The 278,041-nt window shown below is 37.5% G+C and overlaps 9 protein-coding genes, 1 long non-coding RNA gene, 2 other non-coding genes and 2 pseudogenes across 18 annotated transcripts; 7 read left to right on the plus strand and 7 right to left on the minus strand.

Moving 5' to 3' along the window:
• Positions 1 to 10,695: 10,695 nt before the first annotated feature.
• Positions 10,696 to 36,282, minus strand: LOC115424656 (protein kinase C and casein kinase substrate in neurons protein 2). Of its 2 annotated transcripts, none has more exons than XM_030142031.1 (10): positions 36,071 to 36,282; positions 30,536 to 30,604; positions 17,687 to 17,843; positions 16,059 to 16,294; positions 15,007 to 15,162; positions 13,946 to 14,121; positions 13,081 to 13,201; positions 12,902 to 12,972; positions 12,395 to 12,474; positions 10,696 to 12,204 (listed from the first exon to the last, which is right to left on the minus strand). In XM_030142031.1, exons 2-10 carry the CDS (start codon positions 30,593 to 30,595, stop codon positions 12,095 to 12,097), a joined length of 1,167 nt encoding a protein of 388 aa, XP_029997891.1. In that variant the 5' UTR covers positions 30,596 to 30,604; positions 36,071 to 36,282; the 3' UTR covers positions 10,696 to 12,094. The 2 variants fall into 2 exon arrangements, with proteins under 2 accessions (XP_029997891.1, XP_029997890.1); XM_030142030.1 differs by lacking the exon at positions 36,071 to 36,282 and adding an exon at positions 35,640 to 35,873 and having other exon boundaries at positions 30,536 to 30,603.
• Positions 36,283 to 46,445: 10,163 nt separating this feature from the next.
• On the plus strand, positions 46,446 to 48,527 carry LOC115423405 (uncharacterized). The gene is made up of 4 exons (XR_003935965.1): positions 46,446 to 46,493; positions 47,115 to 47,162; positions 47,951 to 47,991; positions 48,213 to 48,527. It is a non-coding gene; the product is annotated as an uncharacterized LOC115423405 (long non-coding RNA).
• On the plus strand, positions 46,957 to 47,048 carry LOC115425056 (small nucleolar RNA SNORD88). Its single transcript, XR_003936187.1, has one exon. It is a non-coding gene; the product is annotated as a small nucleolar RNA SNORD88 (small nucleolar RNA).
• On the plus strand, positions 47,789 to 47,880 carry LOC115425055 (small nucleolar RNA SNORD88). The gene has a single exon (XR_003936186.1). It is a non-coding gene; the product is annotated as a small nucleolar RNA SNORD88 (small nucleolar RNA).
• A 3,679-nt stretch (positions 48,528 to 52,206) lies between the features above and the next one.
• shank1 (SH3 and multiple ankyrin repeat domains 1) lies at positions 52,207 to 136,969 on the minus strand. 2 transcript variants are annotated; one of them, XM_030141383.1, is made up of 28 exons: positions 136,595 to 136,969; positions 109,102 to 109,653; positions 97,186 to 97,389; positions 96,178 to 96,249; positions 95,842 to 95,950; positions 91,696 to 91,850; positions 90,802 to 90,969; positions 88,686 to 88,802; positions 88,061 to 88,138; positions 87,312 to 87,378; positions 86,228 to 86,397; positions 85,284 to 85,405; positions 83,722 to 83,870; positions 82,249 to 82,362; positions 81,344 to 81,419; positions 67,609 to 67,691; positions 67,356 to 67,480; positions 67,120 to 67,255; positions 66,945 to 67,025; positions 64,484 to 64,492; positions 64,151 to 64,177; positions 63,997 to 64,053; positions 63,661 to 63,776; positions 62,762 to 62,885; positions 58,015 to 61,537; positions 57,791 to 57,799; positions 55,420 to 56,310; positions 52,207 to 53,285 (listed from the first exon to the last, which is right to left on the minus strand). In XM_030141383.1, exons 2-28 carry the CDS (start codon positions 109,600 to 109,602, stop codon positions 53,198 to 53,200), a joined length of 7,371 nt encoding a protein of 2,456 aa, XP_029997243.1. In that variant the 5' UTR covers positions 109,603 to 109,653; positions 136,595 to 136,969; the 3' UTR covers positions 52,207 to 53,197. The 2 variants fall into 2 exon arrangements, with proteins under 2 accessions (XP_029997243.1, XP_029997244.1); XM_030141384.1 differs by lacking the exons at positions 57,791 to 57,799; positions 136,595 to 136,969 and having other exon boundaries at positions 109,102 to 109,602.
• A 6,074-nt stretch (positions 136,970 to 143,043) lies between these two features.
• Positions 143,044 to 156,054, minus strand: kmt5c (lysine methyltransferase 5C). Of its 4 annotated transcripts, none has more exons than XM_030140631.1 (10): positions 155,657 to 156,054; positions 155,087 to 155,219; positions 154,197 to 154,362; positions 153,934 to 154,043; positions 153,671 to 153,834; positions 152,403 to 152,422; positions 152,039 to 152,175; positions 151,746 to 151,918; positions 148,685 to 149,887; positions 143,044 to 148,642 (listed from the first exon to the last, which is right to left on the minus strand). In XM_030140631.1, the coding sequence occupies exons 2-10, from the start codon at positions 155,197 to 155,199 to the stop codon at positions 144,555 to 144,557; spliced, it is 6,174 nt and encodes a 2,057-aa protein (XP_029996491.1). In that variant the 5' UTR covers positions 155,200 to 155,219; positions 155,657 to 156,054; the 3' UTR covers positions 143,044 to 144,554. The 4 variants fall into 4 exon arrangements, with proteins under 4 accessions (XP_029996491.1, XP_029996490.1, XP_029996489.1 ...); XM_030140630.1 differs by having other exon boundaries at positions 143,044 to 148,627; positions 148,670 to 149,887; XM_030140629.1 differs by having other exon boundaries at positions 143,044 to 149,887; positions 151,758 to 151,918.
• A 2,791-nt stretch (positions 156,055 to 158,845) lies between these two features.
• Positions 158,846 to 171,014, minus strand: ppp1caa (protein phosphatase 1, catalytic subunit, alpha isozyme a). Its single transcript, XM_030140532.1, has 8 exons — positions 170,855 to 171,014; positions 170,462 to 170,572; positions 164,706 to 164,837; positions 164,292 to 164,522; positions 164,101 to 164,205; positions 163,789 to 164,012; positions 162,628 to 162,762; positions 158,846 to 162,364 (listed from the first exon to the last, which is right to left on the minus strand). The coding sequence occupies exons 2-8, from the start codon at positions 170,514 to 170,516 to the stop codon at positions 162,248 to 162,250; spliced, it is 999 nt and encodes a 332-aa protein (XP_029996392.1). The 5' UTR covers positions 170,517 to 170,572; positions 170,855 to 171,014; the 3' UTR covers positions 158,846 to 162,247.
• On the plus strand, positions 167,780 to 177,909 carry cldni (claudin i). Of its 2 annotated transcripts, none has more exons than XM_030140534.1 (3): positions 167,780 to 167,801; positions 175,656 to 175,788; positions 177,258 to 177,909. In XM_030140534.1, exons 2-3 carry the CDS (start codon positions 175,657 to 175,659, stop codon positions 177,756 to 177,758), a joined length of 633 nt encoding a protein of 210 aa, XP_029996394.1. In that variant the 5' UTR covers positions 167,780 to 167,801; position 175,656; the 3' UTR covers positions 177,759 to 177,909. The 2 variants fall into 2 exon arrangements, with proteins under 2 accessions (XP_029996394.1, XP_029996393.1); XM_030140533.1 differs by lacking the exon at positions 167,780 to 167,801 and adding an exon at positions 173,257 to 173,412.
• A 2,561-nt stretch (positions 177,910 to 180,470) lies between these two features.
• Positions 180,471 to 194,432, minus strand: coro1a (coronin, actin binding protein, 1A). The gene is made up of 11 exons (XM_030140530.1): positions 194,279 to 194,432; positions 192,904 to 193,107; positions 190,874 to 190,996; positions 189,428 to 189,557; positions 188,077 to 188,258; positions 186,172 to 186,291; positions 184,317 to 184,421; positions 184,080 to 184,225; positions 181,364 to 181,421; positions 181,050 to 181,265; positions 180,471 to 180,815 (listed from the first exon to the last, which is right to left on the minus strand). The coding sequence occupies exons 2-11, from the start codon at positions 193,099 to 193,101 to the stop codon at positions 180,723 to 180,725; spliced, it is 1,371 nt and encodes a 456-aa protein (XP_029996390.1). The 5' UTR covers positions 193,102 to 193,107; positions 194,279 to 194,432; the 3' UTR covers positions 180,471 to 180,722.
• A 2,103-nt stretch (positions 194,433 to 196,535) lies between these two features.
• paqr4a (progestin and adipoQ receptor family member IVa) lies at positions 196,536 to 210,310 on the minus strand. The gene is made up of 3 exons (XM_030140985.1): positions 209,200 to 210,310; positions 203,123 to 203,341; positions 196,536 to 201,746 (listed from the first exon to the last, which is right to left on the minus strand). The coding sequence occupies exons 1-3, from the start codon at positions 209,471 to 209,473 to the stop codon at positions 201,313 to 201,315; spliced, it is 927 nt and encodes a 308-aa protein (XP_029996845.1). The 5' UTR covers positions 209,474 to 210,310; the 3' UTR covers positions 196,536 to 201,312.
• Positions 210,311 to 217,374: 7,064 nt separating this feature from the next.
• On the plus strand, positions 217,375 to 225,374 carry LOC115423942 (perforin-1-like; annotated as a pseudogene).
• An 8,995-nt stretch (positions 225,375 to 234,369) lies between these two features.
• Positions 234,370 to 240,720, plus strand: LOC115423944 (perforin-1-like; annotated as a pseudogene).
• A 1,432-nt stretch (positions 240,721 to 242,152) lies between these two features.
• On the plus strand, positions 242,153 to 253,233 carry LOC115423943 (perforin-1-like). The gene is made up of 5 exons (XM_030140984.1): positions 242,153 to 242,272; positions 247,946 to 248,535; positions 248,630 to 248,768; positions 249,365 to 249,579; positions 250,804 to 253,233. The coding sequence occupies exons 2-5, from the start codon at positions 248,003 to 248,005 to the stop codon at positions 251,654 to 251,656; spliced, it is 1,740 nt and encodes a 579-aa protein (XP_029996844.1). The 5' UTR covers positions 242,153 to 242,272; positions 247,946 to 248,002; the 3' UTR covers positions 251,657 to 253,233.
• A 1,186-nt stretch (positions 253,234 to 254,419) lies between these two features.
• Positions 254,420 to 276,893, minus strand: LOC115424112 (glycine-rich cell wall structural protein 1.0). The gene is made up of 21 exons (XM_030141215.1): positions 276,743 to 276,893; positions 273,008 to 273,055; positions 272,787 to 272,813; positions 271,912 to 271,944; positions 269,083 to 269,157; positions 268,930 to 268,989; positions 268,786 to 268,815; positions 268,494 to 268,538; positions 263,953 to 264,015; positions 263,814 to 263,861; positions 261,881 to 261,934; positions 261,572 to 261,604; positions 261,424 to 261,459; positions 260,521 to 260,568; positions 259,033 to 259,074; positions 258,819 to 258,878; positions 257,860 to 257,934; positions 257,348 to 257,380; positions 256,372 to 256,410; positions 255,949 to 255,999; positions 254,420 to 254,720 (listed from the first exon to the last, which is right to left on the minus strand). Exons 1-21 carry the CDS (start codon positions 276,891 to 276,893, stop codon positions 254,716 to 254,718), a joined length of 1,056 nt encoding a protein of 351 aa, XP_029997075.1. The 3' UTR covers positions 254,420 to 254,715.
• Between the last annotated feature and the right edge of the window lie 1,148 nt (positions 276,894 to 278,041).

A 278,041-nucleotide genomic window follows, 5' to 3' on the forward strand; every position in this document is an offset into this window, starting at 1 on the left:
ATTTCTGCTGAAAATTTTTAGATTTCAATGAAAGATTTAATCACATTGAAAAGTGAAAAAGTCCAATTGAAATTCCTTACACTGACCTCATGATAGTGTATTTTTTGGTACTGTAGCTAAAAATAATGGGATCTCAACAGTCACTGTATTTCCCTCTTGACTTAATAAGAAGTTGTACGAGAAAGAGATGTTAAAAACAATGCATGTGCACCTATTTGAATAAATTTCCACCCATTGATTCAATGTTATTATCCTCATTATTATTATAAAAACAGGAGTGGTAAAAGAAGAGCAGTGAATGGAAAAATATTCGTGTTTGGAACCCTGCAGCGGGTGATGATTGACTGATAAATGAGAGTAAACAGTGACCTCTGTTAACTGTCACAGCAGAGCACAGTGAGAGGCTGAGGCACACAACAGAAGAGGACAGGGACGTATAGTGAGCAAACCACGATCCAAACAGATGAGAGGGAAAGGAGAGGAGTACAGAGGGAGGAACATTAAACAGATGGGAAGACAAACTAAAACCTACCTGTCACATCGGAGGACTTGTTTCTTTCAGATCAGGTGTTAGCAGGACATTCATCTCTCTTATGTGGGTCAACTTCTCCAAGTGCACACAACACACACATTATGTGAACACAATCACACATCTGCAGATATATTAAAGAAAGTAGACCAAGAGATGCTTCAGGGTAGAAAACCCCATGAAGAGATATGAAGACTGACTTTAACCAGCAGGACTCGATAACATAAAATTTGTCTCAATTCAAATTTTCATGCAGTATTTTTAGGAAAATAGATTGATAACACTGGGTTACAAAAAAATGTTTTTTTGCAAGTTGTCTAGGTTTTTTCAACTGAATTAGGACCATTTTGCACCGCTAAATCCAAAAATGACATCTGTTTTTCTCAATCAGGTCAGGTTTTTTTGCTAATTTGATTTTGAAAAATTTGATCTTCTCACAAAATTCATTACATTTTTGTGACTTTATCAGTTGATTTTTATATAGTTCTCACCCAAAATAGGTTTTAAGAGAAAAAAAAATCATTTTCTAACAGGATGTATTTATTAAGTGTTTCAAACTTCAGAGAACTCTTCTTGCCTTTGGTCCACTGACGCAGATACTCGGTGCATGACTTGCATACCATGTGTGGCGCCCAAACTTTATCTTGGTCACCAAGTTTAATACCAAAATCAGATTGGTAAGCACACTTTATGAAACTTGTGACTTGATTCCTGTTAGGTACAATGGTGTATTCACTGCAGATGGAGCAGAATACGTCAGGCTTATTTTTGCAAGATCTTCCAGTCGAAGCCATTTCATTCACCTGTAATATTAAAAAAAACATTAATCATAAATTGGCAAAAGTAAAATCTTCAGAACTCATTTATTGCAAGAAATATGAAAGAATTTGGTATCATATGATGTGAAAATGCCCATAAATGTAAGCAAAAATGTTAAAAAGCCAATATGTAGCATAGTTCAGAAAGTTGACCTGATTGAGCAAAATTAATGTGATTTTTGGATTCAGCACCAAAATGATCCTAAATCAGCTCAAAAAACTTAAACAATAAATTTGTTGTTGACCAGTGTAATATAAAACAGAGATATTAGATTTTTCACAGGGATTGAAAAAACTCTAGGTTGTTCGCTGTTATAATTGAAATATTTTTGCTCTTTGCTATTTTTGGAAAAGCTAATCCTCTTTCCTGACTTTTTTGATGGATGCAAAAAAAAAGCAGTATCAGAGTGATCATCTGTGGATATCTCCTACAGTACTTACTTGTTTGCAGTTGTGTTTGTGGTTATCCGACTGCAATATTATTTCTGAAATTTTCATCAAATAATTTTGCCAGGTTCCTAATGTTAAGACTATGTCACTTCCTAAAAGAAGGGGGGTTGTCCCTCTTGGCTTGGCAAGATAGAGAACTGAGACTCAGGCATAATTTTCAAAGTGTCTGTCTATCTGCTCTGTCTTGTCTTGCCAAAGGGGACAGATGTTCAATGTTGCCCATAGCTCAGTAAGTTTTATTTTGTCAGCAGTACCAAGAAAACAAAACATAAGTAGAATATGTCAATAGCAAATCATTTGGAAAGACAACAGTGCATGTGCCCTCCAACAAAAAAAAATACATTTATTAGAACTACTTTTATTACAACTAAACTACCTAAACTAACCCTAACTTTAACTAAGCTTTTGTTCCTCAACTTTGGCCCTGGTTTGCTATACTTAACAAGAGCAAGAAACTGAAAGAGTCAGACCATCATTTAGGGAGTAAACAAGCAAATAAACAGTTCATCAAGTTTTGCTACATGGCGATGTTTGATTGTGGTGAGCTACTTCTCTACTAACCTTCTTCTCACCCCTTTTCAGACTTGTAAAAGGAACAACTGTATTGTTCTTCTGTCTATGATTGTTATTCTTGTTGATATTTGTATTATTATGCATGTTTTGCTTGCTCGCATATATGTTAAATTTCATTGCATGTTTGGAATAAATCACTAAATCAAATCAAATCAAACCATGTTCTGCACCTTTGTAGGTAAATGTGGATGGTTTACCCAAAAGGGGCCCGTCTCAAATTGTCTTATGATAACATGCAGCAAAGAACTGTATATCTGTAGAATATATACTGTAATATGTTTTATGTATGATGTGAAAAGTTTATACTTCTTCCTACTCCTTTTCGACCATGCAATATTCAGACTTGTATGTGCTTGAAGATAGATTCTGTCCATTTAAATGTTATTTTGTTTATGTCTTAATTTGCTTTGTTTTGTCTTATTTTTCTTTGCATGTTCGAAATAAAATAAAAAAAAAAAAATAAAAAATAAAAAATAAAAATAAAACAGATTGTTGTAAATTCAGCCATGCATGTTGCAGTCAAGAGTAGTATGAAAATACCATGAATACGAATTCATTGTAATTTTATACAAATACAAACAGTACCTATTTTATTGAACTACCTTTCACCTTTTACTAGCAAAATATTTCTGCAGAGTGGTTGCTTCAACTCACTCCAGTGGTTGTTTGTAAAATCCCAAACTTTAACATTTTCTGTAAAAACAAACTTAGTTTCCATTCCACGTAGCCAAACCTGGTGTTAGAAAATCCTGTATTGGCGTTTGATGCTAATGTAATTATGTATCTGCTGTAAGCATTTGCACTTTCTTTCCAAAAGTCTTCTCTGATCATTCTCCACCTCATCATGATCACTTGTTACCATGACAACTCTCTCATAGGACCAATCGCCCACCTCTCTCTTTTTTCTTTCTTTCTTTCTTTTACTGGCTGTCTCTCACCCTCTTTCTTCTGATGCTCCTCATTTTCTTTGTCATGACTCCCCCTCACCCATCAGCCCCAGCCATCACACACTTTAATTTTACTTTTCTTTCATCAGAGCAACCCATTTGCTCCTTTACCTAATTTATTCAATTTCCTCTCTTTGAATCTCCCTTTCATTGAATATCTTCAGTAGAGAAATATTCAGTAGTTCCCCTTCCTTCTAGCATCACCAACCAGCACAAGCACAACATCTGGTGGAGTATCCCTCAGGGAAACTGAGCGAGGTCACTTCACTCTCTTGGCCCCAGCCTTGGGCAGTTTGGACAGGCCCCATATGCAGTATGTGTTAAGGTCAGAAACCTCAAGTCCTGTGTGAACCCCAGTGGCCGACGCTGGCCCACGAGGTTTTAACAGAGTCTTACACAAGCTGTTTCTTCTGAGGTCAGGGTGCTGCAGTGAGGGGGAAAGCGCTCAGAGCTTTGGAAACCAACTACCTCCAGGCTTGAAGAACAGCTCCTAGGATTGTCTCACTATGAATTTAGTAAATTTTTGCATACAATTTGTAGCACCTGAAGTTCAGTATAGACTTGCATTGTTGAGTTTTGTATCCAAGAAAACATTTGGTGAAGCAGAATAGAGTTATGTTGCTATTAAATCTCTTGGAACTGCCTCAAAGAGGATACAAAAGAAGCTTAAAAAATATCATAAACCCTGCTCTTGGCATTTTGTGCATTTCTATAAAATTCTTTTTTTCAGCCTATGTGTATTTTTCTCATGCTTTTTACTGAATTTCAGCATTTTAGCTCTGTGTGAATTACTATACTTACAGTGAAATATTCATTTCTCATAAATCACTTTTAGCTTCATCATACTAAAAAAGGTGCATTTAAATAAAATTGATTAGCTCCTGCATGCCACTCAACCTTTGAGGATGTGCATTTTGGTCTCTGCAACTAATTGTGTCATTTATAAATGATTGGAGGCTGCAAACATCAGTCTGTATGGTGGGCAAAGGAGCTGTGAATCACCACTGGCATTGCACAGTGTCGTTAAAGATTTTAATGCTATATTTAGAATGTATATCACATCTTTCTGTCTTTTTTTCAATCATATTTACTGTTACGTCATTACTTGTGTTGCATCTCTAATGTTAGTAATGTCTCTTCCCATTCTGTCTCCTGGCACTACAGGAGCCACGGAGCCAGGAGACTAATCTAATCATTTAGGGCTTGCTTGAGTAGTAAATAATTTTCTTGGCATATCAAAGGGTATATGAGTCTGTAGGAGCGGGCGTCTGTGTTTTCCAGTGTATGTGTGTTCATTTGTGAGCACTGTACATTCCAACTTGCTCTTTCCAGTGTTTCTTCAACAGTTGACCGCATTGCCTTGGGACAGCAGCAACCCCAAACCAATTTTTGACCCTTTTTTTTCCTGTGGTGACACACTATGGTCTATATTTCATGTCACTCTGACTAAACTGCTCGGCTGTTGAGATGTCCACTTTAAAGCTTGATGCACTCCTTGTGTATGGATTTGGCTGCCATGCCAGCAAAGCACTTTGCCTTGAGAGAGGAATTAAACCCCTGAGGTTTTTCTGAGATAGATTAAATAGGGAGGGGAGCTGAGAAGGCTCGACTCATGGGAGGGGCATTACCCAAATATAGCGAAGCTGCCAAATGCCAACAGGGTGTGGGTGAGGAGGACGGCCTCTCTGATGTGTGTGTCTGCACATGTGGGTAGCTGCTTCCATTATGACAATTTCTCTTCATAAAATAATACAGCTGCACATTACAGTTTGGTAATAACATGGGGATAGTCGAGTAATAGTCAGATAATTAAGAGATACTAAGTAAGAACTATGTAATACATTTGTATTTACAGCAGTATCTGGGTAAGATTTTAGTGAAATTAAAGCAATCAAGTGAAAAAACACAAAAACAAAACAAAACCTTTCCGTGAGATTATGTCATATAACCTGCTAACAATGAAGTGGCAGAATATGTACATTTAAATGGTAATATGGTGACATTAACAGGGTACTAACCTAATAATAATGACATCTCAAACCGATATCTCAAATCCTTTGTCCCACCTGCCGTTAAGTTTTTAAATAGCCTGTAGGCGAGCTTGTTGGGAACAGTGCACTGTTAATTATGATGACTTATTTACTGTATTCATGTATTTATTGTATTTGTTGTATTATGTGAGATTGATTGTTTTGGTGATATGTGAAATATGTACACTTCTGTTGCAAATCAAATCGGCCTTCCGGGACATTAAAGATTTTTTAATTCAATTCAATATTTTATTAAGAAATTAAATAGAAATTGGCAGAGTAGTACTGTGCAGCTGTGACTGAAGGCTGTTACACTGAAACTACCACAACTGTTCCCAAATTATCATTATGTTCCTTAATATTTGGTTCAATCCATCATTTCCTTCAAATTAAAGAAATATGTAGTTTGGTATTTTACTTGTTTCCACCATTAGTATTACCTTTGGAGAAAACAGGAATGTTTGGAACATAAAGCATAATAATGTCCAGCAATATAATATAGTAATTACAGAGTTTGGATTACTTGCTTTGAATCTAAAGGTTTTAACACCACTGATGATAAGAGGGGGTGGCTCCAGAAGGCCTGGGGTCCTTCAGACTTACATTTAACTTCCCTCTAAAATTTGTAATTTGTTTTTCTCCAGGAGAAATCCCAGTTTCATTCATTTTATTTGGAACATCTAATAAGTGATCTGGCATTCCATCTTTCAGTTATTGCTTCAGTAATAAGATTTCAGGTCACATAGGAGACTTTGTTGCCTGCCATGTTGCCCTATTGTATATGACAAGGTTATAAGTTATTATCATTATCATTATCAGTAAGGTCAAGTTCTACTATTAGTATATATTCCTATTCTTTTTTGCATGCGAGCTTGTGTGCATATGTTTTATGTGTGCAAAGAATACACTGCCTATTAGCAGCAACAAATAGGCAGTGATGCTATGGCCTTGATGAAAATAAATAAATAAATAAATAAATAAAAGGTTTTCAAAGCAGTTCGAAACTGAATTGTTAGCATGCCTTTTTGGTACAAAATTTTTATGCCTCTCATTCATGTTTTTGTGAATCCAGATCATTGAAGTAAAAAGATAAAACAAGAAACAAAGGCAAGAAAACCAAGAAAGTAGAGAAAAGGAAAATCTGAAATGGGAATAGTAAAAACACAGAGCTGGTTTCTGTTTGTTACGTTTCACATGTTTGGTTACTCACGCTAATGAGCAATTAGACAGCAGCCAATTAACTCTAGCCATCAGACTGAAACCAAGGGAAATGAAAAGAGGAGGAGTAGGGAAGTCAATGAATGCAATATACTTGAGGGAAGGAGAAGGGAGAAGTCTTTGATGGGTAAGTGACCTGGGAATCACAGCCACGGTTATCTTCCAGAGATGTTCGTGTGTGCATTTGCATGCAAATGAGTCCTGTGTGCCTCTGTGCTTGTGTGTGTTCCGGCAGGGGGAGCTGTGTCGGTCCATGTCACTGTAAGTGCTCTACATGACCATCTGGCTCTCACTGTCAGACTGGATGCTGAACTTACAGTTAACTCTTTCAATACCAATATCATCTCTGCATTCTTATGATTAAAAAAAGACACGAAGCAATGACACACTTGCTGACATCAAGACTCCATGGGCAGAATTTTAACAATATATTGACTGAACCAGATGGATGGAGACGCTGCGTGGCTCTGCAACTTCACTGGCAGTCCAATATGGTGACCAGATTGTGCATCTGCTTGAGGCGGTGGACAGAAGAAAGCAAATGGTTAATTTCTCATTCTGACTGCTGATGCAGTGTTCCAGCTGAAGCCCTTGGAGACTCTCTCTCTCTCTCTCTCTCTCTCTCTCTCTCCTTGTCTGTCTTTGAGTCGTACACAAACCCCTACAAATACACACTGTACTGTAATACTTGCCATTCATCTAAGAAGCTTGGTGCCCTGTCTTTAATTAGGCTAATTGAAATGCGAGAATAACCATTTTCTTGATTGCTCATTATTTTTGGCAGTTCAAAATGAAGAGCATGCTTGCACATTTACAAGCCAAGATATACAGTCTTACCTTTCTCCTCAGATGACTCCATTGCTTGGTGCCAATGAGTGCAGCCACTGCAGACTGTGGGCTCGGGGTCTGACTCCTGGCCTTGGCTGGTTTGCTCTGTGGTTCACAGCTTGCAGTCTGACTCTCTTCTGCTTTTGCGACTCCTTGCACTTTTGGCATTGTAGTTGAGGCCTCATATGTGTGTCTCCAGGGGCAGCATGCCCTGCCTGTGGAATGTATGTTGTTCAAGAAAGAGAGTCAAGTGGGATTTTGCAGACACCCTTGAGACAAATTTTAAGAGAAGGTTTGTGTTTCAGTGTTCTTGGCGGGTCTACAGGTGGTTAGGTAGCTTCTTTTGTGTTCCCGGCCACTTTGTAAACTCCAGAGCTGGTCTACTGTTGGCCCTTAGGTGTGACAGGAACCTCCCAGGGGCAACCTGAGCTTCTGGAGAGGAAAGGGGGAAAGACAGAGACAAAGAGTGTGAGAGCTTGAGAGAGGCATCAGAGGGTTTGAGGGAGAGCGATATGCCACAGTACATCTGGAAGAAGTAACAGGGGAGTATGTTTGTGTGTGACAGCCTGAGAAAATGTTCATATGTTTTGTGTCTCCCTGACAAGGAGGTGAGTCATTCCCTCAAACCATTCAGACACACATACTAATGCACAAGCCCATGCATGCACACAAATTCACATCTAATCTCATGCTCACACACACTCACTTCTCAATGTGTTTGCATGCATGGGGGCAGATCATAGGCTCATCATTAGTTCTCCAGAACTGGCTGCAGCAGTGTACAGTAATATTCACCTCATGATGTGACTTCAAACATTTATCACATATATACACATTATACACATACGGAGTCATTTGCCTTCGAGGAGCTGTGTGATTTCCTCATTAACTTCTTGAAATGTAATGAGTCATTGAACCAAGTTCTGTGGCTCTGTTAATTATGGCCCCATTTCAGCAGCTCTCTCCATGGCAACCTAAAGTTCTGCCTGTCACACATGAGAGATGAGGGAATAAAGATGTTTTCCTATTACACTGCCACCCCGGTGTGCATATTTCTTCTCAAGACAGGCCTTCTGAGGGTTACGCCACTGATATCATAGCGCCCTCTGCTGGATAACAAAATAACAAGCTAATTTTCCATTCAACGGGAATGCCAAGCTCTGTTTGAAAACTGCCACCACTTACATCAGCAAAACAAGAGATGATGATGGAGCAACATCAACATTATATGGTAAATACGGCTATGGGGTCAGTGCCACTCACTGCCTCTGTGTCTGCATGTTGACCTCACTGAACTCAGCTGTTAACATTGTTAATGAGTTTTGTTTTGGGAGTTTGTCTTGATTGAATATCATGGAGCTATTAGCATGTAAATGAGCTGTTTCCTCAAATAACTGTTCAGACAAAGGAGCAAAAGGACAAGTGTTTGCGTTGCAGAAGAACTTGAGCTAATGAATAAAAAAAAGTAGAGCTCAGTGTGGAGTTTTGCAAGAGGTGACCCTGATCCTGTGATTGATTAGTGAAGGTAAAGCCTGGAAGTATGTTGTCAGATTATAAGACAACAGAACTAAAGCAAGTCAAGCACATGATGAAAATCACAAATATGTCTTTCTCAAATATCGCTGTTATTCCTTAACAGATTCTATTATTAAAAAAAAAAAAAAGCAGCAGTGGTTTCTCCTCTTTCAATTTCACAAAATAGTAACTGAGCATTGGATACAGATAAAAAAAAAAAATGCTGTCAGTTATGTGTTATCCATGGGTTGCCAAACAAATGCCCATGAATTTGTGTATTGTTTTCATTTTATGAACAGCTTCCATATTTTTATATTTATTATTTCAGAATATATCCATATCTGTCATGCAGGGTTCAGTGAATAAATAGTCTGTTTCTTTTAAGAGTGTGATCTTGTCAGTTGGCTTTGTATTTACCTATAATACCCATTTCTTTTAAGGTATTTAGTGGACGAAAGCCAAGATAAAATAAAGTCTGCACTGTAACAGCGCTGGCAGAACACTTCACTGCAGGAAACAAGCTCTCAGGTCATGGACTCACTTTGTCATTCCCCATAAATGTAGGTTTCTGCTTGTTGAAAACACGATGAAGGATGACTCACGACAAAGTGACTTTTTTCCCACTTGCCACTCGACCACTGCCTGTGGCCTTTTGTGCTACTCCTTTCAGTAAAGTGCATTTTCAGATGTCATGAGGAATTTATTCATTTGTGAACGTCTTGATGGATTGTGGGTGAAATTGTCTATACATTCATTATAGTGTGTAACCATCACTGTAGTCACTGTACGTTTAAATAAAGCAGCAGATCACCAAGAATGAGCTATAAGGGAAATGGGCCTGAAATGGGTTCTGTAACTCATTTATTTCTCAGACATATGCTGCACAGTCTTAGAGTTTCTGTATTTTGGTTTTTGCATTTTCAGGCAACTTTCTTTTTTTTATTTGAAAACATCTCAGCATTGAAGATTTATGAGACATGATGCAATGACCATACAATCAACTAAGGTAATTCTCTTAAAATGATGACGATTTAAAATACTGCTTACACACAAAACTGTGAAAATAAAAATGTTATGAATTCTGAATGAACCTCTACACTAAAACCAATCTGCAATTCCAGACCAAAACACCTGCAAACACCTTGATTAAAAAGAAAAACGCACCGTTGTTCAGCACAATTTGTTCTTAGTAATTTTACATGTGTTTTCACAAATGTTACAGGAACTAAAGAAAGGAGTGTCAGTGCTCCAGTTGGACACTCTTTGTGATTACAGATTAGTGTATATCAGCTGTCATCAGGTGAGGAAATTCCTTCCTGGGTGATATCATCATCTCCATTACTGCTGTGGAAAAAAACATTCCTCCATCATCCTGTCGGTCTATGTTTGGTTAAACGGTAATAATATACCAGGATTTATCATTGTACTTACTGCTATAACATGGCTCAAATAAAAACACTTCTCTAGAGTAGTTTATTTGGCTGATAGCCATGACTATGTGTTGATGTCAGACTACCTCTGACTCTGACACTATCACCGACATTAAAAAAAAACAGCATTTGACCTGGATGCATTTCTTTTGGCTTGGGCACAAGACTCAAATGTGAGTAATGTGTTTGTGAGTGTGTGTGACAGATGACATCTCTGCAAATGTAATCGCATCCACAAGTATGACTGCAGGACTGCAAAAGATGATAGTACGCTGATTCACAAACTCACTCAACCATACTCTTTTTCATTTTTTCCCATACCAAGTATAATAAGACATTTTTGATGTTTTTCATGACAGTTTTTAGTTTTTATTTTCAAAAGACAGACAGTTTGCAAAAAAAAAAAAGTGTTCTTGGGGTCAATAGATAGTTTTGACAAATGAAATGAAAACTCAGCAAATACACAAATATTTAAGGAGAATTATGACAAAGGCAAGCTATTACCTTCCTTTGGTAGAGATGCTCTAAAAGACAGGCATCAGACATATAGTAGCAGACAGTTAGATATTACAGACAGACAGGAAAACTATTTGTTCCCCAGTACTTATAACAAAGGAACAGTCTGACATTGTAAGAAATATACATGTTTGACATCAACACAAGAACCTAATGAAGATTTCTTTCTATTGTATTACATCAGTGGCATGTTCTCTGCTTCCCAAAAGACTATCAAAGTTCTACAAGGTTTATAGGTTTGTTGGATTTTGGCACGAGGAAACTAAGCACACACACCATCCATCACACCACCTCCTCACACCATCAAAACTGGAAAAATATACCTTTCATTACTTCCTCCATCGTCTTTTTTTTACACAGTATGTTACTTATATTGCACCACAAGGTGTTGCACTACAAGAAAATATTGAAGCAAAGGCCACAAATTAAAATAGGCCAGCATTTCCTACAGCCAGGTACATTATTTCATGGCTCTGCATACCAATAAATGGATTACTGTACATTTACTAGAGGGACTTAACTACACATTTCTTGCTCTCCCAGTGTAATATTTTAATACCCACATGTCATCCAATCAGTACTGTTTGGAGTCATTCAAGAGAACACTGGAGTCAGATCTATTATGTTTACTGCAGCCAGATCTGACTTATTTGACATCAAACAATGATATTCCTCAAAAACTTTGACTGTTTCTTTAAACCAAACGTCATAAAAGAAATGCGGGTCGTATAGCTATTTAAGCCTACCAAGCTGACTCCACTTGTACAGCTGCTACTAATCATACTCACAGTGTAGCATCACTTTCTTCATATGCTTGTTAAGTTTTGTGAGCGTTTTTTATAACAATGTGTTTCGGTGCGAACACATAATTCATCTTGAGAAAATACCAGTCCTGTAGTGTAACTTCAGCACCAAATAGGTTTTGTACCTTGAAAGTCCAGCATATATATTTTTTAACTTTACATTAAAGCATTGCTTATCATATGGCTTCAATACAAGTGGTCTATGCATACTGTATATATTAAAACATTTGTCAAAATCCTTCAAGAGATTACTCAGCCTGCAGCTTTGAAACTCTCTCTATGCTAAGATGTCAACATTTAGTGCTCATCACTGGTCATTTCTTTGGTTAACAGCTTCTTGGTGTTTACAGCATGTTTTTATGTATCTGACGCTGTAACATTAGCCAGATTGTGACTTCCACAGTGGCCTGAAGTACATGATGTAGCACATACAACAATTAAACCACCTCAACATAGTTGGCTGGGTAAAGTCCTTCCCAACCACCATCCTTCATTCCACGACACCAGCCTTGGTCATCCTCATCTTCAATCTTCAAGAATTCCTCACCTGCAGTAAGAAAGAGCCTTGAAGTTAAAATTAAATAAAAGGGAATTAATTAAATATGTTTGTGCAATGATTTTATTCCTGTAAATAATACAGTGCTCCACACACTCATTTCTAAATAATCCTCCAAAATCCACACCCTGACTTAAAAATTCTATAAGCACTGTTAATAACTTTGCATATGTGTATTTACCTGCTTTAAAGGACAACTCATCTGTCTCCTGGCCAACATAATCATACAAAGCTCTTACTCTCACACCTCCAATCATCGCACTGCAAGAAGAAAAACGACAAGAGGCCAAAAAGAAGAGAGACGTTATGGTTTGCTCAATAAAAACAGAATAGAATAGAATAGAATAGAATAGAATAGAATAGAATAGAATAGAACAGAATAGACTTTATTTGCCATTTGCACAGATACATCGTAGTCTAGGTACACTGGAATTCTTGTGCGTTTCCCTGAGTTACGGAATCCAAAAAAGACATGAACAAAAACAAACAAAACATAAACACAGCTAAAACATATAAAAACAGTTATTGCACAGACAGACACAAATACACACTTGTAAAATAGAGCACTGTGTAAAATAATAATAATGATAATAATAATAATAATAAGTACTGGGAGGAAAAAAAACAAGTTCTTGCACATTTGATTAAAGTACACCAAAGACGTCTCATCTGGAATCAATCTACTCACCTCCTCTCTATTGTTCCTTTCTTTTCCACTTCTTTCTTCCCTTTTTTGGTTTTCTTTTCAGGTGTCCATTCCTACCAACAAATTCAAATAATCTTAGTGCAATACTGCAAAGCCTTGGACCTTCGCACTGCTGTGAAATATACATAAAAGACTGAAGATTAAAGAATTAAATACAGTACCTGAAAGTGAGGCCAGTCAGTGGGCATGCCTGGCCCATGGGTGTTTTTCCACCAGCGAAGGTCCTCTTGCTCATCAATGGCCATCAGTGTGTTGTGGAGCTCATTGTACACAGCCCTTACACTGAAGAATTGGTGGTGAGTTAATTTTAGACAAGAAAATGAGAAACACTGCATGCATATACATATTTTAGTATAAGTCAATGCACAGCTGTATTTCAGTGAATCTCCCTGAAAGAGATTATGAATAAAGGCAGTGCAAATCCGCTGTCTGCTGAAATGCTTTCACCGTCAGCTTCGTTACATCTTATTAAAAACTGAGCTCAACACAGAATAATGGAACCAGTTAACTTTACTTCACAAGACTCATAAGATTTTACAATTCATCGTAAACAGGCTGACATAAAACACCATGTGTAGACAAGGATGATGAATATGGAAAAGGGCTATAACAGCGTGATATTCATTTGAATTTTATTTCCTATTTTCTATTTTCATTCTCATGATTAAGCTATTGTAAAAGTTTATTTAAATTTGTAATTGCCTACAGTTGATTGTAATTCCTGCAGAGCGTTCTAAGTAAAGGGTTAACAAAAAATTAAGTAGATCAATAGTGTATATAATCTCTCTCATCTCTCCAAATATCCCCTTGTGGCCCCAGCGGATTTTATAAAGTAATTAAGCTGAAAAACACGCTTGTGCTGATATGGAATGTAATGGCTTTTAACTCTAGATCAATTATTTATGTCCGGTTAAATATGTCCTGCTACTGATTTTAGCTACACATGAGCATAGAAAATTGGAAATGTATAAAATCTATTACACACACTGTGATCTGTGTCAATGCACACAAAGCTCTGGTGTTCACCTCTCATCGTTGGTAATGTCCAGATGTTTGTGGATGGAGAGGAAGGCCTGTTTGAGGAAGATGATCCTCTTGCGCTCCTCATCTTGTGCTTGGTCAAAGATGGATTCCATCTCTTCCATGTAGCGAGGAGCGTAACGGTTTACCTCCTCCAGGACTTTTTCATAGCGGGCACGAACCTGTGTGCATTAACAAACGTAGCCAATGTTTATATTTCAGTCACATATTAAAACATAGTCTGGAAAGTTGCATTAAATTACCTTAAATCATTTAAACATTGATTTGTATGTTGTTCTGAATGCATAAACTTTTCAATCTCCTATAGAAAGTTAGCTTTCAACATAAACTAGATAGATAGATAGATAGATAGATAGATAGATAGATAGATAGATAGATAGATAGATAGATAGATAGATAGATAGATAGATAGAACGATAGGTAGAACGATAGAACGATAGATAGAACGATAGAACGATAGATAGAACGATAGATAGAACGATAGAACGATAGATAGAACGATAGAACGATAGAACGATAGAACGATAGAACGATAGATAGATAGATAGATAGATAGATAGATAGATAGATAGATAGATAGATAGATAGATAGATAGATAGATAGATAGATAGATAGATAGATAGATAGATAGATAGATAGATAGATATTATTGATCCCAAACTGGGAAATTGCAGAGTAAAGAAATTATGACAAAAACACTAAGCACCTTGTTAGTGCACAAAAAATGAAACCAAACACCAAGAAAACAATATACAGTATTGTTTAATTATAACCAGTTAACATGATGTATTTGATTTTTCTTTCACAACTAACTCTAAATTATTTAATCAGCCACAAGCATGAGCTCAACAGATACATAAAAAACAACCTCAAACAAACAATGACTGAGACTAAAATCTCATCAACAGTTGCATTACCCTTCATATGACTCGTTATGATGTAAGGATGTTATTTTTTACACGCGTCAGTCACTGGCTTTAATGTGACACTGATGGACACTAATTGACCCTGTCAAAAACCAAATTGTCAGATGTATTTTAATTACCTTCTCTGCATCCTGTTGAGCCAGCTCTCTCTCTTCCTGGATTTTTTTCTGTTTGTCAATGGGGACATCTGGGTTTCCCTGAGCGTGGGTCTCCCGTTCCCTGACCGCCTGCTCCTTGCGGCTGACCTTATGGTACGCCCTCCTGGCTTTATCAAGCTGTGGACCAACCAAACCATACTGTTACTGCAGGCTGAAGTAATTCCACACTGGTGGATATATAAGTTATGAGACATTCTGTCTATATGAACTTCATTATAACATCCATTCAAAAGCAATTTTACCTACAGCCACTGATGAAAACTGACATACACCTGATACCCAGAGTAAATTAATTCCTAAAGAGTAGTATATTAGGTTACTAATGGCTAAATATAGACTGTAATAGGTGGCCATTTACGTAATGACTACCCATTTGTGATTGCAGTCCTTTTTTAATATGCATGAAGTATTGATTCACTGGGGTTTTGTGTATGTTTGTAATGCAAATACAAAATTATACTGTTGAAGGCCATCCCTTTGTCCTTGGCTGCTCTCAAATCACAGTAAAACACACACTGAAGTGGCTCATTGTTTTGGATTGCATAAAGAATTACATTAAATGTCAGGGAAAGGTTTCCAGCTCAGCTGTTTTCACTTGGGGTCACTCAAGTTTTGAATTAGCAACTATTTCATCTTGCCACAGAAAACTGTGCAATAGGTAGATTTACAAAAATTAATTAATAGGGCATTGTGGGAAAAGAGTATAATGTGGTACATTTCCTTTACTGAGGGAGGTTGATAACAGGCTGTAATTAATGTATAAGAAAAGTTATTTCAGGCTAATTTAGACAAACTAAGTATCAAATTATATGGAAATAAAAACAAAGCAAAAGAGAAATTTAAATAATAAATAGGAAACACAGTAAACCATTTTGTAATAATTTATTTGTAACTCCACACGGACCATACTATTAATATAATTCTGATTTATTAAATTTGCTTCTTTATAGTTAGCAATTAATTTGATCTATACAACAACAGTATAATCTGGTAGAAAAAAATAAAAATCGGACCTTTTTGAGTCGTTTGGCCCAGGGTTTCTGAGCACGTGTAAAGCCTGTCTCAATGTCTTGGGACTCCTTGAATCCTCCAAATAACTTTTTGTGGAAGCTATCCTTCTGCCAGGTCCGGACTCGATCTCCATCCTCTGAGACAAGGGAGCGACAGATGGAGGCGTGTAAGGAGGCCAACCGGTCAGCGGAGGACAGAAAACACTGCCAAGCTTTCATTAGAGATCCATACAGCGGACCTGAGAAAGAATGATCAGAACAAAGACCAGGGAATCACACACACTGCAGGTCTATTTATAACACAATGAAAGAACAGTGCTGTAATCTGCTTATAATGAGACCGTTTGATAATTTTGTAATGACTGATTCTATCTCGCAAGCTAAATTTTGCTCCCTAATTTTGCTTTGTTTATTTTATTTATTCATATGGCATTTTTCTTATCCAAGTTAAAAAGTGCTTACAAACAGAAAAATGAAACAATAACAACAGTAATACAATTTAAAAACTAATTACACTGACTAAAATTCACATAGAAATGAAAACTTTTCTTTTTTTTTTTGGAAAGATTCATGGCAGTGTAAAAATTTCAATAAAATCAATGAAAAAAATCAATGAACAAGGCATCGATGTAGCAAGGCCATAAATTTTCTTGACCTGGTGATAATTCTAGCAAAAGCAATTTGAACCAAGTGAATGTCCTGAAGTACCTGTGTAGAGGGCAGTGCAGAAACCCAGACAAGAAAAAATGCACAGATGACCTTGTACAATTTATTTACGTTAAAGGAAATAGGAGTGTATTATGTAACACCTTTCCAAGGTCATCAAAATATAGGCCTTTCATTTCTTACATAAAAAAAAATGTTCTGTTGTAGGGATGTAACGATATGAAAATTTCACATCACGATTATTGTGACCAAAATTACCACAGTTATCATTATTATCGTGGTATTATTGAAATTGTGCTCAAAATGTTCAAAAAGTATTTATACACACACTGAAATAATTTAACAAAGTTGTATTTAAAAAAACAAAAAACAAAACAAAACCCAAAAACAAAAAATAATTGGCACAATGCACTTTCTCTTGGCAGAAACATTCAAATATTAACCCCAAATGTTTACTATACCCATGTTTGGTATCTTTTTTTTTTTTCAGCACAACTCCATCTATTTCATCTGCCTTTAATTTTTTTCACTTTAACTTACTATATCAACATAAAAGGACAAAAAACACACAAAAAGTATGAAATCCGATTTGAAAAATGTATATAATTTATTGCATAAATAACACACAGATACTTAACAAACCTTTTCAAAGACTTTAAAAGTGAATATTGGTTCCAAATATTAGGTATAGAAAATTAAAATTGTAATAAATGAAAGCTATACTCAAATATTTGACATAAAAGCAGATCTTTACATTGGCGTTTCTTCCCCTAAAAGTGTGGTAATCATGATAATTAGAATTTAAACGGTAATACTAACTGTTGACAATTTTACCGCAGTTTATCGTTATACCGGTAATCGTTACATCCCTGTTCTGTTGTTGTGCTGTCAGTATGAAACACTGTCATGAAAAAGAAGGCTTTTCCCATATGCCAGCAAAGTGAGACAGCGTTGGAGGTACTCACTGGAGTCGACCACTGGTTTCCACTTGTTGCTCCATTCACTGAGCTGCTGGGCGTACTGCCGCTCCACACGGGCTCTCTCTTGGAAACAGGCCACTATGTCATTACAGGCCTGGAAGGCATCTTCTGTTCGCTTCACGGTGCGCTGATAGTTCCCAGGCTGCCGAGATACAAAGAGAAAGGAACATCTACTATTCATGCAAGATAAACAGGCAGAAAACTTTAATAGGCTCGGATGTTAATTCTCCTTTGTTGGGGGGGGATTAAGAATGTCAGAGGCAGACAATAAACAGTCAGAGTAGTTAAATATCTTCCCCATTTTGATGCCAAAGAGGATAGAAATACACATGTTCACTGTTTGCTTCTGGCAGAGTAAACACAGCTAGTGGGCCATACACTAAATTAGACAAACTAATTTAGAAACTAAACAGCTCAGGCCAGCATGTGACCTCTTCCCTGACTTCCTCCACTCTTCTGCCACTATTAGTGCTACTACTAATGCTGCTACTGCTACTACACTCATCATATTGTTAATCAACCTGAGCATTTTCATTTTGTCCAACAATAGGCGATTATTGTTCTAAATTTGTGTGACTTACTTTACAGATTACACTGGGTTACAAAAAAAATGTTTTTTGCAAGTTGTCTAGGTTTTTTCAACTGAATTCGGACCATTTTGCAGCGCTAAATCCAAAAATTACATCTGTTTTTCTCAATCAGGTCAGGTTTTTTTTGTTAATTTGATTTTGGAAAATCTGATCTTCTCACAAAATGCAATAATTAATACCAAAATAAGATTGGTAAGCACACTTTATGAAACTTGTGACTTGATTCCTGTTAGGTACAATGGTATATTCACCGCAGATGTAGCAGAATACGTCAGGCTTATTTTTGCAAGATCTTCTAGTTGAAGCCATTTCATTCACCTGTAATATTAAAAAAAAACATTAATCATAAATTGGCAAGAGTAAAATCTTCAGAACTCGTTTATTGCAAGAAATATGAAAGAATTTTGTGTCATATGATGTGAAAATGCCCATAAATGTAAGCAAAAATGTTGAAAAGCCAATATGTAGCATAGTTCAGAAAGTTGACCTGATTGAGCAAAATGAATGTGATTTTTGGATTCAGCACACCAAAATTATCCTAAATCAGCTAAAAAAAACTTAAACAATAAATTTGTTGTTGACCAGTGTTATGTATTCCCAATAAAAAAAAAAATCAAATTTAAGTACATTTTCCCAATAATACTTGTAGCATAAAGTAGCAATATTTTGAATGCAGGTCCTTCACTAATGGAGCAATTTTTCCAAGTGGTACAAGTAGATTCAATTAAGTAAACAATCTAGTTGTTCCACACTTCCAAAGTTAAAACCAAAAACGGTATTATTGCTGTAATAATTAATACTTTCTTTATCACTACACTAACACTTTTACACCAACTGCAACAATAAAGCAGGTGACTTTGCACATCAAATAAACAGTTCTTTTTTTAGCTGTAGTCCACTGGAGCCTTTCACTCATCTAATACTGCAGCATGCATTCACAAACATAACACTGGTCAACAACAAATGTATTGTTTAAGTTTTTTGAGCTGATTTAGGATCATTTTGGTGCTGAATCCAAAAATCACCTTAATTTTGCTCAATCAGGCCAACTTTCTAAACTATGCTACATATTGGCTTTTTAACATTTGTGCTTACATTTATGGGCATTTTCACATCATATGATACCAAATTCTTTCATATTTCTTGCAATAAACGAGTTCTGAAGATTTTACTTTTGCCAATTTATGATTAATGTTTTTTTTAATATTACAGGTGAATGAAATGGCTTCGACTAGAAGATCTTGCAAAAATAAGCCTGACGTATTCTGCTACATCTGCAGTGAATACACCATTGTACCTAACAGGAATCAAGTCACAAGTTTCATAAAGTGTGCTTACCAATCTGATTTTGGTATTAAACTTGGTGACCAAGATAAAGTTTGGGTGCCACACATGGTATGCAAGTCATGCACCGAGTATCTGCGTCAGTGGACCAAAGGCAAGAAGAGTTCTCTGAAGTTTGTAACACTTAATAAAAACATCTTGTTAGAAAATGATTTTTTTTCTCTTAAAACCTATTTTGGGTGAGAACTATATGAAAAAACCAACTGATAAAGTCACAAAAATGTAATGAATTTTGTGAGAAGATCAAATTTTTCAAATTCAAATTAGCAAAAAAACCTGACCTGATTGAGAAAAACAGATGTCATTTTTGGATTTAGCGGTGCAAAATGGTCCTAATTCAGTTGAAAAAACCTAGACAACTTGCAAAAAACATTTTTTTGTAACCCAGTGTAATTTATAATATTAATGATTGCTCTGTGCTATTTTGGTGCACCAGTAAATCACACTCGTGGACCAACTATAAAATGTGTAACACAAAACTGTACAGCTAAAAACAACACATCTATTATTAATATCACCGACAGTGTCAGTACTGCTATTCCTACTTCTACTACTGCTGCTATTGGCCTGTACTTGGTTTCATTCTCTAGTCCGTCATAACATATCCAGCTTGTATCCTCATCATCTTGTGACAGCGCTGCAGCCGTCTAATGTCAACTCCCACGTGCTACAAGTGGTACTTACTGGCATTAGCTTTCCTGTGGTAAACAGTAACAGTGTGGGGTGTGGTGAGTCACTGGACATGTGGACAAGGACAGTCTGGCAGTAAAAAGACAAGAGGGCAGCAGAGGCACGGCTCTGAGTATAATAACATATCTGAGGCGAATGTGTTGTTTGTGGATGTGGAATTTGGACATCTCCTTGCAATTTTCCTGGCAGTCAACATCAGCTCCCACTCAGCACTCACTCCAACTCTCTTTTTCACTTTGTGCCTGAGTCTGTCTGTTAGTCGGTGACACATTACGACAGCTGCTTGAATCCGTCTAAACAACATATATATTCATGACTTGGGTTAAATCTTCTGAAACACTGGGCTCTTTATTTTTGTAAACTGTTTACATACTTGAAACAAAAAAAAAGACAAAGTAAAAGGCATGTTCTCATTGTTGACATTTTTAATTGTCAAAGATCTAAATAACTCAGTTCTAGCTCCTGGTGTTCATTCCAGTTCATGGGCATGATTTACTGTGAAAGTTAAATAGATTCGGCTTGCTCTGCTGTCTTACTTGAAGAGTCAATATACTATTTTCCTTATCAGAACCTATATCACATTTATACACTGCAATAAGTGGTGGTAAACTCATCTGATCATAAATGAGCATTAAGTGCATGTAAAAAAAACAGTGTTACAAGTTCTGCATAAACAATAGCAGAATTTTCCATCCAGGACTAACTATTCTTGCCAAAACATGGTTAAAATACAGTTAAAATATGTAGGAATTTTCCATAAACACACTGAATTGGGCTGTGTGATACATTATTATACATGAGAGCATTACAGTTTAAATAGTGAAGCATCAGTATTGTTTTCAGACACTGTTGTTGCTGGAACTACTTTGAATTACTTTATATGTGGTTTACAATGAACTCCAGATAAATCTAAAGCAGGGCTGTCAAACTCATTTTAGTTCAGTTCCACATTCAGCTAAATTTGATCTGCAGTGGGCTGAACCAGTAAAATAATAACAGAATAATATATGAATAATTTCAACTCCAAACTTTTCTCTATATTTTACAGTGAAAAAAGTCAAATTAAACAATGAAAATGTTTACATCTACAAACTGTCCTGTCAAACGATGTTGATAACTTGAACAATCTGAAAGAATAAGTGTAATTTTAACAATATTATGCCTCAGTTTATCATTTCCACATGTTCATTATAACATACAGATCACACTGGATTGACAAATACACAAAACATTTAGTATCAGGCAGAATATTGTTAAAATTGCACAATTTTTCTTAAGACATTTCAGGTGGTTCATATTTGTTCAGATTATTCACATTTTTTGTGAAATTATACTTTGTTTTAGTGTAAATACATGAAAATATTTACATTTTCAAAGAGAGAAATGTGGAGTTGTGAGTATTTATAGATTATTATGATAGAATTTTACTGATCTGACCCACTGGAGATTAAATTGGTCTGCATATGGAACCTGAGCTAAAAGGATTGTTAATTTCTTAATATCTATTTTTTCATTTCACAAATTCATCCAAGGGCCGGACTGGACCCTTCGGCGGGCCAGATTTCGCCCCCGGGCAGCATGTTTGACACCTCTGATCTAAAGGCTCGTTGAATGATTTATGTAAGAAACACAAAGTCCTGATCTCATCTTTTTTGTGAGATCTTGTACGATTTGAAAATGTGATGAAATCAGATAGCACGTTTAAGGTCCAAAATCACTATTTGGTGGAGCTGTTTAAAACTTACATCTGAAATACAACATGTAAAAACATAGAAAGGTTGGAAACCACTTGTTTAATCATTGTGTTGGATTTTAAAAGTCTATTATATTATCCTCTGTGTAGAACCTTGACCTGTAAAGTCTCTAAAGCTGTCAAATAAATGTGCATATTTGTTTTAAATCTATTTCCCTTGAGATGTAAAGTAACACCACTGAGAAAGTTTTCTTAGTTACTTTCTACCACTGTGTACAGTATAGCGAGATGTTTTTACAAAATGGAGCTTTATGCCATTTCAAGCAGACACAGAGTCAAATGTAGCCACGAGCTGCTTCCTGTCCAATCTTTCAGAACTTCAGTTTGTTCCACCACCCTTAACCTGCTTTATAACTGAGGCACTGTTCAGTTATCTGTCTGCTTCACTTCACTCCATCGCCATCAACTAGATCTGCAAATAATCTTCTCCATATCCCCAGCCTCCCTCCGGCATTAGCAAAAGTGTTTTCTTTGTTCATATTGTGTTCACTCAGTCCACTGTTGTGATTCTGAGGCTCCGCTGGGGGTTTGTAATCTCTGGCATCATCTGTGTCATGTTTGCTGAAACTGTTCCAAAGCATCACTTGAGCAGAGTCACCACCAAACATAAAAGTAGGTCATTCTCTAATGATTGGTTAAATATGGCACAAGTGTCCTTTATGAGAAGTAAATATCTCTAAAAACCAGCCATTTAAAACTAAGTTCTTCTTCTTTAATGCATTTAAGCATGTAATTCAATAATGCTTAGAAGATTTGGTAGGATGATATCCAGTTTCTCTGACCAATAAAACTGTGCAGTAATGGAGCTTCAGGTACAGAGTTACTGTTTTAATAAATTGCAGCAACTGCCAGCACCATAAAGCATGATTTTGTTAGATTAAAAATAAAAATCTGCTAAATTGGTAGAATAGAGACATAAATAAACATGGATTTATGGCAAATTGCATGTGCATATTAGGATTTTTTACATGTGATATTAAATGTAGGCCTACTGTGGGTATGTCACACATTTTTCTGTGCTGTATTGTATGAACTCCTTGTATCCTTCACTCTTTATGCTCTGTACATAATGCACATGCACTAAACTGTAGCAGTTATTTATTTATATACTTCAAACTTTGCAGTCAGCGGGTCTCTAATCAAACACTGTAGTCTTTACTCGTAGCTCCATAACAATCGATTAGAATACTACACATCAGTGGCCTTCTGTTTCTGCTGCGCTCCTTCCTGCTTTCATACTCTCTTTGTTACTCTGTTGTGGTCTGCATTGACTCTCCTCACTCGTCTAAGAATTAAACAGAAACAGCTGAGGAATCCAGTTTGAGGCCAACAGCAACGCTGCAGAGACCCACTTGGCAAATTTGTGAGGCAGATGCAAATCCGCTACCAGAGAATATGTCCAAACAACAAAAGGCAGTGTCAAAGAAAATGGTCATGGTCCTCCACTGAAAAATCTGATTTCACATTTAACAGATCATATATCCTAACTATAAAGTGTGACTATAAAGTGCACAGAAAGACTGCTGGGAACCTCCATATCAGAGTAGCACTAGCAAAAACATATGAAGTCACAGTAGCAGAGGCAGCAGAAGTTCATGTGTCCTTTACTCAAGTAGAAGTACAGATACGTGTATAATAAAAAAAAAAAAAAAAAAAAAACTGGTAAAAGCTGAACTATTGATCCGACTTCTTGTAGTAAAAAGACAAAAGGCACAGGCTCTGAAATACACTTAAAGTATGAAAGCAAAAGATGCCTCTGAAGAACATTTCAAAGCTGAACTTCATGTCATATTAGTGTAATTCGAAAAACACCAGCTCACTGTACCTTCAAATACAAAAACACAACAGTGAAGATAATGAACATTAGCTTCACTACAATGTGCAAATCCCTTTCCAACATTAGCAAAAGACTTAAAACATCATGATGCCTTTTCTCTGCAATCCAGTCTCCCTTTCCTGTTTGTTTCAGTTTGTAAATTTTCTAATGGATGATACGGTATTCACTGATGGAACATCTTTTCTCAGTGTTATTGTCCCCTTCATTTAGGTTGGAGCTTGATTTTTTTTGAAGCCATGTGATATAGAAATAAAAATTACTTTCCTGGATGCATGCATTAAAAATATGAGGACCATAAAGATACTGTTATTGTCTGTTAAAACATAGGAAATAAAAATGAGAAATTAGCCTAGTACTCAAGGAAATGTGATACCATAAAACTCTGCATAAATGAAGTAATAAAGTATCTGTACAGTAATAGTAAACTAATGGAAGTTCAAGGGGGTTATATGGAGTTTTGATATTCCACACTTTCAACAGAGGAATGACAGAACGACTCACTACTCCCTATAGTGGTCAGATAAACCATCCGGCCCTTGGGTGGAAATAAAGTCAGTTCATATTTTTACAATCTAATACATTGGCTCATTATTCTGAAAACTCTAATTATCATTTTTGGCCATATTTAAGTATTTTAAAGTCGAAATACTACATGTATCTCCTTTAAACAGCAGTAGTGGCATTGGTAGAAGCAGAAATAGTATAACTCAACTGTCAGATTTTGTATTTATACCATCCTATACTTTGTTTGAGTTATATATAAAGTTTTATTTTCTTGTTTTAAGATAACACTGGTCAACAACAAATTTGTTTAAGTTTTTTGAGCTGATTTAGGATAATTTTGGTGTGCTGAATCCAAAAATCACCTTAATTTTGCTCAATCAGGTCAACTTTCTGAGCTATGCTACATATTGGCTTTTTAACATTTTTGCTTACATTTATGGGCATTTTCACATCATATGATACCAAATTCTTTCATATTTCTTGCAATAAACGAGTTCTGAAGATTTTACTTTTGCCAATTTATGATTAATGTTTTTTTTTAATATTACAGGTGAATGAAATGGCTTCGACTAGAAGATCTTGCAAAAATAAGCCTGACGTATTCTGCTACATCTGCGCTGAATACACCATTGTACCTAACAGGAATCAAGTCACATGTTTCATAAAGTGTGTTTACCAATCTTATTTTGGTATTAATTATTATATTTTGTGAGAAGATCAAATTTTTCAAAATCAAATTAGCAAAAAAAAATACCTGACCTGATTGAGAAAAACAGATGTCATTTTTGGATTTAGCGGTGCAAAATGGTCCGAATTCAGTTGAAAAAACCTAGACAACTTGCAAAAAACATTTTTTTGTAACCCAGTCTAATCTACACACCAGATCATGAGAAACACTATCATGTTCAGGTAAATCCATGCAGTCTTACATTTACAGCAGATTACAGAGCACAAGGATAATATCTAATCAAAGAAATTGGGTGACAGAAACATTTAGTGCCTGGTTATATGGTGTCTTGTTAGTGCTGACATGTCATTAAGTTGTAGTGAATAAAGAGACCAATGTTAACACAAAGGGACCCAGGACTGAGGCCAGAGGGTCACAGCAGTATGGATTAGTATAATTATCCCACTTTTTTACTCGACAGAATGCACCTAATTGCAGTCCTCTTGAATCAGTGATGACTTTGCAAATACAGAACAGAAGAGCTTAAGTTTGCAGTCTAATGACAGACAGCCTTTGAGCATAATGGTGGCAAGATGACACAGACAGGAACTGGCCTGGAAACACATCCAAAACAACAGGAGGCTGCCAAAATTACAGGAGGGGAGAGATGAAAGTGGGGCAGCCCATCGAGGCCAACAGGAGACAAAGCCAACGTTAAAGTGGCAGCACACTCAAATTAAACAGCCCAGCACATCGAACGCTGGAGATGTTTACAGCTTTAAACATGGTGGAAACAAAACTGGGTCTTGTAAAGAGAGGGCGTACAGTATTTGTTCACAAAATGGAAAAGTCAAATAGTACTGTGCTTGCTGCTCGCCTAGAGCAATGAAGATCTGGACCATTTATTAATGAAATAAACCAAGCTAAAATTTGATTTCAGTCTACGGCAGGGGTGTCAAACTCATTTTCTTTCAGGTTCCACATTCAGCCCGATTTGATCTCCAGTGGGTCGGACCAGTCAAATAATAGCATAATAACCTATAAATAATGACAACTCCAAATTTTTGTTTTAGTGTAAAAAAAACCCATTAAATTATGAAAATACTAACTTTTATAAACTATCCAGACAAAAAAGATGTGAATAACCTGAAAAAAAAGGAAATTTCTCAAGAAAAATAAGTGTGATTTTCACAATATTATGCCTCAACTTCTCATTTCTACATGTGCACTATGGATCAGATCTACAGAGACACTAAACTTTTAATAACAGGCAGAAAATTGTTAAAACTGTGCTTAATTTTCTTTAGACATTTCAGGTTGTTCATATTTGTTCAGGTCATTCACATTTTATTGTTACAGGATAGTTTGTAAATGTAAATATTTACATAATTTAACGTTATTTTTTGCATTTTGAAGTTGTCATTATTTATAGGCATAATCTAATATTATTTTGTTTACATCAAACCGAGAAGAAAATTTGGAGTTGTTTTTTTTTTTGTTGTTGTTGGTTCTTCTGCTGTTATTATTTGACTGTAGATCATATTGGTCTGTATGTGGAACCTGAACTAAAATGAGTTCCACAGCTTTGACTGTGGAATTTTTGCACTTTGCAAATTCATCCCTAGGGCCGGATTGGAACCTTTGGCGGGACGCATTTGGCCCCCGGGCCACATGTTTGACACCCATGTTCTGGTGTGTTAGTATTTCTTTTCCATGTATTAGTGAAAGTGCATATGTGTGTCAAATGGATGCATATTTATATGGATTTATGTTTAAGCAGAAGAGCCAGGTTCAAAAACAGCTTCTTCCCATATGCCATAAAACTGCTCAGCTCATAACATTCCCATTTCCTCACCATACGCACCTACACAGGACTGTTACACTATGACCTTATGACGCCTTATTACCATGAGGCATTGTCTCACGTTTTTGGACTGTGCAATATATTTAGATATTCATCCTTATTTATCTTTTTATTCAAAAGTTTTTCTATTTTTATTTCTAATATGTATGTTTATGCATGTTCTCCCCGTGTCTGTGTGGGTTCTCTCCGGGTACTCCAGCTTTCTCCCACCATCCAAAGACATGCACTGATAGGTTAATTGGATAATCTAAATTGCCCATAGGTGTAAATGTAAGAATGATTGTTTGTCTCTATATGTCAACTCTGCGATGAACTGGTGACATGTTCAGGGTGTACCCCGCCTTCGCCCATAAGTAGCTGGGATAGGCTCCAAGCGACCCCCGTGACCCTAGTGAAGATAAAGCAGGTTCAGAAAATGGATGGATGGATGGATGTTTATCCTTTTGTGCATAATACTGTCATTGTTCCTATTGTGCACTGAGCCATTGCATCATAAATTAATTTTGATGCAAATCTTAATGACAAAGTCTGTCTAAGTTAAAGTCTAAGTCTTTAGTGTTTTCTTGTCTGGGTTACCAAACTAACAAAATGGAAAAAAACAATAACTGAATTAACACTAAACACTGTAAGTCTGAAGGTTAGGTTAATTGCATTTAAAAAATTTTTTTAAGTTAAATGTGGTAAACTGTTCCTCAATATTCCTCCCTTAACCTCCCTTTACGAGTCTTTAAGAGTGTTATTGTAGCTGTCATTCCAACGTAAAATTGTGAAATACTCTCTGGACCAGAGTTTGATTTTCTCTGATCTTGGCGACTGTACAAATATGTGCAACAAGGATACGTTGTGAGAGATGAGATGGTACACTGAGGAGTGACTGAGTCATGTGGGTTCCACTGTTGTTCCATTCCAATAGGAGGCTGTTGGCAGAATCTGTCCCATTCATTCCAAAGGGAGATGTGAACATGGATACAGGCGACAAACGATTATTTTATCCTTATAGTAAGTACATTTTGGTCCTGTTTTTAAGGGGTATGGATGAAATTATATTTATAAAGTCCAAATAAAATCATATTACACTGATATCTGGTTACTAGTGTTGTAATCCAGACCACCTAAACTAGGATCCAGTCATAACCGTGTCCAGAATGTATGAGGACAGATGGTTTGTGCACTTCACTAGCTGGCAAATAGCAAACTGGCACCATCAAACATACAGTAAATACATGGGAGGTTAATATTCCCAATGCTGCCAATTCCCCCAGTGGCCACTGGTGGTACTGCTACAACAAAATCCCTGTAGAGCACACATCTGTAAAACTGATGGCAGGACGTCTACAGTTACTAATAAAGTTTCTCCACACATCATCAAAAAGGTCTGGCTGCTTCTCAGCTGAGATAGCAAATACTAAAGAAAAGAAAGGAAGAAGGAACACATCAATTCAGAACCTTTTAAAGTTCTCTAAAATCTATAAAAAAGACAAAGCAGTGTTTAACCCGTGAAGACCCAAACGTCCACCATCAACCAAAACCATCTACTGATCTAAACTGTTTAATACCTGTTGATCCATTAATCCTATCAATACATGTAAATAATAAGTGTACAACACAGTTCATCATCTTTTCATGGTCATCAAATATGACCCATCTGGACGTTCAGAGGCTCTGTAGTTACCATGGAAACACAGTCATCTTCTACAACAGGGGTGTCAAACTCATTTTCTTCCAGGGGCCACATTCAGCCCAATTTGATCTGAAGTTGGCTGGACCAGTCGAATAATAGCATGATAACCAATAAATAATGACAATTCCAAATTGTTTTAGTGCAAAAAATGACATTCAGTTATGCCAATATTGACGTTTACAAACTATCTAAAAAAAAATGATGTGAATAACCTGAAGAAAATGAAATTTGTTATGAAATATAAGTACAATTTTATCAATATTATGCCTGATTTATCATTTATACATATGCATTACAGATCAGATCTACAAGGGCAGAAAACATTTAGTAACATGAAGAAAATTGTTAAAATTGCACTTAACTTTCTTTACACATCTCAGGGTGTTCATATTTGTTCAGGTTATTCACATTTTATTGTTAAAGGATAGTTTGTTAATGTAAACATTTTCATAATTTAATGTTTTTTTGCACTAAATCAAAGAGAAAAATTGATGTTGTCATTATTTATAGGTTATTATGATATTATTTTTGAGTTCGATGTCCTTACTTGCGCTCTGCAAATTCATCCTGCGGGCCGGACTGGAACTTTTGGCGGGCCGGTTTTGGTCCCCGGGCCACATGTTTGACACCTGTGTTCAACAACTTTGATTCACCAGTAAAACCCATGGAGCTGGATCAATGACAGTGGATGGAGACTCTTGGTTTATATTCAGTTAATGATAGATTTTACTTAAAAAGTCACTTTTTCTTCAGTTTTCTCTCTTTTTTAATATAACCCTCAACTTTAATCTCATTTTTTATGAACATGTACATGATCAGTGAATTAAATATAGGAAAATACCTGATTTACACTGATAAAATACAAAATACAGAGGATAATATTTTAAATAAGCAGTGATGAATCACTTAAGAAAGGTTAGATATAGAGAAATTTTCATTTGGGAATTGACACAAAAGTACTGTTGGGTCTTTATGGGTAAGTTTGGTTGCACATGAAAAGGTTCTTAACTTGTCAGTGTGCTCCAGCTGCCTTTCTTTACATTACAGTAAAATTATTCATTTATAGTTTTAGTTTTTTTTATAGCATATGTCTATAACCTTCTGAAATAGATATAAATATTAAATAAAAAAACAGTTGTGTTGAAAGGTGGGAGGAGCCAATAGGCTCCACAATTCTGCATATTATGAGTTTCAGTCAAAAAGGAAGTAAAAGTAAACGCAGGAGGAGTGTTTTCTGCGCATATACAGTAGCGAGAGGTCCTTAAGTTCATAGAAAACATTCATTCTAAGGCTAAACAAAAACTGCTTCATCTGTGTTGACTATTACAAGCATCTACTCCCAACCAGAGTATTTCACACTGGTCTTTTAATTCAGTTCCCTCATTTTCCATCTGTTTTACTTCATTCTGCAGTCTTTGGCAAATTCCTGAAGTATGACACTTAGAAATTTCACAACATGGGGTCCAAGGAGAATGAATATTTCACAATGAAAATATCCCAGTTGTACATTAAAAAAGAAAAAAAAATGTGTTGTAGATGAGCAATGATGCTGTTGTGAAAAAAAAAAAAAACATGTCCTTGATCTCTGGAGACATTGTTTGTCTGGTATACAGTCTATTTTATCAAGCAAATACAGAATCAAATACATATTAGACTAAATAAAAGATATTTCTGAATGTACAGTTTTGGGATTTACGCTGGTTACTTTTCACATTTGGACAGTGAATGCACAGCCTTGTTTACACTGATCCATATCCTGAAAGAAAAACTGTTGAGTCTGTTTTGACTGGAAGGTCACAGAGACTGGAGAGACTAAAAGGAAAGATATCTCGTCTATCAGTCCTTTCACGGGGCCTCACTCACACTCTCAGACTTAGAGTACACACACAATCACATGACCTTACCATCCAGAAGCTCCGATTATTTGCATCCTCGGGGTTGTTTTCAGACGGCAGCGTCGACATCCTGATCTCTGAGGGAGTAAGGAACATGGAATTACTCAGATGATAGTATCGCTCAGCTTTTTAATCGGCACACTGACCTTTCTTTAATCGGCTTCTATGTTTAACTAATGAAAGCTTTGGGGTTTAGTCGCTGTGATATGAACAATACAAAGTTGAGTAATATATATATATTTTTTAAATGAAACTTCTTTGAGGGACATTATCAAGTCAGATGGAGATCAGTTAAATTTCAATTCCGCAGAAATGATTCCAGTATGAAAAACTAATAAGAATGACATTAAATATATATTTTACTTTCACTCAGTGACAGTTTTATCAAATGGTGAAGGAAATATTTACGTCCTAGTCTTGAGTTTAATCATTAGTTCCCTGCTTAGGTAAACATTTTAATGTCAAAGTATTAATGGCAAAACATACGTTGTAGCTCCTTTACTTTATAAATTTGGGGAAAAAAATCTTTTCAGTTTTCAGCTCCTGATGCCTGGAACTAGCTTCAGTCTGAGCTCCATCTGCAATCTCCATCTGACTCCTTTGACTTCCTTTGAAAGAGAGCATTAAAACTCTGGAATCTAGACTGTTGGTCTGTAAATGTTTTGACTGATTGTTGATGTTTTTATCTGGGTTTGCAAATGCTTTTACTATTGTGAAACTGTAATGATATGACTGTATCACTGGCGTCTTGGCCCTTGAAAAAGAGATCCGCCATCTCAATGGGACAAAGCTGGTTAACCCTATAACGTATCATATTTGATACATGAGTTTTGAAGTCCTCTATATGATCAGTGTGATACTTTTTTTCTTGAAAAACCTGATGTATACAATTAGATACATGTAATACACAGATAATCCATCAGGGGGAGGAATTCATTCACCAGAGGCCTTTCCAGTGACACTACAAGACTGTCATTAATGAGGAAGGAGGAAAAACTTTGCCAATTTTGAAAAGGAATTACCAATTTGTTAGACATTTAAAAATAATAATAATATTTGAGCACTGAGACCCGATATATCAATATGATACAAATTTGAAACTCATACATGGAATCTGATATTTGAAAAACATTTTTTTGGGTTGTTCAGAGGACCAATAAAGGCTCCAGTTTCAAAGAACTGGAATTTTCTGTCAGTGATTTAAGGTTCAGGCTTTACAGGGTTAAATAAAGGTTAAATAAAATTTAAAAAAAATACTCTGTGTATGTCTGTGTGAGTGTGAGTGTGTATTCATATTCTTGTCGCATTATTAATGTGGATACTCCATTTTACTGCTGTTGACATTTCAAGTCGAACTTAACCTCTAAACAGTCAACTTTTGAACTTTTGATGAAGAACAGGCCTGTTTTCAGCTTTGTGACAATGTGTGTTCCAATGAATCAAAGAGTGTTTTAAGAGTTAATTTATCTTAATTCAACCCATGACGGAAACACTTCAGTTTATCAGAAACAATAAAAACTGCAATCTGAAGAAACTGAAGCTGTCAGACAAATGTAGTGATATAAAAGATGAACAGAACACGAAATACACAAATAAAATAGTAACTCAGACTTCTATAAAGTATGATAATTTAGGATATGCTGGTATAATCCACCACTGGTCACAGACTAGAGCGTTACTAAAACCACATCATCTCTGATATGAAAGGTTTGATTTCCCCTCAGATAAATGGCTTGTACAAATAAGTGTGTACAGCTGCTGTAACATGTCAGAGGTCCTGTAAACCCATTGCAGGGTTTGATTTTCTGTTGGAAGTCGATGTGTACAGTAAATTTGAACCAGACGGCGTACAGTAAATCGAGGTCTCACAGGCTACGTGTAAGCAGTGAGTATCCTCTCCCAGCATTCCCAGCGTTGAAACATGAGCGATGCTAAAATAAACAGGGGGTAAAGGTCAACACATCTTATTAATGAAACTCAATTTTCCCTCATGTTAGAGCAGTGGTTCTGAATCTTTTTTGGCTCATGACCCCATTTTAACATCACAAATTTTTGGCAACCCCAGACATTCAAAATGGAGACTTTTTTTTGGGGGCTAAAATTAATTTGTTTTTGATCATGTAATAGTTTGCTATACTATGTTGCAAATAAAAGTTAATTTTAGGTGACATTTAGTCAATATAATGTATGTTATTATGGATGGAGGCAGTAAAGGCAGGTGTAGATTACTGCAACATTATACATTCTTTGTTTGTTCATTAAAGATCAAAACGAAAGTGGGCTAAAATAAAAGGTGGAATTAAATAATTTTACCTCTTTTTATGAAATGATTGTGATAATGTGATTTACTCTGGATAGATAATGTATAAGTGGGACTCAGAATGTAATCATTGCAATGGAGCTGAAACGATTAATCGTCTCAAAGTGATCAATAAAAAATCATTCAACCACAATTCTCCTGAATCAAAGCTTTGTTTCCTTCATTTCTCTGCTGTTAAACATTGGTTTCACTTGGACGCTTATTGTGACGAACAAAGAAGTTTCATTTCAGGAAAACTGCAGTAGAATATTTCCCTTCAATCAATTCGAGTCGATTAATTGAATCGTGAATTTTTCCATTCACCTCAAGCACCTAATCGATGAATCGTTTCAGCTCTAATTTACAAGGCTGCAAATTAATACTGAACAAACAATAACTCAAACTATGAATTATGAAAGAGCTGCAGCGTCTGAAACCGACCACAATGAACATTTGACAGATAAACAGAACCACAGTGCTGCAGTTTCAGCTTCACACTTTGTCATGTCTTTTATGGATTGTGATTGTCTCTCTCAACTCACCATATATTTTTTATTAGTACATTTTTGTTTTTAATTTTTATTAATTACTAGAAATTTCAGGCGACCCCATTGGAATTCCCGATCCCAAGGTTGAAAAACACTGTGTTAGAGTGTCGTATTTGTGAAAAGCCGAACAAACTAACAAGAAACTAAAACGCACTGTCTTTAATTTTTGATCGTTGCTTTACAGCCGTGTGGTTTCTATTTCCGTGAAGAAAACTTTTGCACTTAAATATTTCAGCGCGCAGCAGTTTTGCCTCCTGGTATTTTCAGTCCTCCATACACCCAGAGCTGAACTCCACCCAAACGCATCGTTGCCGTCTCGCCTGTTTTTCCGCCCTGCAGCCATCTCTTTCTCTCTGTCTGTTAAGCGCACAATCAGATTCAATGATTCTCCTCCACATCCTGCTGTTCACAAGGCATCACATGCTCCTCTCAGATCAGAACGCCATGATGCTTCCTCTGTCATACCCCCGCCTCAGAGGTCTGGAGGATTACACAACCCCAGATCCGCAGGTCACAAAAATAATGACTGGCCTCCCTCATAACCCACGACCTCCTCTTCCTGTCCCCTCGATGGTGTACTTTCCTTGGGGGAAAACTGCATCCGAATTTTCAGAGGAACATGGGGGTGGGGGTAGCTGAACTGTCCTTAACAAAAATACAATAATGAGCATGTTTAATGACGTAATTGTGCTTCGGACTGACTTTTAGAGATTTTACAGCTTTAGTTCAGGGGCCACATATAGCTTAATATGATCTAAAGTGGGCTGGACCAGTAAAATATTATAAATAATAGAATAAGAACTTATAAATAATGTCAACTCCAAAGTTTTTTTTCTCTGTTTTTGAGTGAAAAAAGTCAAATTCTGTAATGAAAATGTTTACATCTACGAACCGTACTTGAACATGACATGAACGAATATGAACCTGAAAATTCGTAAGAAAAATCAGTGCAATTTTAACAATATTACACCTTAGTTTATCATTTATACATGTGAATCACAACTTACAGATCACAGTGGATCTACAAATGCACAAAACATTTAGTAACAGGCAGAATATTGGTACAATTCCACATGCTTCTCTTAAGAAATTTCAGGTTATTCACATTTTTTTGCAAAAGGCTAGTCTGTAAATGTAAACATTTTTGTGTAATTTAACTTTTTTTACACTAAAATAAAGAGAAAAATTTGTAGTTTTCATTATTTATAGGTTATTATGATAGTATTTTACTGGTTCTGACCCACTTGAGATTGAACTGACCTAAAAAGATTTGAACATCCTTGATTGTTAATATCGTCAGTGTAATGTTTGATTTCACAAATTCATCAAACAGGCCAAACAGGACCCTTTGGCGGGCTGGTTTTGGCCCCTGGGCCGCATGTTTGACACCTGTGCTCTAAATACATAAAAAAAACATTGAAGAACTTTCCATCTACTAGCTTAGATATGACCTTCTTGTATGTCTCTCAATAAGGATTTCATGCTCTTTATACACATTAATTTTTGGCGTATGTGAAAGAGAAAGTATGTTACAAGGCTCCAAATCTACTGGCAAAGATTTCACAGTTTTTATATTTGGTTTAATCCATTCAGATCCAAACATTCACTGGTGACCAAAACCATCTACTGATCTAAAGTGTTTAATCCACTAATTTTATCAATACATGCAAATAATTGGTATAAAATTCAGTTTTTCATCTTTTCATGGTCATCAGATATGACCCTTTTGGACAGTCAGAGGCTCCGTAGTTACCGTGGAAACACTGTTATCTTCTACAGCATTGATTCACCAGTAAAACCCATGGAGTTAGACAAAACACAGTGATTGGAGACACTTGGTTTATGTTACAATATTGATATCTTTGTTTAAAAAGTCACTTTTTCTTCAGTTTTCCCTGTTTCTGATAGAATAAGATTTGAGTTTTCATGAACATCTACATTAAATGTATATTAAACATAGGAAAACACATGATTTACAGTAAAAAATGCTAAATACAGAGGATACTATTATAATAAATGGTGATAAATCATTTAAGAAAGGTTAAACAGAGAGAAATATTCATTTGGGAACTGACACATAAGCACCACTGGGTCTTTATGAGTTACATACCTAAGATTTTCAGAACATTTAGATATATATTCTTGAAAAAATACAGCTTATATTGCAGCTAGAAAACTTAGAGGCCTCCTGTTTTTAGCAATAACTCAAAAAATGTTGAAGTTGCTGTGATATTTTTCACTTTAAAGACAGAATAATGTAACTTACCACCTACAGGCCCAGATCTTATTCCACCATGGGTCCCCCAGACTTTTTTTTATAATCTCTTGGCAGGTCAGACAGGAAATTTCTTCCCCAGTTTTTAAAAATCCCCCAGTCCAGTGAATGTCTGAGTCTTTCCAACCATAACTCTGACTTAACTTCTTAAAACGTTGCTACAACTTTCTAAAAGTGAGGCTCATTACAGTCACTAAACGCCCAAATGGAGGTTCCAGACCCGCAGCTTTTCCCCCTGTATCCTGCTACCCCCTCTGGCACACACTCTCACTCCTCCCCCTGTCCTCGTTTCATCTGTCACACATAACTCAACACACTGCATAGAGGAAATATATAGTAACAAATGAACACACAGAGCAGAAATAGGAGCTCGATCACTCCATCAGATCTCCACCGTACAGAAGGTTAGGAGTCTCTTACCTCCTGAACGTTGGGGCCCTCACTGCTTCAACCCTCTTTTCTTCTTCTTTTCTGTTTGTCAGGGGTTTTCTATCCAGTTTCTGTGCAGACGCTCAGGCTGTGTTTCTCTCTGTTTCGTCTTCCTCTTCAATCTATCCAACTTTGATTTTCCACTCGTCATGTGGACAGTGCTGCTCCTGCTCTTCCCCTTTCTTTGGCCCACTGTTTGTGTCAGATGAGTTGGCTTCTTTTTTTTTTTCCCTCCTTCTCTTCCCTCTCACCCTCCCTCATTCCCTCCCAGTCTCTCTCTCTCTCTCTCTCTCAAAAACAGCTGCTGGAAACTTATTCTCTTGTTCTTTGTACTTTACCACTCATCTGTGATTGTCTTTTTTTTCCTTGTGTCTTTTTCATTTTCCTGCTCAGATTAATGTCAGTGAAGTGTTATTTTTTTAATGTGTGTCTACATAAGCCAATTGTTGAGTCATCTAAACAGATCCTGTGTATGTGTGTGTAGTTACAGTAATAAACCGTTTAACAGCGTTCTGCCTTTTTACAAAGAAGCACAAACCAGCATGACCAGATAAGGGAAACTCCATCCCTCTGTGCGTGTCTTTATACCCCCTCTTTGCTCCCCACCACATTCCCTGGGGATAGTTTAGTAGGCCGGCCTCCCTCCACAGCTGGAGGAGACATCCGGTGTGTTTTTGTGTGCATGTGCATGTGTGTTGGGTTAAGACCAGAAATTCTTTGAAGTCAAAAGCCCCTAAAGAAGAACTGTTCTCACTCACATACCCCACTCTCTGTGACATAACGCCTCATACTATGCTGAACTCGTGGACGTCTGCTTTGCCAGAACATGTCATGTAAATAACTAGACAACTGTCATGTGTTGCAATGCTCACAGCCAGCTGCAACCTGCTCTTAAGAAACAGCAATCCTATGTGAGTAATCCTATAATCAGATCTAGAAAGATAGCAGACAGATACGGTGGCTCATCCTGTAATTAAAATGATAATAGTTATAGTAGACAGACGACGTCAACAAGTGGAATAAGGTTCCTGTTAGGTTTACACTAGCGTCTGCTCCGACAATGATCTACTTATAGTCCGTTTTTCTAATTAAAGATAATAAAAGAATCCTGAAATGGTTCACCTAAGTGGACGTGTTGTCATTTAAAAAAAAAAAGATGGTTTATGTTTGAATGAATGGGTAATTTGTGTCATAAAAACATTATACATTCTTTGTTTGTTCATTAAAGAGCAAAACAAAAGTGGGCAAAAATAAAAAGTGGAATTAAATAATTTTACCTCTTTTTATGAAATGATTGTGATAATGTGATTTACTCTGGATAGATAATGTATAAGTGGGACTCAGAATGGAATCATTGCACCTGGTCAGAGGTTATTACTGTGTGTAAAAAGGAATTAAAAGAACAATGATTCTGAAAACAAAATTATTCCAACTTTATGGGCAACAGTGAATTTACACCTTGTTTCAATGTGACCCTACATTATTTGGCGTGACTTAAGTTTTACTTTTGAATGCTTTGGCCTGACAGTTTCAGGTTAAAGAGTCTAAATATAAAATGAGAACATCTACTGGTCAGACAAAGTGACACAGAAAGATTAAATCATTTTAAATAATGAATAGTGAGTCACGAGTGTGTGAGTAAACACATAAAGTTGCCTGTTTTGTGAAGGACAAAATATTAGATGCAAACTAGACAAACACTTCTGGTGAAATAATGAAAACACCTTATGTTGTTATTACAAAAAACAAACTCTTGTGTAAAATTTTGTACTAGTTTATCTGGTTATTGTTCATTCATTTCTGATTTTAGAAGTCTATGTATGTATAACTATAAGTGCTTCCGCCCTCTTGTGGTTATATTGAGTAATTACATCTACAATTTAAAAAAAACAAAAGAAAAAACAGTGAAAAACTTTTAATTAAACAGAACACCAAAGGGATCTCAACAGTAACATGTGGATTATGAGACAAAAAAAAAAAAAAACATTTATATTTTCAACTTGGAGGGGATCCAGCAACATACGAGACGGTGAAACAAACAAACGCCCTGTGGTTAATGGAAAACTGGGTTACATTTAATCCTTTTGCTCATTTGTCCCAAGCAAATTATTAGACCTGAACTGCAGCTTGACTTCATTTAAAGGTTCAAAAATATTATTTAAAACATTTACATTGCTTTTTCTGCTTCCAGGCTTTGTAGAATTGTTTGTTTTTCGATACTTGCCTTTATTTTGAAGTAGTATACTGGATGTATCTCTATGTGATTAACTCTAACTTTACTCTAGTGGCGCTAAATTGCTGTTACCCACTTTTTCCATAAGAGGGCAGTGTAGGTGTAATTATATTTACATGCAACAAATATAGGCTATGTATCCAATAAAAAATGGCAACATCATTTATAATTCTCTACAGTTAATGCTAGCTATTGTTGGTCTCAGGTATATTTTAAGGTGAATTAATTAAAGTTAACAATAATCTATGACACTTCGATGAACTAACAAGAGTATTAATGATATTAGAGCAAAAAAAAAGTCATCGAACAGTAATATAAATATAAATAAAATGGTAACTGAAAGTAACTTAACGTTAAGTTTTTGCCATTGTAGTTAATTTTGTAATTTGCTGAATTTACTATACTATTAAAATAAAAAATTGAAGCCTGTTAAACCCAGGGTCATTTGTTTTCGGTTGGAATCATTTCAATGTAACACAGGTCAGAAAACAACAAAGGTAAGTCTGTTGGACCTGCTCAGTGTTAGTCTTTTTTTTTTGTTGAATTATACATGACATGCTGGTCTTGCTGTTAGCTTGTTGTCGATATTTGTCCATTTAAGTGCTTGTTTTTAGTGGTGTTCTGTCGTCTGAGTATTGGTTTTGTTGAGTTGTTAGCTGATGTTCTTTTGGTTACATGCATGTATAGCATGTAACTTGTAACTTGTAAGAAAATATTTTGACACAAGTGAGTAGTGCACGTTCCCTTTAAAATTTCTCTCATATTAAAACACCGTAAATTTTGTACATTCTGTGTTTCTGTATTTTATTGTTTTTTGGGGTTTTTTTTGTGGTATTTTCTATAGATGTGTGCCCTCTTTTGGTTGTAATAAGTAACTGCAGTTCATTTCATCAAGTTAGACATAAGACGAACGCAGCAACAAATGCGTACTTCTGGTTATTACTTTCGAAATAAACTACTTTATTTTTTTCATCGTGACGTGGCTACAAGCTAGGTCCACCTGGATGGTAGTTTATACCATTTATTTCAAACCTCTGATCTTATTACAGTATGTTTTAGTCTTAATATTCTAGTGGTGTATTAATTATCTGTTAATATTAATTGACTGAATTTCTAAGGTAATTTTATCCAGTGGTCGGAGCAGAACAGTGTTAGATTATGGAGATGTACTTTATATGAATGCATCGTCCAAATGTCTTCAGATGGTTAACACAGTTTATCCTGCTGCTCTGAGGTTTATAACTAATTCTAAAGCCAGGACACATCATTGTCAGTTGTATTCCAGAGTGGGTTGGCCTGTCCTGTCCACTAGGAGGCTGGGGCACTGGGACACCTTCATTTACAAGGCCATAATTGGGCTACTGCCTCCCTACATCTGTAGTTTAATAACAAGAAGAAGTATTGAATCTTCTTGTCTGCGATTAAATGAGCATTTGTTCCTCTTTGTGCCATTCGCCCGTACAGAGCTGATAAAAGGGCATTTGTGTACTCTGCTCCTCGCTCATGGAATATGCTACTTAGAGACTGGAAACTGACTGAACTGATCTCTCTGAATGCTTTTAAATCCAAACTCAGAGTGCTAGAGAATAACTCAATGACTTGCATGTGTTTTACATAGGTTGACTGGTCCTGTAAATTACTGTATGTTGTAACAGTATGATGTAACTGTATGATGTAACTATGTGTTGTGCTGTCTCTTGGCCAGGACTCCCTTGGAAAAGAGGTTCTTAATCTCAATGGGATTTTCTTCCTGGTTAAATAAAGGTTAAATAAAATTTTAAAAAATAAAAACAGGGAAACCGATGTCCTCGACAATAAACATAGAGGTAATGTCAGTAAATCCATCAGTGTTCCATAAAACCATTAAAAGCTCAGGTTGTACACTGATTTACTGATAACACTTCACTTAAGCAGCAGAAAGGGTTAATTTTTTTTCTTACTTTAGTATGAGTTATGTTTATTTTAATGTTTGCCTGTAATTTATCTAGACTAGCTTACAAAAAAAGCAACCGTCAAACATGTCAAGTTACAGCAACCTTATAATAGTGTGATTAATGTATAGTATAAATGCGATATGAAAGTTCATCTGAATGTAGTGTCTCAGAAAATGTGGTCATTGTACAATATGTAAAATTACATGTAATTGTGTTACATAATGGTAGTAGAGTCAGTACGAAGACTGACATGTTTGGTCAGGGCTGTCAAACTCATTTTAGTTCAGTTCCACATTCAGCTAAATTTGATCTGCAGTGGACCGAACCAGTAAAATAATAACAGAATAACATAGAAATAATGTCAAATCCAAACTTTTCTCTATGTTTTAGAGCAAAAAAGGAAATTTACATAATGAAAAGGTTTATACTTGCAGAGTATCTTTTCAAACAATGTTGTTAACATGAACAAACTGAAAAAAATGAGTGTAATTTTAACACTATTCTGCCTCAGTTTATCATTTCCACATGTACATTATAACTTACAGATCACAGTGGATCTACAAACACACAAAACATTGAATAACAGACAGAATATTGTTAAAATTGTACTTACTTCACTTAAGACATTTCAGGTTGTTCATATTTGTTCAGTTATTCACATTTTTTGTGAAATTAAACTTTGTTTTAGTGTGAATACATGAAAAATATTTACATTTATAAAGAGAAAAATGTGGAGTTGTCATTATTTATATGTCATCAGGATAGTATTTTACTGGTCTTGCCCACTTGAGATTGGATTGGTCTAAATGTGGAACCTGAACTAAAAGGATTGTTCATATCTTCAGTGTAATTTTTGCATTTCTCAAATTCATCCCAAGGCCGAACTGGACCCTTTGGTGGGCCGGATTTGGCCCCCGGGCCGCATGTTTGACATCTGTGTGTTAGGTAGTAATAATATTTGCTGTAATATTCAAATGAAATGACGGAGGGTCTAGAAAGATCATGGTCACCGAGTAATTTCATTATTTTGATATGAAATTAATTAGAATATGTGCCGTCTAGTGGACATGATGAGTCACTGCAAGTACCGGCTATAGAGGGTCTGCACGTGACGTCACCGCTAGCAGAAGTCACCGCAGTCCCGCCCACTGAGTGTCAGGAGGAGGCAGATGAGTAGTGGCTTTGGCTTGAATACTGCGAAAACTTTAGAACAGTCTAAAAAATGGGGCAGAGTTGTTGTGCCATTGATCGCACAAATAGGTTTAAAAGGCACTGGGAGCTAGTGTTTTAGCGGCGACCTAAAGCCAAAGACAGAAGAAGCAGATGGATCGCTGCAATTCAGAGAAAGAACTGGAATCCAGACAACCAAACCTGGATTTGTGTCAGCTAACATTCATTTCTGCTGTATTCTTGTGTAAAATCATCCCTTAAATTCCATCTGGTTTTGGCTAACGTTCCTTCTTAGTACAGCTCTTAATGTTAGCATCTGTCATTTAGTTCTAGATTTCAGAACTGAAATGTTTGCGTCTTCAGTTGTGTGATTGTGAACCTTGTGCTCTACATGATTTGTAAACTAGCTTAAACTGAGGCTAACCTAGTTTTCCAGATCAGGGGCTCCTCTAGCACACAGCTGTTGGATCTGTGTTGGATCCAGTATTTGATGTGAACTCTCCTTAAATCTCCACAGTACCAGTAGATCATCCACTCACTTGGGTCAGTACTAAGGGTTCAACTCCAGTAAATCAGTAGTGAACTGTGAGCACTACTGCTGGGCCTTTACCTTGGAAATCACCGCCAACAAAATCCGTCTGCACTGACACAAAACCTCCAAAACAATAGTATGCTGAATTAAAGCACTCACCAGCTGGAATCCTCTAATGAACCAGGACCAGGATGGACACAACTCTGGGTCTGTTGGATGCTTTCAGCCTTTGCATTGGGGATTTTCCCGCCGTTGAACTCAGGTTCATCTAAATGTCAGGATAGGTGATTTCTGTCCCAGATCAGTGTTGGTAGAACACTTGTTGTTTGGTAGCTTGGATGGATCCATGTCCAGTCCAGTTGTCTTTAATTTCATTTTATAGTCCACATTTTTCCCGGTCTCGCTACTGCTGTGCTCCGCCATTTTAAGCCGGTTTGTTTTTGCCACTCAGTCTGACTGAGAGGGGCGTGGCCCAGGGGGGAAGTGACGTATGTGCATGCCCTCTAATCCGTGAAGTTATAAATTCTATACAGAATTACATCCGGTCACTATTTTCAAAATAAACTATTTAATGGTTTGAAAAAACCTTGTAGTTACACAGTTTGTCCACCGGATGGCAGTGTATCCCTTCTGCTTCACGTTTAATCTCCACATTAGCAGACTGTATTCCTAAACTAAATTTCAGTGACTCATAAGTTGAATCTAGGAACTGAGGAAGTTGAGGAGGAAGAAAGAAAAGATTGTCATAGTTTGTACCAAGAAATGACCAGAATTTAATGTAACACGAGCATGTGTGGAAGCTACTTTTGCCAATAATGTATTTAAACTAGCTAGCATAGGCTTCTTCAAAGAAGTAGCTAACTCCTGTACGTGTTATAAGTTACGACAACCTTACGAATATATTTGAACTATTTTACATACAGTATTCATGCTGTGTTCCAGGCAGGTTTTAGAGCCCAGAAGTCACGACTTCAAACCACGACTCACGACTTTGTTCAGTTCCAGGTGAGTCACACCAAACTGAGCGCAAGGAATTGTGGGAGTTGGATGTAAACAAACCAGCATGGTGGACTGTACGGAGTTTATGTTCATTTACAATCATTTCTGGCTGCTTGTTTCTTGCTTATTGGAGTAAAAATGGTGCATAAGGCAAGAGAAGCTGTTAAACCTTTTATGTTACGTTATTTGTATGTTTGGATCCGTATTTGGTGTTAATTAGGGGCTCAGGGCCCTATTTATTCTTGTCCTAACGCCAGAGCAGCTGCTGATTGTGCAGAATATTTTCAGATAAATAACGTCAGAGCAATACCTTGTTTTAATAAACAATTTGGCGTAAACACCGAATCCATGGGGGCCTCAGTAACAGAATGTGCGATGTCAAATTTATTCACAATATGGTCCACAGTAAAATGTAGTTATTGTACAAACAATAAGATATGATTTTAATAAGATTCGTCAATTAGCAATCGTTATTTTATGAGTATCACGTAAAGTTTTGTAAAGTATTGTTAAATAATTATTTAACATCGTATAGTGTTTACCCTCTGGCGGTGAGTCAATGCAACTACAGTCTATTCCATCAAATTAGAAATAATGCAATAGACATAAACTTCCGGTTGATACTTTCAAAATAAAACGCTTAAGTTTTTTGGATACTTATAGTTACGGAGTTTGTCCGCCACGGGGGGCAGTATATTTCATTCCATGTAAACATTTCTACTGAGGAACATCATCTAAATAAAAGGAAATATAGTAAATGTTCTTACGGTAACATTTTAGAACATTAATGAGCAAAACTTAAACATGTAGTAGTTGTACGCCTGTCTACTGAGAACTGTTCACACAGGAGTCAGTCTGGTGATGTTTTTACTATTTATGTATTATGACCTTTGAAGCTCACATAGGCAGTAATGATCACATTTCTCTTATTTTAAACTACATATATTTTTGAACAGCATATAAGACCAAGAAAAGGCCCAGACTTTTGTATTCTCAAATGCGTTTGTTTGTTTTTTATAGATTTATAAAACCGCTTGCACATACACAAATGTATTTCTTTACATGTTTATCTGTTTATTTGGCAGATGTCATTGTGGATTGTTGAGGTTTTTGGACATAAAGAATTAAAATGGGATGGTAAATGATTGTTTTATTTATTTAGTCCATGAAATATCAAAGAGTTTTGTAATTTCTCAGAACATGAACAGAAATGTAGAAAAGTTTGTTTAAACCAAACTAAAGCCAAAGTGTGTTGAGAACAAAATCTCTATATTTAGGAAGCTGAAATCAGCAGACATACAGCATTTTAGCAAAGATTTACCACTTAAATTAACAAATTGTGGACATTATAGTGTTGTTGGTATATTATGCTTATTTTAGGCATAATAGAATTTATGTCACCGTAGAAAAATGTTCCTTGTGTGTATTAGTGTATCAGTAAATTATGTAACTGACCAGTTGGCCACAGTGGAGTATGATTCTAAAATGTTTAATTACACAAGAACTGATTAGTACTTTTTGCTGTGTTTCAGGTTGTTTTCTAAGACGTGTTCACATGGTCACCCAGAGTTTCTTTACTATGTCTGAAAGTGATCATTTTTGGCAGGTTTTCATTTATGTGTCAGGTGTTTTAAACATTGCTCCTTGAGGTGTTTGAAGTTGTTTCTAAGGACTTTCGGGTTGGTTTCTGACCTACTTTTGATGTTGGAGTAATACTAGTACACTATTTACTCACAAATAAGTAAGTTTGGACAAATTTAAATACATGTTTCTCAAGTGTGTTATGGGATTGCTGAGGGAAAATGTCCTGTATGAACAAATTTGACTTTAAGGTTCTAAAGCATTTTATTGCATAAACAGCAGGTGCCTCAGGTGCTTCAGACTGATTTTATGTATGTAGTATAGGATGTGATATGAATATTTTTTTTCATAAGATAGTGTGTCATGAAATTAGTATGTGGAGAGCATGTAGAGAGAGAAGTTCTGAAAATACTCTCATGTGAATCAGCTGGTAGTGCTGCTCTGTTTACTTGCATCAAACCAGAACTAACGAAAATATTACATTACTTCAAATTGTCATTGGTGACACTTATGTGTAGGAGCTATTTGTCGGTTTAGTTTTTTGTTTAAAATTAATTTACCTTTTTTTTTTTTTTTTTCCCAAATTTCATATTTTTTGCTAATTGTTTATTTTTATTTGTTTATTTTTTTGTTTGTTTAATATTTTTTGATTTTTATGGTTATTGCGTTCATTCTTTAGTGTTTAGCACCTTTTTGTTTGTGTTGTCTTATTGGTTTAGACCTTGGGCACCTGGGTATAAATAGGGAGCACAAAGTTAGACCAGCATGCACCTGGGTGGGCCTCAGGTTTTATACCAGACCATCAGACAGTCAGTCAGGATGAGCAGGACAGACAGCACAAAAGGCCTTAGTTGTTGTTTGCTGCAAAATCTTGAAAATAAACCACTTGAACTACATCTATGATCTGGACATTGTATGTTTGACTGTGTAAACCACAAACCCATGGTGCATCTGGTGCAGGGGTGTCAAACTCATTTTAGTTCAGGGGCCACATCCAGCCTAATATGATATAAAGTGGGCCGGACCAGTAAAATAATATAAACAATAGGTTAAGAACTTTTGAGTGAAAAAAGTAAATTCCGTAAAATAAAAAATACTCTTAAATATGCTTAAATATCCTACAATACACGCAAAAATACACTTAAAATTCCATAATGAAAATGTTTACATCTACGAATTGTACTTGAACATAACATGAACAAATATGAACAACCTGAAAATTCTTTAGTAAAACAAGTGCAATGTTACAAATATTATGCCTTAGTTGATCATTTCCACATGTGAATCACAACTTAGAGATCACACTGAATCTACAAATACACAAAATATTAAATAACAGGCAGAATATTATAAAATTCCACAGACTTCTCTTAAGACATTTCAGATATTCACTTTTTTTTTTTTTTTTTTTTGTAAAAGACTAGTCTGTAAATGTGAACATTTTTGAGTAATTTTACATTTTTTACACTAAAACAAAGAGACAAATTTGCAGTTTTCATTATTTATAGTTTATTATGATAGTATGTTACTGTTCTGATCCACTTTAGAATTAATTGACCTAAAATTATTTTGGCATCCTTGATTGTTAATATTTTCAGTGTAATGTTTGTATTTCACAAATTCCTCCCAGGGGCTCGATTTGGCCCCCGGGCGCATGTTTGACACCCCTGATCTAGTGGTTATTTGAGTTCTGTTAAAGTCTTAAGTTCAGTCACCTTTACGTTGATTTAATTTTGATTACAAACAGCCGCTACACTTATGAAAAGAATGATTTTATTTTATTCATTTTTTCATTTAGTAAATGAGGCTTGAGGAACTCAACTTTTCCCCATTTTTAAGGTGTTGTTCCGTGGTTGTCCAGTAGGTGGCGATAAAACGGATATAAATGCAGTGAACGCGACAGTGAATCCACAGAAGAAGAACCCCGTAGAAAGCGGAGGAGAGTGAAGAGAAACAGGTCGAAAATGGTAAGATTCATACATTTCTTAAACGTATAAAAGTTGTATTTCTGTTCTGTTATAGGAGAGTTTAAGACCACACATGTAGATTATTCTTATTTTTGTTATTATTATTCTGTAACTGTGTTTCATCAGCCATTCGTAGGTTTAGTTTTAGTGTAGTTAGTGTCTGTTCTGTGAATGTTTGATCTAAATAAAACAAATTAAATAACAAAACATGCACTGAAATGAATGACCTACGGCTTAAAGCAGATGGGTCCTGTTTCTGCTGATAAACAAAGTAAAATTAAAATGCCGTATTCCTGAACTAGGCGGCCTAGCTACACGTGGTGAGCAACATTAGCATGGCAGCTAATGCTAACAGAACCTTACAGTAGAACCACATGACAAGAAAAAACTACAAACTATACCAAACACTGACACTTTTTAGACATCAGACTGTGGTCCTGTGTCGGTGTTCTTATAGATTTTTATCCTCCACTGATGACCAGCACTGGGCACTGACTCTGAATGCAGACAAACGTGCATCTCTGGCCCTGACAAGCCAGAGTTCCTGAGGAGAACATCTACTCATGTTGGTACAAACTGATGCAGTGATCACAGACTCTAACTCATGTTCTGTCTCCTCAGGTCTTCAAAGAAATCAAACAACTCTGAACCCAGTTTTTAATCTATCAGGTATGTACATGGAAATCTGCAGAAATATTATACATCCAGACATTTATTAAACTGGAGTGTATTTAGTGCCCATCAGCAGCAGGACAGTCACAAATCAGATCAAATGATAGCTGGAAGTGGGTGTTTATACTTTATTACTCCATTAGATAAGGTTATGATTTGAAACACTGAAAACCTGCCTTTTTCCTCCACACAAAAAGGAGTAAATGACAAAAGTAAAAACATTCTTGCCATCCATGTGACAAACAAAATTTTAACGACTACCATGAATCTCAGAAGCATTAATGACACGTGGCGCATTAAATTTAAGGTGAGAGCAGATGTTGAGTGCTGGGCAAATAACATGAGACAAAACATTGTTACTTCATGCACTGTGTAATTTTGGCCTCAACACTGAGTCCTTCAAGCATGGGGAAGATGTGAAAATTCTTGCAATTTTTTGTACACTTAACTATGAGCTATTATTATGTAAATGAGTAATAAGTTAATAAGTCCATGTTATCCTAGATGCTGCGGAACAGAAAATAGTCCCATAGATGGTGTTCGTTCTTGCAGCCTTAAACAGTGGCTAACTTGTCAATAGACTGCATTAATTGTAGATAAATCTCTGCATGATTTTTTTTTTTTTTTTCCCTTGATGACTTGCACTGGGCTCTGAGTCAGTATGGAGACGAAAGTGCATCTTTGGCCCTGACAAGCCAGAGTTTCTGAGGAAAAAAAAGTTTAATAAAAGTAATTGTAACGCCACAGAACACACTTCATCATAAAACGTGCTTTTGTCTTTTCAGGAGGAGGACCTCATTCCTGGACTGGACTGGACTGACATCAGGTGGGTTTCTCTTGGTTGCTGATGCTGTCAAACCTGATCTCTGGTGATGTTTTGCACTGGGCTCAGAAAAAGATGGTGACAGAAGTGCAGCTCTGCCCTGACAAGGCTGGGTCTGAAGAGACAACGGCTGTACATAACAGCTCTTAAATTAAGGTTAAACAACTGAAATATGCAGTTTTCTTGATGCTGCTTTTCTATAATGGTTTTCTTTCTTCCTGTAGGTAATGGTTTTCCAGCAGATGATGCCTGTTAACAACGTTGTGACATCAGTCTGTATGTTGATGTTGTCCAAATGATGGCGCTATCTCAGTCATTTATTCTGACATCATTTCCTGATTTAGAAACTGACATATTTATAAAGGTTTTTTCTTTTAATTGGAAACAAAGTCATAAGTGTTACACTTGAGAAGCGAATTGTGTTTTTGCTTTTAAAAATTCTAAAGTTTTTATAATTGTTCGACCATTTGGTTTGTTGTAGGTGTTTAATCTCATTGTTAACCTGTGTATATTGTCTTTTAAAATAAACAGTTATTATATTTTGATTCTTGTCTTTTTTCCTTCCTTCTTTAAAAGTTACTGTAAATGTCATACCCTAATATACATGGCTAATGGAGCTGCAGTTACTGTGGGACTGTCACTGCTAAATGATTGAAATGCAGCCTCTGTAAATGTGTTACAAGTGTTTAATTTTGACTCAGTGGAAAGCATAAAATTAGAACCCTCTTCAGTGTGGGACAACATTAAGGTGTGTGCCAGCTCTTAGCACTTCCTTTTTTTTTTAATGTTACAAGCAACACTTCATAATCGCAGACTATTCTGGGTTCATAACATTTCTAGAATATGGTGTTGCATTGTGACCAAGTTTCAGAGATGGTTCTCCTGTTTTCATTGATCTTTTCTGCACAAAGAATTAGTGGTAACTGGACATTTTAAAGAGTTTTGGTGAAGAGAAGCTGTGAATTTTTAGGGTGTGATGTTCATTTACATGAATGAAAACTTAAGTCTAAGTAGACAGAAACTGCTGTTAAGGTTGAGAACAGAGTCACTAAACCACTAAACCCCCTGAAATGTTAACTGGATGACTATGCAGGAAGTAGCATGTTAATCAGAATGTAAAAAATAAAGATAATTAAAGGAGGAAAATAAGTCAAGGTTTTTCCTATGTGATCAAAAGGTTTTAAATTTGTGTAAACTCTCAGGAGGTAACACTGGTCTATGAGTAAAACACCTCCAGAGTAAAAGTAGTTAAACGTTACCAGGTGTGAACCACTAATGAAAAATTTAGTCAAAATGCTGGTTGGTTGTAGTTTACAAGATACAGTCTTAAGTCAAAATATGAAACTGACAATGAGAGAATGGGTTTTACTCTAAAGGAATATGTGTCTCTGAGCAAAGCACTGTCTGTACATTACAATATATTCACTTTATGTGTAATTTATACTAAAACATTAATAAATCTATTGCATAAATGTACATAAACTAATGTGTAATAACACTTAATCCTATACCTTGGAAACATCAACTAACCAGCACTTATTTCCTGCAAATTCACCTTATTAAAGTATGTAAGACTTAGCACATTTAATCTAAAAAAAAAAGGATAAACATGTACCAATGCTGAACATAACTTTTCCATTCTGAAATGTTGCTCTGTCTTCTTTTGTTAAAGAGAAGAATTAGGTTTCAGGATTAGGAAATTGTCCCAAAAGTGAAGCAGCTGCAGAAGCAAAGTATCCGGCTGGAAAGAAACATGTTGCACTCAGGAAATCACACATCAATTACAACTTTGTTCTGTATCTTTATTATAATTCTAACAATTTATTATCTCTTAAAACATTTGAAATTCATATATATTTATATGAACGTGTATATGCATATCACATATACATATATATTCTGTAAGTTACCTTTCATCAGTTCATATTCTCATTTTTTAAAAGATCTGTTAAAGGAAAAGAAATGCTTTCTATAGAGTCTGACCGATTCCCTCAGATCTTATTTTTCTCCTGACAGCATCTGTGAGCCGTCACCTGCGATCATATTTAGTGAATTCAAAGAAAGGGTTAAAAACTCACCACTCACTTGAACGAAAATGTCATCGTATCAGCAAAAGATGTTTTCAAATTGATTTTATCCAAAGTTGTTATCGGCTCTATTTACACTAACAAAATAGACAAAGTAGAATGGGTTGAGTTTGGACAAGAAGCAACATTCTGCTTTCAGAAAGATCCCTTTTGGCTGCAAATTACCCAAAACCTCTGAAGAGAAATGTGAAATGTCACAGTTGCTAATGGAAATAGGGTCATTGCATAATATGCTGGTAATAAACAATGAGTGGTGAGCACACAGGCATATTTCAGCGACTGCTGAAAGTGGTTTGTACAAACAAGATGGAAACAACGAGCAAAAACAAAGTGGCTCCTGATACTGTCAGGTCATTAACAGTGGAAGGGAGCAGATGCAGAGAACAGGTCCAACTGTATAGAAAGCAGACGAGTTAAATAAACACATTGTACCTTTTCATGTTAAACATTATCTGGAAGACAGAGATTCTTTAGAACTTTTGAGACTTTTTTACATCTTAAACCATAATTAGGATGACCATTATTTTCATCGTCCTTATTGCTATTTCCCTTGCCTTCCAATATAATCTCTCCTTGACCACCAGCACAGATACTGAATAAACAAACCCCAGTCATGACCACTGCTTATTCACATTTATAGCCTGCATGGAAGTGTGCACTTGGAGCGATATGACTTATGAAATTTCATTTATCATTTTTGCAAAAATAGATTGAGGAAAACAGGGCTGAGAAGAGAGCAAATGTCCAACCTGTGCCCTGTTGTGAAATGCACGTCTGATATGTGTTCAAGGACTCGAAAGCAGCAGGAGAGGTGAAATGTTGTTCAAGGTAGAGAGGTCATGAAAGAGCCCTTATATTTGATTTCGGCAACAGCGAGAAAAGCAGGACTGGAGGTTAGTGTGAGATGTAAATGTGCAGTGTAAGCTGATGAAAAGGATTTTTTGAACAATAAATATGGCACATCAGGACACGAAAACCAGGAAAATAGTGAATGTAATCAATCAGAGGGGGTGGTTTATAGTATCTAGTATTTAAAAAATATGTATAAGTACTGCTTAAATAAAGTGACAAGTAATTTTCATTGATGTGTATCATGGGCATCCCCAGAGTAACAGTTGCTACATTTTCAGCATCTGCATAATATTAATTGGCGACTATTTTTAAAGGAGAAAGGAAATAATATTTTGAGGCCATATATGTTAGTGGGTCAGTTTGATTAAAGCTTCACAGTCGACAACAGAAACAAAACAGATTCTAAAATGTGCTTCACATTAAGTTGCGATGCTTCTTGTCACAGAAGCGATGTTAAGGGTACAGTGCACCAAGTAATAAGCATCTTTCATTTCAAAAATACCTACATATATGTATATATATATATATATATATGTGTATGTATATATATATATATATATATATATATATATATATATATATATATATATATATATATATATATATATATTTATATATAGAACCATCACGATTATCATCACTGCAGTCAGAACACACACTGACCGCACAAATCTCAGCCACCAAAGGCAGAAACTGTCTGAAGATACAATAACAGTAAGGACGATGATAGTAATGATAAATAGTAACAATAAATCTCTTCATATCAATATCAGTATTCCCATTTAAAGTTTAAAAATTGTAAGAACAATCATAGTATTAAAATTTCATATAAGCGTTTCTCTCAGATCCCCTCGGTCAAGTGGCTGCTTGTATCCTCCTGGATTTGTTGAGAAAGAGAGGGCCCACTGCTGGAAGGAACAGGGGGATTGGGTGGGAAAGAGCAAGAAATGGCAGTTTGTCCTCTTCCCCTCCCCTCCTCTTTCCAGTCTTCCTCAGACAGAAGGTCTGGATGGGTTTACAACAGTTTGCCTCGACACTGAGGAAGGTCCGTCTTGGTAAATAAAATCCTCAGGGAGATTTCTCTTCACATTGTCGTGTAATCCCATCTAAATATTGAAAGCACAGTCTGTCTCCTTTTAAATATCTTGGATCCAAACATATACTGTGTGTCTATATATAAGGTGTCCCATAATCTCTAACACAAACACCGGTATGTGTTTGTGTGTATGTGGGTGTCTACATGTTGGTGTATGCATGCAGGCATGTATAGTAGTAAGTCAGATTTCTGTTTGTGTGCGCATCTTTTTTTTATGTTGTTGGTCTGGGCACTTATTTTTGCTACAAATTTGTGATACAGTGACCAGTCTGTATATATGTCATTATAAGATGTAAGATGATAAAGAGCTATAGAGTAACACGATGATCCTGATCACAGGACCTGCAGTGAGGACAGAGCCCTACCAGTGGTGAGGTAAAAAAACAAGACGTGACCAATCACAGTCAAACGCAGCCGACCTCCAATCACAACGTGTGACTTTCACATTGGTTCAATTAGGACACGAATTATCCATCTGCACCGTAGGCATATCTAAAAACTCTTGATGTACTGCCCTTCACCGTGCAGACAGACGATGCTTCACTCCTGCACACATTTGCCCTCAGATGTCCCTAAATATTTTAAGCGTACTCTTAAATGGGGAAGGGTTGTCGTTGATTGCACTATGAATTTTCTTGGTGGGTCCCACTCTTAAATTTAACTAGGCAGCGACTATTCAGCAACATGGCTACACAATAGAAGACTCGTATATTCCATCCAAACTTGCTCCAATTCTTTAAAAAAAAAAAAAAAAGTGACTTTTGATTGTTTCACAAAAGTATTTGGTTCATCTCATCCCTGTTCTGGACTCTGATCAAATCTGCTGCTGCAGCCATAGTGCTTTCATACACACTTTGGATGAGAGGGTGTTTATGTGACTCGTGTGACTTGTGTGTTGATTGGTGTGCATGCATGTGGGAGTGTATTTGTGTTATGAGCCTGTCACAACTGGGGAGTGCCAGCCGGTGCCTTTATGGATCATCAGCCCATTTTCTGTCCCCGTGTCTCCATCTCCCCTCGGGACGCGTCTCCCTCTTTCTGTCACTCTCTGTGTGAAATCTGTTCCCCCCTCATTTGTTGTGTGAATCCACCATGGATAGCAGCAGTTGTGTCTTCCTCCCTCATTGACTCCAACTCCTTCTTTCTCTCGGTTTCTGTTTCAGGATTTGCAACCTCAGCTCCGGCTCCCATCGTCCCTCCTCCTCTCAGTCTGTCCTTCCCGAGGTGAGAGAACAGAAATGGGAAACGGGCTGCTGGATAACCTGAGGACAGAAACACAAGTATAAAATCTGGGACATTTGGTACTTCAGTTAGATACTAACTGGTCTGTACGGCAGTGATAGAAGTATTTATTTACCTTATGCACCTTATTACCTCCGCCAAGGAGGTTATGTTTTTGCCAGGGTTTGTTTGTCTGTTTGTTTGTCTGTCCGTTAGTGTGCAACATAACTCAAAAAGTTATGGACAGATTTTGATGAAATTTTCAGGGTTTGTTGGAAATGGGATAAGGAAGAAATGATTAACTTTTGGGGGTGATCCGGAAGAAATCCTGGATTCTGGATCACTTTGAAATTTTCGTTAACATTGTGGTAAATGGGGCCAAAATGTTCGTTTCCCAATATCTCGCTTAATTATTGACCAAAACTCATGAAATTTAACTCAGGAATTGACAATGGGGTCCTCTATCACATTTCAAAGGCTGATCCAGATCTGATCCAGAAGGCGGATTTTATTTTAAAAAATAAATGTAGGATTTGTATCACCGATTATGTGGGGAATTTTTGCACTTGGCGGAGGTCTGCGCTCTCCGAGTGCTTTTCTAGTTTATCTCATGTAAACCCATCTTTTGTCCTTGGCTTTTGAAACCATGTGAGATGTTTGAATGTATTATTTTTTTATTCTATTGTTTTTATTTGGTAGTGGTTTATTGTTCTTTTTTTTGTTGTTTTTAATTGTATGGCTTTTTATGTTGGTTTTTTTTTTATCTATTCTTGTATTTTATTCTTTTATTTAGGTTTTATTTATTCTTCTGTACAGCACTGTTTTCTTTTTTGTACAGTTCTGTGTCTTTTAATCTATCCTGTATTTTATTATTTTATTTTGGTTTGAATTATTCTTCTGTACAGCACTTTGGTGCACTGCGGTTGTTTTAAAGTGCTTTACAAATGAAGTTGGATTGGATTGAATTATGTAAAATCACTTCTGTAAAAGTAACCCAAAATTCAAAGTGCAGAAATATTAAGGTATCAAAAGTAAAAGTACCCATTTTACTGCTGGGCTCCTTTCATAATTGCCATATTATTTATGTTTTGTTATATTTGCACATTATGATGCCAAATATATAATTCACATCTCAACATGTTTTTAAAGTAATTTAATTTACTTGATTTTCCAAAAATTCATACTTTTATTCCATTGGTGATCAGCACCTTCTAATGGCTGAGCGGTCCCTGGGTATGATATGAGCTCCAAAAATGGACGCTGTATAAACATCTTGAAATTGTTCAAAATGTGTTCTAGATCATTTCTAAGACTTCATAAAGTCTTTCCTGTGGGTTTTTTAAGCCATTTTAAATCTTTATTCCAACTTTATTCCAATAGCGTTCAGCACCCCGATGGCTGTACTCTAAAACTGGCCATTTTGGGTAAATCACCAAATTTGCACAAAATGTGTTCTAGACAATTATTAAGGGCTCTCTAGCATGTTTCAAGGTGTTTGAAGCCTTTATTCCAGCAGTACTCAGCACCCACCAGTTGGTGAGTGGTAAGGCTAAAATATGTGCTCCAAAATGGTAATTTTGGACAGATCTCCACCTTTGCCCCAAATATGTTCTAGATAAATACTAATTCGTCCCTGACATTTTTCAAGGTGTTTGAAGGCTTTATTCCAATAGTAATCATCACCCTCATGTGGCTGAGTAGTGAGGCTATACTACGTGCTCCAAAAATAGACATGGTGTAAAGGTCTTGAAATGATTCAGAATGTGTTTTTGATAATTGCTACGACTTTCCTGTGAGTTTTCAGGCAATTTTAAACCTTTATTCTAACAGTGCTCAGCACCCTCCAGTGGCTCAGTAGTAAGGCTTTATTAAAGTTTTTAGCTTCAGAGGAATGACTCAACCCATAAAGGAAATATGCCATCACTGGGTATAAAAATTATAATCTGTGGAAAGGACCTAGTACAGTAGAAAGTGTAATATTTTCAGAGTAATGCAGATGTAAGACGTAAGGCAGAAGAAATTAAAATTTCTTTGCATCTCAAATTTGCACTCATACAATACTTAAGTGAAAGTGCTTCGTTGCATATATTTCATCTTTGCATTTAAGAGCTATGTCTTGTGAATTGCGAACCTCAGAAACATAACTAGTACCAGTTATTAACTGTCTCCTCATACCTGTCCATTACAGTTCTCAGGGCTCGTTCAATGTTCATGCGATGTCCCACTCGTGTTACACCCAAATCCAGATAATCTTCCTTAGTCAGGGAGGGCAGGTGTGTGCCGTCAATCTCATTGTCCAGGAAGCGCTCTCTGTGCTCACCCAGGTTCAGGTATCCAAGCCAGTCTGCAACGTCATACTTGGTCCAGTAGGGCAGCGGCTTGGAGGCAAAAGGCTTGGTAGGGGAAGGGGGTGGTAGGTGAGGATAACTGAGGCAGGTAGGTGGAGGGAGAGGGTGCAGGGGTGGCGATGATGTCCCAGATAGGAAGTGAGTAGGGGAAAGAGAGCGGGAAACAACTAATGTGGAGTTTGGAGGAGGAGGGGCACCTGAGGGGGCAAACAGGGGAGGAGAGGGGGAGAAGTAAGGATCTCCAAGAGGGTTCCCAGGTGACGGGGGTGTGATCGAACCTCTGAGGTCATAGATGGCACTGTACAGGGGAGAGGTGGGGAGAAGTGGAAGGGACGAGGGGCGTGGTGGACCAAGCTTAGGCCTCTCTGATGGGGATATAAGGGGGCTGGGGGCTCGTCTTCGCTGTAACATGTGCGATTCTGCTTTGCGGGACTCACGACTTGGGATGAACTGAAATTCCAGTGCTTTGGTCCGGTAGACAGGTCTGTGTTTAGGAGAGGTGGGGTACGGAGAGTAAGATGTCGGGGACAGCGGGGAATGTGAACGCGGAGGCTGAGAAGCAGCAGGAGGCTGAGGAGACGGGGATCGACCCCAGTTTGGGTACTGGGATGCAGGGGTCGGGGACGGTGATAAAGATGGCTGTGATAATGAGATCGGAGACGGAGACTGAGATCGAGCTGATGGGGGACTCAGAGCTGAGGCTGAATCTTCTGAAAATCTGTGAACAGAGTGAGAAATTAAGAGAATTTAGCATGATAGGAACAAGAAACTGAGGTGGAATAAACATGCACATGTGCTAAAATAAATGTTTTAAAACACTGTCCAGGTATTTAAAGGATTTTTAACATTGTGATAGTGCAGTGGTTCCCAACCTTTTTTGGCTCGTGACCCCATTTTAACATGACAAATTTCTGGCGACCCCAGACATTCAAAACAGATGCATTTTTTTTTTTTGTTAAAATTAATTTGTTTTTGATCATGTAATAGTTTGCTATAATATGTTGTAAAATAAACATTAATTTCAGATGACATTTAGTCTATATAATGTATATTATTATGGACAGAGGCAGTAAATCCAGGTGTAGATTACTGCACAAAGGGAGAATTGTATTTTCCTTGGGCAGGATCTGTCCAGTCAGTCCAGCTTGGATTTACAAGGAGGACAATTAATACTGAACAAACAAGAACTCAAACTAAGAATTATGAAAGAGCTGCAGCATCTGAAACCGACCACAATGAACATTTGACACAGAAACAGAACCACAGTGCTGCAGTTTCCCACTCACAGTTTGTCATGTCTGTTATGGATTGGGACTGTCTCTTTCAACTCACCATATTTTTTTTTATAAGTAAGTTTTTGGGGGGTTTTTTAGTTGTTGTTTTTTTTTTTTTTCAATTACTAGAAATTTCAGGCGACCCCATTTGAATTCCAGGCAACCCCACGTGGGGTCCCGACCCCAAGGTTGAAAAACACTGTGATAGTGTATAATCAGAAGCCAAGTTAAAACTCCAACACTGGGCTACACGACCAAGGAGTAATTTGAAATGTGATGAAATCTTGGTTTAATGTTGGTATTTGATGCTGCTTTTAAATGTCTTTAGTTTTTACCAATTTAGATTAAATCTTATTCTGTTGCATCAAAACTTGTGGGGATCCCATTTTAACTTTAAACTTAAACTGGAAGACATTTCATCATTTAAAAGGGCAGCCTTTTTGAGATGGATGATTAAGTTTAAGGGGACAGACTTTTTTAAAAATCTTCATTTTTTGGTCATACTGCTCCATTAATTTGGTCAACAGGTTTATCTCAAAAGGGAAAGTAACAAGAGTAATAAGTAGGCTAGTAAATGATGTTAGCAGTTAATGAAGCAACTAAGGCAGCTGAAACAGATTCTTCCTTTTACATATTCCATCCTGACTGCAAGCAAATTTATAATAATTATTATGATTTTTACTATTTATTTCAATTTGAATATGCAGTTAAATTTAGGTTTGCATCAACTTTGATCGACTCAGTGGTGAGCTCTGCTTAATTTAATATCGGGATTAATTTATTTTAAACCTATTTTTGGTCAACTCTGATTAGTGGTAAAGTAAGTTCATCTTGGTTGGTGCAACTTAGTTTAAGAGTTACAAGTTAAATGTTTTCTCTCCCTCATCACTGTTTAAAATAAAGGAGTGTGGAAGGCACCATTACCTGTTTCTGCTTCAGAGCGACAAACATGGAAAAAGTAAAAAAAAAAAAAAAGAAAAGAAAGGGTAGATTTACACAGTATTGACACAAGACATAACCAGACACTGTACCATTTTTTTACAGGGTTGAACAGCAATGGGAGGAGCAACTGAGAGACGCACTCACACAGGAAAGACACACGGAACGACAAAGCATGAACAACAAAAAACCCTGCAGTTGATATATACCTGTGTCTGCTCAGTGGCCTCTGGCTGCTCCAGCTGTCTTTGCTTCTTTGCTGCAGTTTGCTGCTCAGCTCATTTATGATGCTGGGCTTCATACTGGATGCAGGAGGGTAAATCTTCCTTCCTTCTAAAAGTGTCCCAGACTGGCCACCTCCTTCACTGGACATCTGCCCCTCAACCCACATAGCCTTCATTTCTGGTGTGCGTGGGCGTTCAAAATATGGCGAAGTGGGACGACCCAGATTCTGCATATCCCTCATGCTGTACCCGTCTGGGCCGCTTTCATCCTCGGCCACTCCTTCCTCAGTCTCGTCATCGTCCTGCTCATCCCTTCGTCTGTGAGAGTGGAAGGATGCAGGAGCAGTGCTGGTCTGTCTGTGCAGATCACCAGCACGGATTCCCTCCCTGAACCTGTTGGTTTTTGGGTAAGTGGAGGCTGCTGCTGTTGCATTCTGCATCTCAAAACTTTGTCCATCCAGGTAGCTCATGTACGATTCCAGGAAGTCTCCTCCTCTGTCTGATTCACCTGCGCCAATTCCACCTGTCATCCTACTTCCAGCTCCTCGCTCTCCTCTGTCCAGTCTGTCTCCCCGGACACCAGCTCCACTTAGAGCCAGGATACTGTCTAGGTGGTGGTCACTGCTGCTGCGGCTGTCCAGCTCTTCAATCCCAGAATCTACCACTGTCTCCTGAGACTCTCCTTTCTTGGCAGTGGGGTGGGGACGGTGGTGTTCCCCTGTCCGTCGACTGCTTGTGATGGTGGTTTGTGAAGTGTGTGTTCGCTCATGGTAGAGCTGTGTGGAGGTGCTTGTTGTGATGGCAGCAGTGGTGGTTGTAGTGGCACAGCTAGCGGTCGTGGCATGGGAGGTGGTACCCTGGTGTTGAGCGGAGGTGGCAACAGTGGAAGAGGGTGCTCGGGGACCACGATAGGCTGGGGGTGGTGCAACACTATGTGGGGGAGGCGTAGGGGACGAGCGACCGGGAGCATGAGTGCTGTTATAAAGGTGGTGGGGATGTGACATAGAGAAAGGTCTGTGGTAAGAGCCAGGGGGAGGGGGCGGTGAGACTGATGGAGGAGGTGGAGGTCCTGCTATTGAGGTGGGTTGTAGTGTTGAGGGTGAGGAGGGGGGCGGAGGATTGGGTGATGTCTGAGAGGGAGAAGGAACAGACTGAGTCAGGTTTGCCACCTCACTGTCGTAAGACGTCAGACTGGAGGCTGTGGAGTCTCCCGCCTGTGGAGAGGGTAGGGGTGTATGAGCAGGAAACCCACTTGCAAATGGTTCTTTTTGGGGGGGAGGGGGAGGTGGTGGTGGGGGAGGAGGAGGAGGTGGAGGGGGTGGAGCCGGTTGTTTGCGGGAGGTCAGACTGTTGGGGAGCATTCCACGTTGTGAGTAGCTCAGTCCTCTGTCAAAGCTGTTGGCAAACTCTACTGGAGGTGGGAGAGGGTCTGCGTAGACAAACTCATCATCAGCATCCACTGATGGGGCAGGGGGAGGAAGAACCATGAGCCCAGATCCAGTGCTCCCACTTGTACTTGTTGGCTGTTGAGTACTTGTAGGTGGAGGAGATGGAGGGGTGAGGGACAAAATATATGCATCAGCTTGACTTTCCATCCTGAGAAAAGAAGGCCTCCGAGGTGGTTGTGACTGGGACATTTGCTGTCCAGTACTGTCGGTGGCTGCTGTACTTGTCTGCTCCACCCTCCTCATGTAACTCTCTCTCTCCTTGTCCCTCTCTCTGTCTCTTGACAAATCCCTCTCGCGTTCCCTTGATCTCTCTCGCTCTCTCTCCTTGTACGTTGGTTGATACGGCTGAGACTGGTAGTGGTGCGTATGTACTGTTTTGTCCTCAGAGAAGCGAACTCTCAGCCCCTCGCGAGCACCTCCTCCTTCCCGTTCCCTTTCTCCACCACCACCCTCCTCACCCCACACACCCCTGAGGATTCTGGGTGAAGGTGGGCGGCCAACGGTGGGGGTGGTGGCAGCCAGAGAAGAGGAGGTAACCAGATAGGAGGAACTAGAGGACTGGGCAGCAGAAGACACAGGCTGAGAGGTGACAGCGGAAGAAGGAAATACCACGCTCGACATTTGGCGGGTAAAATGATGCTCAGCACCTCTCCTTAGCCTGGTATCGTCCCTCAAAGCACGTTCTCTGGCAGCTAGGGCAAGACCTAGTGGTGATGTGGGGTCAAGAGCTTTTCCTGTTAGAGGGTGAATGAAGGTGGTGGTAGACTGTAATGGCTGCCTGCCTGCTGCTGTATAAAGGTCAGTAGGAACAGACTTAGGCTGATAGTCCAGGGCAGGGGAGGAGTATTCAGGTAGGCCAAAGGCAGGAGGCATACTCCGAGTGTGGTGGATAAAGGTGTCTCCAGAGAACATGCCCTCATCAATAGACTTGGATGGGCGGAGCCGTGTTGTTGAGCTTTCAGCCTGTGTGCTAAGCTGCTGCTGTGACACCTGAGTCCTTGTTGCTCCTCCTAATCCATCACTCACCCCCCCAAGACCCACATCTTCCTCAGCGGACATGAATAAGGAGGCACTCTTTCTGCGTGCTTCGTGAAACCGTTCCCTATCTCGGCGGGCTGCCCCAACAATTGCAGCCCCAAACTGGCTGGTGAAGTCCAGGTTATCCTGGGCTCGCATAGAGGGTAAAGACGGAGGTGGTGGTGCAGGAATGGAAGGGGGGGCAGGAGGCTGGGGAGCAGGAGTAGAGGGAGGAGGACCATGAGGGGTTTTGACTTCATCTGTCTCCCCTGAAGCAGGAGCATCAGCCTCCACACTGCTGCCCTGGCTGCTGCGGCCGCTGCTGCTGGTTGAAGGGGCCTTCACAATAATGGTTGGGATTGGGATAGAGCTTTTCTCCATTGAGCCTTTGCCTCCCAGTGTACCCTGGCCAATTCGCAGGTCCTCCACTTTGGATTGCTTCACCAGTGGGCCTTTACCTCTCCGGGCCCCACCTTTAGGTCCACCTGCTCCACTTCCTGCTACACCACGGTCTGTTCGCTGGGGTTGACTCTGGGTAGTCTGTTGTTGCTGGGGGATTACAGTGGCAATGCTGGATGGAGGCACGGCAGTGCTGTAGCCTCTCCTAAGACCTGCTGCCTTTGCCCCTACACCAGCACCCATGCCAGCTCCAACAGGCTCCCCAGTATAGGCAACCTTTCGCGAAGCAGTCCTGCTTTGAGTAGTGTGGGCAGAAGCATGTGCATATGAAGTTGTGTGGTCCATGGCTCCACCACTGGTAGCAATGCTGGCTCCACCTGCTCTCTCCCTCCCCCCATGAGTGAAGTGCACCGCCTGGGAGTAGGGCTGGTAGTGTGCAGAGGTGGCTGTGGACTGGGACACAGAGACAGAGGGCTGCTGCGATGACTTGGCTCTCCAACCTAGCGGTGGCGCAGAGGAGAATGGTGGATCGGGTGGAGCAGTGGTGGGAGGAGGGGGGATGTCATCTGGACCGGGCACTGACAAACTGCGAGCGAACTTCATGGCTGGGGGATGCAGGAACTGCTTCTCCTCCTCAGGCACCCCTGCAGTACAGCATTCACAAACAGACAGAAAATAAATGGGCTGAAATCGGGTGGTACAGATGGTGTTGAGTGATAGTAAGAGCAGTGTGTGAACTACAGTGCAGCCCCATGAAGTTTGGCTCATTTTCATAAGGAATTAGCTCTCCTGAAAACAATCTTGGGGGAAGTCTAAAATAAACCTTTTTTTTTTTTTTTTTACATTTTTGTATTTTTTCTGTATCTTTGTCATCAAGAATCATGCATCTGTTACTGACTAGTGATAGATGTATGAGGGTTAAGATAAGTGCTTTATAAATATACAGCACCTGCTGTTCTTGAAACATAAATTGAATGAAAATCCTCAAAAGAAAATATTTTTTTCATTTTTGTGGTAAGAAATGACAAATACAACTCCTATGGAAATTCAGATTTTTAAAAAAAATTTTGATATTGATACTAGAACATATCCGCAATAAAGTGTACTATTAATATTACTGAAATAAACAGCATCTTAGTCTCTCTCCATGTCTTCATGATGCAAAAAAAATGCTCTGCAGGTAGCAACGACTACTTTTCATCTGTTTTCTTATTTTTATTGTTCAAAAAAATCAAGTTGTTTATAAATGTATCATGAAAAAGTGAAAACAACTGAAGTCCCCCAAGAGCCATGGTAGTTTAAGTTAAGTGAGGCTGATGAACAGGGAAGAAGAAAAGCATTTTAGATGATGAATTTCCAGAGTAAAAAAGAAGTGAGGATAATTTGAGAGTGTCTGTCTACATCTACCCGCCCATCTTCTTGCCAGCAAGTCTGTCCTCCAATCTGTCTGTTAGTATGTAAGTCAGTTAGTGCTATATATTCCACAAACAAGCAGCGACTGGGCAGTATTACACAATTGCATTATTTCAGCCAACAGGGACCAACTATTTCAGTTAGTTATCTAAGCCTTAGTCAGCAACAAACCAGAAAATAAGCCTTCACAATAAAACAACTCGCTTAGTGGCACTACCAAACAGAATTGTGGGGTGAGTACAAAACCTCTTATTTCTACATTAAAGCACAGGTACAGCAAATTGAACAGATTAGAGAGCAGTAACAAATACAGTACAAAGTGTGCACAGTTTGGCCACAGACAAGACATTGTTGGCCACAGACGAACAGGAGAGCACAGCATAGACTTCGACTCTCCTAGAGGACAGACAGACAGCCGGACAGAAGGGCAGATGGAAAAAAACAGACAGCCTCACCGATGGATTTCTGCCGCAGCATACCGTGGTGTGGGCCGTGACCTGAGGTGTACTGTCCACGGTCGTAACCAAGGCCCAGTCCTGAAGGCATCATCCCCATCCCAGACTGATCTCCGTAATTAGGCTGAAATGACAAAAATGTAGAATACGTAGAATACGATACAGATTAAATCAGAAAAAGGACAAAAAGCTGCCAAGGTAAGTTAATTCTCAGTAGTTTAGGGCACTGTGGGTTAACTCTCTGATGAATTTTAATGTTAAACTATTATATGGCACTTGTCAATATTCTTGTCAATGTGCCTCTTTAAATGGAAACTAACTTTATCTTTGTTACATCACTTTGGTTTTGTTTATTACAAAATCAAAGTGAGTTCTTGTACAATAAGTAACTAGTGACAAGTAAAAGTTATGCTTTTAAAACCGTATGTTAAGTAATGTGAGTATTGTTAGCAAAATGGATTCAAAGTATGAAAAGCAAAAGTAGTCATTGTGCAATAAAACGGCTCCTGTACACATGGTATTTCTAGATGAATATTACTGTAACATTAATGTGTGCTGCATTTTGCTGCTGAAGATGTTGAATGTTAAGTTCATTTAAACTACTTTATAACTTATAATAGAGTACAAATACCTTCATTTTCTACGTAACTGCAGTACTTGAGTACTTGTACATAGTTACATGCAACCACTGCAAGCCACATTACAATACATGCTACAATTTAGTGTAAGATACTGCATGTTTTTAATAGTACTGTATCAGTGTACAGTGTGTTTGTTGACATCACTTAATACAAACTTTTTGACTTCAACTTTTGGAAAGAGTGAGAATTCTACCTAAATTTTGACCACATACAGTTTTCCAGGTCAGAGGTGTAATTATGCTGTAGGATGCTCAGTACCTCATTGCCATAGAAACTTCTTCCCCTGTCTCTTTTTGGCCCCTGTCCCCGTGTCCCTGGTGCCTCATTGGTGTTGATTGTCTGCTGAGCTGCTGCAAGAATTTCATCGAGTTTATCTGAGAGTAAAAAAGAGAGAGAAAGAGACACACAGAGAGACAGAAAGAAAGCGAGAGAGAGAGAGAGAGAGAGAAAGGGACATACAGCAATGAAACAGAAAAATGGACAGAAACAAAATGAAGGAAACATTATGTGGAAAGAGACACACTTGATGAAGGTGGATGAGAAAGAGAAGGAGAGATTCAGGAAACATCCACTGACAAACATGAGCTTCCTTACTCAAAGCCATCTGATAGACTGTCCTCTTCTTCTCTGTAACTTGTGAGGATTCGAATTCTACAAGAAAAGAAACAAGAAATAAGTGTGCAATGAGTGCCAAGTCATTTTGGCCGAACATAAATAAATACAATGCCTTAAATATACCACAGCGTACCTGATTTTTTTTTCCAAGGGGTAGCAGCTGGAAGGAGGACAAAAGGAGACTTAAGTTTTGGCAGGAGTGAAAGTGCAATAGCGTTGTTACAGTGAATACTAATCATATTCCCCGGAGCCTGACAAACTGAGTCACCTCGCCAGCCTTTTCGATCTTCGATGTAAAAGAACACACCCGCGCTTCAAGACAACTGAAGCATGCACATTTATATTACAGTAAATATGGTGCACAGTAAGTACACACAGAGTACAGTGTGCTGCTTGCTATAGTTCTCTCCAAAAAATGATTACAGCATACATACAAATGTGGAATTAATCTAGAAATGAATCCCACCTCTTTCCACTGATAAATGGTTAAGATCCCGTCAGCAGTGAAGAGAAGACAAAGCAGACAAAGAAAGGACAGAGTTAGTATTTTAACTATAAGAGACAAGTCCATGGGAAGGTAAGAGGAGAAATTAATGTGAGTAGCATGTGTGCATGGATCAAACAGGGATAAATAGAGATCTGCAGATGTTAATACAAACACGGACAATATGTGTCTTGAGATTAATTCAAATTAAGGTGAATTATATCGTCAGATGGTTCAATCACACTTGGCAGATTTTTATATCTGTGTTTATTTAATGTCTCACTTTCTACTTCACAAATTTCCTTTTCTTCTGTCCTAACATATTTAAAGACCACATGTATGAAATCAATTTCAGAAAAACAACAACAACATGACGACTTAAGTTTACTGCAGGATAATTTCCATTTTAATGTCCTTGTTATCTTACTGCATGACTTCTAGGTGAACTGGGACACTGCACCAATCACAGAGGTGAGATAGTTTAATAGGCGTCACAGCTAAATGAATTCTAATGCATTAGAATAAGCATATGGCTGGTGCTGACATGGTTTTATCACACATTGTGCTCCTGTCACCTTGATCCAGAAGGAGGAACAAGCAAGTTGTTTAATAGAATACAAAACCATCAACACTTCAGGAAACTCAAGATTTGCATCAATTAGTAAATCAAGTGTGTAATGCCATTAAAAACTTTAGCAGTGTTTAGTGTGGAATTGACACATCAGTATAATTGGCTTTAACAAAAATTAAAACAGATCACATGTTCCAGTTCCAAACAATGAAACAAATAAAAACCTAAAATAACTCATTTAAATAATCCAGCCATAGCTAAATTTTATGTTTAATTTCCTGGTGATTTTTTTTTTCCAAGCATAAAGCATGTTCCTTACTAGTAGATGTTCCTCTCAATTCTATGGCAAAATGCTCCTTTTATTGACAATATAAAAATGTTTTAAAATAATGTGATTTTGATTGTGATAATCATGTGCACTTCAGCACTTTTCTATTCATGGCAGTGTTGTCTGTATTGACATTATACATATAGTATCACTGTATACAGTGCTAGTGGTACAATGAAAGTACACAGCGGGGACTGGATTATAGGTGGTGGTGGGGAGGTGGCTTGAGGGTACCTCTGTTTCAGAGTTCATGCTTTGTGCTGGTCAGGTCACACCACACAGGTGAGGGGAGGATATGGGGGAGGAATAAAGCAAGGGCTTGACCTTTATTGCCACCATGAAATGTAACCAACCCAGACTAACACAGCAACTACGGTCAAAAAGCACAGAGCATATTCAAATCTGAGCGCAGCTAACAAAACCCTGCAGATTCCTCTCCAGGAGCTCCACATGTCATCATCACCCCATCAGTGGGCATGCTCAGATGAAGACAGCAGCGACAGCTACAGTGATGACACAGACCAATCTTAAATATTTAGAAGATATAATCTTCTAAAAACACTGGCTAATGTTCTGATCTACAAATGGGGGCGTTGACCCTCACAATGAACTCTCCTCCCACTATTTTGCCTCAAATAGAGATGGCATAAGTGTAACCACACATAATACCGTTACCATAGCAACAGACCTGGAACAAAGTTGTTTTTTGTCAAAAATTACTCATCTCAATAATTTTATCCTGGGTGTGATTTCTTTCAAATGAATCAAATGAATTTAAAAAAAAAAAAAAAAAAAAAAAGAACAAATAAAGGTCATATTTTGCAAATTGCTCACTCATGGAGTCCCATCAGACCCTTACAGTGATGTTTGTGGCACCCTGAAACTCTTCTCAAGTGACGCCCATTCCCTGCAGTGTTACCTTGGCAACAATTACTTTCTGAGTTTCAGTGTGTGTGTGTGTGTGTGTGTGTGTGTGTGTGTGTGCGTGTGCGTGTGTGTGTGTGATTAGCAGAGGGGCTGCTCTGTGGGCGCTGGGGTTAAAGCTGTGGGCGGGCCAGGGATCAGTGGGGGATGCAGGGAGGTAAGAGGTAAGAAGAGGCAGGTAGTGAGAGGAGGAATACAGGGAGGATGGCAACACTTTTTCTGGGTGGGGTTACCTGTAGTGGGGGTGCTGGAAGTGACAGTGTGGAACCTCTGAAAGAACAGTGAAATGCATTGAGATCCACGGCGGCAGCCAGTGTTCTTCTTCCTTTCCCTCTCGTCTCTATCAGTAACTACACTCTCTCCATCTCTACTTTCTTGCTGTCTAAATTTAGCCCCTGCTCAACTCCCCTTCACACTTTCAGCATCTTTAGCAACCCCCAACACTGCGATTTCACACTGTTTCTATCATTCTTCATCACCTCAATCTATTTATGCTCAGTAACTTTTGTTCTCTTGCTTTTCAGCTTTCAAGTGCTTTCCTTTTTGTCTCCCTACCAGTCTTCAATCTTTTTAATCCTTGTCTTTTCATTCCACAAAAGTTTATCTTGTCTATTTCTTACCCATCTCCTCCAGCTCTGAAGTCATGGATTTGGATCGTAGGGCAATAGCCGGAGTGCTGAGCCTCTTGCTTTGCTGGGGGACTAGTGGGAAAGAGAAAAAGAGCATTAGTCGGCCAAAATGTTCAAGAAGCTTCAGTTTCAGTTGCTTACAAAATAAAAAATACAACGTTCTTACTTTTCTTCCTGGATCCCTCCTCCATGTCAGGGTTTCGAGTAACCATGACAACTTTTACCATAAGGCTGTTACCACCCTGCCGGATCATGTTGACGACCTGCCGGTGACCAACCTTCACCACATTCTGACCGTTGACCTGGGTTAGAGATGGAGCCAGAGAGAGACATAGTTTACAACTTTTTACCAATTTATCACTGGTTTTAATTCTGTCGTATAATATTGAATCATGACAGTACCTCTATTAGAAAATCCCCCATCCTGAGACCGGCTCTCCAGGCCACACCTCCTTCGTCTACAGACTCCAGGTACTGCAAGGCAGGGAAGGCTGGCGTGGGCGTAAATTCCTCAATAGGAGTTTGAGCTGGAAACGGCATGAAATAATAATAGAGGAAGTTTAGTCCAAAATCAAAACAACTGCATGAAAAGTGGCAGTGTGTGAAACGAACGATGAAAATGGGATATTTGTGGTTATATTTTATATTTCCTTACCTTTGGCCCCTCTCAGTACAAAGCCAAAGCCTTCACTGTCTTTCTTCTGTAGAAGCACTGTCTTCTCCTTGATTATGTAGTCACTATAAAAAGCAAACAAAAAAGACATTAAAACATTAAAAAGTTACAAATATACTATTGACACTTCCACTGCTGCATTCACACTACATGATTAGGCTTAATCATAGGTACGGAGAGGTGATACCTTTTTCTTTTTTTTTTTTTTTTTACACTTTATTTTTTTTGTTTGATTTCTGTAGAATACAAAACAAACATAAGGGACATTTGGGATACTTTGACCATAAAAAAACCTTTGTGACTAACAATTGTTTTTAGTAATGTGAGGTTGAAATTTGAAATGAAAATTGTCTATTTCTTCCTTTTATTATGACACTGCTGTTCTTAAGTCCTCAATCTATGGGTCAGAATCTCCAACTCAAATATTCCATTCACAATTTGCAGCCAGTCGTTAGTTGTAGGAGGTTCTAATCTGCACCATTTTTTGGTAACAGCCTTTTTACAGGCCGCTAATAGTATTTTAAACAAATATCTATCATTTTTTCTAACATTATTACCAATAATACATCTGACATACATCACCAAACATGTTTTAGGGATTGCATAACCCAATATCTTAACAATTGCTGAATATACATTATCCCAAAATGATGTAAGTTTAGGCACAGCAAAACATGTGCATGATTTACATTGACATCTCCACATTCTCTCCAATAAGGTTGAACTCTGGACACCTATTTAGCTGTAATTTCAGGTGTAATTTCAGCAATGTTCCCTCCATGTTCTTGAAGAAGTAGTTGAGAGGTGAAACCTTGAATTTTTAAGTACTACTACTTTAAGTACTCGAACATCTTCCCTCTATCTGTCACTTTTTCCTACTCCAGCTCCACCTCCTGTGTCCACTTTTGACACAATCTCACATACTGGACAGAGACGGGCATTGTGAATAGTCCATTTTTTTTTTTTTTTTTTAAAGGTTCCTTACTAAGTGAAATGACCTGGAAGTATCTAAATGTCAGCCATGATAGACCAATACACAGTCTAAGTCAATACTAAGGAAATTACCATGGTTCCTTTTGCGTCTCCTTTTGCATAGGATACACTGGATCTTGCTTTGCGAAAGGAAAGGAGACAATGACGTCCCACAATTCACTGCAGTATGTTCACAACAAAATTATCAACATGGCACACAGGACATGAATTTTCCCTCTTACTTGCTATTATACTTATATACTTTGGACTTTAAATAATGATAACAGCAATGAATAACAACAGAACTGACGCTTACCCTGCATTAGTCATTTCTGATTCTGAGCGATAGTTTATTGAAGCCTTTAAGAATATGACTCATTTTTTAAGGTCCTTCAGTCACAGAAGTCTTCATAAAACTAAAATGTAAAGGGGGCACTGTAAACTGGCTCTTCAGTGAGAAGGCAAATGCAGCCAAATCAGGCTAGGAAGTAGTTTATTTGTAAGTTAAAATTTTATTATAAATGTAGGAAGATGATGCTTATAATTCAACATTTAATGCTAAGAATGAGTGTCCACAGAATATTATATTTGTAGACCTGATTTGTAGAGTTTCACACATTCAGACTTCTGTCAACATGTGTAACAGAATATATTTTGTCTAAATCTTGTTTTTCACCAGGTTTTCTGTGTCTATAGCCTGCATCAAAACAACATGACAAGGACACATTTCTTCAAGAACACATAAGTATTCACATGTCCATCATCAGAACCTTTTAGTTTAATTCTCTTGATTCTCTGAGCACTACAGTTATCTTTGTCCTCATGAATTGTTCTTCACATCATTCCTTGATTTCATGATGTTTTCCATTAGGGACAAGGAAAAGGGGGTCATTTTTTGATTTTTCAAATGCAACCCCAGACTTTTTAATATTGTACTGACTGCAGATTTATTTACAGGACAAGACATACATGTGAGTGTCTTCTACCTCTAATTTTAATTTTTATATGATGTGTAATTATATAATTTTACATTGAAATTAAAAAATTATAATGCATGCCATATACTGTTACATTTAGTGTACAAGTCTTACTTGTAGCCCCAAAGCAACAAAAGTTTTTCTAATGTTCCAGTACAAAAACTAAATACAGATTAAAAAAAAAATCATTTAAAAATTACTGGAAACAGTCTCAAAACCCAAATCACCATCGGCTGTAATTTACACATGAATCCCTTCAGTTCGGTGGTGACTTAAAAGACTTTTTGCCATGATTCACTTTTCTGTATGTTTGTGACAGGAAGCCCATAACTGGTTTCTACCAAAACCTTAGCTGATGCTATATACAGTATGATGGCGCTTCTTGTTGCCTCAGCAACAGCTAGAACTGGACGCAGAGAAACTTGCTCGGGTAGGTCCACACCAGAGCCAAGCCATGTAATGGTATGCTATTAGTCACTGACAGCAGAGAGCAGGTGGAGCCTTATAGTGTAGTTAACATTCTGCTGGCTTCTATGGACAAACAGGTGGGAAATATACAATCATATGTACATAAGTGACAATGGTTAAACTTACACATTTAGACTAACCTATAGTTTCTGAAAAAACAAGTGTAGAGCTACATACCTTGTCCAAAAGTGTATGTAGTATGTACAATTAGTGAGAAGTTAATGGTGTCTTAGTAGCATTTTGCTCAAATTGTTTTGGTCCAGCTGTATGCAAGGAGTAGTACTGTCTCTTCGAGCTTCAATCTACTAAAAATGTTCTACGACTTTTGTGTTGCAAAATGAAAAATAGTCAAAACAAACAGTTAGTCAATAAGTTACTAAGTCCGAGATGTAGACACATGTACACTGTCAGCTGTAACATACACAAAATCCCATTCCAAAACATACTGTCAGTGCTCTCCATCTGTTCCTCCCTGTTTCTCTCTTCAATGCCTTCACTTCATGTAACACCGTTCCATTGTAATGGCCCCGCCTCCTCTGTACCTCCCATTTTCTGCATGGGTTTCCTTTTCCTGTTCTCCAAACTTCTAATTATGCACTAATTTTTCCAAATCACATTTCCTCCATGATCTTTTTTTATTAAGTCCACTGAGTGCACTCTCCACAGTGTAACCCTGTCTGTCTCTGCCAAGCCTCTCTCTTTGTTATTCTTGTCCTCTTCTGTCCATCTCTGCTGCCGAGCCCAGACCTCAAACACTCTGGGGGACCAAATGAATAAATGAATACATACATACAAACACAAATATTGAGGTACCGGTGAGTGGCGAATGTTAATTACTCCGGGGGATAAGATAGAAAGTAATGCTGATATACTATAATTTCTAAAAATAAAATAAAATACAATATATCAGCATGTTTGTTGACATACGGACATTTAAGTCAAACAACTCCTGTTGCAGATGAAAACACTTTCTCTGAAACTGTTCCTCAAAATGGTTGAATCCAAAACTGGCAAAAGTAGACGCATTTCAGTCCCTCATAGGTGTAAGCCTGCCCTGTCTCTGCAAGAGGTACAAGCAACAGGTCACTCATTGAAATGACTGATGGTATTCAACTTTTTGAGCAGACTGCAATCATCCATTCAGGAAACACAACCATCAACAGCAGATGATGATTCTCCATTTGCGTCCCAATTATTGTGATCAAGTTCAATGACCACAGTAAACAGGTTTATTACTACAATGCCACACTTCCCAGTTATATTCAACTTTTATTTGAGGAATCACATCAATAAATGGCTCAAAACTAATCACAGGAACTATTACACAGATCGCAAAGGTCAGTAAGGTAATAGTCATTTGCTTTTCTCTTTATTTTAAACTATAGCTAGTGAGCTAAGCCATACCAAAGTAGTGGGAACCTCGCATTTGTCCATTTCAAACTGATGTCTATTTCAATAGGTGCCTCCTGTTTAATCAAAAACAAGTACGAACAGAAAAGATATTTGCAACTTTACAATGTCTATTATTAGTTATTATTATTAACCTCCTAAGACCCAGCTATGGGTTTTCTGTCCACATTTATGAACAAGAGTTTGACAACTTTAGACAAAAAAAAAGAAAACTGTCCACCACAAAGGACATTCCATAAAAATTTAAAAACATCTGAAAAAACTGTTGCATCATGATGTTTCCAATATAGGCACTTATTTCATAAAAAACAAAAAAAGCTTGTACTTTGTTGACATTTCCTGGGTCTCAGGAGGTTAAGTGTATCATATAGTCTTTGGATGAAATCAGCTCAACAGTCAGGTATGTATACTGTATGCTGAACTTCTCATAATGCTTTCATCCCAAGTGTCCTTGTGTGGCCTTTTGTGCAAATAGCAACAATTTTTATTTGCATGTAGTCAGTTCCAGAAACTAATTCAGACTCTGTTGTCTTCAATGATATTATCCAATTTATGTGACATCACAGTTGAGTGGCTCAGTACTCTTTTCTTTTCTACCCAAATACTTTAGGTCAAAAGCTCCTTTCAGCTGCTGTTTACTTTGGCCCATATCTTTTGTAGCTTAGTTTCCTGAATGTGTTATACACCGTTCGGTTTTAGGCAGCAAAATCATATATCCCATAATGGGATCATGTGTAACAGGTGTTTGTGTTCATTACTCAACCATCAGCAAGCCCACACTGAATCTGTGCCAGCAGAAATCTGCAGCAAAATATGCTGATTTTTCACAGAACAAAGACAATTTTAACACATCTTCACACTCGTAGCATATGTGCAACAATTGCTAAGGGGTAACATTAATATTAAAATTGTATAAATAGAACAAAATATGTCTTTCTTCATGAAATAAAAAAAAGTGTAACTCCAGCGTTCTAGTAAAACAGCTATTTAAAAAGTACACTTATGATCATTGATATTTGTTTGGATGGACTACATACACGCATAATTTCTGAAAACAGTATTTTTAAAAAAAAACAAAAACATCATTGTTGAATCCTGCAGATTTTTGTTCTGAATCTCCACTGAAATCTCAGAAAAAATCTGCAGATTCTTTTTGGTTTTCGGTTAGTATCTATTTTCAGTTTGGTCAAGTTAAAATTGGTGTTTGTCCATAATGTCTCTACTAAACTTGCATTGTAGATTTTCAATCATTTTGCACATTTTGTGATATACTTGAACTGAAAAGACTTTTTTATGGGATTTCACACCCAACCTTGGATGCAGTCTAAGTGTCACTTACCATTTACAACTCAATAGTGACTTAGCGCTGTCAGCAGTGCATATGATGTAAGCAACTGAGCCGGGTAATTCAGAACAACATACTACATGATGTCACATACAGATTGGGTTAGGAGCTGCGGTATTAAATAGGTTTGGCCAAGCAGGCTTCCATAGAGGTGTCAGAAAGAAGCAGGAACTTGTCATGCATGCTGCATCGTTAAAACTCCCTCACCAGGCTCTGTTTCCATTCTCTTGGTAGTCTCCCTCCCTCTATCTCTCTTTCTCTCTCTCTCTCTCACTCTTTCTCTCTCTTGCACGGGCGCACATAAACACACACATATACACGCACACTAAAAACATACAGGACCACAACACAAGCACAGTAACACATGCATTCACATGCATTCAACACATCAGCAGAAGAGGAGAAATATCCCTGGCATACCTTGCGTTATAATGGACAGCAGCAAACACGCCATCCATGCACCCAAACACACCAGCACAGGCATGCATGCACAAACAAACACTTTATCAATCTGCACATCAGTAAAAGCAGCAAGCATCACTTGTGCCGGTGCAGCATTGCCAGAGGACGTCTATTCAGAGAGCGATTCAAAGCTGAGAGAAAGATGCATACACATGTTCATACAGCTCAACACAGAACGGCTGCACTGCTCATACACCGGGCTGTGCAGCGGCAGCTCTCATCCCTCTTCACACACATACATCACACACACATTCAGACACACAGAACCACATCCGTCTGCAAGTATGCGTTACAACATCTGTCAGTCTATGTAATCGATCCTGCCCTTCCTTCCATGATGTCCACATGCATGACACTCTCTACTCCCCTCCATCTCCCCCTGCAACTGGAGGCAGAGAGGGGGAGGGAGGGAGGGAAGGATAGGGGGTATAAAAAGCCATGGCAGGTACCTGTAAATGAACCAGACGCTCCTATTCACAGGGCCAAGCGACGGCCAGGAAGAAGAGAGGGAGAGGGAGAGGGAGAGATCCTCCTCGCCGCATGCCCCCATCGCCATTTCCTCCCCTCCCTCTCCTCCTCCTCCTTCTCCTGCTCCTTCTCCTTCTCGTCTTCCAGCGAGACAGCAGCAAGCGCGAGCCACGAGAGAGGAGGAGGAGGAGGAGGAGGAGAGGAGGAGGAAGAGGAGGAGAGAGAGATGGAAGAAGGGAAAGGGAGAGGGCCGAGCTCTCCCAGCCCCTTCATACTTAAGACAGAGAGAGAAGGAATGGGAGAGAGAGAGAGAGAGAGAGAGAGAGAGAGAGAGATGGAGATGGTTCGCTGTGACTGCGACACAGAAGGAGAGAGAGAGAAAAAGAGAGAGAGGAGGAGCAGGGGGAGAGGGAGGGGAAAAGGTGGCTTAAAAAAAGGAGAGAGAGAAATGAGGTAATTTGGAGAGTGAAAAAGTGATACAGGGGTGATTCGGTTTGTTCATAGGGGGGTTTGTGCACATACAGATGCAAACTCACACACTAACACACATGCATGGTCCAAATCGGCCGCACACACTCTGTATACCATGTGTCTTCCTCATTCTCTCCTCCTCCTCTTCCCATTCAACCACTTCTTTTCACTCCTCCACTTCCTATGGATTATATGTATAGTATTCACCCCGCCTATCTATCACTGTCATGATTCCCCATTCATAAAAACAGATGCAGCTGAGAGGAGTCTTTGGTATACAGTCCTATCAGGAATCAAGGGAATGATAGAAGGCTCTTGAAGTTTAATTGGCAGAACAGGTATCATCCTCAGGTGGCATAATCATGAAAGACAAGTCAAATTATAAGCTTACAGAAGCTGATTGCTCCAGTTTTTCAGGTGTTACTTGCTACATAAATCTGACAGATCCTTCTGGACCCTCTGCTGCTGTCCTTCCCATGGTGTTATTGACCCCACGTGTCTGTAGATGAGACACAACCAACCTCACCTATGCCTTTTACCTTCCTTCTTTTCCAGCCTCTAACATGCGCACACACACACACACACACACACACACACACACACACACATACACACACACACACATACACACACACACGCACATACACACTAATGACTTCTTTCTCTCACATTTGCTGTAAACAAAGCATGAATGAGAGGGCAGAGCAAGGGGAAGAGGAGGGAAGGAGAAGACGCATCGACGCAGACAGGATGAGGAGAGAGGACACTGAAACAGCTGGTGGATGAGTGGCGGAAGGAGGAAGAGGAGGTGGAGGAGGAGGAGGAGGAGAGGGAGAGAGAGAGAGGGGGAAAGATTCTCTCGAACAGGCACTCACATCATCTCTTAGTCAGAGCCTCCTTCCATGTATATGTCGAAGCTGTCCTCTGTCGACTTGCCCTCCCTCCTGTCTTCCCTCTCTACCTCCCTCTGTCTCTCTCCGTCTTCCTCCCTCTTGCCTCCCTCCTGCATACGAGGACGATCACAGCCCTCGTTCTCTCCCTTCTCTCTCATCTCTGCCTTTTTGTTTCTCTCCCTGTTAGGCTATACCACTGTGTGTACAGTATGTGTGCATGCATGTGTGATGAGAGGGAAGAGAGGGCATGAAAGAAAAAGAGAGAGAGAGAGAAAGAGAGAGAGAGAGAGGGGTGGGGGAGGGGGCAGGAGAGCAAACAAATGTTGACAGAAGGTCTACATGATTGTGTGTTCATATCTGCACATCTACCTGTATGTGCATCGCTGTTTGATGTTGTTTGCCTAAATGTTAAGACATACATTTTGAGTAGTATTTTAGATGAATAGAGAAAACAATTCATGCAACATATGCACGTGCAGGAGGCAATCCACGTGTAAAACAGTGTTCAATGAGGTGCTCTGACACGCTGCTCCAATATGTGTTCACTTGTCCTTATCTGACCCTCTTTTGGATCAAAAACGTATTTTGGCTTGAAGAGAAGCAGCATGCAGCATGAACTGATTGTGTGAACAGTTACTCAATGACATATGCTGCGGCAATGACATATGTTCATTACCAGAGTCAGTAGCACTCAATGTATGTTTGTGTATCCAAGTACCCAGAAGTACCCAGAATTACTCAAAGGTAAAAAAAAAAAAAAGATAAACGAAACACTAAAGCTTTGTCAAAATAAACCCTTACAAATAAATGCCTTGCATGAAAATCCATGTGAGAAGTTGAAAGGGGGAATCACTATCCTCTCTTACATAATAACAACAAATGGACAAATGTGACCCCCAGTTGCACACTGCTTTTTTAAAGACATCCAAAACCAAAAAAAAGTTAGAAATCACTTGTTAAGTTATTTTAAAAAGTGCTCAATTTTAAAAGCTAAAAAAAATATTTAAACTAGAAAAGCACTCAGAGAACGCAGACCTCCACCAAGGCAGATCAGTGAGCCCCCCCCCCCCCCCCCCCCCCCTGCAATCACCACCAAAATTTAAACATTTGTTCCTTGTGTCAGTATCAACATTTCCTGAAACTTTCATCCAAATCCATCAATAACTTTTTGATTTATTTTGCCAAAGGACAGACAGACAGACAAACCAACGCCAGCAAAAACATAACCCCCTTGGCGGAGGTAAAGATTAGCACATATTGAGATAAATAATTCTCAGTATATATTGTGTATGTACATATATTAAAGCAAGGTGGGCGGCCAAAGAAGCAGTATTTGCCTCTCTGATGAACTAATGATTTATTTATTCAACTTAAAACCTTAAAATTCCCGAATATTGTATATATTAAAATAGTAGAGATGATTTATAAAGTAAAAAATAATACTGTTCCAAATAACAATCAAGAGTTCTTTAAATTAAGAGAGAGTAATTATAATTTAAGAGATCTTTATCATTTTTGAATGAACGAAAGTGAGGACAAATGTGAAATCCAGATGTATTTTGGTTGTGGGTGTGAAACTGTGGAAGGGATTTGATGGTGAATTTAAGTTGTTCACTTCTCTGACAAAGTTTAAAAAATGCCTTAAGTATAAGATCATTCAGAAATATTAAGTTGAGATGGTAGATGTGTTTTGGTTGTTGTTGATTCTTTTGTTATAATGCGAATCCTCAGCGATGTACACATTTAATTTAATGTAAGCAGTGTGTCAGGTGAGAAGGATAGGCAAAAAATAAGCTTCTGCTTCTGGCCTATTCCTCTTTTTGGTTTTTGTGTTTATTGTGGTTGTTGTGCTATGTGCAGTAATTACTGTACAAACCAAAAATAAACCATTCATTCATGTAGTAGTGTACATGTTTATAATATATACTGTATAGATATAGATATATATATATAAAAATGGAAACACACAACTACCTTAACATTTATGTACCGTACATGAGTAAAAGTACTTACTACTTAGATATAAACAGTGTCAGGAGAAAAAAAAAAGTTGTCAGGATGATAGGTAAAGGAGGAGGAGGAGCAGAAGGGAAGGAAGATGTAAGGGTGTGGACTAACAGGCAGTAAAGATACAACACATCTGGGGTGAAGCGACATGGCAGATACACATAAAAGTGTTCAATTTGTTCACCACTGATCCATCAAGTCATATTATTATCCTTCACTCCTAGTGTTGGTAATCGCCACACCACATTATCAAGTTATAGCAGTTCATCATGCTGGCTGTCAGGTTTCAATTATCACGCCTTAATGTAATGTCACGGTTTGTCCCATGCTGGAAAACCAAGGCTTCAAAGACTATCCAGCTGTCAGTAACAGACAGTGGGAGGGACAGCAGTCACGGACGGTGGTAGATAGGATGATATGGGACACAAACCGATTGGGTTTATTTTCTGACTATGTCCATCGTAGCCATAAACTGCCTTAGATGTCACAATGCACAAATTCTGAAACAAACCTTTCTTAACCCGCCTTCAAGGGGATGCAACACGCTTTGTTGTGAGGCTGACACTTGTGTAAGTCGGGCAGCTGTTCATTCTTCAACACTTCCTGATGAAATCCTGATTCACTCAAATGAATTAATTGGATTTTTAAAATAAAATCTGCTAACAATACAGTAACAAATTGGCCAGATAAACAGCAGCTTTCATTAGTTCTGCTGTGCATCCACCAAGACAATCAAACATCTTTAAAACCCACACTGATAGATGGGTTTTATAGATGCTCAATAGTCATTATATGTCATTTGTTTTGTGTGTTCTTGAAAATCTTTTTTTTTCATTGCCTATATACTGCTTCTTTTCTCTCGGAAAACCACCATGCCAGGAGTAAAACTTTAGAACACAATGTAAAGATGTAAATGTTTGTAATAAATATTGGCAAATGGCAATTTTAAGCAAAATACAAGTATTAAAATATAATATTAATTTTGATAATTGCCTCTCCACAGACTAAGCATCAGGAGTAGGGGCAAAGGGCATCTTCTCTCCTTCTTTTTCTCTGATCTGCTTTGGCCCCTGCTGTTAGCACATAAACAAAGCATGTGTCCTTTTTAACCAATTTGTAAACAATGAATGTGTTTTTTCCTTCATCTGAGCTCCTCGTCCCTCCCTCCAGCCTTCATCTCCCTTTAGAGTGCCCTTCACTGTCTGACCTCCAGATGGAGACACCACAGGGGAGAAAGGGTGATAGAAAGAAAATTAAAAAGTACAGGGGGTTAGCAATACAGTGATGAATAGAACGTGAAGAGGGGATGCGGAGATGGTCAGGAAATGTAGCCAAATATAGAAGGATGAAAGGAATGATAGGTGAGATATTACATGTAGCGATAAAGGCTGTGAAAGCAGGCCCATATGAGGGCGGCTCTGAGTCAGTCATGCCTGCTTGCCTGGCCAAACAAACAGTCTCGGGCTCAGTCTATGCTGCAGTACAACACTTTAATTATCCATGATGTGTGTGTTTTTGTGTGTGTGTAAGAACATATGTGTGTGAGTTTGCATGGTTAAGTGCATCACTTGCATGAAATGTCAGCATTGATGAAAAGCATGTTAATAATAAATGATATTGTGTGCATGTGCAGGAAAGAAACAGTTAGAGAGCCAAGATGAAGACAAAATAAAATTGTTTCATGTAAAATAGCATATGAAAATGATGATGAATGAGGAAAGGAAAAAGAAAGAGAGTAGGAAAGAGAGAGAGAGAGAACAACAGGATTTCCTGTAAATAATACATGCAATGGATAATGGCTTTATTTCTATGTAAATAATTCTCCCTTTGCTCACTCCAAGTCCTGGATACTGAAATTAGTTTTCCTCAAAACTAAGCAAAGCTCGCCATCACGCAGATGCAAGGTATTAAAGGGGATGACAATATATTAGAGTGAGATAATAAGGAGGAGTTACACACACAAAGTCCATACAGGAGATGTTTCCTCGCTCATGTGTCAACAGACGATCTCCAGCAAATATATCAGTCAGTTCTAGTTTTGTTACAGGCCTGTGGTCAAAAAAAAAATGTACAGTAAAGTTTTCATACCAACCTACCCTTAGTCAGCAATAAATATTAAGTCTTACTGTGCTTTTAAGTCCACATGTAGATTAGTCCACGAGTAGATTAGTTTTTCCATCTTACATCCATCCAAAAGTATGGGTAGTTTGCACCTTCTGTCCCAGGATTTATTCCTTGAAACTGTAATGATTTAGGAAAACGTCTAAGTATTCCCTTCCCTTGGCTTTGAATCACTTGCAAAAAGACCTGAAACTCAGAATTGGTAATTAGATGTATTTAAAGTAATTTTAAATGACTTGGAAATTAGCATAACTGGATGTAGATGTCTTTTCTGATTCATATTCACATTGATATTGATGATTTGTGACAAATACTAGTTGAGTACTTTATGAATCTATGATTTATGTTTATTTTCATGTTGATTATTTATTGTACATATTAAAGATAGACTGATTAATAAGTGACAACAGGATCAGCACTCCATGGCTCTGAAAGAGGCCAGTGGCTAATATTTGGGTTCTCAATAAGAGTCACTAACTTTGTGGCTAGTAATAATAATAGTTCATTAATGTTCAGTTTCACAATTATCAGTTCAATTAGTTTGATCTTCAAGTACAGCAAAGGTGACCACGTAGAATTCATCATATCAGACAAAGTGTAAAATCAGAAATTTCAGAAATTTAGTCATCAGAATGGTCTGAAACCATCTCCAATAAGTTCAGGCCACCTGAAACTGTAGCACACCAATGCAGCTTGTCAAGGGACGATTTGAGTCTCCGGACGATGTGAGTCACGCATGTGCAGAAGCATTTATCTCTGTCGGCCATCTTTTAAGACTCGCTACGGCAACCTTGCTAGGACAAACAACTTGCTATGGCGCCTCGTAGGGATGTAACGATATGAAAATTTCATATCACGGTTATTGTGACCATAAAATCAAAATTGTAATAAATTAAAACTATAATCAAATATTTGACATAAAAGCATAGCTTTACATAGGGTTTTTCCCCCCCCTAAAAGTGTGGTAATCAAACATGGTTATCATAATAATTAGAATTTAAATGGTAATACTAACCGTCGGCAATTTTACCGCGGTTTATCATTACACCGTTAACGGTTACATCCCTAGTGCCGCAATTACCCTTCACCTCTCAGTTTCCCTCAGATTTAGATCAAAACGTTTGTCAGCTGGATAGGCTCTCAGTTGTGAAAGAAACTGAAAGTAGATATTAAAATTGATCCTCGAAATCTCTGTACTTTTACATAATTTAACTCATACAACAGTGATTTGTCCTGTCAAGGTTGCCGTAGTGAGTCGTAATAGATGGCCAACAGAGATAAATGCCACTCACACGGTCTGGAGAGTCAAATCGTCCCCTGACACAGCTCTCTACCACAGAGCCACAAGGCAGACACGCAAAGGAATTCACAATGAAATCCTCACATGACAAGTTAAATTCAGCCAAACGAATTTAGTCAAAACATGCCTTGGATGCACTGCCTTTAAAATGACTCACATGTAAGAGCAGTTGGATCAGCCGCTAGACCAGAGGCCATGAACCCTCACACCTCTTCATTACATGAATGACTCACATCAACAGACCAATCAAACAAACCAGCGGAACACATGAATCACAGCATGACTCATCATATCTTAAAGCATACAGTATGTAAGCCTACAAACATATCCCCTCAGGATGTATTACATGTCTAAGCACTGAAGCGGTAGTGTTATAATGAAAAGGTTGTCAGTTTAAATCCCAGTACACACTTTAGCAAACTACAAAATACCACGATGGTTCGACAGAGCTACCAAGTGGCTGACAACAGAGAACAGTAGAAGTCCTGACATACTCCATAATGGAACAATGTCAATGTCAAAAAGCGCTTTTCTGAAAGATTATTTCCACATGGCATTGTACTGATGTCCTAATGGGATACTTTAACAGTCCTCCCTGGTTCAAGTGCTGGGCCAAAGGGGCACTGGAGTCCAAATGCTGCTTCTGAAAGTCACATTGTCCTTGTGTCCAGCACAGCCCAAATGAACTCCTCCACAGTGAGCTGCGGCAGCGCCCCTTATTCCTGCCCTGCTTTGAAAATCTGCACACACCTTTGCTTTTCTGGAAGAATCATGCAGATGTGCACTTCACTGTTTATTAGTAATGTCTAGCAGCAAGGCTTACCTTGGAGCATCAAAGCTGTCATAGGATCCCACAGTGTAGTGGCGAAATAATCGTTTGGCTCTTTCTCCACGGCTCTCTGAAACACAGGAGGAATAGTACGTTTCCCATATTAAATAAAGCTGATGTGCTTCAGTCAAAATGCTAATTTACTTTACTATACAGAAGAGTATCTCTATAAAGCTGTTTTATTTACATCTACCACCAACTCCAACAAGTCTTACTAAAAATTTAGACAAGTCTAAAAACAATTAAATGATTAACTGATTGTTAAAAGTTCTTTCATAAAAAAAAAAAAAAAAAAAAAATGCAAAGTTTAAGCCGTCTCATCAAATGTCAAGTTTTTTGTTTGTCACTGTGAAATGTTTGTTGATCACACAAAAACAGTCTAAAGATATCTAATTTGATAGATTAAGCACTTGGTTAGTTCCAAAGGGGAGTGTGGGTCACATTCATTGGGACAGAATTCTCTTCTATTATCATTATTTTACATATTATTAATAAAACAGCGAATCAAAAAAATGTTTGATAATTAAAGTAATATTTCTAGATACAAAAGTTTGCAATGCTTTTACATACTATTAAATATTTCAAAAAGATAAAACAGAAGCTTCCTGTATTTAGTTTGTAAATTTTCCTATGGGATGAATGAAGTATCTATCTATCTATCTATCTATCTATCTATCTATCTATCTATCTATCTATCTATCTATCTATCTATCTATCTATCTATCTATCTATCTATCTATCTATCTATCTATCTATCTAATCATATAATATATAGGCTACCTGTGTAACTTCATTTGTATCTGTTCATCTGTAACTGCAATTAAATGATTATTGAGAGGAGTTTAAATATTAATACTCTCCACAAAACGCTGTGTGTATGTATGACTGGTGGTGATCACCTGATCGGTTGTCTTGGCTCCGAAGCACAACTTCCTCCACACAGTCAGAGGGGAACCAGCCAGTGCGACCCCTGACCGTCCCCTCCCAATATCCGCCCTCGCCAACACTCAGCACTGGAGGGGGGTGGCAGGAAAAGAGCAGCATGTCAGGAAAAGGCAATGTAACGCATACTAACACACCCACACATGGAAACAAATGATAAAATAAATACACAGAACGACATTACACAGACAGAACAGAAATTATATAGAAACACACACGGACATGCAAACCTCCTACATACTCACCAAGACATACATACCTGGCGACACCTTAGACTCACTCACAAACACACACATATTCATACCTGCAGACATTGAATACAAACATATATAGAGACCTTACACTCATGTTAGGACATGCCCATATTACAAACTCATCTGAAGACATTTGGCTTGATTCTGGCTTTACTGCTGACCTACAGATCTGCTTTAAACCTGGTGATAACAAACATCTCCAGTCAGGTTTAAGTAATGCGTTGCTTTTGAAATAATAATTGTTGGAGCTGTTGTTCAGTGCATATCAGCTTTAATGTTTCAGCTCTGAAGGCAAGACGTATATTTATCTGTAGTTTTGTTGGAAATACTCAACATCTCCAAGTGTGAGTAAATACAAAAGTGTTAGCAGTACCAACTGTACAGCTCTCTGCAGCTTTTCAGACACTTTTTGCATAATTATTGTTATAGCTATTTTGGCCCAGTGGCTGAAACGCTCCACTCTAATCAACCGCTTCTCCATATAACTTGTAATCAGAAACAAGAACAGGAAATCTTAGTATTGTTTTTCTCTTGACAAGAGCTCAAAGGACAGTGAATATTGGATTGAATCAGGTGGGTACAGATAAAAAACTTCATTGAGATGCTCTGGTTGCTCCAGGTGCGTGTTTTGTCACATTAAAGATGACAATATTAGCAGCAACGTTTAGGTCAGTGAAAATTTGCCAGTACTCAGCTGCTTTTATAAATGCAGCATTTGCGTCCAAAATACTTACTATCAGTTGGCTAAATAGCGTTACCTTAAAAGCTGTTAATTAAATCTCAGCTCTGAAATTGTTAAACCCCTGCAGTCAGCAGCTTGCATATTATGGGGAACTGTTTGGGGCTGTGCCAAAGCCCCAAATACAGGTAGAGACAGATGGCTGCATGTAATCATTTCCAAATAACATTCTTTAAAAGTGTAGATAAACATGTTGCTCTGTATGTGCTTGTTATTCACTGTGTGCGGCTTCCTGTTGCATATGTATGGAATCTATTAATCATTTAAAGGTTGTTTGTTAATAGGGCAAACACTACACATTACAGTCCAGTAATGTAGGTAGCAGGTGCGATCACATGACAAACACTGACTCCCAATCACACAAAATGCTGTTATACGGCAACACACACACACACATACAAAAAACACACACAGTATCATGACATACACATACTGACCTTTGACCCTGTCTCCCTTATTGAAGCTGATTTCTCGTTCTCCCTGGGCTGAGTGTGAACGAGTAGCTACAAAGACTCTCCCTGGAACGGCGCTGTAGAGGCGTCGCCGTTGGCCTGCAGTTTGTACAGTTGTGGTAGCAGGAGCAGCCCTGAGATGAAGGACGAGACATGAAGTAGATGTTTTAAGACGCCAGTGTTTGGGAAAACTAAGCTGGGAAATATCTAACAGTTCCCTCGAGATCACCCATCACAAAACCTGGTTTAAATTTTCTCGGTCTCTCTTATTATGATTTGATTCAATATATCAAAACTATAAAAACCTCAGCAGAATGGTTATCTCCTCCAAAGAGGTTACCTCCGTCACATGCATGAAATGGTTGGGTGGACTCTCGGTAAGATTACACAAAAACACTGCAACACTGTTTTAAGTTTTACATGAAATTTGATGGAATGGCTGGGCGGAGATTTAACATGAAACCCTTAAAATTTGGAGCAAATCCAGAAAAAAAAACAGATCCTGGATTTTTATTTTACTTTTCCTTGCATTGCAATATAAATGAATTGAGTTGCAGGACTTATAAGGGCTTAAAGGTACCCTGCCACACAAAACCGTTTTTACTTGTATTTGTTTAAATGTGTTATGTCCATAGGTGTTTGTGTTATGTAGTGAATTTGAAAATGAATTGCTACCTCCTGTGTCTGCTATTGGCACTGAAAAGAAATAAGCGGAGAAATGAGGTCAATTAGAAAAGCTGGTCAGTATGACGGGTTAATGCTTGAGCTCGCCCGGGTGAGACCACGCCCACAGAATTCATCTAGTTCAGTGACAGGGTTGGGACGTATTCAGCTAGCTGGGGCGCAGTCCGCCGTACAAGAGAGGCATAGAAGCCGGGAGTTGGACGTTCAAAGCATGTTAAGTTTAATTTTTGGTTTCTGCCAGTTCTTGTTGTGCAGGGTAAAGGATGCTGAAAAGCCAGGCTCTCATTGGCTAGCTGTTAGCGTCTTTGAGTACTTAGAAAAGCGCTATATAAAACTGATGTATTATTATTATTATCATTATTATTATTATTATTATTATTATTATTATAGGAGTCAAGCAGATTAGCATGTTGAATATTCATGAGAACTGGCACCAATCGAGCTGATCTTCTAGCAGGCTTTCTATACCAGGTTAGAATGGCTTGAAACTTGGTAACCAAGGAGTCATGATAGAACTTAAGACATGACCACAAAAGTAATGAAATACGAGTGGCAGTGTACATTTAAAGAAAGCCAAATGACAAAGTTTGTGAGTTATTGCAAATATAGAGTTGTGCCAAAAAACTGGTGTAAGAAACGACACTTAAAACTGAAACCACATTAAGATTTAACCACATTCACATCCTTTCAGCCTTTATTTAAGCAGTTATTTATCTACTATGTAACCCTTATAAACGTTATTTAGGCAGGTCTGTAAGGATTTTTAGGTACCTAGCAGAAAGCCCCAAAACCAGCCAATACTGACATTTGTTGGAAAGTGAAAGAGAATCAGCAAAATGTTGTGCTCAGCATTCACCGCTCACCCCTGTCTTCGACTCTGCCTGCTCCGGTCCTCCTTGTCTCCGATTCTCCCTCGGGATGGGGAGCGTGTTCTCGCCCCTCTGGGACTGCTGGAGCTCCGCAGGGTACCTGTATGCTTATAGCCCTGCAAGAGAAACAGACAGTAAAAGATAGGAAAACATATCATGAAAAGTATTTGAATCTGTCTGCCCTTGTACATTAAATGCATATCCATATGCATATATTTTTGCACACTTGCTATGTATATTCCTTTAATTATCATATTGACTATATAGTGACTAGTACATATTGTACAAACTGCTGTTCTAATTTTGTGTCTTAATAGAGTGTTTTGATATGTATATTTGGTGTATGTGTGTATAGATAGATAGATAGATAGATAGATAGATAGATAGATAGATAGATAGATAGATAGATAAACTGCCTGAGACCCAGGAAAGTAAATATTTTGGCTTTTTTTACATTAAATTAAATTGCTAAAAAAATAAAATTAAAGAACAAAATGTATAATTCATTTAAACAGGTACTCTAATGCTAACTGACTCTTCTGAGAGCAAATAAATGTAAATGTGACATGATCACCATCATCATACATAAAATATGCTGAATATAATGAATTACGTGTAAATGTTCCATGAATCATGTGCTTTTATTATCTGATGTATGTTCATGGGCTACAGCTCAACAACAGTCTGTGGCTTCATAATTTATTTCCTTCCCCAGTGAACACATTAACTACAATACATAACTGAGAGAGCAGTATGTCTTACTGTAATTAGTAATGTAAGTATCAGTAAGTATCATGTCAGGTGGATGGATTTAAGTCAGTTTAAATTAAATTAGGTTACTGTCTTGTGAGAGCTTAGAAGATGTTAATTTCTTTGAAAGGCCTGTGCACTACGTATATTCCAGTCTGAGATGCACCCTTTATTGCCCTTTATTGTACCTGCACAGAGACGATGTTGGTCCCCGGGGCATTGGGCACTGCCATCCAGTCAGGCAGGTTCATGCTGCTGTCACTGTTGGCCCGGAGGAAGGGATGAGGGTGGGGTATTGTCAGTGTCCGAGTGCTCTCTCGCCTCTGGGGGGCATATTTTGGAGACTCCAGAAAGGGAACTGGAAGGTGAGTTGAGGCAGAAAAGGTCAGAACAGACTGGTCAGTATGATAGCAGATGTTCTCTGTTCTCTTCACTGTTCTCTCTGCCTGGCCTCCAACTACTTTAATCCACATTTTTTTTATATCTCCAGCCCAAAATTGTCAAAACATGTTGTATTGTACAGGGTGGGGAAGCAAAATGTACAATGAACATTTAGTTGTTTTTCTCAGCAGGCACTACGTCAGTTGTTTTGAAACCAAAAATATATTGTTGTCATAATCATACCTAACACTATTATCCATACCTTTTCAGAAACTTTTGCTTTTCAGAAACTTTTGCCCATATGAGTAATCAGGAAAGCAAACGTCAAAGAGTGTGTGATTTGCTGAATGCACTCGTCACACCAAAGGAGATTTCAGAAATAGTTGGAGTGTCCATAAAGACTGTTTATAATGGAAAGAAGAGAATGACTATGAGCAAAACTATTACGAGAAAGTCTGGAAGATACTATTAAAGAAGAATGGGAGAAGTTGTCACCCCAATATTTGAGGAACACTTGTGCAAGTTTCAGGAAGCGTGTGAAGGCAGTTATTGAGAAAGAAGGAGGACACATAGAATAAAAACATTTTCTATTATGTCAATTTTCTTGTGGCAAATAAATTCTCATGGCTTTCAATAAACTAATTGGTCATACACTGTCTTTCAATCCCGGCCTCAAAATATTGTAAATTTTGCTTCCCCACTCTGTAATATTGCCACAAAATATTTTTTGTCTATTATGTTTTGTTCATTTGTCTTTTATCTGATATCTTAAGGTATTAAAGCATTTCCCCCATGAAGATCCAGCGAAACATTTTAGCATAGCTTAGAAAATTAATATTACAGAGCATTATACTTCCCCACAGAAATTCAAACCAGGGCTCAGCTACTCACCCACATCTGTATCTCGATGGTTTTTGATAATTTCTCCGAGCTCAAAATGGCCTGACATTACAGCCACCTGACAAAAACATATATTCATGTATGTGGTCAGTTAAAATTGCAATTAAATTGTAATTGTAATTTCTTTCAGTATATGTATCATTCCACTAATGCAGGAAAATCAACTGTGAAGAAAAAAAGCTTGAACATCTCTGAGGTCTAACTATTATTCATTCCATAATTTGTTGCTTAGGTTACGGCGAAGTTGACTGTGAGATGTATTTTTAAAGCTCTAAATGCAATTCTGTCCAAGTACCTATTATAGTCATCACTAACTCTGAATATAGAATATACAGGAAAACACAAAAGCAGATGAGTTCAGACTTTAACATTATTTTCTACAAATGCATAGATGTTCTGCTCTCTCTCTTTTTTTTTTTCAAATGACACACACCAGCACATAATCCAGTACATTTCCATGCTTCTCTTTTGTCTTCCCTATTGTTTTCTCGTTCTCTCACACACAGAAACATCACAACAGATTGTCTCAGCTGGCTTCTTCTGCACTGACAGAGTCAATGTATCCAGATTAAGGGGACACACACAATCCTGCCACCTGGGATCCCTGTGTGCATCACAGCACAATAATGGTTTAAAGTGAAATTAGGCCCTGGCACTTTCTGCTACGTTAACTTAATAAGACACTAAACCATACAAACACCCAACACACATAATTACCCAGCCAGGCGCTTAGCCATTACCTGAAAGGGGGTCTGCCCACTGTTGTTCTTTGTGTCTTTACTTGCTCCCCGGTAGAGCAGAATTCGTGCACAGCTTTCCTGCAACAAACAGCCCTAATTAATGAACATTTCAGGCAAAATATTAATTGCATAATTACTAGGTAAATAATACATTTGCGTTGGCTTTAGATGGTGTGAACTTCTTTTCTTTTACCAGCTCTAGGTGGTACGATTTAATGGGAAAAAAATGGAATGTTATATCAAAATCATTATTTTTATAGGTCTAAGGGAAAATGTAAAAGTTGCTTTAATGGCAATAATATCTAAATTTGTCAGATTACTGGGCCAACTTTTACACTGTTTTGTTTAGAAACAGATCATAAATAAGTAGAAAATAAAAACAGAATAACATAAATATTTTATCATAATGATTATAGATTAAAAATTAGACGATGGCTTTGATAAATGACACTTTGAGTTTGTGGAAATAGTAGAGGTACATTCAGATTCCAATTTTCAGATTCAGGATGCTTGGTCTAAAAAGGTGGGTAAGTTTATGATAGAAATTAATAAAAAATTAAGTGGTGTCCAGGGGCGTTGTTTCAACTCTATAGAAACTGATGTTTGGTTTATAAATCTTGTCTACCTTGTTGTATAAAGCACAAATGTGCAAGGCAGTGTTTCCAGAGGCATTCTGGGAGGTGGAATCTGCTCCATAGAAAAGGAGATGCTCCAGATGCTGTGAGTTTCCATTCTGACAGGCCTGTGCATGAACAGATCATAACGATGAGAACAGGGAAAAACAGGAATGTGGGGAAAAGGCAGGGCATTTATTTAAGAGAAGAAAACACAAAACATACAGGAGAAAAAAATAGGAAAGAGGTATGAGGTTGGTTAACAGAGGATGGAGAGGTAGAGAAGAAAACACAGATGAGGAAGTAAAACAGAGAGACTGACAGTTATTAAGTGACACCTCATTTAATTAACACTATCTCCAAATTCAGAGGGTGAGAAAACAGTAAGAGAATGTCCAATAATAAATACAGAGTTAGAAATATCATCATTATGTCAACGCATACACAAATATACAAATTAAGCATAAACCTACAAACTTTATCATACTCATATTTTGGTATTTTAAGTGTTTTAAACTTCAACTTAGCACAGTCATACGAACCTTTGTTTCTGATATCAGAAAAAAAAAGGACTCCAACGACAATTTTCTTTTCATAATTCATGTAAGGGTATAACTATGATAAGTTCTGTACTGTACCTAAAGGAAAACTATAGTGGCATATGAGTTGCATAGCTTTTAGTTACTGTAACTAGAGGGTAATGAATCATAGGCCTGAAAGGAGCTGATGCCATATAGAAAATAATTAACTTATGTGGATTTAGGCACACATTTTAGTGTTAGAGTGTAGAACTCCAAGCAGCAAAATGTCCTATATTTAGGACAGTGAGGATACTGATACTAAAAGTCAGTGAAAATAAAGGCTTTTGTTAGATAGTAATGCATGAACCTCAGTCCGTCTCATGAGTGAAATTCCCTCTCAACACTGAGACACAGACAGTGTCAGGTGGAGGCCATGAGTGGGTAAGAGAGCTGCAGAGATAGATGCTGATGAAGTGTGGTTGATTACACTGAGGTGAAGCATCTAATACCTTTATTTCTGACCTCAGCTGTCCACTCCACTGATAGAATATGGAGCCACAGAAGCTGGGTGGGTAGGATGAAGAGGAGAGGATGAGAGGTGTATCATGTGTGTCATGGCATGAGTGGTTTTCGACGTAGACACAGATGCTGAAACAGAGCACACTGACACAGGACAAAAAGGATGCAAGCACATTTGTGCAAAACAAACAACAGAAAGAAAAATCTTAAACACACACAGACAGAATTTCATTTGATGTTTTTATATCCCAACCCCCAAATAGACAAAAAATTAGGCCACTGGCCCATTAAACTAGTTATTTTCCACAAGCCTACTTTTGTGGTAGTTTTATTGATTCTTTTGGTACTATTGGTAACCACAGTGGTAAAATCAAATTACTTGTCTATATGTTGTATGGTACTTTATCTATATATTTCCACTGTATGTAACTCTATACCCTATACTACTGCAATGCATCTAAGAGTCAAATACTGTAGTTTTTACTCCACTACATTTGTCTAACAGCATTACTTACTTTTCGTGCTACATTTGTCATCTATTCTTATCCTGTCAAAACTACACATCTAAAAATATGTTGATTTTTGTCATGAATAAAGGATTAACTGTTCCTGTATAGACTTAAAATCCTCGTTTCTAAATTATAATAAGTCTTTAAAAACATCTCAGATTTACCTCAGAAAATTGAAAACATGCCTGTTTTTCTGAGCTCATGAAAACTTAATTTATTAGATACATGGTTAATACACAGCAGTGATGCTATAAAGATATGTTGATCTTAAAAATGAGCTCAGCCTTAAATATCTACAGCAGCAAAATGTAACATATATATAAAAGTAATTTAAATCTAAAACCATCATATAGAAGAGGAAATACAGAGGCCATTTTGCTGCACGACGACTACTTTTACTTTTCATATCTTACATACACTTCCCAGTTTGGGATCAATAAAGTCTGTCTGTCTATATCTATATATTGTACATCTTCATGATCTGAATACTATTCGCTTTTAATTGGGAAAATCCTTTTAAGGATCACCTGAGGATTACCCTGATGTTGACAAGTAATCAATGAGGTGCAAACATGTACCTGATGTGTCTCGTCCCAGCCGTTCTCATCCCTGATGCCTAACTTGGCGCGGTGGTAAAGCAGTGTTTCGCAGCAGGAGGTGTCACCTCCTGTCAGCACAGTGTGGTAGAGCGGTGTCAGCCCTCGTCGGTCTTTATAGTCTGGAGACGCACCCAGAGACAGCAGGACCTGAAGGGAAACAGACCATAAATGATAAACATTAACCACAGGCCATTTAAAAACGGTGAGGATAATAATAATCAAATATATCTGAATGTCATCCAGTTTTAATTAGTTATAAAGACAACAGTATAAATGTGCCAAACTCAGATATCTTGATCTGCCGTCAAACCTGGTACATTAAGGAATATTCATAGAAATTTAAATCAGGATTGGAATACATAGCCAGAGGTTCATAGAGGTCATGAAACACCTCAGGCTAGACTAAATTATGTATTGAATCAGAGTCTGCTGTAAATCTCTAAGCAGTTCAGCAGCTGTTTCTTTCCTTTGTGGAAAACATTGTCTCTGACAATGTAACATATGCAATTATCTTCTCCTGAATAAGTGTCCCCTCTACAGGTATCTGGACAAATGCCTAAATGTAAATCTACCACATCTCTTTAATAGAAGGCAATCTGAATTTGAATGTCTGAACGTCTTTTTTCTGTGTGACAACAGAATCATAGATTTTTGTTCATGTGCGTTTCTTTATGGAGGTAGGTGTGGATTGCTGAGTGGGAGGGTCTGTTTATTTTGTTGGTATATACATTCACACAAAAGACTGGTTTTGCGGATTTGCACGCTAAAATAGGACTGAATTTTTCCTCTTACACCATGACAATAAGAGCTCATTACTTGTTATGGTCAGACAACAATATTTCCATGAATGGATGATAGCGTATGAATGTCTACCAGTAGGGCTGTATGGCGGTGGCCTCGAACGGCCTTGTGTAGTGGAGTGAGTCCATCTTTGGAGCGGAAGTCAATATGAGCCCCTCCATCCACCAGGACACGAATAGCTTCACCTCCACCTGGTTCACACTGCACTGCCAGTGACAGAGGAGTCTCTAGAAGACACAAACAGGCAGATTAAGATTATTAAGGTACGTTAAAAATGAGATGTTTTCAAGTATAGCATCTGAAAGTTCAGTTCAGTTCAGTTGAAATGAGTTGTTAGTGTTGGAATGTAAGTATAAAACACCCACTGGAACATGACAGAAAACATGCATACTTTGAACAACTGAGTGTAAAAGCCCAAACACCCAAAGGAAGACATTCTGGTGTTTTTATATCACAAACTCAAATAGACACAAATTAGGACACTAACCCCATTAAAGTGAAATATGTTCCCCTAGTAAACTAAATAAACTCTTCAAAAAGCATAAGCCGAAGTCAAAAAGCCACTCTGATAAACTGGATTGTAACAAGATTGTCAAATAGATGGTTGTCACAGGACAGAGATGCTGCAAACATATGATGAGCTTATAGAATGTAATGTATTGCTGTAGATTAAACCATCTAATTGTATGCAAAGCAGTTCAAAAGAGCTCAAACTTAAACACCTACAACAGTTAAGCGCAAGATACAAATTAATGCAGATGTAATATGACTACAAGGACACCATAATAGTAAAACAGTAACTAAAATAGTTTAACTGCACAATGACTATTTTTACTTTATTTTAGGGACATTTCAATAATAACAAATATTTTTACAAAGATAGGGGTTTGAGTGCAGAACATTTGCTTGTGATGGAAAAATATCCATAGTGTTCATGGTTTCAAGAAGGTTTCATACATCACTCCTGTAACATATCATCTTATTGTAAAGCTACTCAACTGGTCAACCTGTAAATCTTCTTAGTATTTCCTATAATCCGAATAAAAGCTGCTGTGGAGCGCTATCTTGAGATTTGTTCTGTCTGACAGTCAGCAATATTGACTCCCTAGTGAGTGGTAATGTTTTAATCTCTATGCACTGATATTTTGACAATTATTCTGGAATCCAATAAAACAAAAAAAAAAAAAAAATTTTAATAAATTTAAAATTAAAGTAATATTGTGTCACAAGACTCTTAACCTCATATCACACAGATGACTTAAGCAAGAGCATTCAATGGGGCTTAGAGATATAAAAGCCTTCTAAGTGTTTCCTGTAAAAACATGGCACATAGTACTGGCTGCCATGGTGACTAGATAGTTTTTGGCAGAGGGAAAAACAGCTGAGGGCTTTTATCTGTGAACACATTCTGTAGATCTTATAATTTGGGGGAATGTTCTGACTATGTTTCCTCTTAAGTTACTGTGTTAGAATGGCTCAGATGTTGCCCATTTTGTAGTTTTCTTGGCAGTGATGGCAGCCACACTGAACACTGCATAATTAGTTTGTGTCACATTAACAGGAGTTGGTAGGACTTTGAGGTAGACTGGAAAGCATGATGAGAGAACTCCAAAGAAAAGGAGAGGTCAAATGTGAAAAATGTTAACAATAGTGGGGATATGGTCCTTTGCAGGTCCAAGTCATTTTTCTAAAGCCTTTCAATCACTTCTTTTTCCTGCACAGACTGAGAGCTGCTGTCATGGTTCATGACTGTCAACATACCTGAACATGACCAAAGAAAATAAGAGGAATATATTTAAGATGACCTCTGAAGTTGAATTATGTACTTGCCTTATATATATATATATATATATATATATATATATATATATATATATATATATATATATATATATATATATATATATATATATAAGGCAAGTACATAATTCAACTTCAGAGGTCATCTTAAATATATTCCTCTTATTTTCTTTCTTTTTATATATATATATATATATATATATATATATATATATATATATATATATATATATATAAGCAAATCTAAGTTGTTTCTATCACTAACACAAGCATTTGTTAACCCCTGCGCCTCACTTTGAAATAGTTCTTTGATCATTAGAGGACAAAAATGTCTGTCAGACTGTTCTAAAAATAACATATCGTTAGCCTTATAGTATAATTGCCCCAGTCATATTTTTTTCAGATCATAGCCTATGATGAAAAATGAAGCAGCAGTATGAGTAAAGTTATGCAGATCTCACAATTTGGCAAAAAACAAAAAATGACTTTGGTATTTATGCTATAAGGTTAGCAATATATTAATATAATTCCCAGTTTTTACTGAGCTGAATCTTTTGTCATGAGCTTCAGTCCAGAGCATAGCTACTGAATATTTCTTAAAAATTGCAAATTACAAACATTTAAAATGCCTGACTGTTTACAAGATCACACTGTTTCTCCAATACAAAGGACAGAAAATCAATGTTCTATATACTCAATGTCACAATGTCAGTGAAAACATTTTTTCATCTGAATCTGAATCTATCTATATGTTTATGCCAGTATTAGCGTAATGCTGATTAATGCAGTTTTTAACAAAATAAAATGTAAATATTTTCATATAATAATTACATTATGCAGTTTTACCTCTTTTTTATAACAGTGAAGTAATTTCCTTGGCAAGGCTCCACAAGTCGATGCTTAATGGACACAGAAACTAGTGTCTAATATGTAAACTGACGGTGTCTTTAACCAACCGGAGTAAAAAATTATGGTGTGCTCTCTCTGCTTGGGATTTTAGAACTACAGTATGTTTGTGAGGGGTTTTATCGGGCCTCCCTGTTGCCCCCCTGTGTGCTTAAGTGGAAATGTGTTTCACACCCTTGATGACAGGTTGTGTTTTGTGTTTTGACACTTGCTCCCAGAGAAGCTAGAGTGACACAGAGCAGCACAACCAAACTGTAAATGAGCCGTCTGCTGCTCCCCCAAAGCACCAACAGGATCTGAGAAAAGCCACCAAATTGTGAACCACACTGGCTCAGATCCTTGACAAAGTGTTAAGCCAACATGCCACAGAGCTGAGGGCAGAACGCGGAGGGAGGTTTGTTGTTTGCCAGGTTTAAAGGTTGGGTTTAAACGGCTGAGCCACAGGTCACTTACCTTATTTAGCTGTTTGGTGATGTTTGTTTGGTTAAGGAGGATGATTCTTAAATACACATTTATGTGTTTGATGCCACCACATTCTGTAAGGAATCATCACTAAAATTATATGAATCAGCCCTTAAAGTTATGATAATTTTTCATTTCAAATTCAAATATTCACTTGTTTTTATTTTTTTTTTGGTCATTTACTTTGGTTTTTAGTAGCACCTATGACTTAGAACACCATAAGTGCTTCTAAATTTATTGTTTTAATTGATTGATTTTAACAGTTTGTATTTAGTGTAGTATTAGCTTTATTTTTTTATGGGAAATTGAAACTTTGAGACACAGTGGTGCAGTGAAAAAGCACAGCAAGAAGGTCCTGGGTTTGATTCCAACACCAGCTGATGGTGGGGGGGGTCTTTCTATGGGGAGTTTGCATGTTCTCCCCATGTTTGTGTGGGTTCTCCCTGCGTACTCTGACTTCCACCCACCATCCAAAGACATCCACCAATATGTTAATTGGTTAAGATAAAATTGCCCAAAGGTGTGAGAGTGATTGGCTGCTTGTCTCTACATGTCCGCCCTGCAATGAACTGGCAACACATACAGGGTATACCCCACCCTTGCCCAAAACATAGCTGGAATAGGTTCCAGCACCCCCATGACCCTAGTGAGGATAAAGCAGTTCAGAAGATGAATGAACGAATGAATGAATGACTGAATGAATGAATGAATGAATGAATGAAGCTTTGATGTATAGAAGCTAAAAATGGTGCAATGCAACACTGAAATGTATCAAGTATGTTTTGCAAAACCACAGTTGATTTAACGTCCCATATTGTGCAAGAGCATTTTATTCTTCTGCACAATGAACGATTAAAGTTTGGGGAAAATTAAAATGAAGTTGATTTTACAAGCATTCATGTTATATTTTTAAGTGTAGTTCTTATTTGCTTTGAAATTACCACAACACAAGTATATGCTGTTTTAATTCTGGACAGATCATAGACAAAAAATGTATTTGTGGATTAAATAGAAGTTAGTGCTGAATGAGTTGAGCTGACAGCTCCATACCGCCAGTGTCAGTGTCCTGGTAGTTAGGATCAAGGCCTTTGTCCAAGAACTTGGCCATTTTATCCACAGCGCTGGTTTGGATATAATCCATGAATTTCTTGAGGCTTGCCTGCATGTAAAGAGAAGAAAACATAGCACTACACATCACAGTGAAGTATGAAGTACTGTAGTACTGTCAGGACAGTGTAATAAATTACAGTAAAGTTACAAATGCATGTGCACAAAGGTAAACATACACAAAGATTACATCATAAATTAATTTTTCACTCTCTTACGGCTTGATACAGACTGTTTAGACCAATTAAATTTCCAGCTAAAGAAAGAAAGCCTTCTTACCTTTGTGTGCAATTTGGCCAGTTGCTTCTCATCCAGATTGGTCTGTTTGTACACCCGGGTCTTGTATCGAAACTAAACCCATGAGAAAGAGCATGACAAAGGAAACGAAGAGTTAATCCTAACACTGAGAGCCTTTGTCCTCAATTCTCTTAGCTTTTGGCCTAGATCCACAAAATTGGGTCTGTACGTTTATTGTACGGAGAAGCTTTATCTAGTTATAAACCTCCACTTCTGCTTCCCTGAAGACGAGAGCTGTGAAAAAAACATCTGGCTTTAAACATGTGAAAAATCTCCACTGGGTCGTAATACAGCATAAGACTGTACAGACTAGCTCAGATCAAGTGAATCACTAAATGGAGCGGGGAAGCTGAGCCGTTTGGTCACACACCTTAAACAACATGTTTACTGGGGCATCCCGGTGGCTCACCTGGCAGAGCTCATCCCCCATGGCCCAGGGCCTCAGTGCAGTGACCTGGGCTTGATTCCTGACCTAGGTTCTTTGTTGTATGTCATCCACTCTCTCCCCATCCATGCTGTTTTTCTCTACTATCTGTTGTTTCTCTAATAAAGGCAAAAATGCCCAAGAAATATCTATGCATCGGCTAACCTTCATTTATAATATTAGCTCAGAAAACAGAGAACATGTGCAGCTGATGCGGTCCAAAATGCAACAAAATGCTGCCAAAGCTACTGCTTTTGCTATTAATATAGATGTGAAAAAGAAAGAAGCCCAAAAAAAAACTAGATAAGGTGCTCTTAATCCATTAGACTAATCCTAGTATTTCAGAATTTTGTCGACTGATTGATGCATGCATGACTGCACCAAAAAGGGCTATAGGTTAGGTCAGTTAAATAAAAGTTGAGCACCAGCCCTAATTCATCAGTGAGGAGGCCATCCAAACATGGCTGAGAGGTGGAATAACAGTGACACCTTGAGGACATTCAGGGTACATGTGGCTGTGTATTACTGTGTCACTAAACTGTGTCAAAAAAAGACTGGAATAGTACCTCCAAATATGGTACCCCCTTCTCAAAGGATTGTGGGTACTCTCTGAGCAGCCTCTCTTCCTCCAGAAACTTGGCATCATGGCCATCTGTTGCAGGCTGGAACAGACCATAATTCAGGACATCTCGCAGAGATTCAGTCAGGGAGCACAACACCTGCTGCTTGGCCTTCCACACTGTAGCATCTGGGTTAAACCGCAAACATTTCTGCAGGAAACACAACATTTTCAAGGGCATAAACTTAAATAAAGTAACATTACATTACATATCAAGAAACAGAAGTAGTTTACACTTGTTATAATAAACTTAAGTTAAACTCACTTTAGTTAAAATTCACTTAAAACAGTGGCTCCTCATTTTTACTTGACATACATTTCATTACCCATACACTTTCTCTGTTTAGTTGTTTGTAAGTATAGAGGTGAATGTATAGGCTAATGCCCCTGTGAGCATACTATGTCTATTTGTTTTTTGTTTATTTGTTTGTTTTGATGATGCCTATGTCATCATTATTTGTATTTTAATTTTTTTTTTTAATTTATAGCAAACAAGTGATGTACTAATGTTGGCTGTTTTATGTCCTGCTTCTGTCACCTGCGTAGGAGCTGCAGATGAAAAGTACTTATTTTTACTAATTCTGGCTTATTTACATACAGTAGGTGTATTTTTTTTTATACAGCAATGTTCATAAATGTGCATGGTCCCTATTAAATAAACCAATAAAGTAAATAAATAAGTTATTGAACAAAAAGGATGTTAAAGCAAGCAATTAATATTGGTTACATGAACGCAACAATGTAAAATGTGGAATGTCTGTCTTCATAATGTATATTTCAAATGATAGTTATATTGTAATTAGGAACTAGTATTGTTTTTGGGTTTTTTTTATGGGTTGTAAATCATTTACATTCAGTTTTTTATCTTCAACTTTCCATATTAATTTTAATTGAACTGTTTTTGAAGTTGAAGGTATCATTAGGTATTCGATATAATTATCAATTGCATATAATCTGCACACTACTGATGGCTTTTATCCAAAAAGATGAAAAGTTTTATTAATTCATTCATTTTGTGTGACCTCTTAATCCAGAGGGGGTCTGGAGCCAATCGAAGCTGTTAAAGGGCCAAGGCAGGATAATAATAATAATAATAATAATAATAATAATAATGATGATAATAATACATCAGTTTTATATAGCGCTTTTCTAAGTACTCAAAGACGGATACAGGATATGACATACAGAGATGAACAACCACCCTCACATTCACATCTACGAGCGATCAGTTAACCCATTAAGGTGCACGGCTTTGGATTTGTTCAATTTCAGTTGATGTAAAATAAGCAGAATTGATAGGAAGCATTACAGACATTTCAACAGCTGAAGAGAACTCTGTGTTTTTAACATAGGACCCAGAGGACCTCAGGCTGCAGTCGGTCTCATATGGGGTGAAATGATCTGTAATAAATTTAGGCCTGAGCCATCTGTGCTGAAAACAGAACAGTAAATAAAAACAAGATACTAAAAACTGAGAACTTTCGGGTTCATCTAACAGTGCAGCATTGCATCTCTCGAGCTGAGGAAACAACAAGACATAGACAGGGGACAAATTAAAGGAAGAAAAAAAAGCAGTTCAAAAAATGAATGAATGATGGTAATGATAGTGGTTTATCAAAATCAACATCACTACATTTGGCGATTTCTGTTCACTGGAGAGGAAGCGGATAAAAAACTGCAATCTCCAATCCGCTAACTCCTTGTCCTGGAGTGTATTCCTGTAGCAATGACTTAACCATCTGCAGCACTGAGACTATTCACCCCAAAAGCCAGCAGAGGGAGACAGTAGCAGAGTAAAGTGGATGATTCCCAGTGGCTTCAGTAAGCAGACAGGATGTGAATGGCAGTTTGGTGCAGCTTTAAGTGACTCCAGTGGGGTTGAGAATGGCCAAACGAGTAACGGCTCAAAGGCTCAGTCAGCAAAGTGGAACGTAACTCACTACACAGATGGCTGACAGAGGGTTTTTGGCTCTGCTCAATCCCTCTCTCCCTCCCTCTCTATCTATCTCTTGCTCTCTCAGAGTGCAGTTGGGTTATTCTCTGACCTTGAGGCAGCAGCAGGATGATTGGCCCATGCAGAGTACAGCCAGCTGCAAAGACCTCTGTCTCTTGCTGCATTACTGCATAGGCTCCTTGTTCTAGCCGACACTTCTGCCGGCCTGAACGTTCACTCAGTCATTGTCATTCATCTTAATCTCCACATGCACACGTTTATGTATGTGTCCTACAAAGAAAGAGATAAAACCCTGCACAGGGCTTTTGTGCAGAGGAGTAACATAGCGTTTTCTCCCTCTATTTTATTTAGTGTCTCTGTTCGCGCACAGCCAACCCAGTCGCCAAGGCAACCGGTTCATTAGTGGAGCAAGCTGCTTGTTGCCATAGAGACATCCATGTGTTCCCTAGGAGATGTGGTACTGGGAGGGTGTGCATCTGCTTGTGTGTGAGCGTGTGCAACATCAGTATGCAGGGGTTTTTTGTGTGCGCATGGGTGTTGAGGTGTGTGTGTGTGTGTGTGTGTGTGCGTGTGTGTGTGTGTGTGTGTTGCAGCCTGGCAAGCAGAGAGAGAGCCGAGTAAAAGGGAGGGGAATGTCTGAGATTTTGAGTATGAGTGTTCAGAGAGATGAGGATGAAGAGGTGTGTCTATTTGTATTAGATTAGGTTTCACATACACACATACACATGCACACACACTTATTGCACTCCTCATCAAAAGGCAGAAAAAAAAAAAAAACACTCAAAAATGAATCACAGCAGGCATGAACGAAGGTTAAGTAATCAGTGAGGATATTCCTAGAGTCAGTGTGACTTACTGTAAATTAACTAGTTTCCAAAATGTGTAAAAAACTTTTTCCCTGAAGATGCTTTAGGGACTTGTGAGTTTTCCTGAGGCAGGACTGCTGCTTATTGATCCATATACCTGCAGGAACCTATAGCTACAAACTGAGCAGCCAATTAGGGATCATCACAGCTTTAACAGAGCTTCAAAATGCATCTTCAGACATTTTTTTTTTCTATATTGAATGAGTCACAACCCACTCTGTGCACTGGTGAGATAGCCTTATAAGTTGTGATAAACCTCTGATGTTGCACTTGCAGAGCATTTGGAGCACCCACCGGTGGACTGCATTTATTAGATGAAAATCTAATTTCAGAGCTCTTCTACAAACATAAATGATTAAAAATGTTTTCCTTCACACTTGAATCAATGCTAGCATTCCAGCTAATCGATACTCATTGGCTAAATTACACAAATCACATAAACGACCTTTTTCAGCCAGTTCTTAATGCACTGTATTTTTATCTAAGAAGGTGCAATTACTCAGCGATGTAAGAAAACCCAAGATTCACTTTCACACTTAGAAAATTAGATAATCCTTGCCTGCAACAGTTTGTTTGCGATTCAAAAACATGTGTGAAGTCCTCAGAATTTTATACATCATTACCATCATTAAACAGATGGAGATAGTATTGCTATCTGTGATTTTTCATGAGTGTATCCTTCCAAATACTGCAGTTTTATTGAATGAGAACAGACCGTCAGATCGTCTATGTAACAGTCCTACATAGAACAACTTTCAATTCTGCATTTTAATCTTAATGCAATTTAAACCCCCCTTTGTTTTGTGTGTGATTTGATCATTATGCGGACCAAAATTTCTGTCTTACCTCCTAAAGCTGTGATCACACTTTCCCACTCACACACACCCACTCACTCTGTCCATAATGCACTTTATCTTCCCTGTCTATCTCCATCTTATTCTCACTCGCCATTTTTCTCTAGCAGCTCCGCCACTCTTCAACGCAGAAATGTAAGTTGCTGTTCTCTCCCTTCTATCTTCCTCTGACTCTCTCCATCTCTATCCCTCTGGCCGTTATCTACAGGCCAAGTGTAGGGGGACCACAGGCCTTTAATGAGATCTATAGGGAAATCCCCCCCCTCACCAGACACACATACCCACATCAGCCGTGTTGCCATTTACGTCACCTTCTCTCTCCTCCACATCTTACCCTGTTTCTGTCTACTCCAACCACCCCTCCGTCTACAACGGCAGTTCACAAGAAGAGCAAAATATTTTCCTTCAAGCATTTTTTTCCATCCTTTCCCTTACTTTTTGCCTCGATCATCCTTCACTCACTCACTCCCCCATCTCTATTATCTAAGTCCCGCTCTACAGAGGGTTTTAGGGCTCAGCCTTTCATTACTATACAACCTTTCTACCACTGTGGAGAGACACGGAGGACAACATCACTGCCTGTCTGTCTCTTTCACATATTGTAGCTAGGTGCTGAAATATACAGTGTATATCTGAGCAAGTCTCACTGAGGCCAAATCCTGCCTGAGGGCTGCTGCTTACACTACAGAGTTTGCAGAATTCAGCTCAAGTCAAACAGCAGAGAAAAACTAATTTGTTTCACGCTGTTAAATGCGCTCGGCAGGCAAATGCCAACTTGACTGGATGTGCGTTACTTTGACATTCTAATAAACCTGCAAACAAAACTGCCATGATCTCCTGCTGCGACAGGATCATATCAACAGTATGTGATACACTGGTCTGTCACACAACTGAGTTAATGAACTCCATTTACGGCCAGAAAGAAGAAAGGAAGGATCTAATACAGGCTACACAGGTTTACTCATGTAGTTAACTCTTGGACCACCCTCATCAGTTCTGTCAAAATCAATCTTTTTTTCAAAAATAAGAGATGGCTGGTCTTACTGTTCATAGATATGCAATTATATTTAAATTATTTATTTTAGACTACTGACAACACACAAAATTTTTTTTTATTAATTTTATTTGCAGAAAATTGCAACTGTTCAAACTATTGATTTCAGACCTTAAATAATTTGAGGAAAATATTTAACCTTCAAAATAATATGTTTCATTTAAAAAAGTCTTTGGGGAAATAAGCCTGATTTTCAATTACAGCTTTCCTCCATCTTGTCATATTTGGGTGCTTCATTCCACTCCTAGAGGAAAAATGCAAGCAGCTCAGCTTGTTGATGGTTATGTTGATTATGTTGTTATTATTATTATTTTTTTTTTTTTAAATAAAAGTAAAAGTACAAATCAGCAAGTGTAATATTTTGCCTCAAGTTTATTGTACCATGGCATATTACCATGTCAAATTAAAAACGGGTCTGGTTAAATATCTACAATACATCAAATGCACCATTTAAAGTTCAAAACTACTATAAAATTTCTAAATTATATTACACAGAGCTGACAAAAACATAGCACCTGTAATACCAAGTACCAATGTATACAGTATATACATTAACTGCATTAGTGGATGCTTTTTTATCACTGAAAATCCTCCTCCTTAAATTCATAACCCTTGCAATTGTGAGCTAAAGCCACTCCCTCACTTCATTACAGCACAGCAAGCAATTAGAATTTATTAAGGGTGAATTAGCTGACATGTAGAACAGACCTAATGCACTGGGAATGGACAGGGATATTAGCCAACACCAGCGAGAAAAGGAGGGCAAAGGAGGCACTGAGCAGGTGGTTAAAAAAGTTAAGAAGATCAGAGGGTTCTTCTTCTGAAAGTACATGGTGTGAATGAAAGAGGGAAAGAGGGAAATAGCCTCAAGACAGGATGAGATGAGTGAGAAAGAGAGAGCGAGAGAGACACAGTAAATGTCAGAGAGATGGTGGGTTATAACTGTCATGACCTTAAGGAGTGACACAGTTTGAACCGAGTCAGTACATCTTCGCTGAAAGTCTAAAAAGGTCGCATTTTAATTCATTTGTGTTAGGTTTTGCTTGCACTTCTGTACCTCTGTACCAATTTCAATTCACCCAATTTCAGAAATGTGGACAGGGGAAAGATTAATCAGACTTAAGAAGGTGAGGAGAAAAATATTAGCCATAGCTACAGTAAAAGCCCTGTATTTAAAACCTGAAAGCTGAAAGCCGCAGGAACCAAAATCAGGTGTGAAAAACTCCATAAACTGAAAATACACATCTTCCTTAGGCTCTTTATCCAAATCAAAACAGTAAATATAAATACAGACACCCTGGACTTGGAATGACGACAAACAATCTTTGTATTGCACATATTGTATTTTTTATTACAACGATTAAGTTGACCATATTCATTTATGTTGCTAATTAAGCTGTGAAATGCTGTAATAACATTTTAAGACTGACACCATATCACTGTTATGAGAGCTGCCATCTTACCTCTGTGCTGAGTCACAGAGTAGAGCATGTTTGACAGGATCTTAATGACGATTGGTGTCTACAGCTGTCAATCACAAGTACAACCACCCCTCCCTCTCTGAAAACACCAATGACTGGCCAGTACCACCTGTCGTGGTGTAGATTTTTAACAGTCTCAAAAACACAGCAGTGAGGTAGATGCAGAAGTCTAGTTTGCTCTCTGACCATTTGAATTAAAACACACTGAAAGGCAGTGATGAAATGTTTGCCCAGTGACACTAAAAATCGCAGTATTCCAATAAAAGACTTATCATGCCTTCACGCGCATTAGGAATTATGGTAAATACTAGTTATAAGCTCAAAAAAAATCGCACATGAACGCCCCCTCATGTTGTATTTTCCAGAGAGCAACGAGTTATTCATTGCGAATGATTAAAAAAAAAGCCTTTATTAATATTCTACCGCTGTCCGACTTTTAAAATATATACAATTTGCAAAATAAAAAATAAAAAATGCTGTAGCAGAAGAATCAAAACATCCAAAACTGTTTTAAACTGATAAATTGTCAGTCATTTTTCATTTCGCTACAACAAAAAAAGCACTTTAACACAAACACACATGTAATTTTGAATTCACAAGTGGAAAGAATAATTTTCCCGGTAGCATATGAAGTACCAACCATTAGTACCAAATTACCAGAATTCACTTGTGAATTCGAAATTCTGTGTGTGTTGTGTTCAAGTGCTTTTCTTGTTGCAGCAAAATGAAAAATGACTGACAATTTATCATCAGAATTCACCCCCTTTTTTCAGGCTATTTTACACCATTTTAAGGATCAAAATAGATTTTAGAAAGTGCTGAATCTCTGTTGCTAAGAAGTGCGAAAATGGCCCCTACATTACATTCCATGAAAAAAATTACTTGTAATAAACAGAAACTACTGATTGTATTTAATGACCATAAAGCCAATATAAAACAGTACCAATTAGCACAGTGTGAGTTCTACTTTAATTTTGTTGTGCTTCAGTTTCTCTGTGTGGCTCTATCTAATGCTAACCCTATCTTTCTCTATCTGCTTGTATATCTGCTCCTGCCTCTCTAAGCTACCTTCTGCTTTTAATCTCTGTCTACTTTCATTTACTTTATCTCTGACTTTTGATTTGATCTGCTCTGCCACTAATGACAGCCACTTTTTTTTTTCAACTCTTTCAGTCTTCACCTCCAAATGCTGTAACTCTGCATCTTTCTCTATCTATGTATGTGCCTGCAAAGCAATTTCAGAGGTTTTGACCCCAAGCTTGAGTGAACATCCTCTCTTTTATCCATCTTTTTACAATTAAACTTTGATGCCAATTTGTTAGAATAAATACAGTGCACTGAATTATTTATGGATGGATTTTAAAACACTGAATTTAGCGCACGCGTGTACACACACACACACACACACACACACACACACACACACACACGCATCACCAAAAACACCCATACACAGATCAATAATAAATCACACAGCAGCAAGAGGGAGGAAGAAGCACTGAGCGAAGCATTTATAGTGTTCTCGGATGGTAAATCTAAAATATGGTCACGCATACACACAGGCACTCACAAACATATTTATTTCATTTGCAGTTCTATTCTCGCTGATGATTTATAAAGCCAGCAGTGAACACATCACACAGACCTCAATCGCTTAATGGAAAGAAGAAAAGAGAAGAGACAGCTGATGTCTGAAGAATGCAGCCTTCTGTTTGGTGAACACAAAGACAGTCTGGTTCAGCTCTAATCTGGCAATGAGCGAAGATACACACTCTTTTTCTGACTTTACCCCTCCCTTTTTGTTCACACTCCTCTTTTCTCTTTTTCTGTTGCTTCTAGTCTTCCTCTCCTGCACAGCAACACACTTGGATGCACTCGCCTGTATCTCAGTTTCCTTGCTTTTTGTAATGAAATTAACACTACAGTTCCTCATGATTCACTAACGAATCACTCATCAAGAGGCAAAAAAAAAAAAAACAGAAAGAATGCTTGGGCGTATGACTGTCGCATTTCTAAGCGTAGGAGAATTAACCATGTAAAACCTCATCCATCAAAAACTAGCCGAAATGAAATGAGATGTTAATTAGACCTTTTAACAATATCCAAACAAAACATTTTGCTGTATCATTTTGTTTAGCGATGTTATGATGTTTAGCACTTTATTTACCTGCAGTATGAAATTTGATACACACATTTTTAACACAATTTAACTGTACTATAAAGAATCAATTATCAAATAAGTATCCATTGTTTTTGTACATGAAGTACTTATTAAAAAAAAAAAAGAATAACAATGTAGATGTTCTTAAGGTAACTTTTTGAAAATTACCAAAGACCTTCCTGCAAAATTCGTGTTAGACGATTTAATGATAGCAGCCATGTTAAATAAGGAAAAAAAAAAAGTCCATCCACCGGCTGCAGTGGGATGATAATCCACCAGATGGCAGAAAACACGTATCAGGTCATATACAACAGGATTAAAAGGAAAGGATTGATCTAGTTGATAAGATAGAGATCTCAGAACCTGCCGTAGCAAATATGATGCAAATGGCTTTAAAGGGTTTAAGTACTGTACATGGAGGAAGTTGCATCTGCAATCCATGAAGGCAGTTTAGACATGCTTCTGATGGAAGCCTCTGAAATGATGTGATGTGAGAGCACATCTGAGAAATACTGAGCAACTGAGAGTCAGTCTATCATAATTACATACACACCAAAAAGATCTGTTCATAGCATGCTTTGTCACACCATTTAAAACCTCTGTGGCAACATTAACCCAGAGGCTTCACTTCCCCCACTGGTCCCTCCATTTTTCCTTTCAACTTTACTCTCTCGTCTCTCTAACTGAATCCTTTTGTGTTGTAGTGTTTTTAAATCAAATCTTTGCCCACATATTCTCACCATGATTACACTTGCATGCCATTCAGCTCTTTCTCTCTGTCTCTCTTTCCTGGAAGAGCTGGGTCACCTTGACAGCCTCCCTCCCGCTCAGATCAGTCACTTTGCTGACGCCTATTTGCACTTCTTTCAGTTTTCGACTAGTGATGCAGAGTGAGGGAGAGGAAGAGAATCCAATCAATGTAATACACCTAATCCTCCGAAACTTTGCAGTGTTTCTTGGGCTGAATGAAGCACACATAGTCATACATTTATGGATAGATTATGAGACAATGGGCCCAAGGCAAATATGCTGAATAGCGCTTCTTCTGCTCAAAGCTACTTTTCAGATTCTCTGGACCAAACTGCACACTGTCAGTACAGAGTCATAAATGTCATCCCAAATCCCTGAGGGTTCCTTTGCTTGTGACAGCTCTAAAGTAAAATTGAGAAGTTTCCCATTAGTTGTAAAATGACATTTGATTGAGCACTGAGCACTTTGCCTCATGTGTGCTTAGGCCAGAATTAAGACGAAGACATGACTTAACTGTTCATGGGGCGGGGGGGGGGGGGTGTAGATGGAGGATAGAGGATGAGGAGGACGAAGTGAGGCTGACAAAGAGCAAATGTCTAATGGTCCACCAGTGGGACTGGTATCACTGTTACGACTTCTATTACTGTTATCATTTTCTATTCTGTGAATATTAATATGCAATTGCGTGCTTTTTAAATATCTATTTTTATTACTATTTTCTTGTAAAATTTCTTGTAAAATATCTATTTTTATTACTATTTTCTTGTAAAATTTCTTATATGTGTACATTTGGTGTTGTGCTACTATTAGAACCTCAATTTCCCGAGGGCTCTGCCCAAAGGATCAATACTCATCTATCTAATCTAATCTAATGATTGTACAATTCAAAATCATCACACTAAACTATCTAAATTTTCTATTGTTAAATTACAATATGGCTGCCATTGTTATTTATAATGTTATTAATAACATAGACTTTTATTTCCATTTACTACCTGGCAACATGAACAGGACTGTAGTTCATGGACTTTACAGAACCTGTTCATTCAATTCTATTCAGGCATTTTTTAAAATAATTTATTTATTTAAAGTATTGTATTGTATTGTATTGTATTCTTTCTGTTGCATACTTGTTTACTGGCTGTTCATGTTTTTATTTTTGTATTCAATAAAATACTACATTTAATGATAGCTGTGAATGACGGGATAATTTCGTACCGGTATCTTTGCACCTAATCCCCTTACATCCACCTCTAAAGTAAAAATAATAAAGTAAAAAGAATATAATCCGTATGGGTCAAGGAGCAGCCTGAAGGAGACAGATTTAAGAGCAAAAAGAGAGTAGTGAGAGCAAATGTGACTCTACCATAGTCTCCCAGATCCCTAGGCATGAAAAAGATACCCCAAAACGCCCCTTTCGAAAACTGTTTTTTTTGTTGTTTTTTTTTTTTTAAATTTTTGTACTTTTCCTCTCTACTCTTGTCTGGCCTATACATTCTTAAACATAAACAACACCTACCTACACTAACACACAGTTACACACATGCAAGTGGAAATGCTAATAGTGTTTTTACTGCAACATTTGTTATCGTTCATATGTTCCTGTTAAATGTGGGGAAAAAAGGTTGTAAATGGCAAAAGTCTAAAATTAACTCATTTAGATTACAAATAAGGATGGCAGATTTGCCAAAAGTTTTATCATTTGTTTGCCTTTGTTTCTACTGTATGTTCACTAGGGATGGGAATCGAGAACCGGTTCTTTCTGAGAACCGGTTCCCAGTAGCTCGATTCCTTGGAATCGTTTGCCTGCCTGCTTAACAATTCTGCTTATCGATTCCGCCTTCGTTGTGCACGCGCGATGACGTCACACGTATGCTGCATTGTTTTGGTCAGAACGTAGCCAACATGGCATTGGCTACGGCTATGGCTGCAGAAACGGTCTAAACAGACGACACCAGGTCCACTTACTTGGAACACTGTCAAAGCTTCCATGTCTTCAAAAGGGTGGAATCCCTTCAATATCCTCAAACATTTGTCCACAGCATGTGAATCATTTACAGGAATGTCACGTATTTGATACTCTACTTAGCCGAGCTTGTGAATGTAGCGGCAGAGTGAACGCCGGGCCGGTTCTGGTGTGGGCAACAAACATCGTAACTCCTCAAATACAAGTTTCCGAAGGTAAGAAGGGAAAGGAAATGAGGTGCACAACAACGGGAGACAAGCCGAGCCGAGCCGAGCCGAGCCGAACCAGCCCAGCGTCATCTGTTATTATTATTTGTACATACTCTATATGTTATATTTTCTGGGCAGAGATGGAAATATAAAAGACAGTTAATGCAAACACACCCGTTTGTACTCTTTTATTCCCTCACCCAATGAGAATTGATAAGAGAATCGATAAGGAATCGGATCGATAAGCAATATCGATAATGGAATCGGAATCGTTAAATTCTTAACGATTCCCATCCCTAATGTTCACTGTCTGTTTTTGTTTTTGTCTTTGTTTGACAACCTCATTTTTAAGGATGGAAGATCTTTGTTGAAAATTACCTATTGTTATGAGTGTACAGACCTGTGTCTATTCACGCAAAAAGCAACTTTTGTTCAGTGGTAACAATTATCAGTATGAAAGGATTCAACTCATCATACCATAACAATGAACACTTAAGGAGAAGGTAGGATTATATTCTAACATGCACAGATTTTGGCAGATTCTGTGGGTATTTTTGGTGACACTGACCGTTTGTTTTATGTCCGGGATGCCGATGCGAAATACCATCATGGCGATGTGGGCGTCCTCAGAAGCCACTGAATTGGCATTGCGCTCCTTCATCCTCCTCTGCTGCTGTGTTTGATTGGCTTGCTGTTGGTGTGTGGGTCCAGGATTGGACGAGTAGGGGTTTGCCGTATGCCCTGGGTTACCTGGCCGGACCTGCCTGTCCCCAGTGGCACGACCAGCCAGTTTACCTGACTGCCTGTGTCCCTCACCTCTGCCTCCCCGAGACAGGCCTCCACGCCTGACCTCGTCCACCATCTCCTCTTCATCATCTTCTTCCTCTCCCTCCAGTTCGCCGTTTTCTTCCTCCTCTCCATCTTCATCACGCTCATCGTCTTCCATCTCCTCCTCCTCTTCTTCCTCCTCCTCTTCCTCGTCCTCTGCCCCTGGATAGAGATGTCGACTATTTCCCAGCATTCTTTGTTGCTCCTCGTCGCTGGACAGGGGGCTGAATGGCATTGTCATGGCGACAGAGAAGACTGTACCAGTGGCAACACCATCATTCCCAGAGAGACACTTCATGTGGGAAAGAAGGAAGAGAAAACATGATCAAAGCCAAGACAAAGCAAAAACTAGCAAAGAAGTTTGTGTGATGGTTCCTCCCTCTCCATGCCCAGGGCTTCATTTGTAGTCTATCACTTTAACAAACTCTGGTTTCTATGGAAACTGAACATTTCAGTTAAAAACATACATTACTACTAACCCTCACTATTGACAAACACACATCTCATGCATGTTCAGCTTTCAGAATCACAGCAGATACCTTGAAAAATAAAGAACTGCCTGCTGAGGATTGCTGCTCCTACAATGCTTGATGGGCGGCCAGTCTTGTCACTATTTAAATGTTTTAACCCACATTTCAAAATGACAAATCATACCAGTATTTATCAATCACAATAAGAGCAGAATTATGTTTTATTTAACATTCCTGACCCTTTTTACAGCTGCTTCTGCATCAACTTCTTATCTTGAATTCATATGTCAGCCATTTCAACGACAGATACTTTCGATAAATCACAGCTATGTTTAATCTCTGTGTTTTTGGAGACACATGTAACACCAAATAATTAGATTTTTAGGAGGCTTTGGCATTCCTCTTCAATCTTCTGCGACCTACTTGAGCGTCACAACCCAGTCTTTGGGAATGGATGAGGATAATCCCTTTTGATTTTGATGATTTGATAACCTTTCTTTTGGCTTCTGTTAAACTTAATCACTCATTCTAAGACTCTGATATTGGATAAGGAGAACGGAGGCATCTGATGCTACTACAGCTTTAAATCTGTTCGGGCTAGGTGCCAAGTTGTTCTATTTGATACAGAAACATTCGAGGAGTCAACCCTCCACAGAGTTCTGCAGACAGAAACCACACAGACATAAATATATATGATAACTTCTGCTAACTCTGTCATACAAATCTGAACAAACTCCAGTGGGAGAAGAAATGCTCTTCTCTGCTGAGAGGTACAGTGGAGAATTTCAGTCACAGCCAACATCATTTTAAAGATATAAAATTCATCTTGGATGCAAATTGAGACATAGATTCTATTTTCTAACTCTGCCATATAGATAGCAACAAACGTTCCTCCACAGCCACTCAGGCTAACAATGGTAGGTCATTTAAAAATTATTTACCTGACACTGGGCAAAAATGATGACATTCATGCCATGAGATACTGCATTACCACCACAATATGTCTAACTCTCAAACTAGGCCCATGGATCAACGGTCAAGTAGCTAACGTTACCTACTTAGCACTCACTTTTGTCTTAACAAGGAATTTCTTGTTGCTCACCACCAAAAACAGCAACACTAATGACCGATCCATGAAGAATAAAATAGGACCAATGTCCCTGTATCTCACCAACATGTTCTATCAAAAGTCAATAACAACTTCAACTTGTCATGTTCAACAAAAATACAAATTGCATTCTGCTTGACCAGTTATCATACACTGTTGTTTTCCAGCACTTAATGGTCATGTAGAAACTTCCCAATTTTGTAGGCATCCAAGAGGACTTTTACATCTTTAAAATTATACCTGTTGTGACTGAACCTCTCCACTGTCCCTCCCAGCAAAAACAGAGAAAACCATTTGTGCTCCCTCTGGAGAACAAATGGCCATGAACTGGGACTCCCTATCACCTGTTGATAGACTAAAGTCAGACTAGTGGCTGGAAATAATCTTTAAAAAAGTAGCATTCTAACATCTTGAGGGCTGGACTTGGCTCCCAGCTTAGAAATCCTGTTAAACTAAAAGTTATTAAAAGGAATTTTTCTAAGTTATATCCTTGATCAATTTCAGAATTTTGCTATACACAAGCAAAAGAAATTCTATTGAAATAGGCAATATATTGCAAAATAGTTTGGTTTTAACAGTTTCATTAGGTAGGATACAATAAAATGAAGTGGTAGATATACATTATATCACAGACCCATCTAAAACAGTCTGTGTTATCCACAATAACTGAATATAAGCAGACAGCTCGTCACTGAACATCTGTAATATAGACACTTGTAAAGCACTATAGCCCTTTATATGATAAACTATACACTCTTTGGCTCTCATCATCACCCCAGGAGAGCCAAGAAGCCACTTCAGAGCATCAGTGATGCAGCCCTGTACTCAAATACAAGCTGAGCAAGATAACAGATCTGTCCCTGGTGGCTTCTGGTGGGCTCTGCATGCTGTTTTAGGATTTTCAGCACCACCACATTCTGGACAGCTCCACAGAACACCAAACAAAGTAACAAACAAGAGGAACAAAAAGATCCACATGAGTAACTGATCAACAGAGAGAACAGAACAGAATAGAATAGAATAGAATAGAATATATCCAGCAGCTCACATAAACACCACAATCACACCACAATAACAATACGAGTATGTAGAGGTAAATATTAATAAATGTAAAACTTACATAGTAATCTAAAAAAGTACTGTGGTAGTAAAGATAAAATAAGATAAAAGATAGAAATGTTAGAATAGAAAAAAATAGAATTTATTGATACTGTATATGTGGCACAACAAATTTCTGGGTGCTCCGTGCAGCTGTACAGAATTAAAAACGGGGGGGATTACAAATACAAATCAATACTAAACATATTAAAATAAATATAAAACATTTGCAGTGATTATTTGCCGTCCATATGGCCCAGGATATGAAACTGTTTGTTAGTCTGGTGGTGTCTGACCACACTGACCTGAAGGCATCATTTTGAGGGAACAGGTTAAATGACTAGTGGGTGGGATATAAGGAGTCTCCTGTGATGGCCTTAGTTTTTCTGAGGCAGCAAGATGTGGATATGCTGTCCAGTGAGGGCAGCGGGGGACTTGTTGGGGAGTGCTGATAACCCTCTGCACTGCCTCCCTGTCCTCAGCTGCATACCACACACCCAGACAGTATGCCAGCACGCTTTCCACAGAGGAGTGATAGAAGGCCAGCAGCAACTTCTTGTCCAGATTGTTCTTCCTGAGGTTACGCCGGAAGTGCAGCAGCTGCCTGAGCCTTCGTCACTAAAGCCTTGATGTTATGAGAGAGATTGTCTGAGATGTGGGTGCCCAGGAAGGAACCTGAAGGCGGTAACAGTTTCCACTGCTCTCCACTTATAAGGATGGGAGTGTAGTCTTGTATGTGTTTCCTGGAGTCATTGATGAGTTTCTGTGTTTTGTGGACATTCAGTGTAGAGCTGCACAATATATCATTTGAGCATCGCCATCGAAATGTACGTGTACGCAATAGTCACATCTCAGGTCCTGCAACATAGGAGGCAAATGAACACAATGTGTTATCATCTAATTTCACCCTGGGTACCTGACACACACTGCACACAGCGATCCACCAATCACAAGCGTTCTTAATCAGTTAGCTGAAGCAGACCACGCCCCTACACATGGAGTGAGTCGCTGGTAACAACATTGAAAAATGAGCAACAAACAAGAGAAAATCACCTAAAACTAAGACTTGTTGCCTAAAAGAAAAGCAACGTCAGTTATCTGGAATTATTTCAGCTACAAGAAGGATGATATTAAAACACGTGTTCTGTGTCGATAGTGTCTTCCACCTGTTGACACAACGACAGGAAACAACTAATTTGTTTGACCATTTACATCGGCGCCACGCAGCTATTATATCCTCTTGAGCAGTTTTTCATATTGCAATATATATCGCAGGGTTAAAAAAAAATCGCAATATCAGTTTTTTTCAATATTGCACAGCCCTAATTCAGTGTCAGGTTATTTGCTGAGCACCAAAAAGACAGTTTCTCCACTGTAACCCTGCACACCGTCTCATCAGAGTCTGACTGACTGTGGGCGGTTGGTGAGGAAATGTTTTATCCAGGTGCAAGTGAGGAGGGGGGATCTGTAGATGTAGAGGGAGCAGTTTGGTGACCGGTATGATGAGGTGAATGCTGAGCTGTAGTCCATAAAGAGCATCCTCACATAGCTTTTCCGTTTCTCCAGATGACTCAGCACTCTGCATCCTCCACGGATCAAAATTATATATGGAAATAATGTCATTACATATTTATTTAATAGCTTTCATTAATTAGTATGCCGTTATTCAAAGCCCTCAATATTTTTTTTTTACCTCATCTAAACATTTATACAGAAAATATCTTGCATCAAGTCGCTGTTTGTTTTGATTTCAGTTTCAATGAATAACAAGTGCAGAATAATGAGCTGGCTTTAAACTGTAAATGGACATGTGGGTGCATTTGTGTTGGCAGTGTGAAGAGAGACTAAAGGAAGCCATGTTGTGAAGGGGAAAAAAGTGTTACACATATCATGTCAAGCCTTTTCTTGTGGGACACCGAGCAATGGCTGAAAATTCCCAGTTGCTCAGTGTGACAAGAAGCAAGGGAGAGGAAGAAATGATGAGCTATGGCATGAAAAAACAGCCATTAGCTACTTATATGCAAGAAATATCCATTTTAACATGTCGTTCTACTTAGTAGAAAAATTACAGCCAAGAAGTTCTTGAGTCATTTTTCGTTTGTTGAAGATGAAGTTATTTTTCATCTTTGTGTGTGTTGAAATAAATGGAATTGTTTCTAGAACAGTGATAGCATAACAAGAGGATAGTTTCAAGTCTGGGTGTGAGGCTAAATGGCTTGTTAAACTTGTTTTGTTGGGACAATACATCAGTTTTTGTCTCCTTTTCCTCTTCACTTCTGTCTCTCTCACAAATAAACATGCAGACTGCAGGAGTGTTTGTGATAAATACTGGCTTTCTTGCAGGAAGTCTTCCTCTAACTTTTCAAAGCCTATTAGTAAAACGTCTGTTCACAGCCATATAAAAATCAGGAGAGGGCTGACAAGTGTGCAGTAAACTGTAGCATCCAGAATGCACCATGAAGCTCTGAAAACTGATATTTATATAACATGACACCAAATGTGTTGTGGCTCTACTGATGCATTAATGTCAAGTAGCATTTAAATGGTATGGCATATTACATTCATTTTTAAAAAAGTCTTGGGGTATTTACAGTATTAGATTAGTAGATTATAAGTAATCTTTACTTATTTTATATCAGCTTCATAATTCTACTTTGCTAAGTCTAAGAGATAAATAATTTAAACTAATTTAAACTGTTATTCCACTACTTTAGTCTGACATCTTTGATTCCTTTTCCTTTCTTCTTGTCCAGTGAAAACTACATGTCTATAAATGTGATGATTAGTGATCAACTGAAAAAATGAAGTTGTCCTTGATGGATTGAGAAGGTTTTTCTCCTTCTTAAATTACATAAATTCTTTAAAAACCTTCTTGGATTACCTGGAAAATGCACCTTCACAAAGCTGAAAAAGGATATGAAACATTGACTTGTTAGAGATCTGTGGTTCTCAGTGATGCTACAAAGATATAATAATCTCATACAATATGATGCACAAATTACCAAGATCTTGATGTTAAACATCTTGAACCAGAAAGATAATGAATGAATATAGATCCAAAAACATCATAAACATTAGTAAAATATGGACTGAACAATGCTCTTCATACATGTAATAAATTTTGCTCATACTTAAGTAAGGGTTTGAATGCAGAATTCTTACTTGTAGTAGAGCATTTTATCAGTGTAGTATTACTACTTTTACTATAAAGCATCTGAACGGTGCCACTGGTTATTTAAGGAGCAGATCGTTTTTGATATTGAGATTTGGACATTATATAAACTTAGCCTTGTACATGGTATTCACTCCACATAGAGAGCTAAGACCTCAATATTTCATATCTTATGATCTTATATATTTGGTATGTCATATATGAATATATAATACCAGTTGTAATTTTATCTACAGCTTTGAATAACTATAATAAAACAAATAGTGCTGTAGAGTCTCCTGAATATCTACCAACATACAGTGTTTGAGTATATGTGATACTTAAGGTAAAAAATGAGTCTTACTTTTTTATTAAGTAAATTTTCTCACTCAGTAGAAAGGGGCTAAAAAAACTCAATTGAGTTTTTAACTGCTCAGAAAGGTTAAAAAGATTTTCCTCTGCAAATTAAAATTAATGAGTCCTCTTATATAAAGTCATTTCAAACAATTCCGAGGAGCACTGGAGGAATAAAAGAAACCCAGTGAAATTAAAGCAAGCTACGGAGACTGAACAAAGAATGAGAGAGAAGATGACAGGGGTGGAAACCAGAACACCAAAGTGCAACTGATGAATGAGAAGACAAGGGCACACGGAGAACAGAGAGAGAGGGACAAAGCAAGGTTGGCGGGTTTTGTCAAAAAGCTGACCAACTAGGAAGAGCTATCGAAAGAAGATATGATAATAAATGGAAGTGAGCTACCCATGTTTTGCATAGTGCTGAGTAATCAGAGATAGGGGATCCTGGAGAGGGAAGAGGACAAAAGGAGAGGCAGGAATGGAAGAGGGATGTGAATAGAGAGAGAACAGACAACAGCATGAGGAGAAAAGACTAAAAAAATATGAGGGGTAAGGATGTTGTAACAGAGGTGGTGAAGAGACAACAACAAAACTAAACACGGAGAACAGAGCAAAAGAAATGCAAGTACTAGAAATGTTGTACTAGAGTAGGAAACAAAGGAGTATTGAAGGAGAACAGTCAGGAAATGGAGTTGGATGTGAGTGAGAGGTGGTTGTGAAATGTAATGTGTGAATTTACAGGGAGAGCACATGGCAGAGAGGATGAAGCTGGGGTTGAACAGTAATACTAAGGCAAACGGGTTTCTCGTTGTAGTAGCCAAACACTGTATGGTGCCTTTTTGGAGGACACAAAACCTGAACGAAGTCCTCATTTTTTGCAGAATTTCACTTGTGTTAGAATGACATACTTGTTTTTGTTGTTTGAAAGACACTCTAAATGCATTAAGACCCTGGTGGGGTGCTAAAATCCTTCACTAAAAGCCATAATGAAATGTATTTTACGGTGAAAGGCTCCTTAAGTCTGGCAGAGGCAGGATTCAATGCAGTTTTTACAGACTGACAACTTGAAGCTGTTGAGTAAAAACCACCCACTCTACATGGTGTTCATCATCCTTCTGAAATAATAATTTTAAAGTGGGTGGCATGACAGACCTGTTTGTCACGCATCCTTATTTTATTTATTTAATATTGAAAGTCCACATTACCTCTTTAATTGTCTGATCCAGACGGGGGGACAGAGGAAATTACGGTAGAGTTAAAAGAGTCCAAAGTTTTGAAAGAATCACTCATTATCAATTAAGCCCAAACAGGTCAGAACAGAAAGAAAATTATGCGAGAGAAAGGGTGTAATCAGTCCCCAAGAGAAAAGTCATGACTCACACATAAAAGACCTTCATAATGAATATTCTGTGTAGCTTATGTGTGTCTGTCTGTGTGTGAAGATGAAGACGCTGATGGAGCAATTAGATATTGCCAAATGCCAACAAGTGATAATCATCTCCTACACTTCATATCTCACTGTCTTAAATCTTTATCTTTTGTCCTTCTCCTTGGAAAGCTGTTTCAGTTTCAGATCATATCATAAATACTCTCAGCCAGTTTGGCAACATAAAACTATATTAAACTACATTAACCCTCCTGACTCACCTTGTGAAGCAGTCATGGATGTTGTGTGTATATATATGTGTAGGAATGAAATATAAAAGGTGAACAAAAGGCAATAAGAAATTACAAATTTCTGACTGTAACCAAAAAAATAAAAAAATAAATGTCACATAATGTACAACTAGGGGTGTTAGAAAATATTGGTTATGCAATATATCGTGACATTTCATTTCACAATACTGCATCAATATTAAAAAGTACTGTATCAATATTTTTTGCCATTTATTTAAATGCAGATATGTTAATACTTATTATTATTTAACACTGTTTTATTAAATAATGGTAATTTGAGGCGTCCTAAAAGCACTTTATACTGTCTGAGAGGCAGATGTTAGTTCCTTTGTTGGGATTGAACTAAAATTATGTTCTGATGTTAGTTATGAACTAATAGAATATGAACATTTGAGCAAGATCTCAAACTGTAATGTCTGTAAAACACGATTTAAGTTTTAACACAGGAAAATTTTGTGATATAGCATTAGATCCTGTTGGGATCAATAAAAATGTGTTTAGTATTTGTGCATATTTCTGGTGTAATTCAGTTCTTCCAAGAAATAATCATTTTAAAAATAGAAACAAACAAAAAATTGTTTTTAAACAGTATCATGATATATCATGATATATCATATCGTGATCCTAGTATTGTGATTTGTATCATATGATCAGATTCTTGCCGATACACACCCTACGTACAACTATTTCATTGTGGCTCTTTAACAACTCTTTATGTCCAAAATGGAGTAGGAAGAATCCCATCTTATATTGTCCTATGATAATTGTACATGACTTGGCTAATTAGCTAATGTACACAGTCCATAAAAAAGAACAGGTCATTTGTTAAATTACTGTAAAATAGAACAAATTATAAAATACCATCAATAACTATTACTGTTGTACACCGGTTCATTATTACTGTTTATCTAGAAAATAAGGTTTTTTATACATCTTAAATTTTTCTGATGCTTTCATGCTTTGATATGTTGTTCCATTCTATTAAACAACGCGATGCACATCTTTTTAAGATTTATTCTAGCAAAATGTTCTTTAATATTTAGTCAGTAATTGGGGGGTTTTGTGAAATGAATGTGTGATAATGGTGTAACAGTCAAGTTGCTTTTCATAACACTGAAATCTAAAATGTTTTGGTAGAGAAGGACACTCTTGCTTAGCATTTTTACAAAGCCACAGAGAAGTAGAACACTAGATTTATTTCACTACTGTTTGTTTGCTGTTTCACTGCATGCTTCTGCTTTGACACATTTGCTGTAAATTAATTTGTGTGCTTAAAAACATCTGATAGCGTTCATATTTATCTGCTCTGCCAGCGGAGTCATTTTAATGTACTGTTTGTTGCTCAGGCTCAGATTTGACACAGCAGCGTGTTATTCACACATAGGACATGTCATTCTTGTTTTCTTCAGTTTACTAATATGCAGCTGTTTTGCACATAGTACCATTAGTTCTGTTTCTCACTTGTACTTGATCTTGAGGACTTTGGGGAGAAGCACTAATTTAATATTGAACTGTGAAATGGGTGTCCAATTCTGGAAAAAAAAAAAGTTTCAGATTCAATGTGGCAGAAGCAAGGGATATTTTTATTTCATATTTTTACATCATCCTTATAAACTTAGAGTCTAAAGAAAATCACCCAAATCTGATCACATGACATGTCTTTATTTGTTCAGACACAAAACGATTGTTGATGTTTTTTTTTCTTCACTGTAAAATGGATCTTGTGTTTGCTGAGATTCACATTTGTACATCTCAGCTCGTTTGTAAATCTACACTGAGGCTCAAATCAACAAATGTAACAGGTGGCTGGCAGCTTGAGCAGTAACACACTTGTCAAAAATGAAATGTTTGGATAATAACGGAAAAGGAAAAGAATGAGATGAGCCATATAACAACTGTTTTAAAATATGCAAAGCTCTGGGAGTGGCATGTTTAGTAAATCTGTGTTTTGGGAAGAGAAAGATGGATCTAATCTCACTTTCCTAACTCGAGGCACAGTTGCCAGGTGTAAATGTAATCCACATAAATCCTGTTACAAACCCATGATCACACCCTTGTGCTGCAACTGCACCTGATATGAGGCGAGACAGTGAGCAACGAAAATGGGGTTATGAGGCAGCATTTCTCTCTGAAACTGTACTTAGGGGCTTTCTTGTCACAGAAGTGGGAGAAAAATTGGGTGACTTTGCTCGGTGACTTGCTGAAGTGTTGACCTGGTTCTGCTGAGCTTCTATCTATCAGTCTGTCTGTGTGACGCCATCAGAAGATTGATATCCCACCAGCACTGTGACATTTAACCTTCGTCCCCCCCGCCCCTCATCTCTCTTTTCATTTCTCCCAAACACACATGTATCTTCATGTGCTCTCTTTCTCTTTCTCTCTCGTTCACCCTCTCTTTTATGTAGGCCATAGTGTGTATATAGATAGATATTTTCAGTGTCTTGGTCCCCAGGAAATTTCACTGGGAAACTTCCAAAGAACAGATCGCCCCACTTTCCTGCCACTAAACTGGAACGGCCAATTTCCCTCCCTCCTTGTTTGACATCTACACACAAAATGGCACACAAATGGACGGGGACTGCCTATACAGCCTGGCTGAGAGCGTGTGTGTCACTGCCATGACAATAAACGACATAAACATCCACTGCAGTGATCCCCTGTGAAGCTGTGGATACAAATGCACAGAGGATAATAGTGAATGTAACCTCTAACCATGTGGTCAATTGAGTACATATGTAATCATCCTCTAGCACAAAAGAACTCGTGGGAGATGAACATCATCACAGACAATGTCAATGTACACTACAAGAACGCAGGGAAGCGGAGGGGGAGGGGGGGGGGGGGGCAAAGCCACATACTTTACATACATTCTGATGTAACCATCCCTTGTGTAATTAAACTAGGGTGAGCATCAGTGGAGGAAGCTGGATTGAGTTTAACAGGACAGGCGGGGTGTGGGGTGTGAAACAGCGTCACGGTGTCCTCATCATGGAAATTTCGCAGAATTAGGGCCATGACATCTACTCATTTCATGTCCTAGAATATCACACTTCTGCACCCTGACATCTCATGTTTACACTCCAAAAGCTAGACCAAATTTCAACTCAGGGACAATATTTTTAAAAAAAAAACAAAAAACTGAACAAACTGAACAAAAAAAAACAAACAAGAGTCTGTCTTTGTTAATATACTGTAGAATAACAGTTACAGTAAAAAGTTATTTTCTCAACTAACATCCTTAAGTTACATTTTGAGGTATTTTCTGCACTACATTTCAGGGACAAACACTGTACTTTTCATTTCATTACTTGGCCTACCCACTACCTGGATTTATACATTTCAGTGCCATAGCTATCTATATGAATTGAAATAAATTCCTATGTTATGAAATTCAATGACTTGTTTCATTACAAAATTGTGCAAATAATGTTCCCAGACAAACAAAGGTCACTACCAGACTCTGTTCAAAAGTTCTTTTGATACGGGAAAGCAGGTATGATTTCAGAGGTGTTTGTATGTTTACGGTACAAAAAGCAGTTAAATGTATAAAAAGAAGATGTAGGCTATTTCTGTTATTGGAGTTAAATTATGGAATGACATACATATACATTTAAAGATGTGTAATTCATTAATAGTTTTCAAAACACTAGTTTGCAAAGACATTTTCGAGGGATATAAGCAAGAATGATTTTTGATGTATAGATTGGTTACATATTGATTGGTATCCTAAAACTGATTTTGATTTGAATGTAGGTGAGGTGGATATAAGCATTTAGCTTCTGCCTAGGCCTGTTCAGTCTCAACAGAATTCACAGTCGGCTGACTTATAATCAACCTCATTGACTGTATGTTCTGTATTATGGAAGATGACTGAATAAACTTAAACCTTAAACAAAACTGCATTGAGTAGCTTTAAGATTTATTTAGCAGAGTGAAAATCTCATTTTGTAACAAAAACTGACACATTTATAGAATTATAGTTCAACTGTGTATTATCTAATCTGCACAGTTAAATTCAAGACATCTGTGCTTCACAGTTGATTGTAGAACAGACACCGTTCTAATATAAAAGTATCAACTACGTTCTCTGACTGCTTTAGATTGATTTAAGAGTCTCAAAATTATATATTGTATGTCTGGTCAGTTACATAATCAAGATAAAACTGACGATGTAATTGTGACAAATATAATTAGAATATGTGAAAACTTGCAATAGATGTTACATTCTTAAAAATTTGAAATAAACTCTGAGACTTTTTTTTTAACCAGTAAATTTTGCTAACAGCTTTTTACAATGTTTGCTGGAAAAAGTTATTTCCCTTATGACAATACATTATCAGTATTTTTACACTACCTTTATTTAAGTAAAGTGTCTCATCAATCCCATTTTTTATGTAAACTAAGGCAAAAAAACAAAAAAAAAAAAGCCAAGACATTTGTACTTGAAAGAAAGTAAACACAAAGACATCAATCTCATTTCGCCTCTTCTGGTTTTTGAGCATCAAAAGAAACAACACTGTAGTACAAGAAGAGGATTTAGAGACATGTTGGGGAAAAGCAATAAAACAAACCCCTGGAGGGCTCCTTTATATAGAGTGGTTTAGATTGAAGATGTCTGTGGGTGTATGAAACTACATGAAGAAACAAGAAAGAAATAGCTGTGTGAGCTCTTCCTGAGGGGGAAAATTGACCTCATAGCCTATTTCCCCGTGGTTCAAAAGGTGTTTACCTCAGGCTACTAAAACTGGATTCACAATACAGGGTTTTAAAGGTGTTTTCCATCCGGCATCATGATTTCCAGATAATTACGCTCAATTGCTAGATGGACCTGGGACAACCAAATTGGAGAAATTACAATAAACAACAGTAATTTTAAGAGACTTTTCTTTTTTGTGTGCCTTAAAGCTTCATTTCCCTCTAGAGCTGCCATAGAAAACTGTACACAAATATTATTACAAGGCTGCAGATGTCCCTTGAGCCAGAGACTCTCTCATTTTCTTACTGACCAAATAACAGCTGGGTTATTTGTTCACACCTGTCATATCTTGACAGGTGATGAAGGCCAGAATCACACAAAGCAACATGTTAAATGGAGCATCAACACAGCAGGACTAGCCTCCTTAGCTTGGTTGTCCCTGGTACTGGTGGCGGTGTCAGTTCTATCTGTGTTGCCATGGTAATGCTACATGTAGCTACATGTAGCAATGTAGCTACACATTCTATACATCCACATAACCAAAGGCCTCTGGAAGTCAACTATCTCTAAAATTGAGTGGTCAAAAGCATGGACATTACTATATAAATTCTGCATTACAAACAAAATTAGAATAATACATCTCAACATATATCCATACAATGCTATTTTTCTAGATTTTCTGACATTGAAGAAATATGTAACTTTTGTAATTCTTATCCTGAAACTATTTTACACTTATTCGTTCTTTGCATGCATTCTTCTGACTTCTGGTCTAAAATTGAAAACTATCTTATATCTAAATGTAATGAAAATATGGCTATAACATCTCAAAATGTACTTACATATTTTGAACATGACATTCCTAATTTTGAATTTATTGTTAATTCGATCATTTTATTTGGAAATTTTCACATATACAAAAGTAACTATACCAAAGCACGCCCAACTTTAAAGTCTTTATGATTGAATTTGAAAAAAATTTTAAACCACTGGAATTTATCTTGAACAAGAAAAGCACAAACATTCTAACAATTTATAAAGAATTCTATAAAATGGACTAAATTCACTCTCTGATGTATTTTGTTTAGATATTCATATTTTAAGTTATCATTATTATTATTATTATTATTATTATTATTATTATTATTATTTGTCTTTTCTTCTTTGTGTCTGTAAGCCTGTGCATTATGTTAATTTATTTGTTTGGATGATTTTTCCTTTAGACATCCTGATGTTTGTTCAAAAATTCTTGATGTTTTGTGTACACATATATTTTCAATAAAGTTGGGGGGGAAATACATCCTTATAACCAGAGGAACGTTAGTTAAAAGTTCTACAAAAGCGTCAGACATCAGAACACAATCCAGACAACATGCAAATTAAATGTACAAATATCGAAAGCAAGCTAACAGTCCGAGAACAGCACATGTCACGAATAGTTTCATAAAACAGACCTATGTGATAAACTTTATGCTAACTATGCTAAGCTAACACAAAGCCGATCCAACAGTACTGTTAAGTATTATTTCTGTACCACTAAAAGAACGACACAAAGAAGAGTATAAATAAAGGTCACATTGTGAAGAGATGATTGCACATTTTGTCTTACCTTTGCCGTTTTGTTTTGTTTTTTTTTTTAGGTAATAACTTGGTTTTGTATGAATGAAGTTTTTGCTAACAGCTAATCCATTGTTTTGCGTTACATTGAAATGATTCCAACTGGAAACAAACGGCCCAGGGTGCCGGTATGGTATGAAATGAAGTATTATTTCTTTAGCAGAAAGAATTTGAGTCTGGATTTGAATAATGGGATTAATGCGCTATTTTTGATCACGGAGGGTTTGGTATTCCATAATGTTGGAACTCTGAATTTGATATTAAATTAACTCAGTGTTGTACGTGAGAATTGACTGTGAATGTTAGTTGACTGCCTCCTAGCGTATGAATGTATATTAGAATTAAACATGAACCAGTTATAGATTATTATTATTATTATTATTATTATTATTATTATTATTATTATTATTATTATTATTATTATTATTAGCGCCTGACAGGTTGAGTGGCAGCTAACAGCCTGCCTTGCATATGAGTTAACTGCCAGACCAAGTAGCCAATCGGAGAAGAGTCTTTCTAGCCAATCAGAGGCAAGAAAGGCGGTACCTTCCCCTACCATCCAATGTTTTGCAAACTCGCGCCCAGGGTTTAAAGGTGGTTATTTCTGAAATATCTTTTCAGAGATCAGGTGACATTGTGACTTAATAACACAAAACTGCAACCATAATTAGTTGCCTTAGCTCATCTATTTTTGCACTATTAAATTACACTCCGAGCTTGATCTTTTTAAAGACACAGTAGGGCCTTTTAATACTATTTATAGTCCCTATTTATACTTTGAGCAGATTACATTTTTTTAAACTACATTGTCATTATTGTATTTAAAGCTTTCTATTATATTGTTGTATTTGTATCTATGCTTTGTCTTTTAAATTATCTGCCAGCTGTTTTACATAATGTCTTTTTTTTATTCTGTATTAACTGTTGTCTGTTTACCTGCCCAGGGACTGCAGATGTAAATTAACTCTTTGGTGACTCTGGTGCAATCATGTGACTGCACAATGTCCCTGTCAAATGAACAATAAAATTAAATAAATAAATAAACAATGCTTTTCAATCGTTATTTTCAGCTCTGTCTCAAGGATATATATCATCTCATGATATTATATCATTATCATATTGATAATATATTGTCTAGCACATACTGCTGCTCTAATTGTGTCTTAATAGAGTGTTTAAATATGTATATTTGGTATGTATATATATATTCAGAAGTATATATATATGTTTGTATATTTGGAGCTTTATATAATTTTTTCCCCTTTTGTTGTATTTAAAATTTCTCTCCTGCTTCTTTTTATTGTACTTGAATGGACCAACTGTAACACACAATAATTTTTCCCTGGGATTGATAAAGTATTCTGATTCTGATCTTCCAAAACTTTCATGTAAAAGATGCTAACAAGATGATCATTGTACAGAAATATCAGTGCATTTAAGAATTTTAAACCTTTACATGTTGCAACAAAATTTCACATTTAAAAATATTTGGGTAGCAGTGATTTATTTGAAGTGTTCTTTGGATTAGATACATGTAGACAGAAAAAAAAACTCATTTTAAACAATTAGACATTTGGATTGCTATATTAGTATTCCTTAATTAAATTCTCTTTGTAGATGTTAATTAAATTTCAACAAGCGTAAAAAAATAATAATAATAACGGCAGGAGGTATTTAGCAGAAGTTTGCAGTAATGTATTGCAATAACTGACGGCCAGACTACACACCTCTTCTCTTGTACAGACACCATTTCTGTGCATACTTTTAATGGACTACAGTGTTTGTTATAACTTCTCTATTCTCTACAGAAGAGATGAAGGCAGTCAATCAGCTGGGGAGCCAGAGAGCTGAGATCACATTCAAATAGCCTGCTAATTAATTAGCTGTATTTGTCATCCTGACTAAATCTCTGTGGAACTGCACAGAATCTGAACTTTTTCCTGCTAGCACTTTGTTATATATGCTGTCCATTTCAGGGAGCTGAGTAATACCCTAAATCACACAGACAGATCTCTCTTGTCTGGCTGTAGAGCTGAAGTGGTGGCTCAGCTCAGAGTGGCAGGACCCACTTGTTCCTATCTAGGGCTGCACGGAAGGCCCAGTCAGGGCTATTAGTTGGCAACGTATGGGAGGTCATAAATAAATGAACAACAATGGGAATAGCTGAAGGGGAGGAGACTGAATGAACATATGAGGGGCTGTGAAATATTAAAGGTGGACGCTGCTCCACGGCTGCAGGCGAAAAAGTGGCAGCCTGACCATGTGGCAGCCTCTACGTTTGTCCTTTTGTTTTCTGCAGTGTAAATCATCTATCTAACTTCACTCACTGTCAGTCCCATATCAAGGGGTTTTTTTGCGTGTTGCTTCTCTCAGAAAAAAACATCTTTTGAAGTCCTGTCAGAAAGTGCCATCCATCAGCAGAGTTGGCACAGCTATAGAAGGTTTGATCTCAACCCAATGGGAGTTGACCAAAGCTGACTGTGATGAGCATGCAGCCCTGACAACTCTAAAATGCCAGCTTATGTATGGTGGTTTGAATTAAACACTTCTGGAGAGGAGACAGGATGAGGACTGTGATTCATATTCATTCATGCACTCAGACATGATGAAGTACAACAAGCTGAGGGGCCAAAAGCTGGACAAAGCTGTGTTTGGCCAAGTAAAGAGACTTTTTTTTTTTTTTTAGCTCCCTGCGGTTCAACAGCAGCTGAATCAGCACTTCTTTCACAAGGGCCGGTGGTTGCACATTTCAAGGTTTTTGAATGGAAATCTATTTTCTACAACAGTTACAGCGTCTCAAACAGACACATTATTTAAACACATTTTTTACCCATTCTGCTTTGCGGTTCTTGGCAACAGGATGTTTCTACAGACACTAAAAAGTGTGAGTTTATAGTCTTGACACCTGTGCTAGATGTTAAACATACAGCCCGCGGGCCAAAACTGATCGGCCAAAGGGTCCAATCCAGTCTGTGGGATGGATTTGTGAAATGCAAAGATTATACTGAGGATATTAACAATCAAGGGTTTCAAAATCATTTTACTTAAGAGACCACATACACACCAACTGGATCTCAAGTGAGTTTTATTTTAGTATAAAAAAGTTAAATTACATGAAAATGTTTACATTTCAAAATAATACAATATTGTGCCTGTTATTAAATGTTTTGTGTATCTGTAGATCCACTGTGATCTGTAAGTTGTAATGCGTACGTTTAAATGACAAACTGAGGCAGAATATTGTTAAATTTGCACTTTTTAAAGAATTTTCAGGTTGTTCATAGTTGTTCATGTAATGTTCAAGTGCAGTTTGTAGGGTAAACATTTTCATATTGGAATTTTACTTTTTTTCACTCTAAAACATAGAGAAAACTTGGGTGTTGACATTATTTATTGGTTCTTATCTTATTATTAGTATTAGTATTTTACTGGTCTGGCCCACTTGAGATCATATTAGGCTGTACGTGGCTGTATGTGAGGTTGACACCCCTGGTCTACAGTCACACTATAGTCTAGAATGACAGTCTATGAACAATTTTAAATAACCAAAAATCATCAAACTTTTGAAGCAAATTGCTCTCCTTGCCTTTTTAGGAACATTCAGATGTCAATCATGTAACTCTAACGGTTAAAGGCAGACGATCAACTGAAGGGTTGTGTGTCATTGCCAGTATCGCACAAGCACATTTATTCTTGCTTGATAAGACTGTCTTGTGCAAAAATAAGTTCATCTCCCTGTCCTTCACTTTAATCAACTGGGACTCAGCCCCTTTTGATGTAATACTGTCACAAGTGCTTCTTAATATGCAGTTTGAACGTGACAGATAAGTAACAAAAGACGACAAGAAACTGAAAAACTTAACTGCAAAGCACAGATTCAATCAGGCTCCATAAGAGTAACTGAGAAGAGGAAAGCATTCACATGTTCGCTGTTTTAATCTAAGTTATATAGGCCAATCAATATGGCTCCACATCAAACAAATCCTAACGGGCTGTATCCTTTGCCTCCATCTATGCTGTCCTTCCTCTTCCTCCTGTTGTCTTCCTCTCCCTCTGCTTTACTCATTCTCCTTCTATGTCTATCCCTTTGACAAAAATCACCACTTGTAATGAAACGCCAAACTCTGCCGACACAAGAGAGCACATGTCTTGCATTGTGTGCAAATTTATGCACGCTGTTAGCTGGAGCATGTTGCTATGAATGTGTCACCATCAGATCCCGCTCAGTCAGCCGAATTCACATCCAGCTCTGGCCACCAAAAGGGAATGCACACTGTCTAGTGTCCAAGTGAGCTGGCAGGAAGTCCTGTATCTCATATATCACCTCCCATTCACACTGCCACAGCCCCCTTCCACTTCCACTGTTACTATAAATATTGCCAGCTGTGCTTCCATTATTAATGCAGCAAGACGCCCAAAACCCTCTGAACATTGCAGATTCGTCATCTTCCAGAAAGTTTGAAACACCCACTACTGCCTACTGCTGGTGCAAACTCACACACAAAACCAGTGCAAAAGGTACATGCACACACTTCTGCCCATGGTAAGTTCACTGGTGGAGGAGGATGCAGTATGAAAACCGAAAATAACACATCGCATCTTGATGAGAGACCATTTACTGTTTGAAAAACATTGTAATACACGATGGATGAAGGCTGTAGAGAAAGGGAAGTGATTTAGGGTGTATTCATTCTCACTGTGACAGAGTAAAACACTCTGACGGATGATAATGTTGTTTAAAGGGATTTCAAAAGGACAAAGAATAAGCTGTTTTTGTAATGCCAAAGCTAATCAGAACATGACAACAAATGATAATACACATTGCATCAATAGTGCGCTGTGTCAAAACCAAGGTGATGTAGCGTGAAACCTGTCAATCACTAGAAACAAACCTGACACCAGTTTAGGTTTGTCTGAAGTACCGAGTCAAACATGGTGACAGCAACATCAGCAGAAATGCCTTAACAACATTACAAAGGTCCAGAACTGAAATGTCAAATTAATTGACTACTCTTTTGGCATATTGACAACTTTTATTACCAACAGAACCTCACAGAACAGGCTCAAATGAACCCAGTCTTTATGTGAAATACAACAGAATCACCAGCACCTGGTACAAAAAAGTATGTATGAATATCTATTTGAAGGTGCTGTACGCATTGTCAGATGAGTTCACCTGCCGTCTACACACAGATCACACACTATTTCACTGTTCATAAGCCTCTGACAGATAAAAGCGCATCAGTACTTGCTTTGGTTAGATATCCTTTGAACACTGCACACAATCTTATCGGGCTGCAGTGCCGCACTCAAGGATAGTGAAAATGACTGTAAGATTTCCTGCAAAGACATGGAACAGTTTACATGTTTGGACTTGTTTGTGGTCAGCAAAAAGGACACAGAGGCTTTCTAAAGATTTAACTTTTTGCCTGGTATTGCAGATGACAAATTGATAACATACTAAAATAACCAGTTTTATTATATAGATCTGAATGTGTTTGAAGTTGCCAATCCTACAGTTTCCATGTCATGTTTACCACCTGAAACATGATACAAGCAGCTTTCAAGCAGGAAACACTTATCTATTTTCTTCCCTGCATGACTTGGATGCAACTAATTCTTATGCTGCTGCCTTCTGACACACACGCACGCACGCACACACACACACACACACACATATACACTCAAATCATACCCCACCCTTCACTCTGATCATTATCCCTGTCCAGCGCTGCTCCAACGCTGCCATGCATCTGCTGCTGCTGCTGCTGCTGCTGCTGCTGCTAAATATAGCAACACCACTTTGATGATGCAGTAGTGACTGTTGGGAGAACTCAAACCCTCTCTCCACCCCTCTCTCTGCCTCTCAATGGTGCAATTAGCCCTAATAAACTGAGAGTAGATTCATGTTGCATGAAGGAGTCTGGCCAATGCTTGGCCGGAGAAGTCCAAACTCCAGCCCACCGCCCTCTCCAAACCTCCTCTAATGGGTATGAATGGAGTCTGTGCAGTTGGGCAGATGTGATCTGTTTGTGAGCAAACAAGCTCGGACAAAGTGAGAAAACAGCCTTGTACTAAGAGATACGATGAATGTGTGATATTAATACAGGTAACAGCTGATTTTAAGTGTGAAAGTACTGTTATTCCTGTCAGCCATTTAGTGTCAATTTGAAATTTGCTCAAATCTGTGCTCTGTTACACCATTTGCATTGACACACAATTAATGTAGTAGTTTAACTAAATTTTACATCAGTTCACTAGCAGTACAGTGAAAACAATATATATATATATATATATATATATATATATATATATATATATATATATATATATATATATATATATATATATATATATATAATTATAGGGACTGCAGATGAAAAAGTCGTTATTTTTGCTAATTCTGGCATATTTACATTGGTGCATTTTTGATAAAGCAATGTTCATAAATGTGCATGGTCCCTATTAAATAAACCAATAAAATAAAGATAAAGATAAAATAACTGTAAGAAAAGTCTACTTTTATATGTGTTTGTAGTCAATAGTCAATCTCCAAAATTCTCAGTATGTCTACAAATAATAAGTAATGTGGTTACTGACGTTCATCTGTGAGTGACATTTTGGTTTTGAACCCTCCTCTGAACTTTAATGAGACTTAGAGTTCCAATTGTAGATATATCATTGTCCACTGCAAAAGACGTTCCTTAAAAATAAATGTAAAAAGTATCTGAAAAAACTGTTGTATTATCCTGTTTCCAATCAAGACAATTATGCCATGTTAAAAAAAAAAGCTAAAACCTTTACTTTCCTGGGTCTCAGGAGGATTATATATATAATATTTATATAATAATATATAACACAGTGTCCAAATGGGCACTTTTATCCTACTGATATAAATGATAGTGTAGTGTTGAGGACCACACATTAATCACTGGCACACATTAAGTGACTAAATACATTAATATGTATTTCTACAAGTTCCATAAATGCATAAATCCAGTGCCTTGTTTCATTTGTTAGTGAAGGATTGACCAGTTGTTATTTTAGGGAGAGGCTTTTTTGGAAAATCTGTTTGATCAGCCCCACCCCCTTTTCCTTTCAACATAACCATCAGGTAACCATGACTCTGTGACCTTTAAGTGGTGAATGTTCAAAGGGGTAGGTGTGGCGTGCTCACATGAATCTTTATACCCTCATACATTTTGCAGTAAGCTCAGTTCAGGTGTTTTGTTTTTTGTTTTTTAAAGCATGTGACTTTTTTTGCATTATATCACCTTTTAATGTTGTATCACAAGGTCATTGTCAAATTGAAGTTTCTTTCTAACTCCTCTTTTTTAGTGTGACAAGTAGGTGAGCATCTGCCTGCCTACCTTCCTGCTCAATCCAGTTACTCTGTCCAACACTAAGTTAACCAAACTACAGTCTTCCATTCACTTTGGAACATAAATACTTTGCACAGCTATGCTTCCCAGAGCAGTTTCCTCCAAACCTTCCATATAAGTCAACAGTTAAGTGCAACTAGTGAATTTCATACTTTTTTTTTGTTTTGAAATTTGGCGTTAACCTCTTGAGACCCAGCAATGCACTTACTAAAAAATAAATAAATAAAAAATGCAGTCCACTGTAAAGAACATTCCATAAAAAATAAAATAAAAATATTGTCTGAAAAGCCTGTTGTACTATGACGTTTCCAGTCAAGACAATTATTTAACATAAAAAAGCCAAAACTTTTCCTTTCCCGAGTCTCAGGAGGTTCATATAAAAAGTTTTAGACTGATACCAACATTGACGCTCAGAATATCCAAGATGTACTGAGAGTAGTCATTGTCTTTACTTTAGAATGAAACACTTACAGTGACTGTATGATCAGTCACACAGGATATTTTACAGTGCTAATAAATTATTTGTCACTTACTAAATATTACAGGAGCAGTAAATATAACACCGAAGTTTGCTGGAAACAGAATATTTTTATTTACTAAAAATGCATTAAGCTTTTTTGGATTAACTATTCATAACTAAAGAATTTATGATGCCAGTATACAATGTTATAATAAATATTGTATGTGTATATATATATATTTATATACATATAGTATCTTTCTTTTTTCTGTATTGATAATGTCTTTCCTACTACTTTTTAATCATACTTGAATGGAGCGACTGTAACACACAATAATTTAGGGATTAATAAAGTATTTTGATTTTGATGCAGGCATTTGTTTGTTCACTCCAATGACAGATGCATCCTTTCCAATGTCAGTCCATAACACTCCATTTGCCAAAATGTCATGTGGCCTCTAGATTGCACTGATGTGGTAACTGTACTCACTGAATAAACATCAAAAAGGGTAACACCTTCAAACACTTAAATCTCAGTCAAACCACACAAGTAATAAACAGAGGGATACAGTATGAAGTGCAGAAAAAACACTGCAATGAACAGCTGCTGCCATTAAAAATGAAGGAAAAAACCTGAATTTTAAAACATGTAACGCATTAACATAGCTGACGGGTTGTTTTCTGCTTCAATACAAAGCCGACGAATACAGCTTTGTTCTAATCGTCTCCTCCCTTCAAATTAAAGGACTGTTTCATGGGAAACAAGCATCAATTTCCTGCCTCACTTCAGGTACTGAAAATGCACTGCCGGTAATGATGGCACTTCCCAAAGACCCTGACAGCCGATTTACACCAGACAGAACCATCACTCTGTTATGATGAAACAGTCTGAGAAACCCGAAATGATTAATAGAGACAAAGACAGAGCAACTTACTAAAAGATAGGTGGACAGGTAAATGATAGAAGAAAAGGAATTAGGAGAAACAAGAGAGAGGAGGACGCTGAAGTAGGACAGAGCGCAGGGGAGGGCTGTCTGTCCCAGATCAGTCGTTTACCATCGGCAAGAGAGAGAGAAGGAATGAGAGAGAGAGGAAAAAAAGAGGAAAGGAGTGAGAGAGTAAACGAGATGGCTAAATCTGGAGTTATGAACTACATCCTCCCCTGAGCAGTCTTGCAAATATTGAGATGAAACTTCAACTCCACTCCCTACATTTGGGTAAATATAACAAGAGTAACCTAAGAGAATGTACTGTGAGCTTCTGACAACAATGTTCTGTTACTATGGCAACTTTTCAGCACAACAGTGACTGAACAGAACAACATTAAGTCCAAAAAAAACAAAAAAACAAAACAGCACTTACTCCTTGTCTCTTCTTCCCACACCCCTTTGGAAAAGGATTCTGAATATGTATGGCTTAAAATAATCCAATCAATACCAATTAATAAATATTTACGTCCCTTTTGTTCTTATTTAGACAGGTAAACTCGGTTGTGCTGCCAAATCCGCCAAGTGGCAAGAATTGATTTGGGTCCCCCGATCCCTAAATAGGGCTCCACATGGATAACAATATCCTTTATTTCAGTACTGTAATTAAAGTATGGGACCCTATAATGCAGTCGTTCCCAACCTTTTTTCAACTTCAACTTTCAACTTTATTTATCCTTAGAAAAGGAAATTCGGTGTGCAGCAGGGGTCATAAACACATAAACACATACACAGAAACACATACTCATAAACAGCACCCCCATATGCCACCCAAATAAAATTACATAAAACAGGACAACACACAATGGAGCCACTCCACTTCCCAACACAAGTAAAAGCACAGGTCCAATTGGGCAGTACACAAGTTAATTGCCATGTGGCCACGGGCATTAAAAAAATAAATAATCACATAAAAGATTTTAAAAATTGACATAAGAAAAAAACAAAAAAAAACAAACAAAAAAAAACAACTAGATATCAGCTACGTGAATTCGGATTCCTAATAGCCGCAGGAATAAAGGAGTCCCTAGCCCGTCCAGTTCTCAATTGAGGAAGCCTAAAACGGTGACCAGAGGGGAGCAAATTAAACTCCCCAAAAAGTGGGTGATCAGGGCAGTTTAAAATTTGCTTGGCCTTACCGCTGACCCGTTTATCATATATGTCCCGCAGCTGGGTTAGCTGGACCCCAACCACCTTTGATGCTGCATTTACCAGCCTACTTAGCTTCTTCTTGTTGGTCATTGAAAGACCACCATACCACAGCACAATGCAAAACGTTAAAACAGACTGAATAAAACACTGGTAAAACTAAGTCATCAAAGTCCCGCACACATTAAATGATTTCATCTTTCTTAAAAAGATGAAATCTTGGCTTGTGACCCTATTTTCATATCACAAATTTCTGGCGACCCCAGACATTCAAAACAGATACATTTTTTTTGCTAAAATTATTTTGTTTTTGATCATGTAATAGCTTGCCATACTATGTTGCAAATAACTGTTAATTTAGACTATTAATATATATTATTATAGACAAAGGCCGAAAAGCGAAAGTGAAAATTTGATTTTCCTTGGTCAGGATCTGTCCAGTCAGTCCAGCTGTGATTTACAAGGAGGACAATTAATATTGAACAAACAAGAACTGAAACTATGAATTATGAAAGAGCTGCAGCATCTGAAACTGACCACAGTGAACATTTGACAGATAAACAGAACCACAGTGCTGCAGTTTCACACTCACAGTTTGTCATGTCTGTTATGGATTGTGACTGTCTCTCTCAACTCACCATATATTTTTTTATTAGTAAGTTTTTTTGTTTGTTTGTTTTTTACATTTTTATCAATTACTAGAAATTTCAGGCGACCCCATTGGAATTTCAGGAGACCCCACGTGGGGTCCCGACCCCAAGGTTGAAAAACACTGCTATAATGGTATTTCCCTACTAAAGGGGGCTGAATGGTATTTTAGCTGCATGAAAATCATGGGTGTTTGTTGGACCCTGACTCTTTTTGCTTCAAACAATTTGACAGTTGGTTCATCAACACCTCCACAGGACAAATTAACTGAACAGAAGTGGGATTAATGAAACTCGGTCAAAGTTCTGAAAAGCCCCTTAATGTTATGTTCTGTTTCTTTTTTTTTTTCATCATGCGAAGGATTTAAACATTACATACATCACACCAAGAGAGCTAGAGCACAGCACAGAACAACACAACTATCACAGAAGTAGCTGTGAGATGGTAGAAATGAGACAGCTCTTTGATTATAGTGGATTTGAAATGAGTACCAAATTTAAAGCCTTAAAATCTTGTGTAAACATACGTAATTGCAGTTTACCGTTCCTGGCAAAATGCTAATGGTGTGTAAACAGGAATTCAACTGCAATTAGGCTGTAGTTCCGACAACGAAAAACCATTGCAACAACTATAAATAAGCCAAACCAAAACCAGAAGAATGACACTTTTCAGGCTCAAATCAGTCTGAGCACATGGTTCAGTTAGAGGAAATGTATTAAATAATGTGCAAACCCAAACTGCAATATTATGATGTGTTTAATGTGTCAGACTGATTATGAAAGTGCTGTGTGGAAGCGATGAGTTAGCATGTAAAGGCTGGTTGACATCAGTATGTAATGAATGTTTTTAAACTTGGAGCACCACTCAGAGCCTGAGTCACGTATCTGTTGCACCAGCGCTTCACAGAACTATCACCACGCTTTGACAAAACCACTTCACTGTTTTGTTTTTTTTTCTTTACATCAGTAGTGACTAAGCTTATCTAAATCCACCTGAATATGGACTGTTTTAACTGATACAAATCATGCTCATGGACTGTAGAGTTGGCTTTCTTCTGCGACGATCCATCTTTTTCCATCCTCTAACTCAATCCCTGAGGCAACACATTACATACACAGCATGAATTGCATGTGCATGTTTAAGTTACTATGAACGTGTGTGTGGGCGATGTGTGTCTCCACCTACTGCCACACTGAAAGCAGAAATGAAGTGTCACATCTTTTATTTCACCCTTGAGCCGCTCCAACAGCAATTACTTGTAGTTTAACTTTCATTTCAGCCATTATGTTGAAATTCCTCTCACACTCCTCCTGAATACAGATGTAGCCTGGGTATAATTATGTGGGACTTGTAAGGTAACCTGTGGGCTGTTGTCAGTAGAGACAAAAGCATTTACAGACAGACTCAACTCAGGTGAGAGATAATGACAGGGGCAGACGAAACACATGTTCCGTGCTGGCAGGATGACCCTTTTGCTTGTCGAGGCAGCTGTTCAAGTGAGAGGACAGCACTCTGAACATCCGCTATGAAATTAGTCTGCTGTTTAATGTATGCACAAACACCTATATCTGCTCTAAAAGTGCATCATTTCACACATTTGATTTCTAAAGTGCATCTGTGTCCATGCTCAACCATGCATACCTGGCTGGAACACACTACAGTCAATATGCCAGCTTCGACTGAGTGTGATTTACTGGGTAATTTTATGCACTGGTTAGTCTTTTAATGTGAACAGTGAGCGGCAAGCAAACCCCTGAGCTGCTGTGTGCACTCGATCATCAGCAATTCTTGGCATGCATGCAAATGTATGTGGGAGGGATTATCAGTTTGACACAATGATGAATCCGAGAGCTGACAAAAAAGAGCCCATAAAGCGTCTACCTGTATCTGGGTTTTTACTTTACAGAAACGATCTGATAACCCGTCTTGTCTTCACCCCATGTCGACTGCTGTCTCCGTTTTTTTTTTTACTCTCCTACTTTCCCTCTTGTCTTCTCTTCTGTAATGCTGGGATAGTGTATTCATCTGCTGGCATCAAGGAGTAATCCGAAGCCAAACACTGCACGGTTTGCCTCTCTTTTGCATCCCTCGCCAGCTTCTCTGAGAACTGTCTTTGCTTTTCTCGTTTCAGATTTATTTAAAGTGTTTATTTTTTTTGTGAATAGCTATGCAACTATTGTTTATCTTTATTTAAAGCCTAAATATGACATGCACTTGCAGGCATGTGACAGAGGAATTAATGTTTCAAATCAATGCAGTAAACTTGAACATGCACTCCCCCTATGACCACCCCTCCCATCCTCTGCTGCACACACACATATATATACACCCTTTGACTCTCCACAAACATGAAATTGTACTCTCCCGCTGCCTCATCCCCATGCACATTCCCTTGAGAGAAAAGCAAAGCCAAAAAGACAGAAAACATTCTTACTGTCTTCTACAATCCCTGATGAAATACAGAAATCCCTCCTATGGAAAGACAAGTGGAAAAGAGAGGAGGGGGAGTCCAGCGGTTGCCAGTTGCAAAGAGATAAAGAGTGAGGAGGGGCGAGCAGAAAGATGATGAAGAAGACTGTGGAAAAAAAGGGGGGAAAAAAATACAAGAAAGGTGGAGGAAAATCACTGCTGCAACACTGGAGACCCCCCTCCTCCACAGCTGCTGCCGCCGCCAGAAGAAATTACAACGTGTCCAGCGTGCTGCTGTACGCCGAGGGATGGAGCATTATCCTGTGCTCCCAGCCCGTCCTCCAGCAGCAGCAGCCCTGTAGTAACACTTCTATCCACTTGGTCCGGCAATCTCCCCATCCCTCACTCGCTATCGTCCCCTCCTCCCTCGCTTCAGCATGTTCAGAGCACCCCTCTCTCTCTCCTCTGCTCTCTCTCCTTGTACGGGTTGGCTGGTTGCTTTCTCTCCCTCACCTCCCCCCTCCACACCTCTCTCTTCCTCTGTCTTCCTGTTTTCTCCCTCCCTTTCTCTCCCCTCCATCATTACCCAGATACAGGGCATACCCCTCCCTCCTTTCCCTCCCTTTCCTCCTCTCTTTCTCTCACGCTATCTTTCCCTTGTCTTTGATGTTTTGGAGTTAGACTCCTAGCTGTGAAAAGAATCTTTTTTTTTCTCCTTCACAGAACTGAACAGAGTGGAATCCACCCAATGATGCAGAGATACACACAGACACACATAGAAAAGATTATCCAATAATTAGCATGCAATGTCAACAAAAACAACAAAAATCAATTAGAGCAAAATCTATCATTTTTAAAGGATTTTTCTGTAATCCAACAATTACTTCCAAATCAAAGATTGAGAATGGCACAGACGAGCAGCCAACATGTGTACTCTCACACAGCCACAGAAAAATGAATTAGGAATGAAAGAAATGTGTAGAAGACGATGAGGGAAGCCACTGCTGCAATGCTTATTACCATATATAGAGGGGGGAGAGGGTGTGGGTGGAGAAGGAGCCTTCCACTGACGAGCTGAATTGAATAGCAAATAGAAACCAACTCTATAATGCCAATCAGGGTTGAGAGAAGCATGTCAAACACCATGCGAGCTTTGATGAGCTAACACCCCTTTAATAGCAGGGGTTGAGTAGAGTGGGGGTGCACCATTCCCATCATGTTTATTCAAAGGAAAATTACAAATAAAAAAAAAAAACCTGAAAAAACATCTGATTGACATTCACAGATTGTCTGTCAGAAGTGGATGTGGATCTTCCGGTGACATGCCCTGGCACAAACCAGAAAACCATCTGCTGCAGAAATTCCCCACTCGGTAAACTGTCAGGGAACAGCTGATGTTACAAGATACAGCGCCAAAATATCACTAGTCTATAAGATAGTGATGAATGATAAATGAAGAATCTAAGGGCAAGCTCTGTATCAGACTGTTTCACATTATAACATAATCCAAAATGTCATTAGAGGGTGATAAATCTTGCAAACCTTTTGTGATTTATTTTTCTTGTCTCTTCAGTGGCTTCGACGGCTGTGATCAAATTTTAATGTAAATCTTGCCTCATGTTCTTTCCATCTTAAACAGTCTGACATTTAACTGGATTTTCATGGGATTTTAAGTCTGACAATTTAGCGCTGGTGCAGTATATTTAATCTTTGGGGTCACTGAGATACAAAATATGATCTTTTCACAGTTTACAGATTCCTCCTCTTTGACATCAGTGCTATTTATAGTGTTAGGATGAGACTAAATACTTGGACTTGACTCATGTACCTTGCTTCTACAGTTGCGGAAAAAATTATTAGACCACCCCTTGTTTTCTTCAATTTCTTGGTCGTTTTAATGCCTGGTCCAACTAAAGGTACATTTGTTTGGACAAATATAATGATAACAACAAAAATAGCTCATAGTAGTTTAACCCTTTCATGCATGAATCATAAGAACCTTAATCAAAAATTTTTTCTTGAGTGTTTTTATTCCTCCTTGGGCATGAAAAAACCAATGCAATCAAATTTTTTTTCCCCTGAGTTACAAAAATGTCCGTGCATTACATTTTTGAAGTCAAGAAACGCGTTTAAATCCCAATATCAGAAAGTGATACGAAAACAATGAAAAAAAAAAAAGCATTTTTAATGCCGCTAATCTGATGTTTTCTCACATTTTAACATATTCTAATGTTAGTTATTACTCACTTCATAGAGATAATATGCAAAAAAACAAAAAAAACAAACAAACAAAAAAAATAGTCTAACAATTAACAACTGATTCACACTTAAACATGTTAGTGCAGATCAGGTTTATCAAGAACAGCATAGTGACAGTAATGGTATGAATTGCAGTGTATGAGATGATGCATAAGTGTCCACAGGGTTGGCTGATATGGAACTAAAACAACAAAACCCATGAATATATAACAGTTTTGAATAACTGTCCACTGTAGTGACCACTATGCATGAAAGGGTTAATTTCAGAGCTGATATCTATCCATTTAACATGTTTTCTTGATAAAAAAAAAAAAAAATCATTTCAGTTCTTACATCAATATCTATGGCACTGTGCTGACAAAAACAGTGCTTTTAGGCATTCCATGTTTTCTTTTCTGTCTGTTTTAGTCACATGATACACACAGGAGTCCGTACTGGATTGCATAACCATTGTTTTTGATGACTTTTGATGGTCTAATAAATTTTTTTCAACGACTGTATCTATTTATGCATCTTTCCTTCTACTCCATTACATTTCAGAGGGAAATATTGCAGTTACTTCGCTACTTTTTTGCAGCTTTAGTCATTTTTACATAATAAAAAATTAAGTGCTTATATAACATGATACAGCGCTTTTCTACCCAATAGCCGACGATTTTAAACGACAACATTAAAAAGCTCTTACATGTTTTCATTAGTGATAAGTAGAGGATAATGTCCAGCAAAATAAACCCCTTCAGAGTGATTCAAGACTTGCATCACTCTGTCGGGGTTTATTTTACAATAATAACTTCACAGTATTTTATCTTGTTTATTACCTGTCAGTGTATTGAATAAATAAAGAATGTGACAAAAATGTGTTCAAATGATCTTTAATGGTTTGAAAATTATTTTATTGCTTCTAATAAAAAAAAATAATTGCTGGCATTTATCAGAACTGCACATAACAACACAACTGAGTGATATACAGATATTCATAACTTACCAATAAATACTGACAATGCCATGTAATAAACCCACTGAAAGGAGCCTCCATAACTTAGAATTATATAATAGATACTGAAGGTACATTTAGCTGATAATATATCTATACTGCTACATGAGTAAGGTTTTGAAAGCAGGACTATCACTTGTAATTGTACTTTTTCCACCTCATCAGTTCTGTCAGTAGCATTTTCTATCATTTTTTATGTTATGCTTTACATTTAATTCAACCCAACATGGACTCTTGGGGTTGAATTGATGCCTCCCGCCTATACAAGTTATCGATTCTTTATGCAGATTGCCCCCTTTTTAACACTTACGAATCTACAATCACAGCCTGGTTGTAAATATCACATTAGATACCAGACAAATCCCGCTCTGCCTTTTCACGTGAAATCAATGCCAAGTCATGGCATCAAAGTGCCTGCAGTAGCGAGGCAGTCTGTGATTCAACTCAAAGGTTACACTGACAGGAAATCCCTGACATCTCAGCTCTTGAAATTAGCATGAATAACTATAAATATCACCATCCTCCACTTCATTTTCTCTCATCACATTATATCTATTAGCTCCAAGCTGTGCAGTTAGAGAAGGATTTTAATGAAAAGATATCTCGCACAGCAGGAGTTGTCCTCTTCTACAGTTAGTGACCCGTACGGAAGTAGCTTTCTCTATACCGATAAGGGAGTTATATTGTTTGATCTCACAGATTTTTTTTTGTTGTAGTTTTTTTTAAATTGAATTTCCATTGATTGGTCAGCCTGTAACTGCCAGCACTACTCCTTTGACTGATTGAATCTTTGGGAGCATGTGTTTATAAGGTTTTGTTGATCAGGCTTAAGCACAGCCAATATTATTAATTGGATGAGAGTAAAAAGGTTGTTGCAGTAAGCTAAAAGGAATTGCTGTACTTCATCAAAATGACACAAGACTGCAGTTTGTACAAAGAAATGAGGGAGTCACCTTAATAGAAGACGGTCAGATTTGATAAAGATAGCACTGGGTTACAAAAAAATGTTTTTTGCAAGTTGTCTGGGTTTTTTCAACTGAATTAGAACCATTTTGCACCGCTAAATCCAAAAATGACATCTGTTTTTCTCAATCAGGTCAGGTTTTTTTTGCTAATTTGATTTGGAAAAATTTGATCTTCTCACAAAATATAATAATTAATAGCAAAATAAGATTGGTAAGTACACTTTATGAAACTTGTGACTTGATTCCTGTTAGGTACAATGGTGTATTCACCGCAGATGTAACAGAATACGTCAGGCATATTTTTGCAAGATCTTCCAGTCGAAGCCATTTCATTCACCTGTAATATTAAAAAAAACATTAATCATAAATTGGCAAAAGTCAAATCTTCAGAACTCGTTTATTGCAAGAAATATGAAAGAATTTTGTATCATATGATGTGAAAATGCCCATAAATGTAAGAAAAAATGTTAAAAAGTCAATATGTAGCAAAGTTCAGAAAGTTGACCTGATTGAGCAAAATTAATGTGATTTCTGGATTCAGCACACCAAAATTATCCTAAATCAGCTCAAAAAACTTAAACAATAAATTTGTTGTTGACCAGTGTCGTCATAATAATGATCAGAGTAATATATATGTTTGTGCAACTGACATATTTACGCAGCCATCTCTGTCAGATACACAGGGTTTTGTTCCAGTCATAATTTACACTATTGCACTGACACCTCAACCAATAGCTGGTCTTTATAGCTGTACTTTCCGTCACCTGGGAAATAATGTGCAATGCTATTACACCTTCCTAAAGCTCTCTGCTCTGAATTTGCTCTCTGTCGCCTAGCCTCCATTGGTCTTGCAGCTTTGCTTTTTACACATTCCCTCTAGCTAAGCTTGTTTGTCAGGGATACAGAGTTTGTGTGGTTCACCATGAGACTGCTCCACTACTGGTGGTGATGATCACGGTTAGAGTAACTCACATTCATGCAAAATCCAACAGCAATGAAACAGTCAGCCATTTTACAGACCTACTCCTACCATGTAATGCTCATATCTCATAACAGATTTACTCCTGGACATGGAGTCATGTGGCTACAAATGTACATGTAGTTAAGGTTTAATGGAAATGTGATGTACACAAGAGTAAGACAAGAAATGGGTGAGGTGTCTTTATGAATTATGAAAAAAGTGGAAAATGGGAAGTGAAATGGGGAGTGAAAATGGGAAGAAAATACACTATGCACGTATTTTATATATAAAGCAGACCTGCGTGAAGTAATGCATTTTAAAAAGAGACCAAACACGCTGTCATTGTGCTAAAAACAGAAATCAATGTTGAATGAATGGCTGTGTAAATCTAATATTGTAGCAGCAGAAGAATAGTGTCATTTTCTGTTCATTTGGATTTTCTCTCCTCCTTTTAACTGTACAATTTCCAAGACACCCATTCCCTCATTGGAGGAGATTATCTCCCTCTCTTACCATCCTCATTATGAGAAAACTGTTATACTTGGCATCGGACTTAACCGCTCAGCTGCTACTGAGAGCTAGAAAAGCAGAAGTAGGTCAAATGGTGGAAAAGATGTTGAGGACAGAAGAAAGGAGGAAAAAACTGCATGAACGTTGGATAGGATGAAAGCATAGGTAGAGAGGGGGGAGGTAAAGCTGAGCACTGATCCAGGAGGGTGAAGAGCTGCCCCAAGCTTTGAAATTAACCTGATGGAAACAAAACCAGAATAAAGTAGCTGAATTAAAGAAAGCCTCAGAGCAGAGGTAAGTCTTTACAACTTTAGCAAACTGACAGTTATTATATTCTTTGTGCACTTCATTGTATGGTTGAAAAATCTGAATTTACAAAAGGGAAGCAAACATGAATTTATCACAAAAGTAAAGTTTAAAATGTAGAATACTGACTTTATTTGCAAGGATTATTTTTTATTATCAAGTGATCTGAGTAGTATTGTCCTGAATAACTGTAAATGTAAAACAAAGGGATGTCTTCACTCTGCTGATTTTCATTAAATCACACGCAAAATCAAAAATATCGTGTTTAAAGAGGTAAATGTGTAGCCTGTTTGCTCAAATATATAAGGCTGAAAGATATGAAGAAATTTGGATATAAAACTATTCCAGAAGTTGCTTTTACTCTAACATGACTCAATACTACTCAAAGAAAAACACACAGAGCACAATTTTCACACACCCACTTTTGGTTGTAGTGTCAGAATTTGGAAGATAAAAAAAGAAGATAGAGAAAATACAAAAAGAATTAAATGTCTTTAATGATATAGGCTACATTTGTACATTTCTACAGCAGACTTTTTCAGTAAGACTAACTGCCAATTTAAAAAGAAGTATTACCTCTAAAAACTGAACATGTGAACAAGATTGAATGTCAAAGAATTCAACTTAAATACTTGATGTAAATATGCAGTTCAGTATTTTGTCCCATTAAATAATAAAAAACATCTAATAGTTTGCACAATCAATGTGAAATATAAGTTACATTAAAGCACCATTTCAAGAATGAGGATATTAAAATAAATAATTGGCCTTTCCATATCAAGACAGTACAATTTCATGGTAATAATGCAAGGCTGTCATGAGGGGACTGCTCACGTGACTTCTACAATCAACAGCAAATAACTCTGGTTACAATATAAACACGTATAAATGTGTAACTCCATCTGCAACATTAAAATATCAGAGTAATTTTGTAGGTGATGCACAACTTATCCTTCTGTTCCATCTGTGAAATAGCCGCTAATCTCTAGAAAAAAGGACCAAAAAACTAACAGGTGTGGGTTACTCAGTCAAAGATTGTCACTTTTCTGATGTAACATAAAACGTTTCTATTAAATAGTTGGGTGTACTCTCATTACAAAGATCTCATGTTGTACTATCTCTCAATACATGAAGCACAACTGGCCAGAAAATCATATTGCATTTTCTCCCATTCACTCATCCATATCAGTACTAAAGAGAGAAGCTGCAGTTCATCACGCTGTCTTCGCCCAGTAGAGTTGTCCTACAATATATATCATTTCATGTCTGAAAATTATTTTACTGTACACAGTTCATGCACAAGCCTTTCGTTTATGCAACAATGACTAACAATCTTACTTATATCTGGCATAACAACAGTCACACCATAAGGTACAACAACACGATACCTTACTCTGGTCCCTCGAGACCAGCCTCCCCGATGCATGCATGTACTCAGACCCACACACACAGTGAGAACTGTGAGTATAAAAACAAGGGTAGACTGTTTAAACAGGTGCTTCAAAAAGTCACAATAACATATCAAAGATGGAGGCACAAAGCTGCCTTTAAAACCAACCGATACAAGTACCAGCAATCAAAGACTTCTGTCCCTACAAAATTCATACAGCTATGTTACAGTACAGTATTAGGGCTTCTGACATTTACAGGGCAAGTCATTTCTAGTTAAATATGTTCAATGCTTGGTTTTTTGTACGCTTTTTTAAATTTGGTATTCTGAGCAAATTGAAGCGGATCTTTAAATTAAAAAAGAAAATAATCATACAGTAGTTAAAACACATTGATACACGCGCTACACATATAACCCTGTACATGTGACTTCTAAATTAGCAGTTCATCAATATTATTATTTAGAAAAAGATCAGTCAATCAGAGGGCATTAATAACTGATAAAGTACTACTGTGAATTACAATGTTTACAAAACAGGTTTTGGCAGATGCTGCTTAATCCACCTTGAGTAAAAACAGCATCCAAATGTAGTCTGTAAAATCAATCTGAATACTGCAGATCTAAGTCTACTGTGCCATCAGTCACCACTAATCTCACCCTTTTGGGCTTTGTTGAACCCACGGAATGAGACGTTGTAACAGGTCCGTAATGTGTTGCGGCATGATGCTCGCTAGGCTGGCATGGTTGCTGCATGTCCTTTCTGCAATGTTCGTCCTGGCCTTTGAGCCCTGAAAATCCACCCAAGGAGAATGCTGCTTGGTTTGAAAGTTGAGGTCCACAGGGCTCCAGAACCAGCCGCCCTTGGGTGCCTGAAGGTTCCATCAGGCAATGATAGGTGTAGTTTGTGGGTCCTAACCCTGGGTAACCCTCAGCCCCATCCCTGAGACCTAGGGTTAATGAGTGATCACCGCTGAAGTTCAGTACATAGGGAGGACCTTGGTAACCGTACGGGAAAGAGGCTGAGGACTGACTTTTGTTTGCTGGTGCTGGCGTTGCAGGAGGAGTACTGGTGACCACTTGGGGGCTGTTGTGCTGTGACATGGGTGAAAGAGACGAGCCAAAGCTGAAATCAAACGGGTCTTGTTGAGTGTAACATGGCTGGTGCTTGTCTGAGGTCGACGGAGTGGGTTTTTCCTGTTTCATACTCTTGTCTTGCATTGCTGTATAGTTCTCTTTGCTCGGAAAGAAGAAGGGCCTTGGTAGCGCTGAAAAGTTTTTGTATGGAATAGTTGTCTCGCCGGTTTCATTTTTGTCAGATGATATCTTACTTTTACTGAAGGATTGAGGGAGGGAAGTGTTGGCTTTGTTAAAATGTGAGTTGGACCTGGCGGGATTGCTGGAAGAGATAATATGTCCCACATCCTTTACAGAGGAAAACCCTTGAACAGAACTGTTATCTTTGTGATGACTGTCTGTGGTAATAACTGGTTTCTGTTGGATCTTCTCAACAACACCGGGTTTTGCACTGAGTGTTTTGGGGCTACCAGTATCTTTAGAAGGTGCACTGTACAAGTCCTGACTCTGATTTCCCCCCTGAAATTTAAGCACCCTGTGAATAACTGTGGAGGTGTTTTGTTTTTCATGGTAGTTGAATGGATTGTCAGGTGGATTGGGATTTTTCACAGTGAAGACTTGAGGAGACAGAAATTTGTTGGTTATTGGTGAATTCTGGACGGTTTTCGGCAGGCTACTCTGATGCACATCTCTAATTGTGTTTGTCTGATTACTTGTAAAAGGCTGTGATTTATTAGGAATGGTCATGCGATGGAAAGGGCCCTGGGTTTTAAGGTTAGATACCACTTTTGATTGGCTGGAGCTCGGCTTGACATTGAAGGAGGACTGAGGCAAAGCACCAGAACTTTGAGATGGAGCAGATGCTGGTGCACAAAGAAGTCGAGGTTTGTTAACAACAGAGGGGGGCTGAAGTTTAGGGTCTTCTCTGGACTTCATTCCCGGGTTTTTACTAATAACTCGATCTTTACCAGTCAAGTCAGGGTTAGTGAGAGACGCAAAATTAAAATTGGGCGGAATTCTGTCTTTGGCGCTATCCCTTGGTTCACATTCCAGAGGAACAGAGTCACTTTTGGAAGAAATTAGACCTGGAAAAAACTGCAAATCCTCGCTGATTAAGTTATTTCCTGGACTGGGAGGGCCAAGGTATGGCGTTTCAGTGGTCCAGGTATCAGCAGGGCTATGAGACAGTGGACTGCTGAAAGGATCTGTAGGTGGATCCAGTGAACACAGATCTGACGGAGAGGATGGAAGTATATTCTGTGGCTGGTAGTACCCCTCGAAGTTTAGACACTGAAAGTCCAGAATGTCATCACAGCAGTTTGTGAAGCTGGGCTCACCTGAAAGCATGTTATCTGCTGTTGTGAATGGAGGAGACTGGGACGGGGGCTGGATGACAGAATTAGAAGCACTGGAACAGGCTGTTGGCTTTTCCAAAGTCTGCGATGAACACAAGCCCTCAGAGAGCCTGGAGAGACTGTTGTCAATTTGTTGGAGAGTGTGACTAAGACAAGTGGTGGGTGTTTCTACAGGCCCACATTTGCGCGTTCTCTCCATTTTGTGCCTCTGTTTCCTTCCTCCGCTGTTCATCTCTGGCCTTTCGCTGATTCTCTCCACAGCTGAGGATATAACTTCAGTTTTATTGTCATTAAGAGGGGAAGACAAAGTCAGCGGTGAAAGCGACAGGGAGAGTGATGGGTGCTCAGCTTTCAAGCTGCTATTCGGTTTCTGGGACAGGCACTCTTCTTTGGGCTTGCTAAAATCAAGCGGCCCCTTATTTTGTTTCACTGCTGTGTGGCCTTTCATTTCTGTCTTGACTTTGGACTCTACTTTCAGCTCATTTTGTGTGGGTTCCTCGTTCTTGTCGTCCACCTCCCAAATATCCTCTGTCCTTCTGCGTAGTTTAAGCACTGGTAATGGATGACCATTTGCATCCAATTCAGTCTCTAGTTTGTGTTGAGGCCCTGATTCCAACCCACAGCAGTTCTTTGCAAAGCAATCTTCCATTTTAGGTTGTTTCACTACCTCCGATAATGTCTCACTTTCATTTTTAAGATTCTCTACTTTTTCTGGCATTTGTTTAACTCCTGTATCAACGATCTTATCATCGCTAGCTTCAGGAGGTTCAGTTAAGTCCTTAACATTTTTTAAGTCTTCGTCCTTCTCAAATTTTGTTTCTGTAGATAAATTTGTACCTGGCCTTTCATTCATTTTGTCGCCTCTTTTTTTCATGCGATGCAATCTGTTCTTAGACTTCATACTCGCTTGCACATGAGCTCGAGCTGCTTCCATCTCCATATTTAAAAGTGATACAGAATCCATGATGGCTTTAAAAGGATCACATGTCCCTGTGTCTTCTCTCTTTTCTTTTTTTAACGTGATATTTTCCAATCCAGAATTTTCCATCTCCCACATTTTACCTGCCCGCCTCTTAAAACGAATCTTAAAATTGTGGCCAGGCTTTATGTCCTCCAAACAACTTAGCGGGAGTGGTACAAATCCTCCCTCATCTTCCTTTACAATTTCATTTAGAGTTGATTTTCTATTGCAGTGCTCTTGAATTTTAACATGTTTGTCCTCTGTAAGCTTATCACTTGCTTGTGCCTCACTGATGTCTTCTTCATCTTGCTTGATTAATTTGCATTTTCGATCTCTTCTCAATAAATGGCTGTGCTGAGGTTCGCTCTGAGGTCTGGTGCGTAGCACTCTGCTAAAGGTATTCGGTTTTGTGATTCTTTTAGAAGTCAACCTCTGGAGTTCTGTCCTCCTATATCTGCATCTACCATCTTTTTTCATCATGCTACTGTCTCCTGAACCTGGTGGAAGGCCCTGCTTTAGTGCTGCTACTGACTTTAACTCAGTGTCTTCTTTAGAAGCTTGATCTAAAGCAGAAGTCAAACATTGCTCTGCATTCACTTCCACAGAGCTGCGAAATGTACGTTTCTTCAGAGGTATGTTAGACTGTATATGCAGCTGTGAATTTATATCAGTCTGCAGATTAGCTTTTGCTGAAACTGGCAGCCTATGAGGTAGAGTGTTGGGGCAGGCTGCTGGTTGGTCGACATGCCTCTGTTGTGACTGAAGCTGTGGGATGTTTTCACTTAACTCTGTTTTAACAGTAGCTAGAACTTCCTTCCACACATGTCCCTTGGGGCCTTGTTTAACTCCTGCTCTCTTTTTTGTTGCTCTAGACCTGAACTTTCGTCTCCTCAGGATCCCACGTTGTGGTGGACACCGGTAACTACCTTCATTTGTTTTAGTATGTTCTTCCGCAGCACTGTGGTTCTTTATTTCTGTGTAGGCTAAAATAGATTTCTCATCTACTAAGGATTTATCTTTTCTGAGAATATCTGATAACAGAACCTTTGCTTGCTTAATGACAATATCATCTTCATGCCTACTCTCTGGTTGTTTGCTAAGACTCAGAGGAAGATGGTCTTTAAATTCCTCTTTGCGACCAACCGCATTATTTTTAATAAATTGGATACCATTTTGTCCCTCAGTTTTTTCGCCAGGAGGAATTTTACATCCAGACTGTTTGTCCTGGGCATTATTACTTTGCTGTTTTGCGCCAATGGCTGCAATTCTTTTTTCTTTCTGCCCTTCAGGTTTTTCTTTCTCCCCTTCAGGTTTTTCTTTCTCCCCTTCAGGTTTTTCTTGAACAGTGGCCTGCTGCTCTTTTTCTTCTGACACTGTCTGTATTTCAATAACCTTGTCATCCCCCTTTTTCTCACTGCAGGTTAAATCTTCCACAGTTTCACCTGAATGTTGCTTCCTTACATTTACCTTATCAATGGCCTTGAAAAACATTTCCCTGACTCCTCTGTTACCTTCAGCTGAACAAATCTCTGAGTTTCCTCCCTGTTTCTGCTGGGATCTGGACGCCCTTTTTTCTGACTGTACAGTCAGACTATCAGATTTAGGCCCCTGACTCTGCCTGGTCCTTCCTCTTAGCTCAACTCCTACTTTCCTGTTGTCAGATGACATTTCTGCATTTAGATTTTGTGGCACTGATAATCTTGTTAGGTTGACTGTAAGGTATTGCTTCAGTGACAATAGTGGATTGTCCCCAGCTTTCTTTGATCCCTCTGAGACACTCAGAGGGATCATTTCAGATAGAGGTGGAGTACTGATGGTCTTGTGCTCACTTTCCTTGGTAGCTGGGTTCTTTACTGTGTTAGAAGATTCTTCGCTGCTGTTCTTGTTGCCTTGACTTTCTATGATTGTTTGTTCCATATTTCCGTGTTTGATTGCACTGCAGGTTTTATCAAGCTCGGTAGAGTGACAAACATTTGTAGTGTTAGCTCCGTTATCAGTCTCTTTTGTGTGTGTAAGCACTGAGAGAACCCTACTCCTTGTTCTTGCCGAGGTCCTCAGAGGAGGGGCCTGCTCATCCACCACTTTGACAGACTTCTCGTCAATGCCTGTGCTACTTAGTGTTGGTCTGCTTTCCTGGTGAACTGGTGCAGGGGAATTAAGAGTAAAAGGTTTCAAGTTTACTTCACCAGTCACTTTATCAGAGCTGATATTTTCTGCACCCGTCGAATTCAGTTCACTCAGCCTCTTATCTCTTGGCTTTACTTCCTCCAGTTGTAGTAGCAAAGCCCTTTCTTTGCTCTTTGGATCCTTACAATTAAGTAAAAAATCCACTGAGTGGCGCCGTACTCTGATTCTCAGGTCCTTCAGTGGAACTTGGGACAAAAGTGGAACTGTGTGCCACCGTTTGACTGCAGAGGACTTCAATGGGCGCTTTCCTGATCGTCTGTGCTTTTCTCGTCTCCACCTCTTTGTCTGATTCAGTTTTCTGTTCTTCAATGCATTTCTCCTCATCTGCTGGGTAAAGGAATTCCTGGAGGGAATGGCTATGAATGGAAAACAACAACAAAGAAACCGTTCACTTAGGTAGCTCTGTACAAAAGCATTTCCCCTGCTGAGTGTATGTTTATTCAACATATGCAATGCATAATAAAACTTGAGTTACTTCAATATAAGAAAATAAACAAAAACTGTATTATGTACACTCATGACACTGGTTTTAAAGAACAGCTATTCATAGACTGCAATCTGTGTGACAGAGCCAAGACCCCATGCTAAGATTTGAGGATGGAAACCCACAGTCACGATGTAATTCAACTGATAAATTCATGAAGTTGCCTTCTTATTTTTCTCCATAAAGTGATAAATTTACTGCTGAGCAGATGCTGAGGCAGAATGAACCAAGCTTGTACTTGTGATATTGAGAAAAGGTGTGGGACAAATGCTCTGTGTTCAGAGTGTAGAAAGACAAAACTGACAGTAAAATACATCAAGCTGGTTGAACAGATTTTCTGTTTAACTGAAGCCACTGATAATGTCTACTGTGGAAAATAAACAACAGCAACACTATGGCATGTTAAAAATGGGGGGAATATTCCTATCCCATTAATTGTTTGGTTTGTTTTAAACAACTCTCCATCAAAATGAAATATGAGTATACAATGCAGGGTCCTAGAGTCCTTAGAGACTAAAGACCACGTGGGGCTTGAAGAAAATGGATTGTTGGTTTCCACATCGGTAAATATAAAAATTCTTACAAACCATCTAACCCTAAATTGTTGTTAGGGTGTCACAATGTTGAAATTTTTGTTCACTATTCATTGCCATATTAATGACATGATATCACTATTAAAATTTTGTCTTTTTATGTTCAGTCTTTGCCACTATTGTAGTATAAAGCTATGACCAGAATTGTAATATAAAACTAACTTATGAAAAAAAAAAGGAAGAAAATTTACTGACTGATGAAAATGATCAGTCAGCTCAAATAATTAGGATCAAGTGATTATACAATAACTGCGAAAGGCTATCTTGTGGTCACAGTACGAAGTACAGTAGACAGTAAAAAAAACCCACACATAAAAAAAATTGAAAAACTGTGACCAAATCATCTAGGAGGTTCATTCTTTTTCTTATCATTTATGTGTGCTCTGTTTTGTTTCATTTGCCTTTATTTAATATTGGATAGTTTTTATACACCACTCAGTCTGTTGTAAATTCCCATTTGTTTCCAAAGAGTGGCACAAATGATTTAATTACCAGTAAAAACTGACTGAATCATATGAATTGTTTTTGCTTCTTTGTTTTTCTTTTTTCCAGATCTAAAATGATGCAGTGTTTTTAAGTGGAGCTTATTTAAAACATGATTTTTTTTTTATGTCAATAAAACTGAACCAAGCATTTGCATCTCAAAAGTAGATATAAACATACAACTTAACACAGGAATATCACACAACTTGATTAAAGCCCTTGACTTCACTTTCATATGCCACAGTTTGCACACTGAAACTCCATTTCGAGCAAAGTACACTTTAATGAACTGGTTATATCAATTATCCTTCTGCCTCTTAATTTCACAGTGTACTTTACCACTGCATTGATGAACAGACTGGCAGGCTTATGAAAAGCTGTTGCTATTGGAATTACTGCTGTATAATTGTATTTTATCTCTAATATTCCCATTAGCGATGCACAACATCTGTGGTGCTGAAAGGGATGCAATCAAGCCATCAACAGAGATCTCGTGTTTAATCAGCCAGCAGTCAATATTTATTATTATTTTTATTTTAACAGTAACATTTAACAATCAACATTTACTGCTAGGTTGTTTTGTCTCCAACTTTCTGTGATTTTCATAAATTGAGTGGGAAAACATTTTGGAGGAGAAAATCATTAAAAGGTTACCTTTAAAAATACCTGAGTGTATTCCTGGTATTATTGGCCGTGTAGAAAGGTGTCCCTTCTCTCTGTGCTGACGGAGGTATCTTTCTCTCAGGCGATATTTTTGGCCCACAGGGTCTTTTGTCTCCTCACAGTCAGGCTGTTTTCCTCTGTGTTTGAAGTGGCCCTCCCCTTTCCTAAAGTCCAGAAAAAAAATTCAAAATAATGAGCAAGTTAGAGGTTTTTAGCATTTGATAAAGAACATTTTTGGCTTTGTGCTGCATCAAAGAAAATGTCGGCTCTAACGACGGACACACCTCTCACAGGTGCAGCATTCACACATTTCATTTCCTTCCCCAAAAAAGCTGGCGCCATAATAACACGTGATCTCCTCCCCAGGTGAGATGGGTCGAATCACTTCCACACAGGCAACATTCTTTTCACTAGGGACAAACTGGGTGGGTTGAAAAGAGAAAGGGGGAGAAAAAAAGCATGAGACAAAGACAAAGGTTAGTTTACTCATGGGAGATAACACCACTGAGTATTTGGGAAACAGATGGAGAAAAAATTATGTTCAGTTTAAATCTGTAAAATATAAATCTTTAAATTCAAAAACTCAAACGTATAATGAAGCTGTACACTATCTTTTAATATATGTGATCAAAAAATATCTGTAATTACCTTGCAGTTTGGTTTGCAGTCTTGATTGCAGACAAACAGAGACACAGTATAAGACAAACAGAAAAGCATATGTTATTAATTCAATTCACAGCAACAGCAAAAAAAACAAAACAAAAGGTTCATCAGTTAGACTATGCTCAGTTCATTTTGCCATGGCTCAGAGGGTAAGCTGATTAACTCTCAAACAATATTAAAAGATCTTGTCAGCTGCCCAATGAGTGTCTTAACTCAAGCTCAAGCTGGACCTTTTGAGCACATTACATTTCAGTTCAAAAGATGGAGCGGCCCAATGTCTGAGCAAATTGCTTGATGTTATCTTTAATGACCTCAATCGCAGATACAGTAATGGAATTAGAAATGAAATAATGATATTATACATCAGGCAGCTATTGATTTGTGAGTGGTATGTTGTTTATGACACAAAGGCAGCTGTGATTACAAAATATATTTACCACGACACATTAAACAACACATTTTCTCAGTGGCACACAATTTGGTTGGTGAAACTGTGTCTTTTTTTTTTCTAATGACCTACATAACATTTTTGCTCTTTCTGAAATAGAATTGTCTCAACTAATCTGTATGAGTTTGTGAGTTAATATTATAGCTATATGATTGTGTAAGTTACACTTAGGTATTAATTTGCAAAGATTTTACACAAAGACTTACACAAAGAAAAAACAAAGAAAAAAATTCAATAATGGCCAAAATACTCATACAGACTTAGGATATAAAAGACTTAAGACAACTGACAGTGAAAGAAATGAACATTTGATTGAGAATTTCATCTTCTGCTGCTTCTCCCCCAAGCACTTGAGCTAACATCAACAAATTTTAATATTTCTTAATGAGAGTATAGAGCTTACCTGACAAATAATGTGCATCTCAATAATTTTGAGCACATGGATTATAAATACATTTCTCTTTACATGTTTGACTTGATATTTTGTAGGTACATGAAATGGTAATAATTAGAAAAGCAGGCAGTAGGACTCTATAGTTAAACATTTTATGTAAACATTTAGTATTCCTTAGAATATCTGTGGTTTGCAACCATGAGAAGTAAATTGCTACTTTGGACAATCTTTGCAGACATTCTGATAGCAAACTGTGTCTTTAAGAATTTGATCCTAACAGGTTAAAACCCTCTGGGAATCAAACTCAGCAGCAGGTACTCCTATCTGCTATGATCCACTATAACGCTTTTAAACAGGGCATGTGCAAGCACACTTACACAGGGAACAAATGACTCATGTAAATAAACTCACCATGGTTAATGAAAGCTGCAGGCCCAAGCCACAGTTGTGCACAGCGCTTTCGTGTGGAATACATCACACTGAAGTCATTGACTCCTGCTCTCAGCACGGCACTGTCAGCAGGGCTCAGCTCTGCTATGCAGCCCAGCAGGACCTCCACCCGCTCTCCTACAAACCTGTGGAGCAACAAGTCAAGAGTCACAATTAAAATAAAAAGAACGTACAAGCTTAAAGGCTGCATTGAACAATACAATAGTAAAGACATGAGTGATTACCAATGTCTTGTTGAGGTTATCTTTGCTCCATTGGTTTCTGAAGAGTATCTGTCGCATGATTCAATCTTGACACCGCTATCCAACAGAAAGGCACTGAGGTAGCGATACACCTATAGATATGGAAGATGGATTAGATTGTAGCTGACAAACCACACAAAATGAAACTGTTTTTTTATTTATGTAGTTTTCCTGCCATACAGTAAAGAGTTCTTTGTGGCATCATTGTCAATAGAAGTACTACGCATTCCAAAATATCAACCTACATGTTGTCTCAGCAACTCCTGTCGATGGCTTCCCAAAGCATTAAAGTAGTCACCAGCCAGTTCACCCACCGTCAGTGCCTCGTACGTGGCACTGAAGTCATGTGTACGCTGAAAGCGCAACAGGGTCTCCTTGAGATTACCCCAACGCCGGATCTCTGGTGGCGGACTACAATGGACAGATTGCATTAGGAATAACTAGAACAGACATATGGAAAAGCCTAAACAGAGTCTGTTTTTACCAATAAAAATAGTTTAAGTATGCTTGGACAAAGAGCTCACAGAAAAATAATACCCATTTTCACACGTTTAATTACCTTGTATATACTGTATACTTTAACTTCCAAATAAACAAATAAATACATGGATTGATAAATTCACACTATATACAGCAGTAATTTTCACTATAAAATTGTCCAGCTGCATGAAAATGGTCTTGCCTCCAGCAACTGCCGTGCACTGTAGGCAATGTGCATTTATCACAGCATGAGGAAAACCAATGTGTAAGTAGTTAGACTGTTTTAATAGTTATCACATATACGCCAAATGTTGTTTTGAAACAAGAAGGAATTAAAATACACAATCCAGGTGTAAACAATAGTGCTCTGCTTATCTATCCTTTAAACCTGTATTTTAGTAACATTACAAAATAATTCTAATTCACACAGCTTTTTGGTCCTTCTCTGCTTTTATAGACTTACTGTGAAATACCACATGCCCACTGCAACAAACACCTAAGACTTAACAGTAAATACAGTTAACGGTAAAACAGTGCTTTACTATCATAAATAAATGTTTAACTTGTGTTTGTAAGGACAGACTTTGGTGTCACAACACACTCCTACACGCTCCACATAAAAAAAACACACAGTCAGAGGAGTATGAAAGTTTACCTGATGTTCATTTTGTGGGTGCTGAAACCCAGTAAAGGGTCCAGCACCAAACTGGTGGCCAGGTCATCGGTCTCACACAGCTCCTTCACACTCATTCTAGTGCATCCGTCCATTGCCTCCCACCATCAGCATGCTGTAATCACACAAGTCAATAAAATACCGTGACAACGACAAATCACAGTCACTTCTGCGTTTTGCAATCGAGCGCATCCATCCATCTGCAAAAGTCATAACATTAGCGTAACAGTTGCTTGCGTACTCGCTGAAGTTGGCCCACAGCCCCGTCTTTCAAATTCGATCTACATCTGCATTTTACGTACACAATATGTGCCAAGCCCCGCAATATGTTGCATAAGTCACTATGCATTAATATGCAGAGCTCAGCATGTCAGAAAATACGACAGAATAACAGCTGAGAAGTAAAGCAGCTAACATGAAGGCATCACTTAGCGTTTTGCAGCTAGCTAACGGTGTATGACTGCAGTAGACCCGATGAGAAAACCAGGTACTGAGCGGCGATATATGAAACAATGCGCTACCTCACTTTTCCATAGTGGTTCGAAAGCATACCTGGGAGTCTTTTGTAGTCAACGAAAGTATCGTCAGATAGACAGTTGATCGCAAGCTCGTCGCTTGCACTGGCTCTCTTTCGTCCTGGACAGAGGGTTAGCCTAGCTACACAACCAGCTAGCTTTCCGCCGTCTTGCTGGCTAGCCCGGCCAGCAGCCTAGGAAAATGGAGTCTCCTCCTCACCTCTGGAATTTGACGGCTTTCTCACGATTGCAAATGTCAGTTTGAATGACAAAAAGCGAAATGCGCCACAGAAGAAGACAAACTGTCGAAAGATGTAGTGTTAAATATTATATACAGCGCTAATTAGCTTTACAGAAGGCTTTCCTGGTAGCAAAAGTTGATAAGCGACGTTCAGTGCAACCGAACTGCAACAGTATACGCCCACAAGACGTGTGATTGGCTGAGGTCAAGGTCAGTTTTGGAACTCAAACTGGGTAGTAGAGGTTATACGCTCTGTGATTGGTTAAGGCTATGCGGAGGCGGGGTTTAATCTAGGTTTACTGTGTTGATGGAGAGTGGAGGTAAGGCTCGCTCCTCGTACAGCGGCCTCTGTTTGGCATCGGGAGTGCGTGTCGCAATGTTACTCACACGAACAGCAGTAAGAGTAACGTTGTACACAACAGGGTAGATACTGACAAGCCTAGGGCGAGGAGCTTACACGCTCAATTGAGCCACACTCCTCCGGTCCGAGTGAAATTAATCAACGGCACTTGTGAATGTCATTCATCATGCAGTTTTTCATAAACATCCACATTTGTCTAAATCTGCGTCTGCATTGCTACTAATATGTAACTGTTTTATGTTTGAATTATTCATCATCACAAATGTAGATGTGACTTTATACATATGGAATGCATTTTTTCTCATTTTGGATATCTGATATTAAAATAGATAAAAGAAAGAATGATATTGTAGATATCTGCAGTGGGAGTTCTTCTCAGTAAGAATTCTGTTTTTGCAGATATCCAGAATGTTTGTTCAGGAGAAACGTAACTGTGAATTTCCATAACAGAAAACCCAATATACATAAACAGCAAGACTAAGAGCTCTTTTCCTTTGAAGACTGTCATAGTGGATATCTGGAATGTTGTTTTGAATAAGACGATTTTAATCACAGGTATCTGCAGTATACTGTATGTCCCTTTTAGCTGTTGAATGTTGAAATGACATTCCACAGGCTAAACATTTATAGCATTTGTTGGGGTTGCCAAGTTTAGTCATAATTTGCATACTCTGGTAATTAGTGAATCACTCAAAACAATGGATTGATGGTTTAAAGATGTAAAATTTAATTTCAGAGGGACTATTTATTACAACTGTAACTGAGGGTTAAGCAATGAGCTTTAATAATAAGCCAATTTTAATGAGGAATTCAGGTATGGTATGTCTGAAATAATGATTGTCTTGTACAGATTTTGTTTTTGTACATATAAGTTATATGTTTTCTAACTTCATTTTAGTGGCAATGAGTTTCTACTCTTAACTGCTCAATATAGAATCTATACTGTGTGTTTTTCCTCAGCTGATTATATTGTATTTTACTAACTGCTTTATGCAAACCCTGGCCTCAAACTATTTATAAAGTAAGAGTTGTCTGGTATTAGTCTGTCCATAAAATCCCTGTCAATCAGCTTCAAGGTGATAAAATGTTCTAATTATATGTGTACAACTGTGTAGTTGAGATGGTCCACATTTTTTATTTATATAGAATATATTACCTATTATCTTAAATGCTATTTTAAGATACAAACCAGTGAATCCATATTAATGATTTAATGAATAAAGCTGTTAACATTGCTCCACCAGAAGGTAGGTTTGAATAAATGGATTCCTGCCAACAATATGTCTCGTGTTGAAATGTCTGTGAAATAAAGATGCCACCAGCACCAAGCTAAAATTACATAAGCTGGTTTTAACTGGAAAACAATCCAAATCAGTGCTATGACATATTTCAAAGAGTGAGCATCAAGGCATTTTGCTACAAAAAAAAAGAAACAAATAAATCAAAATCTACCAAGATCTGATGCGGAAACTACACATCACTTGGTCAGGTGAACATTAGTACAAGCTCCTTCACCCTGACAAACATGTCATCCAGACTCCCCTAACAATCAAAACTCAAAGTCGCTCTTCCTCTAAAGAACATAGGATTTGATTTTGCTTTGCGATGAAGTCTTAGATACATAAATCAACATGACTTATATGCTGACAGGTGGAATCTTTTCTGTAGAGGACATCATAAATCTGCACAAGTATCAGACTCTATCATTTTATCACCTAATGTGACGGTTCCAGGTGAAGAAAGTTTCTAACCATCAGTTGTTGAATCAGAAAATACTGATTTAGTTTTACATGTTTGTTGTTTTCATTCAGATGAAATTCCTAATAATATCTGTCATTTGTGTTTGAAGATGAGTATGACAAACACAACATATTTAATTCCTACGACTGAGTGTTGGCTTTATTTTAAACCTTCCTAAAACAAATAGCTTTTTAATATTTATATAGTTTTTTGAGACAAAAACTGAAAACACAATGACACAATAGAAATCACACAAGTATGAGTCCAGAAAAATGCGAGATAGTTAGAAACAGGAGGGGGAAATAAGAACCATAATACCAGATGGAAACTCAAGAAGGTCAACAGAGCAATCCAACAAGGAGAAGATGCAGAAAGATGGTAAATGCAATTAAAAGACACAAAATAAAAGCAGCAAAACCAAGAGGGTAAAGGAAAATAAAAGACACTGAAACATATCACAAATGCAACAAAAGGAAAAAAGTACAAATGTGATATATAAGAAACCGCCGTTGTAAATGTTTGGATTATTCATATTGATTTAACATTCATGTGTTTATCTTTAGTATTTAGTGCATATTCTGTTGGACGGCTTTTTTCATAAGAATACATCATAATTTACTATTTAATCTTTATTTTACATTAGAAATACAAATCTGCAAAGGAACAAATACTCACAATAGAGGTACTGGAGCAATAAGCGCAATGTTTGTCTCCAAGATGTGGCAAAGAAGAACAAGAAGCAGGAAGTAATTCAGCTGAGTAATGTACTTACACTAACTTCATTAAATGTATATGTAAAATTTTAAGAGCTGATACTAAATGTACGACTCACAATCTTTCACACTACATGCATGAACACTTGAAAAGAAAGGCTGACACAAATATACAAATTCTATTTTTTTTATTTCTACCTTGTAACAGAGACAATTTGTGATTTGATTTGAAAACAAAAGGAATACAAATCAGAAATACTGTTAATTTCAGTTGTTTATTTTTTCGCAGTTGTAATAATAATCTAATAATCTTATATCTACCCAGCGACAGTGCATGGTGCGAAACATCCCTGATTGATTAAAAAATCCTACACTAATAAGCCTGTAACTATCATTATATTTGTCAGTAAAAACAACATGAACAAAAAGTGATTAAAGAGCAGATTTGCAGAGGTAATAACAACGGTAAATATAGAGTAACAAGTAAAAAATGTTAGAAGCAGAAGTTTGTACAGCGATGGAGGTGAGAATGGGAGCGGCCAGTATTTGGCCAACTTGGACCATTTATTTAGATGAAAGACATCTACAGGTTCAATATGTTTCACTATATTTACTCTTTCAAAAACCATTTTATTGTTTTACATTATTGAAGACAAACTTGGTCTCCCTGGTCTCATACATACCTCTCAAGATTTATATTTTAAACTATTAGACTTTAATCCTATACATTTCTATACATTTTCAGATCTCAAGTCTTTCGTCACAGTTAAATGTATCCACAAAACGTGAGCAGATATCATTTACAAAGCCATAGAAATAACCTTCAAAGCAATACTTCATCAACATTGTTTCCCATGCACCCACCCGCATCCTAAAAGTGTAGCAGAAACTGCAAAACACCTGACATGTGAACTGAATGTTTTGTAAATTTGGTGGTCATTCATGTACATTTCTTAAGTATAAATATGATAACCTCACATCTTTGAAGTTTGATTAAATTTCACTTCCTGAGTTGATCTTACTGGATGTGAATTCACCACGAGCACACAAATTTAATGAATTTTTTTTTTTTCACCTACCCTTTCCTACACGATATCTGATGCACGAATGAGTGGGATTATTGTATATATGAATATTTAGAAAGCCAAGCAGTATACTGAACAAATCTTACCCACGTTGATTTGATTAAAAAAAAAAAATTTCTGAGGTACTGAGTTGAAATATCTTTTCAGGGAAAACTGAGGGAGAAAGGTGCGTTAAATATCAGCAGAACTGGATGACCGGATTCCAGCATCCAGTTTTTTCTGGCATTGCAGTCTGGAAAGCTGCGATTGTATGTGTTCGCACTTGGACAGACTTGAGAAACGAGGAGTCAGTACACAAATAAAATCAGGCACACTAGTTATGAATTGGGAAAAGTATGTTTAGGTTTTTATAAATGGGCAGTGAGATACCCTGAAATACTGTAGAAGGACTTTTATAGCAGTTGAAACCAGCTGCTTTCACTGGGGACACCCTGTCTGCCAACTGAACTGAAAGCAACAAGGGCTGACAAACAGCCCATTAACATTAACTGATTAGCAGATAATTCTATTTCTAGGTAAAAAAAAAAAGTCATGTCATATTCATTTAATTTCTACTTATTTTAGATGATTATTTGACTTTATATGTCACATTATTCTACAATATCAAATTCAATCACTCTTGCTTCCGTTTCTGCAGTCAGAAAAGTGGAACATAATTAGACCAACTGAGAATGACACTTGCATTCAGATGCTATCCCACAAACCTTCACATCTAGCTAATTTAGATTTTACACAGTACAATATGCAGTTTGAAGCACACAGTTATTTCCTGAATTGCTGCGTAGATACAGGATTTCCTCTGGGAATGATGTGATATTGCAACCAAAACAAAAACTAGACCTGCACTCGATGATATTCATGTCTGTTTTACTGTAAAATGTTTTAGGGCGGGGATTATGTCATACAGCGGATAAATTATTGCATTTCCACATAACAGTGTCAGCTATCATGTTCCTCTTAACTTACACGTGACTTTCATTTAGTGTGCATTTACATCAAATCAAGCCCACTCAGCGGTTTGTAACCACAGATTCAACTTAAGTGAGTTGACTAGAGTGACTGGAGCTTTTACAATAAAGGTCGATAATGACTCATCATCTCTTTTCTCTTTAACAATTTGATTGCAACGATACATACGGAAAACCATCCTGCTGATTTCTCTTCCATAGTTTTCTTAAAGGTCAGTCTAGACTACAGATAATTAGAGGATGAAAGGCATAAACTACTAAATAACCGGTGGATTCTACTTGAGTCATTTTAAAGTTATGTTGACCAATAACCCACAGACACAGTGACACTTCCTGTTCCTGTCAAGATAGTCAACAGTCATTTTTAGTGTAAACATTTGGCATTAAACACACTCCCAATCAAAGACTTTCTTATGATTAAGGAAAGGGTTTTTCCTCCAAAACCACCTTTGAGTTCTCCTCTCCTACAGTCTAAGAATTCCCACCAATAATCATCTTTGGCTAAATCACTTTGAAGCAACTTGTGAAAAGCCCCTTTGTTTGAACTGGATAAAAATAATGAACTTTCATTTTACACTTTTATGAGTCTCATTCATTAGATACTACTTTGCTTCGGCAACATTATTGTCAATCTACAGTACCTCACAAGCACAAAAAAGCAGTAGCAGCACTAAACCTGACAAAGCAATGGCAAACACAAAGTGATCATCATGATGGCATAATTCAAATAAATGGATATTTTATTCATCTTTAACTTTCAGATAAGCTAAAAACAAACAAAAAAACTCAACCCATTTGTATTTTTCATATATCTACAAAAAAAAAAAAAACTATTTCACATCCATGACTGCATTCTTAAATCATTGGTTTTCAAATGGGAAGAGAAATATATGTCATTGTGAATCCATTTCATTTACAGACTCCTCTGCACATATATCCACCTGTGCACCCAGTGAGTGGTATGTGCCGTTACTGTTTAACCGTGCGAACTTGATCCCACCCCCTCCCCTCCCATGACATGTAGACATATACAGACCTTTGAAACAGGATGTACAAAAGCTTGTGTTTAGCATTAAACAGTGCAGAACCTTAACATACACAGCTAAGGCTCCTCTCTCCATCTTTCTCTCCTCCAGCACCCAGATTGAATTTACATCAGGTATGAGCAGAACCCAGCTTTAAAATAAAAAAAAACCCAAAAAGACAGGAAAATGTAACAGAAGGTGCAGTAAGAAGAGAGAAAAAAAAATCATACATACATAAAGAAAACAGCTCATCAAATTCCATATCATTCTCACTTTTTACATACACTCACACAGAAAAATGCACGCGTAACAGCGAAACAGAACAGTTAAAAATAGTCTTAATGAGAAGAACCATGATTGAACCCTGGACATTTGTTTCATTTGTTGCCGTTTGGTGACAAGGGAGAAAAAGTTTGGGAGGTAGAGGGAAACAAAAAAAAAAAAAGTAGTGGGTTGACAGGGGGTGGTGGGTTGTGGGAGGAGACAAAGTGGGTGTTATTTCTTGGCCTTGGCAGCCTTGGCTGAATTTCGTGGCGGGGTGACTGGTCTCCCAGATCCCATTCCTCCCCCTCCTCCGTAAGGATACAACTTCTTATCTGCTGGCTTCAGAATCTGAGAGAGACAGAGTTTTCATTTAGTCTTACAGACATAAACACCTACAGTAACTGACAGAAAAAAACTGCAATAATCAATTAACTGTCAATGATTAAATTACCTAGTCAACTATGAAATCAGTGCGAGCAATTTTCTAAAGAAAAGGCTATAATTTTCAAATTCTACCTTAAATTAGATGATTAATTAAGATTTTACACAGGTACACTTGCAGAATGATTAAAAAAATTAAGACATTTTTATTGAAAGTCCATTTTACTCACCTGGAAGGAGCACATGAGTGTCTCATCCACACTCATCATGGCACCGGCATTGTCAAACTCTCCACAGTAGTTGGGAGCCGAGAACAAAGTGACAAGTTGCCTCTTTGCAAAAAACTCATATCCATCTTCTACCACCTTGGGATAAAGATAAGATCATCAATACTAAGGGAAAAAAAGAACCAATACCTTAACAATAATCAAATAAAAGCAAGGGCATGGTTGGTGCAAAAACTAAAGTGGATTAACTCCAGCCACATCTCATATGATGCGACTGCCAGTCAAAATTAAAATGTGCATTGCTACATCTGTAATTAAACAAAATCAGGAATAAAATTATGCCATTTAACACTTTGTTGTGTATTACTCATCGAAAGTGTTGGTTGATTCATTCATTATAATCCACTTTGCTTTGTCATCCTTTAATCCCACCCAGCTGTTATTGCATATGGTAAGAATAAGAATGGTAAAAATGTTTGACAAGAAAAACCCTGTTAAGAAATAAAGGGTTTTTGTCTTTGAACAGTTTCAGGAAGTGGTATTGAGTTTGTAATAAAAGTGTTAACAGCTTAACTTCAAAAGTAAAACTAAAAGGGATGAATCAATACATGGCTCAAACAACAGTATGAACAAAACTACTTCATAAGCAGATGATTTTAGAAACACAGTCATACTTCATCTTATGCCACTTTTCCACTGACGTATCAGCTCAACTTGACTCAGCTTTCTTCCTAAATTAGTATAGAGCTGCCTCCTCCACCATTGTTGCCATACTCATAGCTACTCCACTGTATAGTCATGCTGAAGATGACATCACAGTATGTTTATGTAGCGTTGCTATGATGACCAGCCACACAGGAGGAGTACTTTTACTGCAGCATGCTGGTGCTAAAGCCAAGCCAAGCTGAGAAAAGATGGAATTAGCTCAGCTGATGCTGTCATTAAAACAGTGGCGTTAGCTTCTACAGTTGAGATAAATAAAGGTTCTGAGAAACTACAGTAACTGAAAAAACACCACCTTCTTTTACAGTCATTGTGTATCAATGTAAATATTTTACTCCTAGTTAAAAAAACATGAATGTGTGAACTTTCGTAAAACTCCAATATACCACTAATATTTCACAGATCATTCATTTATATGCAATATGTATCTGTACACATTACCTGATGTGCCCTGCATATTAGGTCCATGTCGTGTTTGTGCAAAAATTTGGCCACCACATCTGCCCCAAATGTGAAGGAGACACCACGGTCGTTTTCACCCCAGCCGAGCACATCTTTGTCTGGATCCGCCCACAACAGATCACACAACAAACCCTGGTCAGGCACATCTGTGGGTCGCATTACTCTGCGTATCTGCTCCATAGACTGAAGATCAGGAGAGAGGCCTAAAGAGAAGACATGATAACAAACCTATTAAGTCTGCTTCTTACCATCAGTGTTGGTTTCTTAACATCTTATGTCAATCAGTCCTACCTCCATGACAGCAGAAGATTTTCTCATCTACAATGGCAGCCACAGGTAAACAGTTGAAACAGTCTGTGAAGGTCTTCCACAGTTTAATGTTATACCGTCGCTTACCTAACAACAAAAGAAAATAAGGAGAGCTTTATGCAGCTGTCAAACATAGATGTTTTTCCCCATTTCTAGGTATTCACTTTACTTACACTCATCATAAAAACCGTAGATGCGATTTATAGAGGCGCATTCATGGTTGCCACGCAGCAGGAAAAAGTTCTCTGGATATTTGATCTTGTAAGCAAGAAGCAGGCAAATAGTCTCCAGTGACTGCTTCCCTCTGTCAACGTAGTCCCCCAGAAATAGGTAGTTACTTTCTGGGGGAAAGCCACCATACTCAAACAGCCGGAGCAGATCATAGTATTGACCATGGACATCACCTGCAGGGGGCAGCAAAGAAGGCAATTTAGACACCATACCTTCCTTAGTAACCAACCAACACCTGTCAATTAGAGAGAAGCTGACTGGCTGGTAAATCATGAATATAACCTTAAGAAATGACCCTCTTAAGCACCATCAGTCAGTTTTTGTGATTGACAATCTGCCTACTCATTCAAACTTACCACAGATTTTGAGGGGGGCCTCTAGTTCAAGCAGGATTGGCTGGCTCAGGAAGATTTCACGTGACTTGAGGCAAAGGCCACGAATCTCACTCTCTGTCAGCTGAACGTTCTTCCCTGGCCGAGAGCCCTTGACTGAAAAGAGGATGGTAAAAGACAGGTGCTTTATCAAAGATACAATATTAACGAAACAAAGACACTCCCATGCTCAAAGGTCCAAGAACAACTGAACGAAGAATGGCATAAAGCACAGCGAAGAATATAATCCTCGGAGCCAGACAACCAGACGTGTTGGTTTAACACCTCCCACCATCCAAATGTTGACACATTCTGTTAGTAGTCAGGTCTCACAGGCACTTCAGCAGGTAACTACATCATTTGTAGGTAGAAGTGGACTCGATCTCAAAAGACACCAACACAAAATATGCAAACTTTACCTTAAAAAAAAAAACAAAAACATAACTAGATAAGTCTGAAGTACATTATCAAAAAAAAAAAGATCAGTGGAAAGTAGCCCAATGTTGTCAGCCTCAAAGGCACATCTTTCTGCTTAGGTGGCAGTTCAAACTGAAGTTAGAAGAAAGATCTGAAACCACTTCCTGTTTGTAGCTGATGTAGCTGCAGCAAACAACTGCAAACACCTAGTTATGATTCTCTTAATATGTGCTGAATAGTATGACATGGCCTGTATTAAAAATAACAGACCAGTGGGTCTCAACAAGTGCAATCATCACGCAATAATGACGCTAGACTGTTCCTGTCATCTGGCTGTGTTTACTGATGTTATCTGAACAATTTCGCATACTTGTCAAGTCTCTGCTCATGACTTTTCACACATTTCCAAACACAAAAATGCAACTGTATTAAATTCTGATACGAGTAGATTTGGATAACAAGCAAATACGTCGCTGCTCAAGAAGGAAGATGCACAATGCACCTCCAGGAACTACAATAAAAAAAAAAAAAAAGCAAAGCATAAAAGACAAACAGGAATGCACAAATGATTTATATCACGCTAAGATGGCTGCTCGTAAATCAGACAAAATATCTGTCGGGTGACATACCAACCATGAGCTGTGGAAGTGTTATCATGTACTTAAAGCTCAGTGACTGTGAGTACTTATGCAAGAGTGCTCTTCATGGCGTTTGGAAACTGGTTTGTTTGTATCAGTGACAGAATCAAACAAGCCTCCATTCCAAACAGGTTTAAGCCAACGCAGCTCCCAACACAAACTGCACAGGCCTACGAGAGATGACTTTCAAAGATTCTACTGTAGTCTACTGAATATTTAACATAGCAGAGACAGAACTGCCATTAGCAGTCCTGTTGGCATTTATTTTTGAGATACGTGTGAGCATAACCTTCTGTAGGAAACAGCTGGGTGGCACTGATTGAAAAGTTGCAAGGTTCCTCACAAACTTAACTTTGGTTGCATCGGTGCTTCTATGTTTTTCATTTAGGTGGACTAGCAGACCATTTGGGGGCCAAAAACATTTACAGGTAGACTCCCATTATATCTTGACTGCTGTCTGACCTCCCATCAGTATTTGAATTTGGTAAATATGTTAATGAACACACATTACACCTGCTATGTTCTGTTTCTAGATGAATATACACAGAGATGCAAAACAGTTTGCTGTGGAGAGGGGGGCTGTTCTGCCGGCCAAGCACCTGTCATGGCATAAGAGGTGTTACTTAGAGACACGTCAGTTCTAATGATGATGGTCTGACAGCAAAAGCACTTTCACCAGCCATACACTGACTATATTCTTTTGCAATACATGGTGCAACTTCTATCATATCAGAGCCACAGAGACTGGCAGAGTTATTCTTTTCCACAGGCTTACATGTATGTATATGGTGGGTGGCGGGCTCTGACTGTGCTTTAGAGCAAACATCGAGCATAATGTTGTAATTATTTGAGATAAAGCATCTTATTAAGGATAGATGTGACAGGTAATGGAGCACTCTCCCCTGCCGATACACTGGATCTTTCAGATCTGAGGACAGGTGTAACAGTGTACCACGGCACTTTTCTTGACAAAGTCTGGTTTCACAGCATGCCTTATTTATTTCCCCCCCAAACACATTCAGCAATGAAGAAAATCGGTGTCAAAGCCATTCAGAGGCAGAGTACAGTCTTCACACGTTGCAGGTGGTTCAAAGTGCCGCAGATGTACATAGAGATAAATCTGTGAGGTCTGGATGCCATTGGTGCAACTGATAAAAATGCAAAATAGCACTTAAGATTTTTAGTTACACTGCAACCAAAACACAAGAGGCTTGAAATGTTTTACTGGTAAACAAAGGCAAACAAAGGCCACACGGGTGAAGGCTTATTCTTAACAGCGAAACAATGAGATACCGCAGCCCTATTTAAACTAGATTTGTTCCAGTTAAATAGGATCAACAATTACACTTAAGACCATTGTCAAAAGATTCCAGTAAAATTTAGAAGCAACACTGTATCGTTTTCCTTGGAATTATTGTAATTTCATCACCTCTACCTTAATTAACAGAATAACCAATTTTGGTTATCTGCATAATGCAGGAGATATTCTAGTTGAATGCTGTGCACTGACACACTTAAACTTTAGCTTTTAAATAATTTTTAAAAACCTGTTTAAAGTTTACCTTTACATTATGTCAATTTAAAGTTTTACAGAAAAGAATGATCATTAATGCAAGTATAATAATAAATGAGGATTCAATTTCAAGTAAACGCTGTTCATTTCAGTCATCAATAGGCTGTGCCTGGGCAGCTGTATTTGGGACATGCAGAGCTATCACAGCATGTATTTGTGTCTAATCAGTTGTTCAGTAATTGGTCAAGAAGTTTCTGCACATAAAACAGAGAACTTGATGTGATGCACCAAACCAAAGGTTTAAAATGTTAATATCCCCACTCACAGTGCTGCATGGTAACAAACACCACAACTACAACACAAACATTGTGCAATGAGTTGCACACAAAATAGGGGAAAAAAAGAGAGGAAGTGGTTGAAGAAGAAGATGCACACTTACATACCAGCTTTTGTCAGACACTTAATTGATAAACAGGCTTTCCTATACACAGAGGTGCATTCTCTTCCAGAAAGGTAAGGCATAAAAGGCTTATTGAATGGCTTGATGAGCATGAAAATGTGTGCATCATAAGCTTTGACCTCCAGACTAACCACATTTCAACATAATCAAACAGCTAATTATAATTGGATAGCACTTTCCACCACAATCATCGAAACACCAAATGAGGGAATATCTATTAGAAGAATGGCTGCCATCCTTCTAGTAGATGTTATAGACTTGCACATTCAATGCCAGGTGCCCTGAAACAGCTGTGGTGGTATGAGTTGGCCCCACATCTTGGTAAAACAATTTATGCTGGATTTTCTTCTCATTTGTCCCCTGTCTATATGTAGGATGAGAGGTGTAATTAATGCTTTCTCTTCAAAGTACAAGCTATAAATTCAGTAAACAACTGATATCTTTTCCTTTGTGAAATGTTGTTACACTTTCAGCAAAACTGTTTGTTTTATGTGTGCTTTCAAACCACTTGAAGAGGGAGAGCAGGCACAGAAAATCAACAGTGGTGTAAAATAACGACACTATGCTGAGTTCACTAAAAGCAAGATCCTAAACAGTGAAAAGCGGGTATAAATACAGCTCCGCTGCTTGTCACTTTAAACCTGGATTACAGAAGGCTTAACCCTGACAGAGCTTACTCCAAAGTTAGCTACATAGCCAGTGGGCAACAGCAAGCTTATCATGAGGGGTACAGACAAAGGGCTTTCCACTACGCTGATCAGGGGGTAGAAAACAAAGAGTTGAGCCAGAATTACTGAAAAGCAACTGGGGTGTCAGTCATCAACAGTTGGTTTGGTCCAGCACTCCTGACTCAATGCCAAGTATACTGGCTGCTCATATGTGATGTTACATTCTTCAGACATGCTATTAGCAACACAGGGCGCCAAAGTTCACTTGGCTCTGGATCTATGCAAGTAATCCAATTTAAATAGCTCCATATCCAAACACATTTAATTGGTTTGCTCTCGATACACAGCCAGCTAGCAGGAGACGTCCCTTGTTGTCCACAAAGGAGAATAAACATGGCATGGGGTAATTTATCAATCTTTGATGCAGCACCTGCAGTGAGGCAAGTTGTCTTTAGTTTACTGTAGCAGTGGAAAGTAGATACACTATAAAAATATAACTGGTAAATGGGTTATTCTCAGCAGTAAAACTACAAATGTAGTTTAAAAAAAAGAAGGTCAAGTGAGTTACATAAGAGGATATAAATACTGCCACTATCAGGCGTGTTTGCCTTCTTCTCCATTTGGCAGACAGCCTTATCATGGCCTTATAACAATTTGGTGTACACCAACAGTTAAGCGGCAGTCGGAATTGCACATGCATATTTGTGAATAATCCCAATCATCTCTACCAGCTCAGCTTAGGCTGATTGAGCAGAGTCTATATTTAATAAGGTAAACAAACAGAGGGCTAAGGTCAAATCTATCAACAGTGTTATGGCTGAGAAAATTCTTTCTACTAAACATTCCACATCTACTGAAAAAGGAAAATATCTCCTTAAACCTACAAATCACAATTTATAGAGGTCATAAGACTCCCAGCATTATATGCATGATATGGTGAGACAGACAAACACATACTGCTCCTATACAAACTCTACAGTCTGTTATGCAAACAGTTCTGCAGGGAAAACACCTGCTTGGCAAGGACAACTACAGAGGTCATAACCTTATTTGTTTTGCTCTTTAGATGAACTGTACAGTTTGGTGAGAAGAGATTTATGCCTCTGTTTGATGTCCTTTGGGTTCCTGTTACACAATCATCATGTGGATGTGAAGATAAAGCAGTCCTGTTTTCCCTCATAGACATACAACTTTAACCATAACAAATCTGTGTCTCCAGTCCACACACTGTATACAGTGGGCATTCAGCCATTTAAAACCGGCCACTTAGGAATTTCTGTGACAGTTTTGTAGAATCAAAACAGATTAACAATTGGTCTATACATATCTGAACTCCACAGTGTCTTGAGAAAAAAAATCTAGCATATCTGTTTACAGCTTCAATTATTTACAAGGAAGATATTCTTAAGTCACACAACTTTCAGAAACAACAGGCCACATGAGAGAGATTAGGTACCTGTTTGTCATTAAAATTTGGAGTCCATTAGAAGAAAAGGCCGAAAAGCAATCTCACTGAACACATGTCAATCTAAGAATTGAAGTTTGGACATCTAATTATCAAGTCAGTCTGGGGGAGGTTGTAGCTGCAAATTGTAATCAGATCTTTGACACTGCAAGTGCAAAATAGTAAGCAGTGCACCCGTGTAACTGGGCTTGAACGCCTGCCTATTATCATTTCCTCCATGTCCAATCATATGAACAGACCAAAAAACACAAATTCCGAGTGCGTGTGGGATGTGTCCAGTCATTTCATTCTGTAACGTCATATATATAGCATTAATTTTAAAATGACAGTCTGGTTCTGTCATTAAAACAAAAAATGGTCATCCTTAAATAAGGTTAAGTTCCAATCGTTAGCTAAACAACCTGCATCCATATCCAACCATGGAGTGCGAGTGCCCAGATATCTTGACTACTACTACGTAACGTGACTATCATTAACTTCAGCCGGCTTACGTGATATATGAAACATATATTTCACAACCAACACGTTTTACTGTAATATAATGACAATACCTTCGTGTACAATAGTTTTCACTCCTCACCTTCCAAGAGACGCTGAATTATAGAGTCGATGTTTAATTTGTCCGGCTCCGCCATTTTCTTTATTTTTTGACGTTCTCGGGCAGGCAAGACCTTGGTTTTCCGTGGTGCAGCTAAGATTACAAGAATAAAAAGAACAGGGAAAGACACCACTAGTTACTCGTTGTGCATGTTAAAATTCGCTTTGCATTAAGATTCAGCGTCCTACCCTATGTCATCGAGCAGTGTTTGCGGACAAGAGCAATCAATAAGCTTTGGCGAGCTTGAGCTAGCAAGGCTAGCTATGTAGCTTCTAGCCAAGTAATATAGCTTTCACATACAAACTAGCTACCGCTGCTAGTTAGCTTATGTTATCGAAGGTAATACCATTCATACACGCATAAATGTCTCCAAACCTTATCTTTAATGTAAAAACACTCCTCTGGGGATGGTGATGTGTGATTTTTTTTATCCTGCGAGCGCAGTCTTTGCCCCCTTCCCTCAGTTCGTCCGGGTCCCCTCACTCTTCCCCCAGGAACTTTAAAAAGGGCCCTTGCTATTGAAGTGTCTACGGTAACGTAGGAGGCTGAATCAAACTGAGTTCATCACACTTTTCTCAGGAGATGATTGGCCCATTTTGGAATTTGGAACTCAAATCGCCCCTCTAATTGGATGCATGTGGCATCCGTCATACACGTAAGGCTCCGCCCCCAGCATTTGACAATAGCCTCAATGAAGATTTAAATGAGAACTCATGGTGCGCCATCCAGTGTTCATAATTCAAACTGCAGCTTAGACCGGAAATTGCACTCCGGTACAAATGCTTCCCTCCTCTTCATAAGGAGAGAATGGAAAGAAATACTTTTACTCAAATACTGCACTTAATTTTGAGGTCAAGTGTTCGTACTTTATTTGAATATTACCATATTATGCAGATTAACAGGCCCGCCTCTATTCCATGACATTTTAGCATAAAATAAGACCTTAATACTTTTTACTGCATTTTACTGCTCATTACACATAACTTTAGTCAACTTTGTGTTCTTTTATTGAATAATTTGCAGTTCTTTTAATTATTATATTTGGTTTTATTTCTACATTTTTTTAGGCTTAACTCACCTGCCTGTCTTTTACTGCACTGCTGTGTGTCTTCATTATTTTATTAAATGTTTTATTTTTTTAGTTTTAATGGCTTTAATTACTGTTTTTAAAATTTCATATTAATGAATGGGTGCTCAGTGTATAGGTAATTTCAAATGCACTACCTGATTTATGTTTGTCTCAGTTCTATCAGTGTTGTTACTTTACTTGACACACTTACCAGAGTCTTCCAGCTGGAATGAAATCCACCATGTAGATTAAGTTTTGTTTGCTTTGCTGGCTACTGTATAGATTCATGTTATTAATATAAAATAAAATCAGTCCAAATTATCTCAAATTATTATAGGTTAAACTAACACACAGTATGTACAGTAATGAAAATGAACCTCATTATAGTAATTGAGCAGTGAAGATGCAGACCTTAATGGATGAATATTCATAATCTAGTGATATGAATTATTTTTTCCATTTTACTTGAGATACTCTAAGTAAGTTTTGATGTAAAACCTTTTATTTTGAATGCAGGAATCTTACTTGTGACGTTGAATGCACATCTAATACAACAGCTGTAAAAAATACCTGTAAGGCCCACAGTTATTAATTTTTACTCAGAGTCCGATGACCATGATTTATCAGGTTTTTATCAACTCTGTCTTGTGTTTTTCTTTGGGGTCACGGTTTGGCCTTTGAAGAGAAAAATTCTGTAAACCAGGTAGTGAAATAGTTGTATGAGCTGATTAATGAATCGCAGCTTTAACCAAAGAAATCTATCTGTGGGTAAATAAAAAGTCACTTGATTTGGCTCAAAGTCAAAGTTCTTCTCCACATAATTGATTTAAATACGTTAAAGAGGCAACGGCAAAAATAGAAAAAACATACTTGTCACGTGTGGATCCACATTGTTTGAAAAAAACTTACTAAACAGTTGGTTTTTTAAAAGTGACTGAAAAAATAGTTATTTTTATTAAATTTACTCTGATTAACCTCAGAATCTTCAATGCAATATCTTTCCATTAATCCAAATCATATTAAACTACTCACTGAATGCGTCATAAAGTTTTATTTGACCTATAAATATCCAAACTAAGATCTTAATTTGGATTTTTGACGTCTAATCCATAATTATGTCTGTGTCATTGTGTCTGAGTCAAAAGAGGCTACACATATTTGATTTCATAATGTTTCACATGTGTATAAAAAAAAAAAAAAAAGATTCCCATGATCCATGAAACCCTGTTTGGTATATTACGCAAAATTCCAAACCCAGTCAGTGTCAGTTTTCTAAATTGCCTTTGTCATTGCAGTTTCAACAGAGGCGGGAGCGTGGGGAGGGGGGATGACCTGGGAGGTGCAGCTGTGATAGTCTGGGAGGTGTTTGTTTGTTAAGACAGGAGCAAATGGAAAAATGGGAAGTCTCCCAAAAGTGTGATTCACTGATGAATACTACCAAAATGAGTCAGTCACTATCATCACTACAGTTGCAATCACAACAATGTCTGTGTTAGGTTATGATCAGGTGTCATACTAAGGTTTTACAGTTTCGTTTTGTGAAGAGACACTCTTGCAAAGTTTTACCCACTGAGGAGAATTTCGTAATAACCTGTCTGAGCTCCACAGCAGGTCCAAGGTGGAAAAACAGAGGGAAACACAGGTATAGGGCAAGTCCAGTCTGGTTTTCCCTTCTGTGTACTCCCCCCTTCAAGCTCGGCCACACCTTACACCTCACATTCCACTACATATACCCCATCTTATCACGCAGCCTCTGCACAGTACTGGCACATCAGAAAACAGCATCAGACGAGAAGAAAGGGGGAGCCTCAAGAAATATCGCAACTGATTTTTCAAGTTTCAAATCGAGTCCAGAGAGTAAAAGGTAGGCACCCTCTAACCACTTTTTAATTCAAATGACCAGTCTGAGGTCTAAAAGGAGATGTGATTCTGCAAAAGCTGAAACAACAGCGGATAATAAAAAGGATTGGTTGAGGATTAGTTGAATATCTTTTTATATGCACCAGAAAAAAAATCCTGAAAAAGTGCAAATAAACACATCTGTGAGTGGAAAGTAAATGGGGTATCAGCGTGTTTGGGATTTATTTAAGAACATGTTCACTGCTTTGGGGATGGTTTTAATAGGGATGTACAACCCAATGGAAAAAAAAACAAGTTTGTTCATAAAATAATACTTATTATAAAAACAAAGTGTCTTTTCTGTAATAATATATTCAATAAATAACTCATTCACTTACTATTTTAAATCCAGGGAGCCACATCAGATTAGTTTTGAGTGTTTAATCTGCTCTGAAACTTCTTGATCTGGGGCAGGTCACATATGCTTAAAAGATATAAGATATTTTTGTCCCGGTCTAAATCCAGACCAAATTACCACATTGTTCCAATTCTGACTCAATTATTGGCTGTACTTTGCTATTTTCCTAAATCTGAATGAAGAGTATTTTGTTGAAAAATGCAAAAAAGGTGTTCTTTCCATGTTGTTTTTTTTATTATTATTGTGACTATTTTAGATTACCTGCATGCAGCAAATAAGGTGAATGTCTAAGAAAGGGGGACATATTCATTATTTGTTAAAAATTTTACCTCACCCTTTTTCATGTTTATGAATGTAACTCAAGCTGTGTACAGGTGGCTGTGGGCAGGAGGCTCAGTCTGGGTGGAGAACCAAGAACCAAGGGCTTGTTACAACAGGACCCTGGTTTAAAACGTAGCCTTGAGACATATTTTCTTGTGAAGACCTGTCAGAGAGCTGTGGTGTTTGTATGAGTGTGTGTTCAGCTATGTAATCACTAAACCTGCAGCACAGCGGCTGCACCACAGTCACAACATGAAAAAGGCCCCTGAATCATTAATGGCTATTATCTAACCAGAGGAGGGAGTGCCATTAGGTATATTAAGCACAGTTTAAAAACTCTTTGACAAGCAAGTAGTAGCAAACAGACAAGAGAAGGAAATGAGAGAAGAAGGGAAAATAGTTAGAGTTTGAATACAGAATGACATTTAGGTGAAGTTGGAGTTGGGGAGTATTGGGAGTGCAATGACTGTTTTCATTGTCAATTATTTTCTGATCAAATGTGTTAATTTGTTCATTTATTTGCACAAAATAAAACAGCAATAGAAAAAAACAACAACATTCAAACAAGTAACAAAACTGTGTAGGAGAGGTTAGAAGCCAAAAAGAAGGCTTATATGAATACCTCCCCCAAAATGAACAATACACAGAAAAAAAAAGAATTAAAAAATACAATATAACTGAAATAATGAACTAAAGTAAAAACAATACAAATGTAATCCACATTACAAATCATCAAATACAAATCAAGTGATACACAGCCTTACATTTTTTCATGAATTCCAGTCCTTTTCAGGTGCTTTTTAAACATTGATAAAGTAGATGTTGATTGAAGTTCAGGTCTTAGATTATTCCACAGATTTGGTCCACCATATTTCAGAGAATACTGACAGACTGAAGTTCGGCAGTACAGAAGATCAAATTTGCTTGAAAATCGTGTCGGAAAGTTATGAATAACAGAAGACAACATAAAGAAGTTGTGTAAAACTTTAGGAAGAAATATGAGTTAAGTGAACATATTTGGACATGCAGACACAGCTCTGGTAAACATTCACATCAAAAACTGAGAGAAGATTGAATTTGTTGAAAAGAGGAACAGATGAGTCGAGTCTCTTAGAAAAACTGATCATTCTTAAAAATTTCTTTTGAATTAAGAGAATCTTATTGAGATACGTGGGAAAGGTTGCCGCCCAAACAGTGTTGCAATAAATAATGTAAGGATAAATTAAGCAATAATAAAAAGTCAAGAAACAAGAATGATTTATCAATGAACGAACTCAAATGATGGGTTTACAGTTAACAGTGATCAGTGTGACACAAAACACAAAAAGACATTCTGCCATAGAAGAGTCAAGAAATGAGAAAATACTCAGATTTAACAGACAAGAATCACAGAATTCAGATTTTTTTCTAATTAAAAATGACTTGAACTGATTAACTGGTTCTAAACATTATTAATTATTGTATAGTGTATAGGGAAGCTGTTTACTGTACTCATGTGTCTGACTTTTCTCTCACATTGTCTTGTCCAGAATGGGAAACGTTGGAGTTCAGATCGTATGTGTGGGCCTGGGGGTCCTGGGCCTGATCGGGGTCATTGTATGCTGTGCCATTCCACGCTGGACTGTGTCATCCTTCGTAGGGTCCAACATTGTGACTGCACAGGTAATGACCTGATCAAGATTCAAGATTCCTTTTATTGTCATTATATACACAGAGCATACACAATGAAATTCTGATGCGCTGTATAGAGACGGTATTTCCTGAGTAAAAAAAGGAAACATACAATGCAAAATATTTCAATAATATTAAATAGCATAAAAGAAAAACAGGAAAAACACACACACACGCCCCTCCCCCATTCAGTCAAGTCACACATTCACACATTCATACCTAGTTACACTGGAAAAAATCCAAATCTTACCAAGTGTATTTTTCTCATTTCTAGTCCAAATATCTCATCCCACTTAAAATAAGACATAATCACCTAAAGAAGAACTTTTCAGTGAGATATAAGAACTTGTTTTTAGACAATAGATCTAGAAAATCTTATTTCAAGAAATCTTACCAAGATAATTTTCATTTGTTCCATTGGCAGATTTTTTTTTTTTTTTTTTTTGCTCAATTCAATTCTTTTTTTTTTTTTGCTTAACCCTTTCATGCATGAATTATGAGAACCTTAATCCTGATCTCTCCCCCCCCCCATTTTTATTCCTCTTTAGGCATGAAAAAAAAAAAAAAATGCAGTTGACAGCTTTTTATGAACCTATTTTTCATGGAGCTTCAAAAATGTCCACTCAGATGGATACGATGCGTTTAATTTTTTAAGCAAAGAAACATGTATTTACTGATATACAGTGAAAACTATGAAATATAAACACTTTTAATGCTGCTAATCTGATGTTTTCTCATATTTAAACATACTGTAATACTAGTTATTACTCACTTCATGGAGATAATATACAAAAAAAAACATTTTGTTAAAGAGAAAATGATAATTACAGTCTCATAACAATTGATTTACACTCAAACATGTTACTGCAGATAAGGTTTATCAAGAACAGCAAAGTTACATATGCATAAGTGTCCACTGTGTTGGCTGATATGGAACTAAAACAACAAAACCCATGAATATATAAGAGAACAGCTGGAGAAAAGCTGTCCACTGGAGTGACCACTATGCATGAAAGGGTTAATTCAAGCATTGAATAGATGGAACAAGTGAAAATTATCTTGGTAAGATTTCTTGAAATCAGATTTTCTAGATCTATTGTCTAAAAATCAGTTCTTATATCTCACTGAAAAGTTCCTCTTTAGGTGATTATGCCTGATTTTAAATGTGATGAGATATTCTGACTAGAAATGAGAAAAATACACTTGGTAAGATTTAGATTTTTTACAGTGTAGGTGCAGAAGACAGTGAGAGGTAAGAACAGTAGTTATTGCACATGGTTAATTATGGTTATTGCACATTGGTGGTTTTCCATTATTGCACATTGTTGATTATTACACATGGTTGATTATGATCATTGCACATTGCTGACGGTATTTCCCACAAAACTAACACTCTAAAGCTAAACATTTCAACAAACACAAGCTGTTATCAGTAATTGTGTCTTTTCTTTTCTTTTTAGAGCACTTATAAAGGCCTGTGGATGGAGTGTGTGGTTCAGAGTACAGGCCAGCAGCAGTGCAAGAACTACGACTCCTTGCTGGTGTTGTCCTCTGACCTGCAGGCAGCCCGCGCTATGACCATCATCAGCGGCATGTTGAGCGCCCTCAGCCTCCTCATCCTGTTCTGTGGGGCCGACTTCACCACCTGTGTGGAGAACGAAGACGCCAAGCCCAAGATCAGCCTGGTGTCCGGGGTGGGCATGCTGATCGCAGGCCTGCTGGTGATCATCGCTGCCAGTTGGTCCGCGCACAAGGTTGTACGAGACTTCAATAACCCATTAGTGCACAATTCTCAGAAGATGGAACTGGGAGCATGTATCTTCGTGGGTTGGGGCGCCGGTGTGTTGCTCCTTCTGGCTGGAGGTCTGCTCTGTTGCTTCAGCAGACCCAGGTCTAGCTCAGGGGGGACGGCCAAGTACTACAGCAACAGCGCCTCTGCTCCCAGCAAAAACTATGTGTAAGGCTCACATCGTCGTGGAGACCTCATCTTAAAATAAGAAATAAGGGTGGGATGATGTAGGTGTTAACCCATAAAGACCCAAACAGCCACTGACGACCAAAAATATCTACTGATCTAAACTGTTTAACCCTTTCATGCATGAATTATGAGAACCTTAATCAAGATTTTTTTTCCTGAGTGTTTTTATTCCTCTTTAGGCATTAAAAAAAAACAATGTGATTAATTTTTTTTTTTTTTTTTTTTAATCAACCTGTTTTTCATGGAGTTACAAAAATGTCCACTCAGCTACACCATGAATTTTATTCTTGAAGCAAAGAAACATGTATTCAAAACCTAATATCATAAAGTGATATGAAAACTGTGAAATGAAACCATGTTTAATGCAGCTAATCTGATGTTTTCTCACATTTTAACATATTCTAATACTAGTTATTACTCACTTCATGGAGATAATATGCAAAAAATAAATATTAACAATTGGTTTCCACTCAAGAACCAATCAAGAACAGCAAAGTTACAATAATGGTATGAATTGCAGTTTATGAGATGATGCATAAGTGTCCACTGTGTTGGCTGATATGGAACTAAAACAACAAAACCCATGAATATACAAGAGAACAGCTGGAGAAGAACTGTCCACTGTAGTGACCACTATGGATGAAAGGGTTAATACCTGTTGATCCGCTAATTCTGTCAATACATGTAAATAATTGGTGTAAAAATGCCGTTCTTCATCTTTTCATGGTCACCAGATATGACCCATTTGGACGTTCAGAGGCTCTGTAGTTACCATGGAAATACTGTCATCTTCAACAAAATTGATTCACCAGTAAAATCCATGGAGTTGCATCAATGACAGTGGATGGACACACTTGGTTTATGTTCAGTTAAGGATAGATTTGGTTGAAAAAGTCCATTTTTCTACAGGTTTCTCGGTTTCTGATATTATAACAAACAACTTTAATCTGAGCTTTAATGAACATCTACATGGTTAGTAAATTAGATACAGGAAAATACCTGATTTTCGCAGTGAAGAAAAGCAAAATACAGAGGATAATATTATAATAAATGGTGATTTATTTAGCATAAATAAAGAGAATAATTCATTTGGAAATTGCCACAAAAGTAGCACTGGATCTTTATGGGTTAAAAACAGGCAACCACAAAGCAGGTGACACTGGGGACTGTTAAGAAAAATAGAAATGTCTCTGTAAATACTGAGCACTGACTCAAATGTCCTTTAATTTTCATAGTTAAGCTGTTGTCTTTTCAATTTTAACATTGTTTTACTGTTAGGTGCTGGGTTATGTACAATAAGCTTCAGTGTGTAAAATGGTATTGGCTGTAAATTATGAATTAGAAGATTCTTTTTCAGTCTTACATTGATTTCATTTTAAACGGGTAAACGATATAGCTCAGAAATGGTTGCACTCTGTATATTTTGTCCCAAAAAGGAGCGACATTTCTTGTTTAGTGACAATTGATGGAAATGTGACAGGTTTATCAAATTATTAATCTTATCATTACAGGAAAAATTAGAACTTGGTCTTTTAGAAGTAGTTATCTAGTAGCTTATAATTTACATATAGTTCACATAAACCATTCTACCTGTTGTATTGTCAGTTCGTCTTCTACGTTTCATGTATCAATGACCAAAGGCACCTCAGTAGGCCTCAGGGAGCATTTGTTTGCACTTGTTTCTCTGATGATATGTTCTCAAATATCCATATAACATTTCATTGCCTTTGATATAACATTTGTTATTGCTTTTTGTTTCTCATTTTGTATGATGATGAGGAGAAATGAATAAACTTTGCTGTAATCTAAATGTTGTGTTGGGAATTTTTATGCGTCTGTCTACAATAATGTATTAAAAAACAGTATTTTGACAGTAAACAGTATGTAAATGTCTGAATGTACCTGTGACCATTCCTCTGTTTGTTTGTACCTTTTACTAAAACACATAAAAACAAAGAATAATAACACTGGGTTACAAAAAAATGTTTTTTGAAGTTGTCTAGGTTTTTTCAACTGAATTAGGACCATTTTGCACCGCTAAATCCAAAAATGACATCTGTTTTTCTCAATCAGGTCAGGTTTTTTTTGCTAATTTGATTTTGAAAAATTTGGTTTTCTCACAAAATATAATAATTAATACCAAAATAAGATTGGTAAGCACACTTTATGAAACTTGTGACTTGATTCCTGTTAGGTACAATGGTGTATTCAGCGCAGATGTAGCAGAATACGTCAGGCTTATTTTTGCAAGATCTTCTAGTCGAAGCCATTTGATTCACCTGTAATATTAAAAAAAACATTAATCATAAATTGGCAAAAGTCAAATCTTCAGAACTCGTTTATTGCAAGAAATATGAAAGAATTTTGTATCATATGATGTGAAAATGCCCATAAATGTAAGCAAAAATGTTAAAAAGCCAATATGTAGCATAGTTCAGAAAGTTGACCTGATTAAGCAAAATGAATGTGATTTTTGGATTCAGCACCAAAATGATCCTAAATCAGCTCAAAAAACTGAAACAATAAATTTGTTGTTGACCAGTGTAATTAAAAAAAAAACAACATTCAAAACAGTATTTTGACAGTAAACAGTATGTAAATGTCTGAATGTACCTGTGACCATATCTCTGTTTATTCGTACCTTTTACTAAAACAAATAAAAAATAAAGTATATTAAAAAAAACATTCAAAACAGTATTTTGAAAATACAGAAGACTTTATTTCAAACGAATAGCATATATTAAAACTTGATCAGACAAACCAAATAAGGAAATTCAAGCCCCCCCCCAAAAAAAGAAGTTTCATAATACCTATTGTCTTAATCTCTCCCTTTGTTTCACAGCTATTAGAAGTTACATCAGCCTCTCACTGTCTGCCCTTGCTCCACTTTTTCTCTATAGACTTCTGTTCTTGGTTTATTTTTCTGGTTTGTTAAGCCTCTTTTTGTTTAATGCTTGCTCTCCAGCTCTTTCACACGTTTGGTCAAGGCCTCTATCTCAGCTTTGAGATCCTGCACCTCCTTCTTCAGGGACTGAACATCCTGATGAAGACAGAAAAACAGAGCTGGTTATTTCTACATTTGTGCAAGATTTGTAATTAATAATAATGATAATAATGGATTGGATTTATATAGCGCTTTTCTAGACACCCAAAGCGCTTTACATTATTGACCCATTATTCATTCACTCTCACATTCTCCCTCTGATTTTAGTTAAATGACATTGAAAACTGGAGGATAAAGTTGGCAATAGCAGAACAGTCTTGAACATCTCACCCCGCTGTTGTCGTGTTGATTCCCCGCAGAGGCAGTTGTAGTCTTCAGGAGACTTTTGTGAACTTTGAACTCCTTGGCTTTGGTGGTTGCTACAAACCCGTCCTTTAGAGAGATCAGAATGGGCTGGCCATTTTTGCCTTCGAACCACTCATCTGCTTCCACTGAAGGCTCAGGGCCGATGGTGTTTGGGTATAGATCCTCCTGGAACAGATCAGACTGCACCGGGAAGAATGGGAAAGGTCAATGTCACAAGTAGACAAATAAACAAATACAGAATATATAAAGTACTGTATGTTATTCGGGTAAAACTTCACCTTGCGAGGCACCGTCATGACAATAGGTTCACATTTCCTCTCGTGAAGTTTGTAGAACCTGTGGGTGAAAATATATGTTTACGTGTAAGTATAGAAAGTTCAAGTAGGGACCTCACTAAAACAACCCCTGTTGTTGTTTTACTATTATATATGATGTTTTTTGATTCATATTAATATACGCATGCATGTGTTGCATTTTAGTGCTGTAGGTATTTAAGGATGAGCTCATTTTAACTAGTTTATACCATACAGTTGTGTAGTTTAATCTACAGTAAAGCATCATATTCAGTAAGATCATCATATGTTTGCAGTGTCAATGACCTTCGAGAATTACGTAGATACCTCTAAAAAGTCAACTTATCATTGGCCGAGAAAATCAGATCTGTTTAAAAAGAAGGACGAGAAATTTGGAGATACTCTTCTTTTAATCATTGTCATCACTCACTTATCTGGCCCAGAGGTGCAACAGCCCAAAAAATTATCCATATAAGAAACAAAAAGAGAACAGTCCAAAAAATGATCCACTTTAAGAAAAAAAGAGAACAGCCCAAAAAATGATCCACTTTAAGAAAAAAAAGAGAACAGCCCAAAAAATGATCCACTATAAGAAACAAAAAGAGAACAGCCCAAAAAATGATCCACTATAAGAAAAAAAAGAGAACAGCCCAAAAAATGATCCACTATAAGAAACAAAAAGAGAACAGCCCAAAAAATGATCCACTTTAAGAAAAAAAGAGAACAGCCCAAAAAATGATCCACTATAAGAAAAAAAAGAGAACAGCCCAAAAAATGATCCACTATAAGAAACAAAAAGAGAACAGCCCAAAAAATGATCCACTTTAAGAAAAAAAGGAGAACAGCCCAAAAAATGATCCACTATAAGAAAAAAAAGAGAACAGCCCAAAAAATGATCCACTATAAGAAAAAAACAGAGAACAGCCCAAAAAATGATCCACTATAAGAAACAAAAAGAGAACAGCCCAAAAAAATATCTAATATAAGAAAAAAACAGAGAACAGCCCAAAAAATTATCCATAAGCCCAAAAAATGATCCACTATAAGAAACAAAAAGAGAACAGCCCAAAAAATGATCCACTTTAAGAAAAAAAGAGAACAGCCCAAAAAAATGATCCACTATAAGAAAAAAAAAGAGAACAGCCCAAAAAATTATCCACTAAAAGAAAAAAAAGAGAACAGCCCAAAAAAAAATCTAATATAAGAAAAAAACAGAGAACAGCCCAAAAAATTATCCATAACCCCAAAAAATGATTCACTATAAGAAAAAAAAAGAGAAAAAAAAATTGTCTAATATAAGAACAAAAGAGAACAGCCCAAAAAATTATCCACTATAAGAAAAAAAACATCATCCACCTTTTCAATTGCGGGGGCACTGTTTACCCAAAAGGTCTCTTGCTTTAAAATTAAGGTGACCACAAAAATAAAAGTATAGGCTGAAAATTTTTAAGATAATTTTTTGGACTAATAGATAATTTTTTGGGCTGTTCTCTTTTTTTCTTTTAATGGATAATTTTTTGGGCTGTTGCACCTCTGGGCCACCGTACTTATCCATATAGTTGTGATAGTGTTTATCATATAGTTCCATAGATGGTAGAGGTTTCCATTATTTGTACCAACTGTTGTAGTAGTAGTATATCCACTGTTAGTACTTGTATTTGTAGTAGTAGTACATCCACTGTTAGTACTTGTATTTGTAGTAGTAGTATATCCACTGTTAGTACTTGTATTTGTAGTAGTAGTATATCCACTGTTAGTACTTGTATTTGTAGTAGTAGTACATCCACTGTTAGTACTTGTATTTGTAGTAGTAGTTTATCCACTGTTAGTACTAGTATTTGTAGTAGTAGTATATCCACTGTTAGTACTTATATTTGTAGTAGTAGTATATCCACTGTTAGTACTTATATTTGTGGTAGTAGTATATCCACTGTTAGTACTTGTATTTGTAGTAGTAGTTTATCCACTGTTAGTACTTGTATTTGTAGTAGTAGTTTATCCACTGTTAGTACTAGTATTTGTAGTAGTAGTATATCCACTGTTAGTACTTGTATTTGTAGTAGTAGTATTAACAGTCATGGACCTTTGTTCTGGTTTTTGGTAATTATTCTAACACCAGCTGATCTACTTTTGACAGTTCTGGTTCAGTTATCTATGGATCAATTGCATCCATGTGTCTCCCCCTACTCCCCCCTTCTTCCCCTCTCCCTCAGTCTCTCTCTCTCTCTTTTTCTCCTCCTTTACCCTCTCTCTTTAACCCTAACTGGTCAAGGCAGACGTCCATCCTCCAGGAGTCATGAGACGACTTTTGTTATGATTTGGTGCTATATAAATAAAATTTGATTTGATACAGAAAAGCATCATATTCAATAAGATCATCGTATGTTTGTTGCGTCAATGTCCTTTGAGAACGATGTAGATACCTCTAAAAAGTCAACTTTTCATGGGCCGAGAAAATCAGGTCTGTTTAAAAAGAAGTACGAGAAATTTGGAAATACTCGTCTTTTAATTTATCACAAGTCAGGAAGGGTGTAGAAAACTAAAATCTGAGCAGTACCTAAAGCTGGGAGACAAATGTGGTGGAATAAAAAGTTGCAATATTTACCTCTGAGAATGGCAGGTTAAAGGTGGAAATAAACAGATCTGAGCACATTTACCTCTAATGTGAAAATGTCAATCTGAAAACTGTGTATGTTATCACCTGGCAATTTCACATTTGTTGACTTCTAGGCCCCTCTTGGGCATGTACCCCATCCCCTTCTGGCTCTCTTTGCTGCTGTACATGGAGAGGAAATGGACGTAAGGGGCTTCATCTGTCACCTCAAAGTAACGGATACTGCTGTCCCCCTGTGACCGAGACGTGACAAACACACTGTTAGAGACTTGATGATTTTAGGAAGAGAAAGAGAACTGCCGTATTTCAACATCTAACTCTAACCTTGCCGCACAGGTAGACGACGCCGGTGTCTGGGTCGTAAAATGGCAGGAGGACGCCGCTACCAGTGTCCAGTTCCTGCAAGGTCAGCGGCTCTCCGAAGTTATTCTGTGAAATGGAAGGACACAGTCACATTAAATGCATTATAACATCCTGCAAAAAGGCTGAGCAGACGGTAGGTAAGCTGAGGATTTATTTAATTAGGTATGTTGGATAGAATAGGACAACACCGCCCTTAATGCTGTAAGATGGTAGTTATGAAACAGTAGTGTTGTAATACACTGAATGATCCTAGAAACTAAGTTAACTTTGACTCTATGACCTGAACTTTAACCCTTTCATGCATGAACTGTGAGAACCTTAGTCAAGATTTTTTTCTTCAGTGTTTTTATTCCTCCAAAGGCATGAAAAAAAAACAATGCGATCCAGTTTGTTTTCTATGGAGTTACAAAAATATCCATGCATTTAATTTTTGAAGCAAAGAAACGTGTTTAGCCCTTTCATGCATAGTGGTCACTACAGTGGACAGTTCTTCTCCAGTTGTTCTCTTGTATATTCATGGGTTTTGTTGGTTTAGTTCCATATCAGCCAACACAGTGGACGCTCATGCATCATCCCATAATAATACACTGACATTCAGACCATTACTGTCACTTTGCTGTTCTTGATAAACCTGATCTGCACTAACATGTTTGAGTGTAAACCACTTGTTTATGTTCAACACAAAGGTTTTTTTGCATGTTATCTCCATGAAATGAGTAATAACTAGCATAAGAATATGTTAAAATGTGAGAAAACATCAGATTAGCAGCATTAAAAATGTTTTTATTTAATTGTTTTCATATCACTTTCTTTTGGAAGAGGATTAGGGCCACTGGAAAATAAAAAAGGTGTAATATATATATTTTTTTATTATTATTCTGAGAAAAAAGTAAGAATTCTGACTTTAAACTCTGAATTCTGACTTTTTTTTTTTTTTTTTTCCAGAATTCTGATTTTAAATTCAGATTTCTGACGTTAATCTCAGAATTCTAACTTTTTTCCCAGAATTCTGACTTTCTTCTCAGAATTCTGACTTTAAACTCAGATTTCTGACGTTAATCTCAGAATTCTAACTTTTTTCTCAGAGTTCTGACTTTAATTTCAGAATTTTGACTTTTTTTCTCATAATTATAATAAGAAGTACATATTGGACCCTAGTTTATTGTATTTTTTTTCCAGTGGCCCTAATTCTCTTCCGTACTTTCTGATATTGGGTTTTAAACACTTGTTTCTTAACTTCAAAAATTAAATGCATGGACATTTTTGTAACTCCATGAAAAAAAAATTAATCACATTGTTTTTTTCATGCCTAAAGGGGAATAAAAATAGTCAAGAAAAAAAATCTTGCCTAAGGTTCTCATAAGTCATGCATGAAAGAGTTAAAACCCAATATCAGAAAGTGATATGAAAACAATTAAATAAAAACATTTTTAATGCTGCAAATCTGACGTCTTCTCACATTTTAACATATTCTAATGCTAGTAATTACTCACTTCATGGAGATATTATGCAAAAAAAAACCCTTCTTGTCTAACAAATAACAATTGATTTACACTTAAACATGTTAGTGCAGATCAGGTTTATCAAGAACAGCAAAGTTACAGTAATGGTCTGAATGTCAGTGTATGGGATGGTGCGTAAGTGTCCACTGTGTTGGCTGATATGGAACCGAAACATCAAAACCCACGAATATGGAAGAGAAGAGCAGGAGAAGAACTGTCCACTGTAGGGACCTGTGCATGAAAGGGTTAAGGGCAGGTGTCATATAAACCCATTCTCATCTGTTGACTCTAACATGCATGGTGTTGGTACTCACTGGGTCCCACAGGGCCACCTGTCGCTCACTCATACGACTGAAGCCAGTACTGAGGATCTTCCCATCAGACATGAACACTGCCCTGACAGGCCTGGAACCCTCATGAGGTTTCTCCTTCTCCTGTTAAAGCAGAGCAGAGTTGGCACTTTTTAACAGCCATGGGAAAAGTAGTCAGTTCCTTTACTTTATCACAAGAAAGACCTGCAAGAGAAAGTACAAATGTATCAGCGGTAAAAATAAAAGCACTGGTTTGACCCCTCTGACTGGTCTATTATTCTATGGGAAATCGTGTGTGTGTTTGCATTGCTATAGTTGCACATTTTTTTAATACTACCTCTATATATATTTTTAAATTTTACCTTGTTAAATATCTCTAACTTGCACATATTTCTATTGCACACTATTTTATATATTTATTAATATTTATCTGTATTTTATTATGTTGCATTTAGTCGTATAGTGCACAAATGCTGGTAGAAATTTGAAATTTCATTGCACAACTTGTGTAATGACAATAACGCCTATTCTATTCTATTCTATTCTATTCTATTCTATTCTATTCTATTCTATTCTATTCTATTCTATCGTTGGGACTGTGGATGAAAATTAGCACTGACGCTAACTCCGGCATATTTACATGTTTATACTGAAAGGGAACGCATAAATGTGTTCATTAATGTGCACTGTCCCGCCTAAATAATAATAATAATAATAATAATAATAATAATAATAATAATAATAATAATAATAATAATAATAATAATAATGATGATGATGATGATGATGATGATGATGATGATGATGATGATGATGATGATGATGATGATAATAATAATAATATTCTATTCTATTCTATTCTATTCTATTCTATTCTATTCTATTCTAGAATATCAGTGGTGAAATGCCAGTATTGTGGCAGCATGTTACTGCTGTGACTTCTGTAGGTGGAGTGAGTTTGAACGACTTTATACACAGAGAGAACAGATAAACCTGAAGGCTCATGCTATGACTACAAGCAGAGCATCGAAGAAAAAACACAGTTCTGACTCACATATCTGTTCTCACTTGAAGGACTTCTCTAATCTTTGATTTTTGGTGAGATATCAGACAATTTTATTATTTACTGAAATACAAGAATGAGAGAAGTTTAGAGGTTAAAAAAACAAACAAACAAACAATCACTGCTGTCAACAACTCATACATATCTGAAATGTGAGCTGATTTGATTTTTGGAAGACATCAGGAGACAAAATAGTTGGAAAACCTGGTTTAATCGTTACTATTGTGTCTTCAGTGTATTTTAAATAGATTTTAGAATACATGCTGTGACAGATCATCATCTGAAAAGTATCTGACACCTCTGATGTACAGTAGAGTGCAATTCGAAAGCTGCATAATATGGAAATACCCAAGTAAAGTAAATGTCAATCAGTACAAAAAACAGTCCTAAAGTTATGAAAATATTATAATGTAGTGCTAATATACTATCTATCTATCTATCTATCTATCTATCTATCTATCTATCTATCTATCTATCTATCTATCTATCTATCTATCTATCTATCTATCTATCTATCTATCTATCTATCTATCTATCTATCTATCTATCTATCTATCTATCTATCGATCTATCTATCGATCTATCTATCTATCTATCTAAAACTTGCTCTAATAAAAGTCATAATTGGCTCTTTGTAGACATTAGGAATCACAAATCAGAAAGCAACAGTAAACTCTAGGTGCTTATATATTTCATTTAATGTTTAATATCTGTATAATTATAATAATAAAGCTGCTGAATGAAATCTATTTGATTGTGTATTAAATATCACGCTACATGTTTGTAAAGAAAATGGTCATAAAAGTGACGGTGCGTTGTTACTGGAGCAGATGAATGGAACCTACGACAAGGACGGTGCCTTTACGTGGATCCAGAATTCGCAGGGTCTTGTCCTTGCAGGAGGTGAGAATCTTGGAGCCGTCTCTATTCCAGCAGGCGCTGTAGATGAGATCGGTGTGTACGCTGTCGATCCTCACCACTGCCTCACCCCGGGCCACATTCCACAGGATTACCACGTTGTCACAACCTGCATGAATAAATGAAAAGGTGGGGCCATTACGAGATCATTAATCTACAGTCCAAATATGAGTCAGTAATATTGTCCGCTTACATCTACTGGATAAGAGACATCCTTTACCTCCCTGGGTTCACTCATCCATTTTGTTAAAAGCATACATTTCCCACTGACCCCTGATTTTTGTAGTTTGGGGAACTCTCAGTATAGTGTTTGTTGTGCTCTACTGCCTTGGTGACACTACATGTAACACTTCTATACTTAACATCAGCTTTTCTCACTTTTCTTAGTCTTAATAAGATGTTTTGGAGTTTAGCAACAAATAAACTAATACTCATTTTGTTGTGTACAGTATATACTTTTATATACCTTTTATATACTTTTATAAATGTTCTGTGGGCACAGCCGTGTGTACAAATACCAAAATCAAATCTATTTAATTACTTGAAAATTCTACCATATTTCATCAGTAAATGGTTTAAATATAAAATGTACTTTACTGCAAGATTATTCTGTTTGTCACATTTATTCCTTTGGAGCACATCAGATGGCACGTTTTATATTTAGAAAAAAACAGAGCAGCAATGATAGCTGCCATGACTACGGAATAAGGATCATATCTACCACTGTGAACATTATTAAATGAACTGAAAGGAATAAACCTGGATACAAGACTGAAAGCTCACTAACTATTAGGGTATCTATAAATCTTTCATGTGCACTAAATTTAGTATTACTGCATCTTAAACCACTGATTACATAAGTCTGTTGCTGAAATAAATGATTAAAAGTACAACCTCTACAAGTGTTCAATGTCTATTTCGGATGTAAGAAATATAAACTATTTAAAGATTTAAATGTTGTTTAAAACTTTGTATTCTTATTGACAGTAGGATGGTGGTTTTTGTCATATTTTCTAGTCCTAGCGGCTCACTCCAGTGATTCATCATGAGTTTATTGTTAGTTAGTGGTTGAACTGCAGCAGTAGTGTTGATCAGTGTTGAGAGTGGGTGGAGGCTGTGAGAACTTCCTGTTTAACTCTGTGGAGGTGTGATTCTCACTCAACAACACAGCTCTGGTGATTCATTTGGCTCATTTTGTCTAAAACAGTGAGCATGTCTCTGCACATGACCTCTGTCACATCATATAAATGCATGTCCAGGTTCATTCAGGCGTCGTACCTGCGCTCATCAGGACGTTGTGAGCGGTGGGGTGCCAGCTCAAGATGCCAACACGTTTGGAATGGCCCTCTAGTTTGACCACAGGATCTGTGAGGGGTGTGATGAGCCCACCGTCAGGGATCTCCCAGATCTTTAAATGACAAAAATGTCTTCTTCAGTTTGTGCATTTAAAAGCATGTATAAATCAACTATAATAGCAAAATATAGAACATTATCGAAGTACGCATAAAATAAGATATTATTGTAGTTAATTGGTTATCACGATAAGAAGATATTATCACATTTATTGATCATTGTATTTGGAGTAAATATTTAAAGTGCATATAAATATTATACTCTATATTAACCCTTTCATGCATGGTGGTCACTACAGTGGACAGTTATTTTACAGCTGTTCTCTTGTATATTCATGGGTTTTGTTGTTTTAGTTCCATATCAGCCAACACAGTGGACGATTATGCATCATCCCATACACTGACATTCAGACCATTACTGAAACTTTGCTGTTTTTGATCAACCTGATCTGCAGAAACATGTTTGAGTGTAAATCAATTGTCATTTGTTAGACAAAATCTTTTTTTTTTTGTATATTATCTCCATGAAGTGAGTAATAACTAGCATTAGAATATGTTAAAATGTGAGAAAACATCAGATTAGCAGCATTAAAAATGTTATTATTTCATTGTTTTAATATCACTATCTGATATTGGGTTCTAAACGTTTCTTTACTTCAAAAATTAAATGCGTGGACATTTTTGTAACTCCATAAAAAAAAAAAACTTGATTGCATTGTTTTTTCATGCCTAAGGAGGAATAAAAACACTCAAGAAAAAAAATCTTGACTAAGGTTCTCATAATTCATGCATGAAAGGGTTAAAAACGGTTGATTATGCAAATCTGATTGTGTGTGAGGTGACTAAAAAAGTGTATATGAATGGTTTGTGTTACTGTAAAAATATACAGAGGAAAATGTGTGTTAACAAAGCAAAGGAAGTGGATCTAGTTTGATTATTAGTTTGTAAAAAGGAGGTGGGAGTCAATAAGTTATACTTCTGCCCACCCCTTTTCGAGTGCAGAAAATTTTTATTTATTTTTTTGACCATGTTGTAGGATTCTTTGTTATCTGATGATTCTATGTGCTCGAAATAAAACTGCTACTACTACTACTACTACTACTACTACTACTACTACTGCTACTACTACTACTACTACTACTACTGCTACTACTACTACTACTACTACTACTACTACTACTACTACTACTGCTACTACTGCTACTACTACTACTACTACTACTACTGCTACTACTACTACTACTACTACTACTACTACTACTACTACTGCTACTACTACTACTACTACATGGAAAGAGACTTAGACCCAGGTTTTACAGCCTGCAAGACAGAACAAACAGTGATTCATAAGTGATGTTTGTTGCTGAATTACCATCACACTGCAGTCCTCAGAGCCACTGGCAATGATGTTGTCGTTGTGTGGACAAAACTCAATGTCCAGGACTGGACCTGTGTGGCCACACACGTTGGGGTAGGACATATCGATACGCCCTGTCTGCGAAAAGACAAACAGTACAAAGGATGGTGAATACAGATGTCAGGTAAAGGTAGGATAGGAGATCCTGGAGAAACAGTTCGAGCAAGCTACATTTTGAAAATACACAGTTCAAAAGTCCAAACCCTGAAGCCACGCCTCCAGAGTACCGGACTGTACTCGCAGTGAGGGGAGGGGGGAGGGACATATGGCAGCTGAGTTTGATAGACACATCACCATCCAATCATTTCGATGGGCCGGTTAAAATGATTGGATGGTGTTTTTTCAGTCCTGTCCATTCCACATGTGACTAATTTTTTTTTTTTTTTTGTGTTTGAGTATTTAATTAATTGGTTGCAATCAGGGTGTGAAGGGGATTTTAAACAATATAGTAAAAAAAGCTCCAGGAAAACACCTCCTACCCTACCTTTAACATAAAAGTTGTTTTTTTCGTCAATCTTTTAATTCAAGAGTTAGTCACGAAAACATCCATTATTACAATTCATCGACATTTTGAAAAATAAACACAGAGTGAACAAACCAAAAGTACAGTAGAAGAAAGCAAACATAACAAACACACATTTTAACAACCCTCATCCACCCCCCCCATCCCAGGACTTAGGACGAATCACACCGAGGGAGGCCACATAAATTCTAATCATATTCAGGTTGAGTTATCAATATATTGTTGAAGGGGATGCCAAATCTGATTCAGCTGGTGTAGTTTATTTAATAATGAGAACCGGATTCTCTCCAGGTGACAGAGTTTAACCACTTCTTCCAGCCATAATTTAGCTGAAGGAACTTCTGATTTTCTCCAGAACAACAAAACAAGTTTTTTTGCTACGATAAGTGCGTAAGATAGCAGTTAATGGTGATGTTTGTTAAGTTGCGAAAACTGACTAGAGGCTCCGAGTACAACCAAAAGCGGCTCAGGTTTCAACTCAATATGAAGCGTTTCTGTTAAAGTTTTAATAATGTTAGTCCAGTGTGGAATTGATTTTGGACGCAAAACATAACTATGGCAAAGAGTGGCTTCTTCAGTGAGGCATTTGTCACATAATGGGGAGATGGAGTTAACATGAAAGTTGAAGAATAGAAAACGTGTAAGACAGATTAAAAAAAAAAAAAAAAAATTGAATACAACATAAGATTGTCAAGTCTAGGTGGGAAGAGCAAAGGAGGAATCATCAGCTGATCCAAATACCACAGCTATGCCTTCAATTACTCCTAATGGTCAGTAAGTGGGTTAGAGCGACGATCAGGACCAGATCTGTGTTCTCCACCTTAAACCATCATGTGTGACCACAGGCATCACACCTATATTTGATTTGCATACGGACACTGAACACTGGGCTTCACTGACTTTTAAGGTGGATCATTAACAATCAATAAATAATGTTGAGACAGACTTGAGAGCACCAACATCACAACAGCAAATGCCCCCAATTTTCCCAAGGGAATGATTAAAACATAATTAGCCAGAGGAAACACACAAACACCCCTTATGTATGGTATTTTCTCATTACTATCTTAAGAATTGTAATTATTAACTCAAAGTTTCAATTTTCAGGGTTAAATGCAATACTTGTGAGCCACTTTATGTCCTCAGAAACAGAGCACACAAGGCCACATCCTGCCCCGACTGAGCACACAACAAACTCCTAATATGGTGAAAACTTCTCGACAGCAGAACGAGTGACGTGTAGAAGAACTCAAAGTCGGTATCAAACTTCCTTATTCAGCTGAGAGTGTGATGGTGACTGGCAATATTTAAATTTTGAAACATGAGTGCAATGTTTAAAAAAAAAACAAAAAAAACCCTCACTCTCAGTCTCATCAGAAAAGAGAGGAGGACACTGAAGTCTCTGCAAATACATTATTCTGTCTAATGTGTATATTTTTGTCCTTTTGACTTTGATATTTACCTTATTCAGAGGCAGGACTATGAAGGCTCCTCCACCACTGGCCTCCACAATCATGGCCACGAACTTGGGGTTAACGGTGCAGAAGTTGCTGTCCCATGTCATCTGGGAGATGCGGATGTCATCGTAGCATTGGTCAGCTTTCACAGCCTGACCGAAGACGTGACGAAATTTACTGGTCCTCACAACCTTCCTGGACATGGTGAACTGGAAAAAAGCACAAAGACAGGCTTATACTAAACAGATAGTGTGTAGGTAATGTGAATTTAACTTGCAAAAAAATGAATGAGCTGCAAAGGAATTTGGGTCTCTTTGCAGTTTAAGTGCACACTATTAGAATGCATATAAACTATCAACAGTTTTACTCTAGACTTTTTATACGCATGGTTTTAGATTTCATGTGGAAATAAACCAACAGACAAAGCTGAAAGACACGACAGGAAAACTACAAAAAAGAGGAAGCAAAGGCTTTCACAACTACTTCCTCTAGTCTGCCTCTAATGGATGCTATTCTCCCTCTCTTTAGTATAGGTTTCTGTTTAATTATAATGCCTGAGCGTGCTGAACAACCGCTGCACAAGTCGACACAGAGAGAAGGCGACAGATAAAACAAGACTATTACTCGTCACTGCAGTTAATTCAAGCTGAGCTGCATGTGTGTGTTGAAAAAGGCAGATGAGTTTGACAGAGCGGCAGTTACACCACATCCTACAGACTGAGCAACTACACCACCGGCTATTCTCTCTTGCCATATTTGTCATTTACACACTCATGCAGTCATTGATTTTCCCACAGACAGGCATACATCAAATGCAGCGTCACAGTTAAAACCTTTACAATTAGAAATCAACACTGAAAAAAGTTTTTGTAGATGCTGACTAAAAAACTAGCTGAAACAAGCAAAAAGGAATTATTTATTCTCAGTACCACTTATAAAAACAGCACATATGTTTGCCTTTACCTCCATTTGTAGATTTACTTCCTGAAATCTGCTGCCGCACCTAAGCTCAAACTCCAGACTGTAACAGTTTTTCTGCATGTGCATCACAAGACTGCTCAGGCTGCTCTGCACCTAATTTAATAATCCTTTATAGAGTGGGCTCTAATTTTATCAGGGGCCTAGATGCATGTCAATAATCTCTCCCTACCACTGTCTCTCTCTGGTGTGATGGAAAACATTGCCTAGTTAGACACAGGAAACAATTCACTTAGTTGAAACAAAAGAAACCCGTGTATAACATGAGCAACAATGATGCTCCTCAAATTTTTTCATTCATATCTTCATAATCTAAAAAATACAGGCTTGTCCGGCTTGTCTGATAAGAGATAAAAATTGCAGGTACAAATGACAAGTTGCAGACAGATGTTGCGGGCCTACCTGGGTGTCGTATGGGGGCGATTCAGTTCAAGGAGATTCAGCAATGCAGGAAACACCCTGTCACCAGAGTGAGGACTCAGAGGAGACAGTAGGTTAAAGTATATCACAAAATGACACAGAGGAAGTGAGAGTTTCAAATGTAGGTGGAAGTGGGAGGTGTCTCGCTTTGACATTTTGGGGTTGAAAAACTGCAGAGGGCAACTTGAAGGGGAAATGGACAAAGTGATGAAGTCTTAGTTTGTTTCCCTGCAAAAAACAAACAAACAAACAAACATGCATATTGTAATTCAGTAATATAGAATGTCCTCTGAGAGCAAATGAAAGCCATTACACTGGGTTACAAAAAAATGTTTTTTGCAAGTTGTCTAGGTTTTTTCAACTGAATTAGGACCATTTTGCACCGCTAAATCCAAAAATGACATCTGTTTTTCTCAATCAGGTCAGGTTTTTTTTTTTGTTAATTTGATTCTGAAAAATTTGATCTTCTCACAAAATATAATAATTAATACCAAAATAAGATTGGTAAGCACACTTTATGAAACTTGTGACTTGATTCCTGTTAGGTACAATGGTGTATTCACTGCAGATGTAGCAGAATACGTCAGGCTTATTTTTGCAAGATCTTCTAGTCGAAGCCATTTCATTCACCTGTAATATTAAAAAAAAACATTAATCATGAATTGGCAAAAGTCAAATCTTCAGAACTCATTTATTGCAAGAAATATGAAAGAATTTTGTATCGTATGATGTGAAAATGCCCATAAATGTAAGCAAAAATGTTAAAAAGCCAATATGTAGCATAGTTCAGAAAGTTGACCTGTTTGAGCAAAATTAATGTGATTTTTGGATTCAGCACCAAAATTATCCTAAATCAGCTCAAAAAACTTAAACAATAAATTTGTTGTTGACCAGTGTTATTGATCAGGTGTCATCTAAGGGCTACACCATAAAACAAGGTCAAAGTTTCCAACTGAGAAGATGAAGCATTGAAATACACACCTGAGTACTGTTGGGGAATGTAACTTAAGGTTTGCTAAGTCTCAAATGTGAAGATTTGTTACCCGTCTTTAACAAACAGTATTTGGGTTTTTAATAGAGTACAACAAATGAAGCTGTTAGAAGTTCCTACAGGCACTTTTCCAACTTTATGAGACTGAAATTCATTCATAAAAGTACTCATTAGTTGCAGCTTTAATAGTCCACATGCTGATCTAATAGAAGTGGATGGACTAAGGAAAAAAGTAAGTGTCTTCATATCTTTTTCTGACCTCTCAGTATTTTACAGTGTAATTTGTAAGAACCTCAAATTATTATTATTTTTCTAATCTTATTAATGTGCAACATTCACTCATGTCAGACGTTTGCCTCTGCCAAGCCCATTGTTATTTCATCCAAAAGCTTTGACCCTCTTCCTGAACTTCCCTCTTACATTCAGGCTATTTAGTAGAACAGGAAGCCTGAAAACACATAATGCTTCCTCACTCCTGTGGTTCACTGTTATCAGCAGCTGCTGCATATCTGCCTCTAAAGCTTATTTTCTTTTCAACCACATACTGAGACTTTTTACCCCTTAAATGCATGGTTGCCAACCTAGTGTGTGAACCCTCCTCAAGGGGGCGCCAAAGATTACACATGTTATCACAGGAAAGGCTTTATCTGCTGTGAAGATAAAGGATGACACTGTCAAAATTTGATTTGCGCATACAAAATAAAATCTTTGTAAATAACTGGATAGCAATGAGTCTATATAATATATTTTTTAAATAGAAGCAATATTTTAAAGTCCTTGGAGAAAAATATACTTCATCTCTATGAGCTGTTAATTTCTCCAATTTTTGTTAACTATGTAACAAAATAAAAAATATTTTAATATTTACTGATAGATTTGGAATGAATCCCTATTCTTCTGTTTTGTGTGTGTGTGTGTGTGTGTGTGTGTGTGTGTGCAGGTTTGCTAGTTCAACATTTAGCCGAGGGATGAAAGTAGGAAAACAAGGAATTTTTTTTCTTTCTTTTCTTTTTTTTAACTATTTTTATGTAGCCCGATTATATTCTGTGTGTAATTTTAAGTTTTCTATGCATGTTCTTTTGCTCCGTGTTACTTATATTTTTGTGTATTTTTAAACTGGGAAACCACAGTCAGAAACTCCTCACCTTTCTGTTATAAAACTCATAAAGATGGCAAATACAAAGCATAGACATACATGCAAATCTCAATGACAGAAACATGGATGAAAGACATAGCCTTTAGGCAGTTTTAAAAATATAGACTTCAGTTTATTGCACAATCGTTGCTGGAGACTGAGGAGTGTGAGAGCCTGTCTGTTACACACAGGACACTAAGGTTGGAGAGACGTGTGATCTACAGCACAGGAACAAAATGTGAGTCTGCGTCTGCACACATTAATCTGCAAGCACACAGACTGGAAAATGAGGCACTCTAGGGGATGCAATCTGCACCCCTTTGGTGCTATGGGAAAAAGCAAATCGGACAAAATACAGATGTCATGCTTGTATGGGTTCTGCAGGAGAGCTCATACACACATGTCTACGTACATGGTCTGGATATATGAAGAAACAACCCTGGAGAAGAACTGCATACCAGTGCGGACAGTATTACAGTAGTTTCATTTGGCTGCAGTATGGCTACAATTAATGCCTGCATCAGTGCATGACAAGTTCCACTAGATGGAGCCACACTGTTTTGTCATTTAAAAAAAAAAAAAAAAAAAAAAAAAGCCATAACATTGCAGATATGAGAATACAATAACAGACAGACCCTCAAGAAAGCTCCCTTCATCCTATGGAAAGGGCTTGTCTCATTAACTGTACACATAGACCAGTGTCATTATTAGTATCCACAGAATAACAGTAATCATAATAGTCAGTATATAACAATACAGATAAATCCATTATAAACAGATCGTTAACAGGCTATCCGGCACCTGTGTCATTTAAAAAAAACAGAATTTTGTTTTGTTAGTTTTCATATATCGTATCATTTTTTAAGTTAATACACACACAAAGGACAAAGACCAATTTAAGGCCGGATTCCACTTCTGTAACATGGTTTTCTGTGTAATACTCCCTTTTTCCAGCAGCCCTTTTCCTTCCGTTCCACTCTGTTATTGCGCTACAGACTGGACTGAGAGGGCAGGTGGAGATTTACAAAGTGTTCACAGCCATGTTTCAGACTGTAGACATCAGGCCTTGGATGTTACAGCTACTGTTATGGCACCCTGAGAAGTGGGAGACCCAGGATGTAAGAGCGAAGCCCTCCATTAGGGTGGATGAGAGCTGTTTGACAAACATAAATCACTGTTACGTATCCTTCAGTTGATAATGCATAGATAGACCAGTGGTAGTCACGAGGTATTCACATGCCTGTCAGGATTCTCCGTGATGGTTACAAATGTCGTTCCCCTCATGTAAAGAGTGGTTACATTAATATGATCAATAGCATTCTTCAGTAGGGCAACGAACGGTCAAACAAGTCTACATTAGCACTGAAACCAGTCTTAGTATTTTAATCTCTGTATTGTTGACATACATATGGACACACTGTCGCTAAGCAAACATGTTTCTGATATTACGCACCACGCCAGGCCTCAGCCACCTCCCTCTCTCATTTTTGCTTTGGCTGTGAAAGAGAGGAGCAGCTTAATTCCATATCATTCGTCTTTCTTTATCATATAGTGTGGATTTATCGAAAATGAATCAGTGTCGTTCGCACTGTATGTATATATAATCTACATACATGTATTTACATTATTTATATGGACTTTAAATAAGTATGTCTCCTAATTATTTTTAATCCAAAGCCCTTTTAAGAACAATGAACAGTGCAGTTTATCTGAAAGTGATGCTTATGTGAACTCCCATCCTCATCTTATACTGGGTCCAGTTTCATAACCATGTTTTAAACTGGTTTATTGTCTATTTTGCTCTTAGATTTGTCTAATACAAATAAAAACTGACTTATAAACTTAGTCATTCTACCCCCCAGGCTAACCTCCAACTAAACCCTTCATTTCCATGGTAACGTGTGTGATAATTTGTGGTTTGCTGATTATATTGTGGAACAAACATCGAAAAGGGGTGGAATTTTCATGAGCGGAGCTTCGATCAGCTGGAAATATACAGCAACAAGAGACTGGCGATCATTTTAACTATCTTAAGCCTGACTGACGAGCTATCAGAAATGTTGACCTTATGTGCAGAGCCACAAATCTTTGTCCTTTGTTTTTTTTTGTCTTTTTTTTTTGGAAAGAATAGCAGCCAGTTTGAAATCTAAAAATGCATCCATGGCTATAACTCCAGATATTCAGCCATGTTTTTAAGAGGAGAAAAAATTTGCTTTACCCAGAATACAAACAAATTAGACATCTGAAGTCTGACTTAGTAAAGACTCCTTAATGAAACTGGCCATAGGTGGATGTCCCCTCCACCCATAACTCCCCCCACAGTCAGGAAAAACATTTCCAGGAGCAAATGACATGGCCTGTGGATGGCTACAATAAACAAATGACTAGCTAAGACTATGAGACATCATTTTCTGTTTTACAGCTACTTTCATGCATTTTTTTTTTGTTTCATTCAATGGCCAAAATACATTAGTTTCAGCTTTTACATCGTACCACAGTCATAGAAGGTAGTAATCACTGTCAGAGTGAGACTAGCAGACATACAGAACCTGACTCTTTATCAAGACAAAGGGGCGGGGTGCAGTCTGAGGCTAGTGTACGTGAAACAGATTGTGGGAAATCCTTCTTTACCTATGAGTCAGTGTTAGCACAGGAAGCAGACGAGTGCTACACCTCAGACTTTGCTAATTTGGCAAAATGAGGAGGGGGGTGACAGGACTGGAAACTAGTCAGTGGGAGGCTGTGACTGTTGGCAAGAAAAACAGGTGCAACGTCATTCAGAAAACAAAGTCTGCCTCTAGAAAAGAAATGATCCTTAAACCACTTGTTTTGAGCAAGCTCCAATCACAGACCGACTGTTGCTTTTACTCCAGAGCAGTTAAACAGAAAAGCTGCCAAACCGATCATGAACAATAGAGCTGAGAAACCCCTAACACACAAAACTTAAACAAGAGGCTCAGGGGTTCATTCCTCCTCAGTTTGTAAAACACCCCACTTTAAAAGACATCTTTCCTCTCTATAGCTTAAAAAGTGCAAGTCTATCTGATCTGCTACACAACAAGGGGAGAACAAAATTTGTACAGTGAAAGAATAACATGGCAAACAATTTCAAAATCCAGAAAAGGTAAACATTTGAATACAGTAGAACCAATCTGTTATAAATCTTCAGAAGAGGCCTGCACACAATGTAAACACATGAAAAAGGTGTTTTTCTTGCTGATATTTTTAACATTTTAGTGGCAACGTGTGGATATAAGAGGTCATTATCTTCAATATTACTGTGTGAATGAGGAGTTTAAAAGTGGTGGAAAAAAAGGATGTGTAGAGAAAATGAGAAGCTAATCCTCTGGATTAGCACAGTTTCAATAAACCCAAACATTTTCTCTGACCTCTGCCTTGATTTGTCAGCCAGTGCTATTGCACGGCAACAATGTAAACTACTTTGGCGACTGACAGATGCGCCATGATCTAAAACCTTTCCATATATCAGCATGTAATTACACTAGAATAAAACACTTATAAATATAATGCATGGTTAAAACATGTGCATATTCTGGAAATCAGCAGGTCTGTAGAACAGTGCTGAACGTTTTAAATAAAAACAAAAGTTGGCATTGAGTGGAAAGTCCTATATTTCAGTGCATCTTCCTGCTCCATGTCCATCACGGCATGGCAGTTCAGTGTATAATATATGTGGTAATATAGTAAGGTTTCAGTGTTTACTTACTATACATTTACTTCAAAATAAACACAGAAATTTCCTATTCCAGAAATGTGCAAACAATCTTCATTGCTTTATCATTTAAAAGTTAATAACCCTCAATAACCCCCTTTGATGAAAAGAGATGATAGTGACAATATTCCTAACAACAGGAAATGATTACAGACACAAACGAATAAACATGACGATTTGGCTGTTGCACCCTATGGCCAAAAGTTTGGCAAACAGTAACGCCTCTGTACCACATAGTTTGTAAACCAGAGCACTTTCTTTTCTGCCTGAATTTAACTGTGACAGAGTTCAGGTGCAAATTAAGCCAATAACACTGACTGACTGCAATATGTGGTCCAGTCCACATAAAGGAAGTCATGGCCATCATACTCACACACTCAGGAATGAACCCCCTTCGCCCGTCTTCAACTCCTAAACATTTTGCAACAGTGAGAACCAATCAGACCAAAGCACATAAAGTAATAGGCAGTGTCAGAAAACAAGAAAACACAGACAAAACAATCAGTCCATTAAAACTCACTTAGTTTCCGTTGGTGAAAACTCTATGAGTGCTTTGTACGGCACTCTTCGTATGTACATGTCGTATAAAAATATAGGAGTGGCAATGTTGACATTGTAGGTGTGTGGTCTGTACGCCGTGTGCACAGGTGGAGATATGGATGTGCTGCATAGGTAGCAACAGTGACATCTGAGAGGACTTGAGCATGTGATATCATTAAGCCTCAGACTGTTGTAGCCAACCACAAATAATGCTCAAGTTAAAATGATATTAAGTAAAGGCTTTATACTTACAGAGACACTGACTGGAGCCTTTACTTAAGACTTTATAGTGTTATATAGTCAGTCATTAAATTTACTGAATAATTTATAGTTTGCGTGTGTATATGACTGTATGCACCTGTACCTCCAGGATAGTGGCAACTGGGACATGTTTGTGCGTTAGTTGACATACTTTTGTCTTTATGCGCACAAAGTACGGAGATGGACAAAGATATGAACATTCTGCATTTGAGAACATGAGTTTAACACATGCAACATAGCATCTCACCAGCATCAGTCCCCCCTGATAACCCCCTTACATCTCCAGACACCCCCTGCCCCGGAGATTCCTCAGTCTCAGTGTTCCTTTTGAGGGGGGTCAGGAGCAGCGAGGGGGGTCAGTCTGAGGGACAGATGTAGTTGTTGATCCACAGTAGGTCGTCCAAAACGCCCCAGTGCAGATAAAGGATGGAACCCACCACCAGTACATGCATGATCTGGTGGCTGTTGCACCAGTAGTCAAAGAGGCCTGGCCGAAAGCGCTCAGGGATGCGTGTGATGTTGATGACCCCACCCAGCACGGCCAGGGCGTCCATGGTGAGGAAATGACGTAGAGACGTAGGGCTGCCGCCCCCCACACCCACCCAGCGGAGCAGGAAAAAGGAGAAGCGAAAAAGCGCCTGCCACGCAAAGGAACGCAGCCGGCGAACGCTGCTCCGAGCCGTGACGGCGCAGTAGATAGCGTGGGTGGACAGCAGGATGTAGACTAACAGGGCCACGGTGCGGATGAACGGGTAGCACAACAAAGTGCTGTAGACAATAGGCAGCGCTCCTGGATGAGACAACACACAGGACAGTCAGAACATTTACACCCAGCTCAGCAGCAATGCAACACCTGCTGAAAGCTGCAACACTCGTGGTCAAGTTGTTGAAACTAAGTGTAAAACACTGTTTGAAACCTGTCTAACAGTATTCAGACCTAACTACTGTTTTACAATTTGAAATCTTCTTAAGGAACTAAGATTTATAAATGTACATACTTTTAATCAAATAATTAACACCATGTTTTTGTAGGAAAAAAGTAGATACCTACAAAGCAGTTGGTGCTATAAGAGTCTTTGTAATGTAATAAAATGTATATTTTATTTATATTTTTACTTATTCAAATTACTCATCAGTAAAGAATCAAATCATGTCAATCAAGTCTAACTGGAACTTAAAAGAATTACATGGCTACCTGTTCTTGACTAGATTTAATTGATGGAACCTTTAAGAAAAAGACAGTAATTCTGATGTGTATTGTGCTTTTATAAAAGCTCAAATCTTCAGCTCTACAAGAGGACAATCCACCAGAAAGTTTCTGTGTTTACACAATGAAAACATAATACTATATTAAAATGGTTTCCATGTCTTTGTCAGCACTCTTTAACAGTTGCTATCTTGGTCATATTCTGTCACTTTCTGACACATCATCCAGTGACAGCTGTCTGTTTTTGTTTTTTTTTTACATTTCTTTGTCTCCCCAACTGCTGCTACTCCAGATGCAGTATTAAAATTGTTATGTTAGGAAAGAAAGGGACGCATGAAGTATTTTTTTGATCAACAAAGCTCCCTTTCAGATTGTTGATATAGTGTCAATTCCCTTTATTAAATTCACTTTTACATCATGTGATGTTTGGAAACAGGAGGAGGAAGATATAAAATGATATGCTCTTCACAATACACTGAAATCAGAGACTGTGGACATCTGTAACATCCATCACTATGTAAGACCTTTAGCTCCGCCTACTACTGTCCAAAGTCACATTATTAATCATTTATCTGTTCTTACAAAATAATATGTACAGCAGATGAAAAATGTTTTTCAAAATAATAAACACATAGCCATATAAAAATGCATGCCCTTCTCATTGTACTATAGGGTACTAGAAGCAGCACTGACAGATCAATAATCATTTTAGAACTTGGATCATTGCTTGCATTGGCCACTTGACTGTGCAAAGTGCTCACTAGTCAAATCTGTTCTGACAAATCAATAGTAGTGCACCTCCAAGCAAAACACTTTTATGGCAAATCATTGACAATCAATCAAAAAATATTTCACCATCAAAGTAAACAGAGCAGCAATAAAAGGAAGCGCATCTGACAATGAAGCCTAAATGATAAACAGTGAAGAAATCCGCTGAGTGTCCAAGAGGTCTCACTTACCCAGTGTGTTGATCATGCAGATTCCACACACGTCCAGTTTCAGGAGGGTGTGGTAAACCGGCTCCCCTCCCTCGTGGTTCATGAAGAGGTGGTAGACCACAGATCCCAGCTGGGGCGACAGGCAGGCCAGGAAGTGCACAACGCCCAACCATGTGACACTGATCTGAGACCAGGGGATGTTGAGAGGCAGCAGCACCAGGAAGCAAACCAAAGGGATGCCTGGAAACAGGAAGAGGGCAGGTTATTAGAGCAAAGCCCAGGGATATCACCCAAATCTCACCATGTCTCAGTATGGGTCACCTCATATCCAGATAATGATACATGTCACAATATTCAACTAAATTCAGTGAATAAATATTTAGTATAAAGCAACAATACTGAAAGGCCTTTTTCTACTTAGTTATATTATTGAAAAAGGTTATCAGATTTAATTATTTTTCCTTTGTACAAAATACAAACTACAAACACTACATAGAACTATAGCTGTAACTATGTGAATATGAAGAAAAACATCAAAACTGAGCAAGTAAGTTTTTATTTAAACAATTTTTCAATTTTGATAAAGACTTCAACAAGCTGTATCTTGGAAGTGTTTACAGATAAAGTCATACAGGAAATGAGACAAATACTGGGCATGAGCCAAAGTTTATGATGGGAGTAAACTGACTCATCTAATTTGCATACAGTGATGTCACAGGGCGGTGGCCATATTGGATTGCGTAACTTTTAGTAAAATTGAACTTTGAACATACTTACATGGAAGACTTTGGCACTTAAAGGGTTAATCTATGATAGTAGAACCATTACTACAGTTTCCCAGTTTGGGATCAATAAAGTATATCTATGTATGTATCGATGTATGTATGTATCTATCTACAAAATAAATACAGACTTAACATTGTGTAGGTACATAAAATCTAACTTGTTAACACTTTACAGATGATATTCTAACATTAAACTTGTAAAGTGGGAAATATTGAATAATGATGCAAAAGGTTCAAATCAGTCTTACCTACATTTTTAAGGGTAAACTACATTGAGTGTTAATACCATCACAAAGACAAAACATGACGTAAAGAGTGATTTTCAACAATGAGTGTAAACTGAAAGAAAAGATGCTTTTCTACTGTTACAAAATATGTAGTGTCATATAACATAACCGTACTTTAGCTGTAATTAAATCTGAAGCTCCTAATACTTTGATCACATATCGTTAAACTCATAGCATCATTATTTAAGTCATATTTTTGGCTGGATTGTGATATCTGCATAAAATTAAGCAGCAGTATTAGGAGAGAAAAGTTACATTCATGACATAATTTGTCCAAAAATATGACTTATGTGGGGCTAATGATATTCATCAGTCCGCTTGGACACGACTCACAAATAGGGCTGTTAGAAAATATTGGTTCTGCAATATACCGTGGCATTTCATTTCACAATACTGTATCGATATTAAAAGTACTGTATCGATATTTTTAGGTATTTATTCAAATGCAGATATGGCGGAGGTTCATTTTTGTTTTTTGTTTTTCTTGATTGTTTATATCTTATTTATTATCATTTAACTCTGTTTTATTAAATAATGGTTATTTGAAGCATCCTAAAAGCACTTTTTACTGAGAGGCAGATGTTAGTTCCTTTGTTGGGATTGCACAAAAATAATGTTCTGATGTTAGTTATCAACTAATAGAATATGAACATTTGAACAGCATCACAATCTGTAATTCTGTAATTCATAATTTAAGTTTTAAACACAGGAAAATTTTTGTGATATAGCATTAGATCCTGTTGTGATCAAATAAAATGTGTTTCGTATTTGTGCATATTTCTGGTGTAATTCAATTCTTCAAGGAAATAATCGTTTTAAAAATGAAACAAACAAAAAATTGCCTTTTTAACAGTATCCTGATATATCTTGATACATTGTATCGTGATCATAGTATTGTGATTTGTATCGTATCGCCGGATTCTTGCCGATACACAGCCCTACTTACAAACACACCTGAAACACATGCTCTCAAAGGGTGAAGACTTTGGCGTCCAGCGACTGACTGGAAACAGAACCTGCAGTAATGTACACGCTTGGATGAAAACGATCAACTCACGCACACTGAAATGACACAGAAACTTCCAAGAGTCTAAATTAAGATGTCATGTTTATTGTGATGGATTATCTCGCTCAGTACTTTCCAAAGCAACACGGGTTGTTTTTTCAGCTGTACAAAAACTGCAAATGGCTTTGAAGTACGCTGAGTGTGCGCAGACACCAGCAAGAATCCTGTGAAGCAAAGGGAAACCTACATGATTGGCACAAAGCTATCAGTGTTAGCCTTTCAGAGACCGACGAGGCTCCCACTGAGCCCTCACTGTGATGCAGAGTGGGACAACAGCGCTAACAGCTACACAGCACCAATTTAAGTTTCTGTATTTGGTGGTGTGTGTGTGTGTGTGTGTGTGTGTGTGTGTGTGTGTGTGTGTGTGTGTGTGGGGTGCTCAGTGCTATGTGAGCAAAATCCAGACCTTGAAATCTGATCCACATACAGTTGGTATGATCATTTATCACTCTGCGACACACATTTCACACTCCCTTTTCCTGCGTTTTGCTCACTCTGCCTTTTTCAATGTCAAGGCGTTTGTCCCAGCCAGGTGATATAGGCAATACCATCGAAACACATCTATTTTAAGTGCGTTATCTCTGCTCCTCCCCCACTCCTCCTGTGCCAACGGGCCATACTCAGCGCCACTCAGGGGTGGACAGTGGATAAGATTTGCACTGTAGGGCTGGAGCAAGGTTATAATACCTGTGTTTTCATTAGCCTTTATTTTTTTCCCCCAGCGTTTTAATTAGTTTCAAAGCAAATGAGTTTTTATTAGTTTCAGTGTTTGTTTAAATCTTTTTGGGGAATATTGTGTATTTGTCAGGGATGAGATTCAAGTGGGTTAAAACTGAGCATAACATCACACAATAAAAGAGACAAAAAAAAAATCACTTGGAAAGACCATCCATAAAAGATAACGCTTAAAGATGGATGTTAGTGTGGGCTCATTATGAGGTTTTGGTCAGATTTGTAAAAACAACACAGGTCCACTTAGTTGTCATTTGCTCTTTTGTTTATTTAACAATTAATTTCATACCTAGTTTTTGGAATTCTGTTACTTTTCTTAACAGTAATAACCTTAGCTTGGAGCCTGAACAAATTGAAGTGTCTGTTTTTGGACTTTGTGTCTTAAGGGTTTTAATTAGTTTCAGTATTGTTTAAATCTTTTTTGGGAAAATGGTGCATTTGTCAGGGATGAGATTCACGCAGCTTAAAACTGAACAAAACATGATACAATAAAAGAAAAAAAAAAAATCACTAAGGATATTTGAAAGACCATCCATAAAAGATAATGCTAAAAGATGGATGTCCGTGTGGGCTCATTCTGAGGTTTTGGTCAGATTTATAAAAACAATACAGATCCAGTTAGTTGGCATTTGCTCTTTTGTAAAACCTTGCTGTTTTTATATTTTTCATACCTATTTCTTGTAATTCTGTTACTTCAACAATAATAACCTTGGCTTGGAGCCTGACTAAAGTGAAGTGTCTGTTTGCTTTAAAGAGATGAGCTGGAGCTGGATGTTGTCTGTTTTTATGCAAAACAAAGTGACTCATGAACTGAAGCTGAAATGTTACCACATGATAAAAGGCAAGGCAGTAACAACAACTTTTCCTTTCAAATTTGGAAAACTGGAAAAGTTCATTGTATTTAAGGAGTAAAATTAAAGATGTATATGCTCAGCTAACATCATCAATGAATAGTTTGGGCTCCAGCACCCTGGTCACCACTACTGCAGTTTACTCTGTCTGTAGAATTAAAGTGAAATGAAAGAACGTCAAACATGTCTTGTCTGCCCTGCTACAGGCATTCTAATCATATCAGTCTGAATACAGAATAACGTCAGACAGATTTTTACCAAGCTGACACATCGGTCTCACCTCTGGCTGCACAGATTGACACATTACTGCAATTAATTTCGGCTTGTACCAATCTATTAAAAGAATGGCGGATTGTGTAACCTTGTCATTTTAGTCCAGATGAAAAAGCCGCTCCTGGTCAATTTTTGTGACATGAATTCAAGTCAAACTTTTGAAGGCTTTTTATAATTCATTGAACGGATATGATAGGCTCTACAACTCTTCCCAAAGGGGGTGGGGGAAGTCAAGTTCTGGCCCTGATGCTCTGCATTCTGTTTGTTTTTGCTCTATTTCACTGGTTATATTGGCCCTGCTATGCACTTTAAGTCACATTAAGTACTGTCACTGCACAATCTCTTTTCGCTGTGGAATTATTTAGCTACTGCATCACAATCCATCTGTACACAACCTTGTAGTTTATTCTATTTTAATCTATCTATCTATCTATCTATCTATCTATCTATCTATCTATCTGATATTTCTGGTATGGTGCACTTAAATCTAATTAAAAGTCAAAAGCAAGCAGTCCTCTACACTCACCATCAGCATCTTTTTTTTAAAATGAGGTCACTTTTGATTTGATTTTTGACTTATTATCTTACTCGTATCACTTCCTTGTACTGAAAACACCTTGTAGTTTCAATGTGATACTGATAAAACTGCCTCAACATTGCTCTCATGTGTCTGTCAAACCTTGCAATTACGCAACCCCTGATGGGAATTTACCTCAAATACACAAATAAAAAAAAACAAAAAAAACGGCATAAAGCATTTCAACTCTCCTTGACACAGACTCTACAGTCTGTAAACTCTCACAGAGGGATGAACACCATTCATCCAAAAGATATTCCCTCATTTGGGATGATGGTGGTGGTGCAGAGTGTTGTCACATCTGGACAACATCTCCCATAGGTGTTCAGTTGGCTCAGTGACTTGGAAGGCCTTAGCGTATTATTATTATTACACGTAAACGAATAAATGATGATGATGATTATTTTTATTTATCTTTCATATATATATATATATATATATATATATATATATATATATATATATATATATATATATATATATATATATATATATATATACCCTTTCTTTGTATTATTACACTGGTCAACAACAAATTTATTGCTTAAGTTTTTTGAGCTGATTTAGGATCATTTTGGTGTGCTGAATCCAAAAATCACATTCATTTTGCTCAATCAGGTCAACTTTCTGAACTATGCTACATATTGGCTTTTTAACATTTTTGCTTACATTTATGGGCATTTTCACATCATATGATACAAAATTATTTCATATTTCTTGCAATAAACGAGTTCTGAAGATTTGACTCTTGCCAATTTATGATTAATGTTTTTTTTAATATTACAGGTGAATGAAATGGCTTCGACTAGAAGATCTTGCAAAATAAGCCTGACGTATTCTGCTACATCTGTGGTGAATACACCATTGTACCTAACAGGAATCAAGTCACAAGTTTCATAAAGTGTGCTTACCAATCTTATTTTGGTATTAATTATTATATTTTGTGAGAAGATCAAATTTTTCCAAATCAAATTAGCAAAAAAACCTGACCTGATTGAGAAAAACAGATGTCATTTTTGGATTTAGCGCTGCAAAATGGTCCTAATTCAGTTGAAAAAACCTAGACAACTTCAAAAAACATTTTTTTGTAACCCAGTGTTATAATCATTATTATTATTATTTTTGTTTTGTTTTGTTTCTCTTTAGACGTGTATTTTTGGCCTGTTACTTTTGAGTGTGTTTAGTTGGTTTATTCCTTTAGGGATGGAAGGTGGGAAGAATGCACAAAGGAGAATTGTAAAAAGTAAGACCCAGTATCTGGAGGATTTTCTTTTGTGAAATAAAAAGATATTTAAAAAAAAAAAAACAATACTAAACGAATAAAGGCTGTGGATGCTTTGTGGTACTATATTATTTGTGACCCCTAGTGCCCTTCGGATGGGAGAAAACCACTCCCATCAGGTTTTTCCTGTCATTATCATTCCGAAGTGTGTATCAGCTGCACTAATGTGGGTTAATACAGGTTTCATAAATCTCAGCTGCTGACTCAGTAGTTCAGCTTGACTTTTCTTTTTCTCCTCTACTTACCGTGAGTGTATATGTTTCCAAGTTCATTGTGCAGGTAGAACAGACTCCTGATGCAGTCTTGCACTGAGGAGATTGGCCGGTATCCCGTTAGAACGTATTTGTTAAACTGAAGATGTGGAGGTGAATTCGCCCAGTCCAGAAGCCTGGGTCCATTTAAAAATGCCATAGCAAACAAGACCGTTAAAAGGACGCCGCCGAATAAGTAAAAAACCGACTGTACACCTATGTACACGTTTAATAAGATTATTGCGACTAAAACCTTGTGGGATACCATTGGTGTGTTTCTTTCCAGGCTTTTAAATGGTGCCGTTAGCCGCCTAGCTTTGCCGCTTTGCTAGCTGTTCAGTCTCAGCTCTCTCCGGACGTCAACTTAACCGGCGACCGTGTATCCTCTCCGCAGCCGTTTGCAGTGAACCGCCGGTGCCTGTGTGAGTGTCATCCGCGGGGCTGGAGACAGACGCGGCCGGACACATACATGCCGCAAGCTGGCTTCAGTCATGACTGTGGGCGTCTCAGGAATGTCTGTGTAGCACCCGAAAACACAGGCAGAATTTTCCTCGTCATGTTAAAGCCACTTCCTCATTAGTTAGCATTCCGGTGCACCAGCAGCAGCAGCAGCAGCTCAGGCTCCGCCGCGTCCCAGGCGGGGATGGATGCTGTGGCTGTCCGTCCAACTCCAGAGGATGCTAGCTTGATCCGAACGGTCAGACTGTGTAGCGGACTCGCAGGTCATACGTTCCCCCTGAACCGGACACGAACGGGGGGCGTCATGTCATGTCTCCAGGTCGGTTCAGTCTGCTGATAGCTATCTTTCTTAATCCTTTTCAAACGGACGGTAACGGTTCGGTGCTCAGATCGGAGGAAGGACTCGGGGGTTGTTAGCAAGCCGGGCACTTGATCACCGACGTCCTGTGATTGAGGATGAGGAGACCGGGATTTGAGGCGGAGGACTCCAAAAAACACTGGATCCGATCCGGAACGCGAACGCACATTTCCTTCAGCGTCTGATTTATCCCATAATTTTCCTCCCTGGTTCCTGGCTAGCTGTATTCCCTGGAATGCGGAGTCTCCCCTGGCGGCCTTAAGTCCCCTGCATCGCCTCCACACAGGAGCAAAGTTCCCTCTATAAACAACACGGCACTTCCGGTGTGTGCTTTCAAAATAAAAGCTCCGTTCTGCTTCAAGACAGAAGTTAAAGCTATAGAGCAGGGGTGTCAAACTCATTTTAGTTCAGGGGCCACACACAACCTAATATGATCTGAACTGAACTTAAGAGGACAATATGACCTACTGGAGTCTCTTATCTTCGCACACACATTCCACAATTATTACACAGTTCAAGCATCTCCCTACCCCCATTTTTTCTTCACCTCTGCCATCTGCCTAATCTTCACACTGTCCCCCAATTCCCTTCAAATCCATGAAAAAATTCCAGCATGTGTCCACGTGTACTGTGTGAAAACTGTATGATGTCTTATATTTGTGCTTTGTATTTTCTTCTGTTCTTCACTGCAATTTTCAAAGAAAGGGTTTGTGGTCGCGCTCTAGTTGTACTCTGCACTAGGAGCAGCGGCCTGATGTCCCTCATCATCAAACTCAATTTCATTTGATGTACTCTGTACTGTCAAATGACAATAAAGGCAATTCTGATTCTGATATAAAGCGGGCCGGACCAGTCAAATAATAGAACTCATAGTATAAGAACGTAGAAATAATGTCAACTCTAAAGTTTTCTCTATGTTTTTAAGTGAAAAAAGTCCAATTCCATAATGAAAATGCTTACATCTATGAACTGTAACATGAACAAATATGAACAACCTGAAAATTATTTTTTTTTTTAAAACATTCAATTTTAACAATGTTGCACCTAGTTTATCATTTATACATCACAACTTACAGATCACGGTGGATCTACAAATACACAAAATATTTAATAACAGGCAGAACATTGTTAAAATTAGACGTGCTACTCTTAAAACATTTCAGGATGTTCATATTTGTTCAGGTTATTCAAGCCTTTTCTAAAAGGCTAGTCTGTAAATGTAAATATTTTTGTGTAATTTGACTTTTTTAAACTAAAACAAAGACAAAAATTTGCAGTTTTCATAATTTATAGGTTATTATGATAGTATTTTACTGGTCTGACACACTTGAGATTAAATTGACCGATAAATGATTTTAACATCCTTGATTGTTAAAATCTTCAGTGTAATTTTTGCAGTTCATAAATTCATCCCACGGGCCAGATTGGACTCTTTGGCGGGCCGGATTTGGCCCCCAGGCCGCATGTTTGACACCTGTGCTATAGAGGGAATGCACATACGTCACTTCCCCCCTGGGCCACACCCCTCCAAGTCAGACTGAGTGGCAAAAACAAACTGGCTCAACATGGCGGAGTATAGCAGGAACTACAGCGAGACCGGGAAAAATGTGGAATATAACATGAAATTAAAGACAATTGGACTGGACATGGATCCATACAAGCTACCAAACAACAAGTGGTCTACCAACACTGATGTGTGACAGAAATCACCTATCCTGACATTTATATGAACCTGAGTTCAAGGCTGAAAGCATCCAAAAGACACAGAGTTGTTTCCATCCTGGTCCTGGTTTTTGTTTTTTTGTTTTTTTCTTTTCTTTTTTTTCTTTCTAATTGGGCTCAGCTGGCTGACAGGCAGCTCTCTGTACCGATAAGGCAGCAGCCGACACCAACTGTACTCCCAGTCATCATTGCCCATTTTTCTAACACCTTTGCTTGTGTATCCTCTTTTATTTGGACATTTTACCAGGGAGTATCTCACACTACTTTGTTTTTTTTTTTGTTTTTTTTCCTACTTGTCTTGTCCAGCGTTCTAACAGTAGAATGGTAGTCTGGTTCCTTTTGGTGCTGAACAGATTTGCTTTGCCAAGGGTAACTTCATAAAGTATATGAAGCGCCCTTTGATATTCTACTGTGTTTATTATGAGTTTTGCTGAGCCACATTTCGATGCCGGACCTGACATGGGGGGTGGGGGTGGGGGGGTAGAAGAAGGGGAGAGAACAAGAGAGAAGAAGGTGGTGAAGACCCTCACAAGAAAGTATCAACAATACAAACAGCAACAACCATGGAGACAATTATAATGGAAACAATAACTACAACCAGAACTGAGTAAACTGGGCAGAAGAGAGAGAAAAAAAACAAAACAAAACAAAACAAACAAAACTACAAAAAAAAAACAAAAAAAACACAACAATGAGATACATAAGACCTATGAAATGAAGAATATAAGAAAGCATGAACAAAATGTCGTATACCACATTGGTACAAATAATACCTATAACAAATAACACCAGAAACAAATCCACACAACATCAGTTGTTCACATTCATCTGCTGTGACAGAGTGAACCAGGCAAACAGACTGAGGTGAAGAACACACACATGTAACTGCAACCGCACTCCCTCCAAGGATCAGGGACCGACCCAGAGGGCCCCAAGGCCCGGCCATCCAGCAGACACCACAGAGAGGGGGGATCCAGCCTGACCCCCCGAGAGGCAACAGTGTGCCCGCCCCGAAGATGGTCGAGGGAGGCCCCCCACCAGAGGCCCACCAGAGGCCCCACAGCAGCCGAGCACAGGCCCCAGGAGGCCAGGGACGCCAGCCGCCACCCCCCCGCCGGGGGCCGGCCACCCAGGGGCAGGCAAGGCGCCGGCCCCCAAGCCCCACGAGCCCAGGAGCCACCCGTCTCCCTGGGCAGGGGTCCCACCCAGCACACCAGGCGGCCAGGCCGGCCCAGACCACCACCCGCTGCAGGCCAGTGCGCACCCCGATGCCACAGTCAAGCGCCCCGGGGGCCCGGAGGCCCACCTCCCCATCCCACCAAGCCCAACCCCCAAACCCCACACACCCCCAGTCCTCCACTCACCCACACAAGCATATACACACACACCCACTGACTCCCCGACATACACACCACCCATCCCACATGTTCGACCATTCACACACACGCACACACACACACACACACACACACACACACACACACACACACACGCACACCCACAAACACCTCCACCCATGCCCATACACCCACCTACCCACATGCACGCCCATACGTACACATCTACATGTACACACATACCCACACATGTACCCACATCCATCAACAGCCCCTCCCACCCACCTGCACACACCAGACACGTGTATCCGGAGTGCCGCTCCCCCCAGCAGCGAGCAGCCCCGCTGTGAGTCCCCCCAAGGCGCGGCACCCGAGCGCAGCCCCAGCACCAACTGCAGCCCAGGGCGGCAACACCAGCCACCAGGAACCCCATCGCGGTCCACCACCCCGCCAGCAACCGCCACACCCCCGATGCCCGCATACACACATCTTTCCCGGTCCCAACACGATCTGCGGCGGGCAAGAGAGCGGCTAGCCCAGCACACACACACACCCCCACCACCACAATTCCCATGCGCACACATCATTCATCCTGGTCCTGGTTAATTAGAGGATTCCAGCTGGTGAGTGCTTTAATTCAACATTAGATTAGATTAGATTAGATTAGATTAGATTAGATTAGATTAGATTAGATTAGATTAGATTAGATTAGATTAGATTCAACTTTATTGTCATTACTCAGTATACAGGGTAACGAAATGCAGTTAGCATCCAATCAGAAGTGCAAAACAGCAGAAGTGCAGTATAATACAGTTAAATATCATATGTACAGGTAAGTAATATGTACAGATGAGTGCAGTTATGTACAACATACTATTGTTTTGGAGGTTTTGTGTCAGTGCAGACGGATTTTCTTGGTGGTGATTTCTGCGGTAAAGGCCCAGCAGTAGTGCTCACAGTTCACTACTGATTTACTGGAGTTGAACCCTTAGTATTGACCCAAGTGAGTGGATGATCTACTGGTACTGTGGAGATTTAACTGCCTGGTCCCTTTAGCTTTCACTCGGGACTAAAAATCACAGAATTTGACTTTTATCATAATAATGAGGGGGTTTTGGTTTTATCACCCTGTCCTAGCTACAAATTCCACAGAACAAGAGATATGCGGAAAAGTGCAACATGTTTAAAACCCCTTTAGCCAAAAAATTATATTAATATTCATCTACTATAAAAATATAATAAATCAGGACAATGAATGTTTTTTTCAACTTTTGCTCAAAGTTTAAAGTAAAGTAAAGTAAAGTAAATTTTATTTATAGAGCACTTTTCACAGACAGAGTCACAAAGTGCTTTATCAATTCAAATCAGAATCAAATTAAGTTTACAGAGACCCAACAGAATCCTTCAGGGGCAAACACTTGTGATTGGTGACAGTGGCGAGGAAAAACTTCCCTTTAACGGGCAGAAACCTCGAGCAGACCCAGACTCCTGAAGGATGGCTGTCTGCCTTGACCAGTTGGGGTTAAAGAGAGAGAGAGAGAGTAAAGGAGGAGAAAAGAGAGAGCGATAGAGATATAGAGAGACTGGGGGGGGGGATGACACATGGAGTACGTTATGATGAATACATAGAGTGTAATCAGTCTGTGGTGGTCCTGGGTCAGGTGGGAGACTAAAAAGCCTTTTTGAACAGGAGGGTTTTGAGGTGTTTCTTAAAGCTCTCTACAGAGTCCATGGACCGTAGGTGTAGAGGCAGGTCATTCCATAGACGTGGTGCCACAGCTTTTAATAGACCTGTCACCGCGTGTGCTAAAACAGGTCCGTGGAACCATCAGCAGGTACTGTCCTGAAGACCTCAAGCTACGAGTCGAGCTGTAGGGCTGGATCAGGGAAGCAATGTATGCAGGGGCCTGGCCATGTAGGGCCCGGAAAGTTAGCACAAGAATTTTGAAATGAAGACGATATAGAACAGGGAGCCAGTGGAGAGATTTAAGGATGGGAGTGATGTGGGTTCTCCTGTTTGTGCGGGTCAGGAGCCTGGCAGCAGAGTTCTGGACAAACTGTAGACGGGCCAGCTCCTTCTTGTTTAAGCATGTAAACAGGCTGTTGCAGTAGTCTAAGCGAGAAGATACGAAAGCGTGAACGATCATCTCGAGCTCATTTGTGGACACCATAGATCTGAGTTTGGAGATGTTGCGTAGGTGGAAGAAACAGTTTTTGACTAGGTGTTTGGAGTAGAATTCTAAAGACATGTCCTGGTCAAAGATGACACCCAGATTCCTCAGTTTTGTCTTTACCGAGGAACTCAGGTCTCCAAGGTGATGTTTGATCCCTGGGATTGCACTATTCGGGGCAATGATGAGGGTCTCAGTTTTGCTGGAGTTCAGCTGGAGGCTGTTCTCATTTAGCCACTGCTTCAGCTCTGACAAGCAGTTGATTAAGGAACTCAGTTTGTGGGGCTCAGAGGAGTTAAAGGAGCAGTATATCTGGATGTCATCCGCGAATAGATGATAGGAGACATCACTGTACTGTCGGATAATGTGGCCAAGTGGGAGGACATAGAGTAAGAATAGGACTGGTCCCAGGACAGAGCCTTGGGGCACACCACACAGTAGATCCGCTGAGTCAGATTGGAAGTTGTTTATTGACACAGTGAAGCTTCTGCCGGTCAGGTAAGAGGAGAACCAGTCTAGCACATGACCTGACATCCCTACCAGGTCCCTCAGTCTCTCAATCATTATGGTATGGTCCACTGTGTCAAAGGCCGAGGAGAGATCTAGCAGGACCAAGACCGTGGATTTCCCGGAGTCAGCCGCCATCAGGATGTCACTGGACACTTTTAATAGTTCGGTTTCTGTTGAGTGGCGTTGTCTAAACCCAGACTGAAAAGTGTCATAGATCTGGTGTGTCTCCAGAAAAGCTGTCAGTTGTTTAGACACTGCTTTCTCAAGGATTTTGGCCAATAGGGGGAGCTTTGAAATGGGCCTGTAGCTTTTGAAGTCTGTGGGGTCCAGTGTGGTTTTCTTTAGTTTAGGTTCTATGATGGCCTGTTTGAAGGAGCTGGGAAACAAACCAGTTGTGAGCGACAGGTTAAAAAACTTTATGACCCATGGTCCAATAGTGTCAAAGACACCGACAAGGAGCTTATGGGGGAGGAGGTCTGCAGAGTTGGAGGAGGGTTTCGTTTTGGATAAAAGTGCTGAGATGTCCTCCAGTGTCACAGGGTCGAAAGAGGACCAGGTTTAGACCCTAATGTTAATAAAAGTACATCAAAAGTGTATTTTAGTGCAAACTTTAATGTTCAAACATGATTTTTAATCTTTGTGGGGTGAAATATACGCTATTAAAAATCTCTGACATGAACAATTAATTTATGCATATCATCGTCAATCCAGCCAAAAAAAACAGGCGAGGATAAAAAATTCCAATTTCTCTTTTAGTTTGTTCCAGTCTACTCAGGCATAGTAATAGATACAGTATTTTAGACAATGGGAATAGATTCTGTGAGGTCTGTAAATGTCCACAGACACCAAGAACATCCATATGAACCTCATTATTGTGAAGGAATTCTTCATTTACTTTAGGTATGTCTGTTTAGGCGTTTTTCCCTGAAAATATAGTCAGGGTTAAAAAGGTTAAATGCCCTAAATTCTAGTCTGTTAAACATTTTATCATGATATTATAATGTATGTTTTGTGCACATTTTATGTTGGCCTTACATCCCAGGATCATGAATTTCTTTTTCATCTCAGGCAATTTCAAATACATTACACTTTATTTGTATAAATTACTCATTTATCAGTCACATATTGCATCTCTATAGCTCGTTTTTCTATAATTTAACCTTTTTTTTTTAATTTAACTTTTATTTAACGAGGAAAAAAGATCCCATTGAGATTAAGAACCTCTTTTCCAAGGGAGTCCTGGCCAAGAGGCAGCATGAAATACAACACACAGTTACAATATACAGTTACATCATACAGTTACAACATGCAATAATTTACAGGACAAGTCAAACTACGAAAAACAAGTGCAAGTATTGAGTTATTCTCTAGCACTTTGAGTTTGGATTTAAAAAAAACTGTGAAACTTATTAACACACATTGTAAAGTGACTCAGACAGTTAATGTGGTCCACGGTCTGAGGAGAATTACGGGTTGACACCTGTCAAACTATGATCTTGTCAAAACCACATGTATTTTCCTTTGTTTGAGAAGACCACGCTGCCTCTCCACCCCTTCACATCCTCCCTGATGTTCTGTCCTTTAAAGCGCTGTGTTTTCACTGGTGCTCACAGTCAACTTCACACATTCAGTTTGAGCAGACAAGAATACGGGTGAGTACGCACTGATTTGCTTGTAGTCAAAACTCTTGCATTTTATTTCTTAACCTGTAAAAAACCCAAACAGCCATTGGCAACTCAGGTCATCTACTGATCTGAAATGTGTGATAACTTCTGAACAACTCAAGCTGTGAATACATTGAAATAATTGGTGTAGAAGACAGTTTGTCATCTTTTCATGGTGATCTGATATGACCCATGTAGACGATCAGGGCTTTCGTAGTGACTGTCGACCACCGTCATCTTCTACAACACTGATTCACCAGTAAAACCCATGGAGTTGGATCAGTGACAGCGGGTGGACATACTTGGTTTGTTATTGATTTATTTCCTGAAAAAAGTCATTTTTTTCTCTGTTTCAGACAAAATAACCCTCAAATTTGACTTAAGCTTTTATGAACATCTACGTGATTCGTGAATTAAATATAGGAAAATACCTGATTTTCACTGAAAAATGCAAAATACAGAGGATAATATTATAATAAACAGTGATCAGTCACTTAAGAAAAGTTAAATGGAGAAAAAAGTATTTTGGAACGGCCACAAAAGTAGCACTGGGTCTTTATGAGTTAAGATATTTATTCTGAATATAGTTGGGTTTTTTTTTTTACCTTTTGTTTTTTAAGTATGTTGTTGGAACAGTTCAGTGCTGTTTGGTCTGTAGTGGGTGATGTAGTTTTGAATTGTACTTTTTTAATTTTTGTTTTCTCTTTTCTCAGGATAAACAGGCGGTTTTCATCCATAAACCATCTCAATGGGAACATGTTTCTATTAAACATTTGCATCTGTGCCAGTCTCATTCTGAGCCTTCCTCAGTGTACGCTCCAATCGTGCACTGAAGGTAAACCCAAAGAGTGCCAAGATGCTGAATTTGCTCCAGGGTCCACTTTGGGTGGGGAGGGCTTTGATATCACCAAAATAGAACGTAAGGGGGCCTTTGTGATCGACATGAATCTGTGGAAACGAAAGGACAAGACATGCACCCTGTGTACCAACCCCTATCTGGAGAACAAAAGGCAGAAGCTGCCCTTGTCGGCGGTGGACTGGAGAGCAAAGCAGTCCTGTAGCATGAAAGTGTCCAGTAAACTTCACCGATCCAGTGAGTCCCTGGTTAGTGGAAGTACAGCTTCAGTGGAAAACAACTGGAAGGCCAATCTAGATGTTGATTTGGGCGATAAACGGGGACACTTAATGTTGGCTGGCACTCATTCCAAACTGGCTGAATACTCAATGGAGAAGACGAAGAATGACAAGTACAGCTTCACAAGTCAGAGCATGACCTGCGAATACTACAGGTAAGAAGAAGAGGACGTGAATGAAAAGCACTTCTGTAGCTGCAAAATGACAAATGAACCCATAAAGACCCAAACATCCACGGCAGACCAAAACCATCTACTGATGTAAACTGTTTAATACCTGGTGATCCACTAATCCTATCAATGCATGTAAATAACTGGTGTAAAATACAGTTCTTCATCTTTTCATGGTCATCAGATATGACCCATTTGGACATTCAGAGGCTTTGTACTTACCGTGGAAACTCTGTCATCTTCTGCAACAGTGATTCACCAGTAAAACCCGTGGAGTTGGCTCAATGACAGTGGACGGACACACTGGGTTTATAGAATAGAATAGATCTTTATTGTCACTGTCATAGTTTAGCAGCTCAGTTCAATTTAGCAGCAAAACACTTGACTGTATAAGAAAATGAATAAATTAAATTAAATTAAATTAAATTAAATTTAATTTAATTAAAAATATCACACAGAGTATTAAGAAAAAGCAGGACTGCACAAAGGCTTCAGAATGAATATTAATACACGTGCTACTAAAGTACTACTAGAACTTCCGAAATGAACAAAATATACAAAAAGAATATACAAAAGCTAACTCTGTACTACAAATGAGAGGTACAACGAATTGGATAGATACAGGTAGTAGTAAGTTATGTTCAGTTAATTATATATTTGACAGAAAAAGTCACTTTTTCTTCAGTTTTTTTCAGCTTTAATCTAGGCTTTTATGATCATCTACATGATCAGTGAATTAAATGTAGGAAAATACTTAATTTTCACTGAAAAAATGCAAAATGCAGAGGATAATATTATAACAATAGTGATGAATCACTGAAGAAAAGGTTAAATAGAGAGAAAAATTCATTTGGGAACTGTCATAAAAGTGTCACTGGGTGTGTATGGGTAATGTGATAACTTGATTCTCTGTCTTTTGTTTGTCTTATGTCTAACTGGGGAAAAGCTATAAAGTGTCCAACAATCCGAGAGTGTCTAAGGAATTCAAGAGAGCAGTGAACAAACTCCCGAAAATCTACAGCCATGAAAACAAACAACCCTTTTACCAACTGATCGACAACTTTGGGACTCACTACATCACCAAGGTAAAAGATGGCCACTACAGCACGGGTGTCAAACATACGGCCCACGGGCCAAAATCGGCCCACCATAGGGTCCAGTCCACCAATGGGATGAATTTTGTGAAATGCAAATATTACACTGAAGATATTAACAATCATTTTAGTTCAGGTTCCACATTCAGCTCAATTCGATCTCAAGTGGGTTGGACCAGTAAAAAAATAACATAATAACCTTGAAATAATGATAACTCCAAATTTCTCTCTGTATTTTACTGCAAAAAAAGTAAAATTACATGAAAATATTTACATTTACAAACTATCCTTCTGCAAAAAATGTGAATAACCTGAACAAATATAAACAACCTGGAATGTCTAAGAGAAGTAAATGCAATTGTACCAATATTCTGCCTGTTTTTAAATGTTTTGTGTATTTAGTGATCTGTAAGTTGTAATGCACATGTATATTGTTAAAATTGCACTTATATTTATTCATACATTTCAGTTTTTTCATAGTTGTTCATATTATTCACATTTTCAAAGGATAATTTGCAGATGTAAACATTTTCATGATGTTATTTAACTTTTTTCACCCTAAAACATAAAGAAAAGTCTGGAGTTGCTACTATTTATATTAGGCCTGTAACGGTACACGTACCGAACCGAACCGTTTCGGTACACACCTGTTTGGTTCGGTACATAGCTGTACCGAAATGGCACAGTATGATGATAAAAAGAAAAAGGAATGAAAGACATCATTCGATGCGGAACTTTAAATCTGCGTAAGTTTCACACGAACATATGGAAGGACGCACACATTGACCTGAAATATGAAATAGCAGCTGATACAAGGTAAAAAAAAAAACAACAAATATGGTGTGAACCTGGAAGGAAGAGACTGCAGACCCTCCACCATCAGTCCAGTCCAGTTTGGACCAGTTCAGGTTCAGGTGAAGACAACAACCAGGAAAGAGACGTTATAAAGACGGACGTTGTTTGGCCCCTAGGAACTACGGTAGTTCTAAAACACTTACACTAGCTCTGTCTGTCTGTCTGTCTGTCTGTGTGTCTGTGTGTCTGTCACACATGCTGTATAATAGAGGAATAAATAGAACGTGAAAGTATGTAAGTTGCACTTCGTTCACGACAGCGTTCGTTATGGTTAGTTATGGACCGCACCCCAGGTATATAACTGCGCGCCCCCCCTACCCCCTGGCTCTGACAAAAAAAAAAAAAAAAAATCCCTCGTGCACACAGGCACACAAATACACACAGTGTCCTAAACAGTTTGTTCTCTGTCCTAAAATAAATAATTTGGTTCATTGTGTTGTCAGTGCTTCTCTTCAGTTTGTTTCAACAGAATACCAGTTTACCCTCTTGTTAATGTTGCACTTCATATGGAATTTTTATTATGTATTTTTAATTTATTTATTTATTATTTATTTATTTGTATTATTACCTCCGCCAAGGAGGTTATGTTTTTGCCAGGGTTTGTCTGTTTGTTTGTCTGTCCGTTAGTGTGCAACATAACTCAAAAAGCTATGGACAGATTTTGATGAAATTTTCAGGGTTTGTTGGAAATGGGATAAGGAAGAAATGATTAAATTTTGGTGGTGATCGGGGGTGGGGGGGCCCACGGGGGGGCCCATTTCCAACAAACCCTGAAAATTTCATCAAAATCTGTCCATAACTTTTTGAGTTATGTTGCACACTAACAGACAGACAAACAGACAGACAAACAAACAAACAAACCCTGGCAAAAACATAACCTCCTTGGCGTGGGGGGGCCCACGGGGGGGGGGGCCACTGATCAGCCTTGGCGGAGGTCTGCGCTCTCTGAGTGCTTCTAGTTTATTATGTATTTGTTATTTTTATGCAGAATGTAAACTGACAGAACAGTGATTAGATTTTTCTTGTTTGTTCAAAACTACCTTTCAGGGAAAAGTGCAATACTGATGTTTAAAATACATTTAGTAATATTAATAATTTATTTTATTTTTTATTTGATTTGTAGCAACAGAGTTATATTATTCCTGTTTATCTATGTTCTATTGTCTCCAAAAATTGGGGGAAAGATGTTAAAAAATTCATAAATGCATTAATAGACATTTTGAGGGGTTTTCTTTCTTCCTGTACCGAACCGAAAAAGAAACGAACCGTGGCTTTGAAAACCGAAAACGTACCGAACCGGAAATTTTGTGTACCGTTACAGGCTTAATTTATATATTATGTTACTATTGTACTGGTCCGACCCACTTCAGATCATGTTGGGCTGAATATGGAACCTGAACTAAAATGAGTTTGACACCCTTGCATTACTGTTATAAGACAAAATGTTATTTTAATGAATCTTCTAGAAAGTATCAGCTGTATGGCTCTTCCCTCCCAGGTGAAGCTTGGGGGAAACGTCCAGTCTGTGACCAGCATCAGGCAGTGCCAGGCCAGTCTGAAGGGCCTCAGCACTGAGGAGGTGCAGATGTGCCTGGAAGTTGAAGCATCTGCCAGCACCAGTAAAGTTAAATTTGATAGTGAAGTGAAACACTGCAACAAGGACCTACAGAAGTCCGACAGCAGCTCATCCTTCTCTGACCTCTTCAATGACAGGTATAGAATATTTTTCTCAAAATATATATAGTACTGTGCAAAAATCCTATGCTAACATTCCATTTGATGGTTCAGTGAAGAAATGAAATAGAATAGAATAGAATAGAATAGAATAGAATAGAATAGAATAGAATAGAATAGAATAGAATAGAATAGAATAGAATAGAATAGCTTTTAGTTGTCATTTTTCCATTGGACATCTGCGTAAAACTTTACCAATATTTACCAAATGTCAACAAAACAGAAATGCATGATGTTGGCTTTTCCATTAAATCATAAATGCAATGATTTTTAAAAATTTATTATCACAAGATGACACAAGTGGTCATTTCATAAACATGGCAACAAACATAAATATCACATTGATTACAGATATATTCATTATTATTATATATTACCCCTCTATCCTGAACTAAATATAAAAAACTATTCAGTTTCCTGGTGCGTCCACACATGCTGCAACATATTTCTTTTAAAACTCTACTTCTTTGCTTTTGTAACATCCGTCAACATCCGTTTTTTTTTTTTATTCATGTGACTCTAGTTGCGGAAAAAGGTCTTTCTATTGCCGTTTTGTGTGATATACCAGTTGTGCTATGCCCGAAAAACCACCTCTTGCCAGCGCAAGAACTTTTAATCGAAAAACCAGAGTTTTGGCGAAATTGTCATTTTTCCATTCAGTAAATTTGTGTGTGCAGGTTATATTTGCGCAATTTGAGGGTCAATACAAAAGCAACTAGTGTCATTGTGTGTTTAATGAAATGAGGAGCGCTACTCCAGCCAGTGAACAATATTGCTCATTTAAAACAAACAAAAAAAAAAAACAATACTTCAGAAAATGTATGTATTTATTTTATTTAACTTTTATTTAACCAGATAAAACCCACGAGCTCAGATCTCATTCATAAGGGTGAGCTGTCCAAGAGGTCAGCAGGTCAGCAGCACATGTCATAAGAACAGTTATGAAGAAGTGATAGTATAGACTGACCGTACCTTTGGTGCAGCAGCTCCTAAACTATGGAACCATCTGCCTCTTCATATCAGACAGACCTCCTCTGTCTGTTTTTAAATCCCTTCTTCAAACCCATTTTTCTCCTTGGCTTTTGAAACCATGTGAGATGTTTGAAGGTACTATCTTTATTCTGTTGTTTTTATTTGGTAGTGGTTTATTGTTTCTTATTTCTCTATTTTATTTATTTGTTGTTTTTAATTGTATGCTTTTTTAATCTATCTTGGATTTTATTCTTCTATCTGGGTTTTATTGATTCTTCTGTTTAGCACTTTTTCCTTTTGTACAGTTTCTATGTCTTTAATCTATTCTGTATTTTATTCTTCTATTTTGGTTTATTATTCTTCTGTACAGCACTTTGGCCCATTGCAGTTTTTTTAAGTGCTTTATAAATAAAGTTGGATTGGATAGATTAAACTTGCATTTTTAGCGCAAATAAGCAAATTTACCACCGTTATTTGTGATCTTAGTAAATCAGGCCCATAGTTGTTTTTTTAACCTGTGTATATCTTCTGTTTTTATTGTTGAGTGCCTTCTTTTTTTTTTTTTTTTTTTTTTTTTTTTGTTGCACCATGGGGAGCAGCACTCCAATTTCATTGTACTGTGTACTTAGTATCTCTGTGCAATGACAATAAATATCTTATCTATCTTATCTTACCTTACCTTACCTTACCTTACCTTACCTTACCTACCTTACCTTACCTTACCTTACCTTACCTTACCTTACCTTATCTCATCATTAAATACAGATAAAAATAATAAAACCTTTCGGACTGTATTAGCTCTGTGCTGAACTAAATGATAATTCAGGACTAGTCCAGAAATTAATATCTAATAAATAATCACAGTCACAGTTTTCATCTGTCTTTACTCTCCACCCTCCTTTCCAGTGGTTTAAGCTGCTTCTGCTTGATGGTTTGGCGATATTTTCAGGTTGTGTGTTATATTTCTTTTTACAGGTTCACTGAAATTAAAGGGGGCCACACAACCAGAGCCAGACCTCCTCTTCTCTAATGGCAAAGATCCGTCGCCTACAAAGAATGGCTGAACACACTTCCACAGAACCCAGACATCATCTCATATTCCCTGAATTCACTGCACGAGCTCCTGCCTCCTAAAAGTCAAAACCCGGAAGAACCTGCGCTCAGCCATCAGCCATTACATCCTGGAAAAGGGTCTGCTGAGGAACTGCAGCAGCTCTTGTCAGGCCGGTATCAAGACTGACCCCAAAGACCCCTGTGTGTGCCAGTGTCACAGATACCCCGCTGTAAACCACGACTGCTGCCCAACACGCAGGGCATGGCCAGGGTTATCATAACTGTCCAAAGGGCCTCAGGTCTGTGGGGAGATCACACCACTGCCACAGACGGCTACGTTAAAGTGTTTTTGAATAAGATTTTGGTCCAACGCTCTCCTGTCATTATGAACAACAACAACCCACACTGGGGCATGATTGTGGACCTGGGCTCTGTGGATTTGTCAGCGGGAAGCAGAGTGAGATTTGAAATGTGGGATCAGGACAGTGGCTGGGACGATGACCTGCTGGGACAGTGTGAGAAAAATCCTGAGCGCTGGAGTGAAAGCGGATCTGTGCGTCCTGCAGCACGGCAGGCTGTTCTACAAGTGGGAAGTGAAATGTGCTCCGAGTCTGGGAGGAGATTCATGTACGGCCTATGAACCTGCACCCATGAAGCCAAGTCTGAAACGTTGGTTTGTGTCCCGTCACGCCCATCCTATCCCAAAGAGCATGCTGTTGAAGATGGTGTGTTTGTGAATGATTCAAACAGTCCGAGAAACCAGTCTTATTACTGAGAGTCAAAGGATCTAACTGGGTGCTTCTATGAAACTGGGTTTATTTTGGTACCTGTCACTTTGACAGCTTTTTAGACCCAATAATGGAAGAAAAATGTAGACATAGTTCCCCCCAGGATGTACCTAGTGATGACCTCAGATAAATGTAAAAAAATTATACTCTTCCTCTGAGCCATCACAAAATTAATGAATTTTTAATTACACATTACTTAAAATGGTCTTATATGGACTATAAATGAAGACACTGTGTTAAATTTGATGATCCTAGTGGTTTTTCTAATCCAGACATGCAGGTTTTCCATGAACCTCAGTCTCATTCCAGGTTTTGTGTGTAACCCATTGTGTCCACTTGTGTTACATGCAGAACCTGCCCATTTAAAAGCATATAAATCATGAATGATTTTGCAACAGCGGTCATATTTGTGAAACACTCTGCCTTGCATAATTAGTTCAAATCCCAAAATGTACTTGTGAGAGAATAAAGAGATATTCCAAAAAATAGTAGTGCGTAATTGTAGTGTCCTTTTGACTGTGTTACATGCGGATTTTTGTATAAAATATGATGCAAATTAATAGAAAAATGTGTTTTATCTGAAAAATAGTTTGTCTTTTATCTCAGTAAGTGTTTATTTTTAAAACAGACCCAAAGTGCTTCCAAACTTGCTTCATAACATTAGTTTACATCTGGTTTGAATTTTTAGCCCCTCTGTCCTGTTTTTAGGACCAGTTTCATAGAAGCACCCATATACATACAGTTCCATTATAAGGATTAATCTTTCATTAAGTGTGATGATGAGGCTCATTAGCCCCAGAATCTGGATAATTTTTGGCTGCAAATTGGAAATACTCCAATACATGTAAAAACCATGTTATCAGCAAAATATACTTAAAATATGAAATGTCAGAGTAGTCATCATTCAATGAAATGGTCCTTATCATTGTTTAACCCTTTAACCCCTGACGTGTCTGTGGTGAGCATTCTGAATGTATGATTTATTTTTTATATTCCTAAAAATTCAACCTTTGCGCAATAGGAAAAATTTCACATCATTCTGATAGAATAGACCTTATTCTTTCCATAGACATCTGAGCATGCTCAGTTCACCCCCTGCCACCTGTGGAATGGGGGGGCAAAACACAGAGCAGTGAGTGAGACTGACTCACTATGAAAACAGACAGTTTGGGCTTCTTCTTTTTTTTTTTTTTTTTTTTTTTTTTTTTACACTGTTTTCCTTGTGTTTTTTGTTCTGTTTCTTTTTTTTTTTTTTTTACTATTGCTTGCAGTGTTGTTATTTTGCTTTTTTTTTTTTTTTCTGTGTTTTTATCAAGTTTGGACCGTGTAACTGCTTTTTGGTGTTCAACCAGGTGCCAAAAAGCAGCTGAAAAAGAGCCCCACAACAAAAACTACTGGGCTGAAAAAAAAACAAAAAACACTGGAGAAAAGGAACACAGATACATACTCACAGCAGCTTTTTTGACACCGAAAACAGATTCAAATTCCAAGCAGCCTTTCCATTGAAATAATGTCTCGGTGGTTAAAGGTTAAACTAGTATATATATGGCGCATCATTGTATATGCTCATTATTACTGAGAGTCAAATCTGTAATGAAGTATGTTTATGTTTATGTTGATGCATTTGGCAGACACTTTTTTCCAAAGCGACTTACAGTGGAAAACCAGGTCCTTGTAACATGTCTTACAATCTACACAGCAACAATGGTCCTTTTAATCAAAACAAAAGGCATTGTTTGGTCTGACCCCAGATCAGGGCCTTAGCATGTCCACATGAGTTTTGATCTTAGCTTCATCTACATATAAGTTTGAGCAAATTATAAGCAAAATGATATATGTGTTTGAGATTGTTCATGTAAACCTGACATCCAGTTTCATGATTTAATGCCGCTTCTACATATAGCCTTTTACTTGATTCTGTAGTTAATATTTTTACTCCTTTTATAGCAACATATTAACATTAGAACATGTTGGCCTGGGCTTTTTTTTTTTTTTTTTTTGTTTTTTTTAACATTTTGCTTCAGTGATCTTTGACTTGATGTTACTCTCACCTTACAAAGAAAGCCTGGAAAGTAAAATAATAACAATAAAAAGCTTCTATTGCACTGAAGCTATCCACTGTGGTTCATAAATACAGTAAGGACTGACTGGAAAAGCTTTTTCTGTTGTAGTAGTAGTAGTAGTAGTAGTAGTAGTAGTAGTAGTACTGCAAGCATATTATGAATGCAATTTGTCAACATTTTTTGGTATCCATGAAATGCACAGATTAAACAATGAGAGGATGGCGAACACAAACTTAAACTTGTTAAAATACTACTTAACTAACAGTTGTGTAGTGGTCCCTGTAGAAATGGGGTGTACTCTCATGTGTCACTCACTTAAAAGTCGTTTATTCCCGCCTATCTCGTTAACATTCCAATAAATGCCCTTAAATACAGGGTCTACTGATGGAACAGGGGCAGCGGGCCCATGCCAGGGTGGATGATGTATCTGATTACTGAGGGAGGGTCCGCGGACACACCGAAGCGGATCGGACCGCCGCTTCCTCCGCGCGCATCAGGTGAGAGGGAGAGGAGGAGGAGCCTCAGAGCTCAGGCAGAGGGAAGTGGGCGGGGCTTTGGAGGGGAGGCGGGCTTTCATGTTCAAACTTTTACTAAGTACTGTGAGAAATGCCCCATCGGTAGTAAGCTTTAAAACACTTGGTCAGATCAGAGGTTTTAAACCAGGGCTGTCAAACTCATTTCAGTTCAGGGGCCATGTTCACCCCAATATGATCTGCATGGGGCCGGATCAATAAAATAATAACAGTGAAAAAAGTTAAATTACATTATGATAATGTTTATATTTACATCGTTTCCTTAAAATCTGAATACGTGAACAACTTGAAATATCTTAAGAAAAACAGTGCAGTTTAACAACATTCTGCATCAGTTTATCAGGTTATCATTTACACATGTGCATTACAACTTACATTACAATTACAAATACACAAAACATTCAGTAACAGGTAGAGTATTGATAAAATTGCATTTAAAAGACATTTCATGTTGTTCATATTTCTTCAGGTTATTCACATTTTTGCAAAAGGATAGTTTGCTAATGTAAACATTTTCATGTAGTTTTCGTTTTTTTTTTGTTTTTTTTTTACACTAAAACGAGCATAAAATCTGCAGTTGTCATTATTTATAGGTTCTTATGACAGTATTTTTCTGGTCTGACCCAGTTGAGATCTAATTGGTTTATATGTATATGTATGGAACCTGAAAAACATGATTTTTACACTATTGATTGTTAATACCTTCAGTGTAATTTTTGCATTTCACAAATTCATCCCATGGGCCAGATTGGACCCTTTAGTGGGCCGGATTTGGCCCCCAGGCCGCATGTTTGACACCTGTGTTTTAAACCAAGGCTGTAGAGCTATTTGGTCAATTATTTCATTTCATTTATTTATTTGTGTCAGACATGCAAATTGTTACAGTCCATAGAGTATAATGAGCATTAAAAAATAATAAAATAGTTGTAAATGTAAAAATGACACACATGCATACACCCTATCTCCAATAACAAGTATAAAGATGCTGGTGTCAGTATTTAACAAGTGTAGAATCAGTATAAAAGTCAGAGTTAACAACTGCAAAAATCACAACATTTCTAGAGTAGCTTAAAACACAGTATAAAATCAAAATGCAAGTTAGTTTTTGTTTAAAGTTATTTAAACGTTTTTGTGTAGTAATTTAGTATATTTTGCTAATACTTTTTATTTGTTTAATATTTAGGATATATATATATTTTTATGGTAATTACTTTCATTCTTTAGTATTTAGCACCTTTTTTGTTTTGTGTTTCCTTATTGGTTTAGGACCGTGGGCACCTGGGTATAAATAGGCAGCACCAAGTTAGACCATCATGCACCTGGGTGGGCCTATGGTTTCTTACCAGACAGACCGACAGACAGACAGCAAAAAGGCCTTGGTTGTGTTTGGCTGCAAAAAGCCCTGAAAATAACCATTGGAATACATCTATGGTATGGACATTGTGTTTTTGACTGCGTAAACCACAAACCCATGGTGCATCTAGTGGTTATTTGAGTTATGTTACAGTCTTAAGTTCAGTCACTTTTAAGTTGTTTAAATTTGATGATAAATAACTGCTACAACAGAGACTGTCAACTAATTTAGTTCAGGGGTCACATACAGCTACATATGCTCTCAGTTAGGGCCGGACAAGTAAAATAACAACAATGAACGGATAAAATGTAATAACAACCCAGCAACAACCTAAACTTACTTAAAAATAACACAAACAAATTCAAAAAACCAAGGCACTCTTATAATTCTGAGGTCCCATCGTGCCTGCTGGCCTTCATCAGAGGACAAAAAAAAAAAAATCATGATGAAGGCCAGCCGGCTGAAACACGCTGAGGGTGCAGTGAGGTCCATGCCATGATTAGTAAAGGCATTTTAAAATTATAGGAGTGTGCCTTGGTGTTTTGTATTTTTTGCGCATTAACAGTCCCTTCACCAAAGACCACCTCTTGTACTATTTTTCATTACTGCCTGGATGTCCATGAAGCATTCCTGTTTATCATTTGTTCTTATTTAAAAAATAAGTGCAATTTTAACAATATTATACCTCAGCTTATCATTTACAGACGTATATTGTAATTTACCGTTCACAGTGGATCTACAACGGCACAAAATATTTAGCAATAGGCATCGTATTTTAAAATGACACTTTCTTCTCTTAAGACAGTTCACATTGTTCATATTTGCTAATATTTTTTCACATTTAAGTTGAAAGGATAAACATTTTCATGTAATACACTAAAACAAGGAGAAATTTTGAAGCTGTCCATCATGTCAGGTGGTCACGATTGTATTTTACTGGTCCTATCCACTCAGGATCACATTGGTCTGAATGTGGCCCCTGAACTTAAATGATTTTGACACTTTTGATTGTTATATCTTCAGTGTAATTTTTGGCATTTCATACATTTTTCCAACGGGTTGGATTGGACTCTTGGTATTGGACGGGCCATATGTTTGACACTCGTGTTTTACACTAAAACCACTATCCAGTTTTATACTTAATTAAGCTGTTCAGTTAATCACCTGAAATATAACAAAACAAAGTGATAAACTGTCACATTTGGGTTTCTTAAAAATTATAATAACCTACATTTCACCGTAAAGCTGCACTGAAAAAAAAGAGCTAATAAAAAGAACTCAAATAGACAAATATAGGAAAATGACTACAAAAAAATCTGTTAAAGGAACAAGTGTATTTTAGCTAGCTAGATTTATTAAAATGAGAGTAAACTTTGCGACTTAAAAACATAGAAATCAGGCTAAAAAAGTAATGCTAAGAATTTATATTATTATTCCCCTAGTATTGTGTTTTTATTATTATTATCAGTATTACATTGACAAAGTTAGATATATCTCATAATGGATGGATGGATGGATGGATGGATGGATGGATGGATGGATGGATGGATGGATGGATGGATGGATGGATGGATGGATGGATGGATAGATAGATAGATAGATAGATAGATAGATAGATAGATAGATAGATAGATAGATAGATAGATAGATAGATAGATAGATAGATAGATAGACTTGTTTTATTTATTTATTTAATTTATTTATTTGCACATCATAAAACAGCAAGAGAAAATTAAAAAAAAAAAAAAATAATAACAGCATTCAAACAAGAAACATCATTGTGTAGGAGAGGTTAGAAGCCAAAAAAGGCTTATGTGAATACCTCCCCGGAAATAAACAATACCCTGGAGAAAAAAAAAAAAAAAAAACAATATAACTGAAATCATAAATTTAAGTAAAAACGATAAAAATGCAAATCAAATTACTAATCATCAAATACAAATCAATTGTAATCACTTGTAATTGAACAGTGCATTTTATTTTGAAAGGCAGATCCTCTGGTTCAGGTCTTACTGGTGTCAGCTGACAGAGGTTTGATGGTGCTCATCTCTCAGAGGTATGAACATGCCACCACTGCCTGAGGTAGGCTGCTTTGAAAACATCATCATGCATCATAACTGAAATAACTCATCATTTCCACCCTACACGTGCGAGTTTACTACTCTAATATTACAAGATGTATCAATTACAGAAATGTAATGTTCATTTCTGGTCAGTTGTTTTATAATTTACAAATAAAAACACTGTTCTCAGATAAACTAATGTGGTGTGGAGGAAGACAAAGAACATATTAAATAGATTTGTCGTGGGAATTCCAGTCAGGCGTGTCCAGTATTGGCATTTATAATTCATCAGCTGCAAAAACACACATGAAGGATTGAAGGACATCCAGGGCACTTTCCAATCCATCATAAGACAACATCTTATTTTCATTTTAAATAAGTTGGCACATGGTGAAAACTGTTTATAAATGCGATATCGTTCAGATATAGTGATGGCCCAGTGGTCAAATCTACAGTTCATTCAAAGACACTCTAATGTAACACCAATTGCATGGTTATTATTTATATTTTAATGTGTAATAAGTATGAAAGACAAATCCTATGAAAGACTGTTTAGGCGTGAAGTGTCCCAGGAGCGCCTGAAGGCAGCAGGAGATGTGCTGTAATCCTCTAATGGGAGAAGATGGCTGAGTATCCAGATGAATCACACCACCTCCACCTCTCACCCCCAAAGACATGTAGCTGCTTCCACCACACCTCTCAACAACTGAACCAACATTTTCATCTCTATTTCTAGTTTTTGTCTATTTGTCTTGGTACTCCTATTTTGTCTTTTACTCTGTTTCATTTCGATGCATATTACCATCATTTCTTTTGTTGCATCTTTTACAAATAATTCCCATAACTGCCTGGTCCCTTTAGCTTTCACATCGGACCAAAACTCACAGAATTTGACTTTTAGGTTTCGGTTAGTTTATTTCAGACACAGACATAATACAAAACATGAAACAAAAATAAAATAAAAATAATAATAAATAATACACAAATAAAAAATCAAACAATAGAAAAATAATGATAATACTGATAAACAATACACAAAAAATCAAATAATAGAAAAAAAAAAAAAAGACTTTTATCATAATAATGAGAGGGTTTTGGCTTTATCACCCCGTCCTGGCGACAATTCTACAGAACAAGAGATATGTGGAAAAGTGCAACATGTTTAAAACCTCTTTAGCCCTATCAGCCCGCCCGCGGGCCGAAAAAATTATATTAATATTCATCTACTATAAAAATATAATAAATCAGGACAATGGATGTTTTTTTCAACTTTTGCTCAAAGTTTAGACCCTAATGTTAATAAAAGTACATCAAAAGTGTATTTTAGTGCAAACTTTAATGTTCAAACATGATTTTTAATCTTTGTGGGGTGAAATATACGCTATTAAAAATCTCCGACACGAACAATTAATTTATGCATGTCATCGTCAATCCAGTGGAAAAAAAACAGGCGAGGATAAAAAATTCCAATTTCTCTTTTAGTTTGTTCCAGTCTACTCAGGCATAGTAATAGATACAGTATTTTAGACAATGGGAATAGATTCTGTGAGGTCTGTAAATGTCCATAGACACCAAGAACATCCATATGAACCTTATTATTGTGAAGGAATTCTTCATTTACTTTAGGTATGTCTGTTTAGGCGTTTTTCCCCTGAAAATATGGTCAGGGTTTTTAAATGCCCTAAATTCCAGTCTGTTAAACATTTTATCATGATATTATAATGTATGTTTTGTGCACGTTTTATGTTGGCCTTAAATCCCAGGATCATGAATTTCTTTTTCATCTCAGGCAATTTCAAATACATTACACTTTATTTGTATAAATTACTCATTTATCAGTCACATATTGCATCTCTATGGCTCGTTTTTCTATAATTTAACCTTTTTTTTTTTTAATTTAACTTTTATTTAACGAGGAAAAAGATCCATTGAGATTAAGAACCTCTTTGTCCAAGGGAGTCCTGGCCAGAGGCAGCATGAAATACAACACACAGTTACAATATACAGTTACAATATACAGTTTACAACATGCAATAATTTAACAGGAGCAGTCAAACTACGAAAAACAAGTGCAAGTATTGATTATTCTCTAGCACTTTGAGTTGGATTTAAAAAAAACTGTGAAACTTATTAAACACACATGGTAAAGTCACTCAGACAGTTAATGTGGTCCACGGTCTGAGGAGAATTACGGGTTGACACCTGTCAAACTATGATCTTGTCAAAACCACATGTATTTTCCTTTGTTGAGATGACCACACTGCCTCTCCACCCCTTCAACATCCTCCCTGATTTCTGTCCTTTACAGCGCTGTGTTTTCACTGGTGCGCACAGTCAACTTCACACTTCAGTTGAGCAGACAAGAATACGGGTGAGTACGCACTGATTTGCTTGTAGGTCAAATCTTCTTGCATTTTATTTCTTAACCTGTAAAAAACCAAACAGCCATTGGCAACTCAGGTCATCCTATGATCTGAAATGTGTGATAACTTCTGAACAACTCAAGCTGTGAATACATGAAATAATTGGTGTAGAAGACAGTTGTCATCTTTTCATGGTGATCTGATATGACCCATGTAGACGATCAGGGCTTTCGTAGTAGGACTGTCGACCACCGTCATCTTCTACAACCTGATTCACCAGTAAAACCCATGGAGTTGATCAGTGACAGTGGGTGGACATACTTGGTTGTTATTGATTTATTTCCTGAAAAAAGTCATTTTTTCTCTGTTTCAGACAAATAACCCTCAAATTTGACTCAAGCTTTATGAACATCTACGTGATTCGTGAATTAAATATAGGAAAATACCTGATTTCACTGAAAAATGCAAAATACAGAGGATATATTATATAAACAGTGATCAGTCACTTAAGAAAGTTAAATGGAGAAAAAAGTATTTTGGAAACGGCCACAAAAGTAGCACTGGGTCTTTATGAGTTAAGATATTTATTCTGAATATAGTTGGGTTTTTTTTTTACCTTTTGTTTTTTAAGTATGTTGTGGAACAGTTCAGTGCTGTTTGGTCTGTAGTGGGTGATGGTAGTTTTGAATTGTACGTTTGTAAGTTTTGTTTTCTCTTTTCTCAGGATAAACAGGCGGTTTTCATCCATAACCATCTCAATGGGAACAATGTTTCTATTAAACATTTGCATCTGGCCAGTCTCATTCTGAGCCTTCCTCAGTGTACGCTCCAATCGTGCACTGAAGGTAAACCCAAAGAGTGCCAAGATGCTGAATTTGCTCCAGGTCCACTTTGGGTGGGGAGGGCTTTGATATCACCAAAATAGAACGTAAGGGGGGCCTTTGTGATCGACATGAATCTGTGGGAAACGAAAGGACAAGACATGCACCCTGTGTACCAACCCCTATCTGGAGAACAAAAGGCAGAAGCTGCCCTTGTCGGCGGTGGGACTGGAGAGCAAAGCAGTCCTGTAGCATGAAAGTGTCCAGTAAACTTCACCGATCCAGTGAGTCCCTGGGTAGTGGAAGTACAGCTTCAGTGGAAAACAACTGGAAGGCCAATCTAGATGTTGATTTTGGCGATAAACAGGGACACTTAATGTTGGCTGGCACTCATTCCAAACTGGCTGAATACTCAATGGAGAATACGAAGATGACAAGTACAGCTTCACAAGTCAGAGCATGACCTGCGAATACTACAGGTAAGAAGAGAGGACGTGAATGAAAAGCACTTCTGTAGCTGCAAAATGACAAATGAACCCATAAAGACCCAAACATCCACGGCAGACCAAAACCATCTACTGAGGTAAACTGTTTAATACCTGGTGATCCAATAATCCTATCAATACATGTAAATACTGGTGTAAAATACAGTTCTTCATCTTTCATGGGTCATCAGATATGACCCATTTGGACATTCAGAGGCTTTGGTACTTACCGTGGAAACTCTGTCATCTTCTGCAACAGTGATTCACCAGTAAACCTGTGGAGTTGGCTCAATGACAGTGGACGACACACTGGGTTTATAGAATAGAATAGATCTTTATTGTCACTGTCATAGTTTAGCAGCTCAGTTCAATTAGCAGCAAAACACTTGACTGTATAAGAAAATTAATAAGTTAAATTAATTAAATTAAATTAAATTAAATTAAATTAAATTTAATTTAATTTAATTTAATTTAATTAAAATATCACACAGAGTATTAAGAAAAAGCAGGACTGCACAAAGGCTTCAGAATAAATATTAAATACACGTGCTACTAAAGTACTACTAGAACTTTCAAATGAACAAAATATACAAAAGATATACAAGCTAACTCTGTACTACAAATGAGAGGTACAACGAATTGGATAGATACAGGTAGTAGTAAGTTATGTTCAGTTAATTATATATTTGACAGAAAAAGTCACTTTTTCTTCAGTTTTTTTCAGCTTTAATCTAGGCTTTTATGATCATCTACATGATCAGTGAATTAAATGTAGGAAAATACTTAATTTTCACTGAAAAAATGCAAAATGCAGAGGATAATATTATAACAATAGTGATGAATCACTGAAGAAAGGTTAAACAGAGAGAAAAATTCATTTGGGAACTGTCATAAAAGTGTCACTGGGTGTGTATGGGTTAATGTGATAACTTGATTCTCTGTCTTTTGTTTGTCTTATGTCTAACTGGGAAAAGCTATAAAGTGTCCAACAATCCGAGAGTGTCTAAGGAATTCAAGAGAGCAGTGAACAAACTCCCGAAAATCTACAGCCATGAAAACAAACAACCCTTTTACCAACTGATCGACAACTTTGGGACTCACTACATCACCAAGGTAAAAGATGCCACTACAGCACGGGTGTCAAACATACGGCCCACGGGCCAAAATCGGCCCACCATAGGGTCCAGTCCAACCAATGGGATGAATTTGTGAAATGCAAATATTACACTGAAGATATTAACAATCATTTAGTTCAGGTTCACAATTCAGCTCAATTCGATCTCAAGTGGGTTGGACCAGTAAAAAATAACATAATAACCTCGAAATAATGATAACTCCAAATTTCTCTCTGTTATTTTACTGCAAAAAAAGTAAATTACATGAAAATATTTACATTTACAAACTATCCTTCTGCAAAAAATGTGAATAACCTGAACAAATATAAACAACCTGAATGTCTAGAGAAGTAAATGCAATTGTACCAATATTCGCCTGTTTTTAAATGTTTTGTGTATTTAGTGATCTGTAAGTTGTAATGCACATGTATATTGTTAAAATTGCACTTATATTTATTCATACATTTCAGTTTGTTCATAGTTGTTCATATTATTCACATTTTTTAAAGGATCATTTGTAGATGTAAACATTTTCATGTTATTTACCTTTGTTTCACCCTAAAACACAGAGAAAAGTTTGGAGTTGCCACTATTTATATATTATGGTTACTATTGTACGGTCTGACCCACTTCAGATCATGTTGGGCTGAATGTGGAACCTGAACTAAAATGAGTTTGACACCCTTGCATTACTGTTATAAGACAAAATGTTATTTTAATGAATCTTCTAGAAAGTATCAGCTGTATGGCTCTTCCCTCCCAGGCGAAGCTTGGGGGAAACGTCAAGGCTGTGACCAGCATCAGGCAGTGCCAGGCCAGTCTGAAGGGCCTCAGCACTGAGGAGGTGCAGATGTGCCTGGAAGTTGAAGCATCTGCCAGCACCAGTAAAGTTAAATTTGATAGTGAAGTGAAACACTGCAACAAGGACCTACAGAAGTCCGACAGCAGCTCATCCTTCTCTGACCTCTTCAATGACAGGTATAGAATATTTTTCTCAAAATATATATAGTACTGTGCAAAAATCCTATGCTAACATTCCATTTGATGGTTCAGTGAAGAAATGAAATAGAATAGAATAGAATAGAATAGAATACAATACAATACAATACAATACAATACAATACAATACAATACAATACAATACAATAGCTTTTAGTTGTCATTTTTCCATTGGACATCTGCGTAAAACTTTACCAATATTTACCAAATGTCAACAAAACAGAAATGCATGATGTTGGCTTTTCCATTAAATCAGAAATGCAATGATTTTTTAAATTTATTATCACAAGATGACACAAGTGGTCATTCCATAAACATGGCAACAAGCATAAATATCACATTGATTACAGATATATTCATTATTATTATATATTACCCCTCTATCCTGAACTAAATATAAAAAACTATTCGGTTTCCTGGTGCGTCCACACATGCTGCAACATATTTCTTTTAAAACTCTTCTTCTTTGCTTTTGTAACGTCCGTCAACATCCGTTTTTTTTTTTTTATTCATGTGACTCTAGTTGCGGAAAAAGGTCTTTCTATTGCCGTTTTGTGTGATATACCAGTTGCGCTACGCCCGAAAAACCACCTCTTGCCAGCGCAAGAACATTTAATCAAAAAACGAGAGTTTTGGCGAAATTGTCATTTTTCCATTCAGTAAATTTGTGTGCGCAGGTTATATTTGCGCAATTTGAGGGTCATACAAAAGCGACTAGTGTCATTGTGACTTTATAAAATTAGGAGCGCTACTCCAGCCAGTGAAACAATTTTGCTAATAAAAAAAAAAAAAAAAAAAAAACAATACTTCAGAAAATGTATGTATTTATTTTATTTAACTTTTATTTAACCAGATAAAACCCACTGAGCTCAGGATCTCATTCATAAGGGTGAGCTGTCCAAGAGGTCAGCAGGTCAGCAGCACATGTCATAAGAACAGTTATGAAGAAGTGATAGTATAGACTGACCGTACCTTGGTGCAGCAGCTCCTAAACTATGGAACCATCTGCCTCTTCATATCAGACAGACCTCCTCTGTCTGTTTTAAATCCCTTCTTCAAACCCATTTTTCTCCTTGGCTTTTGAAACCATGTGAGATGTTTGTATTTGTATTTGTATTTGTATTTGTATTTGTATTTATTTATTTAGCATAATAAAAACAGTGCAGGGAGGGAACGAAGCCCAAAGGGCTTGTACAGAGTTCCACTCCCATCATCTACTATAAATAGAAAATAAAATGTACAAACATAAGAAAACAATAATTAAACAACAAATAACAGTATAGAAAACACTGAAAAAGTCAGGACAGGAGATGTTTTTTCAGTGAGTTTTTGGAAGATGTAAATGACAATATAGACTTCAGAGACATGTCTAGATTGTTCCACAATTTAGGACCTCGAAATAAAATATTAAATTGATGACCAGATGTTCAACAAAAGGGTAAATGAAGATTGTCGCTATGTCTAGTCGAGTATAAATGTAAATCGGATGAAAAACTAAAAAATATTACGAAAAGTATCCGGAAGATCTTGCTTATTATTGATAAACTTGTGCACAAATAAACATGAGTGATAAACACTGAGTTCATGAACGGGTAGTATTGAATATTTCCTAAAAATGGTGCAGATGGTTCAACTCTACTGGACAGTGAGATTGTTCTCAGGAATCTCTTCTGGATTATCAAGAGTTTGCTAAAATAAATTGGATAAGTTCCTGACCAGACATATTGCTGTAATTCATATATCGAAACAGAAAACTATAATACAAATGTTTGAAGGTACTATCTTTATTCTGTTGTTTTTATTTGGTAGTGGTTTATTGTTCTTATTTCTCTATTTTATTTATTTTGTTGTTTTTAATTGTATGGCTTTTTTAATCTATCTTGTATTTTATTCTTCTATCTGGGTTTTATTGATTCTTCTGTTTAGCACTTTTTCCTTTTTGTACAGTTTCTATGTCTTTAAATCTATTCTGTATTTTATTCTTCTATTTTGGTTTTAATTATTCTTCTGTACAGCACTTTGGCCCATTGCAGTTTTTTTAAGTGCTTTATAAATAAAGTTGGATTGGACAGACTAAACTTGCATTTTTAGCGCAAATAAGCAAATTTACACCCATTATTTGTGATCTTAGTAAATCAGGCCCGTAGTTGTTTTTTTTAACCTGTGTATATCTTGTTCTGTTTTTATTGTTGAGTGCCTTCTTTTTTGTTTTTGTTTTTTTGTTGCACCATGGGGAGCAGCACTCCAATTTCATTGTACTGTGTACTTAGTATCTCTGTGCAATGACAATAAATATCTTATCTTATCTTATCTTATCTTACCTTACCTTACCTTACCTTACCTTACCTTATCTCATCTTAAATACAGACAAAAATAATAAAACCTTTCGGACTGTATTAGCTCTGTGCTGAACTAAATGATAATTCAGGACTAGTCCAGAAATTAATATCTAAGTAAATAATCACAGTCACAGTTTTCATCTGTCTTTACTCTCCACCCTCCTTTCCAGTGGTTTAAGCTGCTTCTGCTTGATGGTTTGGCGATATTTTCAGGTTGTGTGTTATATTTCTTTTTACAGGTTCACTGAAATTAAAGGGGGCCACACAACAGAGCCAGACCTCCTCTTCTCTAATGGCAAAGATCCGTCGGCCTACAAAGAATGGCTGAACACACTTCCACAGAACCCAGACATCATCTCATATTCCCTGAATTCACTGCACGAGCTCCTGCCTCCTAAAAGTCAAACCCGGAAGAACCTGCGCTCAGCCATCAGCCATTACATCCTGGAAAAGGGTCTGCTGAGGAACTGCAGCAGCTCTTGTCAGGCCGGTATCAAGACTGACCCCAAAGACCCCTGTGTGTGCCAGTGTCACAATAACCCGCTGTAAACCACGACTGCTGCCCAACACGCAAGGGCATGGCCAGGTTATCATAACTGTCCAAAGGGCCTCAGGTCTGTGGGGAGATCACACCACTGCCACAGACGGCTACGTTAAAGTGTTTTTGAATAAGGTTTTGGTCCAACGTTCTCCTGTCATTATGAACAACAACAACCCACACTGGGGCATGGTTGTGGACCTGGGTCCTGTGGATTTGTCAGCGGGAAGCAGAGTGAGATTTGAAGTGTGGGATCAGGACAGTGGCTGGGACGATGACCTGCTGGGACAGTGTGAGAAAATCCTGAGCGCTGGAGTGAAAGCGGATCTGTGCGTCCTGCAGCACGGCAGGCTGTTCTACAAGTGGGAAGTGAAATGTGCTCCGAGTCTGGGAGGAGATTCATGTACGGCCTATGAACCTGCACCCATGAAGCCAAGTCTGAAACGCTGGTTTGTGTCCCGTCACGCCCATCCTATCCCAAAGAGCATGCTGTTGAAGATGGGTGTGTTTGTGAATGATTCAAGTTATGCAAATTAAGTTTGAGCAAATTATAAGCAAAATGATATACGTGCTTGAGATTGTTTATGTAAACCTGACATCCAGTTTCATGATTTAATGCCGCTTCTACATATAGCCTTTTACTTGATTCTGTAGTTAGTATTTTTGCTCCTTTTATAGCAACATATTAACATTTAGAACTAGTTGCTGGGCATTTTTTTTTTTACATTTTGCTTCATTGATCTTTGACTTGATGTTACTCTCACCTGTACAAAGAAAGCCTGGAAAGTAAAATATACAATAAAAGCTTCTATTGCACTGAAGGCTATCCATCTGTGGTTCATGAATACAGTAAGGACTGACTGGAAAAGCTTTTTCTGTAGTAGTAGTAGTAGTAGTAGTAGTAGTAACTGCAAGCAATATTATGAATGCAATTTGTCAACATGTTTGGTATCCAATGAAAATGCACAGATTAAACAATGAGAGATGTCGAACACAAACTTAAACTTGCTAAAATACTACTTTACTAACAGTGGTGTAGTGGTCCCTGGAGAACTGGGTGTACTCTCAATGTGTCACTCACTTGAAAGTCATTTATTCCGCCTTTCTCGTTAACATTTCCAATAATTTCGTATCTTTCAACGAGATGTGCAGTGACCTGTCAATCAAATGGGGTGGCACTGGCACCCGAGTTGTCCAGTCAGGTTCCAGAGATGACCAGCGCTAGTTAGCAATGTTTTCCACAGCATGACCCGCCCTACTGTGCCTCTGATTGGCTCATCAGTCCTCATGCCTAAAGTTAACCAATCTGATCAGTGAAGGCAGCGAATACTAGCCAATTAGAGGCAGAGTAGGGCGGGTCATGACTTCACCATTCTAGGGGAAAAAATCAACAATATGGCTCGCAGATACTACTGAATGGTGCGCATCAGGGGGGATTTAGAAGTGGGTATATGCAATGCTGACGGAAGAATAAGTAGGTACACAGAGGTGTAATTATAAAATAGTAAATAGAATACGTATCACACTGGAAGAAAAATCCAAGGTACTCTCTTTCAACATTAAAATGCCTTTATTATCATGGCATGGTCATATCTAGACCTAAAAAACTTCAACGCATTTCGGCTTCAAGCCTTCATCACTTCATCATGACTTCCTGATGAATGTTGAAAGAGAGTGCCTTGGATTTTTCTTCCAGTGTGATACATACTCTTTGAATCCCTTTTTCCAAAGAGCACTTCAAACAAACTCTTTTTTGGTCCGAGAAGCGTTCCTTCCCAAACATTTTTTTAGTAAATAGAATATGTTTAATTTGGCATGTTCTCTCTCTGCTCAGTGTCACTAAATCCAAATTATCACCATATAACCATATTGTGTTCAAATTTTACAGCTGTAATAGTCAGAAATGTACATTTATCCGTTCTACTTTGGTTTCAGATGGTAATTTTAATTCAGCTTTATCCCAGTGGGCCTTACCTCAGTATGTATGAAAGAATGCACTCATATAGTTTTAGTGATCATCTCGAAAGTATCAAGATCTCAGTTTCTTGCTCAGAATGGTGAACTTCATCACCACTTCAGAGAAATGCTCGGTCTCTGGTTCGTTTTAAGCCAGAAAGTCGGACATACTTTAATGTTGCCACTATACATCTGAATCTACAGACCACCAACCCTTCCCCTCCAGCACTGACTCAGCCTAACTGAAACTGCAAAACCACTTTTTGTTTCCTTTGCTCTCGTAAAGACCACTGTCACCGTCACCTCATCCCCCATTACCTCCTACTGGCCTGCTTTTAGTCTTTTAAAAAGCATCTGCTGGTACAATCGTGCCTACACCCAGTTACAGATAATGCAGCTTGAACAAAGAAGGCAAAGGTGAGTCAACAATGTGACCATCTATTCTACTTTTTCTCATGTTTGTTGCTGTGTTCAATCTACATTTGAAAAGCTGTATCAACAGATCAGTGTTAGTTTATTATTTAAGACTTGTTACATTTTAGAGACAGGGTCCAGACATTCAAAATATGATGTAGGTCAATTAAAACTATTTATAGAACCCAAAGATTGACCAAAGTGACAAACAAAAAAATCCAAACTATAAATAAGGCAATAGATTTCTTGTATGTTGGTGGAATTTTGAGACTCCAGAATGTCAACAAACCCACCAAAGTAATCTAAGATGCTCAAAACTAGGTAAATCCAATTCTTATTTGAGTTGTTTTTGACTATTTAAGGTCTCAGAGGATACTGTAAGACCAGTTCTAAAAGGAAGTTATTGAGTTTTCTTTGCAGCAAATCATCTGATCTCACTACTTATATCTCTATCTGTGTTAGCAACATGAACAGATGCATCAAACTTTGTGAAACTTTTGGTTTGGATACACATTTGGGTGCATCTTATGAATTAACAAAACATGTAGAAAATACTTTCATCCATTGTAAGAGATGGGGTTGTTTGATTGTTTTGGTGTCAACTCTCAAACTTGTTTCATTCAAATACAGTCGTGGAAAAAATTATTAGACCACCCCTTGTTTTCTTCAATTTCTTGTTCATTTTAATGCCTGGTACAACTAAAAGTGTTTTTTTTTAGACTAATATAATGATAACAACAAAAATAGCTCATAGTAGTTTAATTTCAGAGCTGATATCTATCCATTTTCCATGTTTTCTTGATAATAACCAAAGTCACTTCAGTTCTTACATCAGTACAGTAGCTATGGTATTGTACTGACAAAAACAGTGCTTTTATTCATTCCATGTTTTCTTTTCTGTCTGTTTTAGTCACATGATACACACAGGAGTTAGTACTTGATTGCATAACCATTGTTTTTGGTGACTTTTGATGGTCTATTTTTTTTTTTTCCACAACTGTATTTGACATATTGTATTGTTTTCAAGGCTGTTTGCTTAATAGAATGCATAATTGGGTATAACAGAGAGATGAAGTGGATGAAGTCAAATTTGTCACAAATTACGTTCAAAAACAGCTGATGGTACCTAAAAAAAAAGTACAGTGAAAACCAATAACAATTCAATACATAGATAATAACCTTTAATTTTTCAGCCACCATATATTTTTAACATAACATAACATGTATTGGTCCAACAGGATGTAAGAAAAAACTTAAATATATCTGGTCTGTGTCCCCTGAGATTTCCCCTGAGATTATCTTGTCTGGGTTTCTAAGGGTATAGAACATATTCCAGAGCTGCTAACTTCCATTTCTTTTAATGTCATTTAAACAAATTAGAATAGGCTTTAATATCCCTCCGAAAGATTTACCTTCAAATCTAACATTTTACTGAATCCCCTCTGAAAATGAACAAAATGTGTTGAAGGTTAACAGTATTGGAGAATGTTATATCTGCACGACTGCTGAAAAACTTCAGCGCTCTAAGCTTTATTTATTTAGTTAGTTAGTTAGTTAGTTAGTTAGTTAGTTAGTTAGTTCGTTTGTTCGTTTGTTCGTTTGTTCGTTTATTTCGCTGTTGTTTAATCAGAAAAAATCCCATTGAGATTAACCCATAAAGACCCAGTGTTATTTTTATGGCAGTTCCCAACTGATTTTTTTTTTTTTTTCTATTCTTAACTTTTGTTAAATGATTCATCACCATTTATTCTAATATTATACCCTGTATTTAGCATTCTTTAGTAAAAATCTGGTATTTTCCAATATTTAGTTTACTGATCATGTAGATGTCCATAAAAACTCAATTTAAAGTTGAGGGATATTATATCAAAAACTGAGAAAACAGAAGAAAAAGTGACTTTTTCAGTAAAATTTATCATTAACTGAACAAAAAAACAGTGTGTCCATCCACTGTCATTGATCCAACTCCGTGGGTTTTACTGGTGAATTAATGTTGCAGAAGATGACAGTGTTTCCACGGTAACTATGGAGCCTCTGAACGTCCAAATGGGTCATATCTGATGACCATGAAAAGATGATAAACTGCATTTTACATCAATTATTTACATGCATTGATAGGATTAATGGATCAACAGGTATTTAATTTTTTATATCAGTAAATGATTTTGGTCGCCAGTGGATGTTTGGATCTTTATGGGTTAAGAACGTCTTTTAAGGGAGTCCTGGCCAAGATAGTCAGTAGAAAATACAAGATGACACAGTTAAAACACATATAACAGACACATTAGACAATAAATAATCAGTAAAAATAACATTTACAAGCAGATTAAGAAAAACAAGTGGAGTCGGCTTTGTTGTTATCATCAAACTTTTTATGTTATGATTTTCTGAAGCTGTTGTGGAAGCATGATTTGAGCGTCACTTTAGTCCTGCAGACTGGACCCAGATTTGTGACATGGTTTTTCCAAAGTGTACTTCAATTTCCATTCAGGAACAAAATTTAAAATTCTGTCAGGGGATTTATTTCACACCCATGCTCCTCTAGAAGATGTTCCCCATTAGCTCTAACCTTAGCCATAAATGTAAGACACATTAACAAACATCTACAACAACTGCAGCTGTAAATATGCCAGATTGTAGCAGCAGTGCTAATTTCCATTTGTAGTCCCGAGGCAGATGACAAGAAAGACAGTTGACAAAAAGGCAAAATATCATAAAAACACACAGACCAACACAGTGAGGATGATCTACTGATTGCCACAGACTTGGTTTTGTTTTATACAGTATATTAAAAAAAAATCATTCAAAAATAAATGAATAAGAAGTTGTCAGCCACCAGTAGGTCTAATGCTCAATTCTGTCATGGATAATAGTATTTATTTACTTTAGGCTGTGATTGGAAAATAAAGACAGACGTATATGAAGATGTTTGTCCCTGTTAACCCTCCGGTATCCAGGTGCGCCTTTTAGCCACACTTTGCAATTCATTTTAAAAAACTTCATATTATTTTTCACAATTTAAATAAGGTTCGAATTCAAAAGTTGTTCATTTTTGCATGATCTTTAAGATTCTGTCCACCAACTCAAATGTGCACATTGTAAACAAAAGAAAATGACCAGACTAGCATCTGTCTGCCAAGTGTGCCTAAAACGCACTATTTCTTCCATTTGATCTGTATGATTAGGGCTGACCTTGATTTACAAAAATAAAATCAAATTAGAGCAGAAAAATAAATCAATATATAGTATTTAACAGTTTGATTTATAGGTGTGCATTTTACGCACACTTGGTGACAGATGCTAGTATTTTTGAACATTTGATCTCGCACCAAAAATAATAATGCAAATTAACCAATGTTGGAGTTAATCCTTGACATATGCCAGGATGAAAAAATCAAATAATACGTGATCCACTTTTTCTGTAGTATATTGAAAAAAATATATTTTTTCTGTTTTTTGCATCCAAAAAATGGTTTGTTTACATTACAAACACAGCATTTAAAGGGTTAAAAAATGTGACAGTTATTGAGTATTTGGTATTTTTTATTTACGGCTCAAGTTGCTGAAATAGAAAAAAGTGTAAAAGAATTAAAAACAAACTGTATGAAATTTTTTTTTGACATTATTCCACACAATTATTAGTAAGGGCCTTGGTGGACGGGATACCAGAGGGTTAATATTATGCATGCATGCTGTAATTAGGAGAGAAAACCTGCTTTCTCTGGATTATCAGTAAATTTTTCCCACTCATCAGTTCATATTTATGGTTCAAAAGATCAGAGTCATGTTAGGTAGGAAGTAATCATAAGAGGAAACAAAATGAAAAAGATAAAACAAAATGGAACCTTGAGGTACACCACAAGAATAAGAAGAGAAGTAAGATAGTCTTATGAGATGTCTCTGATTGATTGTTCAGATAAGAAATAAACCACACAATCATAACTGAAATATGAAGCACATGACCCAGATAGCACAGTAAGCCTCACCAAGAGCAGAAGATAACAATATGTTTTAAGGTTTAGAGTCAGATGTCTGCTCTGTGGTCAAATATGAAAAAAAAAATAGACTTACTGTTGCGAAAAAAAATCCCTTTTAACAACATTTTTTGCCTCAGATCAGCTCTATAATAAAAGCTATAATACTACATGTAATGCAGAGGGTGGGAAATGGGCACTGGATGATTTTTTTTTTTTTTTTACAGTGGATCCGATAAAATTTCAAAGACTTCTCAAAGATGGAGTGATAGAATATATCTCTATGCTGAATAAGTGACACAAAATAAGTTGTTTTTATTTTTATTTATTTTTTCATTTCGAGGTAAACCATCTGGGATAAACTCATCAGTTTACATTCAATCTGCATCAAACAGCAACATGTTTCTATTAAATATTTGCATCTGTGCCAGTCTCATTCTGTGTGTGTGCATTTTGTTAAAGTGGATATGACCAAAATTTCAAAGACTTCTTGAAGACAGAGTGATTGAACTAATGTATATAGGTGCTTCTATGAAACTGGGTATATTTTGGTACCTCTCACTTTTCCAGCTTTTTAGACCCAATAACAAAAGACAAATGTAGACATATTTCCCCCCAGGATGGACCTAATGATGTCCACAGATAAATGCAAAAAAATAATACTCTTGCTCTGAGCCATCCCAAAATTAATGAATTTTTAATGAAATACTGGGGCCAAAAATCAGGATCAAAATTCAAAATTAGGACAGGAAAAGCTACCTAGGTGTCAGTGCATTAGATCTGAAAACATGGCTGTAAATGGTCTTATGTATTGGAATGAATAAAAACACTGTGTTAAATTTTTATCATCCTAGTGTTTCTTTTTTAACCCAGAAATGTGGGTTTTTCATGAATCTCAGTCTCATTCCAGGTTTTGTGCGTAACCCATTGTGTCCACTTGTGTTACATGCAGAACCAGCCCAGTTAAATGCATATATTATCGTGAATGATTTTGCAACAGTGGTCATTTTTGTGAAACACTCTGCCTTGCATAATTAGTTCAAATTCCAAAATGTACTTGTGAGAGAATAAAGAGATTTTTTTTAAAAATAGTAGCGCTTAATTTTCATGTCCTTTTGACCGTGTTACACGCAGATTTTAGTATTAAATATAATGTAAAATAATATAAAAAAGTGTTTTATCTGAAAAATAGTTTCTCTTTATCTCAGTAAGCATTTATTTTTAAAACAGACCCAAAGTGCTTCCAAACTTGCTTCATAACATTAGTTTACATCTGGTTTGAATTTTTAGCCCCTCTGTCCTGTTTTTAGGACCAGTTTCATAGAAGCACCCATATACATACAGTTCCATTATAAGGATTAGTCTTTCATTAAATGTGATGATGAGGCTCATTAGCCCCAGAATCTGAATAATCTGTGGCTGCATATTGGGAATACTCCAGTACAAGTAAAAAGCAAACCCAAGTTATCAGCAAAATATACTTAAAATATTAGATGTCGGAGTAGTCATCGTTCAGTGAAATGGTCCTTATCATTGTTTAACCCTTTCACCACTGACGTGTCTGTGGTGAGCGTTTTGAATGTATGATTTATTTTTTATATTCCTAAAAATTCAACCTCTGCTCAATAGGAAAAATTTCATTTGCTTGAATAAGCAAGTGATACAAAAGAAAATCAAGTTTGTTTGTTTGTGTTTTTTTCAGAGTAAACCATCTGAGATAAGCTCATCAGTTTGCATTCAACGTGCATCAAACAGCAACATGTTCCTATTAAACATTTGCGTCTGTGCCAGTCTCATTCTGAGCCTTCCTCAGTGTACGCTCCAATCGTGCACTGAAGGTAAACCCAAAGAGTGCCAAGATGCTGAATTGGCTCCAGGGTCCACTTTGGGTGGGGAGGGCTTTGATATCACCAAAATGGAACGTAAGGGGGCCTTTGTGATCGACATGAATCTGTGGAAACGAAAGGACAAGACATGCACCCTGTGTACCAACCCCTATCTGGAGAACAAAAGGCAGAAGCTGCCCTTGTCGGCGGTGGACTGGAGAGCAAAGCAGTCCTGTAGCATGAAAGTGTCCAGTAAACTTCACCGATCCAGTGAGTCCCTGGTTAGTGGAAGTACAGCTTCAGTGGAAAACAACTGGAAGACCAATCTAGATGTTAATGTGGCCGATAAAGGGGGAAACTTAATGTTGGCTGGCTCTCATTCCAAACTGGCTGAATACTCAATGGAGAAGACGAAGAATGACAAGTACAGCTTCACAAGTCAGAGCATGACCTGCAAATACTACAGGTAAGAAGAAAAATCCAAAGTAATCTGATCACAATATTCTTATTTTCTTATTTCCCTCTGGTCTGTCATTTGTTCCTGTTTTTTGTATTATCAGCTATCGCGTGTCCAACTCTCCCAAGTTGCATAAGGAATTCAAAAAAACAGTGAATCAACTCCCCAAAATCTACGACGCTAAAAACAAAGGACGCTTTTACAAACTGATTGACAACTTTGGGACTCACTACATCACCAAGGTAAGCCAATACGGTTAGGTTAAGTTAAGTTAAGTTAAGTTAAGTTAAGTTAAGTTAACATATATTTTAAAATCAACATTGTATTAAACTGTTATGTGCTAAAAATAAAAAAATAAGATAAGATAAGATCAGATCAGATCAGATATATTTTATATTTTAAATCAACATTGTATCAAACTGTTATGTGCTGAAAAAAAAAAAGTTAAAAAAAAAAAGAAAAAAAAAAAAAGATCAGATCAGATCATATAAGATATATTTTATATTTTAAATCAACATTGTTTCAAACTGTTATGTGCTAGAAAAAAAAAGTAAAAACAAAAAAAAAGATCAGATCAGATCAGATATATTTTAAATCAACATTGTATCAAACTGTTATGTGCTAAAAAAAAAAAAAAAAAAGTTAAAAAAAAAAAAAAAAGATAAGATAAGATAAATTTATAAGACTTTATTTCTCCTACTGTGAGGACATTTCACAGTTAACAGCAGCTCCATACAACAAGTAAGTTGCATGTTAAAAAGTCAAGTGTTTATTCTTGTATTAACAACTTAGAGAAAAGAGTAAAACCTGTAAACGGTGACTGAATGTGTGATTTCAGGTGAAACTTGGGGGGAGTATCCAATCTGTGACCAGCATCAGGGAGTGTAAGGCCAACCTCCAAGGCCTCAGTGTGGAGGAGGTGCAGCTGTGTCTGGACGTTGAGGCGTCCGCCAACGTCCACGTTGTTGAAGGAAAAACTGAAGTAAAGCACTGCAAGAAGAGTGGGGATAAGATGGACAGCAAGACATCCTTCTCTGAAGTCTTTAATGAGAGGTACCTGAGACTTCTGTCATTCAGTCCAGCCCGAGTTTATTACAGTGGTAATCAATGCTTTGATTTTGTTCCACAGAAATGTAATGTTTTGATCCAATATTTACCTCATAACCGTTACTGTGTTGCACTACCACTGCCACTGTAAAGAGACTGATGTATACGTTTTATGTTCTATTATAGTTGACTCTACAGCTCTTATTTAGTCTTGTTCTATTTTTTTTCCACCTATTTTTTAAAAAAACAGCACGAGAGAGAAACAGCATCTCAATTTTCTGGATTCTATAGTTTTTTTATATGCATATTTATTCTATATTCTATATTCTATAGTTTTTTTATATGCATATTTATTCTATCCTCTATATTCTATAGTTTTTTATATGCATATTTATTCTATCTTCTGTATTCTATAGTTTTTTATATGCATATTTATTCTATATTCTATAGTTTTTCATATGCACATTTATTCTATATTCTATAGTTTTTTTTTATATGCATATTTATTCTACCTTCTATATTCTATATTTTTTAGGTGCATATTTATTCTATCTTCTATATTCTATAGTTTTTTATATGCATATTTATTCTATCTTTTATATTCTATAGTTTTTTATATGCATATTTATTCTATCTTCTATATTCTATATTTTTCAGATGCATATTTATTCTATCTTCTATATTCTATAGTTTTTTATATGCATATTTATTCTATCTTCTATATTCTATAGTTTTTTATATGCATATTTATTCTATCTTCTATGTTCTATAATTTTTATATGCATATTTATTCTATCTTCTATAGTTTTTCATATGCATATTTAATCTATCTTCTATATTTTTTATATGCATATTTATTCTATCTTCAGTATATTACCCTGTATATATAGTGCCTGTTATAATTATTGCTGCTGCCTGCTGAGCCAACTGCATCGAAATTTAATTTTTGATGTAAAATCTGGAATGACAAATAAAGTCTAAGTCTATAAGACAGTAATCCTACTTTGGTCCATATAAATAAAACAGATTGCAAGAAAACATGCCAAACTTATACATACACATGAAAACAAAATGTGACTTCATTCACATATTTGAAAAGGCGTGAGAGGAAGTCTGACTTATTTAATCCACTCCTTCTCCACGAGTCTGTCTTTTGGCTTCCTATCAGCATAATGTATGAAAAATCCATTCCCTTATTCGATACTAATCAGTGGTCTGTGTCCTGTACAGGTTCACTGAAATTAAAGGGGGCCATACAACACAGTCAGACCTCCTCTTCTCTGCTGACAAAGATCCGTCGGCCTACACAGACTGGCTGAACACACTTCCACAGAACCCAGACATCATCTCATATTCCCTGGATTCACTGCACGAGCTCCTGCCTCCTAAAAGTCAAACCCGGAAGAACCTGCGCTCAGCCATCAGCCATTACATCCTGGAAAAGGGTCTGCTGAGGAACTGCAGCAGCTCTTGTCAGGCCGGTATCAAGACTGACCCCAAAGACCCCTGTGTGTGCCAGTGTCACAATAACCCCGCTGTAAACCACGACTGCTGCCCAACACGCAAGGGCATGGCCAGGGTTATCATAACTGTCCAAAGGGCCTCAGGTCTGTGGGGAGATCACACCACTGCCACAGACGGCTACGTTAAAGTGTTTTTGAATAAGATTTTGGTCCAACGCTCTCCTGTCATTATGAACAACAACAACCCACACTGGGGCATGGTTGTGGACCTGGGTCCTGTGGATTTGTCAGCGGGAAGCAGAGTGAGATTTGAAATGTGGGATCAGGACAGTGGCTGGGACGATGACCTGCTGGGAGAGTGTGAGAAAATCCTGAGCGCTGGAGTGAAAGCGGATCTGTGCGTCCTGCAGCACGGCAGGCTGTTCTACAAGTGGGAAGTGAAATGTGCTCCGAGTCTGGGAGGAGATTCATGTACGGCCTATGAACCTGCACCCATGAAGCCAAGTCTGAAACACTGGTTTGTGTCCCGTCACGCCCATCCTATCCCAAAGAGCATGCTGTTGAAGATGGGTGTGTTTGTGAATGATTCAAACAGTCCGAGAAACCAGTCTTATTACTGAGAGTCAAAGGATCTAATGACATACAGTTCCATTATAAGGATTAGTCTTTCATTAAAAGTGATGATGAGCCTCATTAGCCCCATAATTTGGATAATCTGTGGCTGCAAATTGGAAATACTCCAGTACAAGTAAAAAGAAAAGCATGTTATCAGCAAAATATACTTAAAATATACAAATAGAATAGAATAGAATAGAATAGAATAGAATAGAATAGAATAGAATAGAATAGAATAGAATAGACTTTATTGTCACTGCAAAATACCTTAGTTCAGTGCAACAAAATTTGGTTTTACATTAAGTTAGGTACTCAAGTGAGTTACACACATCAATTAAACATTTGAGAATAAACTATAAGTATAAAACAGTTAAGAAAAAAAGACAATGCAAGTGTAAAAAACAGCCATATAAAGCATTTTTTTCTTTTTAAAATATATATATATAATCTTCGTGCTTATTCGTCATTATTCATAACTATAACTATTACATACGTGCATTAATGTGTATGTTACATGTCGCTGTGTTTAAGGTTGAGCTCATTTTAACTACTTTATTAACTGTTGGTCGTTTAATCTAAAGCAGTGCATCATATTCTGTGAAATCAATATGTTTTTAGCATCACTGTGTTGAAAGAACAATGCAGGTATCTCAAAAAAAAAGTCAACTTTACATGGGCCTAAAAAATCAGAGAACAAATTTAGCTTAAAAAGTGTGAGAAATTTGAAGATACATTTCTTCTTTTGGTTTATCACAAGACAGGAAGGGTAAAAAAAAAAAAAACTTAAATTCAAACAGTTCCTGAAGCTGTCAGACAAATGTGGGATTAAAAATTATAATATTTGCCTCTGAGATGTAGTTGAATGGGAGGATAAAGGTAGAACTAAACCATGTGTCACAACAGAGCACATTTACCTCTAATGTGAAAATGTTAATCTGAAAATTATATGTATGTATAGATGTTATCAACTGGGAAATTCACATTTATTGACCTCCAGGCCCCTCATGTAATCCCATCCCCTTTTGTATCTCTGAAAAGTCCAGAAAAATCAACCCTGTTCTTTGTTTTCTAATTATATATTTACATCAAGTCCAAGAGGGTTTTTGACTCAACACAGAGTTTGTCATTAACAATAATTAAAAAAAACTGTTGGAGATATGTGGTTTTCATTGGATATGACAGTGTCTTTAGGGACAAATATGTGGCGTAATTTATTATTACAAGCAAAGCATTTTCAGTCCAGGTTAATTTGTAATACCAAGGCTCCTCTGGCCTGTCATGGACAAAAACAACCAAACTTATTCTTTACACTTTATTAAGTGAACAGTGTAAACAGTGCTCTCAAACATGCGGCCTGGGGCCCAAATGCGTCCCACCAAAGGCTCCAATCCGGCCCCTGGGATGAATTTGTAAAGTGCAAAAATTCCACAGTCAAGGCTCTAGAACTCATTTTAGTTGTGAGTATATGAGGTCTGTATATGAGTTTACTCATATACAGACCAATATGATCTACAGTCAGATAATAACAGCAGAAGAACCGATAAAAAGAATGACTGCAGATTTTCTTCTTGGGTTGATGTAAAAAAATATTATATACATAATATATTATATTACATTATGTCTATAAATAATGGCAACTTCAAATTTTTGTCTTTCTTTCAGTGCAAAAAATATTAAATTATTAAAATATTTACATTTACAAACTATCTCCTATAACAATAAAATGTGAATAATCTGAACAAAAATGAACAACCTGAAATGTCTAAAGAAAATTCAGCCCAGTTGAACTCTTTTCTTCCTGTTCCTCAGTGTTTAGTGTCTTTGTAGATCTGATCCAGAATACACATGGACTAATGAGAAGTTGAGGCATAATATTGTTAAAATATCACTTTGTTTTTTTGTTTTTTAAGAAATTTCAGTTTTTTCAGGTTATTTACATTTTTTTTTGTTTGGATAGTTTATAAAATAAGTATTTTCATAATTTAATGGGGGTTTTTTGCACTAAAAAAAAGACAAACATTTGGATTTGTCACTATTTATAGGTTATTCTGTTATTATTTTATTGGTCCGGCCCACTGCAGATCACATCAGGCTGAATGTGGAACCTGAAAGAACATGACTTTGAGAGCCCTGGTGTAAACGGACTGAAAAGTCAGGGGGAAAAGGGAATGACATGCAAATGGTCTGAGGTAATATACCAATATATTACCAAAAGGGAAACCGTAGAAGGAAGAAAGAACTTAAACTCCACAAGGAAAACTTCCTCCAACAGTTTATAATGAACATTAGCATTAGCATATTTGGAGATATGTGGTTTTCAGTGGACAGTAATCTGTAGAGACATCTGTAATCTTAAGAGTAGCACGAAATCATATAAGATGGAAATACTCAAGTAAAGTAGATTTACCTCCATATATTACCTTTGTTTGTTAAAAAATCTTTATTTATAGATTAGAAAACATGCAACAATGTTCAGTATTGATTTAAATGTTGAATGTATTCAGTGTTTCATCTTTATTTTTCCTGTGTTTATGCATTTTAATCTTATCTACAATAAAACATGTCAGCTGCTTCATTTTTTCATTGTAAGTGTTATGTTGTGTGCTGCTGTTGTGTTTTGTTCTGTTCTTAGCCAGCGTTACCCTACATGAAAGCGGAAGTGGTAAAACTTCCTGTGCACGGATGAGGTTTTAAAGCAAATTAAAAAAACGCAACACAGTGTGCAGGTCATCGTTAAAGTAAATGGTTTGACTCGGAGGCTTCTATTAAGCATCATTTGACATATAATTTATTGGGTTAAAACAGTAACAGTTCGTCATTTCAGTATTTAATCACCAGTTTTTCAGCAATGACAGAAGATGGATGATGAGGCAAGACAAACAGACATGGGCAACAAACATCTGCTACAAAACAAAACAAGAACAAAAACAAAAGGGTTAAAAGAAACAAGACAAAGCAGACAACGGGACAAAATGTTGAGAAACACACAGAAAACTCCAAAAACATATTAAAATGAACAGATTATGGAGAAGACTTGGTCTGAAGAAGTCCAGGATCATTAGAATTAACCTGATTAAAGACAAAAGAGACATGCAGTTATTAAACATATGGAAAACTAATAACAAACATGAGCCTAAAACATGTTATGCAACAAAGAACACACTTGACAAGTTTCAGGAAAGATGGATCATTTTTTACAATTTTCATGAGAATAATAATAAACCTGTTAATGGTTGGACAGATGACACAAATTGGCTTATTTTCTTATTTATTTGCTTGTGTTTTTTTCTATAATATTATTAATTGTTTCTTTTTGTGTGTGTATTTTGTATTTGTATTTTCATATATACTCTCTATGTGCCTTGCTGTTTGTTTGTAACTTGGTCTCTTGGTTAATAGAAGAAAATCTCAATAAATGCATGTTTAAAAAAAAGATAAGATAAGGTACTTTTATTGTCATTATACAGAATGTACAATGAAATTCAGGTGCCTTATGAGGATACGGACTCATAAAATAGCAATAGTAATAAATAGTATTAACCCTTTCATGCATACTGGTCACTCCAGTGGACAGCTATTCTACAGCTGTTCTCTTGTATATTCATGGATTTTCTAGTTCTTTTTTTTTTTTTAACACATATCTTTATTAAAGTTTTAAGACACTACATATCTTTTCTGACATGAATTGGTAACATTATGTTGAGCTCTCCTGAGCATAAACCCCCAGAATCACAAGCCCTCCCCATAGTTTTCACACAATTTATCAGTAAATACATGTTTCTGTGCGTCAAAAATTAAACGTGTGGCGTCCAGCTGAGTGGACATTTTGGCAGCTTCATGAAAAATAGGTTCATAAGAATTTTTTTTTTTTTTTTCATTATCATTTTTTTAAAGTATTTTTTTTATTATTATTATTTTTATTTTATTTTATTTTTCAGAAGAAAATTTTCAATCGTATTGTTTTTTTCATGCCAAAAGAGGAATAAAAACACTCAGGAAAAAAATTTGATTAAGGTTCTCATAATTCATGCATGAAAGGGTTAATAACTATAAAATATAAATATATAATAAAAACTAAATATAAAAACTAAATATGCATCACTCACATATCACCATCCATACATTCATTCCCATTCCCATTATTTTCATATATACTCTCTATGTGCCTTGCTGTTTTTTTGTAACTTGTTCTCTTGGTTAATAGAAGAAAATCTCAATAAACACAGGTTTAAGAAAAAAAAAGGTCCATTTGTGGCCTGAGCCTTCATATTCCAGTTCAGAACCAGATAAATCTCACCTTTGTATCCAGTCGCCAGACCACCATTCCCTCCATATTTTGCAGGTTCATCTGTAAAATCCAGTGTATTAAAAAACATTTGACTTCTTGAGAGACTTTTTTTTATTTAGGACAAAATCAAATCACTATGCAACTAAAGAGGAGCAAAAAAGAAAAGAAAGGAGTTCATTCTATGCAAAAGTTTTCATTCTGATGGTTTAATGTGTACATGGGAAAGAAGAGCAGGCGATGCACAGTTCAGTACATGCAAAACCACACCGTCATTAGCTGTGAAAGCTGTTTCTCACCAGAGCAAAATGTGCAGAACACAATGTGCCATCGCCACATTATTATGCAAGAAGGCGTGACTAATATGACAACGAGAAACTACGAGATGAGTGGAAGTTTGTCATGAACGAGGAAGTGTGGGTCCTTCCTACTCACCCAAGGCATCTTGAGTGGCTCCTAACTGTGCACCGTAACCTACCAAACACATGAACACACAAGTTAAACACACAAATATACATGTATTTATTACCTCCACCGAGGAACGACAGAGGTTCTGTTTTCAGCGGGGTTTGTCTGTCTGTCTGTTGGCAAGATAACTCAAAAACTTATGGAAGGATTTGGATGAAACTTTCAGGAAATGTTGATACTGGCACAAGAAACAAATGATTAAATTTTGGTGGTGATGGGGGGGGGGGTGATCTGCCTTGGGGGAGGTCTGGGCTCTCCAAGTGCTTTTCTAGTTTGTTTGTTTGTTTTTTGTTAGCAAGATAACTCAAAAACTTATGGAAGGATTTGGATGAAATTTTCAGGAAATGATACTGGCACAAAGAACAAACAAGAAAAGCACTTGGAGAGCACAGACCTCCGCCAAAACAGATCTGCCCCCCCCCCCCCCCAATCACCACCAAAATGTAATCATTTCTTCCTTGTGCCAGTATCAACATTTCCTGAAAATTTCATGAAAATCTGTCCTTAACTTTTATTGTAATCTTGCTGACAAAACAAACAAACAAACAAACAAACATGCAAACACGCAAACACGCAATCACACAAAGTAATACCACAATACCTCCTGGCAGAGGTAATGAGTACATTTTGGTGGTGATGGGGGGGGGGTGTTGTTTGTTTGTTTGTCTGTTAGCAAGATAACTCAAAAACTTAAGGAAGGATTTTGATGAAATTTTCAGGAAATGCTGATACTGGCACAAGGAACAAATGAGTACATTTTGGTGGTGATTGGGTGGTGGTGGTGGGGGGGGGGGTGATCTGCCTTGGCAGAGGTCTGCGATCTCCAAGTGCTTTTCTAGTTGTATATTAATTGTGCTTTATTTTTCAAATCCAGGAGCAGATTGGTCACTGCAGTTCTTCTTACAGTGTTTGTGTGTTGTGTTTATATACAACTAAAATGTACCTGTTTGCTGAGGTCCGTACGGCACCCCGGCTCCTGAAACCACACATAAATACGAACAAAAACCTCAGTTAGTGTAACAAAGACGAGTCAAAACAGACAGGGGTGTGTGCAGATAGATAAAACCCAGACACAAAAGCACAAACACACCACAGTTTATCTCAAACCATTAAACATATGTCCTCTGTCAACAGTCAGACACAGATAAGACACAAAACCTTCCAAAGACTGATTTCATACAGGATCACATGGTACATGACTCAGTGGTGAGTGTTTCTTTGACATCTTAACGCCAGTCTTCAATATTCTTTTCTGTTTTTATGACCCATGTTTTATCTGTTTGCATCTGAACCTTTTCAAGCTGTTGCCTTCACTGACCTGCCGTCCTGCAAACTGACACTTCCTGGTTTTATGGAGGTTCAATTCAAACTAACCCTGTTTCTTCAGAACAACAGACCACGCTCTAGCAGGTCACTTTTTTCACACTTCACACCTCAGAAAAAAAAAATTCTTACCGTATTTGCTTGCGGCTTTAGCACTTTCAGCCTCAAGGCTGAGGTGCTGAGCAGCATATGGGTAGGCTCCATCACCTCAGAGAAAAATGACACATTTAATGTCACTAAACATGAGCTTTGAAATGGAACATACCAAACTGTTAAAACAATAGGAAATAAGTGTGACAGTGAGAAAGTCGAGATATACTGTGACCAATGTTCCGTCTAACTTTATAATAATAATAATAATAATAATAATAATAATAATAATAATATATTTTAGTTATGAAGCACTTTCCATTCAAAAGAATCTCAAAGTGCTACAGAAAAAATGAAAGCCTTTGAACAATATTTTACTTTACAATACTGTTCAATGAACAAGTGTTTCTGCACATATAAAAACTGCAAATAAAGTTACACAGACATGTTCAGCTTTTACCTTCCAGCGAAGATATGTGTAGTTAAAGTTTATTAGTGCATGTCATAATCATGTACATGTTTTCTGTTAAAAGGAACTAGTTTTATAGAAAGAAGAGAACTTGACACTGTGGCTAAGAGAATTATACATATAATAATAATAATAATAATAATAATAATAATAATAATAATAATAATGTCATTTATAAAGTTCTTTTCATTCAAATGAATCTCAAAATGCTACAGAGAAAAAGAAAGTCTTAAAACAGTATTTTACTTTTATAGTTCAATGTAATAATAATAATAATAATAATAATAATAATAATAATAATAATAATAATACATCGGTTTTATACAGCACTTTTCTAGGTACTCAAAGATACTTTACAATAAGCAGCCAAGGGACAAACACACAGCAAATGGGTAAAGACAGTTATGAAACAGATACAGAGCTAATGCAAAAGGGCAAACAAAGATGTGCTACAATATGCTACGATGCAGACAAGTGTTTCTGCACATAGAAAAGTTGGAAGTGAAGGTATCCAAACATGTCCATCTTTTACCTTCCAGTCCAGTAGGAATCACTGGAGCGCCACCATAAGGAAGCTGAGCAGCTCCGCCCCCTGCAGAAAAAACCATAACATCACAAACTGAGTCAGATCTTCTGTCTTTCCACCCAGATCAGTCGAATCCACTGGTTGAACACCGACTCATGCGTGTGGACTGAATGTGACTAATAGTGTGACAGAAGGATGAGGTCATGTCAGAGCAGCTCACCGTACTTTCCACCAGTTGGGTCCAATCCTGTACCGAGGGCTCCTGAAGAGAAACGAGAGGGCCTTCAGACACCACGGAAAAAGAATCTGCACTGCTTTATGGGTAAAGGGTGTTTCGGTTGGTTCGATGGAGTGGCTTGTCAAAAATAAATGGATTTGAATGAAAAGTTATGGAGATGCCGAAACAGAAATTGAGCTATGTGCTTTGTATTCGTTCATTCCATACGACTTTACACTTCTACTCTGCTTCATCTCAAAGGCAAACATTATTTTTTTAACTCAGATAAAATCAGTCCATTAATTTGAACATTTCTCAGCTGATCTGTCCAGTGAAAACCACATCTCCAAACGCATACTTGAAAGTTAGTGACAAACAGATTTCCCTTCTTCATAAGCTACTTAAACTCTTTAGAAACCCTCTTGGATTTGCTGGGAAATGCATCATCAAAGCTGAAAAGAGGCCTGTTTTTCTCAGCTCATCAAAAGTATTTTTTTTTTTACATATATTTGGTTCTCACAAGACTGTGATGCTACAAACATGAAATGATGATAAAATATGATGAATTGCTGGAGATTAAACTACTTCTACAGTTTATAGAGTAGCTCAAAAGAGTTCAGTTTTAACCCATAAAGACCCAAACATCCACCGTCATCAAGTGATCTAAAATGTTTAATACCTGTTGATCCACTAATCCGGTTAATGCATGTAAATTATTGCTGTAAAATACAGTTTGTCATGTTTTTATGGTCATCAGATATGACCCATTTGGACGTTCAGAGGCTCTGTAGTGAAAGTGGAAACACTGTCATCTTCTACAACATTGATTCACCAGTTAAACCCATGGAGTTTGACAAAGGACACTGGATGGACACACTTATTTTACGTTCAGTTAATGATATCTTTGCTGAAAAAAGTCCCTTTTTCTTCAGTTTTCTCTGTTTCTGATATAATAACCTTTAAATTTACTCTAAGCTTTTATGAACATCTACATGCTCATTAAATTAAATATAGGAAAATAACTCATTTTCACTGAAAAATGCAAAATATTGTGCTGATAATATTATAACAAATGGTGCTAAATCATTATAGAAAGGTTAAATAGGGAGAAAAATTCATTTGGGTAGTGCCAGAAAAGTAGCACTGGGTCTTCAAATGTTAAACATGTACATCAATAAACTACAACATACACATATGCATAAATACAGAAGTAAAACAAATCTAAAACATTATATGTGATAGCAAAACACTGATAGGAACCATTCGAATGTATAATGACGACCACTACGGTGCTGTATTTGTACTTTTCCTTAAGTAGAAGCTCATAATTCATTAACTGTTCACATGTTTCAGTAAAATTTGCATTATTCCCTGTCAGAGGAGGGTAGTTGTTTGTCCAGTGATCTATTTCTGCATTGTGTGAATTAGATTCTGAGTGCAATATAGTATTTTTCTCTAATTTTATTGGTGTTTCATGTTTTAATGTCTTACCGTATGCGCCTCCCTGGACCTGTCCTGCATACGCTCCTGTACTGAGGGCTGGAAACCCCCCAAAAAGCACAAGCAGACAGATAAGACAGTGCTGATTCATGAACATTTTCACACCTTTTCAAGCAAAACTGTTAAAAGTGTTTCTAGAAGCATGAAGCCAAAAACCACCAGACTGAACTGGTCGGCTTCTATAAATAAGAGACAATAGCGACACCCAGTGGACAGAAGATACTGTCCTACAGGACACAGTATCAGCCAGGGAAGATTTGATTAGTTTCTGTTTTAATGTTTTCAACAGCATTTTAGTTTTCATTAGTTTTAAAGCATGCTCGGTAGTTTAGTTTAGATTTTTTGAAAGTGCCTAGCTTCAGTTTCATTAAAAATGCTTACATTTTTGTGTTAAAGTTGAGTCTTTTTTTTGTACAAGTATTGGATTAAAAGGTTAGAAAAACTGTTTCTTTCCTTCTCAGTTAGGGTGAAAAAACAACCAAAGGCAAAAGACAATTATACAAGATTATTTCAAAGTTTATTCCAGTTAGTTTTATAAAACACAATATTTTTTTTTTATTATCTTTTTTCCTTTCCCTAATGTTTCAGCTGAAGAAAAGGTTTTTCACCCATTGTTTCTGTTATTTCATTAGTTTTGCAGCAGAGAAAGTGGTTTTCTCTGATGGCCTCTTATTTTGTAGATGATAGAACTTCTAGGTGTTAAGTGTAGTCGTCTGTTATTGGTTTCAGTCGATTAAAACGACTTCATTCATTACCTTTACTTTTCCCTGTTTTGCTCTCGGCAACATCAGTTAACTCAGCAGGGAAACCAAGCCCTGGAACATAGCACTAACACCGTTACAATCACCTCTGGAATATCTGCACGCCCCATTTTTTATTTAAGACTGTTCTTACCGGCTCCGTAACTGTCGCCATAACCGTTCCCATAACCTGTCGAGGGAAAGAACTACAGGTAAAAAAATATCACACAAATGATACATTTATTCTGGACCAAAGTGGAAATTAAATATTCAAGACAGTCTTCTGAAATGATCCAAAATACCTGTAGACAGAACCTTTCCTCCTGTATCTGCTCCTACAGCCAGAACAAAAAGGATCAGTTTGTCTTAGTGAAGATCTTCAGTCCTGTCAGTGACGGTTTGACGCTAAATCCGTCTGACACCAAACAGAATACAGAATGGCTCGTCTTTGTCTGAGGCAGACGTTCACATTTCAAGGTTAAATCTCTGTTTTTAAAGTTGCTTGTTTCCAGCAGTGACTCTTACAGGACTCTGTTTGATAAATATACTCAGTGAAGTTCTTTTAGAATCTAAGCTTCTCTGTGGATGACATTCTGAGAGTTAGTACTTACCGTAGCCATTCCCTGCCATAGCACCCAGGTATCCTGTTACTCCATCCCCATAGCCTGTGATGACACACACAAAACAAACTGTATTTAACACACACATCTTTTATAGTAGTTTTTACTCTGAGATTCACACAATCTAATCACCAGAGTAAAATACTGCCATTGTACTTTTCATAAATACTTGTCATGCTTTTGGCACAAGACCCGCCCACTCTACCTGTACACATATGTCAGGTCCATATTAATAAATATTATTAAACCTTTCACTTGGACACTGACGTCCTTTTGGATCAGCAGGATCAGACGGGGAACACTACCAGCATTTAACTCAATAAAAAGAGAAGTCTGTAAAGATGTGATGAAAAAAAAGACTCACAGTATATTTATTAAAATTTAAAATAAAAATAATCTTGTCTAAACCATAACCAAAGAGTTTTTAATGCTTAAGCCTAAACAACTATGAGCATCTTTGAGTACTTAGAAAAGCACTATATAAAACTGATGTATTATTATTATTATTATTATTATTATTATTATTATTATTATTATTATTATTGTTGTTGTTGTTGTTGTTGTTGTTGTTGTTATTGTTATTATTATTATAATTATTAGAGATGGGACACAAACTCTACTCTCTAGCATTAAAGTCCTGAAGTTTGTACCTCTGCCATCCACTAAAGTAGAGAAACTGCATGAAAAAAATTACATTGAGAATATTTTTTATTCTATTTCATTTTATTCTGTCACTCACATAAATGTAAAATGGCAATATTTTAATCTGAAAACTGCATTAAGTTGCAACCAATTCATTTCTTCACCAGGCAAAGTAAGAAAATGAGTTCTCCGCTCCATTTAAATCCTAAAAATTCAAATTTAGGAGGTGAAATGTCATGATTCTCCTTCTTAAATTTTCAGTGTGCACTGTTTTACAATTATGTTTTCATTGCCTAGAAATAAAAACCATTGTGTTTTCACTGTATCTAGTGAAGGAGCTGGTTGCCACTATTGAATCACCCAGTGTTTCTACAGTTGCAGATTTCATATTCTACTTTAATTTCAAGGTGAGTTGCATCCAGCGTTAAAGTGTCTTTTTATCACTGACTTGATTATATCGGTCACTTCCCCACTAGATGCCACTGAACCTTAAAGTCTGGGGTTACATATGTTAGTACATCTGTATTTAGGTTCATGGGATTTAAGGAAGAAAATCTGGGGCCAGTTTCATAAAGGTTTTTAACTGCTCTGCAGTATTAGAACATTCTGTTTTGCTCTTAGATTAGTGTAATGCAAGCGACTGTTTCACAAAAAAGTCTCGATTATTTCCCGATGGAAAGGTTGAAATGTTGGTTTTTAGTTTAAAAAAGTCTGAATTTCCCATAGAGTCCTGTGTAACATACATATGTGTATGAATGTGGAGTTTGGTTTGGAGCCTGTGTCGTGCTGGGAGTGAAAATCCTTGTAATTCTGGAGTACAAAGGCAGGTAGTATAAGAGCACTGACAGAAAACCTAACATGAGTCCTCTACATACAAATCCATGACAGACTTAACATGGATTTAGGTTATCAGGTGTGAAGGGGCTCATTTTTTAAAGGCCCTGTATGTTATCATCTGTTCTTTAAAGGTAAAAACCTTAAATTTCTTCATGTTTGTATAATTAACAGCTTTGTGAAACAGACATCTATAATGAGCCCATTAGACTCCATATAGATGTTTATGGATGCCTTGGATGAGCGTCATCTTTGTGAAACCAGCCTCTGAATTGCTTCACAGCCTCACCAGTTGACTTTCCTGCAGTGCCTTCAGGATACCCACCCTGCCCAAGGGCAGCAGCTGAGATTCAGTTTAGAGAAAGAGTTAGCACCCACAACACAGTGCAAAACCAAATCCAGACCACATACATAAGGCATACTACACCAAGTCCATCTACATACTTACCATTCAGCTTCCCGGCTGCACCTCCCAGGTACGCTCCCTGCCCCAGACCTGTGGGCACGGCATGGAAATACTTCAGCACAAGTGGTGACCATTTACATGAACATCTGCATCTGCCAACAAGGGCCGTTTCCAGCGTTACCTGCTCCGTAGCCACCAGCACCCAGACTCGCTCCCAGATAGTTTCCTGGTCCTCCAAGGTAGCCTGTGAAACAAGTCAAAACAAGTTCAGCAAAATTACCAGAGAATCACTGAAGAATTAGTTAAGAAATATGAACCCTTCAGATAGAGCTGCCAAATGTTGTTACCACTTCCCACCACTAGATGGCAGACATGTGCCCCTTCAATCCTAACACCATTTACGGACATGTTTCTATTCAAAGTGAGGAAGAAAATTGAGTTTGAAAGGCGTGGTCCTGAGATGATTTAGTAAGTAAGGAAAGTTTATGTATTGAAGTAAGGTTTATTTAGTTTCAGTTTTTATAATTAAGGTCAGATTTGGCAACTCTGCTGCTTAGCTAAAAAGCTACTAAAACTTACTGCATTTTACTTTCTACTAATGTTTAAGTTCATTTATTTTAAGGATAAAATGAAAACAAAAACACACAAAGAAAACTTCCATGTAAATATGTCCAATTTTACAAAACGTTCTGCAATCCAATGTGGCTGCTGCACCGTGACGTCACAATATGCAAATTAGATTAGTCAATTTACTCCCATCATAAACTTTGGGTTATACCAAATATTTTTGTCATTTACATCATGCCTTTATCTCTAAACAATTCCAAAATACAGTTTTTGGAAATCTTCATATCAAAATTAAATAGGTTTTGAAAAAAACACTCAGGCACCTAAAGGGTTAATCATGTATTATTGGTATTAGGTGAAAGTCTGTAACTATGAAACAGACATAAATTCAGCTTTAGAAGAAAGACAAAGTCACCATAAGGTCTGAATAAGAGTCATCTTATCAAAACAAAACACTTCAACCCAGAGAAGGCTACTGTCCTTCCTCAGTGGGGATTTTTCCTTATACAAAAGATGTGGTGGTTGTTGGAAATGGAGTGTTGAACACATGTAGCTGACAGAGGAACAGACAGACACAATAGATTCGATATTTTTTTTTCAGGGTTGGAGCGTTTTACTGCATGCTTCACTGAGCAGCGACTTTCCTGGACTGAATCCTAAAAAACCAGCACAGCAGATGTTGAAGCATCGATACAACAGAAGGACACTTTAGCTGAAGTAAAACAGACACATACAGGAGCTGCTGGACCTGTTCTGACCAGAACGGCTGCACCAGTAGCACTTTGTAGAACCACAGAACACTAACAAAATGTACCAGAACATTAGCCCCATAGTATAACTGCCTAAGTCATACACTATGTAGACAAAAGTATGTGGACACATTGAATTCAGGTGTTTCTTTTCTAACAGAACAAAATAATAATGACAAATATATAGTTTGTCATTACAGTTTGTCATAACAATATAGTTTTATATTGTGACAAATATGATATTGATTACACTGGTCAACAACAAATGTATTGTTTAAGTTTTTGGAGCTGATTTAGGATCATTTTGGTGTGCTGAATCCAAAAATCACATTAATTTTGCTCAATCAGGTCAACTTTCTGAACTATGCTACATATTGGCTTTTTAACATTTTTGCTTACATTTATGGGCATTTTCACATCATATGATACAAAATTCTTTCATATTTCTTGCAATAAACGAGTTCTGAAGATTTGACTTTTGCCAATTTATGATTAATGTTTTTTTTAATATTACAGGTGAATGAAATGGCTTCGACTAGAAGATCTTGCAAAAATAAGCCTGACATATTCTGCTACATCTGTGGTGAACACACCATTGTACCTAACAGGAATCAAGTCACAAGTTTCATAAAGTGTGCTTACCAGTCTTATTTTGCTATTAATTATTATATTTTGTGAGAAGATCAAATTTTTCCAAATCAAATTAGCAAAAAAAACCTGACCTGATTGAGAAAAACAGATGTCATTTTTGGATTTAGCGGTGCAAAATGGTTCTAATTCAGTTGAAAAAACCTAGACAACTTGCAAAAAACATTTTTTTGTAACCCAGTGTTATAACTTTGATTTTTACACGTAGAAACACTGTTGAGATACTGTGTTTAAAAAGAGTAAGAGTTGCAGTAACACAGTCACCATCATGCAGACGACCAGTATCTGAGCAAATACTCAAAAGACAGAATTACCAGTAATAAGACATGATGCACACAGAAGAGGAACGATTAAGTGCAAATGTAGTGTAATTCTCTGGAATGGACTTGATACGAGACAATCTACGCCGAAAAAGACAAACATGAAACTCAACAACATGGTATAAAAAGACAAGGCTTAGACGAGGCTCTTACTTGGTGCCTGGTTTTTCTTCCCAGTGTGCCCTGGGACACTGAGGGCTTTAGGGTCTCTGACATCCCGTTCAGCGTGGAAAAGGTGTTTTTCTTCCTGAGTAACAAAGCCTTTAGACTTAAGACTGTCCGCTATGTTGACCCCTAAACCTGTGGTCCCACTCGGATCAGGGACCACCTGTCTACTGCTCTCCATTCCTTGTAGGTGAAGATTTGCGGTGCCGTGACTGCTTTCTATCCCGATGGAAATACGGGTCTGAGGGACTTGGAGCACATCTGGGCTCTGACCCACAAGGCCCAGGTCTCTGACCCCCTGATGCTCTGCTGCAGCAGAGAAAGAGTTTCTGTTTCCCTGGTGTTGTGAACGGGAGAAAACCCCACCGACATCCTCTGGTTGTAAAACAGGCCTTTGATAAGCGTTCTCTCTTTGTGCTTGTGAAGCTGCGTGTCCAAGGTATTTTCTGTCTTTAATATCAATGTGAAACTGAGGAACTGAACCTTGAGATCTTTGTCCTTCACTGCGTTGAATGATTTCCAATCTATCTGTCAAATCTTTGTTGGGGCCACAGTTTTTGGATTTCAGGTTTGGCTTAATAGACGAGTCATCGATTCTGATACTCTGAGAGGAAAGAGAGCCCAGATTTCTGATATCTGTATCAACAGATGTTTGCGGTAAGAGTCGTCCACCTGCCAGCATGGCTCCATGGTTTGAGGCACCCCTTCTTTGTGATATTGTAGGAGAATAACTTTCACCTCCTTGCGCTGGTGAAACAGGCAGCCCTAAACCTTTGGTGTGTTTGTCAGCTGGTAGTGGAGACCCCAGACTGGACGATCTAACTACTTGATCTAACCCTCTGACCTCTGCTCCGGCGGTCCTTAAACCGGTTTGTGTCTGTAATTCTGGGGCAGTAGGATGAAGTATACTGCTTCTTCCAGTGTTCAGCTTGTCTTGTTTTCCAAGTAATGGACCGAGTGCTCTGTTTTTAGGCCCCTTGACATCTTGAACGCCATGGCCCAGAGAGGCCATCGTCGAATCACCCAAATCTGCCGCAGCTGCTGCACCTGGCAGAGACAAACCATCATGCATTCACTGTATAGTGGCTCAAAGACACCACTGATGGAGCGTCAGCAGCACACCACAGCGCCAGATAAAGACTTTTCAGCATTTTTAAGTTACAGATGTGTGTATCCGAGCATTCACTGCAGTACAACACATCACAGAGAATCCATAGTGCTCGTAGTACTCCATGGGTAGTACTTCCAGACGGAACAGACACGAGACAAAATCCATTATGGTGTGAAATTAGCCCGGTTTGAAAGGACAGAATCAGCACCATAATTAGGGACGGAGACAACAAAGACGCAACAAACACACAACAGCAGACCACACAAGACGTTGTCATGTCAAGGAGTTGAAATGACAAAAACACACCGAAATCACAACACAGAACAAAAGTCACCAACCGGGTTCCACAGCAACAGTGACGAAGACAGGAAAAGACAGAATGACACACAGACCGTATTAAAAAAAAAAAGGTCAGTAAACTAAGAAAAGGTTTAAAAGAGGAAACATCACAGTGCAAGACATGTTTTTGCATAAATCTATTCGCACTTAAATGTCATTTTGCACCTTCTCATTCTGAATATTACAGCTTCTTTTGCACTGCACAGTTTTATTTTGACACACTACTGTTATTATCTAGGTTCTTTACCAAGATCTTTTTTATATCTCTAATTTATTAGGTTTAGTGTTTGTTCTTGTGTTCTATTTTTTACTGTTTTTTTGCTGTTGTATTCCATTTTTATTGTGAGTCACGCTGCTGCTACACTGTAATTTCCCAGTTTGGATAATTAAAGTACATCTATACATACAAATAGGAAGTAAATATGTACAAAAGTTGACAAAAAAACAACAGATGTGAGCTAATAGTAACATATGGCAGATGTGGTTTCATTCAAACAAACAGTAAGAAGTGAACGTTAGTGCATTACAAGGCTCTAATTTCACAAAGGTTACACATAAATGCATCCCAGACAAAGATGGACAGAGTAACAAACACAACCAACATACGCTGGTGAGGTTTAGGTGTTTTCACCACCACCAGACCAAGCATTCCATGAAGGTGTGAGGCATGTTAAAGAGGAAGGAAAGACAACTTATGGATTCAACAATCGTATTTTCACATTCTCTTTTGTGCAACCCTTTACAGTCTGAACACACTACTGGAAAATATACAGAACTGAGTTGAATAAAATGCTGCAAATGTAGCAAATGATTCATCACTTACCTTGTCGGGCTCCAGGATAGCCCATACCGGCCAGAGTGCCGTATCCTGGCAAGAAAACAGAGGTAAGATCAGAGGACAAAGAACGGATCTTTAAATCAGACAAGCACTCAGATTACATCACCAGTCCCCTGCCCGGTTTTCTGTTATACAAGGACACATAATTTAATTGTTTAGATGCAATCTCGTCCATATATCACGTTCACAGACAATGACAAGACAGCATTTAGCTGAGATTTATCACGCAAACACAGAGAGTGTAATGCACTGTAGGTATTATTGGATGATTATTTACCTGGCAGAGTGCCCATGCCGGTCCCATAAACTAGAAAGTCACAAAAACACAGTGTAAAGAATGCATTTAAAATAGTCCACGCTTCACATTCATGAATGAAACTTGATTTTTTTTTCTTTGAGGATTCTTGTTTTTAAGTCTCACCACGTTTTCCTCCCAGTCCAAGTCCATTTGTAAGTCCCATCCCTGTGCCCAGACTAGCACCTACAATAAGAAAACACAAGTCAGGTCAAAACGAATGGAAACTGTAAAGAATCTCAATATCCACAAACAGAAATCACTGATATTCTGATGTACCATACGCTCCTTGGGTCCCATAAGTGCCCTGTTTGAGGCCTGTTCTTCCTCCTAAACCAAGAGATCTGTAACCGCCTGTGAACACAACACATGGTACATTTATTAGAAATTCATCAGCTTAAGTACCAATAGAAGAAGGGGTTTCAATGTGCAGTGCATGTCAACTTTAAAAAGTGTTAGTTCTTTTCACAGATGGCATTATCAGACAAAAAAACAAATTAAATCCCATATGTGATTAAATGTCTGTGATTATTTACACAGGTTTACGAGTAGGAGTTAACTGATCAGTTGGGATGGCTGATAGGACATGACTCTGCAGAGCAAGGGGGTCAAACTCATTTTAGTTCAAGTTCCACATTCAGCTCAGGACAGTCTGAAGTGGGCTGAAGCAGCAGAAAAATAACAGTGAAAAGGTCAAATTACATTAACCTCCTCAGACCCAGCTATAGGTTTTCTGTCCACATTTGTGGATAAGAGTTTCACAACTTTATACAAAAAAAAGAAAAGAAAACTGCCCACCACAAACCACCATGGTCAGACCCCTTCTCAAGAATCACAAACTGGACCCCTCCCTCTCCAGCAACTACAGACCTGTGTCCAACCTGCCGTTTTTAAGTAAAATTTTAGAGAAATTTGTTTTTAACCAGATCAACGATTTTATTAATTCTAACAACATTTTAGAATTTTATCAATCTGGTTTTAGAGCGCACCATAGCACAGAGACGGCACTGGTTCAAATTTAAATGACATTAGATCCAATATGGACAACAAAAAGCTTGCCGTCTTGGTCCTATTGGATCTTACGGCAGCGTTTGACACTGTGGACCACCACAGTCTTTTAGGCAGATTACATACCACAGTTGGTCTGTCTGGGTCTGTTTTGAACTGGTTTGAATCATTTTTAACAAACAGGGATTTGTATGTTAGTATTGGAGAACACTCGTCAAAAAGGTGCAAAATGGATTGTGGTGTTCCCCAAGGGTCAATTTTAGGTCCAGCCCTTTTTAACCTTTATATGCTGCCTCTAGGACAGGTCATCAGGGGACACAGCATTAACTTTCATAGTTATGCTGATGACACTCAACTTTATATTGCTGTGTCTCCTGATGACCTCAGCCTCATCGACACCCTTTTTAATTGCATTTTAGATATTAAGTCCTGGATGGCAGCAAACTTCCTCCAGCTCAACCAGGACAAAACTGAGGTTTTAATCGTTGGTCCTGAGGCTCAGAGGGAGAGGCTCAAAGCTGAGCTCCAAACTCATTAACTCAACCCTTCTGAGGGGGTTAAAAATCAGGGTGTTTTACTGGATTGTGAGCTTAGCTTTGAGCCACACATCAGGTCTGTCACCAAAACTGGTTTTTATCATTTAAAAAATATTGCCAGAGTACGACCATTTCTCTCTCGAGCCAGTGCACAGACTTTGATACATGCATTTGTCACAAGTTGAATTGATTCTTGTAACGCTCTCCTGTCTGGTCTTCCTCAGAAGACCATTGCACCGCTGCAGCTGCTCCAGAACTCTGCAGCCCGACTGCTGACGAGGACCAGAAACAGAACATGTGACCCCAGTGCTCAGGTCTGTGCACTGGCTCCCTGTGAGCTTCAGGATCGATTTTAAAGTGCTTTTATTGGTTTTTAAAACTCTTAATGGTCTTAGCCCTATTATTTATCTGATTTGCTTTTAATGTAAGAGCCCTCTCGGACCCTCAGGACCTCAGGTAGTCATCTTTTAATTGTTCCTAGAGTTCACACTAAAACTCATGGTGAGGCCTCATTCAGCTTTTATGGCCCCAAACTATGGAACAGCCTACCTGAGGACCTGAGGTCCGCTGCCAGTGTTCATATTTTTAAAAGTAAACTCAAAACCGATCTTTTTAGTCTAGCTTTTAATTAAACTTTTACTGTAAACGTTACTTTGTTGCTTTGATGTGAAGCACTTAGTGCTACATGTACCACGTATGAAAAGTGCTATAGAAATAAAGTTTGACTGACTGATTGATTGACAAAGGACATTCCATAAAAATTTTAAAAACTGCATCTGAAAAAACTGTTGCATCATGATGTTTCCAATACTGGCACTTATTTAATAAAAAACAAAAAAAGCTTTTACTTTGTTGACATTTCCTGGGTCTCAGGAGGTTAAGATAATGTTTACATCTATAAACTATCCTTTCAAAAATGTGAACAACCATGAACAGCCTGAAATTTCTTAAGAAAAATCAGTGCAATTTTAACAAGTTTATGCCTCCACTTATCATTTACACAAGTGCATAACAACTTATTACACAGATCGCACTGGATCTATAAATGCACAAAACATTTAATAACAGGCATAATATTGCTAAAATGGCACTTATTTCTTTTAAGACATTTCAGGTTGTTCATATTTGTTCAGGTTATTCACATTTTGTGTTTAAGGATAGTTTGTAAATGTAAACATTTTCATATAATTTTACATTTTTCAGCTGAAACAAAGAGAAACATATGGATTTGTCATTATTTATAGATTCTTGGGATAGTATTTTACTAATCCAATCCAGTTGACACCAAAATAAGGCTGTATGTGACGCCTGAACTAAAATGAATTATTGTTAACATCTTCATTGTAATTGCAACTCTTAACACTATAATAACGTAAATAACCCTTAAATATTCCATTAAATGACACTGTTCCATCCTTACTTTTATGAGACCTGAAGTAGGGTTGAAGCGCTCAGTCTGTGCATGCTGTTATTGGGTTTTAAACCATTATTATTATATCAGCCATTAAAAATATACTAAAACACCAACTTGTATCATAGACAGATTTGTGCTTAGATAACTTACCCACACCAAGTGCTGCTGTTGGATAACGGCCGACTGAGGTTTAAAGGAGAAACAACACAAACATAAATATATAAACTCATTAAAGTGAAACTAATCACACATCAGCTAAAAGGAAAAAGTCAGACATACTTCCAGTCTTCATGGCTTTGTTACCATATCGGTTCCCCAGTGCACCAAGGGCCCCGACAACTGAAATAAATAATATAATAAAAATTAAATAAATAAATACCGTGCATTTTCATCTGCCTGACAGAAAAAACACATGAACTTCACAATTGCAAAAATACATGTAATCACACAAGGAACATCTAGTCAGGAACAAAGTCCCACTGAAACAGATGAGATAAAATGTAAAAGCCATGTTTCAATATGTGATAACATGTTTCTTGTGTATCATGTGATCAGACGTGGAGCACATGAGCTCCATTGAACCATTAAAATGTTCCAAAACCACATTAATTTCACATGTGTGATGTGTAAAACCATGGGATCAGATGCAATAACAAATGGAAAACGTAAATTAATCTGGGTTCCTTTTACTACATCGTATGAACACTATCATAAACTTTCGGTAAATCTTAAATACATCTGGTGCATGATGACCAGATTCATCCACACCAGTTTTTTGCTTTATATGTGGTATACGTTAGCATTAATAATCCTTCTATCATTTGCGTGGTTGTAAGACTAATATGCTAACAATGAACATTAATCTGTAATTGAATCAGTCAGTGAAGAGGTTGATATGAAGTGTTTTGGGTAGAAAATGTTAATTAAACATATTTCTACTTAAGACATTTGGTTATTGTTTGCTAAATGCTGTAAGCAGGTAAAATCAATCAATCAATCAATCAATCAATCAATCAATCACTGACCTCCAGGTTTTACACCAATGCCAACACCTGAAAAACAAACAGAGATATAAGAAAAAAAAGAAAGAAAATACACATTGACAGATATCAAAAATTCCTTAAGGGCACAATAAAGTAGATCATATCATGTCATATCATGTATATGTTTGACAGTTAATACTAGAGAGGTTTCAGTGTTATGAAAAACTGAAATGCATATTAAGTAAAAGCATCAGTTGTTATACCTCTGGCTGGTAACACTCTCCCCCAGGACACACTCTGAGGTTTAACTCCTGGAAAAAGTCAAACAATTCATTAAGCACATCACAGTTTTTGGATCAAATATATATCAAGAAATTCTATAAATATAGAATAAACTACTGTAACAAAACAGAACAGAGTAAGGTAGAAGAACTGAGGAAATGGAAGAGTGTGAAGAAGAAGAAGAAGAAGAAGAAGAAGAAGAAGAAGAAGAAAGAGAAAGGGAAAGAGAAGGAGTAGAAAAAGTAGAAGAATGAGAAGAAGAAGTAGGACTAGAAGAAGGAATAGAAGAAAGAGTAGAAGAAGAAGAAAGCATAGAAGAAGAAGTAGGAGTAGAACAATGAGAGAGTAGAAGAAGTAGTAGAAGAAGGAGCAGGAGCAGAAGAAAGAGTAGAAGTAGAAGAAAGTGTAGAAGAGGAAGTAGGAGTAGAAGAATGAGAGGTAGAAGAAAGTATAAAGAGAAAAAGAAGAAGAAAGAGTAGAAGAAGGAGGAGTAGAAGAATGAGTAGAAGAAAGAGTGGGAGACAAAAGATTAGAAGAAGAAAGTAGAAGCAGAAACAAGAGTAGAAGAAGATGAAGTAGAAGGAGAAAAAGAAAAAGAGTAGAAAAAGTAGAAGTAGGAGTAGAAGAATGAGTAGAAGAAAGAGTGGGAGAAGAAAGAGTAGAAGCAGAAAAAAGAGTAGAAGAAGATGAAGTGGAAGGAATAGAAGAAGAAGAAGAAGAAGAAGAAGAAGTAGGAGCAGAAGAAGTAGTAGTAGAGGTTCTTCTTTTAAATGTTTGTTTTCCTCCAGTTTTTCGGGTCTCATTTGTGTCTGGACCAGAGGACCTGGACCATCTGATCCTGGTCCATGTGGAGGCAGATGAAGCGGACAGTCTGAGCTGACAGGACAGTAAAACACACAGACCTCCATTGATGAGGCCAGCGACTGTGTGGAGTCTGTTCGCTCTTCTCACGACTGCACGTCAAATTTGACCTGCGTCTGCCACCTTTTCATTGCATCCTTTGATTCTCAGATATTGGATAATCTGAACCGCAGCGTGTTGGCGGACGGCCGATGCAGGAGCGCAGCCCTTCCATCTCACAGACATGATATTTAACAACCATGTGGGACTGAGTCACACAAGGAGCTAATCCATCAAAGCTCCGACTGTCAAACCAGTTTGATGTCATGTGTGAACCGTTTCATATGACATACAGCGTCTCAGCGGCAGTAACCGGGTGTAAATTACTCAGTAAATATCTGCAAAACCGGCCCAAAGTATTTAAATGACTCTTATTTGACTATTTCCAATGTTTATCCCTTTAAACTGCTAATCCACCACATTTCACAGGAAAATATTCTACCTTTTTACTGCAATATATTTATTACAACTAACTTAAATTACTTGGCAGATTAATATTTATTAGTTAATTCATTTTCTGGACCCTTATCCCATCTGTCAGAGGGTGGAGATTCATATTATTAGCATAAAAATCAACAAATGAATGATTACACTGGGTTACAAAAAATGTTTTTTGCAAGTTGTCTAGGTTTTTTCAACTGAATTAGGACCATTTTGCACCGCTAAATCCAAAAATGACATCTGTTTTTCTCAATCAGGTCAGGTGTTTTTTTGCTGATTTGATTATGAAAAATTTGATCTTCTCACAAAATTGATTACATTTTTGTGACTTTATCAGTTGATTTTTTATATAGTTCTCACTCAAAATAGGTTTGAAGAGAAAAAAAATCATTTTCTAACAGGATTCCTGTTAGGTACAATGGTGTATTCAGCGCAGATGTAGCAGAATATGTCAGGCTTATTTTTGGAAGATCTTCTAGTCGAAGCCATTTCATTCACCTGTTATACTAAAAAAAACATTAATCATAAATTGGCAAAAGTCAAATCTTCAGAACTCGTTTATTGCAAGAAATATGAAAGAATTTTGTATCATATGATGTGAAAACGCCCATAAATGTAAGCAAAAATGTTCAAAAGCCAATATGTAGCATAGTTCAGAAAGTTGACCTGATTGAGCAAAATTAATGTGATTTTTGGATTCAGCACCAAAATTATCCTAAATCAGCTCAAAAAACTTAAACAATAAATTTGTTGTTGACCAGTGTTATACATTATACAAATTAAGTCTCCCAACAGTGTATACATGATTTAAAATGACTTTCACCATGATCACCTTCTAACATCAAGACATTCCTGTAGTAATAATTACAATCTAGTAATGTATTAGTTATATTACTCATTTTCATTTTTGGTATTTTAATTTTATTTTGATGCTAATGCTTTTATACTTCTACAGATTATACACAGAGTTTTCAGTAAAGTCAGAATGTTGTAGTTCTGTTGCAGTTTAAACAAATATTCCAGTTTGGATGAATTTTTTTTAACCAGATAATTTGATCACATTTCTACCAGTCCACTAAATTCACTATATATGTAGTAAGAATGACAATCAAGCTACCAACTCTACTCATCATGTCAGAATTATTTAGCATTTATTTGCAGTAGATGTCTGGACATAGGAAATCTCATTAACTATCTTATTTTTACCTCCATTGATTGAATATTGCTTTGTTGAAAGAGGAAACATTTGAGCTGGTACTTCTCAGTGGAAGTTAAGGATGGTCATTAATTTTCCAGTTAAATAAAATGCTGAAAATGTATTTCTGGAAAATATGCATTTTTGCCTATAGATGTGTCCAGATGTTAGGCCAGTGTTTTTCAACCTTGGGGGTGGGACCCCAAATGGGCTCCCCTGAAATTTCTAGTAATTGATAAAAATAAAAAAAAATTAAAAACTTACTAATAAAAAAAATGTATCTATTAAGGGTCCTTAATATTCTGACACCAACACAGGCTGTTCTTTTCATCTGTTTGTTTTTCTGTTTTGTTTTTTTTTTTCTCTTTTCCTGCTCCTCAACCTGAGGAGACTGTACTGTACTGTTAAAAATTGAGAAATAAAAATTGTTAAAAAAAAAAAAAAAAAAAAAAAAAAAAACCTTACTAATAAAACATATATGGTGAGTTGATCGAGACAATCCCAATCCATAACAGACATGACAAACTATGAAGCTGAAACTGAAGCACTGTGGTTCTGTTTATCTGTCAGATGTTCACTGTGGTCAGTTTCAGATGCTGCAGCTCTTTCATAATTCATAGTTTCAGTTCTTGTTTGTTCAGTATTAATTGTCCTCCTTGTAAATCACAGCTGGACTGACTGGACAGATCCTGACCAAGGAAAATAAAATTCTCCCTTTGTGCAGTAATCTACACCTGGATTTTCTGCCTCTGTCCACAGTAATATACATTATATAGACTAAATGCCCTCTAAAATTAACGTTTATTTGAAACAGAGGATAGAAAACTATTACATGATCAAAAACAAATGAATTTTAGAAAAAAAAAAAAAGTGTCTGTTTTGAATGTCTGGGGTCACCAGAAATGTGTGATGTTAAAATGGGGTCACAAACCAAAAAAAGTTGGGAACCACTGTGTTCGGGACACTGTGTATTATATGAAGTAGATGAATCAGATAAATACATTAAACTACATTAAAACTAGATTTGATGATATGATGCTACGTACACATATTTAATAAATTATGGAAATGTAAACTTAAAGTGGCCAAAAAAAGAGCGTCAGAGTTGACCAGACCCTGATCTGCTTCAGTAGTCCGTCGTTTATTTAAACACATGTTCTGTAAATGGTGTTTTTCTTACCGCCTTGCAGAGTTTGCTGAGCCAACCACAGAAGCAGCGAGGTCTGGAGCAGAGCTCGCACCAGCATGATGGAGGAGACCGAAGCCAACACCGAGCAGCTAAAAGAGCAGAGAGCCTCTGGGATGGACGGATGGACGAGGACGTACAGCATGTGTCCTGTTGTCTGAGCAGGTCTTATATATGCTGTGTCTCTAACACACTCCCACCCCCCCCACCCCCGCAGACCCACTGGCCCATTTTGGTCCATTTCCATGAGCTGACCGTGAACACACAAGACAACTTCATTTTTAACTCGATCACATACCTGATCATTTTCATCAGTTTTAAAACATAACATGCTTTCGTTTTTACGACAGATTTGCATTTTTTTTTTAAAAAATCATGATAAAAAGTAAATGAAAATTTAATATCAGGATTGTTTCTTTTGTCATTGAGGTTTAGTTTGTTGGCTGCTATAGTAGGTATAAAATGTTTCAGTATTTTGCTGTTTTACTTAATGCATTTTTGGTAAGAATAAAGCTTTTTATCATTATAACTGTTTTGATGTTCTACCTCTGCATCAGTGGAAAGTGTCACTACTTCACAGGTTTAATTAAAACCACAAATGACCATCCTATTTCTACAACTTTCCCTTAAAACTTAAAAGAATATAACAATATTATATTTATTATGATAACTGTCAGTATTGAAAACTTTTCTGGCTTTAGCACCCAAACATTAGATTCCTCAGAAAACATAATTCAGACATGTATCTAATAAATTCTCAAAGTTTTTAATTAACTGTTAAATACATTTAACCCTGTAAAGCCTGAACCATTAAATTAGTGACAGAAAATTCCAGTTCTTGGAAACTGGAGCCTTTATTGGTCCCTCTGAATCAAATATCACTTTCCATGTATGAGTTTAAATTTTGTATCATATTTGATACATCGGGTCTAAATGCTCAAATATAATTATTTTTGAATAAACAAAAACATAATATAACACAAACATGTCTAAAAAGTTGGTAATTCCTTTTCTAAATGGTCAAAGCTCCTCCTCCTTCCTCATTAATGACAGTCTTGTAGTGTCACTGGAAAGGCCTCTGGTGAATGAACTCCTCCCCCTGGTGGATTATCTGTGTATTGCATGTATCTAATTGTAAGCATCAGGTTTTTCAAGAAAAAAAATATCACGCTGATCATGTAGAGGGCTTCAAAGCTCATGTATCAAGCATGATACGTTTGGTGTTAAAGGGTTAAAATGAATAGAGGTAAAAAAAAAAAAAAAAAAAATTAGAGGTGTCAAAAAAATCTTTTT

This window comes from Sphaeramia orbicularis, chromosome 8 (assembly GCF_902148855.1).
Source record: "Sphaeramia orbicularis chromosome 8, fSphaOr1.1, whole genome shotgun sequence".
NCBI classification, from domain to species: Eukaryota; Metazoa; Chordata; class Actinopteri; order Kurtiformes; family Apogonidae; genus Sphaeramia; species Sphaeramia orbicularis.

Excerpts from the sequence above, each read along its gene's own strand:
- LOC115424656 (XM_030142031.1), bottom strand. The coding sequence starts at position 30,595 with ATGTCGACGCTGCCGTCTGAAAACAACCCCGAGGATGCAAATAATCGG. Across the intron at positions 15,163-16,058 it reads GGGCCAAACGACTCAAAAAG|CTTGATAAAGCCAGGAGGGC; the intron begins GTCCGATTTTTA and ends GTTGGTCCACAG. Across the intron at positions 14,122-15,006 it reads CTCAACAGGATGCAGAGAAG|GTTCGTGCCCGCTATGAAAA; the intron begins GTAATTAAAATA and ends TAATGCACACAG.
- shank1 (XM_030141383.1), bottom strand. The coding sequence starts at position 109,602 with ATGACAATGCCATTCAGCCCCCTGTCCAGCGACGAGGAGCAACAAAGA. Across the intron at positions 95,951-96,177 it reads TGGCCAAATTGCACACAAAG|GCAAGCCTCAAGAAATTCAT; the intron begins GTAAGAAGGCTT and ends CTTTACATGCAG. Across the intron at positions 86,398-87,311 it reads CCATCGAGATACAGATGTGG|TTCCCTTTCTGGAGTCTCCA; the intron begins GTGAGTAGCTGA and ends CTCACCTTCCAG.
- kmt5c (XM_030140628.1), bottom strand. The coding sequence starts at position 155,199 with ATGGACGGATGCACTAGAATGAGTGTGAAGGAGCTGTGTGAGACCGAT. Across the intron at positions 152,176-152,402 it reads ACTGCAAACCAAACTGCAAG|TTTGTCCCTAGTGAAAAGAA; the intron begins GTAATTACAGAT and ends CAACCCACCCAG. Across the intron at positions 149,888-151,745 it reads ACACTCAGGTATTTTTAAAG|CCATTCCCTCCAGGAATTCC; the intron begins GTAACCTTTTAA and ends TTCCATTCATAG.
- ppp1caa (XM_030140532.1), bottom strand. The coding sequence starts at position 170,516 with ATGGCGGAGCCGGACAAATTAAACATCGACTCTATAATTCAGCGTCTC. Across the intron at positions 164,523-164,705 it reads GGCCCCCCTCAAAATCTGTG|GTGATGTCCATGGTCAATAC; the intron begins GTAAGTTTGAAT and ends TGCCCCCTGCAG. Across the intron at positions 162,365-162,627 it reads CACTCATGTGCTCCTTCCAG|ATTCTGAAGCCAGCAGATAA; the intron begins GTGAGTAAAATG and ends TGTCTCTCTCAG.
- cldni (XM_030140534.1), top strand. The coding sequence starts at position 175,657 with ATGGGAAACGTTGGAGTTCAGATCGTATGTGTGGGCCTGGGGGTCCTG. Across the intron at positions 175,789-177,257 it reads CCAACATTGTGACTGCACAG|AGCACTTATAAAGGCCTGTG; the intron begins GTAATGACCTGA and ends TTTTCTTTTTAG.
- coro1a (XM_030140530.1), bottom strand. The coding sequence starts at position 193,101 with ATGTCCAGGAAGGTTGTGAGGACCAGTAAATTTCGTCACGTCTTCGGT. Across the intron at positions 181,422-184,079 it reads AACAAATGTGAAATTGCCAG|GTTCTACAAACTTCACGAGA; the intron begins GTGATAACATAC and ends TTTCACCCACAG. Across the intron at positions 181,266-181,363 it reads TCATGACGGTGCCTCGCAAG|TCTGATCTGTTCCAGGAGGA; the intron begins GTGAAGTTTTAC and ends TTCCCGGTGCAG.
- paqr4a (XM_030140985.1), bottom strand. The coding sequence starts at position 209,473 with ATGGTATCCCACAAGGTTTTAGTCGCAATAATCTTATTAAACGTGTAC. Across the intron at positions 203,342-209,199 it reads TGGAAACATATACACTCACG|GCATCCCTTTGGTTTGCTTC; the intron begins GTAAGTAGAGGA and ends TCCTGTTTCCAG. Across the intron at positions 201,747-203,122 it reads CTGCATGATCAACACACTGG|GAGCGCTGCCTATTGTCTAC; the intron begins GTAAGTGAGACC and ends TGTCTCATCCAG.
- LOC115423943 (XM_030140984.1), top strand. The coding sequence starts at position 248,003 with ATGTTCCTATTAAACATTTGCGTCTGTGCCAGTCTCATTCTGAGCCTT. Across the intron at positions 248,536-248,629 it reads ATGACCTGCAAATACTACAG|CTATCGCGTGTCCAACTCTC; the intron begins GTAAGAAGAAAA and ends TTGTATTATCAG. Across the intron at positions 248,769-249,364 it reads GGACTCACTACATCACCAAG|GTGAAACTTGGGGGGAGTAT; the intron begins GTAAGCCAATAC and ends GTGTGATTTCAG.
- LOC115424112 (XM_030141215.1), bottom strand. The coding sequence starts at position 276,893 with ATGCTGTACGTCCTCGTCCATCCGTCCATCCCAGAGGCTCTCTGCTCT. Across the intron at positions 260,569-261,423 it reads TGGCGACAGTTACGGAGCCG|CCCTCAGTACAGGAGCGTAT; the intron begins GTAAGAACAGTC and ends GGGGGTTTCCAG. Across the intron at positions 258,879-259,032 it reads CCCAACTGGTGGAAAGTACG|GGGGCGGAGCTGCTCAGCTT; the intron begins GTGAGCTGCTCT and ends TTTTTTCTGCAG.